The sequence below is a fragment of the Chinchilla lanigera genome, unplaced genomic scaffold (assembly GCF_000276665.1).
Source record: "Chinchilla lanigera isolate Chin_1 unplaced genomic scaffold, ChiLan1.0 scaffold00013, whole genome shotgun sequence".
In the NCBI taxonomy this organism is placed as follows: Eukaryota; Metazoa; Chordata; class Mammalia; order Rodentia; family Chinchillidae; genus Chinchilla; species Chinchilla lanigera.
Genome location: NW_004955414.1, coordinates 12,368,715 through 12,629,695, shown reverse-complemented (window position 1 = coordinate 12,629,695; position 260,981 = coordinate 12,368,715). Strand labels below are relative to the sequence as shown.

The following is a 260,981-nucleotide window of genomic DNA, read 5'->3' as shown; positions in this document are numbered from 1 at the left end:
TTTTTTTTCTTTTTTTTTCTTTTTAAATAAGAATGGCTTGAATCATGTTCTGGGAACACAGTGCAGAAAACACATGTGAGATAATATTTGTGTCTTGAAGATTCTCTTTGCAGAGAAGCTGGGCAGGACCTCTCACATAGAGAAGGAGCATGGGAATAGAGGGTCATCCTTACAACAGACTCAAAAAAGAATGTTTGCAAGCCTGACTACTGTACTTGCCTCTACCTTTTTACTAATATTCAGCGTTACTAGTAGTTGCTTATTCAGTATTATCTTCCCTGTGGTTCTGGAAATTCAGGTGGGCAGCTGCCTATCTTGTTGACTACCTTATGCCTAGTGCACAGTGTAAGTCTAAGAAATACATTTTGCCTAAGAAGTACATTTTGAAACAAATGAATAAATTTACTTAAGATAGAACAGTAGGATAATGATTAAACTGATATTGTCCACCTTGGACAGGGGTTAATGCTCAGCTTCATTTTACAGCCATATTAGCATTTTAAAATTCTCATTTCACACTGCTTTTTTTTTAGATGTGCTCATGGTATTCTTAAAAAGGCTTTTAAAGCACAGTATTGTCAAAACTCCCATTACTATATGTTTCCATAGCAGTCTCTACATATATCTGGAGCAATTATTCTGTGCAGAGAATTCTAAGCACCATGCTGTACTTTACCCATGATAGCCATTAATTAGATGAAAAGAAAAGATGGTACTGCTACATGCGGTACATTTTAAAGTGAAAACACACCTGTGACAGAAAATGAGCTCTCTTTTGTAGAAAAGAACCAATGCAATGGCCAGGGCAGAAGCTTCTTATACAGGCTCCTGTAGGAAACCTGCCAGAACATTCTAATAAAAATAAATGTTTTGGCTTTGCTAGTCAGATCCAGAGAGATGTCTAAGTCTGGGGGAGGTCAAAGGGAAAAAATGGGATCCATTTGCCAAGGACTTTAGGATATGGTAGGAGGAGGCTTGGTGATTTGATTATTCCCTTTTAAGATGTTTTTATGGATATCAAATTGAGAACAGATCTTAATGGAAGGTTGTTTAGCTCTTAAAGATATGGAAAATGCAGGGACAGGACTTGTTAATTTTTTTCCACCCAGAAAAATGTTTGACCAGGGAATTATCGCAAGTATGATTCTAAGGTGCCTCACAGGCATTTGATAATCCCCTAAAATAATTTCCCAATTTGGGGCCACAGACAGCTTTTTACCTACAACCACATAGAATAACACCGGACTATCCTTCTCAGAGGGTAATGAGGGGAGTGCTGAAATCCAAGAACAGTTTCCTCCTTCCTCCAGTGGGTGCTACACTCACAGGTAAGAGCCTACTCCACAAATGGGTTTCCTCTGGATAGTAGCTGAACATGACTTTGCTAAATATACTCATGTAGGAAAAAGAGAGAGCTTTGTGTTAACCTGACCTGAGTTCCACTTCTGACTCTACTACTTAATAGCCATGTCTCTTTGGGAAAATCATGAGGCTGGCATGGAACTACACTCCCTCCCTCTCTGATTACATTTCCAATTCAGAGTGGAAGCGAAATGACAGGAACAGGCACATGTTCTTTTAGAGATAAGATAAAACGAGTAACAGCTTGCTTCACTCTGAATTGCACAGAGATTTCTAGTTGGAAATAACATATTACCTGGCCCCGCTCTGAGTTCTGAGACACTGAAATACAAGAATCATTCTTTTACTTTTTTTTCATTCTGCAAATATTTATGATGCATTTACAATGTGCAAGCCACTGTGCTAAACATTGAAGATCCCATAAGGAGTAAAAGTGGACTTGATTCCTTTGGGAGGGTTGACAGCGTACCAGACTCTTCCGTATACACATAGTCTTAGTGATAGGAAACAGGTTTCGTTGATAGTCCCATAGTATTGTTAATAAAACTGAAGCCAAGAGCCAGAAAATCTGAGTTTAATACAAGCAAGTGGAGTAAAGAGTTACTCTCAGATGGTTTGGCACTTTCTGTGCCAATAACAATATCACAGACCTCTACTTAGTATTACATAGGTGAAAAGGCACTTTTTCTGACTCATTTCTATGATGTAGATATTTTTATTATCTCTGAATTTCACTGAAGATATTTCGACCCAGAGAGATGTGGTTGGATATCCAAGATCACCTAAGTGGTTAGGGACAGAGCAGACACTAGAATCTAGACACAGGAATCTAGACTTTGTCTACCATACATAGACTCCTTGTTCAAATACTTTCAAATTCCAGATCTTTGAGCCCTATTTGAATGGTCTTAGATCATACCCATAACATATGTGAATTATAATAGACTTCCTGTAATAGGCCATTGTTTGACAAAACCTCCACAAGCACTGAGCGGAGGCCTGCAGACTTGGGAAGTTATTTATGATTGACTCTAGGGCTGCCATTCCTCAATCTATCTGTGCTGCAGCAAAGTATTTACTCGTATATGCAAGCTGGCTACTCAACTTCGCTTTTCTTTATTCCCCCTCAGCAAAAATGGGGAAACGAGCTTCTAGCAGATAGGAGCATTTCTACACTGCTAGATTTTCTGATGAGGGTAGGCTGGGATGAGGGAGCTATAATTTGCAGCTATGTGTCCGAAGAAACACATACTCCTGAGTGAGGTTGATTGAACCAGTTTCTACAATGAAGGTTATCTCCAGAAAAGAATTTTTTCCTTGTACTTTATCCCCATCTCACCATTTGTGAAAATAAGTGCTTTTTTTATCTGCTTAACACTTGTGAGGACAGAAAATACAGGGTCTTGTCTCTTCTTTTCTTTTCTTTCCTTTTCTTCTTTGCTTCCCCTCTCCTCCCCTCCCCTCCCTCCTCTCCTCCCATCTCCTCCCCTCTCCTCTCCTCTCTCCTCCTAGCCTCTCCTCTCCTCTCCTCTCCTCTTCTCTTCCCTTCCCTTCTCTTCCCTTCCCTTCCCTTCCCTTCCCTTCCTTTCCTTTCTTTTTCTTTCCTTTCCTTTCTTTTCTTTTCCTTCTTTTTTTCCTTATGATGCTGATTTTCTCTGGTGGGCTCAGCTTTCTGCCAGCTGCTCCTGAACAGGTACAAGCAAGGAGCTGCGGGCTTCCTTCAAGAGTTTGCAGCCACACTATATTCTTTTTAAAGTAATTGAAGTGACTGAATGTCTAAGCTCTGTCTGAACTGGTGGTACCCTTAAACTTAGGAAGCCCAACATAATAATTTCATGGGTAAACCTATACATAATACATTATTCTAGTCTCTTAAGGAACAAAGAGCTTCTTGAGCTGCCGAGGGTGTGACAGACAATATGACATAGATTTTTTAGTGTTCTAAGAAACAACCTATTTTTTCCTTCAAACAGCACTTTGCTGTTTACATGGATTCCATCATTTCATGGGGCTGGGCTACTGCATTGGGTAAAGACCTGTCAACTGATCAGATACTGCCTACTCACTTGCTGTTTTGAAATGTATATAGATATGAAGGAAACAGAGGCATCTGTGTGATTTGGGAGGGCCCAGGGACAATCCTAAGCCTAGGGCCTCAATGCACACTGCTTTGTCACTGAAACAATGTCTTGGAGGAAGCAAATCTGGGGCTCTCCTCCTGGTTCCCAAAAGGTCCCCATACCCTCTTTTAATCTGTTCCTCCCAGCATCCCTGGGATATACAATCAGGGTTGTTACTATCTGTTTTACAGGTCAGAAAACAGGTTCAGAAAGAGATCATGGGATTTCTCTTAGGTTATACAAAGAGTGATGGTTTGAAGTTTAACTCTTCACTGGACTTTTCATCCACTTGATGGGGTGTGTGTGCATCCGTGGAGCTTCCTCCAGGATTCAGAGAGAGCAGCACTGGTCCCTAAGTCTCCTTCTGCCCTGATACTCTGCCGATCCTGAACTTTCACTTTGTACCTCTAGGCAGGGACTCAAAACGTCTTTCATTGTTGATTTTTAAAATTTTATTTACTGCCTTTCACATGTGTCTTATAAATCAAATTTATAAATACTTAAGGTTATAACACTATTCCTTAAAGCACTCAGAAGGAGGCAGAAGGGATTGAATTTTTACTTAAATCTGACAACGCCATTGAGCTGTCCACGTTTATGTCTTTTCTCCAGTGTTGCTGAAGTTGATGGATTCGGGCACCCGTGCCCCTGCCACCCTGCTCCATTCTCACACCCCTCTTTTCTTGCTTCAGAGACTGGCACAGTGTCTGGTGCCTCGTAGCTCCTCCATAAAGAGGGGCAGGTTTGCTTTGCTATTATTTTATTCTTAATTCTCTCTCATATGTTACATCACAAAAAATTTTAAACATTAGCTTAAAGGAGATTTAATAATTCATGCCTTCCACTACAAACTCTTTATAGTGACATATTGAATTGGTATCATCACATGTGAAAGCTCTACTCAGATAATATGCAGATCAGTGAAAAACAGGGAGTTCTGAAAAGTTTCCAATAAGAAGAGCCCTGAATACTATTTATGAAGCCATCCTGATTTTTGAGGTTTATCTGGTGTTTTCTGTAATTTCATTTTTTAAATAAAGGCAAATCATTAAATGTACAATGGAAGATGATTCTGATAGAATTTTTCATATATTATAGATCCATGAATTTGAAGAAAACAAGTTATGTTGCAGGACAAAAATCAGATCTCCTGCATGGAATTAGCTGAATAAATTATGGTGTGTGTATTACTATGAGGACATAAAAATTGTTGTTATTAAACAGCTGTAAAATGCTCATGACATGCACAAACTTATGCACACACACGCATAAGCAGTACAATCTCAGTTGCTTAAGAAATTAAGTCCGTGTACTTTGGTGACATACAAAAAAACCAATGGGTGGCTTGGCACACACGCAATCCCTCTGTTTTGAGAATCTGGGATCCAAAAGACACACTGGGCAGCAATTTATTTCCAAAACTCCCATACAGCGAGCATTTGCTATGTTTAATGCTTTGTACTAGTCACAATAACTATTCAAACTAACTCTCATTGTCTCCATTATATAGGCAAGAAAACTAAGGCCCAAAGGTCCATGGCTAGCAGTGGCAGTGCAGAGTCAGACTTGGGCCTGTGGAGCTCCACAGCCTCTGCCAAGCTGCTGCTCAGGGAGCCTGATTTCTTCCTCTGTGCGGAATGCGCTGGTGTACAGAGCTCCAAGCTAAAAACCATTGCCTCAGAATGACAGAGGAAAATAGAGTTGGTCAGATGTGACCCAAAGCAAAGATCTAATTCAGAATCATTTAGTTTCCTATCTGCCACCTGAGACCACAGTCATATTTCTCCTGCGGCTGAGGCTCGTTGAAGGAAGACACACAGACCTCTTCTCTCAGATGTACGTTCTATGATCAGCATTTATGGAGGCCCTGATGCCAGATGACTTCCCCGTTCCTAACATTTAAAATGACACCTGGTCCGTGACAGTCAAAACACACCCATGCCATAGTTGAAAGAAATCCATGCTCCCACATTTGTAGCAGATGCTACTTGCTTCCCTGCCCTGCCTCTCCAGAGCTGCTGGGCCACCACTTCGTGTGTCCTCAGGATGTAAGAGGTGGAAAGAGACTCCCGACAAAATCCATGGGCCTCATCATCTGCCATGGCTCACATTCTATTTGAATATTAAAAGAAAAAGCTCAGAAATGCTGACAGTGAGTACATGATCTCTGTATGATGAAATACTTCCAAGGATCACAAATAGATCATGGTGATTCATATCAATAGATCAACTGCATAAGACACACTTCTACACACTAAAAAGTTCATTAAACAATAAAAGGCAGATACATCAAAGAAATATTTTTAATAGAAGTGACAAAGGCCTATATCTTTAATAGGAAATGGATCTTTCATGAGTGAAAAAAATCAGTAGAAATAGAGACAAGGCACGTGAACAGAAAATTCAGAGTATAAACAGCTAATAAACATGCAAAGCAGCTTTATCTCACTAGTAATCAAAGAAATATAAAATAAAACAATATTAAATGACTAGTCTTTGTGTGTGTATATGTCAAAAGTGAAAAAGAATGATAATTTCCAATGCTTGTATGTGGGAGGGAAGTGAGTTTGCTTTTTGCAGTTCAACACACAAACTACTTCTCATGCTTGTCCAACTTCGCATTTCTTTGCCTATAAATTTTTTTTTAAATTGATGTTTTTGGTAACATATTAATTCTAATTCTAGCACTCTATGCTAAGGAATCAAAGATGAGAACATAAATTATATGTGTTTATTACAGCTTTATTTACATTACAAAATTGTGTCAAGAAGAACCTAACTACCCAGAGAAGAAAATTAGTTGAATAAATGAAGGTATGTTTATTACCATGCAGGAACAAAAATGGTTATGAGGAAACAGTTCTAATGACAGCAGAAAATAGTCATGACATGCATACACACTCCTGGGCATATATATGCAATATAATCGCAATTGCTTAAAGTGTACCTGGTACACACAAATTTACTGAGATGAAGAAAATTCACATGTATGCAACAGTGATTATTTCTAGGTAGACGAAATATGGTATTACTGGTGTTTATTTCCTTCTCTCTATTTAATTGTAATATATTTTATAATGTCTATGTATAAACTTTATAATAAAAATTCCAATTGATGTTATAAACAAATCAGAAAAAAACCATATAGGCAGCCTGTATTGGAGTCTCAACAGGAAAGCCTAAACATAGATCCTAAGCCCTCCACAGCTCCACACACAGGAGCTGCTGCAACAGACCCTGAGAGAGGAAGGCAGGTGTGTAGACCTCCGAGAATAAGGCTTAACTCAGAGCATGACTAGTTATTGTCAACACAACACACAAGCAGTAAACTAAAATGCACTTCTTTCTTCTTTGCAGTGCTGAGGATTGAACTTAGGACCTCATATGTGCTAAGCAAGTGCTCTACCACTGAGCTCACCCTTAGCACTTTAAGGCAAAAGTGAAATACAGTTAGCTATTATTTGACTCTACAAGAGGAAATGCATTCTTCTGAAAAAGGATCATTATTGAATATAACAATTTTCTAAAAATACAGAAAGTATTTTCGTAGTCTGCCGTGGAGCCAGTGGACTATGGACTGAAACAGCTACAGAGAGTGAGACAAAATAAACCTCTCCTTCCACTTGAAGGTATCAGATATTTCATCCCAGCCATGAAGGTGACTAAACCATCAACTGAAGATTTTCACCTCCAAATTTTAGTGCTCCCTGGCAAGGAGATTCTGCTACTAATACCAGCAAGGGCGTTTGGGGTGGTATTTGCAACACAGTTGGAAATGCTTTGTTTGTTTGTTCTTTCCTGTACTGGGAATTGAACTCACGACCTCATGCTTGCCAGGCAGGCACTGTGCCGCTGAGCTAAATCCCCAGCCCCTTGAAAATGCTAAGAAACTTCTAATACTTGAATAAAATCCAGATGATATTTTTACTGATCTCCACCCATCATGTTAGAAAACAATGACTGAGAGAGTGAATGTAAGAAAAGAACCGAGACACTTTCTTTTGGAAAAAGCAGTGCCTGACAATCAAGGAGGTTAGTTACAAACAGATTTGAGTTTTGTTCTTCTATCTTTATTTTTTTAGTTATGTATTCCAAATAATAACTGTTAGCACTACAACTGATCGCCAAGGGTCCAGATCCATAAGCACTATATAAAAGCTCTTTTGTGGCAACCATGATGTGGAATTCTCCAACAGTCCTCGGTCTTTATTCCAATCTCTGATGAAACTGATTGATGCACAGTGGGAAAGGGAGGATTTGAACCCAGCGCCCTGTTTTGCTTTGTTTATCTTGGAAATCATTTTAATGCTGTTCTGGGATGGTACCTATCATGGTTACAGGATCACTTTGGCTTTGGTAAAAATTAGTTGAAATTTATTACTTAGTTTTACAACCGTTACTTAGTTTTACAGCCAACAAACCAGTAAACAAATCCTATTTTTCAAATCAGAAAACTGCAGCACAGTAAAAGTAAGAAGCCAGCCTACAACACAGAGCTAGTAAATGATGTGAACAAAGCTTGCCTCCCCTCAGTCCTGATTATGCCTGCACCACACTGAAATACTGTTCCCACTATCAGCCAGAACTTCTCATCATAAAATTATAGAGCATACTCAGTAGGAAGACATATTAAGAAGTTCTTTATAACAAAGTATGTAGAAAAAGGAACTCCAAACTCAGAGAGGCCAGTAATTTCTTGTGGGTCACACAGCAAGGGGATAGCAGTGCAGAGTGTTTGCTCCCAATTGTCTTAAAAATAATTACCATCTGGTAATTATCATTAAAAATAATTATCATCTGACTCTACACAGAGGTGGGAGTTTTGTTGGTAGTGTCTTAATTATCACTCCTTTCCTTTCCTCCTCTCTTTCTCGCTCTCTTCTTTTGATGGCAGATTGAACCCAGTGCCTTGACATGGTGCTACATCCCCAGCTTGTTTTAATTTTTAAATTTTGAGATAAGGTCTCATTAAGTTGCTCAGCCTTGGCTCAAACTTGCAGTCCTCCTGCCTCAGTCTCCCAGAATGCTAGGAGTACAGTTCAATCTAGCTTCTCAGCATTTCATTCTGATTCATTCCTGCATGTTGGCAGGAGGTGGTTCTCCACAGCAGTACAATATCAAATGCTCTGCAAAGGGACAGAGACCTAGCTAGTCCTAGGCCTCCTCATCTGTCCTTGTCTGGCACCCAGGGCTGGACAGACCCATAGATACCTTTTAGGGGCACCAAGCACCTCACTTCTGCTGACTGGAGATGACTCTGAAACTTAAGCTTCTAGTCTGGCTTAAGTCTGAATAACAACTCTTATCTCACTCTTTGTAGGTGCTTGCCTGAACTTCCAATTCCCCTGGGTCACCCCAGAGGCTCAGGGCTAGCGTGTCTAAGCTGGAGCAAAAGGAAAGAAACCCTAGGAATAGGTCCAAATTTTAGAATGCTCTGTCCAGCCCAGTCCTGAGTGGGGCTGCTAACAACAGAGGGTCAGGGACCACGTTGAAAGTCTGCACCACTCAGGTCACTCAGAGCCCCTCAGGCACTTCCCCAAATGAAGGAATGAGGCAGCAAGCAGCGGCCTGACCTTTCTGCTCAGTTCCTTCACTGTGTTCTGGGACATCCCTGTCTCCCTTAGAGCATGCTAGAATTGGCTATAGAACAGCCCTTGACTCAAACAACTGAAAAATATACTTAACACTGCATTGATTTTCCATATAATTTTATAAGCACAAACATTCTCTTTCATTTCCTGACAAACAACTATATTCCCCAAAGTGTCCAATAAAAATCAGTAATTTGCACATCACTATCTTTGCCAGTGGCTGTTGTTCTGAGTTAGTCACTAAGGCCAAGGTCTCTCCCCAGTCGCCTCCACAGGCTTCCATCACCATCCCAAAGAAACTGAAAGCTGAATGGGAGGAGGAGTGCAGCTGTACAGACCCTCCCGGTGCTATGTTCAAAGCCTGTTGTGGAAACATACACGCTTTTCAAGCGTCTTTCGGGGAAAAAGGAACCGGGGCAGAGAGGAAAGTGCTACCTTAAACACAGCGCTGCCTGTACACCCCTGAGATCCATGGCACAGCCTGTGCCGGGCAACCTCCACCTGCTCACCAAAGCCGTGAGCAAGGGCGATTCCTCCTCATCCTGTGACAAACTGAGACATTTAACTCCATGACTGACAAATGTCTGAGGTCAATGGATATGGGTCTCTAGCGGCAGGTATTACTCAAAAGTTGCATCATTAAGACCAGCAATGACAACAGTGAAGATCACAAGTGGTAAGTGCTCTTCCTAAGACTGGCTGAGCCTTCTCTCCCTAGCACCAGAATACAGCAGGGCACTCCTGAGCACATGCCATTCCTCACTTTCATTGCAGCCTTTTCTCCCAGCCTACCTCTCCTCTCCGAAACAGCCACCCAGTGGCAGCAGAGAAAGAAAGAGAAAGGTGTGGATTCTCACCCAGAAGTCGGTTTGCTGGTGTCCTGGAGAAGGGCAATCCTCAGGAGACAAGGTGCTGGGGGTTGCCAAGGGGACCTGAAATACCGGTTTGCCACAATCCTGAAGGAATTGGCTCCCAGAGCTGACAAGGGAGAAAGTGTCCGTCATTCAAAACCTTCTGTGGCTCAGAGTCGGATGTGATGGGAAAAAAGAAGCAAAGAAAAGCACCTCTCACCAGTGAGCAAGCAGAGAAGCTAAGGCTCAGAGCTCTTCCTCCGGAAACTCTACAGCTCTTTCTGCCGGGGCCATGACAGGCATATGCTGGTTGAATGAGAAAGTGTGTATTCTTTGTGTTTAGGCGCTGTTGTTTTTCCCTCCCTTCTTCCCTGAGCCCTGGCACTGGGGAATGTGGAATGGCTCAACCTGTTGTAATCCAACATGTGGGTTGCTGCTTGTTGCAAAGATATTGCAGCAGCCTCTTCATCACAGGAGGCTGCTCCTGGATGCTGAGAATTAATTTCCCTTTCTGTGGTTGCTTGCTTGTGCTCTGGGCTGAGAGAGGCATGGGGCATTGAGTGTGAGTCTGAGGAGTATCGCAAAGGGAATGCTTGGAAGACAGGGACTAGCTGTGCCTCGGCCCTCAGTACAGTAGAGACCCCTAGGTCCCACTTGCTGGGGACAATGGGCTATTGAAGACCACCTGGAGTCTGGTTCTCAGAAGATGTGGCAAATGCTATAAGGGACTCTCAGCAAAAACATTCTCTTTGCACAGATAGACTTTAAGCCTCAATCCTATCCTGGGTGTGGACCTTCACCTTTGTGGTACAGTTTGGATCCTCGTAGCTATGTCTTCTGTCCTTGACTGTTACAGGGAAGGAGCGTACCTCATTTTTCTTCTGCCAAGTACGTGGTAAGGCTTAGGATGTGTCTTTAACAGAACCTCAATCCTATCCCACACTTCCACTGTGAAGGCTGATTCCAGGCATCTTATGCTCTCTGATCAGAGGGCACACTCAATTGGTGGGATAGTTCAGGGGAAATAGGGAAGACATTCCTTCACTCATTTGTTGGCAAATTCACTCAGTCATTCACTCTTACATGCATGCACTCATCTGCTTATCCACCATTCATTCATTCATTTGTCCTTGCATTAGTTCATTTATGTATTAATTTATTTGTCTACTCTTATATATTCATTGGCTTACCCAACATTCACTCATTGAAGTGCACATTTATTGACTCAATAATGCACATGCTCATTTATATAACTGCTTATTAACATATGCATTCATTTACTTATTAATTCACTCATGTAATCCATGCACTTGACAGGCAGGCATGGATTCATTTTTGCACAGGTGCAGCATTCATGTTTTCTTACATGGGCGTGTTCTTACACTTATCCATCCATTCATTCAATTATTTCCAAATTCATTTATTTATAGATATATCATCCAATAATTTATGTTTATTTATGTACTCACTTATTTAACTGTTGCTTTAAGACACATCCTAAGCCTTACCATGTACTTAGCAGAAGAAAAACGAGGTACCCTCTTTGCTTGTAACAGTCCAGAACAGAAGACATAGCTACGAGGATCCAACTGTACCACAAAGGTGAAGGCAGGGACTCCACACACAGGCAGACGGTGTGAGGAGAAGCGACAATGAGAGCGAGTGATCTCAGCAAATAGCACAGGACTTGAGTTCAGTCTCACATACCAAGGGCTTTAAACCTTGCTCTCCACTTGGTGAGCTTTGCACTAGTTACTTACCTTCTACAGATTCCTGTTTCCTCATCTATAAAATGGGAAGAGTCATGGTGAAGGCTCTAGGGGGTGGGGAAGCACTAAGCAGAGAGGTCACTGATGTCTACAGCCTGAAGATTAAAAATAGTGTTCAGCAAATCTACATTCCTTTCTGAAACCCGCTGTCAGCAAATTTACCTATACCTTCTCAGGAGTGGGAGGAGGAACCCAGAAAAGCAGCCCAACACCCAGGGAGTTGGCAAGGGGCTGGGAGAGCCAGAAGTTAATCTCCCGAGAAACCTAGCAGGGCCCCTAAGAAAGGCTGAGAGAAACTGTCAGATAGTCTTTCAGATGTAAAATCTGCTGAGTGAATTGGCCAAAGGAATCTATTACCGTAGGATTTGCACAAACCCTCTTCACTGGGTGAAAGGGATGAAGGATTTTATTAAGAACCTAGTAAGACAGGGGCTTGGGAGCCAGTCAGGGAGTGCAGAGGTTGGGGTGGGGTCTGACGGGCAGGTGTGAGGTACACTTTCTCTGCAGGTTCCCTGAGGAGAGGGGAGGAAGCCCATCCCTTATGTTTGCGCTGAGGTGCACATCCTGGGTAGACACTGCCCTTACACCCACTCGTTCCTTGCAGTGGCCTCCTGATATTATATCAAGTGAGGAAGCTAAGAGGTTCAGCAGTTTGCTCAAGGTCACACAATTAATACGTCGTCGAAGCAGAATTTAAATGCAGATCTGACTGATTCCAGAGCCTCTGCTTTGATCCACTGTCAAATACTCTCTCACAGAGAGTTTCTACCCTCTGTGCACATTTTTAAAAGTCCATTTAATTAGTGTATGAAGGGTCATTGTCCAAAGATTCCAATTGTTTTTTCTAACAGACTGGAAGAGTGCATGGTAGTAGGCCAAATCTTCAAGGGACTGTAGGGGAATTTTTATTGTAGGATCATATATAATACATGCGTATCATATATATTATTTCATTTTTATTTCAAAATACTTTGAGCCATGAGGACATGAAAGCATGCCACCAAACACAAAGGGCTCCACAGTTTCCAATTCTGGTCCCTGGCAGGGGTCTGAGGCCTTCGCTTGTTTTGGCAGGGCGCTTTCTCAGCTTAGGCTTGCAGTAAGAAATTCAGACGGTGGCAGGTTCAGTGCTGTATTCCAGATATGCAACCACAAGTGCTGCAAGGGCACAAAACATCAGAATGCTGGGCTAGAATCAAAGAGCCAGTGTTGTGCCCACCACCCGCATTCAGATGTTGAGGCCCTAATTCTCTGTACCTCAGAATGTGACTGTCTTTGGAGTTAGGGCTTTTAAAGAGGTAGTTAAGTTAAAATGAAGACCCTAGGATGGGCCCTAATCAGATCTGACAGTGTCCTTATAAATACAAGGGGTGGGGACACAGAGGGACACCAGGGGCTTTTGTACAGAGGGATGACTGAAAAGAAGGAGCAAGAGAACAACAATCTACAAGACAAGCAGTGAGACCTCAGAGGAAATCAGCCTTGCTGGTACCTTGATTTTGGGACTCCCAGCCTCCAGAACTGCTAGAAACATTTTTTTTTTCAGCCTCCCAGCCTAGGGTGTTTGCTTTGGCACTGAAGCTGACTAATTCAGCCAGGGAGCACTGTTGGTAGCCAGGCCATCAGTGGGAGGACTTGGCAGGATTAGGAATAACAGCTATGCCCAACCAGGAGGGAATGAGATCAATATTTTAACAACTTCTATTCTGGAGCATCCTGCTGAATCAGTCCTGAGCAAATGTGACATGAATGAGAGGAAGGAGAGACAGGAAGAACCTGTGCAGAAGAGGCATTCCAGAGGAACCAGAGACCTGGTGTGGCGTTGTGACAGGCAGGTGTAGGAGGCGTGAACAGGAGATCTCCCAAAGCGTCCCCCAGGGCTCAGATTACTTGTGGGAGGAAGCATGAAGACTTCTTGGCAAAAGTGGCAGGTTGAGCATGCTGTGTAGTTTAATTTCCTGAGCAATCCACTAAAACTACAGGAGAGGGAGTTTTGCTTGTTTGCTTCTAAAGTAGTCTGGTGCAGACAGGGAGAATGGGAGCGGAGATAACAACAGCATTTGAGCACCTGACAGCAGGTGACAAAAACTAGAAAGCAGATCCTGATCAGTGGTGGGGAAAGCTGAAAGCCCTCTCGTTTCCACTGTAAATGGCTCAGGAACTGGCAGCTCCAGGTGCTGAACTTCTGGAGCTCAGGACGGGGAACATTTATCACCAGAACTCTTCTGTGGCTTCACAGTTTTGGGAGATTGTTCCCCTGACCACACACACACAACCTGGCAGAAACTGGAGATTTATCTTCTGAAGACAGGAGGAAGTGTTTAACAGAGTTCCTCTGGACTGGAGAACACTGGGCGCAGTTGCTCTGAATATTCAGGGCACCGCTCTGCATACCAAGATGCAAAGTAAAATCTGCCCACAGAAAACGGAGACCAGCCCTACTGTCAGATCCAGGCTACAGGCTCTGCTGTGTTCCTCTTGCTGCTGTCAGTAGCACCAATGTGGTGGCAAAAAACAGCACAACTTTATTATATTGCAGTTCTGGAGGTCAGAAATTCAAAATCAGTTTCAACAGGCTAAAATCAGGGCACTGGCTAGGTCCTTCTACAGAGCCTTGTGTAGGCTTGCCACATTCCTAGGCTCATGCTCCTTATTCCAACCTTTGTTCCGGAAGTTACATCACCTTCTTTGACTTTGAACCTCTTACTTCACTTTTATCAGGACCTTTGTGCTTTGTGATTATAGTGGGTCTACCGGGTGGTCCAAGAAAATCCAGCCATCTGAAGATCTGTAATTATAGCAGCAAAGTTTCTTTGACATGTAAGGCAACATATTCACAAGTCCTAAGGACTAAGATATGGACACTTTTGGGGACTATAATTCCACCCACCACCCAGGGCATTGGAAGGATTTCTCTGAGAGTCTAGTTACTGGACTAGTTTCAAGAAGAATGAGTAAATAGGATAATCAATGGAGATTCCCAACAATGGGAATCCAGCTTTCCTATACCAACAATCCCATGGAAAAGTCCCACCTGCATCCTCGATCAGGTTCCCATGTCCAGTGTTAGAGCAGAGCCGCTAGCATGGAAGACAGAGGCTGCAACAGAGGAGGGGGCTTGGGGAAGGCAGAGTGCACTCAGGGAGCAGGAGGTGTGAAAAGAAAAGCTTTTAGGGAAATAATACTCACGAGAAGGATTGGAGGATAAAGTTGAGATCTTTTAGGGAATGAAGTAACACCTAAATGCAGAAAATCCAAGGGAGTTACAAGTATGAGTGGAAAATAAGTAGATCAGAGACGGACTTAGGAAATCCTGTATCTAAATGGTAAGTGTTCCAGAAAGAACAGAAAATGAGTAAGGAAAAAAACATCAATGGAATCATTCTGTAACATTTCTCACAGTTGAAGGGCCTGCACTTTGAGGTTTAGGGCCCACTGATTACCTAGATAAAAATCTACCTGCCCAAGACACATCAGTGAAATTTCACAACTCTGGGGGTGAGGGAAAGATCGCAACACTGCCGGAGAGGAAGAGGACTCCGATGAGAAGAGAAATCTGGATGAACTACTCGGTGGGAACACTGAAATTGGAAGACAATGCAGCGATGCCTTCAAGCTTCCAAAGGAATTATTTCCAACTCAGAACTCTAGTGTGATGGCAGGGTACAATTTTTTGTGTGTATGCAAGGCTTCCAAAAATTTCATTTTCTGTATATTTGTTTTAAGAAGTACTTGGACACTTTTGCCTTCAAATAAGGAATTAAACCAGGAAAAATGAAACAATGCGACAGCTGAAAGAGGGGATGCAGTAGGGAGCCAGGTAAAGGGCAATGAAGGCAGGCAGCAGTATGCTGGATATACAGGGCATCATTCCTGGTGGAGAAGGATGGCGAGGCTGAAGAGTAGCTTCTGTTCCCTGTATGAAGCCCCATCCTGCCAGGGGTATGCAAGGAGCTTTTGTGTCCTGAAATAAGTCTAGTATTTCTTTTGTTGCCAAAGATCCAGGCAACAGTTTTGCAAGGCAAGCCTGCACCTAGGTAGGTAGACCCATTCTGTCAGCCTTTCTATGTTCTCCAGTCCCTCTTTGTCTGATCTGACTTGGTTTCCCCTCCTGATGTCCTATAGCCCACAAATTGCCTGTAAACCTTCCCTTCCTGATAATCGTTTCCTCTGGAAAAGCTGGAGGCTCCTAGCCATGCATGGGTAGCTCATTAGGGACTGAGATATTGCTGCTTGGGTCTGAGCTTTGTTTGCTCAGGCTCATTTACCTACTTGTTAAGAGGGCATGCATCTACCTGATATATTGAGATTGTCCTCTTTGGCCAGTGCATACTGGAATGGGCACTCTGCATCCATCCTTAGGATTATCTTCTACACAAGAGTCTTCCCCAAGTTGCCATTGGGGAAGCTCTGCATTGTCCATGTCTCTTCCCTTAAGCCCGTGATGCTGGTGCCAACAGGCAGGTGAGAGGTGATAACACAGCCCTGAACATTTCATGCCAGAGCTCCTCAGCACAGAATTCCATTGCCTTTCACTACTGCTATGATCTGTTTTCATCTCCAAAACTAGAAATTAACACCTGAAGGCGAGACCAGGTGGGGGAAATAAAGTGACTTAGAGTGAAATTGCCTGGCCAAAATTTCACCTTTTGCCATCCCCCCAAAAGTACATTTGAACACGACAGAGAAAGAGCGACAATTGTTATAGGAGTAATCTTGAATTTAAATTTAAAAAGTAAATCATTAGCAAACATTAATCAGGTGATGTTATGAGCTATTGTTAGTAGGTGTTCCTTATGCACACCCCATTGCTGACCCTGATATACCAGTTTCCCTGGTGGATGTGGGTGGTTTATTGGCAGGGGCTAAACCTTCTTCCTCTATTGCAATATTCCATGGTGTTCCCAGCAAAACACCCATCACTTGGAGAGAGGGTGAGGGAGATAGAGTGAGATTCAAAACTACTAGTGAAAAGTCACTTTCAGGGGACATTTACTGCATACCTGCTATATACCAGACATTGAGCTTCAAGCTTTAAAATACTACATCTGATTAACAAGTGAGATTGGAAAATTGAAGTTATCACTACAGAGTATAGCTACTAGTAAACTATGATCATGGATAAATTCCTCAGTCACCCCTCCTCTTTTGCACCTGTACAGTGCGGTAACATGTCCCAGCCCAGCCAAATCTATAAGATAAAGGAACTTACATTTAGAGATGAATGAATTCTAAAATGTCCCACAAGTAATGTTGCTGAAATTATTATTCTTGGAGCAGCACTTTCCAAGTTTAAAAGCATTTCAAATATGTTATGTAATTCCCTCCTTTCAGTATTCTGGGGAGGTAGAGTGGGATCAGAACTTTTCTGGTACTTTTGTCAGTGCTATCAGAAAGAGGAGAGTATGTTGTCAGCTAACTATTGTTGGAATTTTGAACTGACCAGGAATGGGTTGAATTTTCCAGAATGAAATTTCTCCTTGAAAAAATGTTCTATACTTTGGTACTAAGACATGAGTTGGATAGATTTGTTCTCTTTTCCAGTTTGCAGCTCCTACCAAGAACTGTGCTTTGCTTAGTATCCCCAGAGTCTAATCTAGGACTGGGAAAAGAAGAAGGACTCAGGAAGTGCTCACTGACTGACTAATTGATTAGATGAATGGAGGAAGGTACAGGATATTGGCCTGATGAGTAGGAAGATCACAAAGATCTGTATACCCTCAGTGTGATAAATACAAGCTAAGAAATGCCCAGCATTAAAACTGGAATCATAAACTAGGAAGACAATAGATTGAAATACATATGTAGTTTTAAAATAGGAACATATGTTTAATTATGATCCAAAAGAGCAAATAAGGAACTTATGTTTATATTGATTTTTCTTTTTGGAGAAGACTCTTGCTGTACAGTTCAGGCTGGCCTTGAATTCTCAGTGATCCTCCTGCCTTGGCCCCCCAAGTACTGGGATATGTTGATATTTTTGATTAGTTTATATTTCTTCATTATGACTCTTGACAATTTAAAGGAAGTTTTTAAAAGGAAAGAAACCATGAAATAAGCTTTGCAAATTAAACAGTAAACATAAACACAATTTTCCATTCTACTAAATTTAAATAGCCTTCTTACATGACCAAAAACAGAAATCAGCCAATATTAACTAAATGCTCAAGTAAGACATGACCAATAGGACCAATATAGACTCACAACCTAAACTATAGGTAACTAATGGCCTTTTCATCTGATTGGCACTAGCAACCATATAGCAAACAATAGCAATATGTCCTTACACTGAACACAGCTGTGCTCTGAGCTATTGGTAGATATAAAGACAGGAGAAGCCTTTTATGGTCTATATATTTCTTATCTACTAAATGGCTATGTGTATAATTCAGTGTTATTGGTGATCAATTGGGGTTAGCCATTTAACAAAATATTTCCTTCAGGCCCCTAACCCCAAGTTGTAAGGAAATAATGTTGGCTCTAGGTTTCTTAGTGGAGAGGTGTCTTTTCCTTTCCAAAGATGTAGATACAGTCCTGAGTTATCTGGGGCCAGATCTGGTGGACATACTGAGCTGAGTGGGAGACAGTGACATCTCCCTGACTCTGCCAGGAGGAAGAGGAACTGATCTTGTGATTCCCATAGAGACTTCCATGAGAAGCTCAGAAATGAGCTCCCTGAAAGCTACTCTCAAAGAAGAGTCACATGGAGTCTGCCACAGTGGTAAAATCCTGGGAATTTGGCTTGGGTTTGGAGGAGAATCACAGAAGTACTATCCACATTTGTTTAGCATTGAATACATGGAGCTATCTGCTGATCATAGTCTATAAATTTTTGACACTCATTGCTATCTTCTTAAGAAGATATCAGCATTATTATCTTTTTGAGGGTGAGACACGGTCTTTGGGTACCTGAGTTTCCCATTTTATGAGTCAGTGTGTCATATTTCTATGATAATAATATCTTTGATATTGATCCTTTTTACTACCAAGGACCACTTTCATTATTTTCCCCAGAGGACCCAATTGTTTTTCAAGACTTTGCCTACTTAACCAATAAGATTGGGAAGCTTATTAATAATAAGCTTATGCAGTGGGTGCTGGAGGTAGACACATTGTCTGGGAGGCAAATTAGCCTTTGGAGTACAATCCTATTCCAACAGCAGAGATAATCCCAATAACGATTCAAATTGTACTTACTATGATTATTTACTTGTGGGTTACTATGTGCCATATGCTTTATGTGCATTCTCTAATTTAACCCTTACTGCAAAGTAGGACAATAAGTCATTATTTATCCATTTCATAGATTGAGAAACTGAGGCTGTGGGAATTCAGTAGTTTGTCGAAGGCTGCATGACTAGTAAGTTTCAGAGGAAGGGCCCAAGTCGGGTCTGTCTGACGCCACATCTGAAGCCCTTAACCACTCAATTCAATTGTCTCTCAATTCCAGTAGAATCATGCCACTCACCGAAGGCTTAAACTCTAAACTCAAGGAAGTTGCAGGTAGTTGTCATCATCTCTGAAACTCCCATAAAGCTGTAAGTATGACAAAATGCTCACACTACAGCTGAGACCAAATACTGTACAGAAAAACATCAAGTAGCCCACTTCACGGCTGCTCAGGGCACAACCTGTTGGCAGCAAAGTGGGCTGACTTGCTGACCTTTTTAAAAACTGTTTGTTGTTGTTTTTAGAGGCAGGATCATGCTCTATAGCTCAGGCTGGCCTCGAACTTGGTGATCTTCTTGCCACTGCCTACTGAATGCTGGGGTTACAAGCATGCACCACCACGCCCAGCTGAAATCTTTATATTACATATTATTTTTCTTTTATGCTCTCCCTGATCTTGCTTTGCTGAATGATTTCAATTGAGACAACTTACATTAGTTTCCTACTGGAGCTGTAGCAAATGTCCACACCTTTAAAGACATGAAACAACATGAATTTAACATTGTAGGATTTCAGAGATCATTAGGTCTCGTGGCGGTAGAATCAAAGTACGGGCAAGGGCTGGGTTACTTCTGGAAGCGCTGAGGGAGAATCTATTTCCTGTGTTTCCTAGCTTGTGGAGGCTGCTGACATTCCTTGGCTAATGCTTCCTTGCAGCTGCCAGGACAGTAACCTTAGGTACCTCTGCTCCTACCTCTGACTCTGATTCTTCTGCCTCTCTTTCACTTATAGCACCCTTGGGGTCCCATCAGGCCCATTCAGATAATCCAGGTCAAATCTCCCCATCTCAGGAGCCTTAATTTAATCACATCTGCAAAGTCTCCTTTGCCACAAAAGATAGCACATGGATAGGGCTGGGCTTGAGGGTAGGATACCTTTGGGACCCTTTTCTGCTTATCACACTGCTTAAATTAAATGCCTGCACATTGGAATGTCATTGCATTAAAAGCAGGTGCCATCTAAAAGCCCCTAAGTGATCTGTGCTCCCTTAGGCAGGGTCCCAGGTCACTTTGTCAGTGGATCCTTAGGATCCTACGTAGAGTTCGTGTAAGTGCTCAATAAATGTTGCTACATAAATAAACAAATGAGGGAATAGACAAGTGTCTCTTTTCTGTCTTGTTGGATATGGACTTTTCTTTCTTTTTAAAGACATCTCAAAACTACAATGAATAATAACAAATACCTGTTGACACACTGCCCAGCACTGACTATGGTTAACATTATGTTTTTATCAGCAGCACATTCTTTCTTTAGAAAATGAAATACTCCTTGTGAAATTGTATTTAAATTGTACTAATCCATGAGTCATTTTTTATTCTGTTCTGCTCAGTTTTGGACTATTACAAAACAAAGGATCATAAAGGACTTTGTGTTTGTTTTTTTTCTACTTTATGTTCTTTTCTGCTTGTTTTTTTCTGACTTTATGTTTGTCTTTGTTTCTGCTAAAAATCTTCAGAGCCGGGGATGGCAATGTGCACATGTAATCTCAGATACTAGGGGGTGGCAAGTTCAAGTATAGCCCGGGCAACTTAGCAGGATCCTGTCCCAAAATAAACTTTTAAAAAATGTGCTGGGAATGTAACTCAGTGCTAAGGTACTTAGCTCACATGCACAAGCCCCAGGATTGAAAAACAAAGCAAAACAAAAACAAAACCAAAACAACTTCTTGGGTAGCCAATACTCCCAGTTCCAAACCGAATTTGGACAGACATAGTAATCACTTAGCCCGATCTTAAAAGAATCACTGTGGCCTTGGGGATCTGGGAGGAGCCACTGGACAACTTTGAGATCCAACCTGGCCCCAGGGGCTCTGTGCCCAGGGACAAGACTTCCCTGAGAACGCTCAGAGAAATTCATATGTCACTGTGGAGCATGGGGGACACTTTGCCCTGATGTCCAGCTCACGTATGAGAAATCTAAGGGGTGAAAGATCTTGGCTCCCACGCAGGCAGGGTGCTGAGGCAAGCATGGCCTGTCTTGCAGAATTTCTCAGCACCAGAATCTCTCTACTCCCTAAGCAACAGGGCAGGCCCAGGCGAGCTCCATCTGCTCACAGCAAGGAGCACCTGGAGAACAAAAGACAGGGGGAAGAAAGCTGCAGGTGGCACAGAATGAGAAAGGATCACAGGTGAGGAGCCAGAGGAGAGGTTTATGTCTGGGTGAGGAGAAGTTCGGGGACTCTTTCTAGCACTGAGGCCTTCAAGGCAGTCAGGAGTGGGCCTGGAGGAAGAAGATTGGCCAAGCCAGACGCGTCTATGCAGCAGCCAAGGGAGCCAGTCAGGCAAGGACCAGCTTGTCCCCTCTCTACTCCCAGGCCCTCTGACCCTCTTCTAACCCTGAGACCAGCTTCCAAGACAGGGCTACCCCGACCAGGGCCCCGCCAAGGGAGGGAAGGAGATTCACTGTAAGTGAACTGGGATGTTGCAACAAGGAGATTGTTGTGCTGAACACTGGACTGAGCCTTTTTCTTCAGTGGAAGAGACTGGAGGACTTTTTGTTCCCCGAAGGAAGAGGCTGTATGTGAGGGGACTGGACAGATCCAGCCACACAGAGCAGACTAAATAAAGCTGGTTTTGGATCCAATCATGCTATTGTGCTATGGCTCAGATGCTATAGTGCTGTGGCTGTGCATTCAGAACCATAGAACAGAGACCTTCTTCTTCCCATGCTCCTGAGGGTCTCCATACCACCTCCCCCAAGAGTCACCTCAGAATCCTCAGAAGGAATGTGGGTTTCCGCTTTCTCTTCCTTGCCATGTCTGCAGCTCAAGAACGGGTCCTCACCAGCCTGTGATCTGCTCACCTTTGCTTTCACTCTAAGTGGCCATCAACAGCATGAGCATCAGGACAGCTGGGAGAGGCTCAGTAATGCATGCAAAATGCCAGCCTTCTGGTTGGGTCCTGGTGAGTTTGGAAATGCCTTAAAAGCATCCCTCACTCATGAGCTTTGCAGAGCGCAGTGTCTCGGACCTGGCCTGAAAGCTTTCCTGATTGCCTTTCAAACGTGCTGAAGACAAGAGGGCCTAAAGGAAAATGAAAACGAACTTACTATCTTCTTTTGGGGCAAAGACTCTGAAACACGGGGTCTGCGTCTGTGGCTGGAGAAGTCGGGGGATCACAATGAGTGAGAGACAAGAGCAGAGGGAAGGTGTTAAATTTGATCCTTGAAATTAACAAGGCCTAGTAAAGTCAGGACTAGGACAAGGTCACAGCTAGAAAGAGCAGAGCCTGTGCTTAAATCCAGGCCTGTCTGGAGGCAGTTTGCAGCCTTTCCCTCCCTCAGCAGGAATAGTTGCTTTTCCAAGGTTGCTCAGCAAGTGACTAGCAGGGCCTAGAAACCTGACCTGTCCACACTTCTGTGTGCTGGAGTAAAACCTCACATTTCCTCATGGGAGAAGGTGGAGCTCGGGCTCCATGGAAGGGGTAGATTTTAATACTATATACTTCACTACTCCATTCCCTGCCAGCCTGTCCATTTGAATTGTTTAATGCCAACAGGTGTCTGAATGGTCATCCTGGGAATAAGCTCACCTTCCCCACTGCAGTTAGATTGCTTTCTTTTCTCCTCTTCCTCCTTCCCTCCCTCTTTTTTTCTTTTCTTTCCATTGTTTACATTTGTACAGTATTAGGTTTTATATTAAGCAATCAACAGTCTAGTTTAGGAGGCATGATAGAACTGTGAAAATAATGTGACGTGTAGTGATAATACAGTGTAGCAGGGTATGGCACCAAAGCTCACACAGCACTTGCTGTGCAGCAGGCATTGCTCTAAGAGCTTTACATGTTCCGCTAAGGACAGAATCCCTCTCCTCCCATTCATAATTCTTGAGGTGATGGTATTCAGAGATGGACCTTTGGAAAGTAATTAGATTAGATGAGGTCATGAGTGTGGGGTCCTTGTGATGGGGTTAGTGGTGTTCTAAGTGGAGGGAGGTGGGAAGGGAAGGAGGGAGGCAGGGAGGGAGGGAGAGAGAGAGAGAGAGAGAGAGAGAGAGAGAGAGAGAGAGAGAGAGAGAGAGACTGTCTTCCCACTCTGTGAAGGTAGAACAAGAAGGTAGCCATCTGCAAGTCAAGAAGAGAGCCCTCACCAGAAACTGAACAGGTTAACACCTTGATCTTGGACTTCCAATTTCCAGGGCTATGAGAAATAAATTTTATTATTTAAGCCACCTAGTTGATGGTATTTTGGTATAGTGGCCCAAGCAGACTAATGCAAATGCAGAAACTCATTCAATCTTCCAACAAAAGTACAAGATAAGTGTAGTCATTTTCTTCCTCCTACAGATGAAGGAGGAGAAGTACCATATGGGGCAGTGAAACAGCCATAGGGGTACAAAGACAAAAGCTTTGCCTTCCAGGAAAGCATCCAGCCCAGTCCAGGTCAGTGTAGCCTGACCCTAAGGACCATGCCCTGGTGCCCAAGAATAGGACTATATCCATTTGGGAGCATATATTTTGCTTGTTGAATAAATGGCTACAACCAGGTATAGCTGCATTTTTAATGCCATTTTGGGAGATAACTTTCACAACATTTCCTCAATTATCAAGAAAAGGCTCTCTCAGAGACTTCTTGGCCTCTAATTCTAACTCCACTTCCTTGGAACTGCTGGAAAGTTGTTTGACTTGAGTATCCATTTCTCATTTGTGCAGGGAGGGAAATAATAATGCCAGTTTCATAGAACAGATGCAAGCATTTGATAAGATTGAGGTGTGAAACACTGGCTATCCCACTGGTTACCTGCCTTCAAGCTGGAAGGGAACTTATGGTCCATCTCTCTTTCCACCCAACTCAGCAGGCCCTTTCTCATCTTTCTGCTAAGTGTTGGCTTGGCCTATGCCTCATTGCTTGTAGTGATGGGGTCATCTGGCCTTCTGCATGGATGGACTGAGAGAGCCACAGGTCTAGGAGTGCTGTCTTATCTAATGACATGCACAAAAAACCCTAGTGGATGCAGGAAAAATGATAGTATTGATGGTGGCAATACCAACATGGGTGACAGTTGACATTTGTTGAGTGACTACTATCTGCTATGCATCATTCTAAATGCATTAATCCTCATGACAACCCATATGTTAGGAACTAATTTATATCTATTTTCCAGATGAAAAAAATCATGATGAGAGAGGTTAAAATATTTGCTCAAAGCCCCGTGGTAAGACAGATTTAAAACCCAGATTTACTCACTTCAGACCCTTTAAGCTCAGTCCCTGGGACTTCAAGTTACATCTACAGAGGGGCCAGGCAGGGTTTTCAGAGGATGGCCCAAGGGCACTGATTGTAGTGAACTCCACACTTCTTGGCCCAGATAAATGGGGTGGCTGCTGGTCAGCCTCATGCATGTGGCTGGGGAGATATAGACACCAAGTGGTTAAATCTTCTTATTTTGCTAACAAAAAATAAGCTTTTGGATATCTTACTATGATATAACATGCTTTTAAGATGTTGCTTCAGTTTTGAAGTTACCTGTGACCTAATTTCAAAGTACTGTGACTGCCCTTTAAATGTACACTTAAGGTGGTTTCCTGCAGGCTGTTTTTCTATCCCTTCTCTCCCACTCCAGTCTTAATGTTGCAACTGAGGGGTGCTTCTTACCCAGAAAGCCCTGCTCCCATCTAATGGTCTGCATGTAATATTAGTCTTCACTATTGGAACATTATCCATCACTGGGGCTGAGAGGCCAGTGCTGGGGCAGGTGTATGGAAAGAGCCCTGCATTTGCACACAAAAGAGGTGGGGAGATGGAAGCCTGGTCATCTGGTAGATTCTAGTAGCTGCCAGGCCAGTGCAAGTCCTCTTCCCATGAAGCCCTGCCCCAAGCAAGACAGGAGAGTCATCTCACCCTTGCTCCAAAATCTCTGAGCCAACTGGATTTCACAATCTCCCAGAGGAGGACCAGCTACTGGCCCTGGCCCAGCTTCCCTGTGCTTTCCCAATCTTGCTTGCTGAGCAGTTTAACCTGGTGTCCCCTCCTGGACCAATTAAAATTAGTGTAAAAGTGTTATTTGTGGATTAACTGAGATCATCCCTTATTGCACAAAGAGAACTGAGGGCTTTACATCTGCATATTAAGAGCCATATACAGAAAAGCTTTCACCCAAGTATATCACTGAAGCCTCCCAACATCTCCATTTCATCACGTGCAGAGACTGATGATCAGAGAATATGTAACCTGCCCAGGTCACTTAGTTAGAAAATGCTAGGACTGGAAATTCTACCCTGGACTCCTGAATTGGATATCAGTGCACTGTGTCCTTGCTTTTCCATTCTTATGGGAGAAAGCAATCTTCAGATTCGCAGCAGGACAGCAATGCAGGGGCCAGTACCTACCGTTTCCATCAGCACCACTTGTGGCATCAGCAGCAAACCAAGGACAACCCATAGTCACAGGAGCAGCCATCTCTCAAGGCCTTTGCTCCTGGGCTTCTTATGTAGCCCTATGAAGCCAGGGATTACAGTCAATGAAATGTTCCCTAAGATACAGTCACACCCTCCACCAACTTTCAATCCTCTGTAGTAGAGGGTAACTGGCACACCTGTGCTACCAACTTAATTTCTGCATCAGCTGAATTTACAGTTTCTTTATGTCTCATATCATTTCCCCCATAATGATTTCATGATGTGTTTTTTAGATAGCTATGTAAAAGATTTTTGTTTTCATAATTTATGTCTTATTTTTCTCTCAATATTCTTGGTTATCTACAGAGAAAGTTTCCTCTCCATTTTTAAACTAAAAAACCACATAAATCTCTTTGGCATCTATACTTTTTGTGATTTCAACATTCTTGAAATACAAATGAGAAATAAACCCATGTTACATCAGCACTGCTCTAAGTAAAGGTGATTAGTCAGATGTTGGTATTTATTTGTTTATCTATTGGTCTTTAGTAAGTTTTTTTTTGTTTTTTTGTCTTTTTTGAGACAGGGTCTTGCTATGCAGTTCAGGCTGGCCTTGAGCTCACTTTGTAGCCCAGGCTGTTCTCGAACTCCCAACAATCCTGCTGCCTCAGCCTCCCGAGTGCTGGGATTACAGGCATGTACCACCATGCCTGGCTTTAGTAAGTTTTTAAACATATATCATTGCAGGCATTTCTTAAGTAATGCCTGGCTCGTATGAAGCTTGGGATTCTGGAGGTGCCACAAAAACTTAATATTTAATTCTAGATTGTTCTTAAATTATGGGTATGCAGATTGAGTTCCTCGAAAATTGAATGATTTGTCTCAGGTTATGCAGAAAGTCCTCCTGCAGAATGATGATAAGAACTGGGAACTGGGCTAGGAATTTTGAGCCCATTATGGAGACAGATGGCTAGCTTCCTTCTGGACCCCTGAAGGCGCTCTCTGGAGGTGAGTTATGTGTCTCTGACAATTTTCTTCCTTGGAGAGTAGGGGTCTTACCCTATGTAATCATACCTTTTGGGTACGTTTGGGGGTGGGGTCTAAATTATACCTTTGCATTTTCAGAATTTGATTAGAGTTCACAAGGAGTTCTTCGAGGTTTTCCCCAGAAGAGCTTATATCTCTTATACAAATTCTTGAGGCCTATTCTGAGTTCCCTGATGAAAGTAGCTGACAATGTAATCAGTCATTTACACACTAGTATGATTGAATCCCCTCTAAAGAGATAGTTTTTTGAGGCTAAAGCCCTGTAAAGGTGAGAGGTAGCGAAAACAATGCTCTGCTCTTTCACCCCTGTGCCATGTAACTCTCTTTAAGAACCTACTCAACTGGTATTTCTTCCAGGAAGTCTTCCTTGATCTTTCTAGCTAGAGAGGTGTTTCCTTTCTCTTGCTTGAATAATACTTTTTCTCTTGTTTCATTCTGTATCTCTTTCATATTTACGTGTTCATTTATATTCCTTGTATACTCCATCCTGGACTGGGAACTCCAAGTTTAGGAGATACTTTTGATTTATCTCTTTACTCCATGTATTATCTTTTGACATCATACAACCTTGAAATTAGTGAGAAATGAAGTGTGAGGCACTGATGTCCAGTTTTTGCAGCCTTCTCTTGCTCCTAAATCATTCTGGTGGAGTCAGGTTTGTGCCACTTGGAAAGAAGCCTCTAATATCCTCTGTGCTCTCAATCTTTGTGCAAAACCAACAGCTTCCACTTGCTGTCCATGCCTGCCAGCCTGCTCTGGTTTCAGAAAATGCAAGGCAGATGCCTTGCTGTGGCACTTTCTTGTGTTATGACCTTCAGGAAGTTACATCATCCGTCCCTTCAGTTTCTTCTCCTATGAACATCATATCTGCCACTTAGGTCTGGGCTTCTGAGGATTGAAGATATGGCTGTGGTAAGGGGTTTGCATGTAAGTACTGTACTAATCTCAGTAAATACTAGCAATTACTTGTTTTTGGAATGAGTAAACAAACAAAACATATTCAAGACAGTGTTGGCTATAAAGGCAGTTTGCAAGCTATTGTTTTTACTTTTGTTTAAGAACAATAAATATAGTGATACGGAGAGAAAGGTTTGGAATCTGATTTGGGTTCAAATCCCCATTTTACCAGTTGTTAGTTGAGGGGTCTTGAATTTTGTTACTTAATCTTTGTAAGATCAGATTCCTCACTCCTAAAATGGGGGCTAGTGCTAGAATTGTGGTGATTTAGTCCCTATCTCCTCAAAGAAAAGGGTATTTTAAAGGTTGTGGTATAGGTAGGTATGGTGGAACATCCTTATAATACCAGCATTCTGGGAGGCTGAGGCAGGAGGATCAAAAATTGCCTTGACTGGGCAATAGATTAGACTTAGTGACACCCTGTATAATAATAAAAACCAAAGGCAAGGTCGAGGATACAGCTCAGCAGGAAGGTCTGGGTTCAATCCTAAGTACCATATGTGCACAAAAAGTTGTATTGGATTGTAGTTACCAATGATGACCATGTGTCTTAGTTATTTTTCTCTTGTTGCTTAGACAAAATACCTGACACCCAAAGTTAAAAGGGGAAAGGTTTATTTAGCTCACTGGTTCCACCGCAGGGTGGCTTGGCAGAGGGCAACTGTTCAGGGCAGTGGAAGACAGCAAAAGCAAGAGGGAGAGACAACACTCTTTCTGCCCCTTATATTGTATACAGGCTACCCATCCTAGGGCAGATGTAGCACTCTCTAAATCCTAGCCAGAACTGTGCCAGTTCTAATAACATACCTTTAATATACTAATAACATACCTTTAATCCCAGCATCACACACTCTAGATTCAGCTACCTCTGAAAAGCCCTATGACCACCTGAGGCTTTTGGGGGATATCTAGACACAAATTATAATCACGGTAATATAATACCTCTCATCTAACATGCTCTTCTAGAAACTTGCCACCCCTCCATCGAGAGCTGTGTTCTAATTTCCCTCTGCTTGAATCTGAGTGGACTTATGAGTCACTTGTCATCCAGAGAATGCAGCACTTGTGATGCTCCTGACTCCTGGGCTAAGCTATAAGATGCCATGCAGCTTCTACTTCGTTGGTGGCCATTGATTTTTTATTTTTCAATATTTGGGACAGAACTGGGGATGTTTTCACGGAGCTACATCTTCTGCTCTTAAAAAAAAAAACTCTTTTAAATTGAGACAGGGAATGCTAAGTCACTAAATTGCTCAAACTGGGCTCAAACTTCAGATCTTCCTGCCTCAGTATCCTGAGTGCTGGGATTATAGGTGTGCATCCCAGAACCACGATGGCCGCGGGCCTTTGAGCAGCCATGAAAGAGGTCCACAGGGTGAGGAAGTAGAGGTCACATGAAAAGGCCACCTGTCTTTGGCCTGCTAATAGCCCCAGCCGAGGCCCCAGCCAACAGTCGGCACTTCCTCCTCAGATGTGCAAAGATGCTTCCAGATGCTTCTAGATACTTCCAGATGCTTCCTGCCTCCAGCCTTTGAGTATCCCCAGATGAGGCCCCAGTGTAGCACAGACAAGCAATTTTTTTTCTGCCCTTTCCAATTTCTTGATCTGTGTGTTGTTTTAAACTACAAAACTTGCAGTTTATTACCCAGCAATAGTTAGAAGAAGACTCTTCTGACCCAGGGAAGATCCAATGAGGGGAAGCAGCAGTGCTTGCAATTACAGCGATTATGGGAATCATTGCCGTCCACAGGGGTCTGTCCACCGGAGCAGCCACTGTAGCCCAGTTGCTGCTGCAGGACCCCGCTCCTCAAGCTCCGGTCCCGCCCTCCGGCCTATCAGCCAATGAGAGTCCAGCCTGTGAGCGTACCTCCAGAGCCTCCCTGCGGCTGTGGGCGGAGAAGCTCTGGTGCCCTTCTGGCTTTGTCAGCCTCCGGCGCGCTGTGGGGGGTCAGGACCCCTCCTCCTTGTTTGGGTGCAGCTTTTTTACGGAGGAGCCGTCCCAAGCTGCTTCTGTGTGGGACTGGAAAGCCTCGATAGCCGGGTGAGGACAGCTCGTTAATCTCCTGTCTTCGGCCGCTTTTACACACTGGCTGGACAGAGGTCAGCTTCTTGGGACGCATTCATTGTTGTAGTCAAGCCAAGCCCTTCTGGTCTTAGAATTGGTTTAAGCCTGATTAACTCACGAGGAAAGGGAAAATCTACATGTGGGGACTGGAGAATAAGATATTTAAGCGCTTCTTAAAAATAAATGCTTTGCTCTCAAAGCCAGGCGCGCTCTCCCTCTCTCCCTGCCTCCCCACCCTCTTCTGTCTCCTTCTCCCGGCGGAGCCTCTCTTTCCACTCCTGCTCTTAAACTGTTTTTCTCTTTTACCGCTCCTTCCTCTTTCCACATTCTCTTACCTAGTTGCTCTTTCTTGCCCATTCGCCTCTAACATCTACTCTACTCTCCCCACGCTCCTCTAACTCTCCCTGTCTTTCGGTTTTCCTCTTTCTGCTTTGCTCCTTCCACCTTTCACATCAGCTGTTTCAGTGTCTTTATTCTAAGTGGTAGAACGTGCATCTGCCCTTACCGCTGGCATCAGTGTGGGCCCCAGATGGTTGCAAGGTGGGGCCGGCCTTGTGCAGTTGGCTTTGCTTATACTCTGAGTAACATTGGTGGGGAAGGTGCCCAGCAGTGTTTCAAATCTAAGGAGCCAAATTTCCCCTTGCAGTGGAGGGGCAGGTGGAGGCCACGCTGGCTCGTCTACCAGGGGTTTACTGGGATGTCTCCCACGCTTCCTTTGGGGGCCCTTGCAGAATAATGAGCAAGACAGAGAGGTCTGGGGATGATTAGGTCTTTCTCAGAAGGCTTTGGAGACAGCCTTGGACTGGGGTAAAGCTCTCTGACTCCCACGAGCTGTGTGGTGTTGGGCAAATCACTTTACCTCTTTTTGCCTGTTCCTCACCCACAGAATGGGATAATGACAGTCGTCTTGCCTTCCTCAGGGGGCTATTATGAGGCTCACATAAGCTAATGAATGAGAAAGCATTCCGTAAAATATAAAGTGCTGTACAAATTTAAATCCTTTTTATTATTGTTGTTACCACGATCATAATTTTTATGTCCCACTAATGCTCATCTTACAACTCATCAGTATTAAGAAGAATAAACTCTAAGTGGAATGCAATCTTAGTTTTCCCTTGTGCATGAATTTAAGGCATATACATGGGAAATAAATTTCTGTTTTGAGGGGCCTTTTCAAGCCCCCAACACCTGCTCCAGCTTGCTCCCTCAGCTTGGCTGACCCTCTGTGCAAGCAGCCCTGCAGGCCTGGCCATGCTGCTTTCTGGGATGTACTCAATTTGCCAACCTTTGCTTCTTGCGTTGTGCCCTAGTTCTGCATCTGCCCACTATGGTGCAAACCCAGCCCTGACCTTTGTACCTGAGACAGATTTCTTTGAGGGTAACCCTGTGTCCCTGACTCCCAGTCGCCTTGCCCTCCTCACTTGGCTTTACTACTCTCCACCTCAGCCTCTTGGGTGTGTCTTTGTGGGAAACTGCCCCACAAATGGTCAGAGAGACGCTAGAGGGGCTCTTGCAACCCAGGTATTAATGTACCACCCATGGAGGGGTTGTGTCTTCTCTTCCCAAACTTCTCCCTTCTTGTAGGTGGCTGAGACCACTGACCTCAGGTTCTTCAAGGAACAAGGGCAGCTTCTGGGAGCTGCAGCCACCTCATTATCTGTGCTTGCTATTAAATAGCTGCTTTGCTATTAAAACCAGCCCTCATAACCAGAGTCAGCAGTCTCGCTAACCCTCAAAGCTTCATCAGGCATATACTCCTGAGAGCAAGGGAGGATTTACAAGTGGGGCAGGAAGGAGCCTCCTGTTCCATTCACCTCCACGGCCCCACCTCTGGGGGCTGCACCAGCACATCCATCTTCTCTCTGGCTCTGGCTGGAAGCTCAGTGCTACTGAATCAGTGCTTCACCCAGTCTTGCTCCAAACTGTTCTGAATCCTGGGACATTTTCCCCTTGGTTTCAATCCCACCCCCATGGTGCCTCCCACAGCTATTCTGAGAGAAGCTATCATTGCATTTTACAGAGGAAGAAACTGAGGACCAGGAAGACAAATGACTTGTTCTCGTCTGCAGGTTCTTGGAGTGATGGAGCCCGAAGGTGAACCGAGGCACAAGCCCCTTCCATCAGGATAGCTGCCTCCTTTTTCTGGCTTCACAAAAATGACTGAGAGTTAGCCTCTGCCCTCGTGAAGCCCAGAGCTTAATGGACCAGTCACATAAACAAACACCAGCTGCAGAGCCAGGAGGTAGTGGGATAACAAAGATAATCACCCATAGCCCTGAAAATACAGAGGAGAGAGCTACTAAATCATCTACTGGGGGTAGTAGTGATGTGGTGATTTTTTGGGTGTGTGTGTGTATGTGTTTGTGTATGCCTGGGCATTTGTGTGTGTGTGTGTGTGTGTGTGTGTGTGTGTGTGTGTGTTATGGATTTCAGAAGAGAGATGTTACAAAGCGACACTGTCAGTATCTTTCTGGAGGTCAGAAATTTAGAGAGCAAACCTCCACAGCCTTGGCCATGGTAAATATTGCTAATGAATCCTCCCTAAACGAACCCAAGCATGGCTTCTGGGTTCTTTGCTACAGAATATGTAGATTTCTGTATGTCTTGACTAAGACAAGGGGTACTTTTGGTTTTCCAGGAGTCTTAGACAAAAACTCATATTTTCCTGAAGGGGTAACAGGCTCAGAAGAGGGATAGACTTCTGCCTGTCCCTATGGCAGAAGGGTACCACCCATTCCACGAGAATCTGCTTCCCTATCTTGTCTTCTAACCTCTCCTGCTTTAAGGACCAACATTCAGTGGGATCTTGCCATGTAGCAGGCTCTGTGACATGAACAAGCGGTGATAACCCACATCGCTGCTCATCTCACACTTAGCTGGGAGTAGTCATGATCATTGCCATTTTACAGAGGGGACACTGAGGCCCAAAAGTGTAAAGGACTTGCTCAAGGTCATGCAGCTAGTAAGCAGTGGCACCAACACTTGTGCACAGGTCTCTCACCCCAAAGCCCACTGATGGTCTTCTTCTCCTACGTTGATTACAAAATATTTAAACATTTAAAAAGGCTGAAGGTGAATACAGTGTGTGCTGTCTACACCCCCCCAGTTAGGAAGTGAAACAAAGCCCATTTCATTTTTGCAGCATAACATACTGCCCTTTATGACATAAATGAAAAGGATTTAATAAAGCAATTGAACAATGTTGAAGGTTTCTCAATGAAGCCAGCTTTTAGTGGAATTTTAGAAAAGAATCTTCTTTATAAATTGAAATCATGTCTTCGGATATTTCAGAGATTGCAGTAAGGAGAGTCTGCAGTTCATAGACTGGCTTGTCTGAGGAGTAATTTAATGCCACTGACATAGATCTCTATTTCTCTTTTTACCTCTAATCAATTTTAACAAGCCAGATGGTCATTGCAAATGGGTCCTCTAGCATCTCCCTTTTCTGCTTCTGCCACTCTCAGGGATTTATTTGAATTTGGTTCCTGGCAGCAATCTCATACCTTCGTATTTTCTGCCTTTCCCTGCTTCCATTTGGGTCACTCTGTAATACCCATAGCTATATCTTCTCCAGCATCCCCGCTCAGTGAGCCTTGCCTTCCATACGCTCTCCCTCAGCACACAGCAACATTACTGTGGCTTACAGATGCCTTGCATTAGTTATTTATGTATGTAATTTCCATGTTCGACTCAGCCTTGCTCATCTATAATCTATGTAACAGTTATCATCATAACTGTGAATGCTGTATAGTTTCCAAGTACTTTTTTCCAGTCACAATCTTATTTTATGTACAATGTCTCTGGGGTAAGTATTTCTTGTTGTATTCAGTTTTATAGGCATAACCATGGAGACTTGGAGAGGTGAGACAGCTTGCCCAAAGTCACACAGCTAGTTGCAAGGTTGAGAGCAAATGTAGTGGTCCTGTCCTCTTATTGGAGTAGAGTATTCTTTATAGGATTGAAAAACTAAGGTTGGTTACAGTTTTATTCAAACTCCCAACCATCAATTCATATCCTGTAGATATTTATTAATCACTTATGTGCCAGGAATTATGCTGGGTTTTATAGAGGCAGCAGTGAATAAGATGGTCCTTGACTTATAGGATTTTGAGGGTAGTAGGGACATAGCTAATAAACTGCTTGACAAATAAAGAAATGGAATGTGATAGGTTGAGTTCTCCCCCCAATATATATCCATCTCCATATGCTTGGGACCTGTGAAGGTTACATTTTGTGGCCAAAGGGTCTTCAGTTTAGTTTAGTTGAGGACTTTGAGATGTACCATTATCCTGGATTGTCCAGGTGGGCCCAATGTGATGAGAAGTGTTCTTAGAAAAGTGATGTGGTAGGATGTGAATGAAAGAGGATCTGAAGGTGGAATTGGAGATGCAGCCAATAGCTTTATAGATGGGAGAGGTGCTGGCTAGGAAGGAAGGCAACCTCTGGATTCTGGCAAAGACAAGGGGCTGGACTTCCCCTTCCCGCTGAGCCTTTGGAAGCATGCAGCAGACTCAACTCACCTACTCTAGACTTCTGACTTCCTGCACTATCAAATAATAAATCCAGTTTGCTTGGAGGCATTAAGTTTGCAGTAATTTGTTACAGATGTAATAGGAAACTAATACATAAGGCAATTCCCGATTACGATCAAAGCTATGAAAAAAGACATTAAACAGAGGTAACAATGGGATAGGCCCCTCCTGAGGAGTGGATGAGGGAACCGACCAGGAGGAGCCATCCAGGCAGAGGGACCTGCAGGTGGGAAGACCCAGAGGAGGAGGAACAAAGGCTGCGCTGGGGTGGCCAGACTGCAGTGAAACACAGGAGGGTGGGATTAAAATGAGGTTGTAGTTAGAATAGAGTTAGAGCACACAAAGACTTTTAGGCCATAACATTTGTTTTTTTTCAGTGAAAGAAATGAGAAGCTCTTGAATTTTAATAGAGAGGAAGGTAAATTGTCATCACATTGCCCAAAGTTGCCCACATGAGGAACCCTTCCTTTGGGTGATGGAATCTCAGCTTTGGCAAAGCTAGTTTGCCCTCCATGTTAATGCCCCTGTGTTCTACCACATTCTTAGAATATGTCCCATCTCTATTAAGACACACGGGCTTTTTTTCCCTCCTACATGTCACTTCAGTCCTTTAGGGGGCCGGTTCCCTGGTGTAACTGTAGGCAGGAGACCGTGCTGTCACCTTGGGTATGATTATTACAGTGAAGGCTGACCTGAGATGAGGGTTAGTGAATTTAGGAATGCTTCTGCCCAGGGGCAGAATTTCCCATTTGAAGTATTACTCTAAACATCTTGCTTATTATTTGCTTCATCTTTAGACTGGAAGCTGCATGAAATCAGGAAGGTTTCACATTTGTACTTTTATTCATTTATACTTTTATCCTTATATTTCCAGTTTCAGCACATGGGATGCACTCAAAAGGTATTCATTGAAAACATGAGTAATAAATCAATAAGTTAGGCCTATGAGGACCAACTAGCAGGAAAATACAAACCTCAAAACAACCTATGGTCAGTTCTACAAAGGGCCAGTTTAAAAATAAGAATTTGTTACAATGCAATTTATACTAGGGAGCATGGTAAGTACAAGGCAACTTCCCTGCCATGTAAAACACTGGATGAATCCAGAACCCAGAGGGCAGAGCTACGTAAGGGTATACAGAATGCATGCACTCATATGTATAGAACACCTAACCGGCACCTCTGCTACCACATGTGTTATACACAACATCTGCCCACATCTGGCCTTCCAACTTTCTGTCCAATTTCAGAAGCTTCTTCCACCACTTCACAGTAACTTGTCATCCTTCTGATGTCCACTTCCCTCAGCAAGCCACAGATCTTTCTCAAGGAAAAGTACCATGTTTATTATAATATTTACGCAATCAATATACCTAGAACAGGGCCGCTATTATATTACATTCCTATCTTTCTTTGAAAAACTGTGACATTGGTGAAGTTTTTGAGTGTTGTTCCCTAACTCTTCTTCCCCTCTAAATTCTGTGGTTTTTAGTGGATGGATCTGCATAGCGATGTAATTTTCCAGAACACATGTGCAGCTTGATGGGAGAACTGACTGTACTTTCTTCTGTCTGCAAAACCAGCAAAACAAGAAAATACACACAATGATTAGGGAGAAATTGAAGTTGAACCAATATGCACTAAGAATGATTCATGATATCCTTCTGGTTCTGGTGGATAAAACAATCCTCTTATTACTTATTCATTATTTCATTTATCCTTTCATGCACTTATTTATTCTAAAAATATTTTTATTGAATGCCTACTATGTGTCAGGTCCTGAGATAGGCTCTCATGATACAGCAGAGAACAAAATTAGTCTTAAAAAGTCTTAGAGTTGAGAAAAATGATATATAAACAAAAATAATGACTATTCACCTTAATTGTAGGCTTACTCCATATCAGGCACAGTGATAAGCCCTCTAAATATATCATTTTACTCCTTTCAATGACCTAGTGTTATTGGTAGGTATTATCAGTAAGTGAGGGAAGCTTTACTATTCTTCCCATTTTCCAGGTGAATATACTGAGGCTGATAGCCAGCATTTATGCTTAAGCAGTTAAGACTCCAGAATCTGTTCTCAAGAATGCTCTGGTTACCCTGCCTCTGTTTGTTTACTTCCTATGGTGAGTAGCACACTACCTTCTCATTTTCGGGGAAAGATGGAGAACACTTCTTCCAACTTTGGCAGTCTGTCAAAGGGAGGATACCTTGGGGGCCACTGCCTTTGGGGGTGCAGAGGAAGATAAAGGGCAATCTGAAAGGATACCAAATTGTACTGTTTGACATAATATTTTCATAGGAAATTGTGGGGTTGGGCAGAAGAGAGGAGGGTGAAAGAGAGATAGGATTACATCACTTAGTGGACAGCAAGAGTCCATGGGGATAGTGGCCACTAAGGAAGTTTGTGGAGAGGTGGCCCCAGGCTTCCAGAGGCTAGAAAATCCTTCCCCTTGTGTTTTTAGGTTTTGTGCTGATGTGAACTATACCATTACCCAGACGGGCAACCCCCCACAGCCTGTGGCACCCCTGGAAAAGATCAAAGCTCAAAGGTCATGATTCTCACTGGGTTGGAATGAAACAGGGGTAGGAGAGCCCCTGGGCATGGCCTGGGGTGGTGGTCAGTCACTTTGGTCATCCCTCAGCCAAGGAAGTCAGAGCCAAGGAAGAAATCAGAACCAGCTGTGCAGTGAGGAATTCCCTAGTTGTAGGGCATTTGAAGACATCTGGAGAAGCCTGGAGTGTAGCTTGGCGTGTTCAGGACACTTTTTTACACAATTCTGAGAAGACTAAGGAATCTTGGATGGTCTGTGGGTGACAGTAGATAGGAGCAGGGGCTCTCAAGTCAGGAAACTGGATTTGACTTCGGTTTGGCCACTTGCTATAAACAGGAGTGACTGTAAACAACGCCTGCGCCTCAGCTTTCTTCATCTACAGCAGGAGAGGACCTTTCTGACCTTGTGGGCTGTTCTGAGCATTAAATGCATGTAAAACATTTAGCACAATGCTTGGCATAATAGTCGTCCAATCAATAGTGTTAGAACCAACTCCAATAATGGAGTGTAAACAGCAGACTTTTGCTCCAGTTAAGGTTCAGATCCAGTTCCACTATTTACGAGGTCTATTTATCAGTCAGTGCTTGTAACTGAATTTCTCTGGTTCTCAGCAAAATGGGGGGAGTGAGGACTGTCTAGGAGCCTGTGGTGAGGGTTAAGTGAGCATCTAGAGCAGCGATGGTGAGCTTTTTAGAGCTTTCAATGCTAACAAGTAGCCCGCTGCAGCATGTGTGCCATAGATTCTCCACCATCCGCCCAGAGCATGCCCAGTACACAACTGGACACCTAGGAGATGTCCAATAACCAGGGCCCAGGATAATCCAGATGTCTTTTGTGAGTTAGAGAAGGACCCCCTTCTCTTGGGCAAAACGACCTTCAGTTTCAACCCCGTGCACCACCAGCCTGGGTACCTTTGTGCACTGTGCAAGTTGTACATCTATAGGCTGTGGCTTGCCAACGATGGAAAGATGTTATGAGTATGTTAATTAATATTTTTTTGCCTCTGACTTGCCGCCTGACCAAGTCTATTTCTGGGTTGCAAGAACAGCGCCCCTTCTTACTCCTCTCTCCTGACTCCAGCTGTCCTTCTTGTGACCTGGCACCTGCACTCCGCTCCCCCACTTCCACCCTCTCCTCCTCAACAGGCAGCGTTCTGGCAACTTCCTGCAGCTGGCCTGGAGACCACTTGGCTGGGGAGCTGGGTTAAGGACCTCTTTCTGCCTCAGAGCCTCTGCCGAGATCATCCAGTGCTTTAATTGCCCACAGCCCTCAGAAGGCAGCAACGTCACTGCCCACAAAGGCGCAGATCCTCCAAGGGGAGCTGGGCTGGCTGTGGGGCCCTCACAGGTTATTTTTAGTGTTTGACCACGAAGGTGCCAGGAGAAAATGCCAAGCTGGAAGGCAGCCTGCCCACCCAGGGCTTCGCTCCAAGAGGCCTGCCTGCGACTTTCAACCCAGCCCTTTGTGGCTGTTCTGCCTGCCTGGCGAGGCGTTCAAGCTTTGTTGATGTGGCCTCGGTCCCTCCGATGGAAGCCAGCCTGAGCTGTGAAGACAACAGCCCCAGGTGCCTAGGCTGGCCACTTCAGCCGAGTGCTCAACTCAAGGACAATGCTGAGCACCAAGGGACTCAGCGTTCCTCGTGTTCCCGCCAGGCCTGAGCAGTAGGAAATGACCACGTAAATTCACTGTATGGGTAAGATTTCATTGTACTGTCTTGGCTGTTGTGTCCTTAAGAATATTTATTCAGCAGAGTGATGAAAAGGGTGGCCCCCTGGGTGGCCTCCCTGCTTCCCACTGGTTATGTGATACCCTGGATCCCAGCTTCTTGTCTGTAAAGTGGGAGTAAGAAGAGCACCCACTTAAGGTGGTTGAATGACAGGAAGCATGAAAGGCACTAGAATTCAACTTGGCCCTCAGGGTAAGCTCAGTAGATGCTGGCTATTGGTGCTGTTACTTCCAAGGCTGGGCCAACATTGGACCTGCATCCTGGCTAATCCTCACAGCCACTTGGAGAGGGATTATTAATCCCATTTTTCAGAAGAGGAAAGTGAGTCCCAGAGATACAAATGGAATCCCTAAGGACACACAGATAGAAAGGGTAAGAGGTGGGCCTTGAACTCAGGGTTCTGCCCTCCCCTGTTCAAGGTGAGCTGGAGTTTGCTGTGGGCTGTGTGTCTCTGGGAGTCTGAGAAGAGGGGACATGTGCCACAGTGAGAGTAGTGTGTGCATGTGTGTGTGTGTGTGTGTGTGTGTGTGTGTGTGTGTGCTGACTCAGAGGAGGAGGCAAAGGGTTGGGACTCAGCACCCAGATTAACAAGAATCAGGCTCTCCTTTCCTCCCCCAAGACTGTCACTGTGTCCAGAGATGAATTACTAGAGAAGTGGCCTCAGAGTTATTTGGAAGCACCCCGCCTCATCTACATATGGAATTACTTGCCAGTCACATCTTTGCATAGTGGCATGGCATTGTGAAAGCCAGGGGCTGGCCTTTATGAGTGCCTCTGCTGGACTGGATGTGGCCTCTATAGCCTGGTGTCTGGGTTATGTCTCTCTCAGCCCCACTTGCTTTGCCCTGTCCCTGACCATTCTGTCTTCTAAGTGCCTCTCATATGCACTGTTTCTTTCTTGACCACTGCTACCGTCTGGCTTAAACCTGCTTCTCTCTGCAGGACCCTTGCCACAGCCTGCTTGCTGGTCTCACTTGATGCAGGGTCACACCTCCCACCCACAGGGGCTGCCTGAGGAGGTGGGCCCCTCTGATGTGAGTTTCATGGAGGCACTTTCCTCTTTACATCTCTTCCTGGCTTTCCAGGTCAGACATTGGATATTGTGAACTTCTAGCTCTCACCCAAGTCCCATTTCTAGTTCCTTCCTCTATCCTCAAGTACCTCCTTTGGGACCTGATGATTTCCAAAGGTGTGTCCCCAGGAAATACATCTTTAGATTATTAATCGGTGGGAGCCTACACAGGGGAATCTGGGAAAAGTCCTGGATAAGCTTCAGCAAGGTCATTCATTATGGGATAGCTCAGGGACTCGGTATAAAATTTTTCTGGTTAATCCCAGGCAAGGCTGCCTTGAGCTCAGTTGGATGCTCCATGGCTCTGACTCCATGCTGACACTGTTCTGTGGGCTCAGGTTGCGTTAACTCATGCCATCCCCACACATCCAGAAAGCAGGGGCTATCCCCATAGCCTGTTCTGTGAATGAGGAAACTGAAGCACAGAAAAGTTACGCAGCCCCTTAGGTTCATCCAGTTCTTTGGCAGAGAAGCTGATTCCCAAGCAGACACTGCAGCTGTGAATCAGCGCTGGGAGCCACAGCCCTAGACCCGCTCAGGGGACTGCCTATGTCCCCCATGTGATACATACCCACATTCACTGTTTCCTTGATGCCCCACCAACCCCATTGTTATTATTCTGATCTTTATTGTTACAGAAACAGAATGAAGAGAGCACACGCTAGCCAAGAGGTACTGGAATGAGTTTTGAACTCAGGACTCTATGTGACTCATGAATCTATCTTGCCTTGCTCTGAACAGAACAAGGAATCCTTACATTAAGAGCATTTCACACTGTGTAACAGCGCTGGTGAACCTATGGCACGCATGCGGCCGCAGGCTGTTTGTTATCATGGAAAGCTCTAAAGGGTTCGCCATCACTAGTGTAGAATTTACACTGGAAGCACTTCTCTGGCTCTGTGGAAGTATTTACCACTGCCAAGTTGTATCATCTGTTTTCCAGTACAGAGATACTGCCTGTGCTCTTCCCAGGGCCTGGAGTATCATCTCTCTCTCCAGTGCTCCTGGCATCAAGAAAGATCTGAAATAAAGTCCCATCTCCTCCATTTCTCAGACTTGCCCCTTCCAAGCAGTTGGTCCTGTTTCTTCCATGGCAAGCTATGAATATTATGCAGCCATAATTGGTTATAGATAGGGTGGATTCTTCCATTCATTTACTTTCTCCCCTGCCATTCCTCCTTCCATTCATCCACTTCACAAATATTAGCTGAGCAACTACTAAATACCTGGCTTTGTTTTAGATCTTAGGGAGACGGCAGTGAAAAACCAGACACCCAGTAAGGCCCATGTGGAATTTACTTTGTAACTGAGGAAAGAATATACCATGAGAAAACTGCATTAGAATTTTTGAAGGTGAAGGAGGTTGGAAGGGCAGGAAATGGGGAAAGATCTCACTTTTAAATAGGGTCCTGAGGCTGTGAGCTTTGAGCAATGTGGAAGCAGGCCAGCTGGAAATCTCAGAAGGCTGAGGCAGGAGGAGCAAAGGGATACAAAGGTCTGTGCAGAAGGTGTGTTCTGGCCAGTGGAGGCAGCGGGCAGCAGACTGGCAGCAGGGCAGGTGAGCAGGGAGTGGCAGGAGGTGCGGAGGGAGACCGGTTAATTTGGACTGCTTAAGGAAACTTCACACTTTCCCAGTGTGTTATTTCCAAACTTTTCATCAGCATTTTCAAGAAGGAGGATCTTCATGATGAACTGAAATATGGGTGATCACTAAACGTGTAATTTGCACCTGAAAATCCAGGGGGCAGTGGGAAAGCCCCAAGCAGAGGTATGGGCCTGCTTTCACTTTGGTCTTGGGCAGTCTCCTCCCTTCTTGATCTGTTTTGTCATTGTATAAGGGACTCATGTCTCTTTCCATGCTGGCTTCACGCTGTGCCGGGAGCCTCTGCCTGGCCTGCTTTTCTGTGGAAGAGGGTTAGGATACCTTCTCTAGTCTCACTTTGGATCAGGGTGTCAAGGCAGACAGCACAGGTACCTTTCTTTGGTTTTGCTTTTTTAAAAGTAAAACCGGCCTCCAGACTTGCTAGTCTTCCCAGAAGCTCTACCATCCCATGGCAATAACCACACCCAGCAACCTTGTGTAAGGGAGCATTTCCTTTTACTGCTGCACTAGCAACACCACGGCTGGCACTGCCAGATCTACTTTATGGTGGAGGAAACTCTACCTCAGAAAGGCCAATTCACTTGCCTGAGGGTACAAGTTAGTCATCTGAGGACTCTGGATTCTAATTCCAGGATGTGTGAGCTGGTGCTGATGATTTCCCAGTTGCGCACAAAGGTGAGGCTGAGGCTAAGTTCACAGACAGGGAGAAAATCCACCCAAAGATGGAAAACCAGACAAAGATTCTGAGGTGATCGCTGCAGCTAGCCTGGAATCAAATGGGAAAGAGAGTAGGATGGGCATGGGTAAGGTGAACCACAGGCCATGTGTGGGAACCAGAACTGCAGACTGAGGCGCCAGGCCAGCTCAGAGCAGGGAGTGACATGGAGAAGCTGCTGGCCAGGTCCAGCTGCAGCTCCGGGTACCAGGGGGCTGAGAGGTCCATACTTAAGGCCTTAGCAGGGTGTCGGTGGTTGGCAAAGGACCAAGAATCCCAGCTTTACCCAATGGGATACAGTATTAAAAATATTAAAGTAACATCAAGAATCCTACACAATGAGAGAAAAATATAAAGGAAAAGAAAGAGCAAGAAGTAATTTTACATTTTAATATAATGTATGTATGTATACATACATATATATACATACACACATTGTATTAAAATAAAGAAACTAAATAAAACTATCTTTATTAACATTTCCACACTAGTGATAAGATAGACAGATTGGAATTAGATATGGAAAAATGTAATATTCTGCAAAGGAAACTCTGGGGAGGCCCAGGGAGTTATGAAGGTCATTTCTCATTAAGGGTGAACTTTTCTGTTCTTTCCTCCACTGACTTCATCCTAACTAAGCCTCTGCCAGAGCCAGCGATTCCACACTCTTTTTGTGCACTGGAGACAGGCTGTGCCACCCAAGGCCCCCCTCAGCGAGTCAGCACCACGCTATTTTTAGGTCTTCCAAACAACTAATGGGATTGTTGTCCGTTTTCTGGTGGCCTTTTTAGCTGCTCTGTAGTTAAACAGCAAACAGCATATTAACTCTGAAACACTTGGACACCTAGGATGGAGAAAAATGGTGATTCAGATGATGACTGAATGCCAGAGGTAGGAGCCCCTTTAGGCCTTGATGTAACCTGAATTTCCAAGACTGCTCATTGGCTGCAAATGTACATGAGAAGGCCCACCCCATAAGACACATTGCTACCTGTGATGTCCCTGTCCACGGAGTCAGGAATGTTCAAGGATGACATGAGATGCTGTTGGTGTGGTTCCCACCAGAGCGAATGTTTGTTGGAGTGAGACAGCACATATGAAACACTTGGCCTAGGAGCCCATTGTTGGAGAAGGCTGTGAGTTGAACTGTTTTCCTCCCAAAAGAAAATGCTGGAGTGCTAAGGCCTAGTGACCTCAGAATACGACCTTATTTGGAAATAGGGCTTGAAGGGGTCAACAAATTAAGTGAGATCATTTGAGTAGTTCATCACGCCTTGTGCCTGGTTCCTTATGAAATCTATGAAAAGATTTGACACAGATCCAAATAGAAACCCCCATGTGGAAGTGAAGGCAGAGATCAGGGTGATGTTTCAATAACCCTAAGATTGCCAAAGGTTGCCAGAAAACCTCCAGAAGCTAAGAGAGGCATAGTGCAGATTCTTTCCTATGAGAAGGAAGGTACGTATATATATCAACTCCAAGAGTTTGACATATGCTTAGACGCTCCCTGAGCATTTGTCATGGAATGATCACCAGAGCTGATAGGTTTTTATTAGCACAGGTTCGTGGTATGTAATGAATACCTTCATCTTGAGGAGTTGGTATATGTACTTATCTCAATAATATTTATCTCAGAATAAACCAATCCTGATAACACCTTTTAGCCTTCAGAAATATGAGCCAACCCATCTCTTATGTTTAAGCCAGCTGGTTTGTGGTACTTTGTTATGGCAGCTGTAGGAAAGGAACATGGGGAGCATTACTAAAATGATACATTATGTAAATCTCTGGCTCTGACCTGGCATAGAATATAAGGTCAATGAAGTCTTCTGGAGTGTATAACATAGAGGAGATACCTCGCTTGGTATCTAGCATGCAGTAGGTACTCATTTCTTGCTAAATGAAGGAAAGAATAAGGTTAAAACAATGCCTCCTGGAGTTTGGCATATGAATGGATAGATGTCCAGTGAATATTTGTCAATAGTATTGTCATCAGAGCAGGTAGTTTCCTATTAGTACATATTTGTGATACATAATGAATCCATTCATCTAGAGGAGTTGGAATATATACTTACTGCATCTTAAATCTTTTCTACTTCCCCTTCCTCTCTTTCCTATTATTCCTAGATCCCCTTCCAATTTCCAAAAAGGTCTACCTCCCTGTTTCCTATCATTTTTATTTTGTTCTTTAAATTACTTATTTTCTGAGTACATAGTTTTTACTATGAGTGAGGAAGTACCCAAGTGATCAATACACATATATTTCCATTCAATATGCACAACAGCCATATTATTTATCCCATGTTAAAGTGAGGTTACTGAGGCTTGGAGAGGTTAAATAACTTTCCAACATCCACCCAGCTCTTGAACAATAGAGTTGGCTTTAGGGCCTGCTCTCTAGGACTGGGTGTCCACCCTTTGCATAATTTGTAAAAACATGAATGAGGAGCTGGGCACATGAGAATTACTCAGTCTTAAACCAGTGAGAAGCTGAGAGTCCTGGGCAAAGCAGGAGTGCTGGACGCACCTGTGGTGGCCTAACAGCAGAGGTGGCCTTGCTGACCATTCCTCTTCTGATGCACAGTCTGTGTAGACCTTTAGACTCTGTACTCCTCATGGGCTGAGGCCTAGCTAGAATCAGAGGGACCTTTGAGTGGACACCCTAGCGAGTCAGTTCTTGTCTCTACTCCCTGCCTTGCTGGGTTCAGGGAAGGTTAACTTAGTGCTAAAGAAGGGAGTGAGGTGGAGGGTACATTATGGCCTCATACTGTAGCAGAAAATACCCCCCAACCAGTATACTTCAGTTTCTTAGTTGCCCAGGTGATAGCTCCTGTTCCAGATCGGTTTGCTCCTATCTCTTAGAAATGGCTGGTCACTGTGATGCATAGCTGGTCCCTATGAAGCACACTGTATAAACCAATTCCCAACTGACGAGCCATTCTGCCTCTGTCCTTCCTGCTTACTTATCCCATATAAGCCCTAGACCACCAGAGATCAGGGCTTGATATTCTGGGAGTGCTCCTGATCACTGCCCATAGATGTAAAGTAAATCTGCCTCCAAATCCTGGGAGTCTTTTCAGCGTTTCTGCTTGCCATGGCAATGCTGCATATGGAAGGGCCGGCAGCATGGAGTGTCCCTGCCTCCACTCCATAACTCATCCCAAACCGAGTGTGCAGTGCTGACTCAGCGCTTTCTCCTGCATGGCCAGGGCCAGGGCTGGCTGTGCACGTGGTTTCCCATACATAGCTGGGCCGCACCAAGTCCCAGCCATGGCAGTGATTTACGGTGTCACAGGCTAGTGTCCTCCACCCTGACCACTATTCTTGGCTACATGTTTAATTATTTAAACAGATTTTACATTTTATGAGCATGCCCTCAGGCTTGGCAGAGGAAAGAGAACCTTAGGAATTTTTTTTTTTTTTTTTCCTGAAACGTTAAACTGAAATATGCAAGGATGGAATACAGGAAACATTCCAAATTTCTGAGTTAGTATGGCACTCAAGGCCCTTCCTAATTTATCCCGTTTTACCAGCTCCATCCCTGTGTTTTCTTCCCCGTTCTCCGTAAACAGCAGGTTTCTCCCTGTCTGGCAAGAAGCAACACCTGACCACCTTAGCAAGTTTGCAGTTCTGCTTCTCATAGTCAAGCTATCTATATCTCCTCCCCATATTCATTCACTTATTCACAGGACTTAATGTGTACCCGGTACCTGGTATGCACTAGTGAGCAAAACATACACCACCCCTGTCCTCCAGGAGCTTCCACTCCATAGAAGACTCCTTACCCATCCCTTGCAGACTGTGTTCTTTGATGAGGACCAAGCTCCACACTCTTTTCCTGCCTGCCTTGCCTTTCCGGGTGAAAGTCAGTGCTCACGTGACTCACTGTCTATCAGAACCCAAACTCATGGTAACCTGAAGCCTCACTGCCTGGGAACCTGAAGCCCCTTTTCTCAGGCTGTGAATTTCCTGAGGTTGGAGATCATCTCGTTGTGTATCTATCCCAGCACCCAGCACAGTGCTTGAGCAGAGAATGCACCTGTAATGTGGAAGATGCCCCTCCTTCTCCTTCTGACAAAGAGGCTCTTGTGAGTTCTGTCTCCTCTGACATTTCCTGAATGACCTTGTTTTCTCAGTCTCTCAACTATTTACTCATTCTACACATATTTATTGGTCACCACTACATCTGAGGCCCTGCTTCAGTGCCAGCGACCTGTTGATAAAGTCATACAAAGTTCCTGTCCTCAGCATGCTCACATCATGGCTATGGAGATGGGTGGTGAGTGATGGTTTTTAGATGTTAGCTGCTTAAATAGTGGTGGCCAGCTATCAGCCCACAGAGCAACGGACACTCTGCAGGGCCACAGGAAGATCCATGCTAAACCTCAGTGTCTTAGTTAGTTTTCTCTTTGCTGAGACAGAATACTGTACACTCACAGTTAAAGGGGGGAAAGGTTTATTTAGCTCACAGTTTGTAGAGGCTTCAGTCCACAATCAGCTGGCTCCAAGGCAGGGTGGGAAGTGACAGAGGGGTAATCACTCATGGCAGCAGAAAACAGCAAAAGCAACAAGGGAGAGTGAGACAAGCCTCTTTCTGTGCCTTATAGTATAACCAGTCTACCGGGATTAGAGTGGTGCCAACTCAGTGAGTGGACCGATCCAGCAATCACCCACACTTTATCCCAGCACCCTTAATTCCAGCATTGTACTACGAATCAATCACACACTCTAGATTCAGTGTCTAAAAAAGTCCACATGAGGCTTTGGGGGAATATCTAGACACAAACCATAACACTAAGGTACAGATATGCCTCTGTTTTTCCTTTAGGCTCAAAGGACAAGACTGAGCTGAAGATGAATCTCTTTCCTGCTCTCTACCTCCATGTAAGCTGGGGATAACAAAGTCCAAGGCTATTAAAATAATAATGCAAATAATCCACATTTTTCATCTTAAAAGCACTTCTAGAGCATCCGATTAATCTTTCCACTACCCTTGTGTATAGGTGAGTACAAGTTTTTGCTTATAGTCAGAGAAACTGAAACATGAGGTGATTAAACTATTGGCCTGAAGCTACAGTGAAAGCAAGGTTTTGAGTGAGGATTCGATTCATCAGCCCTCAGTTATTGTGAGCAATTTTCCAACTCCAAGGGCCATGTCCCTCAGGCCCGGGAATAAAGTCAATTTGCCTTTGCGGCCAGTGTAGCATGTTAGTGACAAGTTGGAGCTTTGCAGTCCCAGACTCCACCACTCATGGAGTGTGACCTTTGGCAAGTGGTTTAAACTCTTGGGACTCCAGTTTCTTCATCTAAAAATGATGATAATAAGTTTGTGACAGGGTTCTGATGGTGAAAATAAATGAGATCATACTTGTGTAGTGCTTAGTTAGCATGGTAGAGTATACCAACTTGATGTATGATACCTACAAGATGTCTGTATCTATATCTATCCAGAGAGAAAGAGACACAGAGAGCCATTAACATGCATATACACTTCAGGAAAAAAATAGCATGGTGTTTTTTCAACGGATGGTGTTACTCTTGTATGGAGGACCCTAGAGGATGTTGTATATCACAGAAAACCCGCTACATTGCTGGTTCTTAGAGAAGAAATTGAAAATGCATGTGCAACACTCTCAATAACCAAAGTTACCCAAGAAGTTTGCAGTACTAATAAATGTCTGGAAGCTAATGGCTACCACTTTGAGCACCTGTTGTCACTGTACAGGCCAAAGATAACTTGGATTAATCTTATGATATCTCAATACATTTAGTATTCAATATATATACAAGTTTTTCTTTTCCAGTAGTGTATATGCGTGTTTTTGGCAAACTCTGTAGACCTTGCTCTCTGAGAGCTCTGGCTGGGGAGGCATCAGTTCTTTCTAGTGATAGTTATAACTTACACTCTCAGTTTCACCCAGGGGCTGGTTATTCAGGAGTCTTAGCATCAGCTTAGTAATTGCAGCATGAAGAGCAGCAATTAATTTTCCTACACATAGTAGACATTCTAGATATCCCATGGATGGTACCAGGCATATAATATGCATTCTTTTGCTCAGTCCTCACAACACTCCCATGGAGCAAGAAGAAATGTCATTCCAGTTTTGTAGACAAGGAAACTGAGGTGTAGAGAAAGAAGTAATTTTGGCCATGTTCCCATAATCAAGTACATAATTGGCCAATTCCAATTTCAGTATGGCTGAGAGGAGATTTGTGTCTGAAGACAGATTAGAAAAGTATAACTAAAAGCCTGGTTCACAATCCAGCTCATTATAATAGATTGTGTGGACTTTTAGGCTGTCCCTGAGCTTTCTGTGCAACTTTAGAAGACCAAGTATTTATACAATCTGTTATCAAACCAGATTGAGATGTTACAAGAGCAATATGAACAATAGAGGATACTGTCCTATTCCAAAGATATCATATAGAAGCTTTTGAGTCATGCAAGGTGCTTGGAGATGCTGATGATCATTATCATTATAATTTCTGTCCAACATCTTTTGGGCACTTGGCATAATCCAGCTACCAAGGTGTTAGACACAGACTATCACATTGAGTCCTCACAAAAGCTCCATGAATAGGCATTTCTCTCTCCTGGTTTTAGCCATAAGAACACTGAGGCATGCTAGAAAGTTTCCAGTAGTTATGTAACCTGTGCGGGGTCACAGAGCTATCTGTGAGAGCTGGGTCTTAATTCCTGGGGGGTGGGGGTGGGAGGGATGGTGCCAGGCCTTGTAGAGGCTTGGTCTGGAAGCCTGCTCTTTTACCTCCCCGCTTGTGTTCCAGACAGGTTTCTTCTCCAGCAAGAATGAGAATTAATAGCTGTAGAGTTGGAAAAGTCACTCTTTGGTTTACACGCTTTTACAAGCCTGTCTTGGGAGGGTGCTTAACCTCTGTCTGCACCTCCATTTCCTTCCTGCTCACAGGGGCTTGGGGGTGTGTCTCTATTATTAATGATGGCAAAGTGATGTGAGAACACTGCAAGAAGATTCATGAGAGTGCACAGTACGATCAATCTCAAGAAGGATTTGACAAGGCCACACAGAACTGAAGGACATAGGGACCCTCCACTGTGCAGGGCGTTGGTTTAAGTGCCTTTGTATCACTTCCGCATCTTATCCTTTCAAAGCCCTTGCATGGTGGACTGCATGGCAGATGAGAGAGCAGATACCAGGGCTACCGAGACCCACTGGATAACCAGAAAGAGAAGGCGAGAGCTGGGCCAAGGAGAATCCCATTGCACAGAACTGCCACAGCTCATCAATATCACAGCTACCCCAACTTCCCAGTATTCTTTGCAGTGAAGTATTTACCTGTGACTGAATCTGTCCAATGAAGTGTGAGTGGATAATGTATGTATCACCTCTTGGTTTGGCTTCTAGAAATCTATCCCTTGAGATCATCATCTTTTCCTGCTAGAGCAAAGGCCCCCAGCCCAAGCCACATAGTGGGAGGTGGGAGGGGCCAGTGAAGCTCCCTTTGTATTTACAGCATTCCCCACCCCTCATGTTCCCACCTAAGTTCTGCCTCTTGTCAGATCAGTGGTGGCATTAAGTTCTCACAGAAGTAGGAACCGGATGGTGAACTGCTTCCTGTATACAAGGGATCTAGGTTGCACACTCCTTATGAGAATATAATATTATTAGAAATAAATTGCACAGTGTAATACTATAACAAATGAAGACATAATAAGCATAATGCACTGGAATCATTCCAGAACCATTCCCATCTTGATTCTCAAGTGCTTTATTTTCTTTCTTTTTTTGGCATTGGGAATTGAACTCATGACCTCAAGCTTGCCAAGGAAGCACTTATGCCACTGAGCTACATCCCTGGCCCTTCATTTTCTTTAAACCTGAGTTGCCCCATTTGTAAAATGAGGATGGACAGAGTGCTCAGTTCATTGGGTGTGGTAAAGATTCCATCTGCCCTTAGTTCATGTCTCATTCTCTTCTAGAGTTGTGTTTCAGCTCTGAGTTCTGGAATACGGAATGGAGAAGGTGGCTTAGAAATGACCACTCAGACCTTTCATTCAGTGCTTCATAAGCTGCTAGGGGTTGTTAGTGTTATTCTAGCTTGTGAACAAAGCCACAGAATACACGTAGCACAGCTTTGTTAGAAGTGTATGGAAATAAAACTTCTGCATTGTGATGTGGGACATACAGAAGCAACATTAGAGTCTTCTTTCCATGTTATCTAAACCGAAGTCCTTACCCCTCACACCAACAAACACACACAGACACACACACACAGCACAAAGCCCTAGAAGCAGAACATTTTTCTGTGTATGTGGAAAAGGATACTGAGATTTGACTATGCCTGAAGTGCACTCTGCTTACCTTGGTAGCCCTGGAAGCTTCCGGTGCCCTCCCTGGGTGGCCCTGCAAGGCCAAGACTTCGGATTTTACCAAAATTCCTTGGAAGCAACATCTTGCACTGCCTGTTCAGGCTGAAACATAACTTTCTAATTTGTGTGAAGTGATCTGTTTACTCACTGGAAATTTCTCTGAGTTGTATACACACAGAAAAAGCTCTGCTTTTTGGAAGGAATGGTCATTTGTTCCCCTGCTGAGACAGAACTACCTGAAAGAATCCCATTCCTCATACTGCTTGGACAGCTGGAAACCCATCTGGGTTTTGGGTTTTGTACATATTTTCTTTCTCTTAGTTCAATTAAATGAACTCCCCCAACCCTTTTTCTCTATCTCTTTTCTTATTTTTATTGTACATGCCATCATCCCCTTTTTGGTAGCTTTCATCAATTCTTTCTTGGGTGAGACAGCATATAGATCAACTCAAAAAATTACACAATGCCCAAGAGACCAGACTAGTGAGGAACCTAAGTGGGACATACTTTTTTCTTTTTTCTTTGTGTCACTCCCTCACTTTCCCTTCTCCCCAATGTGCTCCTGCTGGTTACTGAATGCCCAAATAGCCTTCATACGTTGCCCAGCCTTCTCTCTGGAACCTTCCCACCTCTTTCTCTTTCATCCTTTATTACCTTGATAGCGCATCCTAGCAAGGCCCAGAAGAGGAAGAAACCAGGAGCTCCCACAGAGAAAAAGACATTCAAATCTCTGTTGAACACTAGCCTCGACCATGCTCTTCTCGAGAAGTGTGGAGCACAGAGGATGAGGCAGCAAACGGGCTCCCATTCAATGCGTGCAGATCAGCACCCTTTTAAAAACATGAGTTGACCACTTAAGTTTAGGGTGACAAAAACAGGAGTCCGCCGAAGTAGGGTGATGACACTTAAAGTTAGAGGATCAGCAAATACTAGAATCTAGGCCTTCAGCTGTTATGCTAGCCTAGGAGGATCTATGTGAAAAATAACATTTAGTGAACATCTATTACTTCTCAGACATGATGTTAGGTATTTTACTACTATCACTGCTACAACTATGCAACTACTGCCTACATCAGTGATTTCTTGATGAATGCCTGCTATGTACTAGGCAGTATGTTAAGTGTTCATGTACATTTTGTCTTTTTCTTACATAGACCATGAAGCAAGTATTATTAGTCCCATTTTTATACATGGGCAATCAGCCTGTAATAGGTAACAAAGTTACTCAGGGGCACACAGCCAGGAGACATGGTAACTGGTCTATGGTGTGACTCTAAACTCAGGTTCTTTTTTGAATCCCTGTCACTTCTCCCAGAAAGGGTTCTCATCCTGGGCTAGCTTTTACAAAATCTCACAATGGGTGACTGTGGTTCAGGAGATTCGTTCATGCTGTTCCTTTGTGAGATGTGGCCCCATTTCTCCTCTCCCGTTTTGATACCGATGTACACATAGTCATGTGCTGCATTGATGACATTTTGCCCAGCAGTGGAACAGTGGTGGGCCATGAGATTGTATTATCTAGTGATGTCATGGCCATCCTCGTTTGTGTAAGTACTTTCTCTGATGTTCACAGGGTGTCAAACTTATTTACTGAAATGCATCCCTATCATGAAGCAATGTATGGCCATACTTTGGAGGAATATGGGGCTGCAAAATGGAAGGCACACACGAATGTCAGCTCAATTCTGGCCACAGTTGTCCATGCCACGCCGTGGCTGAGTGAGTTCCTTAACATCTTGCCATCTCATTTTCCTCATCTTTTAAAGTAGAAATAACTATAACTGAGGACCAAATTCATAATATGAAATGTGAGACTAACAGTATGTGCTTCAGAAGTGATAACTTAAAACTATGGTATCCATCCCCAGTTTTTGATGGCCTTCCTCATGCACAGAACACTGAGAGAGCTCAAAGTGCCTCCCTGGACCCAGGACACCTGAGTGCCTATCTCTTCCTTTCCTGCTTGTGGCCTTGACCCTGGATGTTCTAGGGAGGCCAGGGAAAGAGTACCAGCTACACAGGGTCATTCTGAGTCGGAATCATAGCTAAGCACAGCAGTGGTCAAGTTAATCAGACTCGTCACCCATTCTATGATTCCCATCCTCATTACAAGGTGATGCCAAAGATTCTTACTTGTTCTACATGAACTATAGAGGAGGAGAAGAAAAATCCCTGCCCTATTGTTTGGGACCAGGAGGCCCTATAGGTAGAAGTCAATAACTTCCTTCAGACGTTGAGGTATAGCAGTGGGAAGAGAAATGTGGTTGGGCAGTGGGAGCTTTAATGGGTGCACGCACAGATGTAGGTATGTGCACATGCTGGTTGGTACTCATTGAAGCTGTTTGGTACTTATGTGAAAGGTCTCTAGTTCTGTGAGGGAGCAATAGGCTCTGTCTGATTTACCTAGAGCCTGCTGGAGTCTCACACTAGTGCGGTTGTTATTTTTGCATGAGTAATACTAAGGGTTGATGGAGTAGTCCCCAAACCCGGTGAGCTTCTACAGAACTCTAGGGACCTAAGCACTGTTCTAGAGAACTTGATAAGAAGGCCCTGTGTGGGAACCAGGTATCCATCTGTAGTGTTAAGAGGTTTTTTCTGCAGTCCTGTTGGGTAGCCAGGTTAGGAGCCATTAGAACAATGCGCATGTTATGGTGTAGGAACCAGGTCTGGGTTTCAACTCTTCTCTACTAATGATAACCTAGAAATCAGAGGCTCTAGGATATTGTACATGCCACCAGAGCCCCTCAGTGTGCAGGTATCAGCACGCCCATCCTGCAGCAGGAAAAAGGCTTTTGGAGGTCATCTAGCTGGGCAGGGACTCACACTGGATCTGCGCATTTGTCCAGGTGGGCATAAGGTATTGCAGTACTGATAACTCCGGGGGCACACCCCTCTGGCAACAATGGACATTTCCCTAAAAAAGTAAGTTACAATTGGTGCATTTTCAGTCTGCAACAATAAAGAATAATTTTTCTTCCTTGTGCACAAGCACTGCAATTATGATTTAATTCAATTCCGATTAACTATGCCTTGATGGCATTTCCATTACACAAAAAATAAATGTATTAGCCAAGCATAATGTGTTTTGACTGTAGTTCTGATGGTAACAAGCAGGCTGTTTGGTGGCTATGAGCCCACACTTCATTCTGCAGTTGTAAAGAACTGGAGGGGAAAATAAAGAAGGATGAGGCAGATAACAAAATTCCCACACACAGTGGCACTGTGATTTGGGGGTGGGGTGGGGGCCGCCAGCTTATGCCAGGTATTCATAGGTTTGCTCTGACAGCCTGTTGGAGATGTTTCTGGAGGTGCATGTGGGCTGTTCTGCCTCCTGCGGTGGTGGGGCTGCAAGACAATGGAATTGATTGTACACCCACATCCCGGAGTCATGGTCTGTTGTCCTGTCTCCGAAACAGCAGGGAGAACAACATGCTCCCTGCTCCTGGGCTCTCTCATCTTCTGAACAATCTGCAGCCTTTGCCCAGCTATTGGCCCCCGCTTATCTGGTCTCTGGCTGGACAATGCTCTTTAAATATGCCACTCCATGCCACCTACATGTCCTTGATGAAGCTTACAGTTAGTAATCCTGCCCTATGCACCCCTCAAAGATCTTTTCATTTCTGAAGCAGGGAGCTGGCCTGTGTGAAACCTTGTCCTGATGCTTGCTTTACAGCCATTATTTTCCTAAGTTCACTTGAGGCAGGTTTCTATGGAAAAGGAAGTTGCTCTGGCTGGGCTTGCTTCCTTCAGCCTCATCTTGCCCCTCTGTTTGGTGGGGGCCGACCCTGCCCCGATGGGCGAGGGGGGGCCTTGGCTGGAGGTGGGAAGATGGAGGCTGCTTTGTGCTCTGCTGCAGCACCACAGGGAGACCCAGCACCATCAGTGTCTAACCTCAGAGGGTGGAGCTGGAGTGACCACTTCTTGCCATTGCTAATCTTTGAGTATTGCATTCTGTCCTGCTTGGCTTCTCAGCTTTCCAGCTCTATGTCACCAATACTTCACAATGCTTTAAACAGGTAATGGCTTTTTCTTTTCTAACTGAAAGTGAAGTGTCCAGAGACGTTAAGTAAACATCCAGAATAAATTATGGTAAACATTTCAGTGCATTTCCTTCTAGGTTTAAAAATGTATATATGGATTAATTCCCCATTTGAAATGTACTTATATATATGTAAATAATCAAAACAACAGGGCCATATTGTTCATGTGGTTTTACAAACTCTTTAGTGCACTGTGAAATTTTTATTTTCTTATTTAACATAAAAGTATACTTAAAGACTACTATTCAGTTAGAAGGATGTAGTATAGTTCATTCATAGAATCTTCTGTTATTGAGCACTTGAATTCTCCTCACATTTCCATTCAGGTAAGTGATTACATGGGTTTCTGTCTAAAGTGAAACCAGGTAAGGAATCGCTCTCTCCTTGCTCTTGACTGAACTAAGAATAGAGAGTTAAACTTTTGCTCATTTCTCCCACCAAATCATTAGTAGAATAAATATGGAAAGAGTTACAAATTCATGCCATAAATTTACAGAAATACTTCATCCCTGATGATGTTTTTTTAAATTTTAAAGAGATAAAAACAATGGCACAGTATTTCAAAACAAGATAGTAGGAAATTAACAATGGTTAATATATTGCATATTGTTATTCAGAGTAGTTGCTCAGATTACAAGATTAGATATGCAAAATTGATCAGTGTAAGCACAAACTGTTCTTTTCAATGAACTGATAGAAATTAGTAGTATAATTATCTTAGCTATTGTGTGTGTGTGTATATATGTATTTATATATCTTTTCTTTTCTTTTCCTTTTTCTTCTTTCCCTCATCCCAGTTGTTCATTCCTTTTGAGCAGTTTCTTGCCCTTTCACAGTATCTATTGTACCTTTCAGATTTTATTTACTCTTTCAGTGTCTTACACTAGGGGACAATACAATGTCTACACATGTGAGTCTGATTTATTTCACTTATAAGTATGGTCTCTAATTGCACCCATTTACCTATGAAAACCTCAAGTTTGTCCTTTAAAGCTGAGTAATATGCCATTGTATAAAAATACCACATCTTTTCTTATCCATTCCTTGGCTGATGGGCATTTCGGTTTTTTCCAAGATTTAGCTATGACAAATTGTGTTGCTATAAACATGGATGCACATATCGCTGTGATATGATGTTTTCAATTCTGCTGGGAAAATACCTAGAAAGGGAATAGCTGGGTGGAAAGAGACCTCTAATCCTAATTTTTTGAGGAATTTCCACACTGATTTCCACAGTGGTTTTACCAGTCTATACTCCCACCAACAGTGCAGAAGGGTTACTTTTTCCCCACAGACCCTCCAACACTTGTTATTGGTTGATGCCTTGATGATAGCCATTCTTTCTGGGGTGAGATGGAATCTCAGTGTTGCTTTAATTTGCATTTCTCAATGATATTGAAAATTTTTTCATATGTTTATTTGCTTTTTGTATTTCTTCTGCTGAGAAGATTGTATTCATCTCAGACACCCATTTTTGGATTGAGTCTTTGAATTTAGGGGGGTCTGATTTTTCCAATTCTTTATATGTTCTAGATAGAAGTCTTTTGTCTGAGGGATAGTTGGCTAAAATTTCTTCCTACTCTGTGGGTTTTCTTTTCACTCTGTTGGTGATTCCTTTAGAAGTGCAGAAACATTTTAGTAAGATGAGATCCCAGTTGTTGATTCTTTTTAGTACTTCCTGTGCAGTTTGGTTTTTGTTCATGAACTGTCTGCCTACCCCTATGTGTTCAAGACTTTTACCTACTTTCTCTTCCAGTAGGTTTAGTGTTTCTGTTTTAATATTTACATCTTTGATCCATTTTGACTTTAGTTTAGTGCATGGTGATAGACATGGGTCTAGTTTTAGTCTTTGGCATGTGGTAAGCCAGTTTTTCCAGCACCATTTATTAAAGAGGCTATCCTTCTTCCAATAAAAATATTTGGACCCTTTATTAAAGATAAGGTAGCTGAGTGTGTTTATAGTTGTGTCTGCATCTTTTAATTTGTTCTACTGATCCTCAGGTCTGTTTTATTTCCAGTACCATGATGATTTTATCACAATAGCTTTGTAGTACAATTCCAAGTCAGGAATTGTGGTGCCTCTTGACTTGCTTTGTTACCCAGGATTGCCTTTGCAATTCTAGGTCTTTTTTGTTTCCAAATGAATATTAGCAATATTTTTTCTAGATCTGTGAGGTATGCTAATGGCATTTTGATTGGGATTACAGTAAATCTGTATAACAGTTTTGGGAGAATGGTCATTTTTGCAATGTTGATTCTCACTATCAATAAGCAAGGGATATCTTTCTATTTTCTGATATTCTTTTTAATCTCATTTTTCAGAGTACTGTAATTTTCAGTGTATAGATCTTTTACTTCCTTTATAAGACTGATTCTTAAGTATTTCCTTTTTTGGATGCTAGTGTAAAGGGTATAGTCCCTAATTTCTCTCTCAGTGAGTTTATTTTTGTACAGGAATGTTATTAATTTTTTAGTGTTGACTTTATGTCCAACTACAATACTAAATTTGCTTATTAATTCTAGAAGTCTTTTGGTGGAGTTTTTGGGGGTTTTCCATGTAGGGTATCATGTCTTCTGCAAATAATGATAATTTAGTTCTTTCTTTCCTATCCTTGCTCCTTTCATTTCTCTTTCTTGTCTAATTTCTCTGACCAATGTTTCTAGAGCTGTATTGAATAGGAGTGATGATAGTGGATATCCTTGTCTTGTTCCTGATTTTACAGTAAAAGCTTTCAATTTTTATCTATTTAGTATGATGTTGTCTATTGGTTTGTCATACATAGCTTTTATTAGATTAAGGTGAAGGCTATCTATTCTGTTTTTCTGTAGGATTTCTATCATGAATGAATGTTGGACTTTATCAAAAGCTTTTTCTGAATCTATTGAGATGATCATGTGATTTTTGTCTTTGGCTCTATTGATATAGTGTATTACGTTTCCTGATTTGTGTATGTTGAACCATCCCTGCATTCCTTGGGTGAATCCCACTTGGTTATGGTGTATAATCTTGATAATTTGCTGTATTGTGTTTATAAGTATTTTATGGAGGATTTTTCCATCTACATTCATTGGGGAGATTGGCCTGTAGTTCTCTTTTTGGGGGGTCTTTCTCTGGTTTTGGTATCAGGGTAATACTTACCTCCAAGTATGAGTTAGGGAGAATTGCTTTCCTTTCAATTTCATTAAAGAGTTTGCATAGTATTGCCATTAAATCTTCCCTAAATATTTTGCAAAATTCAGCCTTGAGTTCATCACAACTTGCGCTTTTCTCTGTTGGTGTGTTTTAATTACATTTTCAGTTTCATTAACTAATATTGGGTTATTCAGAATTTTTATACCTTCTTGATTCAGCTTTGGTAATTCATATGTTTCTAGGAATCTGTCCATTTCTTCTATATTTTAAATTCTATGTGAGTAAAGATTTTCAAAGTAGATATTGATAATCTTCTGAATTTGATGTGGTTTTAAACTGAACTTCTTTAGGTAAGAAGCCAGCCTGGGGAGAGGTGACACTATATGTGAAATGTGTGGGCAAGCTGCCCAGGGGAAAGCCTTACAGTTCCTATTTATTATCTCCAGCTTCTTAAGATCCAAGGTAAGGTAGATACCTTCACTTGCTTGTAATTTTTCTAGGATAGTATGTCTACATCAAAAAACATGGCAGAAAACACTGTCTGAGACCAAGGAGAGCACGGCATTGCAATCCTACAGCTATTGATGAAGAACTTGGAGAAGAACTGATATCAAATGAAACAGGAAAATCAAGAAAAATTTAACACACTTCTCAGAAAGTCTAACCAGAACTGCCTATGTAAGGCATGAGGTTGACAAAAAAACCCATGTGACATCTAAGCAAACATATTACAGTCCCAAATATAGCCCACCCTGCAAGAAAGAAAAAAAAAGGAGAGGAGGAAGGGGATTGTTTGTAAAAGAAAAGCAAAACACATAACCTGAAGAAAAATATATCCTGAACAAAAAAGAAAGCTTCCAGGGTATGTTTGCATTCTAGAAGTACTTAACACGAATCTGAATCTTATGAAATAGGGCTCAACAGTGAGAAAAGGGAAAACACAATGAGATCACAATGCTATGTAAATCACAGGAAAAGTATATTATTATATAAATAATAAATTATAAGCAAAATGACTAAATTAGACAGTGGGAAACTGCACTGCTCACATAAAGATAAGGTTTGCCATAGTAACAGTGGAAACTGATGAAAAGAGATTAAGGCTGTTAGGAATACACATGAAGGACATAGCTGATTTAAAAATAAGGATTATTGGCATGTCTGTTGAAGAGCATCCAACAAGTGGAAGAACACATTTCATTCTGTTCTCTGAGGACTGAAAGGGCAAACCATATTACAAAAAAAAAAAAAAGAGAAGATTCAGAATGATAAACAGGAAAGAACATCACATCTCTACCAAGCTGGAATAATGAAGAAATAATTGTTCTGACATCTAAGCAGAGAAAAACAAGTCAAGTTCAAGGAGAGGAATCAAACTGACCTCAAATTTCTTCACAAATGTGTTCAGTGCGAGAAGTTAATAAGGCAGTGCCTAAAACATTCTGAGGGAAAGTAAACATGCAAAAATGAAATGTAAAGGCTCAACATCCATGAACCCGTCCAGAGAAAACAACTCAGTTGAAATTCAGTCTTACAGGGCATGAATGGAGAAGGTCCAGTAGAAAGGGTAGAGAAACACTCCAGGGAAGAAAATGATAGAACAATGTTTACATGATCCAGGTGGGAAGATGTAACCCACAATGGCTATGTTCAGCTAAATTGTCCCTTCAACATAAGTACATAAGCGTCTGTATCTTCAGGCTTTTAGTAATTTGGAAATTATAGCTATGACCTTTTGTTAAAAAATAGTTGATGAAATTTAGTTACCATAACATGAACCAATATACAGAATTCTAGGATGGAAATGGTAAGAATGTAGGTTAACATTTAATGGTAAAGACTGAAGGTTAGCATTTAATCTACTTAAATAAAATTAAAGCAAAAAGTTTTCAAACAAAATATTTTAAAAATAAAGCACTTCACTGTAATTCAACATTTGGGATGCCAACGCAGGAGGATTACTGGGAGTTTGAAGCCAGCCTGGGCTACATAGTGAGTCCAACGCCAGTCTGAACTGCATAGCAAGACCCTGTCTCAAAAAATAAAGAAAGAAAAGAAACAAAGAAAGAAAAGAAAGGAAGAAAGAAAAATACTTCAAAACAAAAATAAAACCAAGACTAAGCAATGACAGGAATTATGGCTACATTACAGAACTTAAATGTCATAAATGTTGACAAAATACAGTTACTAATACAGGTAAGAAATTGAGACAAAAGGCAGGGGAGGAGAGAAAATTATAGAAGTGCTAACTTTTCATTTTTCATAGGAAAGGTTAAATCAATACTGTTTAAATAAGACTGCATGGTTAAAAACATAATGACTCAAAATTATCAAGATCCTTTTCAGAATATTTTTCTTAAAGGAGTTTTCTTTTTTTTTTTTTTTTTGTATATTTACTGAATTGTGTACGTCTAAATTGATAACAAAGTCCAAAACTATAGTGCCTCAGGCTGTGGCCCTATTTGGAGATGGGATCTTTACAGAGGTAATCAAGTTAAAAGGAGGTCATTAGGGAGAATTTTAAGCCAATGTGATTGCTGTCCTGATAAACAAAAAGCGGGGGGAGCATGTGGACAGAGACTTATACACCAGGAGAAAATAGCAATCTGTCTACAAGAGAAGAGACACTGGAGGTCACCAGGAGCTGTACAGAGACCTGGACCATATGCTTTGCTAATGCCTTTGGAGGAAGAATGGCTGAACTGATAATGGAATTTGATTTCTTATATTCTGAAAATTGGAAAACAATAAATTTCCATTGTTTTATGCCATCTAACTTGTGGTATTTTATTACAGCAGCCTTGTGAAACTACTTCAATATTTTTAAAAGTATATTTTAGAAATGAAGTCTCTTGTGGTAGAGAGATTTGTCTGAAGTTTACTAATCCTCCAGTTTAACTGCAATTTCTATTTTTTTTTTGTATAAAATAAGTACAATCATTTGTTTTCCTAATTATAGCATTATATGAGGCTATTTTGTGAAATTATTTTCATCTATCCAAACACTTACCAGTCAACCTCACCTACACACTTTCTGTGTACAGCTTCATGAACAAATCTCAAATGTTGTCACCTTATTTTAATGATGGTTATTACTGAATGATAAAATTTGAGTTGATTGTTTTGTTCTTTCTTTTGGAAATTTTATTGTTTGACTACTTTAAAAATAATAGTGTGATGAAAAAATCATTGCATTTGAGTCTGTGTGTACTTACTTCATTTTTTGAAAGCTATGGAATTTTAGGTGGTGTTTGAATAGTTTTTGGGTTTTGATGTGTCATTAAATCCCTGTTTCTATTACCACAGACTATAGTCATATAAGCACTGTATTGTGATGCCTGCCTTATTATAATATTATGGCACTGCTATTAAAATCACAGTTTAATGGACTAAACTGTCTTTGCCCTATTTTAATTGGCCTTTCTTTAGTTCTAGAGAGGTTGAATAGCTTTTGCACATCTAGAGGCTTTTTCTATTTCTTGTTCTGTTCTTGCTTCCATACTTTTTCAATGGCTGTATTTTATTTATGAATACAGCTTACACATGCATACACACACACACACACACACACACACACAGGCACATCTATCTGCTCTATTATCTGCTAACACTCTGTTAGTCTATGCTTTGATTTTTAATTTGTGCTCATATTTTGAAATGTTCATACATTTTTAATGTCTTAGTCAGATATTTTATTTTTTCTCTCATTGATTTTGATTGATTATTTTTGATATGCTTTGTCCTTTTTATGTCTATTTCATATCCTCCCAACTGTTCCAGCTCTTCCTTGAAGGTAACATCTCTCACCTCATCCTGACCCAGGTTCATTCTTCTCCCTCACCACTTTAACCAGTTTAAAGTGCAAAATTCACTCTTAGCATGTCTACAGTGTTGCCTGCCCGTCAGCCCTGTCTCATTTCAGAACATTTACGTTGCACTGAAAATAAACCGGTATCCATTAAGCAGTTATTCCCCCTCCCTGAACCCCTAGAAACCACTAATCTGCTTTCCATCTCCATGGATTTGCCTATTCTGGACATCTCATGTAAATGGAATCATGCAATATATTATCTTTTGTGTCTGGCTTTTTTCTCTTGGCACAGTGTTTTCAAGGTTTATCCATGTTGTATTGTGTATTAGTACTCCATTTCTTTTGATGGTTCAGTACTGTGTAGTCCATTGTTTGAATAGGCTACACTTTGTTTATTTATCAGCTGGTAGACACTTGAGTTACTTCCACAGTTTGACTATTATAAAAAACAGTCATACAGCCTTGAAAAATTACATGTGTGTTTTTGCTTGAACACTTAATTTTAATTCTTTTGTGTATATGCCTGAGAGGGAGTTATTGGATGACATCTATTCAAAATGCCTTTGTTCATTTTATAAATTGAATCGTTACTGTTTTTATTGGTACATATTTGCAGTACATGCAATTTACAGTCATCTTAGGGAGTGGGTATGTGTACATAATACAGCTTGTTTCTTTTTTAAAATTTTATTTCCCATCCCTCCTGTCTCCCTCCTCCTCTAAATCCCCTTTCCCTATCTTTGTTCTTGTTGATATTTTTAATCTTATCTCATGTTTGTGACATATAGTGTTTTATTCATTGAGGTTATTGTGTTGCTGTACATGGCATATCTTTATTCTATTTATTTATTTATTCCCCTCCCCCTCTCCTCTCATCCACTCTCTTGGGCCCCTTCCAATTTGCAAGAGATCTACTTCCTTGTCTCATTCTACATATTCTTTGTTGTGCTTTTTGTACTTTGCCTTACTCAAATGAGAGATAGTGTATGATGTTTGAGCTTGTGTACTTGTAAGTGTTCTTTGTGTATTCCAGATACTAAATCCTTATCAAATGTATGGGTTGCAAAGAGTTCTCCCATTCTGTAGGTACTCTTTTCACTTTCTTGATAATGTTTATTCATATATGAAGGCTTTTAACTTTTTTTGGTACCAGGAAATGAACTCAGGACCTTGTGCTTGCTAGGCAGGTGTTGTGCCACTGAGCTATGTCCCTGGGCTAAGGCTTTTAATTTTGGTAGAGGCAGAGTTACCTATTTTTTTATTATCACTTTTGTTATCACACCTAAGAGTCTTTTGGCAAATTTTCTAAAGTAACTAATTCTTCCTCCTCCGTTTTTGGTATGTGGTGTCCAATAGCCCCAGGACTATTTGCTGAAGAGATTATTTTTTCCTGATTCTGTGGTCTTGGTATTCTTACTGAAAATCAATTGACCATGGACTTGTGATTTATTTCTGTACAATCAGTTTCATTCATTGAGTTCTATGTCTGTTTTTGGGCTGGTGGTACCTTCTCAACTACCTTGGCTTTGTAGTAAGTTTTACAATTGGGAAGCATTGACTCTTCCTATTTTACCTCCCCAAAATTATTTTGTCTATTTTTGTGCTTTTGAAATTCCGTATGAAGTCAACTATGTATTAGCCTGTCAATTTCTACCAAGAAGTTATTTGAAATTCTGAAAATGTGTTGAATCCATAGATCAGTTTGGGGGATGCTGCCATCTTAACAAAGTTGTCTTCTGAGCCATGAATGTGGGATATCTTCTTATTTTTTTATTTTAAAGAGTAAAAACAAAGATATTGAATCTCAAAACAAGATAATAAGAGATTAACAACAGTTAATATAATGTGTATTATTATCTTCAAAGTAGTTGCTCAGATTACAAGATATAGGCATGAAAAACTGATCAAACAATATGAGCACAAATTGTTCTTTTCAACAAACTAATAGAAATTAGTAATATAAATTATAATATTATAATATAATATAATAATTATTTTAGTTATCTTGTGTATATATTAACCTTCCTTTTCTCCTTTCTTTCACTCCGTTTTTTCCTTTTGAGCAGTTTCTTTCTCTTTCACAATATCTGTTGTAAATTTTGGATCTTATTTATTCTTTCAGATTCTTACACTAGGGAGGAGATGTCTTCTTATTTATTTAGGTCTATAATTTCTTTCACCAATATTTTGTAGTTTTCAGAGTACACTCTTTTTGTGAAATTTATTCTTATGTATTTTATTATTTTTTACTCTAGTCTAAGTGGAATTTTTTCTGAATTTAATTTTTGGGCTATTCATTGCAAGTTGTAGGAAATGTGATTGAGTTTTGTGTATTGATCTTGTGTTCTACAACCTTGTTGAAACCATTTATTAGCTATATTTGTTTTTAAAGTGGATTTTCTATGAATAACTCCATCCCATTTGGGCACAGATACAGTTTTACTTTTTTTTTTTTTTGTCGTTTTGAGACAGGGTCTCGCTATGCAGTTCAGGCTCCCCTTGGGCTCACTTTGTAACCCAGGCTGGTCTTGAACTCGTAACAATCCTCCTGCCTCAGCCTCCTGAGTGCTAGGATTACAGGCTTGTGCCACCACATTTGGCCAGTTTCACTTCTTTCTTTCAAGTGTGGGTACTTTTCCATTTCTTTTTCTTGTCTAATTGCCCCAACTAGCACTTTTAATATTGTATTAAATAGAATTAATGAAAATGTACATAAGGGAATCTGATCATTCACCATTAAGTATGATGTTACCTTTGGGTTTTTCATACTCTTTGTCAATATGAAGAAGTTCTCTTCTATTCCTAGTTTTTTTTGTGTTTTTCTTTTCTCTTTTTTTCTTTTTTTCCGGTACCGGGAATCGAACTCACGACCTCGCGCTTGCCAGGCAGGGGCTGTGCCGCTGAGCTAAATCCCCAGCCCCTGTTTTTCTTTTATAATCACAAATATCATTAGATTTTGTCAAATGTCCTTTTTACATTAACTGATCTTGAGTCCCTAGGATAAATTCAACTTGGTAATGGAATATAATCCTTTCAACATGATGTGTATTCTGTTAGTTAGAATTTTCCACCTATTCATAAGGAACATTGGTCTTTTCCTATTATGTCTTTACCTAGCTTTGGTATTAGGGTATCACTAACATCCTAGAATGAGCTGGGAAACATTCTCTTTCCTTCGATATTTTGGAAGAGTTTGGAATGGACTGGTGTTAATTCTTTAAATATTTGGCAGAATTTGTCATTGGAGCCATCTGGTCCTGGGCTTTTCTTTTTTTTGGCTTTGAATTGTTTTGATATTTAAATCTCTTTACTTGTTATAGATATGTTCACATTTTCAATGTTCTTTCCAGTTAGTTTTGATAGTTTGGTTCTAGGAATCTTCCCTCTTCTTGTGGGTCATCCAATTTATTGGAATACTGCTATTCATAGTAAATATTTTATAACATTTATTTTTGTAAAATTGGTAGCAATGTTACCAATTTTATTCCTGATTTTATTAATTTAAATCTTAAAGCTTATTTTCAGTACAGCTAAAGGTCTGCCAATTTTGTAGACCTTTTCAAAGAAATAATTTCTGGTTGGTTTCATTTTCTCCATTGCTTCTCTGTTTTGTATTTTATTTATCTCTGCTTCAGTCTTTAATATTATGTTCCTACTGCTAGCCTTGGGTATAGTTGGTTCTTCTTTTTTCTAGTTCTTAAACTATACAGTTAAGTTTTTAATTTGAAATATCTCATTTTTCACTATCAGCATATAAAGATTTAAATTTTTCTCTGAGCCCTGTTTATACTGCGTTGCACACATTTTTATATGTAGTGCTTTTATGTTCATTCATCTCAAAGTATTTTATAATTTTTATTGTGACTTCTTTGACCCATTGGTTAAGAGTATGTTGAAAAATATATTCTTTAATGTCTGCATATCTGTGAAGATTCCATGTTGCTAGTTTATTTAGAGCTTTTGTACAGGGATGGACTTTTTGAGGTCTTCCCTTAACCAGTTTTGCTAATATTAGTCCTCAGGTAGAATTTGTCTATGATTTTGTTTTTAAAATAAGTATTTATAAAAAGAAGTATTTCCTGAATACCTACTATATATAAGTGGGTACATGCAAATATTATCTTATTTAAACCTAATGACAACTTCATAGGCCAGACATTACTTCATCATTATATATGTAAGTCTTTTAGGTCCAAAATGTGTGGCTGGCTGTCCTTGACAGCAAACAAGAGGTGGCTTGAGAAAACACCCTAGATACCCTAAGTTCAGTCTCATAGGTGCTGCAGATTCTGGGCAGGGAGGTTTGAGCCAGCCTTGCAAGCCAGTATTCTTGCCTTTCATGGTAGGACTGAGAGAGTTGGCCACTTCTGGGGAGCCCTTGAGGCCATCTAGTAGAATGTGAGGCATTTGTGCACCCTAGCTATTCATCATAGCTTCACCAATTGCAAGTTATTATACTTAGACTACTTTGAATCCTCATTTTCTCACCTGCAAAATAAGATTAAAGTAAATGCCTTTGAGTGACAAATGCCATGGTTCAAAAAATGGAGAAATTCAGTTTGGTTTAGTTCAGGAAATAGTGCCTTATGTCTTCTGGAAAATGTTAGGATCCAGGTAGAGGGCTGGTATTCAAGGTTCTAGGCTATTATGGACCATACTCCCCATTCTCTCTTAGATTTGTGTGGTTTCACAGGTCTAGTTTTTGGGCCTCAACTGTCTGTATTTTCCTCTCTGGTGCACCTTTAATCAAGCTGTTCCTTCTATGCAAAACCTTCTTTTCCCCCTGCTGGATGCATTTGTCAAAGTGACAGTACTCAGGACAGGACTCACATCAAAGGCAACTAGTCCTGGGAGGCCTGTCCACGCTCTTCCTCTGGAAAAAAGTCCAACAGCCTCTGGGCTCCCACAGCACCTGGTCGAGAGCTCCATGCTTTCTCTTGCATCCTTTCCATCCTCACTCGCTTGCCTCCATTGCTTTCTTTAGCAGGGAGCAGTTGGTAAGGCAGCAACTGCATGGAACCTTTCTCATATGCCTTGGTCTATAGAGCGTTATGGATGCTCTTGCAACAGTTGGGGTTATTGTAGCGTTTGTGAAGCATGATTCTGTAATTTTTTTAAAAAAAACTTGGTCATCATTTTTGATGGTTTGATAGAAAATTACCATTTTTCAAGCTTAGTGGGCAAGACTAGGGATTTACCTTTTTGGAAAGTCACCCCGTAAGACAGAAGAAGGAAAAGCTGCTCACAGGAGCATGAACTCTGGGACCCAGATCCTGAACTAATCAGGACTATCTTTTTAACTCTTTGGCATTCTTGGCACAAAGCAGGTGCTGTGGGAATGTTGGGGAGTTGAATTTATTATATTCCTATGAACAGTTCTATTCTGTCTGTCTATTATTCTTGTGTGACATCTACCATTTTTAAAATCAGGTCAAGGTTTCATATATTAATACATGAGGAAATCATTTTCCTATTCATCTTTTTCTAATCTGCCCTTCCTTTCATTAGTATAGAAAGAAGCAACTTGTTCCCACAATAAGTGTAGAGAGAGAAATATTAATTTGAGAGTATTACATATCAGGTTAAAAAGTTATTCATATTTGGAATTTTCAACAACCCTCTCCCACCAACTTCGTCTGCAGCCTGGCACAAGGCTAACTTCTCAGGAAGGAAGGCTAGGGAAGTCACATGGAGCTTGTTCACTAACAGGCATGGGTCTCCATCCAGGAAAAGCCCAGGTGGTACCTAGGATCAGTTACTGTCAGGGTGCTGTGAAGGTGGGGAAATCATGGGCTACGGAGTTAAGATAATCTTAGATCCAAATTTTAATTTTGGGGGAACAAATTTTTTTTACTTTTCCAAGCCTCAAATTTCTCATTATAAAACAGGAAACAAGTTAGCTACTTAGTAAGATATTGATGAGTGGGATGCATAAATGTTTACTGAATTAGTGAGTGGGTATGTGAGGGCACGGTATGGATCAGACGCTGGAGCCCACAGTTGGTATAAATATCCACTGACTTGGGCAATGGCTTTTCAAGGATGGACTATGGTGGGAGCAGAGGGCTCCTGGGAGGATCATTTATTTTATCTTCATATTGTTTAGAATTGTCAAAATATAAGGATAATAAAAATCAGTCTGACTTGCTTTTCTCTCTGTTTTTAAACTCTATACAGAAATTAGACCCCCCTCCCCTTATTGGTTATATTCCAATTGGATTCAATACCTCTCCCTTGGAGATGGGATTTGAGGATTATGGAAATAGAAAACCTGGCCTTGGCTGTCCCTCTGGGCCCTTGCTTGTAGATTCTGAGCTATTTCTGAAACTCCTTGCTTGTTCAATCTGAAAAGTAGTTTGCAATGGAAATTTCTCCCCCTTGAAATCCTTGTTAATCTAATTGCAATTGAAATGCATAAATGAAATGACAAAAGCTGCATTTTATCAGCAATTATAGCAATTTTCTTTTATTTACTGGAGTCTGACCTCTGCTGTATTGATGAATTGCACTTTTTCAAGGTCTATTTTTCCATCAGCAAAGTCAGGTTTTTTATAAAATGATTGGCATAAAATGTGGTTCTCCCCTCACCTGTTTTCTTTTTCTTCCTCATATTTTAAAAATCTATCTCAAGACTAAAGAAATTGACTAAAAATTTATGAAATCTGTACCTCTTTGTGTGTATATTTTTTAAATACAGCTTTAAAACACCCAACAACAGTCTTTTCAATATTGAAATGTGCAAAATAAGCAGCATTCAACATCTCTAGCCTCTGTCTTCTGAGTCCTTAGAGATTTGGTGTGTGAGATCTTCACCTATTATATTTTCAATCTTTCATTTAATTGCTCCTTTCCAAGAGGGTGTTGTCTGAAAGTCACTATGGGAAGGTTGAGATGAACTAGAAGCTCTTTTCCTGTGTCTAGGCAGTTACCAAGTCCTGCCAGCTCTGCCTCCTTGACTATCCCTCTGTCCCTCTCTGCTCCCTTTGCCCTAGTTCAGGCTTTTATTGTCTCTATCCTGGACCACTGTGTCAACCGCCATGCTGGTCTCATTGCCTTCAGTCTTGTTTACCTTGCTCCTTTTATATCCTCTACACAGCTTTCAGAATGATCTCATGTGCCCTATCGCCCACAAGAAAGCATCTCACCTTTTCAGGATAACCCACAGGGCTATAAATGATCAGAACCTGAGTCCTTCTGTCCATCCACATCATGGTCCATCTCTTCATGCCCTGACTCTCACCCTGTGCTCCAAGAACCTGAACCCATTCAAATCTGCATGGTGACTGTCCTCCTCCCCTTTGCTAATCCTCTTTTCAGTGTCTAGAAAGCCTCTTCTCTCCCCTTTTTTTAACCTGACTTTTACTGAAACTTTGCAATTTATCTGTCACCTTTCCCCGAAGCCACTTTGATTAGTCTGATTTGTGTTATGTATCTCTTTATCAAAGTAATTATTATCTTGCATTGAAATGATTGATCTGTCACTGCTTCTCCACCAGAGAGAGGACAGAAACTTTGAGTATAGCAAATGTAGCATCATTAGCACTGTATGTTGGATGCCTAGTTTACATAGCATGTATGCATGATCTAAAAAATTATGCTATCTAATAATTGCTTGGTAATTACCAATTTCCTTTTCCTTTCTTGTACCATTTCTCTGTCGCAAATGGTATATAAACTTCCTTGTCTGGCCTATCTCCATACATTGCTTTTAAGGTCCAATGAGTTATTGGGTATAAATGTGCAATATATACTTGAAAGCATTCCCTAATGTTAAATTTTTCTATTGTTCCTCTTTAGCATCTACATCTGACTCCCTAATCACACTCCACTGACCCATCAGTAACTGTTATTGTGTACATTATTTCTCATGGTAAGCAGGAGACCCAGGGCAAACCAAATCAAAGATTTTTGTTCTATATCTAGATGAGCCCCTAAAGGCTTATGCAGTCATAGGTGGGAATTCTGGAAGGTGATTGAATTATCAGGGCATTGTAGCTGACTTCCTGTTAGGAGGTGGGTCCTAGACAGAAGAGGCAGATAGATCCCTGTGGGCTTGACCCAGAAGTGGTGTTTCCCTTCCCAGCTTCTCCCTTGACTCTTTCTGCTTGTTTTTGCTATACCCCTCTGCCATGCTATCCTGCCTTGGAGTCAGCCAATTTATGGACTGAAACAGCCAAAACACATTTTTCTTTCTTTAGACTGTGGAGGTTGGGTATTGTGTCTTAGTGATGAGAAGATGACTATGACACTAATCAATGCAGAATATTAATGAACAGGACCTTGACTAATCCAGACCATTAACTCCCATCAGAAATCTATTCAGTCTTCCCTGTTTCCCTTCAAGTCATTTGGATGTCCTGAGAAGGAGATAGCCATCCCTTCTTCTCTCCGCCATTTCACACTCTACCTCTCACTTTTCCCCATGGGCTGCCTTGTTTTCTGAGCAAGTGATAATTAAATTATTAATGACAGTTGCCATTGGCATCCACCCGGTGTCAAGTGCACTGAGTCAGTGAATTATCCCTCAAATCCTAGGAGAGGAATACTTTTATTTTCTTCATGTACAGATGAGCAGACTTTGGACAGGCAAAATTACACGTCCAGAAGTTATTTAGTTAGTAAGAGTAGTACTGAGTCCAGAGACTGCATACTTGATTCATATATCCTAGGATATCAGAAAAATATATGTTTGGTTCTCTCTCTGGAGAGGGGTCCTTTAACTCAGGTCTCTTGGATGGCTTGATTGTATATAGTTTGGCCTCTTGAGATTTCCAAAATAATTCTGAAATGGAAATGTTCCCATTGGAAGAATTGTAGTGTCGAGGAGAAAGTTTTGTAGAGACAGAAGATATAGATTCATTGCTTTAAAAATAAGGCTCTCTTTCCTCTTCTGGAAGATAGAAAGAAAAAAAAAAACTCACAGATTTGTTGGGCAAATTGAATGAGATAAGTGGGACCACTTAGACAATCTTTAGTAACACAGGATGCTTGGCGAATACTCATTCTGGATCCTCAGTTTTCCTCTTTAGAAAATATTTTCCCATATATATCATATTAAAGGTTGACATCAACTCTGGGGTGAGTATAAGTGTGTGTGTGTATGTGTGTGTGTGTGTGTGTGAGAGAGAGAGAGAGAGAGAGAGAGAGAGAGAGAGAGAGAGAGAGAGAGAGAGAGACTGGTATTTCAATTTTATTAAAGAAGAAGTAAGATACCAAGAAGTGGGATCCTCTGAGCACAATGCTCCTAATTTGAGAAGCTCAGTTACTCCAGCTCTTCCTGGTGTCTTGGATCACTTAGGTGCTTACTGCCATTACCAAGTCTGTTTTAAGTCAATTTGAATAACTTTCAATCTATTTAAGATGCTCAGTGTCTTGAGAAACATTGAATATTTCTGTTGTACCACATTTTTCAAGGGCCCCTAAATCAAAAATGTAGGGTATTGTGTCTAACTAGATGGAGTTAGACTTTCAACCTAAAATCAGCCTTAAAGTCATCTCTTTGATCTCATTGTGTTGTCCTTTGTTTCTTTAATCCCTATTGCTGTACCCTAAATGTCTTTGGCTGTGAGAATGCACTGATGTCATCCAAGACTGTGTACTTGTAATCTAGAGAGGAACAGCAGCTGGTTCTTACTGTGAGAGACATCCTTGGTGTTAGTATGCATGGGGCCTTGGATTCAATCCTGGAGGGAGGAGGAGAATAAGGAGAGAGAGAGAGAGAGACAAACAGAGAGACAGAGACCGAGAGAAACACAGACAGAGAGAGAGCGAGGGAGGGTCCTGGCCCTTCCCTTTCCTGGCTACTTATTTTTACACTTGTCATCTTTGCTGTACCAAATATTTAAAGTATGAATAATGGAGACCCATGGCAAGGGAATCAAAGTCTGATATTTCTCCTCATTGAGATTAATGATTGTAATTTTCCCTGTGTATGGGGGGAGGAGTGGGGTGAATTGTGTAAGAAGAATGGTCTGTTCCATCAGGAGTGCAGGTTTCACACAAGGCTTGACTCGACAGTTGCAGCTTTGCCTGTAGTTACACAGAGAAACTTGAAGCAGAAAAATTCTATCCCAGGTGCTGGTTGCACCCATGAGTAGCCCAAGGTAGCCAAGATGTTTTCTGGTATCTCAGAAAATCTGGTTTTTTAAAGTCCAGTTCTGCAGTGGCTCTCATGCCTTGAGCAGTATCCCATATATAATTGAAAAGTAAACTCAACCTAACATGACCTGAGAGGTAGTGTGGCATACTGTTTAAAAGTGGAGAGAGTAGGATCAGGTAGACGATTGACTAAATGATGGCTTGCCACTTGGTAGCTTTGTGGCTTTGGGGGAAACAGTTTATTTTTCTGAGCCCAGTGTGTTGCTCATCTGTTGGAAGACATGTAGGTGTGTATATATCACTGTAGAAGGATGAGATGAAGATATATAAGGTACTTGGAGCATATCAGAAGTAACAGAGACATGGAGAAATTTCCTCCTTTTCTTTAGCCATTTTTACCTTACCATAGCAAATATCTAATTTAGAAAAGTTTCAGAGAATAAAGGATAAGAATCATATGATCATTTCAGTAGATACAGAATAGGCATTTATAAAATTCAATGTCTTTCATGGTGAAACCCTAGTGAAACTGGGTGTAGAAAGAATTGCCTTAACATAAGGAAGGCCATATATAACAAGTCAATAGCTAATATACTGAATGGGGAAACTCTTCTCTCTAATATCCACAACAAGATAAAGATGGCCTCTTTAACCATTTTTATTCATTATGGTACTAGAAGTCCTAGCTAGAGCAATCAGGAAAGACAAAAAAAAAAAAAAAAAAAAGGGACATTTAAATGGGAAAAGAAGAAATCAAACTGTCACTGTTTGCAGATAATATGATCTGAATATATAGAAAAAGTCTACCAAAAAACTATTAGAATGAATAAATGAATTCAGCAAAGTTGCAGGATACAAAATCAACATATAAAAATATCACTAGAGTTGCTACAGTCTAATAGCAAATTATCTGAAAATTGAAATCAAGAAAGCAATCTCATTTATAATACCTGTAACAAGTGCCTAGAGATAAATTTAATCAAGTAGGTGAAAGATTTCTCCAATGGAAACTTTAAAACATTGATGAAAGAAATTAAAGACGATGATACTAAAAAATGGAAAGGCATCCTATGGATGAATTGGTTAGAAAAATCAATATTGCCAAAATTTTCTACTACACAAAATTATCTACATTGTAGATTCAATGTAAGTCTTATCAAAACACTAACGACTCTTTGCAGAACTACAAAAAAGGATCCTAAAACTTGTATGGAAGCACAAAAAACTCAAGTAGGTAAAACAATCTTAAACAAAAAGAACAGAGCAGGAAGATCTTTACAACTGGATGTCAATATATGCTATAAAGCCATAGTGATTGAAACAGCATGAAATTGGGATAAAGACAGACGCATAGACCAGTGGAACAGACTTGACTGCCTCGAAGTACACTCATGCAACCAAGTGATTCTTTTTTTTTTTTTTTTTTTTTTTTTGAGATAGGGTCTTACTATGTAGTTCAGACTGGCCTTGAGCTCACTTTGTAGCTCAGATTGGTCTTGAACTGGCAATGATTCTCTGCCTCAGCCTTTCGAGTGCTGGGATTACAGGTGTGCACCACCATGCCTGGCTAGCCAACTGATTCTTGACAAAGGTGCTAAGAGTACACACTGGAGAAAGGACAGTCTTTTCAATAAATAGCGTTGGGAAAATTGGATACTTACATATAGAAAAAGGAAGCCAAAGCCCCTACTTTCACCAGGTACAAAAATCAACTCAGAACAAATTAAATATTTAAGTTTAAGGTCCCCAAATCATAAAGGAAAATTCACAAAACTCTTCAGAATGCTGAAATGAGCAAGACCTCAAAAGCACAGAAATCAATAGCAAAAATGGACAAATGGGAACACATCAAACTAAAAACGTTCTTTACAGAAAAAGAAACAAAAGAGCAGAAAACCACATATACAATGCTAGAAAATGTTTGTAAACTATGTATCTGATGAGGAGTTAATAACCACAATATATAAGGAGCTCAAAAAACTCACTATTAAAAACAACCCACAAAACCCCAAAAGTGAACAAATCAGTTATAAGCCAGAAAATAACTTAGAGAGACATTTCTTAAAAGAAGACATACAAATGGCCAATAGTCAAATAAAAAAAAAATGTTCACATCTCTAATCATCATGGAAATGCAAACCAAAGCTGCAATGAAATGTTACTTCACTCAATAAACATGGTTATTCTCAAAAAGGCAACAGATAACAAATGCTGGTATGGATGTGGACATTAGAGACCACCTCTTCTACCTTGTTGGTAGGCATGGAAATTAATTCAGCCATCATGGAAACCAGTATGTAGGGTCCTCAAGAAATTAGAACTACCATGTGCTCCAGCAATCCCACTCCTGGGTCTGTATTCAAAGAAAATGAGGTTGATATGTGAAACGAAAGGAAAGCGTATGTCAAAGAGATATTCACACTCCCTTGTTCATCACAGAACTACTCAAAACAGCCCCCAAGTGGAAACAGCCTAAGTGTTCATCAACTGATGATGGATGAAGCATACGTGGTATATATACACAATGAGATACTAGTCAGCCATAGAAAGTGAAAATGTACCGTATAATGTATTGCAAAAAGCAAAGAAAGCATTTTGAATTTTTTTACCATAAAGAAATAATAAATGTTTAGGAGGTATGTATGTTTACCTTAATTTAAATCATATACAATGTGTACATATATTGAAACATCTTGTGGTGCCCTATACAACTGTTTTCTTTTTATGTATCAGTTAAAATATATTTAATTTTTAAAAACACTGGATAAACAGGGTATTAGGAAATCTGAAGAAAAATATTCAGGTGGTATTTAGCATTTCTTCAGCTCTAAATGTCTCCTTCCCCGGGGTAGCAGGGGCTATTCCCCAGGAATGGGATGGACTAAGCTTTGACCAGTAAGAGATGTCAGCAGAATGGTTAAGTTATCAGTGTCAGGCAGAGCTATGTGTTTGCCAGTTCTTTCCTATGACTCCCTAGCATTGTGCCATTGGGCAAGGGATTTGTCACTCCAAGACTCAGTTTTCTTATCTGTAAGGTGGACATGCTAATGTAACCTGGCTTAGAAGAAGATTAGTTCAAGCTTCTTGGGTCCATGGAACAATGCCTGGTGCTGGAAAATACTATGTAAGCATTTGACAGCAGCCTTTGCTTTGATTCTTTCCCTAAGAGTTTTTGTTTTAAGAAAATGACTGTATCAATATTTCATCATTCTCTCTTCTTGGACAAGTGTCCTTCCAGGTCTTTCTGTGCTTCTAGTTCTCATCTTGAACTATGTGCCTCTGAGTGCCAGGGGAATGAAGATAAAGCATTTTGTATGTGTGGATATTGATAATGTGAGTGAGGACTGTTGCTTTAACCATGTCAAATGCTTTCTTCTACATCCATCCTTTCCCACATGTTGGAGGAACCGTGCTGACTTGGCACAGAAGTTGAAATGGTAGATGAGAAGAATATCTTCCTTTGACAAAAGAGGAAACCAAGGCAACCCTTGACTCCTACATCTCTACTTGAACACCTGGAAAGGCAGGAGTTTTAACTAGATGGTCTCTTGGGGCTCTTTCAGCTCAACGTTTCTGACATTAAGACAGCATGCATTTAATTCATCTGATAAAAGAGAGAGTAGAGGTCAAGGGGCCAGATCGGCTCCACATAAGAAGAATGTATTTGCAAAAGCAATGGTATAATCATGTGGGCCTTTAAAAATCATCAGACTATTCTGTATTATCCTATTTAGCAAAACTTTAAAAAGTTGCTGTGTAACTTTAAGCATGACCATATTTTCCTGGCCATTAAAATCACAAAATACATTGTTCGAAATTCTAGTATACATGCAATTGCTAAATAATCGTTAATGTTCAAAAGCGACAATCCCATTAAGTGCAAGGCATTTCATTAACCCAATTAATTTTTTGTTATCATCTTTTTGAGTTTGAAGTCCACTTCATCAGTTCAGAGGAGCAGTCCTCTTTCAGTTCTGGTAGAGTAGGGGGACCTTTCTATGCCATGATTAATAGCAGTTTCAAATAATTTTAGGTTGCATTTTACTAAGAGAAAGCAAATTGTCCTTGGCAATGACTCCTGTAATGGTTTAAAAATATCAGCCCTTGGAGAGTGACACATGGGTGTCTCTCTTCTGTTCATATCATTGTTAAAGATTGCTCTTTCCTAACTCTGTGATGGTAGGTCAAGTTTGGTTTGAAGTCCTCTTTCTCAATAATGATGCTACCAAGGCATTCAGAGACAGTAGATAAAACATCGCAGAGGACCTCATGTTGCTTTCCGATGTGATAATTCAGTTATTTCTGGCATAAGGGAACTGCGATGCTAAGGAAAGACATTTGGATTCTGATCCAGGTTTTAATAATGACTTGCTGAGAGGCTTTTTACCAAGCACTTAACCTCTCTGAACCTTGGTGACCTCAGCTGAGAAATGAGAAAACCAAACCTTTCATTTTTTCCTTTCCAGGGTTATTTTGAGTATCACGAGATAATGATGCGAAAGCATGGCCTTGAAGTCTAAAGTTTTACGGACACCTAATTAAGGTAGAGTAATTAGCAAGCAACACAATGTTGCTCAAAAAGGAGGACTCGGTAACAACTTTTGATTATGATGAGTTTAGTCTGGCTCTGTAAAGCTTTCTAACAATGAAAGGTGATTAGCAGAGCAAAAATTAGTGATTGCATGTGGATCAGCCAAACAAAAGCTGTCTCTAAAGCACCCACTGGCACGACCCGCCCTATTTTGCTAGGTTTTGTGGGGGAGTGCCCGGGAGGAAGGAAACTTGCCCTGCCTCCTTCTCAGAGCTGCTTGAGAATTAAGTGACCTCCAAGGTGATGTTATTACTCCCTTTCTCCCTCTCTCCCCTTTCCTGTTCTTCTCTTGTTCTAATAGGTGTTTACTGAGCACTCACTGTACGATCGTGGCATTTGGAAGCCACGATGGAGATAGAGTGGGGTGCCGAACAGAAGCATCCCTGCTTTGGGGAGGAGAGATTGAAATTCTAGTGGGGATGATAAATAGATGAATGTGGACTGTCTGGTGGAGATAAATGCTCAGGGAGAAAACTGAGTGGGTTGAGGGGATGGAAAGCCCTAGGAGGGTATGTTAGATAGAGGCTCAGGGATGGCTCCTTGAGGACACTAAGGTCAGAGACTGGACTGAATGGAAAAAGTGAACCATGTGTGTATCTGGAGAATGTTTAGCCCTGGGCAGGTGAGCAGGACAGCGCCTTGGGGGATGGGGGCAGGGAAGGCCATATTCTGATCAGGTGTTACAGGCTTGCGGTAGCTCCAGTGGGAGCAGACTGTAGGTGACCAGAGGGAGGGGACAGGCAGACTAGCTAGGGCTACTGGCTGGGGACAGGACAGAGCTGACAGCAGCTCCAACTAGCCTGGCAGTGATGGAGGTGATAGTGGTGGTCGGATGCAGGGTACGGGTGAAGGTAGAACCACCAGGACTTACTGACGGAGGATCAGGAAGTGAGGGAAAAAGAGCAGCCAGGAACGCGCCTATGTTTTTGGCCTGAGCCACTAGGCTTAGAGAGTTTATTCTGCAAGGTCTGGCAGACTACTGCAGGAGCAAGTGTGTGGGCAGAGGGTAGGAGTCACAAGTTCACCTTGGGAGACATTAATTGATGGCTACTTTTCAGATAATGGAGGTATCACAAACGCGAGTGCATAGATGTGCAGAGAGACTGGGGCGAGAGGGACTGGATTCATCCAAGCCTTCACTAAATACTTGAAACATGCCCTTTGGGCAGAGGTTTTGTCTGATCACATTTGTATCTTTTAATGATGGTGTAGTGCAGTACATTGCTTTGCAATGAGGAGTTAAACATCCACCCATTTCTTCCTGGCCTGCAAATTTCAGTACAGAGAAGGGCCATCCTTCTGAACTCTTAGTGCACAAGGCCACTTTGCCACCTGCCCAGGACCCTCAGGAGTCTCAAGAGAACTGGGATCTCTCTCAGTCTCTATTTTACATGCATCAGAAGGAGATACTGATGATGCTGTTCATTCTGGTTTCTAATCATAAACCCCAGATTTGATGTAAGTGTGGAGTCACACATGGCATACTGGGGGGCTCATCAGTCTCCCCTGGTTTCCAGGCGCCTTGCTGGGACTTCGATGCATTTTGCCTGAAGCTGTGGCCACATGTCGGGAACTTACATTTGGGGGAAATTAAGAAGTCACAGCAGACAACTGCTGCTGGTTCATTAGTTGGTGGGAAGCTGTCAGCTGGTCATTCGCCCAGACTGAGAGAAATGAGGCTGCTTCAGGGTGGAAAAGTGTCACTCAGCTGAGAATCTCCCTAGAGAGCCCACCATGCTGGCCACATGAAGGCCAGACAGAGGCCAGAGTGGCAGAAAGAACCCTGGATGGGGGATCAGGAGGCTGTGGATTAGTCCTGTCACAGCTCCATTGTGATGTGCTACCCAGGAAAGGTCCCATTTCCTGTTTGCTTCCTTATCCACGCATGAAAAGGTTGACTTAGAGGATGCAAAAGAGACCCTCAGCTCTAACAATCACTGGGAGGCAAATAGATCCTAAGTGGTAGAGTTAGAGGTAACTGTTCTGTTGATCTTGTTTCTTGCCCTCTAGGTGTTTGGTTTCCCCAGCTGTCTTCTGCCTGTTTCTCTTCTCTCTGCACACTCACAATGGGTGTGCACTTCCTCTGACACAATGTGAGCTGCCCCCGATGGTGCAGCTGACTCTAGAGCCAACTTCTTGCTGGACATTTTCAGACTCCCAATATTAAGAGGCTTAAAACTGAACTCATCTCCTTCCCTTCTAGAACTTTCTTTTCCTTCTGAGTTTCGTGCTTGATGGATGTAGCTTCCCTCAGCAGAAACTCAGAGGTCCTCCTAGGTTCGTGGCTCTGCTCCCATCACTGATTGTAGCCTGTCAGTCTCCCTTCACTGCTACCCAGTCTGCCCAGCCCAGCACCCCCAGGTGTCATCAGCTTCTTCTCTCAACCTTCTCTTGCCTTCGGAGGAGTCTTTCTGTCATGAAGCCTGACATTAAATTCTTACTTGAAACCTCAGTTATCTCCTACTGCCTGGTAAATAAAAATCAACACTTTTTCAACTGATCATTATTCATTCAAATAATGCAACATTTATTTTAAAAAATCCAAATTCAGTTTTTAAAGATATTAGTGTCATTATTTATCATATTGGAAGTTTAAAAAATTGTCTTGTTTAACCTCAGTAGCAATGCTATAGCCAATGCGTTGTCATCTCCATTTTTTGATATAAAAAAAATTGAAAGACTTGTAGTAATTTAAAGAACCTGGACGTTGGAACTGGAGGAGATGCAAGTGGGTTAGATATGACTGGACTGTCCATATCTGTCCTGCTCTGCAAGCCTGAGCTTCACAAATGGCCTCAGCTTTGTCCCTCCATCTCTCACTGCTGTCTATCTCTCCCAACACATGCAATTTGCCTGTGTTTATGAGAGTACCTGCTGCAACTCGAATTCACATGGCCGTTAATATCACAGTGCTTCTGCCATTGCTCTTTTCTCTACCTGGGATCTTATTTTCATCCCTCCAATTCCTATTTCTTTTGGAGTCCTCATTCTAACAGCAGCTCTGTAAAAGTTCCTCTCTGTACCGTAGGTAGAATCCATCATAGTGTCTCTCCTGTCAAAGCACTGTACTTTGCCCTTTCCCAGAACATCCATCATACTGTGATTTGAATGACAGCTCACTATGAATACACTAGAAAACTCCAAGTTCTTTGATGGTAGGTCTTGTATCTTACTCCACTTTATCACACTTTGCATCAGCCCTCACTGCCTAGGTTACTACTTCATGCATAGAGCTGCTCAGTAAATGACTGTGAATTAAATGGAACCCAGTCCCAAACATCATGGAGGCACTAAATGGCGACACTGATAACAGCGACACTAGGAAGGACAGCACAAGTTCTCATATGCCACACTTTTACTGGTCATTGTGCATCCTCCTCTGAGCCGTGAATTTTGGAGGAAATGGAAAGATGGAAAGGCATGGTAATCATATTGTCCTACATGAACAGAGTATCCTATGTTTCTAGCTGTGCTTTTCTGTATAGTTTCTCACTTAATCCTTATGCCAAGCATATATATGAGTTACAAACTGTTTTATTCCTAGTTATAAGTGTGTCAGAGTGTCAAACCTGACTGAGAAGACTGAGTTCACACATTGAAATGTAAATAGTGATACATATTCCAATGCTATGGAATATGTATTGCCTAGGTGCAAGAAAATGTATAGGAGTAACAATAGGATCTGTGTCTTACACAAAGAACCTGCTCACAGGATGACTATGAGGCCTAGGTATTTTCACCTATGGAATGGACAGGGTCACACAGAGATAATTTTCATGGCTCATGAAGTCCTGAAGAGATCTGTGGTGTTCCATCACACCATCTTCAAAATAGTTTACTCTCCCAAATGCCGTGTTCACCCAGATCCTGTGACTATAACCTTCTTTGGAATTGGGGTCCTTACAGGCCATAGTGGTTTAAGTTGAGATCTAATGCAAAAAGAGGTGTTCTTATAAGCAAAGGGAAGTTTAGGTAAACAGAGACACAGGGAGAAGAGCACAATGAAATGATGGAAGCAGAAGTTGAGGGGTCCTTCTCCAAGCCAAGCAATACCAAGATTGCCAGCAACCTTCAGAAGCTAGGAGAGAAGCAAGGAATGGATTCTTCCTCAGCACTTTCTACCAAAGGAACGTTGCTTGCTAATGCTTGAGTTTGGATTTCAAGCCTTCAGAACTGTGAGATGAACCACTTCTGGTCTTTAAAATACTGAGTTTGTAATAGGTTGTTTTGGCAGCCCTGGGAGGCTCAGAGACCTCGGCTGCTAGTGACTATTTTGGTGATGGTAACAGCAATAATACAAGTAATAACCTATAACAACAGAACTGAGTTTTCTTTCTACGGATGTATTACTGTGTAACTTTAAAATGCATGCATGAGTTTAGGTCGGTTTGTTTGGGACAGTCTGTCTTAAAAGCCTAGATATGGACTTAACTTGGCTGTCTCTGAAGGACCCTTAGCATGACTGACAGGCACCCTCCAGGAAAGCCACGTGTCTACTGTGTGGGAGAGGTGTGGAAGACATCCGCAGACACTTTGAACAGAGAAAGCAGACAGTCGTTTATAATATCAGTGCCAAGTGGAGATAAGCAGTGGCAGACAATGGACTCACAGGCTCTGACTTGTGATAGAGAAGCTGCTCACCAGGGTGGCTCCACCCAAGTATCTTCCAGGTGAGCAGCTGCAGGGAGTGACTTACTTAACTATGCTTAGGGATTCTTCAGCTTAACCCAGGGGAAGCCAGCTGGTACTGCAGAGCACCAGTCCTTAGGTACGACACTCTGCGCCACATACTTTGTGGTGCATATTACGTCTTCTCATTCAATGCTCAGAACCACAATCACCCAAATATTCCTGAGGGGGGGCCCAGGTTTAGGAAACTCAAGCATCCTGTGCCAGGGCACAGGACTTGAACCTGAGACTGGAACTCTAAGGCTGAATTCTGAGTCATGGCGCTGCACTTGGTGAATTTTCCTCATTTCTCTGAAAAGAGAAAACTATCAAAAATGGCCTGTGTGAAGCTCTTGGTAAAAGGCCCAAGCACTTCCCTCCCTGTGCACATCCCAGTGTCTGGGAGGAACAGACAGCTTCCTCTATTAAGTTAAAAGCCGTGAGTTCTAGCAAGTTCAAAGTATATGATCTGCCTTTTTCTTTATCATACACTTCAGTTTTGTATATAACACAGAGAAGCCAGCCCAGGTTCTCTGTCTTTTGACTTTCAAATTAAGGTAGCTTGAACCCCATCTTTGAGCAGTGAGAGCTCAAGTGCCTCTATCTGTCTGGTGTGTGTATGTGTATGTGTGTGTGTGAGAGAGAGAGAGAGAAAGAGAGAGAGACAGAGACAGAGACAGAGGCAGAGACAGAGGCAGACAGAGGCAGACAGAGAGACAGAGACAGAGAGATATGTTTTTGAAGTCTCCCCTTAAGGTTCAGTTTATGCTGAATAAGTTCAGTAAGTGGATCATCGCACCCTTCTTGTGTTCTGTCTCTCATTATATTACTGTGATGGGGACAGAACCCATTCACCCTTGCTTTCCCTTAAACTATGCTCACAGGGCATCTTGTGGGTGTGGACAACTTTGTAGGTTTGAGGTGATGTAAGTGTTTATTGTGCCAGAAGGCGTCTTCTCTTCAGCCTTCCATTCTCCTCTCCCTTTTCTTCTGCAAGGGTCACTTTTCTCAGTCTAAATGTTCCGTGATATGTTCTGCTAAACAGTGGGTGCCGTATTCTAGGCCTGCCATTTAGCAGGAACATGCTAACAACAACAGCAGCAAACTGGCAGAACCTTTGAAATCTGGGTTCCCATCTCCCCTCCCTATCTCAGCAAGGGCAAGGGAACACTTTAGAAATGAGACAGTCCTGATATGAATTAAATTAGGCTCCACCCCTTAGGATGATAAAGTGGCTACTGCTAAATTTCTGCTGTAATTTGCAGTGACTTGCAGTCCTGTCCCCCTCCCTTATTTTCCCTTATGCTTCCTTGGAGAAGGAATTGGGTGACACTATCCCGAGGTCCCTTTAAGGAGCTGTCATTGTGCCTGCCACAGCATAAAGGTCACAAAGAGGGGGGGGGATTGTTTTTCTAGGTGGTCATTTTCGGGGGATGCCATCTTCACAGACTGTAATTTCTTGGTCTGGACTTTTAAATAACAGGAGGAAGAATGTATATATCTGGGTGAGTGTTAGATGCAGGAATATTTTAGGGAACATTCTCAGGGTTGTTAGGACTGGCTTTCCTTATCTCTGCATTTGCAGGCCCCAGCATCCTGGCTCTTTGTCAGAGCACTGCTTGATCAGGGTGCCTTATTTGGAGCATTGGGTTGCTCCCCTGTGGGACAGCTTATTCCCCACACCCCCGGTGAGCCTGGGTCAAGCTCAGTAGAACACAGGGAAGGCAGCTCCCTCTCTGGGGGGTCTCCCTGTTAAGTGTCCAACTGATTAACAGTGCTCAGTGGAGGAGACATGCCTCAGATTAACCACAACTTTCAAAGAATTTAGTGCTGTCCTCACTTATTTAGTACCTACTATGGACCAGGCACCTATACAAAACTGTTAGTTTTAGCTTTAGATAAAGTGATGTGTTATACATATGGCCTTTGCTTTCAAAACTAGCTATTTGGAAAGTTTTCTATATCTAATCTGAATAACAAAAGTAACCAATGTAAAAAAAGGTGTAATTTGGAGTTTTAAACAAAAGAACTTCTGGATTCAGTCTCCAGCTCCCTTCTATGTGTGACACCTTCTTGGGACTAAATGTAGGACAAGACCAAGCCTGCAGTAGGCACTGCCTGAATGATTAAGTGGGAAAATGTGTGAGGCAAGATCTTCAGGTCCTATGGGAGGAGCCTCGTCTCCTAGCTCTTCAGCACTGGGTGTGAGGAAGTGCACGCAGAAGAGACCCAGTGATGCCTCAGAAATAACAGTGTCCCTGTGTCTGCAGAGTAATATCTGTGGCATTTCAAGCTGGATATAATGTTGAGTTGCTGATATTCTTCTGCCAATTGTTATGGTTTATATCTAGATGGCCTGCTAATGCCTCATGGGATCATACACAGAAGGTTTGGTTGGTTATTGGGTTGTGCAGGTGTTATAGCTGACTTGCTGTGAGGAGAAGGGCCCCGGTCAGAAGAGATGGGTTGCTATGAATGTGATCCAGTTATATCTCCCTGCTTGGCTCACTCCTGAACTTTCTCTGCTTCCTGTCTGCCATGAGGTGAGCAGCTTTCCTTTGCCTAGACCCTTTTGCCATGCTGTTCTGTCTTGGAGCCACCTGACTATGGACTGAAACCTCCATACACTGTAAGCCAAAATAAACCTCTCCTCCTTTAAGTTGCTGGTGTGTGGATTTGAGAAAGTCAACAACCAAAATATGCCTTATTTCTAAGTTGCACAGATATTAAGAAAACGTTGTACCAGATTTTAATCAGTGCATTTTTTGTTCATTTGTTTTAAGTTATATGCATGTAACGGTAGCCAGGGTTACAACTGGTGGCATTTTAGAGTTGATGAGATGCAGTATTTGGAAGTTCTGTTAGTTTATTTTTATTGATTATATTGATACTATCTAAGTATTGCTTTGTTCTGTTTTGGTCATTTTTCTTACTCTCTTAATTCTTTGTTATTTCTGAGTCCTTTTCCAACCCAGAAAGGAGACAGAGATAAGATAGTTGGTCTACAGCATTTTTGATCCACAATAGTATGCTGTGTTCCAAAGAGGCATGAAGGCTTCTGTCTTAGACCAGAGTTAGGATACAGAGAGTCTTGACTATGTATGTTCCCCTAATTCCTGTGCCCAGGTCAGATGTCAGATGGCCATACTCTTTCCTACTGAGTGCAGATAGGAGCTCAAGGTTCTTTTACTACATCCCCTTGGGCAGTATTAGCAATGATGTGGGCTTGGCATTTAATATAAGCCTTAGGACATCACAGGTATTCTAGACGCCATTCCTGGATTAAGCCAAACCATTAGAGGGCTTTGGAATTGCATCATATTTTCTTTGCATTTGGCAGCTATGCTTTAGGTTCTTTTTTATTGAAAAATGATACAAAAATTGCCTTATGAAACTATTTTCTGCATTTCTGCAGGGAAGCTGTTAAAGTCATTATTCCCGACATCATTCCTGAACCTCATAAGCAATTTTTAAAAGAAAGGACTAGCTGTTAACAAACACTTAAATACTTTCTCTATCTCCAGAACTGGCTTTATTTCTTCCTCTTACGAGGAAGACCACATAATGAACGAGGGCTCCCTTTTGGTTTAGGTTGTCAAGAAACTCAGAGCCAGATGAGAGATCTTTATAGATTCACTTGGCATTTATATCCATGTTCTTTTTCTAGTCCCAGTTTTTACTTTTAGTCTTTCTACGTGTTCCAGACTGCTTTATATTTTATCATGCCTTGGCGTTCACTGTATAATATCTATTCTCATTGTAAGGCTTCTTGTGGACCAGTGTGGGGTTAAAGAAAGTAAGAGAGTTCCACTGGATAGTTCATTGTATTAGGACAAAATTCTGTACTAGAGTGAGAAAGAAAAAGTCAAATTTCATGGAGGGAAACAGGTGTGCTTATGATAAGATGCAAATGGTACACCTTCAGTTCTGGGTGAATGCGTTGAGGGCTTCTCAAATAGCTCTCAATGATCCTGGTCTCTTGGTCTGCAACCCCTGGGTTGCCTTTTTCCCTTTAATGCAACTTGTAAGAGCCCCAGCCAGAGGACTACATTAAATCACAGAAACCATGGAATGCAATATTTGTTTCTCAGAGTCTAGAGGCTTGGGGATAATTTTTTTGTGCAGTAAGAAAAACCCAGGCTTCTTATTGGATTCTTTTGTCAACCTTAACAGCAGTGTCACCCCATTTACAGTGCACACAGAGGAAAACTGGAATTCTGAGAGAAGCAGGGTCTTGGTGAAATTCATTCAGATAATGGCAGAGACCTTGAAATCAGGTTCTTGGATCCCAAGTACAGGGTTCTTTCCTCCACAAACACTGAGTTCTTAACTCTGCAGAGATATGATCATTGTTGCATGGAAAATAATTAATAGAAGTTAATATCTTTCATTTGTATGCCCATACTACAAATCTAAAAACATTTCATTGAATATCTGGAGTGCTGGGCATTTTATTGCCTCTCTCCCTCTCCCTCTCCCTCTCTCTGGTGTTGTGAGACAGGCTGGCCTTGAAGTCACTATGTAACCCAGGCTGCTTTCAAGCTCTCAGCAATCTGCCTGCCTCAGCCTCCTGAGTGCTAGGATTACAGGCATGTGCTACCACACCCAGCTACATGTCTCATTTGCTGGAGCCCTAGTCTTGTACAAAGTGTACTGCACAGTGAACATACTTAGTAACCATGAAGAGGGGTAGGGGAGGGGAAGTAAAAAGATTTAAGATCTGTTATGTATGTGTACCAACTCCTGGTGATGAATGTTATCATTATGAACTGCAAACATGTCCTAATAAAAATAAAATAAAATGTGATAACAATCATGTAGTAAGCATCTGTGTGTCAGTTATTTTACATTGCTCTCTCATTCAATTTATGCCAGTTGAGCCTCACAGCTCCCCTGAGAGGTAAGTTATAAACAAGGAAGACTAACACTGAAAGAAGCGGAAGGACTTGCTCATGATTACCCAAAAAGTAGGGCACAGGGCTAAAGTTTAGGCTCAGCTCTGTCCAGGCTAAGGGCTGAGGTTCCCATACCATAAATCAGCCTGGGTTCTACTTGGGGTTAAATTAATCCCAGAAAACCAACAAGTGTTGGAGTTAGAGGAAGGGGAGTTTCCTTCTAAAGTTTTCTTTTTTGCTAGCAGAAAAAGAATGTCATTTTGAGAAGCTCTAAAACTCTGAAGTATAAATTCTAACATCTACTTGTACCACTTTTATAATTTAGGACTCAGCATTCCCTAAATCCCTATTGTATTAAAGGACATCTACTGGTCCTCGAAAGAAAAAAAAGAATAAAGAGATTTTGAAATTGGTATCAGCTTCATTTCTAACAGACCCTTCTCAAGGTCTTTTACACGTAAACAAGATCATTAAACACTTGGTGTGACATTTATTACTTTTAAATATGCATAAGCCACTGAGCACCAGGAAACATCTACTCTACTTCTCAAGCTGACTGAGTCTCTCAAAATCCGATGTGCACGTGGAGAACCTTCCAGAACTTCATGGCAGTTTCCTTTTCTGAAACTTTGATGGAACTCACTGAGTTTAGAAATCCTCTTATTTGCAAATAAAGCAATAAACCCAACAAAGCTGCCCACATCTATTTATTTCCTTCTATGTTTGAGTAAAACTGAGTAAGCTAGCAGGAGGACATGCACATTTTGTCTAGATTTGTACTCCCAGCCTTTCCTTTTCTTCAGAGTCAAACCAAAAAGGCTGAAGATGTGTCCCTATCAGCCTGGACAACTGTGACCAATGTGTGGTGCCTAGTTGAAGACATGAGATAGAAAAGTGAGGTTGACAGTGGGAAAAGGAAGTGCAATTTCTGTCCCATGCAGACATTTTACTATGTATGAAAAGGGGGAAAATCTATGCCAAGATGCAGTGATGAAATTCTGGCTGCATATTTCCTCTCTGAGACACTGATGTATAAAGGTTTCCTGGGCATGAGGTCAGAGCACTAAGGATTTGGGTAAGGATGTGGAGAAGAGATGATTGGGCAGCTGAGAGAATGAGGCTTATTTTCACCTTTACGTTCCCTGTAGAGCAAAGTCTTGTGATGCTCTCTGACTGGTGCTGTAGTTATCAGTATCAAATCTCTTTCAGTATATAGAATAATGATGATTGCTCCTGTTTCAAAGGTAAGGAAACTGAGGCCCTGGGAGTTTGAATGGTTAGTTCAAGGTCACACAGTTGGCATTCAAACTGCTATGCTAGCCCTAAATTTAGGACTCTCTCCACCACCAACACCTGATTTTACAAGTTCTGCCTATGTCCTTTGGGATTTCCCAGCTTTCTTTGGAGGAACTAGAGATTAAGATCATGAATCAGAGAAGACCAAGGGGAGACACTGCCTGTCTTCAAGTAGATGATCATGTAGAAGGAATGAAGCATATTCTGTGTGGTTGTAAATGATGGAATTTGATCAAGTGGTAGAACTCAAAGGAGCAAACAAAGGGAAGAATTTTGTACCCAACAATAATATAGGCAATAAGTTTAGGTAGCGAGCTTCTTGTCCTAAAAGTGTTCCAGCAGAGCCTGGCTGAACTGTGAGCAGGACTGTGAGGCAGGGGCTCCTGTGGTGAGTAGGGAGTGGGAGGAGGAGGAGCTCAGCTTCTATGGTATGCTTAACCACTGAATGCAGAGGTCTCCATTACAGCACCGTTGGATGTTTAGTAAAGCGCACTAATATAAAACAAACTTGAGAACTTCTGGTTCCACAGAGGTGCCGAAATGTCCTACAAATGCTTGATTTGAATTTGAAATCTTCTTTTTTCCTCATGAAACAGGAAAAGGCAGTGTTGGAAATAGAATCTGCTCATATGGGAATTTGGTAAATGATCAAAGGTAGCATTGAATAAAATTATAAAAATTTCTAGAAATATTAGTGGGACAAATGTCTAGCCATTAGGACAAAAGCAAAGGTGGGCTCTTCCCTCATTCCTTGCATGAAAATAGATCCCAGTTTAATCAGAGATCTTAACTATGAACAGACATGTCAAGAAGATATGTGTGAGGGTTCATATATGTGACCATGGGAACACACCTGCCTGTGGCATGTACGGTAGATGAAGGGGCGATTTTCCAGGCTAACCAGGTTTGCTATGTGTATTCTGAAGTTCTTGTATAGGTGACATTGATCAGGTAGGTAGTCAGACCTCTGCATTTTTTTTTGGTTTTGTTTCTGAAAGTCAGGCTTGTCTCTCCTGTTTGCGTGAGTCTGTTCACCCTTACAGTATGTGGTGTCGACAAGAACCGTGTGAGCTATTTCTAGCCAGGCTCAGGTGCCTCTATTCTTGGCGTTCTCCCCTTATAACACAATGGGCTGTGAGGAAAAAATAGCAGCCACATTTGAAATGTTTTGTTCTGTGGTATTATTGAATTAGGAACAGTTTTGTTGTTTGTTGTAACTTCTGAATGCTCGTTTTTTGTCCTTTACCCTCACATTAAAAAATTCAAGGTGTTGCTGGAGGTCATTAGCAATTCAAGTTTGAAAAAAAATTCCTTCCCTTCCCCTTTGAAGCCTCTGGATCGGTTGATTTGAAGAGTGTCCTGAGATTGCAAGGCAAGCCATTAAAAATGTGCTATCCACAGCTACTTACACGTGCAGACGGGATGTTTCAGAGACTGGCAAAATGGTACAACACAGAGAAATCAAATAAATACTAAGGTTAACTTAAGGTTATAACTTCACAACCTGACTTTATGAGTTAATGTTACTTTTGGAACCTAAAAATAAATGAGGGCTAGGTAGACTTTTAAACGCTTATCTTATTGCAACTCTTGGTAAGATTTTTTAGTAAAATATTTGAAAATGGGTGATTTATGTTGTATATTTTCTTGAGAAAAGGTTTTTGATAGTCATTGCTTTTCCTTTCTTTTTTGGCCTTGGCTGGCAAGATTTGTAGGACTATGAGACACTTTCTGCTGCAATAGTGTCCATAGCTTAAGTTTTCTAGGGCAATTATGTGTTTCCCTTCTTTTCCCATTACTATTTGAATATTTTCCTCTAGATATATTTGATTTTCTATTATATTTTGACTGGGTGCCTGTTTCAAGACATTAGTGCCAGTTAATCTTATGTGGTTCACAAACTTAATTTGTTCTACAACTTTGGAAAAGATGACCACATTTGTATTTGTGTAGGGAGATGGCTGCCGTTGTGCTTGTCACCTGATGCAGAATTTGCAAAGAAAAACAAAATTTTGCCAAATGCTTCTGTTTGCAACACAAATTGCAAACAGAAGTTCTTGTGAACAAAGGTATCACTGCATTATGTTTTAATATGGTATTTTCATAAGATGTGGCCACTCCCACTCCTTCCCATACTCCCCTCCCTTGCCCCTTATTCTCATCCTCTTTTGTAATAATTGTCACTCTACTACTTTCATCCCATCTTTTTTTAAAAATTCCATATATTAGAGAAATAGAATACTTGTCCTTTTGAGTCTGGCTTATTTCATTTAATATGATGATCTCTAGTTCTCTCTACTTTCCTGCAAATGACATAATTTAATTCTTCTTTATGATTGTATAATACTCTACCATGCATATATGTACCACATTTTCTTTGTTTATTCATCTGTTAATGATTAGTTGGACTAGTTTTATATCTTGGCAATTGTGGATCATATCACAAGCATGAATATGCAGGGATGGAAATACATGCTGACTTTGATCCCTTCAGGCATATGCCAAGGAATGTAGTTAGATCTTATGATAGTACTAATTTTAGTTTTTCTGAGGCACCTCCATACTAATTCCAATGCTGATTGCTTATTTTTAAAACAAAATTATTTCTTCTTTTTTCTACAGACAGCCAGATTCCATTCATTCAAAAACTCTTTACTTTAATAGAAAGTTATTTCACATTCACTATATTGCAGATCATTTCTAGGTGCAGAGACACTGGCTAACAAAGAACACATCTCCAGCCTCTTGGAACTAACACTATTGTAGGTTGAACATTATATATAAATATATAATGTATACTATGTTAGGAAACAATGAGAGCTTTGGTGAAAAATGTGAAAAGAAAGAAGGTGAGGGTTGGAGGGGGTCTATTCTAGGTCACAGGTGGCCTCTCTGAAAAAATAAGATTTGAACAGAGATTTGAATAAAGACAGCACACTTATCAGATATGGCAACACTGGAGCAAAAAGCCACGAGGCGAGGAATCAGCAAAGGGCATGAGGAGGAGCCTTGGACACTGTGTGTACACTCTTAAACAGTAAAGAGAGCAGGAGTGATTGTATTTCTCTCTCTGGCCATGGGAAACGGCCTAATGGTAGACTGTGTTCCCTCAGATCCTTGTATGCTTCACTGTCCTCTTACTTATAGATTCCCAGGGCAGGGCTAGCAATCATGCAGGACAGCTTACATTCCCAATCTGTAAATGGGGAAGCTAAGGTCCAGTGGTGGCATATTAGATCTCACCTTGCTTCTTAGGAGTGATGAGCCTTGAACAGGGCCATCTGACTCTAGAGAAGGTGAGAAGCAGCTCTCTATGTGGTCTCAAGGTCCACCCAAATGCAGACTTCTTTGGCACAGGTTAAAGGAAAGGCTTTCTTTATGGTTTCTAATTAATGTTCTCCACTTGTTGAGAAGGGTGCCATGACTGATGATTTTCGAACCTTGGCCAGGGAAATGGACTCTGCCTGTCATTACCTGAGAAGACTCCCTAAACCATACAGACCACTGTCACTTTCTGACCCTGGACATCAGGGCTGATAGGCATCCCCGCTGTGGGGCCTCAGCCACCATGGGTCAGGCCCAGATTTGCCACATATTTCTTTATTTTGTGCAGTTTGAACTTCCTGTGACCTCTTTCAGGAGCCAATCCTTTACCCTGTGATTTTCTTTAGTCTTGCGTCCCAGACAGACCTTTCCCGGCTTCCTCTTCTTTCTGAGTTCCCCTGGGTTGTGATCCTTTTCTTTGATGTGAGAACATAGTCTACAAATGCAAAACTATTCTGAGCATTTTTGCCAGGATTTTATCCCTTATATACTCACTTTTTTGGGATATGTTCCAAAACAATTTTTTTTTTGCAGTATAATTCTGGAGAAGGAAGCTTACTGTGTTTAAAACCTGATATTTCAAGGGCAAATGAAAGTTTTTTCAAGAATTAACAAAATATACCATCATTTGTTTCTTTGGCAAAGTATCCACATTTGTTTCTGTTGGATTCCTTAGAGATTAAGACCATATTGTATTCTTTTATAAAAGATACAAAATAGGCTAAAAGGAGTGAATAGGAGAAAGATATATTTTGCTGAAAGCAAAGTTTTCTTAAATTGGTTGATCACATGAATTCATTTATTTGTCTGATGCAGGGATTGGCAAACTTTCTTCCAAAGGGCCACAGAATATTTTAGGTTTTGCTGCCATATCACTCTCACAACTATTCAACACTGCCATTGTTACATGAGAAAAGCAACAGGCAGCATGCAATTCAATGAATGTGACTGTATTTCAATAAAACTTTATTCCAAAAATATATGACAGACCAGATTTGGTGTGTAAGACACAGTTTGCTGACTCCTGATCTAGTAAAAGGATATCGATTAGTTTCAGTTCTCTACTAGAAGAATATCTACCAGTCCCACAAGATAGAAATGAAGATGATCAAAATGGGAAAGATTCCTGCTGATCATCTGCTCCCAATCCTTCTTCTTCTGTCTTTTTGAGACAGGGTCTATACTATACAGTTCAGCCTGGCCTTGAGCTCACTCTGTAGTCCAGGCTGGCCTCCAACTCTCAATGACCTTCCTGCCTCAGCCTCCTGAGTGCTGGAATTACAGGCGTGTGCCACCATGCCCAGCCCAATCCTTCATTTTCTCTACACAAGGATTTGGTGATTATTAAAGGTTACACATATTGTTAATAGCAGCACCAAGAAAATAAAGGAACTAACATTTATTGAGTATGTTAATATTCATGGTAAAAATTGCTAGTTATCTTTAATATCTATTCTCTCCAGTTTCCCTAGTAACGGGGCCCAGATTTTTATCTCAATAATGGCAAGAATTTCAGACTACCCTTTCTTGCCTTTAAGTGTGGCTTTGTGTCTAAGTTCCACAAGATGTTCGTGTACTACTTAGAGAGGAACTGTCCTTAACGAGCGACCCTTTTTTCTTTCTCTTTTCCTCAGACTTTTGGCTGAAGCTTGAGCAGCTATCCTGCACCACTGTGGAAATATTGTGTGGTGAGAGTGGTGATTCAGTGAGATAGGGCTCAGATGCCTGCTGTTGGGGCAGTGCCATGCCTACATTGTGCTGCTGCCCCCTCCAACCTTCTTTTATGTCAGCACATTGCAGATATTATTCTATTGCCTTCTAGTCAGGATTGCTTCTGAAGAGAAGTCTGCAAAAGTTCTTACCTTTGTTCTTCTGCATGTAGTACTGTATGCCATTTTCCTCCACTAACCTTAAAAGTTTCTCTGCTTTTTATTTTAGCAGTCTGACTACTGTGCATTGATATGATTTTGTTTGTGTTTCTTTTTTGGGATGTGTACAATTTTTTGGATTTGGAAAATTTAAAGCTGTTATAATATCAATCTTTTGTGCTCCTCTTTTTCTACTCATTCCTGAGACTTCAATTACATACATGTTAAATTATTTTATATTGTAGAGATTGCTAAGTTTCCATATTATTTTTATAACTTTTGTTCTTCCTGTGATTCATTTGGGAAAATTTCTGTTATCTTACCTTCAATTTCATTGAGTTTTTTTTTTCCTGCTGGATTCAATTTTGTGGTAAGCCTAACAAATTTTACTTCAAATACTGTCACATTTGTTCTTCTTTTCAGTAGCTTTCATTTCTCCTTTCATTATACTTCTGATTATTGAAGAAGGCATAGCATTCATTATATAAAATACCTGATCATGGAGTTAAGAGATTTGTGAACTCTTCAAAGCTTTTCCTGAGGAACTTACTAGCAATCAACTTGGCTTTATGAACAAAAATTGGACAAAAAATAAATAAAATTTCCTCTAAGATGGGTAGTTAGAAATGGAGAAATTTATACTTATATATTTCTGCAACAAGATACCTGATTTCTAAGCTCTGAAGGATTGGGGGCAATTGGGACCAGTTGAACTGAACTCTTGATTAGAAAAATGGCTAAACAATGCTTGTACAATAGCTTCTAACTGGTCTTCCTACCTCCTGCCTCTTTTGATTGCCTGCAATTGATTCTACCCCATAGTAGCCAGACAGATGTTCTGACAGCTCAGCGGTGGTAAGACCAGACTTCTTTCTCGCAGACCTTCAGGGGCTCCCCATTAGTTAGTTCCAGTTTCATGGCCTTCTACAATCTATTTCCAGTTACCATGGTTGGAATGCAGTCCATGTTACCCTGTCCTCATACTACTTCCTTTGTCTGGAATTTCCTTCTTGAACTCTGTCTGTTGTGGTCATAACCATCATTTAAAAATCTCCCTCAAATGTTATATTCTTCTAAAGTCCCAGCCAACAGGAGGGGACCAGTCCCTGATCCAAAACCCATGGCCTCCTGTATTTCCTCTACAGAGGTTCTTATAGGATGTCCTTTATTAGACATACTTGTGAAAGTTTACATAGATCTTCCTCACTGAAATATATTGAATTGAATTAAATGAGTGGATAACCAAAAGAGGTACTTGGAGAATTGTGAAATATAGATCCACATTCTTCAGTTAGACAGCTTAGTAAATGGGAAGGAGACAAGCAAGTGAACAAAAGTTTACCTTTATGGATTGTCTAATATATATCAGGTATCTTCCATAGTTAGATCATTTTTTGAGCCTTCAAAATTCCTGGGAAATGCAGTATTGAATTCAATTTACAGAAGGAGAATGTGGGTGAATTAACCTAAATGTAGAGCTAGTAAGTGGTGGAGTCAGGATTTGAATAAAAACCTCTAGAACACCAAGACACTTGTTTATTCCAATAAAAATTGGGTCCATATAATTAACTGCCCCAATTGGAACAGTTCTGAAAATGGAAATGAGCATTACTAATAGATACAGTGGAACAATGAGAGAAAATAGGACTTTCCCACATAAACTCTAGTTACAAATTTCCACTGCCTCCTAGCTTCTCGATCTGAAGAAGAGAACTAAAATAAATCTCCTCTTGGTTTCCTAGTTCCTGAAGACAGCGCCAAACTAGAGGAAATAGTATGGTGTTGCAGGAAGCTTGCTTTACTGATAATTGGAGGCAGAAAAAACCCTTGCTACCCTATTCACAAGATGAAAAATTGAACTTTTTCATGTTCTTTGAGCATGGTTGGGGAATCTCCTGATCCCAGTTTTGGTCTTCCCTGACAAAACTGGTGGTTAATGAACTTATTTCCTGAGGTGGAGTTGAGTGAGCTTATGAGGATCCACTGAGAAAGTCTTACTGTGTTCATGTCTAACTAGCCACTTATAAAATGGGGAATGATAATAACTAACAGTAGCTATTTTTACTGAGCTTCTACTATAGCGAGCCTCTTATCTGCAACATCACATTGGTTTTACACTATGTATCATTTCCTTTGTCCTCACACAACCCTGTAAGTTTGGGTCTTCCTTTATAGCCATTTTACAGATTTAGAAACTAAAGCATAGGGTGACCAAGTTATGTAAAGAAACTCATTCAAATACTTGAGCAGGGAGTCCATATTGTTTGAATTCAATTACCCAGCTCCTAAACACTGAGCTGTGTAGCCCCGAGGAGATTATGATACAAACTCTTGCAGTTACTGGGAAAATTAAACAGCAACACATTTAAATAGTGCCAAGTACTGGGCCTGTAATAGACAGGAATCCCATAAAAATATGCTATTATTATTATTTTCAAGCCGCACTTTGAATGTTAGCACCCCATCTCTCTCTAACATATCCTTTTGATTCTACGATTAAATCACAGGTCAGAAATGGGAAGAAAAGTCTCCATTTATCAAGACAGTTCCAGGTTATAGAGACAAGAAAGCCTCAGAATCCTTTCTTATTCCAGCATAAAAGATTTATATCTTTGAATATGCAAAGATACTTCTTAGTGTAATCAAGGTATGCCCAAGATCATTCACTCCAGAATCACTTGGTCTGTAATTTTCTAGGCTTTGGAAATCCACAGACAGTCGAAGTACATGCCAGAGAGGGGTTGGTTCTACTCAGGGAAGGGAAGAGTCAAGAACCATCCCATAGAGGTGATGTCAAATTGGGCTTTTGAAGACAAAAGCGGTTTTTCATGGTTTTAGGGATACTCTGGGTAAATTAATAGTAGATACAAAGACATAGAGTCGGGGAGAGTTCACAATATGTCTGGGGATTAACTGAGTTATGTGTATCTCAGCAAGTGCAGGTACAATACTCGTGGGCAAGGCTGATCCTGGAGGTGGCAGCAGGAGTGGCTGCAGGAAAGAATTACTATTCATCAAGAGTCTTCAGGAGCCAGTGCTATGGTGAACATTTTATGCACAATGCTCTTGATCGTCACAGGAGCAGATGGCAGTAGGAATGATTACATCAAACAATGTGGCCCAGATTATTTCCTAATAAGAGGAGAAGCAAGGACTTGAATGGCCATTAAGCACCTTCTGGGCCCTGCTATCTCTCCACTGGAAAATCAGGGTCTCTCTTGAGTCAACCAATCATTCCGAAGTGCTGATGGTGTTTGTAGGTCCACCTCTGCATGCATCCCCCTTTCTGCAGTTCACTGTGGCATCTTGCTGGTTTCTTCCCCTAACTCCTGGCCAAGTTCTGAAAATGTGTGCTTTGAGGCTCCAATCTGAACACATCAGGGGGAGGAGTGACAACTGACTTTCCTGGAGGAGTTGACATTTCACACTTCAGATGCGTAAAAATCACATTGCACCCTTTACATTGAAGTCTGGGCAAAACTTCCTTGAGATAGCATTTCCCTCATGGCTCTGTGCCTTTTTTTCTCAGCTTCCACATTGCTGTTGTCAATACTGGAGATGCAAGAGGAGGAGTATTTTTTTTGGTGGGGGTGTACAACACAGACATATGCCAAACTATGAAAGAACACAACTGTAGGGGCAAAAGATTTTTCCAGACATCAGTGAATGGATGTTGGAAAATGCTTAAATAAGCAAACCTTTAATTTCCCTTTCTGTGGAAATTGTCTCATGAGCCTTTGTAGTTTTAAGTGTGCTATTTGGACGACTGTGGAGGCAAAGGAGAGGGAAACACACAGATTGAGCACAAACTACATGTTCAGCACAGACCAGCTGAAAGGGCTCAGCTGATACAACATTTACCAGGTTTACAGGTTTGTATCAGGTGTTATAGGATGAGCTGTGTCCTCCCAAAATTCTTACACTTGTGTCCCAACCTGGTATTTCAGAATCTGACTGTTTGGGGATGGGATCTTTAAAGCAGTAGTTAAGTTGAAGTCATCAGGGTGGGCTTCAATCCCACATGACAAGTATGTTTACAAAAGAGGAGACTGAAACATAGACACATGCCAAGAAGACCATGTTAAAACACAGGGCAAAGCTGGCCATCCGTGAGCCAAGGAGGGAAGCGTCAGAAGAACACTACCCTGTTGATACCTTGATCTTGGACTTCCAGCCTCTAGAACTTCAAGGAAATAAATAGGTAAATCACCCAGTCTATTACTTTGTTATGTTAGGCCTAGCAAACCGATACATTAGAAATGGGCAAACTTGTTCTTGAAGGGTTAGATGGTAGGTTCTTAGCTTTTGTGAGCCAAACACATCACTCTAGCAGACACACAGCTATGCTAATGTGGTGCAAGTACAGCCAAAGGGGCATGGACGCACAGAGCTGTGCCCTGATGAAACTATTACAAACCAGGCAGTGTCTGGATGTGGCCTGTGGGCAACCGTTTGCTGACTCCTCATCTCTGCCGACCAGACTCTGTGCCGGGGTAGTGAGGCCCGAGTTAACCTGAGGAGTGCACAGTCTGATCGGGGAGACAACCACAAAAATAGTTCTACCCTCAGTATGAGAAGGTATAGAGGTGGGACATGTGATCTAACGTGGGGGTGGGTGAGTGAGGATTGGCAAAACTTTGTTGGAAGAGGTCAATGCCCGAGCTACCCATGAATGGAGATAATTTATTTGGTACTTTCCCTTTAGCTTCTGAGATGAAATCATGGCCACCCAAGATTCAGCCCAAGTTAAGTCTGTGGAGTTGGAGGGTCCCGAGTGCAAGGTTAGCACACTGTGTCCCCAGGAGCTTCCGGCACTGTCAGGCAAGGGCTCTGGGAATGCTGCCTCTCAGGCTGCAGTTTCCCCACCCCTCTCCCACCACAGCCCATTAAATGAAAAAAATGGCTTTATCACCCTGGACCCAGGACAGCCCCTTCAGTTGCTGCATTTTGAGGTTCTGTTCCCCCTGGCTGTCTGCTTCCCCACCACTGAGAATGCCCATGGTCACCAGGGCCCCCAACCCCCCTGCCTCTGGCTGCTGCTGCTGGTTTGCTCTTTCTGGCACTGTCCATGTCTTTCCAGCTTCGCTTCTTCTCTACAGAATTGCGGATTGGGGACAGCCCTGTGTCTCAGAGAATGTGGTCTCCCTGTTTTCCAGATCAGGGTAAAGTGGCTTAACAAGGCAGCTTGACCTAGTGACAAAGCAGTACAGAACTCAGACTTCTACCCCTTGGGCTGAGGTCAAGGTTGCCCCTCTACTGCTCATGGGGTTATTAGTGGGAGGCTCACTTCTCACAAGATATTTCCCTTTCCAAAAGTTAGTTGTGAATCGAAACACTGTAATTTTTTTTGTTTACAAAATCAGTATAAATAGTAACCCTCCCAATCCATGGAGGACATGTTCCAGGGCCTCTAATGGATGCCAGTAAACACAGATAATATCAACCCTGTATATACTGTTTTTGTGTTATACATATATACCTATTTAATTCATAATTTTATATATTAGGCACAGTATGAGATTAATAATGAATAATAATGAAATAGATCAACTATAGCAATATACTGTAATGGAAATAATGTGAATGAGGCCTCTCTCAAAATATCTTTTTTTCTTTTCTGTTTTTTGAGACAGGGTCTTGCTCTGTAGTTCAGGCTATCTTTGAACTCACTATGTAGCCCAAGCTGGTCTTGAACTCACAGCAATCCTCCTGCCTCAGCCTCCCAAGTGCTAGGATTAGAGGCATGCACCACCACACTGGGCTTTAAAATATCATATTGTATTACACACCTTAGCAACCTCAGCATATAATTTTTTTCTTTTTCTAAAGTCAAGAACTTTTATCTTTTCACTTAATGGAAGTCTTCTTTGGCATTGTTGAATTGCCATCATTAGTACGCTTGGGTTCTGGGGCCACTGTTAGGTAAAGTAAGGGTTACTTGAATATAGTGCTCTATACAGTGACAGTGGATCTGATAACAGATGTGCCTGAGGGACTAATGGGCTGGTAGGATACACAGCAGGGATTTGCTGGACAAAGGGATGATTCTCATCTTGAGCAGGATACAATGAGAGGGTGTGAAATTTCATCACTCAGAAGGATGTGCAATTTAAAACTTATGAATTTCTTATTTCTGGAAATTTCTCCTTAATGTTTTGGACCACAGCTGATGACAGATAAATGAAACTGTGGAAAGAAAACTGTGCATAAGAAAGAACTACTGCATCAGTTACAGGATATCTGGAAAGTAGGGAGAAGTGTTACTAAACAAAAATTCATCTATGATCTCATCTCTCTGATGTGTTCATTATGGACACACTGACATATTTTCTTTAAATTGTTTGGCTAATTTAAAAAATATAATTGAGTCCTGTTTTCTTAATATAATTTTGAAATTTACTCTGCCTTCTATTGTTATAAGCATTAGCATTTTCCGTCAAAAATGCCCAACTATCATCTTCCTTTCTCTTTGCTAGTCCCAGGGTTATCTGAGGAAAGCCTTCTCTCCTGACCACAGCCTTCTCTCCTGGCCACAGCAGGCCAGAGGGAGCCTTGCATGGGCGTCAGAACATGGAGCTCAGTCCTGCTCCTGCTCCTGACTTGGTGAGGAAGCCAGTCTGGTCCTGCACAGCAACTGACCCTCTATTTCTTCATTTTTTATGCAAGAGGAGTACCATCCAGGGTACTACCCCATGCATGGTTTTTTTTTTCTAGCAAACTGCTCAGACAGGTTGGCCAGTAAGTAGTTACGAAAATTTTCAAACTAACTTTCTTTACACACAATCTTACTTTGAATACACTGTATCAAAAATAATTTGAACAATTAAAGAAGACATATTGTCCCACAGGGACAAACACTTGAATATATAAATTAAAAATCACATTTCAATTCTTGCTACCACATAGCAACATTTTGAAGATGTGGAGTCAGGATGAGTGAAGGGTAGGAGCTTGTCTCACTGGGAGGCTGCACAGATGGTATGTCACTTTCTAAGTCCCTGGCTGGCTCTTTACCTCTTCTTGGTTCTCAGGACTCACCTCGGGTCCCTTCTCTTTTATACTGTGTTCCCCGTGATGACTGAGATGGTAAACTTTGGATCTTATTGCAAAGCTAGAAAAGAATCAGATCTGGGTTTTTTTTAATTGCCTAAGTGTCTCCTTGGTTTTGAAGGTGCATGACCTGATTGGAATCTTGGTTCTGACCTTTTATTTTTGGTCTTTGGGCAACTGTTCTGATTCTTGGTTTCCTAATATGAAAAACAGAAATAGTAAGGTAATCACCAAAACAATAGAATTATTGAGGGAAATATATGAAACAACAAATTTAATATGTCTGACAACTAAAAACACTCTAAGGGGCATTACAATTATTATGATGATGATGAACTTCGGTGGGTATACTACTCATGTCTTAATTGCAAAGAATGTGATGCCTAAAATCTTCAGACGCAATTTTCAAGACAAACTAACTACCTGCAACCTCTGGCATGATAAGTGCATTGTCTGTGTACAGAAAACACAGCAAATGAAATTCCTTTATAATAATCCCATAATTTTTCCTTGAGCAATGACAGAATTTTAAAACCTTTTCCTGGGAGAGATTTTGATAAGAGCTTTAGGTTGATTACTTTTTATATCCCATGTCCTGTTCGGCTGATAAGCTCCCAATCTCTGAATTTCACATTGTTTTTATCTTCCTAGGCTGCACCCATCTTGTCACTGTCATCTTTTCAGTTGTCAGAATGAAATTGAAGGAAGACAGAGGGGGGTTGAGGTACCAGGAAAGGGTGGCTAAGCCCTCAGGCAAGCGTGGCAGGTCAGCGCTGCCTCAGAAAAGGCTGTCCTGGACATGGGAATTAAACTTAATCTGTGGGACACATGCCCTTTGACTAATCTGGTACACAAAGCCTGAGTTTCACACTGCATTGAAGCTCCAGGCCTCCTCTTCCTCTGCCTGGGGTTAATGAAATCCTGGATTTTTACAATAGCTGTTTCAGTTCAGTGTGTGCTTAAGCCATTGCCATTTCTTGGGAACCAACTTATTCTGAGAATCATTGAGTTTTAGAGTAAGGAGAAACCTAGAATACATACAGTTCAGGTGCTTCCTTTGCAAGTGCAGGGAGCCACTCTTAAGGGAAGACACAGCTTTCTGGAGCCACTCACAGAATATGAGCACAGCTTCCTGCTGCAGGGACTCAGGGGCATTTTCCTGTGGATTTATAATTGCACTGACACATTTGTGTTTACGTGACCATTGGTAAGTTCTGAGTAGTTCTTTCCATAGTGTGGGTTTAGTTTTTAGCAATTAATTGATTTTATGTAGCCTCAAATTTATAGAGTCCCTTCAGGTGCCAATGGGGGAAAGACCTAAACAATTCTGGACTCATTGTGCTAAGGTCCCATTTGGAAAGTCAAAGCCCTAGCTATCAGATGGAAAGATGCCCAGATAGAGGCTGCTCCTGATTAAAAACAGTTATGGACAAAATGTTTATCCTTCCCAATTGCATATACTGAAATCCTAATCCTCAGTACAATGTTGCTGGGAGGTAATTTGGCTGTGAGAACAAAGTCCTCCCTTGTGTCTGAAGTTATTCCCCTTAAGAGAAAGGACAGGAGAATGTTCTTCCTTTTCTATCCTCTGCTGTGTGAGGATATTATATGAAGACAGCTGTCTGCAAACCATTCAGTGTCTTTTCTTGACACTGGATCTGCCAGCATCTTTATCTTGAATTTTTCAGCCTCTGGAGTTAGGAGAAATAAATGTTTGCGTTTAAACTCCTCAGCTCATGGTAGTTTGTTACAACAGCCTGAACTAAGACAAACACTGTGACGTTTGCTCAACATCTACTTCAATCACCTTCTATTATGACATTATAATATAGACTAGAAAGTTAGAAATTGTATTTCCTAGACTGCTTATGGCTGTAGTCTCAGATGTGATTTAGGTTTCCCCATGAAGGGAAACCTATGAAGAGGTTTCCCCATGAAGAGTTACTCGTGCAAAGGTGGAACAGTGTAGAACTAGGCTTCTTCAGCTTCTTCAGCTGCCAAGGACAGTCATGGTGCACTTTGACTGTGTGTGTGGCTATAGCAGAGGTTCCTGGTGGAACATCCATTCCAATCATAGTGAAGCTGACAACAGTTCTGGAGCTAGCACGTGTAATGGTGTCTTTCTAATCTTTGGTAACTGTCTGTTGCTCTATCTTGCTGATGGTAGCAGAGGCAGCAACTCTCTGAAAAGTTCACTTCTAATGTGTGACTTTGGGAGTTTCATGGAAACCATGCCAGGAGTCAGTTTTTTCAGCTCTACCATAATCCTCTAATTCTGGATTGGAACATTTAAAGGGACTAGAAAGCAAACATTTTAGGCATTTGTGGGCTACACAGTTTCTCTCATAACTCTTCAACTCTGCTATTGTAGAATGAAAGCAGGCTTAGATGGTATATTAATAAATGGGTGTGGCTGTGTTCCAGTTCAGCCTCACTTATAAACCAGTCAGTGGGCTAGATTTGGACAATGGGCTGTAGTTTGCCAGCCCAGGTATAGCATAATACTTCTATCCGCCTTCTAGCTAGAATGGATTCTCCTTTCTATCTCAGAGGACTGACCCTTAAAAGTTGTCCAAATCCAAGAGTAGGTGGATTGTGAGAGTGGTGAAAGGGAGTTTATACCCTTGGTTTTGGGTTCAGGAGGATCACAAGGAACTAGATCATTCATGTTCTTAGCTAGGGGTAAGCTTGGCAATAATCTTTTTTGGTGCTGTGATTTTTCTTCTTTAAAGTGCTTTCATGTACAATATCTCATTTGACTTTCACAGCAGTCTGTGAACAATGCAGAGGGGGCACAGTGGGGAAAACTTAGAAACTCTTGGGCAGGTTATAATTTTCTCAGGGTCACATGGCTTGTGAGAAGGTGAGGCAGAACTTGAACTCAGGCCTCCCACTTCCAGTCCAAGACACCTTCCAGGGCTCTATTCTGACTTTAGGAACTTGCTACTGAAGGTGGAACATCTTACAAAGAAGAATCTTCCTACATGGTGGGGGGCTGCTTGTGGAAATTTTGAGAGCATTATAGGACTTTATGTAGAAAGACCTCCATAGGAACTATTTACAGTGTTGGGAAGCAATGTGTGGGCTGGGAATCAGCAGTTCTTGTTCATTTTAAAATTCAGCCTTTCAGGGCTCCATTCTGAATCTACTGAATCAGAATCTGCTTCTTAACAAGATCTCCAAGTGACTCATATGCACAGTAATTTTGAGAAGTATGAGTAAACTGTTCTAGAATTGCTGTAGATCTGTGCTCTTTGCCCAACATGGTGTTCTCAAGCAGAGTAAGATTCCTGGAGTCAATCTCAGACTTTCTCACCTGATGCTCTGAAAACATAATTTTTAAAACTCCTAAGATGGTTCTATTGCCCAGCACCAGTCAAACAGCACAGCTTTACACTACTCTGCCTCTTAGGTAGATATGTTTATAATTTTTTACTGGACTATTGGTTGCTTAAAGACAAGTTATGTATCTTCTTCATCTTTGTGGATCTTCCTCCAGAGCCTAGTGTTAGGGCTTGCCTTAGAGAAGTTCTCCATAGGTGTTCGTGGTTACAACTGAACTGATTACTGCCCAGGGCTCGTCACTCCAGGGCAGGGGTTCTCAAACATTACTGTGCATCAACACGGGCTGGAATATTTGTTAAAACACCCATTACTGGCTCCCACCTCCAGAGTTTCTGACCCAGTATGGCTCAAGAATTTGCATTTCTAACAAGTTCCTGGGAGATGCTGCTGCTGCTGCTGCTGCTGCTGCTTTGGGGGCCACACCTTGAGAACCGCTGATCTACAGAAACTTGGGAGAACTGAAGAGATCTGGGCTGGAACTCACAGGATTCACAAGGAGCATAGATAAGTGAGGGGAATCATCACTATACTTTTTAAAACCATGTTTCAGATGACTCACTATCTCCTTTTATGAGTACATGATCCATAAATTAAGTGTGGGAAAAGTCTGACATCTGATAACATGCACTGAGACAACTGCCTTCAACTTAATCTTATTTAATAAGGTGGAGAAGTGCAGATGTAGACTTCAGCTATCACCGTCTAATTGGAAATGCATGGTCAATTTTTCTGTTTTCTAAAAATGTGTCATGTTAACAGTTCATCATTGCAGGGTAGAGTGAATTTACTTGGTATTGATTTGAATATAGCACATTTCATTAAGTCAGGTTTGGGTTAGAAAAAAATATTATCTGAAATAGAAATGGATAAAATGAAATGGCAAAGACAGTCTGATGTGCTCTTACAGTTTACTGGCAAAACAGAGTAGAGAAAACTGGTTATTAACACCACTAGTCCAAGCACAAACCAAACCAGCTCAGGATCTATGAGGATATTGAATCCCTTTCATCTTCTTAAGTTAACCATTTTATTCTAGCAATAGAGAGTGCTATTGGCAGGACAGGAAATGATTTTCTACTCTCTCTTCTCTCCTCGTCCATGAGATTTTTCTCAGGAAGGACATCCTCAAAAAGTCATAGATAAGCTGGAGATACCCAGAGGATGGTGGCTAGGCCAATAAGGGCCCTGGAAAATTGTAGGTAAGAAGGAATGAAAAGTTCTTCCTAAAAAGGGAGCATCAGGGTAAGTGTACGATTACCAGCCCCTCACAGGGCAGGTTGCATATGTTCCCTTGGAGACCGAAATATTCTTGGCACGTTGCCATTTCACAGATCACAGAACTGGGTATGAAGGGGGAAATGTATTATGGCCTAGTCTATGAATTTTTGCACCTATATTTATACACAAGCAATAATGGTAGAGTACCTGTGAAGAATAAATGACATAACTATGTAACATGCTTACACATTACCCAGAGGCATAGTAAGTAGTCAAGATTTTCTTATTATTAACATTACTAAATGTCCCTTTTAAGTTCTATAGTTGCTATTGTGTTTTTATGAACTTCATAGCTTTGGTCTGAATCTCCATTTGTCTCTCCCTTCTCCCTCCCTCTCTTTTATTTATTTATTTATTTGTTGTACTAGAATTGAACTCAGGACCTTGCACTTGCCAGGCAGGCTTTGTGCCACTGAACTATATCCCCAGCTCTTTCTTCTGTCCACCATCATTCATCTCATCTATTTATCCATTTGTCTATCCAACCATCTAATTGTCCATCTACTCATTCTCTTGTCCACTCTTCCACACACTTGGGCTTATGTGTGGTTAACTGTTTACCTGACCAACCCATTCATCTTTAGTCAGGTGGCTGTGGTACAGTAGAAAGTGCCAGCATATCGTTCTTTCGTATCCTACTAGATGGGTCCTAGAATATTGATGGCTGTTGTAGACAGTGAGGAACATTGATACTGGAGTTTGGCATGGCTGACAAGTTGACTGTAGACCCTACATGGCACTTCTGAGATTCACTGAGGTCTGTGATTCCCATCAGAGCACTCTGGGAATCCACTTGAAGCTGTGAACTGCAATGTGCACATTTATTAGATAGTATTTTTCATCACAGCAATATTTTATTTAAAGAAACCAATAAACCAGATGGAGAATAGTGAAGACAGGACTATTTTAGGTAGTATGTTTGTTCAGCAACTGCCACAATAGCAGAGATGCAGAGGAACAGATTAGATGGGAAACACCAATTATTTTAATTTTCTTGAAAAGGGGAACTGAGATCATACTTTTGACCTTCACGGAACAGAAAATCATCTGGATTCTAGGAAATTCACGATCATGAGACAGTTGGTAGAGCCAAAAAATGAGTAAGCAAAGAGGCTGAAGCTTTTATGTTTGACTCCCTTGAGCTGTTGAGCTAAATGAAGTGCAGTATTTAGAGAAAGAGGATTTAGTAGAAAGAGCATGGTTTGGTAATGTTCAGGCCAAAGTTTGGAGCATTGCTTTTGTACCCACCAGCTGTGTGTCCACAGGAATCTTCTGAGCATCAGTTTCCTTTTAGGCAAGTGGGAAATAATACCATATTATTTAAAGAGAACTAAAACAAAATAATGTTGACAAAGCAGCTAGCAGAATGTTAGATGTGTCTCAATATCAACTAATTTCATATTGGTTCTGACATTGCACTTTGGTCAGGCTATACCTGGTACATCTCCTTTGGCCCAAACATTATATTACTTTAGAATGTGTCCTGAATGTGACCAGGTTTATGAGGGACTTAACTCTGTGTCTTGTTTCCAACTGAAGCGAGATGAAGTATCTAATCTGAAGCAGAGAACTTAGATTTATAGATATATTTTCAAATAATGGAAGGATTTCGGCTGGGGATGATGTGGTTGGAAATAATTATCCTAATAAGGAAAATGGTGGAAAACAGGATAGACAGGACAGACACAATAATTTCTTCCAGCTCTGCCTTTCAGGGTTGATCTTAGGCAAGTCATTTCAAGTCTCTAAGACACACTTGTGAGCAGCAGTTAATAACCTAACCATGTGTATGTGTGTGTGTGTGTGTGTGTGTGTGTGTGTGTGTGTGTGTGTGTGTTTTGGCTGGGACTGGGGTAGTTGACATGGGTACTCAATGCACCATGGTTGTGGAAACACATGAGAAAATTTAACCATGCTATGCCCAGTTAAAAGGCTGTTGTTTTATTGCTATTTTCTTCCACTCCATTGGACGTGAGGCATGGGACAAAGGGTTGGAATATATTTACTCTTGAGATCTCCATTCCTTTTCTACAGGTACCTGCCCACTTCCACCTTGATTTTGCACTAGCAAACTACAGCAATGCCATGCTTCATTATCTCATGTCACAGAGCCAAGGAGGACTAGAAGTACTCTGGATTCCCCTTGTAATATCTGTCACTTGAGCCACATAGCTAGATATTGGGGTGTCTGGGCTGAATAAATTGTGAGATGTCGTGACACATGACATTGACATACCCACAGCACACATATCTCCATTAAAGCATCAATCTCATGGTATATACTACATGATGAAGTCTAAGAGAGATGGCAGTGAACTTTCCTAGATCCTCTACCTGTAGATTGGGGATCAAATTACTGATAACAAAGGCTATCTATCATAAAGATCAAATGAGATCTAGCAAAGTGCCAGGTATATAGTATATTCAGTTAAAAAATTACAAAAAAACTTTTGGAAACATAATCACTTAATGGAGTACACATTCATATGAACACATTTACATATATTTAAATTATGTGAATATGTGCTGTGTATTGTACTTTTGTTGTCTGAATTAGAAATGAAGTCAAGGATAAAACAGTACTAGATGAACCTGAACGAGGGAGGATGTCTCTTGATGCTGAGGCAGGATTCCTGTGTTGCACTAGAATGTTCTGCAGCTCAGAATGCTATGTTTTTCAGGCCAAGCTGAAGAATTTGGGGAGCATAGTCCCTACAATGTCATGGAGGTTAACCCTGAAGTCTGAGGAATGTCACCACAGCCTCCAGTCACTGTGTGTAGGTTCTGGGAAAGGACCTCAGCTTGTAATGGCCCCTCATAGCTCAAACAACTTGTCTAAGCTCTTGATTTCTTTATTTTTTTGGAAACGGTTCTATGCATCATCTCCTCTTGCTCTAAGTTGTGGAAGGGCAAGACTTTCAGGTTCAGAGATTGCCTCTACCCACTTTGGGTGCCTGTATTTACAAATGGAGCCTGAGATTCCACCTTTCTGTAGAATGCTTTGTTGCTTCCCTGGAGGAGGCTCTTAGATGGTCCTACCAGAGGTGGAGGCCTGGCTGTGGTAGCTATGACTGGACTCAACTCTGATCATGAGTGGCTGCAGGAAGGAAATAAAGTTGTTCTTAGAAGGGGTATAAACTGCTTGCTAGCTCAAGGGTACTTTCCAACTCCACCTTATGGAAATGGGTTTTGGAGTGACCCCTGATACCATTCTGTTTAGACTTGTAGGAGTTTGGGAAGTACTTCCTTTCACACAATTCCAATTTGGAAGCTGTGTTCTCTTTACTGTTACACAGTAGCAGTATTATAGAGTGGTAAGATATTGGGAAGTATGTCAGGCCAACATTAGAGTTGGAGGTTGCAATCTATTCCTCATTCACTTATGATTTGGGGAAATTCTTTTAAGCTCTTTATGCCTCAGTTTCCACATTTTTGAAATGAAAATGAGAATGCCAGTGTTCCAGAGTTATGATTCATGAAAGGTACTGGAATTTGCCAGGAACTCAACTTCATTTCAGTGTCATTTTTCCAAATGGTATCCAAAGTGATTGGCAGGCAACTTAAAAACTATACCACACTCAAAAAAAAATATATTAAGCATTAACTGTTCCTTTCAATATACTCTTTATAACAAGGATAAGAACTTATATTTCAAATAACATGCTATTTTAACTGATGATAAAAAACTATACCACACTGTCTCTTAACTGCATTAGGTATAGAGTATGCTCAGCATATGACAAACTATATTAAAGCCTCATTTTCTCTGTTACTGTATTGCTTAGCAGCTTCTACACACCCCAGTTTCTCCAAAACTTTTCTCCTCTGGACTCACGGACCTTTAGAGCCCAGTTGTGCTGAACTCTGTCGTAAAAACCAGTTTGTTCAAACTCTGGTCTCCCTCTGCTTCTATTCCTGCCTTTCCTTGCTTTGCCCAAAGAGAAGGGCCCTGGAGCTGATACTGTACACTGCAATCCTTCCGCTCAAGGAGAAGGAAAAGGAAGAGGGGTGAAGATCATGAATATTTACAGTTAGGGTAACTGGATGGAGGGAAAGAAATCAGCTACTAGCCCCCAAAGCAGGAGCAAAAGAATGAGGAGTACCACATTTTAAAAAAGTGCACAGGGGCCAGACATCTCCATGTCTCAGCGTTAACCACACCCCCATTCATGCTGCAAGCTGGTTCAACAGAAGACTCGGGAGCTTCAGCGAAATCATTTCACTGAAAGTCGTTAGTCTGGCCCCTGAGCAGGGTGCAAATGTCCTCTCTACAGACTGGGGGTGTCAGCAAGAAGGGGAGACAGATTCTCCTTCTGCAGTTGGTGTCTGCTCCTGCAGTGAAATCCCTGGTGTGCCTCACATCTATCTGAGCAGGGGGTGCAGACGTCGGAGAAAGGTGGCAGCACTAAGAGAGGGCAGCGGTGGGGCAGCCTGCTCTCTCAGTGTGTGCAGTGACCAGAGGGGTGAGTTTCCCAGGGTCGAGGATCCACTACAGAAAGTAGCCAGTCTAGACTCCTCTGCTGTCTCTCCTCTGGGAGGACTGGCTGCTGGGAGGGAAGCCACTAGTGGGGTCCATCAGATGGGAGCTGGGCATCAGGGTAGGTTTGGAAGGGGTGGGTCAAGGTGCGAGGGACCTTTTCTTTCCTCATCAGAAAGTTGCCTGTGCCAAACCCTCTGCAGAGCTCACATGCACCCAAAGAGCGCCAGTGTTTGGGCATCTACTACCCTGAGATGTTGCCTTTAGCCTGTGAAGCTCAAAACAGCATTCAGGCAGGTAGCAGAAACTTGTTTTCTCCAGTCTTCTATGCCCTGCTTTAAATTAAGGGTGTGCTGACCTCTTTCCTACCTCGAGGACCAGAGGTTTAGTCCAAGGCTGGCTACCGTTTGCGAGGGAGAGGGTCAGATGAGCATGAAATAGGATACGAGATTGAAGTTTCAAATCAAGCTGGCATTTACAGACTCAAAAAGAACCAGAAAAATATCAAATTTGCCTCAGGTGTCATTAAGGGGTGAGAAAGGGAGATCTGACAACATGGCTGAAGGTGGTGATTAGAGAAAAAATAAAACCTGTTTGTATTTGTGGCCTGCTGAGTCCAGACTGTTCAATAAGCCAGTTACATTTGATGAATTTTCTCTTATCTCTCATGACAATATAGATGAAAATGTTCTGTAAACTGGAATGTACTATACAAACATTAGGACATTAGGTATGATTAATCTTTATAAATAGGGGTTGAAAAATTACATGAGGGTTTTTTTTTTTTTTATTTTCTGGTATTATTTCAGGTACCCAGAAGATGAGTCCGGGTCTAAAGGGGGACAGAATTAATCAGTGTTTCAGAATGCCTAGCCCCTGGCTGTGGGGAAGCAGAAGTGAAGTGTTTTCTGACTTGAGAGCAACTTGACTCAGTTCTGGTGGGGAGAATATGTCTCCTGATGCATTCACTATGACTGCAGACATGTAGGATCTTTTAGTTATTTCTCTCTTACTTTTTTATCTCCAAGCAGTAGCTACATTCTCTAACTACTTCTGAAATGATTCACTACTAATGTTCTCTCCACCTGGTTAACAGCAAAAACACCTCCTGGGTATCAGATAGGTACTGTTTATGTCCCAACCACTCCGCCCACAGAAGCCCCATAAGGTAGGTACTACACCACCTCTGCCACATAAAAGCGAAGCACAGAACTTGCGAAGGTGAAATTACATGTCCAAGTTCAGACAGTGGCAGGTGGCAGTGGGGATCTTTATGTGAGAGCCTTACCTTAGCCGGTGATTCCCTATGTGCATTCTCTCCTTTTCTATCCCTCCACTCCTTTCTATCCTAACCATTCACTGCCAGAGTGCTCTTCCCAAGTCTGGGTGGGCCACTGTCCTCAGGCAATTAAGGTTCTTAATGTCCTCAGATGAATTCCATCCTCTCAGCTTGGGGAATATGCACTGTAGCTTACCATAAACTGACTCTCACCCATTCAGGCTCTGGACTTCACAAGCATCTGGGTCACCTGATGGATTCTGAGTGCTTCTAGCATTTCCCAACTTGTTCTTTCTGCCTGGACACTTGATAGTCCTTCTGAATTCCCTGCGGGTGTGATGGGATAGTGTGAAAGGTACACTGTCTTTCATAATATGTGACCCTGGGAGCTAGTGCTTTACAACTAAGGAAACTGAGGCCTGGAACAATTACTAAGAGATTAGGATTTGTCTAATCCTGTCAGAATTATTCAGACAATGAGGAATGTCAAACACTAAATTCTTTTCTCTATCCCAACCTGCCTTGAATTAGGGATAAGAACCTTGGTTGCTCTTAAAGAGTTTTTTTTTATTTTTTGCTCTTGAATAGTTAGATGTCTAAGAGAATGAATGAATGAATGAAGAATGAATGATAAAGCATCTATTGATTAAAAGTATAAATGATGGCCTCCCAGGTAAGCAAAGAGACTTTCTTAATCTTATGTGGAAGTATCCAGAATTAGCTGAGGCTCTTCCCAGATCCCCCAGGGCTCAGAGCCCAGAACATAAGTATCTAGGAGTGTTAATGCACTAAGAATAAGCATACAAGTATTACATTTTTTAAGTAGGAACCTAAGGAGCTAAAAAAAGATATGATTTTGTCTCTTTTCACCTGCTATCCAAAGCAATACTACTATTATCAATTTTATTCTTGAGGGTCCTGTGAAATATTTTTCTTTTTCATGTGCATGCTTTAAAAAGGAGCTGGAAAACACTGCTGTAAGAGATCATCTGTCACAGGATGGCTCGGAAGACCTCGGATCCCCAGAGCAGGGGAGAGATCAGGTAGCCTGCAGCTGCTGTGTACCTTGAATGTCACCTTCTGCCCCAGACCCCAGTACCTTCATACTCAAACACACATCTGGCTTATGTTTGGGGGAGGGTTTTGGAGTTTACAGTGAGCCTTCACATACATTATCTCAGCGGATTCCAGCAATGACTCCTGAGAAACACACGGGAAGAGTGGTGCCCTGTCCAGTGGAAGATGGTGGACCTGAGGCTGGAGACAGTGAGCAACTCCAGCGTGGCAGAGCCTGCCTTTAGACATTCATGTTCATCCCTGCTGATGCTGTCCCGGTACTCCCTGGGTCTGCCCCTCTTTGTGGCAGCTTGTCATTATGAAGTTTCCAGTGTGTTATAAAGTTCTTCAGAAGAAACTCCAGCCAGCAGTTTTGCTTGGTCTAAGTTGAGCAAGCTCTTCTTTCAGAAGCATATGTCTGATTTAGGGATATGGACAATGAAAGGAGAAGAGGGTCATAAGACTGTGAGGTTTAGGGGACATTAACTTTCAGAAACTTGAAAGGTGGCATCCTTTGGGAAATATCTTGTCCCTACAATCTGGCATTTGTTACAGTTACATTGCAAACCTGTGACCAGCTCCCTTTGAACAAAATATAGGCAGGACATTATCACAGGAAGAGCCCTGGATGGGAGGTAATGACTCTGGTTTCCCCTTTGCTTCCACCATTAAATACTTGGTGTTCATGGACATGTTCCTTCCAGGGTTCTGTCTTTAGTGTAACCAAGGTGCTTGCTCTGACAAGGTCTCATTTCAGCAGCATGCTGCCTTCCTTCTAAGCTTGGCTTCTTTTGGCTATGATTTCCACACTCAAGTCCCTTTGATGAAAGATGTCCTGAGCTAGATATAAGCTGGCTCCTTCTGATCTTGACTGTGTAGGCTTGAACCAGAACTCAATTATGTATCATAGAGATATTTAGTGTGGGCCTTTATGAAGTCAGGTAAATACTTTCTTGCATGTTCAATGAGTCCCTCCATTCCTGCTTCTGAGCTGATGAGAAGTCATGTGGCCTGCTGTCCAGGACATTTGTCACTGCCCCAGACCATTTCCTTCCTCATGCGTGGTCAGATATAGCTGTTGTACATCATCTACACAGTCTGTCTGTCTCTATTTCTTGTGGGGGCCCGGCACTGAGCACAGAGCAATGACTAACTGTCGGGATCAGATTCCTGCTGCTGGGAGGTTAATTAAAATGCCAAGGCCTGAGGTGGCTTCTTTGCTTTTCCTGCTGGGTAAAAGGAGAAGGATCTAAATGCAATCAGTGCAATCTCCTTTCCATTCCTTCTCCAGGTTTTTATAACATGGAAGATGAAAAAGAAAGAAACCAAAGGGGCAACAGCATAAATGGGCAAAGTAAGAGGAAGAGAAAGAAAACAAAACAAAGTGACCGAACACAGAGAGGTAGTTCCCTCCACCTTTGAGTAGCGTTCATGCTGGGGCAGTATCGCTTTGAAAATAACCTGATCTTGTCTAGCAAGAGCCAGAAAACAGTTTGTGCCTTTTTACCTATTAATTCTGCTTTTACAATTCTGTCCTAAGGACCTGATCAGAAATGCAAATACCGCTTTATACACAAGCACGTTTATCACAGGGCTGCTTATTATAATAATGAATATTGGAAATAACCTAAATGTCTGATCTGGGATTGGTTATGTAAATTGTGACTCATCTATATAAAATAGAATGTTCTGTAGCAACTTAAAATGATGTTTATGAAGGCATTTTTATGGCATGGCTAGATGCTTATGATGTAATGTTCAGCAAAATCAAGCAGAACAAATTTTAGAAAAGAATTTTCAATAATATTATGTAAAGATAAAAAAATACTTAAGAAATGTCCTGGGAAGAGGCATACCAACGTGCTAACCACGACTGAATGCTCTGATGGGATGATATTTGTTTGACTTTTATACTTTTTTCATAATGATCATATAATTCTTTATAATTAAAAAAGAGAGGATTAAGTTAAAGAGAGCTATTTTCTCCCTTGAAATCATGATTGCTCTGGGCAGATTTTTATTGAGCCCTTGAGTCTGGAAGTCTGCCTAAAGATGGCAGCTTTTGGCTCTATCTACAACCAGGCAAGAAGAGCCCCTGTACTTAAAAGTTGAATAAAGATGGCGTCTGGCAGTGGGTGATATTCTGAAAGCCACAGAAGCGTCTTCTCTGAGAAGCTTTCCTGGATCTAGTCAGGCACCTCTTCATGTTTTCTGGTCCCTCACATGGACCATCTGTGCCGTACCATTTAAAGAATTTTGTGGTAATTTAAGGATGAAAGGGATCTTAGAGATCATTTAGCTCTTTTACCCATTCTTTCATTTATGCATTCACTCATTGATCCTAAATAACATTTCTGGGTCTCCATGTTAGACAGCCGGGATTCATATGCTGTGGCCTTTATTCTAGAACCTCCGACAATATAGTGGGTGGAGGCCAGGCATGGCCAGCATAGAGGAGTAAACAGGTAATAATGATAACTTGGTGCAGGAGGGTTGTTTTATGCATCATTCCTGGCACATAGTTGGTGTCCTCTAAATATTTATGGAATGAATGAACGAATCAAGCTTTGATGGGGGTTACATAAGATGTGATGTGATCTTAAGGAGAGACACTCCACCCTCCTTGAGGAGAAACTGCTCCATACTCTCAGTAGTGTTCAAGAAATGACTTCTGAATGGGTGCTGCATTTTCTTAGTAAGACCCATATATATTATGTAACTTGATGAGGGTCCAAAGCACTTTGGTGGGAAATGAATCAAGGTCTCAAAATTCTAGCTCTTTCTACTCTACATACAGCTTCAGACACTTTTGGCACTCAACCAAGGGTTAACTCATCTGGGGAACCTTTCATGACCACTGGCAATGGGTCAGTTCTGATTTCCTGAGCTGACTGCCTCCCTGTTCCAAATGCTGTGTCCTGGAACTGTTTATGACGTAGATGCCCTCTCCCTGCAACATGTCCCTTCACTGCAGGACTCTCTGTCTTCTCTGTCACTGTACACTGAAGATCCAGCCCTGAGCCAGGTATGCAGGAAGTATTTTTGGAAGACATCTAATTGTTCCTGATTAGTGCCAGTGCAATAGATACCGTAACTATTCTGGGTGTTGCCCAAAGCTTAGATTTCTAGGTGCATTGCCCTTTTTGGGACTGATTCATGCCATCTTGGTTTTCCTGGGCTTTTGGGGCACAGTCGGTGGTTACTTCTATGCTTTCCCTGAAAGCCAACTGTTGCCCAGCTTTTGGAGATCACATTTTACCTGTTGAGCTCAATTTCCTGTCCATAAATTTTCTACATTTATTCCTTTGATCCAACCTCTTTTATGTAGCTTCTCTTCTGTGGCAGATGTCTGGGTCATGCTTGACCATGTCTCGGGATTTGAAGATGACAAAGCTGTTCATGCTTGGACGACCTGGAGGAATGTGCTTCTTTCATTCTGTCTTCCTCCTCTAACCTGGCATTGGCTGCTCATCTTCTTTCTGGTTTCTTGGTTCTTGCAGTCACTTCTGTTGTAACACTTACAGGAGCCTCTGTCCTGAGTTTGATCTCAACTTCCTGTCTGAAAGTTTGCCTGGAGAAACTAGACCAAAGTAGGCAAACTGGGAAAGGCAAGGAAATGGCTATTGTATAGCCATGGGTTATGCCAAGTGGCTTCCATTTATTTTCCTTTTGGGTAATAATCCCTTAACTAGCTGCTCTCTTCCAGACTGCTCATCCAGCACGGAGCTGGTGGTCCAAGCCAGTAGCACATAGTCTCCTTCTGGCCACAGTGATGGGCTCAGGGAGGGGCACATGGCACACTCAGGACCAGTAAGGGGAAATGGGGATTTGGTGGTAGTCTGGCTAATGAGAATCTTGGTTTTCCCTGTGGATTCTGAGACTAAGAGAATTACAAGGGCTATTGTTTGTGCTGCCACCATGAATGACAGTCCAGAGAAAGATGGACCTAGAGAAGCAGAGTGAAGGTTCTGGTAGAAGTTCTTAGAAGTCTCCTTGTCTTCAGGGTCCAACAGGAAAACTTGAACTACATAATATGAGGGAAGGAATGACTTTGGGAATATTGGTTCTCTTTCAATTTCATTAAAGAATTTCATCAGTAGAAACATTAGGTCTTCTGTAAATTTCTGTAGAATTTAGCAGTGAATCCATCAGGAAGTGGGCTTTTTTTGTTGGTAAGTTTTTAATTACATTTTCAATTTAATTGACTGACATTGGATTACCTATAATTTTTATATCATCTTAAGTCAGTTTTGGCAATTCATATGCATCTATAAATCAGTCCATTTCTTCTGTGTTTTCCATCCTAGAGTCCTGGTTCTCAAAGTAGGCACTCATGAGCTTCTGGATTTCCCTGGATCCATTGTGATCTCCCCCTTTTCATTCTCAACTGCATGTATTTGAGTCTTTTCTTTCCTCTTTTTGATAAGGTTGGCTAAGGGTTTATTAAATTTATTTAGTCTTTCACAGAACCAACTTTTCAATTCATTGATTCTTCATATTGTTTTCTTAGTCTCACCTGCATTAATTTCTGCTTTTATCTTTATACTTTCCTTCCTCATATGAGCTTTGGATTTGATCTATTTTTCTTTTTCTAAAAGCTTGTGGTTCAACATTAGTTTGTTTTATTTCAGCTTGTTCTGTTTTCATGACGTGAGAATTCACCTTTTACAAATTTTCCTCTTAGGACTGCTTTCAACGTATCCCATAAATTACAGTATATTGTATCGACATCATCATTTAATTGCAGATATTGTTTAATTTCTTCTTTAATTTCACCTGTGACCTATTGGTTGTTCAGGAGGGTGTTATTTATTTCCAGGTGTTAATGTATTTTTTGTAGTTTCTTTGCCTTTGATTTTCAATTTCCTTGCACTATGGTCAGACAATCTGCATGGGAAAATTTCAATGTGGAGAGTCCTCAAAAAACTAGGATTAGAGGTTCCATTTGATCCAGCAATTCCTCTACTGGCTATCTTTCTAGAATTAAAAATATCATACCATACTGATATACATGCATCCATGTTTATAGCAGCATAGTTTGTAATAGCTAAACCTTGGAAACAACCCAAATGGCCATCAACCAAGAAATGGATAAAACAGATTTTTTTTTTCATACAATGGAGTACTATTCATTCATAAAGAAGGATAAACTTGAGACATTCCTAGGAAAATGGATGCACCTAGAGACCATACTCTTAAGTGAAATAAATCAGACACACATGTGTAAATACTGCATCATTTCTCTGGTGTGAGAAATTAAAATGTTAAATAAGGAACAAAGTGTATAATAGGTATTGTGAAATAGGAAGAAATTGATCAAAAGAAAGGGGAACTAGGGAATAGTGAGGGGGAAAGGAAGGAAAAGAAAATGAAACAATAAAAAATGATAAAATGGAAACAAAACTTTGGAAGGGGTGTTGAAGGGAGGGGAGAGGATTACAAAAAAAAAAAAAAAGATATGTACAGGTACAAGTTCCCTACAATGAATTTGATCATTGTGTATATTGAAACTGTACCAATAAACTTAATAAAAAAATGGGGAAGGTTTCAAAGGACCCTTCCCCATGGGCAGGGGAGTAGGCTTCCCAGTCACACAGTGCAAAAGTACTGCAGTGACCAGGGCCAGTAACACGGACCATTTCCACCTGTAGGTCCAAAGGGATGCAGGACAGGGTAGTTACCATGCCCGACAAAGGGAGAGTCAGAGAGAGAGGGTACTGGGAGAAGCACGGTGACTTTGGGTTGAGGGACGTAGCTAGCCTTCAGTGACCCTGCAGGAGGAATCCAGGAAAATAAACCACTTAACTTCACATTGTACCTCTTGCCATGCTTCACTGGCTGAACCCTATGAGAAGCCATGGGTTACTGGAGTCTTGTTGATTGGGCACAAGCAGTTCAGGCTCCCAAAACAAGATACAAGGAGAAGGGCAGCAAGAAAATCTGGAAAGGCAAGGGTGAGAGGTCTGGCACAGGCCGGGAATCCAACCCTACCCCAGCATGCTCCCTTTCCTTGAGCCAGTCAATTTCTCATGTTCCCTAGTCAGTTAGGCTTGTTTTCCTGACACTGCAGTCAACTGAATCTTAGTCAGCACAACGGCTTGACTGAGCTTCTGCAGCTTCCTTGTACTAGAAAACATTTTTTTCTTTTACTGGGGCAATTATATAAAGCAAAGTGTGTTATTTTAACACTTTCCAAGTGAACAATTTGGTGGCATTAGTTACACTCACAATGTTGCTCAACCTTATGACAATTTCCAAATTGATGGGGGGAATCAGAGAAAGATGGCGGCTGAGTAGGATATTCTTTCAGCGACTGTTCCGCACAGACACACCGAGTTGAACAGCTGTTCACATGCCATTACCAGCACAAAAGCTATTTCCAAAATTTGCATTGCCCCAGACCAAAATTATATACAGATTTGCTATGTGTCCCTTCCGCTAATCCATGTCAACTTCTAATCTAGTCCTGTCTCCGAGTTTACCTATCCTAGATATTTTGTATAAGTAGAACCAGATGAGTGATTTTAAAAATCTTGTTTCTTTCATTCTAAGTTCATCCATATAGCATATGCCATAAACTGAATAATATTTCAGTGTGTGTGTCTGTGTGTATGTGTATATATTTTATAATTACTATACCATTCATCTGTCAGCGGCCACATGGGTTGTTTCCACCTTTTGGCTATTGAGAATAATGATGCGCTGAACTCTTTTCTGTATTTTACAAGCCTGCTGCTAAAGAGGACCTAAGGACCGCAGGAGCTGATGGTAATGAAATGTGTGGCGTGTCGAGGAGGGGCACCACATATGGTTGGCAGAGCTACTGCCATCAAGCAACAGGGCACAATGCCCACTCGGGGGCTAGTTCCTTCTCAGATCAGCCTCCAAACAGCTTGAGGTAAAGGGGGGAAGCCTGGAATGTGGAGGCCCTCAGACACAGGGTGTTGTTTTTAAAAATACCCAAAGTCTGTAGTAACCTAGTAATTAGACTGGCACTGTCGCCAACGTTTGTTTAATGGTTGAGTGATCAGAAGTTTTCTTCCTTTTTTTTTTTTTCTCCCTCCTGTCAACTCTAGCTGATTAGAAAAGCATGTGAATCTTTTCTTACACATAATTTTCCAAGTCTGAAGTGAGAAATTGAACTGAACTCAATTACAGCAGCTGATTTAATGTACTTAATTGCACACAGGAGCTAGGAATTTGAAGGGTCCCTTCGAGAATGGGTTGAGCAAAGTGGACTTGAAGTTATTAATGCTGCATCCACCAGTGGGTGCACACGCCGTCTCAGGGCACCCTCGCCCACTCCCAGGCACACAGTTGTGTGTGGACATTGATGAAATGCAGATGCTGTAAGCTCAGTCCTCTGAGATTGTGGCACTTCTGATGGCTTGGCTTATGAATTTGCAACTGCTTTCAAGTGCTAATTTGGAAGCCTGCATGACTTAAAAAAAAAAGAAAGTATTTCTCCCCTGAGTAAATGCAACAAAATTAATGGGAGGAAGTTAAGCAAAGGGGAAAGCGGATTGGAGGGCAGAACCTGTCTTTAGGTGGAAACAGTGAGTGAGGGGGACAGTTGGAAGCACTCTGCTCCTGCAGCTTGGTGGGGGCTGTGAAGCTGCAGGGTCCGGGGATCATCACGGCAGCCCTAGCCTCTGCAGCTCATCCTGTTTGCTGTGAGGTTTACTGAGCATGCGCTTGAGCTGCATCCTGTACCACTGCTTTCCAGGCCTCGATTTTCATCTTTAAAACAATCCTGCATGGTGAGTGGTAGCATTTATCTCTGTTTCACAGATGAGGGTAGTGAGATTCGGAGGGACAAAGACTTGCTAGAGGGAGTGACAGAACAGGATGGGATGCCAGGTCTGTGCTGAAGCCAGGGACCATTGCGTTATGTCCCAGTGTCTCTAGAACTCTAGAATCCAAGGCACAGAGCCTGACAGGCAAGACAAAGCACTCATCGGCTCCTCCTTCCTCCTCGGACCCTCCCTGCCTTCTGCTTTTAGTCTTCTCTTTCTGTTCTCATTTTTTATCTTCCTTTCTCTTTCATCTCATGCTTCCCTCTGAAATCATCCTGCATTTTTCTGCTCCATTCTCAGTAATCATTTATCAAGATCGGGTCATATAGTTGTCACTCTGAACACAATAACATTGGCCCAAGCTAGAAAATGGCCCTTTAACAGGATTGTGGACTGCAAGGTTTCCAGAGCCAACAAGGTGGAGCCCTGAAATTCTGAAGGGCAGCCACCGGAAGCCCCTAAGAATGAATGAGTCCTTGAAACATCCCCTGCATTCGGGGCCATGCTCCTAAGCTGTGGCCTAGCCTATGATTTGCAAAAGGAAATGTCTTTAACTGGCAGTGGTAGAAGCCGACCAAATCTAGGGGCTGTACAGAGTTGAGGGTCAGAGGGTGAGAAGAGGAAGTTGAAGTTTACTTAATAAATAAGGAAAAGGGCAGCAGTAGAAAATCAGAGCATGTAGCCAGGGAATGGAAGAGCCAGGGAGCTGTGAGGACAGCAGGAGGTGGTTCCAGGTGAGCCTGAGCTTGCTGCAGCTAGCTGTTCTCATGTTTCTTGCTCCCCTGCCCTCTTTTCCTGAGCCATTCTTAAGGCCCAGGAAAAGAGGGTGCTCTTCTCTGCTCTTTGGTTGGCACGCTACTCCGTACTCTTAGCTTTTGATCATTTCAGTCTTACTTTGGTAGGTCACACCTGAGGTCATCAAGGCAAGGACCAGTTTTATGATTACCTTGTTTTCATAGGTGGGAAAACTGAGAGTCAGAGGGATCTAGGGTCTAGTTCGGGTTTGTAGAGAAGTGGGAAGAGAAAAGGTGCGATTCACTCAGTAGTTCTTTCTCTTTGTCCCTGCTGCTTAATGCTCTGAGGTCTTCCTAGATGAGCCCAGGACTCGGAGCCAGTCCAACTCATTCCTTTATTTCACTTCGCAACTTCCTAGCTGTGTGTTTTCACTCTCCATCTTTTACTACTCTGCTAAACTCTCTTACTTTGTCCTGAAGCCTGTTTTACACAAGTAAATGCCACAGAAGTCCTGGGGGAGAATCTCCTGAGTGCCAGGTCCTGGTTAGTCATGCTGAGTACAGAGAAGACAGTCTGACAGGGTGGCCCTTAATGAGAGGACCACTGAGCAGGTTGGAAGAGCCTAACTATGGCCAGAGAAGATCTTTTCCCCGGCAGGATCAGGACCTGAATGATGCAAACGTGGTGATGTGTGTTTTCCAAGTGAGAATGTAGACACTATAAAAACCAAATGGAATGATTAGGGAGGCAGTGGACCATGGGAATGTTTTTCTTGAGCAAGTCTTTTAACCTTGCAGTGAAGCTGACCCCTTTCTCCTGCACCAACAGCCTTTTTGGAACAGATGAAACAAGCTAATGTATATTAAATTGAGCCTGCCAACCTTGACAAAGTCTCTTTAAGTAGATGGTTGCTAAGAGGACAGCCTGCCCAGAAGACACACTGCGGGGGAGTCTGCATAGACAGCCTTCTGTCCCCAATTCAAGCCGAACAAAATTTGATTCCTTCCCTTCCTCTTTTTCTTTTTTCCTTCCTTAACAATAGCTATGATTTATTAGTGATCCGAATAGGACAAAACCTCCGCCAAGCACTTTGTATATATTCCCTGGTGCGATTTCTATACTGTCCCTGTGAAATGGGTTCTATTTTATCATTATTTTGAAGAAGAGGAAAGCAGGGATCCAAATGATGCTGTATTACCATCCATGGCTTTCAGAAGGTGAGTCTGACCTCCGCAAGTAAGCTCTTACATCTTTGGATATAACTATACTCTTTCAGGCCTTGAGGGTTCATATACACCATTTTTGTGTACTGTGAATTATTGCACAGATATAGCTTATGTTTTTTCAAGTTTGATTGTTTTAAATCAAAACAATGGATACTTATTTTAAAATGTAAGATAGTGTAAAATACTGTCAGAGTAAACACCAGCCTCTGCCTCTTCTGATTTTTGCTCCCAGTACTGATCTCCAAATTGCTGAGTAATATGTTTATACTCTTTCTTGATTTGTCAGCTCTAGATATCAACTTCCTTGAACGTTAGATGAAGACGAGCTTACTTGTCCTTTATAACTCATCGACACCACCCACAAAGTGATATTAGACTTCGATCCCTAAGTCCTGAATATTCCTATTAAGACTTGGTGGATATTATGCACAGCCAAGTTGCCTCCTTTTTTGTAGTTTGCTTTTTGAAAAACAAAAGGTACTAGCTGCCTTGCTTTTTGACCATGATTTTCTTTCAGAACATTGAAGGGAATTCTCTTTCATCATCCCATTTTTGGTTTTACCATTGAGAAGTCTGAGACTAATTTGACTCCAATGTGTGACTTCTGTGTGTTACCTTTCACTCTCTCTGGGAACTGTGAGATGCTCTCCTAATCCCTGAGTTTGCAAATTTTATGATGATGTGATCCTGTGGGGGGCATTTAGTGTGCACTGCACTCAGAGCTTGTTGAGTCCCTTTGACTGGATTCACCTGTTTTTAGGTCTAGGAAATTTTCTCATCTCACAGTGACTTATGGTGGGGGTGTTCCCTAAAGTATCATCTAGTCTGTTTTGTTCAACACAGAAGAGAGGACATTGACAACTGCTATGTTCAATGCCAGGCATTGAAATAGAGACTTTACATTGTTATATATTTTATCCTTATAGGAAAGCTCTGAGACAGCTGTTGACATTACTATGTTGTAGCTGGGCATCTGGGGTACAGGGCTGTGGAGCAGTTTGTCCACAGATACCTAGAATTCAATGCAACTCTAGATAACTCAGACCCTTAGACAAGCAATTCCTTAACTTTGTTCTTCAAAACACCATTGTTTCATGTGTTTCTGTAGTCTAATATGTGTGGGGACTGCTGGAATACATGTATCTCTCTGCTTTAGAACTTCTCTGAGTCCCTGATATCCTAGTGTACATAGGGTAAACCTCTGAGTAGGAGATCATGGGATACATCTTCTCAGAGTATACGGCTGTGATATTGAAGAGTAGATAGAATGTTAGTTGGGGACATTAGGTCTGTTCACTGAAAAGCTGGCTATGGAGGTAACTGACTGTCTATAATTCCTTATTTCTTCCATTCTGCTTCCTTCTCTCTCATCCCCCTGGCCTACTTTGCTCACTGGACTCTGGCACCAATTGCATTGACTTTGTGTTCAGGTTCTTGGTTACTCAGGATTCGTACTGGCTATCTTTCATACCAGCAAAAGCCTGTTTCTGCTTTCAGAATTTCTAATGCAGTGCTCTCTCTACTTCAGCTACTCTCACCTTCCTCACCTAATTCACACCCACTCATTATTCAGAGCTTAGCCTAAAGGCAGAAAGCCTAAAGGAAAGCTTTCTTAACCATTCTAATTAGGCTAGGTTTCCCTGTATAATAGTCTCAAAAATATACTGTATTTCTATGTCACATCAGTGATAACATATATCATTTGCATATGATATACAGTATACCAATTGCAATCATGTAATTATATGGTTTTTCTGTTTGTTAATTGTTTGTCACCTTTCTGTAGATGCTAAGTTCTTCTGACAGGGACCATTTCTGTCTTGCTTATATCATATTCCTAGAACAGAGAACATGGTACCCAATACACATCCTAGGTGCTCAGTAAACACTGGTTGAGTAAGTGCATGAATAACCAAATGAAAGAATGGAAAAGGCTACTTTATCATCACAGCTAATGATGATGCTGATTAAAGTATGTTACTTAAATCATGGTTTTTCTTAGAGTTCCAATAGCCCAATTTGCTTCACAATAGGTCTGCAAAGAGACAAGGATATAATGCAAAGTGTAGCCTCAAATGTGATGAATATTCCATGACACAAAACCCTAATTTTAAGAATAGAAAGCTAATCTCTGTTCTGTGCATGAATTATTTTGCCAACAGGTATCTCAGCATGAGACTGCCTCCACCCACAAATACCCAGCCTCAAAAGAATCTTCAAGTAGTTCTTCGTAACTCCTGTAAATCAAGCACTCATCATAGAGCCAGGGGAGCAAATGAATATTCTCTTTTAGAGAGTGAGAAATCAAATGCTTGGAATAAAAAGAGTCATGTTGGATCTTTATTAGAGCTTATTTTTCCAACCCTGGCTGACAGAGCAGATAAGCCTGACCCAGTGTCCTGGACCAGTGCTTACTTCTCCTGTGAAACTTGCTGATTCTCCCAGATGGGAGAGTTTGGTGGATGTGCCTTCCCACGTACCAAGGAAGCTTCTTGAATGCCTAATTGCATAGCATCCTCCAAATTCTCTAGTATGGCCTTACAAAAACTGATCATTCCTTTGTCTTTCTTGAGCCTTATGTGTCTTAGTCTGTTCTTAATTTATTGATCTATTAATTAGCTCTTCCCGTCGGTACCTGGACCCTAGACAGAAGATAGTGATAGTGTCTTGTTCGTGCCTGCATCTCTGGCCTCCCTACATGTCCGACGCACATGTGACAATAAATGTCTGTTGATGAAGGAGTGAGTGATCCTATACAAAGCTCTGCAGTGCATGCGGCACTGTTTATCCCCTTCCCCATTACACAATGGAGAAACTGAAACAACTGAAGCTCAGGCCATGCAGTTTCCCACCTGTAGAACCTACTGATGATCTGAGCATTTGTATTCCTACAAAACCCACGTGTCGGAATCTTACCCTCCTAGGTGATGCTGCTAGGTGGTGGGATTTGGAAACTGCTTAGATGCACCCCTCAGAAATAAGGTTAGTGCCCTTACAAAAGAGCCCCTGGAATGCTTCCTAGCTTGCTCTACTAGGTGAGGATACAGTGAATTAATGCTGTCTATGAACCCAGAAAGGGACCCTCCAGATGCTCATTCTGCTGGTGCCTTGACTTCCCAGCCTCTAGAGCTGTAAGAAATACATATCTATAGTTTATAAGCCACCCGGTACCAGGTGTCTGGTCAAGGAAGCCTGACTAGAGTAAGCCGGCCTGAGGAGCTGGCCCTGCCCAGAGCTCCAGGATTCTCTCCTGCTGCCCCCCACTCAGCATTTACTTGCTAGTAATACAGAGCAGCACCTGGCTCTAGCTGTCCTGGTTGGACACGTGTGGAATGAATGCATGTATAGTCTCCACCCAGTCCTTCCTTTATTTACCTTCCAGTCCTCTGCACGGGCAGTCCCCCCTCCTGGAGCACCCCATGCAGGGTACTGCCCTGCTCAGAGATGAAAGTCCCTCACCTTATGTAGGTTCTGTATCCCATGACAACTGCAGGCTGTACATCATGGCATATTGATGGCTCCTGGTCCCTCTCCCTTGCTGCCTGTGAACTCTTCCAGAACACCCACAGTTACCACAAGACTCCGCAGATTAGAGCTCGAATCTGTGAAGAACAGCCAGGATGCACTGGGGGTCCCAGCCTTGGCCTGCCGTCCAGTACTCTGTCCCAGACGTCACGCTGCACCACAGATCGAATGATATGAACATCAGGAGAAAAAAATAGATCAAATGGTAGGACAAACCCAGATTGCAGGCCTCCTCAAGATGCCGAGAGGCCGCCCATCTGCTCTGCGCGTGTTCTAAATCCACAGTTGTGCCCTCCATGCTGAGCAGGCCTGCGGCAGCTGCCCCCCGCTGTGAGCGAGGAGAGCAGCAATTTATTACAAAGGGCCCTCTCTAAATCAATCTCCCAATCAGCCCTGCGTGCAGAAACAGAGGCAGCTTGTGGAGCTGTCCCCTCCTCACCGTGCTGTCTCTGCACCCTTGCCACATTAGGCCAGAGCCTCATTCAGCTTGCGAAAGATGCCCACACTCATTTGTAGGAGCAATTTTGGGACGTCAGTCACTAAAACACTTCAAGCAATTACCTTTAACACAGACAGACACACGGCTGGGACACCTCAGGCAGTAACCCTTTAGTGGGTGGGCTGTTGGGTGAGGTAATGCTGCCCTGGGTTAAGGTCTTTTATGGAGGCTAGTTTAATGGCTGATGCCTCTGAGTACCACATGATGCCTCTGTCAAGCACACCCGGGAACACCTCTTCTTTGTCAGTCCTTTATAATATTCTGAGTCTTACAGCCAGAGCTTGCAAATTATCCTCCGTGGTGAGTTGGCCCTAAGTGGGAGTGGAAATCAGGCCTGATGTGGCAGTCTGGATCGTGTGGGCCCGGGGTGAAGGTTGGTTCTCTGCAGCCCTGAGTTGTCCTACCCTCTAGGTAGAGCTGATGGAAAAGATCAAGAGCAGCCAGTGCAGGGGCTGGGGATTTAGCTCAGCGGCAAAGCGCCTGCCTGGCAAGCGCAAGGTCGTGAGTTCGGTTCCCGGTACCGGAGAAAGACCAAAAAAAAAAAAAAAAAAAAAAAAAGAGCAGCCAGTGCATAGGCTTGGTGGTGAATACCTTACGATTTGACCTGACTCAGAGCGGAGCAGGGCCAATGGCACTGACTTCTCTGAGGATGGGAACTGGAAAACTCTCAGGGAAGGAGGCTACTGGGGGGCCAGCAGCAACAAGAATGTCACATGAAGGGAGAGACCACAGGGGCACTGATAGGCCACTTGTGAACTGAAAGTTGGGTGGGAGTGAACGGATGAATAAACAAGTTGTGGTGTGGGGACATGCGGGACAGGTCCCTGGGAGGAGGAAGGACAAACCTCAGAGGAAGGAGGCATCATGAGAGTGACCACAGATGCCCTTAACCATTCTGGTCACACTCCAGATCGCACCCCACGGCTGCAGGCAACTTGAAGGGATGTCTGTGCCTGGAACCCCAAAACCCCATTCATGTGTTCTCTCATTAAACAGGCCTACCTTAAGCCCTGCACACTCTGTTCAGGCCGCTGGGATGATGGGAGTAAGGACTGCACACCCCACTGTGGGAGAGAAATGTGGTAAAGAGACAAGGACACAGCACTGCCAGGGGTGGTCTAACGCATCAGCGCACAAACTGAAATGGAAACAGGAAGGGGCGGCAAGGGTGCAAATTCCAGACAGATGAAACGGAGTGTGTGAAAGTTTGAGAAGGAGCATGGCATGTTTGAAGGGTTGAATGATGCTGGGACCCGCAGGAGCATACAACTTGAATACTCATATAGAGAAGAAAATGTAAGAATTGGATATTATTCAGATAAGCATGGGTGAACTTTTCTGCAGAAGCACAAATTATAAGCTAAAAGAGGGAAGGGAGCTTAGAGATGATCTAGAGCAACTAGTTCCTGTCTCTTGCCCAGGCGGAAACTGAGGTCCAGAGAAGGCAAGTTGCCTTGATGTTTCCAGGGATGTAGGTCAGGGTTGGGATAAGAACCAGGATTCCTAAGCATGGTTCAGCCTCTGTCTAAAGATCTATATCTGGAAAAACTCAGAGACTTCTCCTTTCCATCCAGATGCTTGATTAAGGGGGAAAACGGAAGGAAAAGTCCAACAAACTGCCCCTGAACAGAGGCAATGGCGACCGTGCACAGTGACAGAGCACATATTCGTTGTGTGAATAAAGGGACACTTGGCTCCATGTTTACTGTTGTGGATGCCTTTTTTGTCCCTCCAAATCCTGTCTGACCCTGCCTTCTCCTCCAGGAAACCCTCTGCTACCAGGCAGCACCTACAGTCCGGAGTCTCCTCCTTTCTGCTTGCCGTTCACAGGGACACATATTCTCTGTTGCCACTGCAGATTTCCTGCTCTGTGTGGTACCAGTTGTTCCTGCAGAGGTGCCACCTCCCATCCCCTGATATTGTACAACTCTCAGTCCAGTGCATGGTGCAAAGAGACCCTGATGCATTTTTTTAGGTTCTGCAAAATGATCTTTTCTGTCTTGCTTGTTATCCTTCCAAATCTAACCGGATATATTGTTATTGTTTAGTTTCTGTTATTAATTGCCAGTGTTTCCCCATTGCTTTATATGCTGAATGCTAATTTTACCATCCCTTTATATTCACATGGAACTTTGCAGTTGACAAATACTCTCACACATGTGGAGATTAAAATTCTCTAAAGTTAGGAAACTCTCTAGGCTTTGGAGGTGACACTGATAAAAGTGATAGATGAGTTCAAAGTTATGGTTATGTGAACTGAGGGCCGATAGGTGGGTAGGGAGTACCCCTAGTTTACACATCTCCAGGAAGTGAAAATTTTGTGAAAAGTACTGGGTACAGAGACCGATCCATTGTGCAGCTCAGGATCCTCTTATGTAATATGGAAAGATTAGGAACTGTGCACCTCTGGGTGTCTATAGTGCCGTGATGCGTGCTATGCAGGCTTTACATTCATCACCCTAAACTAGACCCATCCATTTGACCTCCTTAGGTGTCAGTTTTAATTTAGCAGACAATGAGAAGCATTTTCCCATTCTCTGATAAATTCACATACATCGTTCCTTCTTCTTGTCACATCACCTACCTCTTAATTTATTGCCTATTCAGCTCCTAGACCACCACATTAATTGCATGTTCCATTCACAACAAAGAAAGCCACTATGTTGGACATTTTTCATTTGACTCTTAGATCTGTTTTGAATTTTCCTCCACCCCGCTGTACTCACATAAGCCAGCCCTCTCCAAACTGCATCAGTACCCTCTGACCTCATCATTCAATTAGGCTTACTGTATAGGAAGGGTGGCAGGAAATATCAGGGTTGGAGGAAAGTGGAGGTCAGGCGGCCAGTGCCCTGGCTTCTCCCTTGCTGGATCTCCAGAGTGGCTGCTGCACTGTATGGAAGGGAAGGGAAGGGAAGGCTTCAGCTCCTGCTGGAGCCCTTTCCATACTACTCATGTTTTGGTTCTAGTCATTGATCTTTTATGCAGGGTTGGGAAGAGCTCCCTGCTTTGTCAATCATGTAGTTTATGTCCTGCCTTAGAATTTCCTTAAACCTGCACAAATCTTTGCAGATAAAGATTCCCCTTTTCCACACTGGTTAAATTTAGGAATTTTTACTTTATGGCTGTGTGAAGGAGATCCACACAGAGTAGACACTGTGCTAGTTTTCAATTTTGATCTTTTCCTTAGCTGGCAATATGTGATACCCCACTCTCAAGATGTCAGACAGTGCAGTGAGCTGCTGGTCCCAGTCAGCTATTAGATCATCAGGGGACAAAAGCAGCCATAACCTATCTCCACCTGCCTTTTATTTCCCCATCTTTCTTTTTTTGAGTGAAGAGGAATTGTCATGGGCCACATATAAAATATAAAATGTAGTTAATGTACATAAATAACAAAGCTTCCTATGTTAAAAATATTTTTTATTATAATTTGGCTACAGGTTAGATGTAGCTGCTTCAGTGAGCTGTGTTGCTAAGAGATAATGCCCTGCAGGTTAGGGGTATTAAATACATTTTTAACTTAATGATATTTTCAACTTACAATGGGTTTATTGAATGCAATCCCACTGTCATTTAAGAAGAATCTGTATTCCCTCTTTAAAATTGAATTCCTTAATTATTCAATGTAAGCACAGCAGTACTTTCTGTTTGGAAATTCTGCATCAGGTGACAAACACAGCCCTGTCTGTCTTTGTCACACAAACACTACCATGGTCATCTTTTTCAAATTCACAGAGCAAATCAAGTTTGTGAACCAAGGTACCACTGCATGTTATCATGTCATCTTTCTTTTTTTGGCTGAGATGCTGGTTCATAGGTAAAAAGCCACAAAAATTAAAAGAGGGGAACAACTCCACCTATATCATGTATCTAGAATTGTCAAAATAAGAAAAGAGTAGAAGAGTGATGACCAAGAACTGGGGAGGCAGGGATGAGGAGGTACTGTATAATGGGCGTAGAGATTCAGTTGAGGATGATGGAAAAGTTCTGGGAATGGGTGGGAGATATGAGTGCCCAACAGTGTACTTAATGCCACTGAATTGTATAGTCAAAGTGGCTAAGTTCTGTGAGTATTTTATCACAATAAAAGCAATAAAAAAGAAGAAAACAAAACTGAGCAACTTCATTGAAGATAACAGTGTGTAATGTGGCAACCATTGTAAATTCCTATCATTTTGTTTTGAGGTCATGTATCCTTTCTTTTGTTTTTATGTTTTTTGATTTTGTCCTTATTGTTTTGTCAGTTTTTTAATTTTTAAAATAAAAAAACTGGGCTGGGGATTTAGCTCAGCGGCAAAAGCGCCTGCCTGGCAAGCACAAGGTCGTGAGTTCGGTTCCCGATACCAGAGAAAAACAAAACAAAACAAAAAAATAAAAAAACTGATTATTTTCATTGATGCCTAATAGCCTTGATCCAAAATGATATCTTGTTTTCATTTTCCATACGTCAGTGGGAAGACCATGCTGGATCAGTCCATGATCACCTGGAAAGCTTCTCCTCCTGTCTAATAATTTTTCATGTTCAAAATGCTGCTTATTTGCGAAAAGAGATCTGTGTGCGGTCTTGGTCTGGGAACAATGGTGCTGGTGTGCATTTCTGACAGATAGCTCCTCTGTTACTGTCCTTTCTTCAAGGCTCAGCTCATCTCCAGCTGTTCCATGAAACTTCCCAGAATTGCCACAACACACTTCTGTCACTCTTTCTTTCCTATTTCTGAACTCCAGCAGCATTCCGCCTGTTCTGTAGAAGTTAGCCCATTACTTGTTTCCTGCTTCTAATCTTTGACAATTGTCTCCCAGAGATTCAAAATTTCTTGAGAACAAGGATCCTGACCTCCTGGCTGTCATTTCTCCTGTACCTAGACTGATGATGAGTGGTCCTCAGCAAACACTTGGTGACTGATTACAACCTTACCTAAATGGTATTGTGCAATTTACATAATAAACTGTACTGAAAACCAGAATATGTTTTTCTCTGGCTCTGATTTCTGCTTCAGGAAGACTAATTTTCTTAAACCCACACTCAGCCCAGACTCTTGACAGCAATCTGGCACCCAGGAACAAAGGGGTGTGCTTGGCACTTCCCCGCCCTTCCACTTCCTGCGGTCTCTGAGCCAGAACGGTGTAGAAAACAGCTAAAATCTTCAAGGAAACATGAATTCCACTCCAGGAACCTTGGAGGTGGGCAGCATCAACAGAGCTTCCATTCACCAGAGAAGAGCCATCTGTTCTGCTGGAATTGCTCTTAGGTTGTTGTTGCATCCCTCTGATTTCGCTTTTTCTCTCTTTCTGAGTAGTAAACTACAAGATCTATTTATATCACGGACCTGTGTTGTTTTAAGCATGGCTTTGGCAGTGGAAGAGGGAATTTGGCTATGTTCAGAATATTACAAAGGCAAGTAAATTCCAGCTGTATTCATAAGCACTGTTCAAAAAACCAGTTATATAAAAACCTTGGTCAGGAGATCCCCGCTACCCCCAGTCTCACAGGGTTTCTGTTCTTTGAACTGAATACTGCAAATCAGTATTGAACTCAGAACATGACAATGAACTAGAAATTAGTGTGTACAAGTCCTTAGCTCTTTTATTTATTATGATTGGAGTTTTTCTATTGATTTATGCAAACTATTTCAATTTTAGAGATTATGACCTGACCTATGAAATATTTGTTCCATTTTTAAATTTCTTTATTGTACAAATTTTACTTGTGGCAATTAGGAAAAGTTTTCATTTTTATATAGACCTTACATGTTAGCATTTATTCTGATTGTTCTAAAACCATATTTAATCTAAGTGAGGAAAAGCATTTTTACCTACTATTTGTGGGAATATAATTAGTGTAACTTTTCAGAGAAAGGAATTTTGCAATAGATTTTAATAGCCTGAATAAGCATTTTCATATCCTTTGACCCAATAATGTCCTGTCTAGGGATCTATGTGAAGGAAATAATAAGAAATGTAAAATATTTGTATACCAAGAAGATGTTATTTTAACATTATTTGCAATAGTGAAAATAGGATATAATGTCTGGAAATTAGAACTTTTAATAATTTTAATGTAATGATTAAATATTTGTTTACAAAGAAAATTTCAAGACCTATAATATTATCATAGTGTGCAATTAAAGTTTGACAACAGAGTCTCTGTAAAAACAAAACAAAACCTCCCTGCTTCGCAGTGTTCTCCAGCTTCCATGGGGTGAACACTTCCATCATTGGTAGCTATTTCAGGTTACCAATGTGATGTCACTGAATGCAGAGTTGCAGAGAGGTGGCTTTGTGAACAAGTACAAACCAGTCCCAACACACCATTCAGTGTTATGTGACAGAAATAGGATGTAAAAGAGTGTATACAGCATGATCTCAATAATGTAAATAACCTATAAGGAGTGGCTGGAAGGAAATTAGAGTGTTTATCTCTGTGTTTATCCCAGATCCTAGTAACCACTGTTCTAGTCTTTGCTTTCATGGGTTTGACTGTCTTTTAATACCTCTGATAAGTGAAATCATACAATATTTGTCTTGTGTCTAGCGTATCTCACTTAGCAGAACACCCCCCAGGTTCACTGAATTGTCTTACAGTGTAGCATATCTTTTTTAAAAGGCTGGATAATATTCCGTCCTGTGAACATTTCACATTTTTCTGACCCATTCATCCACTGATGGACATTTATGTTGATTTCACATTTTGGCTATTGCAATGCACACAAGGATACTAACGTCTTGTTAGAATTCTGATTTCAATTCTTTTGGGTAAATACTGAAAGAGGGATTCTGTATCATATGGTAGTTCTGTTTTTTTTATTAATCTTTTTTTTTCGGTTTTTTTTTAGTTTCAAGAGAAAAAACAATGAAAACAATGACAAAATTTAAAAACAAGATAGAGAGTAACAGTGATTAATACATTGCATATTGTTATCTTCAAAGTAGTGGCTCAGATTACAAGATATAGGCATGAAAAATTGATCAAACCATCTAAGTGCAAACATTTCTTTTCAATGAACTAATAGAAATTAGTAGTATAACTATCTTAACTATCATATATAGATATGTGTATTTATTTTTCTTTTTCGCTTTCTTCTTTTCTGCTTTCCTCCATCCAAGTTTCTTTTTCCTTTTGAACAGTTTCTTCCCATTTCATAATATTGTTTGTACATTTTGGATCTTATTTACTCTTTCAGCTTCATATATTAAGGAGAAAATATGATGTTTACAGATGAGAATCTGATTTACTTCACTTATGAGGATGGTCTCAAGTTGCATCCATTTACCTATAAAAGTCTCAAGTTTATCCTTCTTTATAGCTAAGTAGTACTCCACTGTATAAACATGCCACATCCTTTTTATCCATTCCTCCACTGGAGAGCATTTAGCTTGTTTCCAAGATTTAGTTATCACAAATTGTACTGCATAAACATGAGTACATATATATCGTTGTGGCATGATGTTTTTAATTCTTCTGGAAAATACCTACAAGGGGAATAGCTGGGTTGAATGGATCTAATCCTAGTTTGCTTAGGAATTTCTACACTGATTTCCACAGTGTTTGCACCACTCTACATTCCCACCCACAGTGGAGAAACGTTCCTTTTTTCCAACAGCTTCTCCAGCATTTGTTATCAGTTGATTCTTGATGATAGCCATTCTTTCTGGGGTGGGATGGAATCTCAGGGTTGTTTTAATTTGCATCTCTCCTGTGACCAGTGATGCCGAACATTTTTTCATATATGTATTTGCTATTTGTACTTATTCATCTAAGAAGTGCGTATTTATCTCAGATGCCCATTTCTGGGTTAGGTCTTTGAATTTGGAGGGGCTCTGGTGTGTCCACTCACCAAAGGAATAAGTCTCTATTTCTTTTTTTCAAAAAAGATCCCCATACCGTTTTCCATAGCAGTTGTATCATTCTACATTTCTCCGAGAGGGTACAAAATTTCCGGTTTCTCTATCATTGTACCAAGACTTGTGTTTTTTGTTCCCCCTTAATAATAGGTAATCCAACAGGTATGTGGTGATATACCATTGGAATTTTGATTTGCATTTTCCAGTCCTTAATATGCTTATTGAGTATTTGTATGTGTTTTTTGGAGAAATGTTTACTGAAGACCTTAACCTATTTTGAAAATTGACTTATTAATTTTTTTCTATTGAGTTGTAGACATTTCTTATATATTTCAGAAATTAATTCCTTGTCAGATATATGGTTTCAAAAAAATTCCTCCATTCTGTAGATTGCCTTTTCATTCAGTGATTTTTCTTTCTATATAGAAGCTTTTACATTCTATATAGTCACATTTGTCTGATTTTGCTTTGATGCCTGTGCTTTTGGTGTTGTATCCATGAAATTATTGCCAAGACAAATATCGCAAAACTTTCTCCTAATATTTTCTTCTATGTGTTTTAGTTTCATGTTTAAAATCTTTAATCCATTTGAATTGATTTTTTGTTTAAGATGCAAGATAATTGTCCAATTTTATTTTTGGCAAATGGATATTCAGTTTTATAAGCACCATTTGTTGAAGAGATTATATCTTTTACACTGTATTCTTGGTAACTTTGTTGAAGACCAGTCGATCATAAGTGCATGAATTGATTTCTGGCCTTTCTATATTTGTCTATGCATTTGCCTTTCTGTTAGTAATATGCTGTTACAATTACTGTAGTTTTGTGAGTTTTTTTTTGTATCAGGAATCGAACTCCGGACCTTGCCCTTACCAGGCAGGCACTGTGCCACTGAGCTACATCCCCATCCCACCTAGCTTTGTTATATATTGAAATGAAGTAGGTTTCCATTTGTTCTTTTTAAAAATCATTTTGTCTATTTGGAGTACTTTGTACAATCATATTGTTATGCTTGATACATTGTGTCAACTTGGGGAGTCTAGAGGTTTGGCTAAGTACCTCAGCAGGAAGCCAGGGTGCTTACTTTGTATGCATCCTGAGCCTGAGGAAGAGGAGGGCATGGTGATTATGTGAGTGCTACATGCCCCCTGGGTGGGGGTAGTCTGTTTTACAATTTAAGGGAGGGAAAGAGGCTGCTTGCCGCCATTCCTCCCTTTTGCTATTGTTGTTTTTACTGTGTTCTGGCGCCATGAATGTGTGCTCTCTGCCATGTACCACTCCTCCTCAGAGCCAGCCAAGTATGCACTGAAACCTCCATAAACTGTAAGCTAAATAAAGCTTTCCTTCCTTAATTTTGAGCGTTGGGTATTTTGTCTCAGTAATGAGAGAAAAGTAACCAAGACATATATGAATTCCAGATTTTTAAACAGTTTATGTGAAAAATGCTATTGGAATTTCAATTGAGTGTCCATTGACTATGTAGATTATTTTGTGTAGTATGAATGTTATGACAATATTAAGTGTTCTAATGCATGAAATCAGGAAGTCTTTTCATTTGTTTTTATTAGTATATGTTTGCAGTACATAATGACTACCTTTGTGGTGGGAAGTTTGTATATGCATATAGCACATTTTAACTCTTTCTTTTTCCCCCTTCTCCTCCTCTTTTTCCTTGCTCTCATTTTGATTTCTTTAATCAATGTTTTGTAACTTTCAGTGTGATGTTTATTCTTAAATTTATATTCATTTTGAAGCCATTGTAAATGAATGTTTTTCTTAATTTCCTTTTAAGTTAGCCTATTTTTTGTGTCTTAAATTGTAACTGCTGTGTGTGTGTGTGTGTGATGTTAGAGATCAACCCAGGGTCTTGTGCATGATAGGCAAATGCTCTACACGTGAACTACAATTTAGAGGCTTTTTTGGTTTTAGTTTTTTAATAAGATCATTACATCTGGAAACAGATACCATTTTACTTCCTGTTTTCTAGTTTGGATGCTTTTTATGTATTTTTGTTACCTAATCACTCTGGCTAGGACTTCTAGTATTATGTGGAGTAAGATTGGTGAGAATGGACATGTTTACCTTTTTCCTGACCTTAAAGGAAAAGCTTTCAACTTTTCATTGTTGACCATGGAATTTTCACATATAACATTTATTATAGCAAGGGAATTCCCTTCTGTTCCTAGTCTAGTTATAATTTTTATCATAAACTGGTGTTGAGTTTTGTCAAATGGCTTTTCTACATCTATTAAGATGATTGTTTTATCCTTCAGTCTGTTAATGTGGTGCATGACATTAATTGCTATATGACATTAATTCCTATGTTGAACCATCCTTGAATGTCAGGGACAAACTCTACTGGGTCATGATATATAATCTTTTTAATGTGGTACTGAGTTCAGTTTGTAGGAGTACTAGCTGAGCCTTGCTACTACTTAGTTTGGATTTTTTGCATATACTTTCATCAATCTCTAGTTTTGTTTTAGGGATATCTAGGGATATTGATCTCTAATTTTGTTTTCTTATGGCCTCTGTTTGGTTTTGTCATAAGGCTAATTATCCCTCTACATTTTGTGATTGGGTTAATTATCCCTCTGTATTTTAACTTGAGAGGATCTTGGGAATGAGACTAAATTATTCTTATGACCAGAAAGTATAATTGTTGCTTGTTCTGCTCCCTGCCTTCTCCATTCCTCTCCTCATCCTAGAATTTGGCTGTTTTTGTGATTTTGATGATTCTAGGCCAGAGGTACCGAGTCCCTGGTGCTTTGCTGATGTCAACACCTCCTTGAACACTTGTTCTGCTTGTCCACAGCCTTTTATCTGCTTTAGAGTCTCTGGTTTTTACACCATTCTCCTTTAATCCTCTTCCTCAGAGAAGGTGCTTTATTACTATAGGATAGCAGGAAGAGGGGAGAGAATCATACACTTACGAGCAAAATACATCTGTATTTCTATTACATGTGACAAATGTATGCTTTCTGTCACAAAAAGTGGATAGAATACCAAACCAAGCTGAACCAAGCCAAACTAACCAAACCAAACCAAACCAGCTGATGGGAAATCCTTGCTCTGGAAGGAATACATCCTCCCACTGCGCTGTCAGATTGGCAGCCTATGGCCAAGAGATTGATTTCAGGGCTTACAATATGGTAGTTGCTGAATATTCCAGTCTCCTGGTTTCTATACTAGCGTCATAGCTATTGACGTACTACTGAAGGCAATGATCAATCTGAGATTCCCATGTGGGAAATGGAGGGAGAAGGCAGACTCTTCACGCAGATGCGAGTATCACTGAGACTTTTGCCCCCCTTTTGCAGGGGTTAGGGTGTGACAATTCTGAGGAAGAGGCAAGCCTTACCATTGTTTGGGAGGCAGTTCCCTCCTTTCTTTTAATAAGTGTATTTTCCAATTGGTCAACTTGGCGCTGAGAAGGGGTGATCACAGCTGTGTGGAAAAATATTGAAAACCCAGACTTCAAAACCATCACGCAAACTAAGTCATTTAGCAAAATAGATGATCACGAAGAAAAATGCATGATTGCTGTGGAGACCCTTTCCTCTCAGGTGGGCACACCTGGGGTGCAGACACAGCTGCCTTTCTCCTTAAGCAATGTTGACCCCCGCAGGTAGGGCCTGCGAAGAAGCATTCTCAGCGTTGGAGTTCTGACATCGCAGAACTTGAACACTGCACGCATTTTGGAAGTTGCGGTGCGCTCGCCATCTCTGAGGAGTGGATGCTGGTTAGCTCTGATACACTTGTCCTCACTTGTACACTTTCTTGGCCCTCTGCCCTTTCCTTTTCACCCTCATTACTTCCCGCCCATCACCAAACACTGCCAACTTTATTTCTGCGTTCTCCCAAGTCACTCCAACTTGCACCCTTTCCACCACCCTAAGCCCAGTTGCCACCACAGGTTCCTGGATCCAGTAGTGGCCTCTACTCTGGTCATCCTACATAAAGCTGTCCACCTTCCGGCCCCTTCTGTATACAGTAGTCAGAATGAGGTTCTCAGAGTGCCGATGGGTTCACATCACCCTCTGATTCTAACTTCCAGTGACGGCTCACTGCTCCCATGTGATGAACACCCCCCTTGGCTTACATGCCATGAAGTGCTGCCCTTCAGCCCCATCTCCTCCACCCTCCCAGCAACTGCTCCCCGCTAGCTTCCTGGGCTCTGCCTCCAATTTCAGTTCTCTGATATTCATGCTTTTTCCTTCAGCAGGGGTTTCTGGTACAAGCCCCAGTGCTTAAAGCTGCCATCTACAAGCCCTGAAAAGCCCATCTCTCCCCTATGCCCCAGCCCCTGCTCAAGCTTCACCTTTTCAGGGAGTCTTTGCTGACACTGGCCCCTCCCCAAGACCAGATCCTTTTTCATAGGTCCTCAGGAAATCAGGCTGTGTTTCTTCCAGATGCCTATCTTAGTCTGGAATTGCATTTTCTATTTGTATATTCACTTGATGAAATCTACCTGTTCCTTGACAGCAGGTACCATGGAAGCAGGAGGACACATCTTTCACTGTTAATAATTAGAATCCTAGAATTTGTGATCATGCCTGGTTGTTGTTTGTTAAACGTCTTCTAAATGAATGAATAAGTGAATGAGACAGGACTTCTGTGAATCCTTGAAGATACATCTTGTGGAGGTAGTGCATCTTGGCTCTGTGCTTATCTAACATTTCTTCAAATGCATTGTCTTGGTTACTTTTCTCTCGTTGCTGAGACAAAATACCCAACGTGCAAAATTAAGGAAGGAAAGGTTTATTTACCTTACAGTTTGGGGAGGTTTCAGTCCATACTTGGCTGGCTTTGAGGCAGAAGGTAGCAAAGCAACAAGAGCAAAGGGGGGAATGGCAGCAAGCAGCTTCTTTCCCTGCCTTACAATGTAAACAGGCTACCCCCACCTGAGGGGCTTGTAGCTCTCACATAATCTCCATGCCCTCCTCTTCCACAGGCTCAGGATATATACAAAGTAAGCACCCTGGCTTCCTGCTGAGTCACTTAGCCAAACCTCTAGACTCCCCAAGTTGACACAATGAATTAACCATAACATGCATCTACCATCTTCTCTGTAAAATGGAGCTGACCATCTGTCTTACTATTAGATGGAAGGTAAATTATGATAATGGACATTGAAATACTGTATTATATGCTAGAAGCTCAAAAATTCTTGTTTGCTTCCTAATCATACTCATTTCTTTCAAGGATGAGCATATCAAAAGGAACACACCTCACCTCATTCACCTCAAAGCCCCTGGAGAGACTTGCACACAGTAGGTGACCCTGCAGGAATGCCTCTGAGTTTGACAAAAGGCACAGAGACCCTAGTTTATATTCTCTCTAGCTGCCTTTTCCAAGATGAAATCCTTAATTACCTCATCCTCCTGTGAAGCATCTTTTCTGATCACATAACTCTTGGCACTCTCTGGCTAATTCATTTCTGATCAGCGGACTGCTCTGCAGTTACATGCCTGTCTAATGTGGCCTCTGGAGTCCTCCTTGGCACGGAAGGCAGTCTGGCTCATTTGAACAAATTGCTTAAGAAGTTAAATTAGATTCAACTGTTCTTTGGAAGAATTTTTTTAAATGAAGAAGATGAATATCAATTCTCCTTGAACCCACAATCTTCCAAAACTGCCTCAATTTACTACTGACAGCTCCCAAGCCGTGCTTATATTGTGGCTACAACTTGTCCTGAGTGGAAGGTTTCCAAAATAAGTTTTATTATCATGAGCCAACACCCTCTGAGGATGTGCTGAATGATTAGCACCATGCACAGAGCATATAAGAAATACTCCTGACCCTAAAATACAGGCACTGTACTTGTAGTAATTTTTTCATTCCTTGGTACATCATTAATTTTTTCTATTTGTGATTTTTCATTTCCCCCACTCCTATCTATTGTGCCCTTGTTAAAATCCTATTTATCCTCTAAATCCCAGCTCAGATATCCCTTCTGCCTGAAATTTCTCTATTCTTTCATAAAAATTAATCACTCCTTAATTGGGTTGAATCTGTACTTTGAACACTTTGATTTTGATGTCTAACCCTCTGAGCTTCTTTGTTAAATGTTTATCTCCCTTTATGGGATGTGAGATACTTTAAGGCAGAGAAATAATTATATCCTCAGCACCTAATTCTGTGATCAGTACATAGTATATATTAAATAAATGCTTGCTGAACCAAATGATAAGGTCATTTAATGAAAATAAGTGCACATTTATTGAACATCTGTTGTGTGGTTAGTAGGTACACCACTGATGATTTAGAGGAGGCAAAAATTAATGTGCCTGAGTGATGAAAACAAAGCTTGACCTATTCCTTTGATCTTTTGAGGATGATCTGCTTATGTAAGCTGAAGTTGCTTTTACCATGGTCATGGCAATGCTGCAAATGTAACTCGTTTAAATATACACTAGTGATCCTCAATGGAGATGATGGATTCAGGCCTACGGGTCTGTGAAGCCTGGAGAACTTAACATCTTGGGCTGGGGATTTAGCTCAGTGGCACAGTGCCTGCCTGGCAAGCATGAGGTTGTGAGTTCGATTGCAGGTACCGGAAAAAAAAAAAAAAAAGACATCTTGAGGTTCTGGACCAATATAACAACATGGCTAGTGTACTATCAGGAATTGCCTTTTGAAATTCTTTGGTTGAGTTTTAATGCTTGGATATTTAAAAACATCAATAAACTAATATAAAAGAACTCATTCTGGACTTAAGCTTGGAAGGATTGAAACTTATTTGGTTCCCCAAACCTGGTAACTCACTAGGAGCAGCATGAGGCATCTTGCCATACTCCAGTAGCAGTTGGTGAACTGATCAGAGCAAAAATAAGAAGGCTCAGGCCCCTGCCTCCTGCTGGCTGCTTTCACCATGGGTATAGGTGGGGGCTGGCATACTGTCCGTGATTAGGGAAAGGACTTTCTTACAGAATCTCCCACATGACCATGGCTAGCAAGCTTCCTGGGCTTTGTCAGTGGGGTCACGTGGCATTTAGGAAATGCTGAACCTCCTCTGCATATGGACCACCATGCAGAGAAGACTAAAGCTCTTCGGTCACACACTGAGTGAAATATACACCCATGGGTGCACTTCCTCTGTAGGAACAAATGATGGTGTTGACCAAAGCAGTGTCACATAGGAAAAAAAATATCAAAATGGTAAATTAGAAGGTACAGGTTCAATTTCTTCTAACTGGGCAGAAATATGACTGAGTTTCAAATGCTCCTTAAGCATCTGTCATGTAAGAGCTGGATGAGAGGGAGGTATAGGAGTCTTTGTGAGACCCTGTTCTTCTAATCTGTGCTGCCATTGGGTCCCTCCTGGTTTTATAAAAACATCTCTCTTTGTAGAAGGAAGTTTATGGGGAAAATGAACTGATCCTTTTCCTTCAAGACTGAGTTCTGGGGCACTTGGTCCACTCGATCTATTTTCTTTCCCCTTTGCTTTGCTTTGTCCTTGGCAGGGAGAGCCACATATCCATCTCCCCTTGCAGGCTGCTGCAGAGGAAGAGGCATGGCAGGGAAGGCAGTTGTGGCTTGGGTCCAGTTCCTTTCAGTAACCCTTCCTCCCTTCATTCCTCAAAAGCACTCCTTGTTTAAGAGGCATGATTGTGTGTCCCTCTCTGGGCTGTTGCAGTGCTCCTTGGAGGGTGGAAGAGGTTGTGGCCTCCCCCAGAGGCTGGTCTCTGTCACCAACGGACAGCAGAGCAGCATGGGCAGAAAGCTGCAGGGTACAAAAGAGCATCAGTTCTCTTCTCTTCTATGAACCATTTATTGAGCATTTAGCAGAGACATTTTCAGGCCTGGGAACATTTCCAAGCATGTAGTAGTAGCATCATCTCACAAATATGCAAATGGAGAGGTCAAGAAGTGAAGTTCATGGTTGGGATTATACTTATACTGGGATCAGCTCACTTGCTGTAAGAAAGATACCAAAAGTAGGGCTTAGTGCATGCACTCATGTGTGGACCTTAACTGTGTGGGGCCAGCAGCTGGTTGAAAGAAAAGCAACTGCAAGCAGTGGAGGTCCTGGTTCTGTCTTTGTTTTTCTTTCATGAAGACTTTGCACTATCTGCTCACTTTCTCCCAGCTTCTCTTGCACTGTTCTGCTCTCCCTACCTCCCTGGTGTCCCGACCCATAGGAGCAAGTGGGTGTGGACTACTGACCTTCTCATCCCTAGCTGGGCAGAGCTCGGCTGCTGGGTCACCACAAGGTGGCCTGTGGACAATGCCTTTCACATTTCAGAAAAATTGCTTAATTATGATCCCTGATAAAAAGTAGACTTCACATTATGACTGGTTACATGTATGTTTATATGTCATGAACTACAGGTATAAACACACAATATACTCAGACACACAGACACAGATATACAAGCACATTTATGTTTGTTTTAGAAATGGGTATCATTAAAAACTTTCAATACAATAGTACATTCCAACTGCTCTGATATTTTCCATTTCTTTCTCTCCCATCAGACAGTCCTGTTCCTTATTCACCAGTGATTGCGTGATTTTGTAATGAGTTGAAATCCTTCTTTGAAAAGTACTGATGTCTCAATCCTTTTTCTGCACCTTTTTTCACCTTCCTTTTGTGATTTTATCCAGATCCATGACACTATGACTTCCAAATTTACACCTCCAGCCTGAACTCCTCCTCATACAGTCCATGTGCTGCTTGATATCTATACTTGAGTGTTCAGTGGTACCCTGACCCCTAGCCAGAGCACACTCACTGTCTTAGTTACTTTTCTCTCATTGCTGAGACAAAATACCTGACACCCAAAATTAAGGAAGGAAAGGTTTATGTAGCTCACAGTTTGAGGAGGTTTTAGTCCATAATCAGTGGGTTCTAAGGCAGGGAGGCATGGTAAAGGACAACAGTTCAAAGTGGCAGAAGACAGCAAAAGCAAAAAGAGCATAGGGGGAAGAGAGTGAGCCTCTTTTCCTCCCTTATATTATATGCAGACTATGAGCCTACACCATCTCCGTGCCCTCCTCTTGCACAGGCTCAGGATGTTTACGAGGTGAGGACCTGGCCCCCTGCTGAGTCACTTACTTAAGCTTCTAAACTTCTCAATTCTCAAGTTGACACAATGTATTGACAACTACACTCACTGTAGCTGGTCCTGCCTCAACAAACAACATGTCCACTCTTGCAGATGCTCAGGCTACAGCACTTGGAATTATCTTTCATCTTGTTCCATAAACTAACAACCCACAGATAGTCTGGGCTCTGAACTATACCTAAAAATCAACACTTCCTCCCCACCTCCACCACAAGCCTTAGTATCTAGGGCTAGTGTGGTACTAGTATCTCTCTTCTGGTTACTGTAGCAGCCTCTTAAGTGATTTCTTTCCTTTCAGTTCATCCAGTCTTTTCCTTAAACACAGGTCAGATAGTGTTGTTCCTTTGCCCAAAACCTTCCCATGGATCCCCGACGTAAGCAAAGTGAAACCCAGGTTGTTCTTGATGTTCAAGGCCTTCCACCATCACACAGCTGTAGTTCTCCTGCCTTAACCCTGGCTCTTCCTTTCATTCCAGTCTAGTTGTTGCTTAGCCATTCCAGCTCCATACTAGGCTCAAGGCTTTTGCTCCCACTGTTTCTACTGCCTCAATCTCTCCAGTTACTCACATGACTCACAATATAAGTGGGGGTTCTACAGAGAAACATAACACAGGATGTACATGTATGCAGTTATCCTGAGGTATCCAATTAGGATTAGTTCCAGGATTCTCCCTTAGGTACTAAAATACATGAATGCTCAAGTTCATTATATAAAATGGCATAGTATTTGTGTGTCATCTATGTACATCCTGTATACATTAAATAACCTTTAGATTACTTATAATACCTAATGTAATTAAATGCTATGTAAATAGTTATTATTCTGTATTGTTTAGTGACAAAATCTTGAACATCATTTGAACAGATGCATTTTTTATCTGAAGTTGATTACATTAAGAATATGTAACCCACAAATATAGACTATATAGACCATACAGACTGTATGGTTTAAATCTAGAATGTCCTCCCCAAATCACGTGTGTCCATAGGTAGGGCTTTTAGAAAGTGATTGGATCATAGGGTCATTATACACCAGTGGATTGATCTGTTGATGAATTCATAGCTAAATGTGCTGTTGGAGATGGGGCCTGATTGAAAAAGGTGTGTCAGAGTGCACGTGACTTGGGAGGATGTATCTCTTCCCTAGGTTCTCCCTTTTCTCTCTTCCCCCTATCTGCCATGGAGTAAGCATATCTTCCAACATGCTAACCATGTACTGAACCCACTGGAAACTGAGCCAGACAAACCTATTCTTCCTTTAAATTGCAGGTGTTGGGTGCTTGTCAGAGGGACAGGAAAGCTGAAAAACTATAGCAGCAAAGGAATTTACTATAAGAAATTGGCCCATATGATTACAGAGAATGACAAGTCCAAAAATCTGCAGTATGCAGACTGGAGCCCCAGGAGAACTGGTTTTCCAGTTTTTGTCCAAAGCATGATACTGACCTCCCAGCTCAAAGGCAGCTAGGCAGGGGAAATTTCCTCACCTTTGAGGAAGGTTGGTCCTTGTGCTGCATTCAGGCCCTTGACTGATTGGATGAGGCCTACCCATATTGAGGGGAGTAATCTACTTTCCTCAGTCTCCAGATTTAAATGTTAAGCTCATCCAAAAACAGCCTCTGAGAAATACTAGAATAATGCTGATTTAATATTTGGGCACCCCATGGCCCACTCCAGGTGACACATAAAATTCACCACCTTACTCAGTCTTTTATCTACTTTAAAGTTTTGCTTATTTGTTACTTTATAAGAGAGAATTTTTCTAGCTATTTATATATAATGGACTTCCTGTTCATTGGGCCTGTGATTTACTTTGTTTCTTTTTCGCCAAAGTACTTACAACTAACCTGATACTATATACATATTCACATGTGAAAGTATATAGATGTATATATGAGTATATGCAATTTATATATTTATTATTTTGTTTAATTCTATTTACCCAAGATTATAAACTTTAACAAGGCAAGGACCTCAATATGCAGGTGTACTTCCATTATCTAGAACAATGCCTGATATGAAATAACTGCTCAGATAATCCTTATTGAATGAATGAATGGGTTTCTAGTTGCCCCATGGACTATTCTTTCTTGGGCTAGGTACTAACCCTAGTCCTAGCCAGGCGTGGTGGCACAGGCTTGTAATCCCAGTGCTCTGGAGGTTTGCTAATAGCCACTTCTCATAAAGGACAACTGATTTTGTTCCCTGAACTGGTGGGACTGGGCAAGACTGAGTCAACCTAGAGGACCACTGGACAGGTGGTAAGTCCACACATGTTGAACTACACACATAATAAATCACATACCTTCTGTCCTTGGCATGGCCTGTCAGTAGGTGTTTTTTCTTCCTTATGAGTCCCATGCAAACTAAAGTCATGAAAGCCAGGACAAACTTCAGATGCTACATGCAAGCTGAGCAGGGAGAGACTGAGTCCAGCCAGTGAAACAAAGGCTCTTCCTAGAGAAAGGGCTTCTTAGCTGAACCTGGCAACAAGACTGGGATGGGGAATGCGAACTAGAAGAAAGGGCATTTCAGGCTGAGGACTAAGCACAGGCACACGCAGAGAGGGGGAAAGTGCATTTGTACATAAAAAGCAATGAGAGAGCTACTGAACAGTGTTTTGCAAGCACCAAATCAAAACAAATCGTTACCTTAAGTGTAAGATCAGCAGGCAACTTCAGGGGAGATAAGATCCAAGCCCTCATGTTTCATTTTCCCATGAGCCATTTGGTGGTCTGGATTCCCTGGACCATGGCTTTGCATCACTGCAGGTGCAAGTCTAGAAACCCCCAGCTGTCCTATTAAGACACATTTGATCCTCAACAGGTACAGCTGAGATCACACTAACCCAAGAAGTGATAGGAACCTGCACTTCCAAAACACTTGTCTCTACTTTCTGAGTGTTTAATTAGTTGATTCTCACCTCTTCAGTGGCACAAAGGCAGTTGGCTAATACTCACCGCAGCACTGAACTTTCCATGGGAGCCTGGTGGAGAGGGTAACTGTCAGAGTGAACAGTTTTAAGCTTGACAAAGTCATGATTTCCCTCTCAACATGTGATGATTCCACTACAGTTCCCAATTTATTCAAACTAGCTAAGGAACTGCACAAGCACTTGCTACAGCATTATTTTGCACCTTCCTCTTAAAAATTACCAACTTTCCATCATTTTAAGTACCTCTTCAAAGACAGAAATGATTAAAGGATGTTCTTAGCTTACAGGTAACTGGTTTTCTCTTTTTTCTGCTGTTTTTTTTTTAAGTGACTTTTTCCATTTGTCTCCCTTTAGCTCTGTGTCCATTTCTCCTTCTCTGTCTTCCTGTCTCCACTCAGTCTCTCTGAGAGAGAATAGATGGGTATTTACAGAAGTCAGTGCTTGAGACCTGGGTCTACTCCCAGATCTGCCAGTAGCATCTCTGGGCAAGCTGCTTCAGCTTTCTGAACCTTGGTTGTCCTGACTACAATGAATGTGAAATTACTTACTGACTGGGTAGCAGGATGATGTCATGAAAAGCAAGGACCAAAAGACCTAGCATCTTGGGATCAAAAGACCTAGGTTCTTCTACAGATCCTGTCCATCCAATACAATCTCTATTTTCTAAGCAGATTCCTAAAACCCCCTACATCTCAAGTGTCTAACTGGATTGGATGAGGATAACACTAAGCTTGGGAAGTGGAGAAAAAGGGGTAGTAACTTTTTAGGGAGGGTTGTAGCTTTGTGCTCAGGCTGGCTAGGGTTTAGGTCTTACCTGTTCATTATTACCCATGTGGTCTTGAGGGAGTTACTCAGTAACTGTTGTTAGTACTCTTTGTGTACATATCCAGTGCCAGACATTAGCCTGAACTTTATTTGAAATATCTCAGTGATTTTTTCTAATGAGGACAGGTACACCATTTTATCCAGTTTTTGAGAAAGTCAGATGACTACTCAAGGTCAAAGTGCTAGGTCATGACAGCAGGGATGCATGGCCAGCAATTCTGACACCAGAGCCTCTGTTTGGGCATGGCAAAACTACGAACAGAATTTTCATATGAGAAGTTCTATTATAATAGCTACAATAATAGTTACAGTGTTATTATAATAATAGTTACAGGATTATTATGAAGACTAAATGTTATGTGATGTATCAATAGCATGTGTCCTGTATAATATGAGCCTGAAATAAATGTCAGCATGCATGTGTATACCATTTTAATTAGTTTTGGAAGATGCCGGGTATATGCCCAGATATATGAAGAAGTGGTTTGCAACCTTTACATACTATGCAAGGCACTGCCGTGATGACAGTCTCTAATACCCCTCTTAGCTCTCAATCAGACCTTGGCTGACTCATTTTCCCCAGGCTGCCAGCTCCAGTGGAAGTTCCCAGACCATTTTAAGCAGTGATGACAAATGGATCTGCAGCACTTTGACTTCTGTATTAATTAAATGTGAGAAAACATCTGTGAAGACACCTCCACCACCTCCATCGTTTCTTTTTAACCTTGCTCTTCCACCACACCTTGCATCTATGCTACACAGAGCAACCTGCATGTGGGATTCTATTTTTTCTGAGTGATGAGTCACAGATCAGTTACTGAAGTTGCCTCTCATGTTCTAAAAAGAAAAAAATATATATCTTTAGAAACAGAAGAGGAGAAAAGTGAGTCTAGGGGCTTTGGATAATTTGTACAAAGGTCACAAATATAATGGCAACTTTTACTAACTAAGCAAATATTTATTAAGTCCTTACTCAGCACTAGGCATTGGAGAAACAAAGTCAGGTAAGTCCTACTTCCTATAGGAAGGGAAAGAACAGGGCTTCCTATTTGTTTCTTGTTTTCTTTGGACTTGGCACCAGCACAAGGGATTTATATTTAATTTTTACAGTAACCCTCTTGAGAAATACATTATAATTCCATTTTGAAGACCAGGTGATGGCAGTTTAGGAAATCCGAGGGGTTTGCCCAAGGATCACACAGCTGGGAAGTTGAGAAACTGGAGCTGATCCTGCTACCACTTTGCTCCACCGCTGCTTAGAGAAGCTCATGCCTAGTGGGGACACATCCAAGGCTTTACTGTAGAGAATGATACATTTCTAGAATTTCACTTCTGCGGTACATGTAAGGTCAGTAGCTAGAGCTTTCCAGCAGCTGTGATTCGATCCTCCATTTCCAGCCTTACAGAGGAATAGGGTGGTTCAAGTTTTCTGCTGTCTGGGTTATCTAAATTCCTATCTTTAACTCAACTGCTAAAAGCTCAGGAATCTTAAAGCCCTGGGGTTGGGGGTGGATCCTCCTTGAAGACTGTCGTAGATATCAACACCTGGCAGACGTAGCCTTTTTTTTTTTTGTTTTGTTTTTTTTGTTTTTTTCGTTTTTGTTTTTCTCCGGTACCAGGAACCGAACTCACAACCTTGCGCTTGCCAGGCAGGCGCTTTTGCCGCTGAGCTAAATCCCCGGCCCCCAGACGTAGCCTTCTTCACACAGATGTAGGGAGGATCTTTTAAGATGGTGAGCCTCGGTGACACAGGGCTCAATGGGGCTGGGCGACTGTCTTTTTCTGGAGGTGTCAAAGTACTAATTACCCTACATAGCTGCTTTGACATGGGGACATTTTTTATTTGGGGTAATAAACCATTCAGCAGTGAAGGGTGTGCATGTGCGAGTGCATCCGTAGGTCTGTGTGTGTGCAGGTATGCGTGCGACGGGATAAGAATCACTTGGTAAGTCATGATCTTTCCATTTCTACCCAGTCACATCAGAATGTCTCGCTCTGCTTCTGCTAACAGCTGAAATTGTGGGCTAAGAAATAGATTCCCTTTCTTGCCCCAAATCTGGTAGATTTGGAGCCATGACTTGGGAAGGATTCTGAGGTTATCACTGGTTCCAGCAGGAAAGAGAGTCACAATCTGTTAATAACATTTGCATGTACAAGGAGGTTAAGGTGATGTTCATGAGTTATCTGACACCCACAGACTGATTTCTTACCCTGGCTCTTCTCCTCCTGTTTAATCCTCCATTACACAGGCGCAGGCCTATCGTTATGCAAAGTGGTGCCCCAGCATTGCTAGGACCTCCACCAGTTCACATGGGAATGGACTCAGTATGAGTGTGACACAAAATGGAGACATGGGAAGATGGGAGAGGGGACTTACAATAGAAGTGTCCTGATATTTTGTCCTGCCTTTTTCCTATCCAAGTAGAGCACAGATGTTTTCATTTTTCTGTCTCTTCAGTTCTTAACTATGTAGCTCTGAAACCCTCCGCTGTAGCATGGTTTGCTTCCTGTCTTGCTGGAAGTCACAGCAGTAAAGGTAGCAGTTATGCTGTTATAGATTCAGTCTTCTCTCTCTCCTCTTGGTTTGGTCTTAGTAGACCGTAAGAGAGCAATGGTCTTCCCTCAGACCTCTTCCCAGCTGAGATTGCCCTGCAATTCAGGCAGGAACGCAAATGACTTTACCTTGAAAAGACCTCCCTCAACCCCCTTTCAGACGTTGCCTTTCCCAGTTATTCTCACTGGTTTGACTTTAATTTCTTATTTATTTATTAACTTGGTAGAGATAACTCTTGTTGTTAATTTTATTGTTCATGACTCTATCTCCCACATTCATGAGAAGTGAAAGAAAAAGATTGATGCCAATGCTCTATGCCTGTCTTCTGTGAGGTGAATGGAAGCCACCACTCCCATGCACCTGGTGGCTTTTGACCAGTTGGCACATGGGAAACAACAACCTTCTCTTCAAATAATCTGGGTTTCTGAAGATTCTTAGAACACAAATCTCTTTTTGCCATTGAAAATTTTCTCCCACAGTGCACCACACCTGCCCTTCCACCTGCTGTCTATCAGGTCTGTCACAGGTGAAATTAGTAGAGCACTGGAGCTTCCTATTCTGTGAGCAAAGTGCAGCTCCTCACTCCAACAACCTTTCTGAAGCAAACCTAGGAGTTACAGGCAGACAAGAAAGTATTTGTGCCCAATGTTCTCGACACTGACCTTCTTAATATACTCCTTCTCCTACAATCTCCCCCACATCCTTGTCCAAACCTTCAGTGTTTCCTTATTGCTAAGAGACCAAAAGTCTAAGGTCTTTAAAGTAAGCATATAGAGCCTTTTTGCATAATCTGGCTTTTGTTCTTTTGACCCATATCAGGTGTGGACCTTGGTATGCTTCCTGGAAGTCCTTGCACATATCTTTTCCTCCTTGTGGTGCCCAAGTGTCACTACTTGGATCATCTTCCTTATCTCCTTTATTTTTGGAATGGGTGACAGTCCTGAAGGTCCCTCTGGAACCTCATAACTTCACCTATTCTTGCATACTGACATGTTATTTTAAAATACACTGTTTACATGCATTATCCTAAATCATAATCCTCTTGAGAGTATTATTTCCAGTTTATATTTGTATCTTTATGTATCAGAATACGTAGCCCAAATTATAAAAACATGAATAGAATCACGACCTAATTTTCACAAATGAGAAAACAAAACTCAGAGTATTTATGTCTTGCCTGAGCCCATATAGCTAGTTGCCAAGAGAAATTAAGACTTGGATATCAGTCTCTTACATTTAAATTAGAGACCACACACTCAAGTGCCACAAAGGGTTGGTTAGTAAGTACTATAGCATATGCATAAAATGCAACTGGAAGCTGGGAGAACTGTCTTATCTAGGAGAAGGCAACTAACAGGTCCAGTGGAAAATCATCAGGTGGACATGTAAGTCCATCTCCAGTGGGCATTCAAGACCTGAGAAAAGTGGAAAATCTGATTTGTGTGTGACATCTTGTAAAATTTTTAATCCTGCCAACTAGTTCTAATTAAAAATACCGCATGGCCAAGTACATCCGCTGTCTGAGCCAGATGAGGCCGTGGCCTGCCAATTGGTGACCTGTGCTTTTTATCTCCACACAACTGCCCTGGATACAGTATCATGGGTTAAGTGGCTGAGACTTGCAGAGTGAGAGACAAATTCCAGTTGCCTTTGTGTCTGAATTATTTAAAACCACTGATATTGGGCTGATCTTGAAGCCTTCAAGGTGAGTGGGATGAATACCCTGGAGTTTCACATGGATGCTTTGAAGTTGTGTCAACTCTAAATGACACTTTCCTTGGTCATTAAAAATGACCAAGAACTTGAGTGATGGTCTATAAATGGGCTCTGCTGTGGATAAATGCAAATCAATACAAATTATGAAAAGGGCCCTATGATGGATTGGCTGGCTGTCAAGAAAGATAAAATACTAAAGAACTGTTGCAAGGGGGGGTGGGCAGTGATCTCCGTATGCCAGGTGGTTTGGAGGTGGAAGGCAGTTAACCACCTAACAGCTGTATACATGGACTGGGTTGGGGGTAGTAGTAGGTGTTCAGCTTTAGAAGAAGAGATCAACTCTGCATTAATGTAGGCATCAAAAATGAAGCAATGGGAATTTTGTCCACACTTACTTGAACATTCATTTGTTATGACAAGATGAGCTGGTATTGACTTGGAGGTCCTAATGCAAGGTATCAGCACATTATTAACAGGTTGCCGCATGCTGTGTCTAAATGCAGGGGATGAAAGTATTGCTGTCCTTTCAGATATCAAGGAAATGGTATCATTTAGATGTACAGCGATTACTGCCAGGTTATTATAACTACAAGCAAATTGGAGTTTGGGGAATAAAGGGGAATAGCATAAGACCCACTAGAGGTTCATATCTTAATTCTGGTAGTTATTTGACTTAAATCTTTAGGAGTACTGTGTAACCTATTTCCAGTCTGAGACTCATCATCTGTAAAATGGGGACAATGGCTTTCTGCTCAGATTGGTTGGAAGATGAGATGTGTAAATTTACCTTGCACGGTACCTGGCACAAACTGATGATGAATGGGTGTACATTTCCTTCCGCCACTGAATTCCTGCAACACTTAATCTGAGTCACTTTTAAGATATGGTTATCTTTCTATTTGAATTTTGAGTTCTTCTATTTATGCATTTCCTCTGTTAGCAATGTATTATTTTAGAGCTAACTTTTCTTTTTACCCAGTATTTTAGTTTTGTACATTCTACAGAGCCTACCCATTATAGGTACATGTCTTTGTTACTTTTTGTTGTTGGGACAAAACACCCAACACCCAGAGGTTATGGAAGAAAGTTTATTTCACCTCACAATTTGTAGAGGTTTCAGTTCATACTCAGCTGGTTCCAAGGCAGGATGAAATGACAGAGGGCCATGGCAGATGAAAAACAGTCTATGGTAGGGTAGGCAGGAGGCAGGGAGCAGTGAGCCTCCCTTTTTCTTTTTGTTTCATCCAAGCTATAAGCCTATTGGTTGTTACTACCCACACCCAGGGTGGGCCTTCTTACCATCCACAAGCAGAACTATGCTAAATGAATCAGTAGACTAATCCAGTTTTCACACTCATAATCAAGTTTTACATATTCATAATCCAGCCACCTTATTGAGCACATAAGACTTTGGGGGGACATCTAGATGTAAATCATAACAGTATTTAATCAGTATTTATGGCGTCAATATATCTATATCTTAATGGCACAGGTACTGTACTAGTCAGCATCTTCCCTGACACCATTAGTGCCATGAGGTTGCTGTGTCACTATACAACTCAAGATGGGCTGGTGGACCTGCTGGTCCTCATACCTGTTGTCTTCCTTGACCTTCACCTGTTCCCAGGATGGACTGATAGCTACTGAGCGTGGAAATAGAAGCTATAATTTGATGGCTAAAAGTAGCAAGGGCAACCCAGGACAGTGATGGTGAAGCTGTTAGAGCTTTCAGTGATAACAAACAGCTGGCTGTGGCTCACATGGCATAGGTTCGTCACCACTGTCCTAGGGGCTTTCTTGAATAGGTCACTTTTGAGCTAGGCAATAGAAGACCAGGGAGGTTTTTCTAGGTAAAAATGGGAAAAGGCCTTTTAGGCAAAAGAAACAGTGTGCAAAAGCACAGAGGTATGGAAATAGAGGATGTGCAGGTACAGGAAGAAGGGAATTTGCATTTGTTGTGCCAGGAGCTTTATATCTGTCATCATACTTGACTCTCTCACTCATCGTACTTAGGAAATATTATCCTTCTATTTTAAGGAGAGGAAAAAATAAGTGTGCCAAAATTTCATTCATTTACTAAGATGACACAATCTAAAAGCAGCTAAACTGAGCCCATGCTTGACTCTGATGATCTCCCTCAAATGGTGTATGGTGTGAGGCAGGGAGCTCTTGGGATTCACTGGCAATTTTCCGACCTACTCTCTGTAATTTAAATACTGAAAGCACATGCAAGTGAGGGCTTCTCTGGAAATGTACTCTTTTTCAGTTTGGAAAATTCCCCCATTGATTTGAAAGGTGATCCTTATACATCCAAAAAGGAGTGAGATCAGGTATGTGAAGAAAGGGATCTATCTTTTTACACAGGGCTTGTTTCATTTTGCAGTTTAGTCAAATTACCTGAGCCATTTCCATATGTGAATTTAAGATAACTTGCTGAGATCCATATTATCTGATTCGGGGTGTTTTCTGCAAAGCATTTTATTTTATCAGGTACATTTCACTGCACCACAGCAAAGAATAATTGCCCTAGTGATGCCTTAGGAAACTGGGGTGGAGGTTAACATTGGAGCTAGAGACAGGCTTTTCCACAGGCTGTGTTAGTCTAGGTGCATGGAAGCTCCTGAAAGAGGGTCTCTGGGGACTAATTTGGAGAGCCTTCTTCTATCTGATATCATGACCTTTTAGAGGCAGTGGGCCCATGAATTCTGACAGCAAGCTGAGCTGTCACACCATCTTTCTCTCATGTTAAGTGCAATCTTTTCTGTGACTTTATCAAATTGGATATAGATATTTCATTCAATAAGGCATATGAATGGGTGGATACTAGTCAAATTGTACAAAGTCAACAGAGAAGTTATACTGCTCAGGAGAGCAGATTTGGGGTCAAACAACCTAGACTTAGAATCTTTTTTTTTTTTTTCCAACTAGTATGTGGTAATAGAGAATTTCAACCACTACACAATCCTTAGTCTCACTAACCAAAATTAGGGGTAATTGTACCCTTTCCCCTATGTGTGTGTGTGTGTGTGTGTGTGTGTGTGTGTGTGTGTGTGAGAGAGAGAGAGAGACAGAGAGAGAGAGAGAGAGAGAGAGAGAGAGAGAGAGAGAAAGAGAGAGAGTGAGAGAGGATGGTCATATACCCCTCCTTTCCCCAATCTGTTGTGGGGGAAAAAGTTAGGTCAAGTTAACTGATAAGTAATTAAAGTGTTATTGTATATCCAAACAAAGATATGTTTATGTTACTAAAACTTACATGTTTTAAGATTAACGAAAGAAACTTCAGGCAAATATTAACCTTGCAGCCACTCTCTTAAGCTAGGAAGGTGCTAGACACCCAGAGGGGCAATACATTTTGGCTGCTGAAGGGATTTAGTGGAAAAGGTCAAGAGTAGTTCTGATCCAGTCTTCTAACCATTGAAGAAAGAGTCAAATTGCTGGCTTTTAATGCTGTTTACACATTAAGGTGTTCTTTTTTTTTTCCCTAGATGAAATGTTGAAATTGCATCTATGAATAGTTATGCAATCATGTCATTGAATCACAGAATTACGGGGAACTCAAGGGTAACTTTTATTATGCCAGGTGCATTTTTTTCTACCTGTCACACAACATAGCAAGCCCAGGATGATTCTGGAAATGGGTTTGATGCTTGGCAGAGAGACCCAGAGACACACATTTCCACAAGTGGTGGACAGTTCAGGTGCAAGGTGGCTTCTCGTAGACCTTCTTGAGGAACAAAAGTGGGACTAGAACCAAGGGAAATCTGCCACAATTTCCAGGAAAATGTTGGCTTTCCACTACATTTAGAACGGGCATTTGAAATAATCTCATAAAAATGTTAAGGAACATGTTAAGATCCCACCTTAAGATCCCACCATGACCCCACTCTACAGAGATTTGCTTCTTCTGATGATATCAGCCAGATTTCATGTGTGCAGATTGGACATCACTCTATTATGCCATTAATAACAGCTCCAAATCAACTCAGAAACCTGCTGTCTAGGTATTTCTGTAGATCAGCCTTGTCTTCTGTCTGATTCAGAGCAAAATTTTGATTATCCCAAATTTGTAGCACAGCATCTTCTGGGGCAAGGAACTCACAGGTAACTTCTTGGACACATAAGTGTTTAATATAATGTTTAGACGTGGAGATTTAGGTGTTTACACTGGAATTCATAATTTGGCTCTGAAACCATGGGCAAGTTGCTCAACCTCTCTGAGCCAGTGTCCTACATAAGGTGAGGTTGATGCTAGTGCTTGCTTCATCAGGCTGTGGTAAAGGTGAAATAAGAGAAGCATATAAAGCTCTCAGCTTGGAGTTGGGGCCATGATAAACATTCAACGAATGGTATGAACAAGCTCCTCTGTTACTTGACTTTCCAACCCCCACACAGAACATTTTGCGATGATGTTTTCTTTCTGAGGTCCCCAGGGGCCCCCAAGATAGAGCCTACAGACTTAAGTTTTCATGTTGATGTAACCAGTTATATTGCAGCCTTTAAATTTAGGCAGAACGCTCTTTGATATGTGAGATGGTCCCTATAATTTTACACTTTTATTGCGTTGGTGATTTTACTTGTCAGGACCTGGTCCTGATGCATAGACATTTTTACTAAGATTGAAGCTACACTTGCAGCACCCACAGATAGGGCATTATCCACCTTTTCCAGGCAGCCCGAGCCACAGTGCATGTACCTGAGATGAGGCTCAGCACCCACACTGGAGCTGGACGTCAGATATGGCTTTTCCTTGTGTCAGGATGAGGCAGGACCTCCAGGCTGCTAGGACACTTTAACAGCCCCTTCTTTCTTTTAGGATTGAGCAGGGCTTGCCTTGAGGGAAACCACTGACTTTCTCTTCTGGCTAAGGTTCCTTCTTAGCTTGCTCTCAGTTCTTCTCAGTAAAGCTCAGCATAAAGCCTTTCACTTAAGGAAAAAGAAGCTCTGCATGTAACCCTCCTCTGAACTGTGAAGTTAACCTCTGGAGGGACAGGGGCAGTTTGCCAAACAGGACTCAGACAGGCTTTTGATGACACATAGCATTTGGAAAAGACAAGGTGTTAGAATGAGGCACGTGAAGATTTGAATTCCTCCTGCATTTTATAGTAACTGTGCATAATGCACTTTCCTTTCTTTATATATAAAATAGGATTGTAGTATTGCAATTGTTTTCAAGCAACTCAGTATTTCTAATTAAAAGCTGCCGTTCTCTGAGTGCCTGTCCTATGGCAGCTACTACATTAGGTGCCTTCAGTGAGCATGGCCTAATCAACCCCATTTCTAAATGAGGAAACAGAGGTCAGAGGAGCAAAGAGAATTCACATGTGTAAAAACAGGCCATTAAGCTTAATGTACATCTGAATAGAGTTGTTTCTTTAAACTTGGGTTTCCTTATGTGCAAATAAGGAAGATCACATCTATTTCTCAAGAGTGGGAAAATTGCACGAAATAATATAAAGCACCAAGAAGTGTTTGGTACCCAGGGAGTGCAACACAAGGGTTATGTTCTTTCTCCTTTTTACTACTGCTTTGTTGAAAGGATCCAGTCATGGTGAGAGTGAAGGAGATGCCTGGCTGCAGCCTTAGGCATCAACCCTGGTGAAGCCAGGACTGTGGTGATCCACCTTTCCAGGCATCAGTTTCCTCATCACTGAAACAGATGTCAGGGAATTTGTTCTGCATTCTCAAAGATTTGTTGTAGTTTTAGCACTCTAGAAACAGCAGACCTTCTTTAAGGAAAAGCCATGAGTCTGCTAGGAGGCCTTAAGATCCCACCATGACCCCACTCAGAGATTTGCTTCTTCTGATTATATCAGCTAGATTTCATGTGTGCAGATTGGACATCACTCCGTTATGCCACTAATAACAGCTCCAAATCAACTCAGAAATCTGCTGTCTAGGTATTTCGGTAGATCAGCCTTGTCTTCTGTCTGATTCAGAGCAAAATTTTGATTATACCAAATTTGTAGCACAGCATCTTCTGTTATTCTCTTGTCATAATAATTTTATTCCCTCAAATAGAGACATGTCGCATCCTCTTGCTTTGTATGTTCTATTGACCTGCTGTGAGTCAGCAAGTAGATGGTTGTAGAAGAACCAACAGTTGGTATACGAAGACTGGTAAAAATGTCCTTATTATTATTATTTCCATAACCACTGTGTCATTGTTTGGCTTGGGAATCCTAGGCAAGTCACAGCATCCTCAGACCCCCACATCTGCCCAGGAAAATGAGGACAATAACACCTTTCTCTTAAAGCTACCTAGGAGACTGTCGTAATACGGTGTGTGTACCTTGTGCACACACATACTTATTTTTATACATGAGAATTGAAAAAAAATTTCTCAAAGCCTCAGTTTCATAATCTGGAAATGCAATTGTTTGAGGCATTGGTAGGGAAGGTCCCTAATAGTATCTGGCATGAGGCAGGCACTCAGAGAGTGACAGCTTTTAACTATCAACACTGACTCTCACGATAACTTTCAAAGTTGAAATACTATTATAATTCTGAGGTACACATAAGGAAAGAAAAGTGCATCGTAAATGTTATTTATTAGGTTAGTACTTTTCACTACAATTATTATTTTTTAATGTATGGGAACTAATCTGAGATAGTTTATGCACACTTTCTGTTTCTCTTCTTCAGTAACAGTAACATAGAACTTAATTAAACTTAAGTATTAAGAATGGTTATTAACGATAAACAATTCACTGAAGCCAAGGAGAAACCAGCGGAGAACTCATTTCTACGGGGCCCTGTCAGACTGCACCATGTGGGAATCCCCTTTAGGTGGTGCTACCCTGAGGGACTCCAGGCTGCTCACTGCCCAATCCTTATCAGTGTGGCTTTTTGACTTCTTTCATTTAAAAAAAAAAAAAAAAAAAAAAAAAAAAAAAAAAGTAGTATGCCACAAGCCTGCTGGGGCAGGAAATAGTTTTGCGCTAATGAGTTTGTGCTTCACTGACGCTTTCCCATTAAAATCATGTTAACTCTGCCCCCCCTGTTAATCATCCCCAAATCAGTTTATTAATTAACTCATTTTGGGAAATCGCAATTTAGTCAGAGCTCTCCAGCTCATTAGCGTGTTACCAGGACAGAGAAAATAGATGTCATTGAAATCCCTCCTTGCAGGTCCAGCTCACTGGGGCACTGTGTCTCCTTCAGTCCTGCTGGCCTGTTTGTTCGCTTATTCATTTGATGAAGAATTATCGGTAGTTTCCTAGGTGCCCAACTCTGCGCTTAGTTTGGAGACAAAAGATGGAAGGACAGCTTCTGCCTCAAGAACATCAGAAGGCTGAGGTGTGAGACATAAGCTGGACAGGAAATGACAGGAACAGGAAAGTGCAGGGCCCGGTTTGGTTCTATAGCTTTGTAGATCCTTTAGCCTTACATCAGGCTTTGTCTTCCGAGCAGCAATTGCCTTTCACAGCTGCTTCAATTCAGTGAGAACTGGCTTAATGCACTGTGTAGGGGGAGTACTGAGAATTTCCAATCCAAACTCCAGCTTTGTGGTGATGATAATGTTATGGACAACAAGAGCTACCATAATGGAATGACTGCGATGGCCAGGCACTGTCTTACCAACTGTATATATAATAACTCATTTAATTAATAGTAGTGACTTAATAACATACTTAATCAATTATATTAATTAATGAGCTAATAACTCATTTGATTTTCACTATAATCAAAGAAGGTAGGTCCTAATAGTATCTCCACTTACAAATAAGGAAAGTGAGGCACATTACCCAGGTTGAACACAGTAGTTTAGCTCCAAAACTGATAAGGAAATGAAACCCAGGACAGGAAGTGACTTGCCTCCAGTCATGTAGACAGTAGCAAGAACAGAGCTCAGGCCTCTTTAGCTGCCAAATCAGCATTCTTTCAACTGTGCTCCTGGCTTCTGTTTTCAGAAACTACAGCCTCCAGGGGGTGCGGCTATAGCTCAGTGGTAGAGTACTTATCCAGTGATCATGAGGTCTGGAGTCTGATGCCTAGCACCCAGTACTGAAAAAACAAAATAAATTAGAGAGCAGAAGTTTCCACCTGTGGGTCAGGCCATGGTCTCCTGAAGGTTTCTCATAAAATATACAGAGTCAGTGATTCTTTTGAGGAGGATCTAGGTCACAACTGGATCCTGTATTTTCAGTGTGTAGCTCATACTACGCACACAGGTGGTGTTTATGAATTGAACAGAGGAATGTATAATGTTTAGAACTGAGCTACTTGATAATTCAAAGATCTCATTTTAGAGAAGCTATAATTGTCTCACTGCATGATCTTGGGTAAGTAGGAATCTTTTCTTAAGGTACAAAATAAATTTGAAAATAACTCCCCAGGGACATTGTGACATTAAATGGAATGAGATGGAAAGGGTCCTATGACAAGAAATCACTAAGCCAAGGTTAGCACTAGTGTCCCCCCACCACCCCTATTAGCTTTGCCATTTCCGAGTGTCAGGTCTGTCCTCACTGCCTGGTTTGAGGGCAGCTGGGGCACAGTCAGCCAGAGAGGAGATGTTGGCCTTCCCTTTTGCTCATTGGGCACTCAAAGTGTCTGCACTCACTAAATGAGTGAGTCCATATAAAGAACTTTAGAGCAATGCTTGACACATTGCTCACACTGCAGAATTCACCTTGCATGGTCTTCTTCCTTGCCCTCAGAAATTTTACCTTATTGTTTTACTGTAGCTGTATTTGGAATCAAATCCAAGGCTATATACATGCTAGGGAAATGCTTTACCACTGAGCTACATCTCTAGCCCAGAAACTTTCTTGCTTTGATCTCTTTCTGTATTACAAGATGAGCTGGTGCTGGGAATCTGTGTCAGGGGAGGGGCCACTTATACCCTTCAGTTGCCCTTTGTACTACTAAATACCTGTAGCAGTTTCTTTCCCCATGTGTTTGGGTTGACTTATCTGCACAAAAATCAAACTACTATAGGTGAAATATCTGGCATTCAGATAGCACTGAGACCAGACTGCATGTTCCATGAGTTGACTACCTACTTTAGTCACTTACAAGATAAGTGAATATGTCAAGTAATGGATTTTTTCTCTCTGAGCTAGTTTTGTTTTATTTTGTCAGTACTGGGGATCAAACCCAGGGTCTTACACATTCTCCACATTCTAGGCAAACATTTGAACCACATTCTCAGTCCTTTATTTATTTTTTTAAGATTTTGAGACAAATCTTAAATTTGTCTCGATAAATTATTCAAGTTGCCCTCGAACTTATATTCCTGCCTCAGCCTCTTGACTAGCTGGGATTACAGGCATGTACAGCTGCAATCGGCTTCTAAGTTAGTATTTTCATCTTAGAAAGTTGGCTGAAAAAGTACACATTTTTTAGAAATATTGGAAGGCTAAATGAGTGAGTTCATATAAAGAACTTTAGAACAAAGTCTTATACATAAGATGTCAATTATTATTGTTATTATTCTAAATTACCTGCTCCTACTGTATGCATGATAAATTCCACCATTAATCAGAAACAAGAGCTTTTGGTCAAGCAGCTGTAGAGCAGACTCTGAGCTTTTTCACAGTCTACATTTGGCCTGTGGGCTGAACTATATCTAGCCCTCGTGGGTCTGGACAAGGAGCTCATGTGCATGGGGAGGTCAGGGCTGCCTGTCAGCCTGAGGACTGTGTGCCATCAAGGTGCATGAAGGAAAAGGAAAGCTTCATCTTGGTCTGGTGCAAAACTAAGATTTACAAAGCACATTTATGGCCAAGAGGCAGGATCCATGCAAACACAAGTGAATAAGTACTAAACAAATAAAATGGGTTTACCTCACGTGGTTTAACTTTGCTCTAACTTTGCTCTGGGAGCCTGGGGATATTTCCTATGAGAGAGGCAGAGAATATTCAACCTCTGCAGCTCATAAGCATGGTCTGAAGACCAGATGAAGGAGTTGGTTCTAAGACACAGACAAAACTTCAGGTCTGGATTGTACAGCAGTGATTTCCAAGGCTTCTTAATGAGCAGAAGTTTTTCAATAAGCTGAACTGAACCCAGAAAACCAATATGTAAAACAACTGAAAGAGGAAAATGGGAGTAAAGAGTCTTCATGCTCAACTTTTTTCCTGTCTCAAATCAATCCAAACTTCCCTGTGATGGGCCACCAAATTCCTTAGCTACAGAGACCCTTGGACCATTCTCTTGTGATGCAAGGCCCCCAAAGTGCCCAAGCTGAAAAGCTAGGAGTGGCAGGAAGCAGTGCCAGCTACCTAGAGATCTTCTTCAGACTTTTGTAAAGGAAACTTAGAGCAAGCACTTAACCAGGGAGTTGTTTCTGTTACATTTTAAAACTACTGAATATTAATAAGAACAAGATGGTTAGTGAGTTGAAAGGAACCCCCAGAAATCCAAGAGATAGAAAGAGGAAGGTAAGGATGAAAAAGGCATTAAGATGTGTTGTGTACATGTAACAACTTCCCATGGTGAATGTAATCCTTATGTCCTGAAAATATGTATTAATAAAAATAAAAATGTAAAAAATTTTCTCAATTCTCCTCACTCTTCAAATGGTGAAATTGAGACACAGAGAGCAAAGGTGGCTTTCTGTTCTATCTAACCTACCTCTGCTCATCCCCAGAAATGATTTTGGTAGTAATGATGATATGAAAGTGGAAGTTGCATGTTTTGAGTATCTGGCATTCATTCATACCTTGCACAAGGTGCTGTGATCCCTACTGCTAGGTATGCAGCCTCTTTTGAGATGTAAGGGAGACATTTTCCATCTGATCTAGCAGTTACATTGGGTTAGGGTCCCCTTGACTAAGTTCCAGTCAACAGAATGTAGGTCAAACTTACATCTCTTTCAGGCTTGGCTATAAAAGTCCCCATGTAACCTTCCCATTCTTTTCTTCCCTTAGACAGTGGCCTCAGAGGTCATATATTTCAGGTAGGTAACTATGGAGCAGAGGAAAAATACTCTGCCCACATCAGCCTGATCATAAACAAATACATAATACACCTAGTCATTGAGGAATTTTTTACTCCAGCAAAGTCTGACTTATTCTGACCAATGTGGGTAGATCCCACTGTGATCCCATTCTAAAGCTTATGAAATCAAGAGCTGCTGGGCTGGGGATATAGCTCAGTGGCTCAGCACTTGCCTGGCAAGCACAAGGTCCCAAGTTTGGTTCCTGGTACAAAAAAAAAAAAAAAAAAAAAAAAGAACTGCTGAAGTTGGACAGCTAATAAATAAGCAGAGCTACCATTCAAATCCAGATGGTCACCATGGCTTATACTCCTATCATACCACAGCCATGGGGTAGAGGGAGAGAGGAGTAAGACAGAGAAAGAGCAAAGAGCAAGACCTAACAATATAACTTCGGACAGGTTTCTTTGGCTCTCTGGGTTTTGTTTGCTGGCCTAGGAAAGGAAAGCCAAGCATTTTCCACCCCTCCTGTCCATCATCTTTGGAGACTAATGAAGATGTTAAGCGATGTTGGGGAAAACAGCATTAGACTAGAATCATGCATTAGGCCTGGGGTCTGCTGCCTGCATTTGCTCGAGGATTCTTGGGCATGTCTCCTTTCCTTTGTGGTTCTTCACAATCTGTAGCATCAAGGGCAGCATCAGATGACATAGGAAAGCTGTTGTGAGGGTTGAATGACAGGATACAAGGATATGTAAAATAAGTTGCATGCGATGTAGAGGGAGGGCTGTGCTGATATCTGTTCAGGAACTGCAGAACGTTGTGATCCAGTGCCTTGTTGACATAAGTAAATCATTCCCTTTGGATTGAGGGAATCCTGCTAAGGAGCTGAGAGGTAAAAATGGGTGGGAAACAGGTCATGTGGATTTTCCCAGCCATGGATCAGCAGGGTGATAGAGACTTAGCTTCATTCAAAAATTGTCGAGGAGGAGGGGTGGATGGAAAGAGGATGAATCACTTAGTGTACTCTATATACATTTGTTGAAATATCACACTCACTTCTTCATATGTAAAATTAACATATGTTAATCAAAGATAAAGTAAAATATCAATAAGAAAAGCTTGAACTCTTCCATCTCCCTTCTTTTTTCCTATTTCTTTTGAATACTGCTTTTCATTCTGGCCTTTCCTGCCACTCTTAGTATATCTCCATCAGCTCCTTGCTGCCTACTTTATTTTCTTAGTGCTCACTGTGCACTATCTGATAATACTGTGTGTGGTCGGTCGCTCTACAACAGGAGCAGCCTGCAAGCAGGCACTTGTCTGATTTGTTTGTGGCAGCAAGCTTACTTCCAGATCAGTGCTTCACATCCTGTGTTTGTTGAATAAGTCAAATGAAGCACTGATTCATCGTACAAATGGTTATTGTCCCACACCTCCTGTGAAATGTATCCAGAGAGAGAATTCCCAAAAAAGCAGAGCAAGAAGGTCCCCGCAGGATCAGGGACTCCAAAAAATTCGTTTGTACGAGGGGAAGTAGGGACTAGAGAGATGTAGAACTTGGAAAAGAGGAGAAAAATACACACATCATCAATTGCACTTGCCATCTCAGGCTCTTCTGAACACTTTTTCCCCAGCACAGTCACGTACATTCTGGTCTACAGTTCCGGTACACCACAAGCTTGATCTCCATAGCCCACATCTGTAATTCACATCCCGTGTGCCCAGCATCCAGCAAAGAGGTGTCATAAATGGGTGCTACTTTAGTCTTATTGAGAGGGTGGCTGAACTGAAAGTTCCCTCTTTTCTCAGGATGTCCTTGCTCTGACTCCTAAATTTTCACTCTCTGTTTCCAATTTCATTGTCTCCCACCCATACCTGCCAGAGGTGTAATCATCCTAAACCTCTCCCTCTTTCCTTTCTCCTGTTTCTGCTAATAATTCCCATTTGATACTTATTTCCTCCATAAAATGCTATTCCCACTTAGGAAGAATTTTCTTATCTTCTTTTAAGGTATTTTTGTTGTTTAAAGACAGGAGCTCTGTGTTATTCATTTCTTCTTCAGTGCTTCCCACAGCATCTGACACCATGTAATCATCATCATAATGAAAATAATAATAATAATAGAAGCTATCTATCGGTTATTGAGCAGTCACTGGATGTCAAATGCAAATGCTATGTGAAAACTTTTACATGATGCATTTTATTTGAACCCATGAGTTGGTGAATTACCATTCCCATACGACAGATAATAAAATGTTAATTAAGTAGTAGGGCAGAGAATATAAAAATCAGAATATTCATCCATCTAAATATTAACTGAACTGAATTAGAGAAGGAAAAGAAAAGATAAAGCAGATTGAACTGCTGTTTCTTCTCTGTCTCGGGGCTGTGTATGTATGCTTGTGAAGTGTGTGTGTGTGTGTGTGTGTGTGTGTGTGTGTGTGTGTTCATGTTTTTCCTTTGGCATAAAAAAGTTCTATTTTCCTAGCATTTACAAGTATTAACATGACATAACTAAAGCAATCCAAACCCAAACACAATACTGTGACACCCATCAGACACTTGAGAGCCAAAGAAATGAGGAGTTCTGTGCACTTCTTACCTTGATTCTTTCCTAGAGACACCCACAATTCAGCAGCATCCTCTCCTCCCTCAGATTTAAGTGTCACATGAGCTGTTGACCCATCCCTGAGCAGCAATTGTAAAAACCCACTTGAGTTGCAAATTAATATGCAATTATGATTTTGGCAAGTGCTGCAAGGAAACCCAAAAGGGCTTAATTGAGTGGCACTTTCCCATGTGCCCATCCTCAGACAAACAGGACAAAACACTTTCAGCTGCACATTGGCTGCAGACAGCAGAGGAAAGGCTGGTCTAATCTCTGGGGGCTGTGGGTACTGACTTTTGAGATGTGATGGGAATTCAACCTGACAAGTGTGTGTTATTTGGGTTTGCTAAGCTTCGGTGGGAAATCACACCATTCAGGAGCTTACAATGCAGAAGAGAACAGAGAAAAACAAATCTTACCACAATTAAAATAACAAAATGTCGTAAGTCTTCCCAAATGTGATTCTTTGAACCCCAGTCAAAGACTAGGAATTCAGCCTATGTGAGAGAAGACAGAAAAACTTAGTTCCAGCACTGGGACTTCATGAGGCTTGAACTTGTGCTGCACAGTAATGAGGGCAGAGTCAACCCAGAGAAGAGAGTGCAGGGCAGCTTTATGTTCAAGACAATCAAGCGAACAGTTCATGAAATCTATCACAGACTACTATGGTGTATATCTCATTCCCCCAAGAGCCTCATGTGCTCATAGGCAGGGTTTTTGAAAGGTAATTGGATTATGGGGTTACTACACCTGCCTTACTATTAGGCAGTGGGTCCTGGTTAGAGACAGGTCACTGGGAGCATCTCCTAGATGGGTATACCTACCTCCCTGGCTCCTCCCTTCTGTCTCTGCTTTGTGGTCACCATGACATGAGCAGCCTTTCTTGCACTATGCCCCTCTGTCATATCATTTTCTGTCTTTGAGCCAGCCAACCATGCATAGCTATTAGCCAAAATAAGTCTCTTTTCCTTTAAGTTGTAAGTCTCAGGTATTGTGTCTTGGTTACGAAGAAGTGACTAAGAGAGATTTTGGTACCAGGCATGGAGTCATTGTTATGATTTACTTGACTATATCATTTAGAAGCCTTTGGAACTAGTCTGTGGGAGGAATTTGAAAAGGTTTGGTAATGCCAGCTACAGAGGCCCTAGAATGCTCTAAATTGAGCATAATAGGAGATTGTTATCGGAGATCAAAAGACCAGCATGCTGTTAGAAATGCATATGGTAAGAGTTGGGCTTAAGAGGTTTCAGTTGGGAATAAGGACTGCTTTGGCAGTTGGATCTGAGACCAATTTGTCTACATTTTGCTCATGTATTGAGGCTTTGCAGGGAACTGAGATTAAAGGCAGCAGAAAGGCACAGGAAATTTTAAGGCAACTCAACATTCAGACTATAGCATGGGTGTATACATGGTGGCTTTTGGATAGGTTTACACTAACAGTTAGGAGCAAAAAGCCCATCTGAGAAGCTTGACCACAGAGGAAGCACCTATAAAGCTGGTGTCTTGGAGAGAGACTTTGTTGAAAAAAGTAAAAGTAAGCCAAGTAATTTGTATCAGGACAATAGAAAGGATATCTTGAGGGCATCCCAGGATCCCAGAAGAGCCCAGTCATTGCAGGATTAGGAGTACAAAGCTATAAAGTTTTCATTTGAGAAAAGAGTCTCTGGTTGTCCTGTTTGAGAAAGGCCATCTAGAATATTGATCCCCTGGGATTTCTCTCACAGTGCTCATCTATCTAGACACATGAAGGATGCAGTGGCCATGATCCAAGGTGACCTAGCTACTGCTTGAGCTAGTAGCACACCTTGGTATTATCCACATGCTGCTGGTTTTATAAGCATGCACAGTGTGAGAATTGGGGCTCAGGGAGGCTTCCATCTGGATTTCAGAAGAAATCTAGGGGCTAGAACTGCACCCCTGAGAGACCAGTATGTGAAGCTATGAGAGTGGAGCCAAAGGTACAGAGAAGAAGTTGGAGTGGAACCAAAGGTACCAGGAAGTTGGAGATGCCAGAAACATGTAATATGTGAGGAAAATGACAGGCAGTTATAAAAGTACACCAAAAGAGAAGCCATAAGAACTTCAACCTGCAATGCTGCAGGGGTGTAGCTGATCAAACTCTTTGAATTCATATGTCACCACACCTTGCCCTGGGTGCTAGCCATGGAGATATTGGATTAAATGCCTGCCCTGCTGGATTTTGGTGCCAATTCGGCACAGCAGAGAAAATTTTAGGGCAACTTGCAGGCTGTGGCATGGGTACAACTGCTGACTTTTAGATAGGTTTCTACTGAAGTCAGGAGCTGATTTCTTTCTATCCATCTATTTCTCATTTTTTATTAGGACCTTCGTCATGGGGAGTTAGTACCTGTACATAACATGTTTTACTTTTTTATTACTTTTTCTACTACTTCTTTCCTCACTCTCTTTACCCCCTTCCCTTTTGCAAAAGATCTCTATCTTTGTTCCCTATGTTTACCTTGTTCCATTGTATGCCAGCGATGCTTAGCTTTCTTTTTGATTTTTACAGGGGCTCACAGCTGAGTCTTTGAGGAGACTATGAGTCTCAGAGGACACTGTGGACTTGGACTTTTCAGCAGTGCTGAAACTGTTCAGAATTTGGCTGCTCTTAGAGATGGACTAAATGTATTTTGCATAAAGAAATGAGCATGAGTATTTTAGCATCCAGGGGCAGTATGTTATGCTTTATGTCTGGATGTTCCCTCACAGCCTCATGTACTCATAGTGAAATTTTTGGAAAGTGATTGGATTATTAGGGTGCAATAGCTGACTTGCTATTAGGAAGGGGCCAGGTAAGAGGTGAGTCATTTGAAATTCAACTTGGAAATTTTCTTCCTTGGAGCCAGCCCGCCATAGATTATAGCTATTTGCCACAATAAATCTCTCTTTCCTTAAGTTGTAGGTGTCAGGCAACGTGTGTCAGTGACAAAAACTGACACACACCCTACACAAAAATAACCTCCTAATGTGCTAAAAAATTAAAAATGAAAAAGTGGAAAATTTTATGGAATATTTGTATAACCATGGCATTTAGGGGAATTTTACTATACAAGAGAAGAAATTCAGAAGCCTAAAGGAAAATACAATTGAATGAATAAACATTTACAATTTGTGGATGCCATCATATTGTGAAGACCATTTAAAAATCCAAAACAGAACAAATGATAGTCTGGAGAAATATCTGTAGCACATATAGAATAAGGTTATAGGGACCTACATTAATTAATGTGTCTGTGTATAAAATCTTCCACAAACTGATAGGGGAAAGTCAGTAAATGAAGTAAAAAAATAGATGAAAGTTATGCACAGGCAATTCATGGAAGAGGATAACTAAGTGGCCAGTAATCATGGGAAGATGCTCACCATGACTAGTAGCCAGGTAAATGGAAATTAAAGCAACAATGTGATACCATTTTTTACTGTCTAGATTGGCAAATTCTGTAGATAGCCAAATATGTACTTATAAGGAAGGGACAGGGGTACAGGTAGTCCCATATAGTCCTGGTGGGGGAATGAACTACCAGCAGTTTTGTAATGTTAAATGAAAATACGTTTTTAAAAAAATTACAAATATCATTTGGCTATAGGTATGTCCACCCTATACTAAAAATACAGGTATATAAGGATTTATTTTTAATAAAGTTTGTTGCAGCAAATTACACAAAACTTCAACAAAAGAAGCCTGGAAATAATTTTTTATGTGCATTGATGTGAGGACCATGAGTAAATAGTAGTATATTTATATTATTAGTTTACATTTATTAATTTTAAGGTTTTTAAACTAAATTTCAGCCTGGAGCACTGTTGTAAAGTACAACTAAATAAGCAAACAAGGAGAAACATATACATTATAATTTGAAGGTGAAAACAAACAACATAACATTATTTGTACTTAAGTGCATATTTTTTATTTTAAAGATGATAAAAAATAAAAATGATACAAAATTTCAAAACAAGATGATAGGAAAATAACAACAGTTATTATATTGCATAGTTATCATCAAAGTAATTGCTCAGATTACCAGATATAGGTATGCAAAATTGATCAAGCAATATAAACACTAACTGTCCCTTTCAATGAACTAATAGAAATTAGTAGTAGAGTTATCTTAGCTATGATGTATATATGTATATATATCATATATGTATACTTTATAGGCATGGAAAAAGTATTGAAAATGGAGTAGGTTGGGGAATAAATGAAACTTTTATTTATTCATCTTTAATGAGAATATATATAAATTACTTTTGTAATTATTAAAAAGAAATGATGGGACTTCAAAAGGAAAACCATGGCGAATGCAGAAATAAATTACAATAGTTATAAAACAGACACAAGGTAATGTGCTCTTCTTTCCAGGGAAGATTCTGGAAGAGTCTGGGCAATCCATGTCAGGGTTGCTGTGCAAGGGATTCCTGTCATGGATAGGAGTTTTGTTTGAAGACACTGAAATTCTCCTCTAGCTCTAAGACTCTTTGGTTGGGTTAGAGGACAATAAGAACAGTGCAGCATCCCAGCAAATCAGTAACAGGGAGACTTTCAAGGGAAACACAATGGTCCTAGTAGAGTATTCCACAGTGGAGTACTGCAAGTAAGATTAAAGGCTATCAGGTGAGGAGCATCAAGCCTCTGGTGGCCCCTGAGGGAGTACCCTTAGCAGGTCTTGGCAGCAGAGGTTTGCAGAAAAGGTAGGAATGAGAAGTGTGAAGGGGAAAGATTAAGAGTAGTGTCAATGAACTCTAGGCTGGAAGCAGGTAAGAGCAGGCTGCTAACCTGAAAAGTGGAAGGACAGAAAGAAGGTTAGTGTTGGACAGACATGAGCACGTTCACAGACAGCTACTGATGTGTGCACAAAATTTGTTAAATGATATCTGCCCAGGGGCTGGGACTGGATGACAGTGGAGGGTGCTTGACTCTGGCTTGGGGACAGAGGCCTACCTCTCTGAAGCAATGTGTGGGAGTGCCAAAGCACAGGGCTTTACTCTGAATGGTTCAATCATTGGAGATAAACAGATCTTGGTCTGAGATGCAGCTTGCTATTTCTCTAGTTTTACCTGTCTAAGCCATACACTCTTATTAAGTAGAAATACTTAATACCTCTTTCCCAGCTTTGTTGTGCTTATAGAAAAATATACATTGTTATGGCTTATATCTTGTTCCCACTAAGCCTCACGTGCTCATAGGTGGGGCTTTTGAGAGTGACTGGATCCTGAATGTGTGATACTGGATCATGGGTATGCGATACCAGATTAGTCCCCTGGTGGGTTTAGCATATTTCTGGGTGTGTATGATGGACTTACTGAAAAGGGAAGATCCACTCTGGGTGTGGGTGACACCAATCAATATGTTTGCACCCTGGATGGAATAAAAAGGGAAAAAAAGAAGGAAGCCTTTGTGGCTTCCTGCGTGCCATACCATGGACTGTTTCTCCTCTGCCATGCCTGTGTGCCACACCGCCATCCAACTGCAGATTGAAATCTCTAAAAATTGTTAGCTAAGATAAACCTTTCATCCTTTAACTTGTGAGTGTGTGGTGTTGTGTCTCAGTAGTGAGAAAGTAAGACAGATGCACGGTACAGACCCGTAGCTGGCACTTAGGAAATGACAACAGCAGTTATTGCCTAAGAGATGGCACTGTGTAGGAGCAGGAGTGCCCTTGAAATCACACAGACGGGCAGCTGGGTTGGAATGCAGGCCTGGACTTGCAATTTCTGTCCATGGAGATCCTCGGGGAGGCTGTTTTCTCCATCTGTTAATTGGGGCCATGAACACAAGGTTGTTGCAAAGTTCAGAAATAAAATTTGACAAGTATTGTTCCTGAAACAAAGAAACTGCTTCACACAGAGAAGCTATTATTATTATTATTATTATTAACTATTATTATTATTTATCATTCTTTTCATGGGAAGTGAGATCATGGGGTAACAGTCTCTACAACACCTTAGGAACAGTTTGAGAAGTAAACGACTTTACTAGTGGCAGAGAGGCCCTGCTCAATTAACATGGTGTGCTTTGGTTGGTGTTCTTGGCTTTCCGCAACTGGGAATTGACAAGGGAGATGGGCAGAAAGCCAGGGTGAGGGACTGGGTAAGGCGGATTTCTCCTCTTGATCACTGCCCACTCTACCTTATAATGAATCTACTTTTGAGTACTTTTGTATTATAGATATTTCTTGGTTCATCTGTGATATTATACGGGAGATGCAGAAAACAGGTCCAGGTGGGCTTAGGATTTGATCACTTGCTTCCTGTATGATACTGAATACAGAGTTTTATGAGCATCAGATTCTTATCTGTAAGACATCTAATAACACTCACATTAGGATTCAATAAGGATTAGCTGATATCAAGCCAGGCGTTTGGTATATGCTCAGCAAAGATGAAGTTTGTTTCCCTTGGATGCTAATGAAGGACCTTGTCTGATCGACCTCTGATTCTTTACAGCCTACCATTAGGCCCTGCCCAAGGAAAGTACATTTTATAATTAACATTTTAAGCATAATTCTTCATAAGTAAATGGATAGAAGAATGAACAAATGAACCAATGAACATTGGTGAGGACAATGTCAAAATAGATAATCCCTGCAGACATCAGTCCACTGCATGTGATACAACCACGTGGTTCTGGTCGCAGGAAGTGCAGTACCTAAGAGACCCTCTTTCCTGCCATCAGTAATAGTGATAAAACGATAAACTATTTTATAGCCGGCAGTAATTAGACAAGGGGGTCTTTGCAGCCTCTCTGTCTTTCAGATCTCTGGGAACATTTACAGGGCTCAGAGGGCAGTCATTTCCTGCTGCCCTTGCATCTATGCTGGTTCTTGCTTTCTTGGACCAGAGCTGGGGTGGGGGGAGCAAATGTAGGATGGCTGTTATGGCCTCCTCAGCAGATCCCAGGCCAACTGGGAGACTCCATCAGGGCCCTGGTGTCCCAGACAAATAAATAAGATCTATGAGCTATGCATGTTTTGTCCTATCCTCTCTCTGGCTGTCTTTGTCTTGGTTCTGTAAAATGGAAAGTTTACATGAAATGATCTATAGGGCTCTTACCATTGTTGAAATCCTATGCCTGTAACTATATTTTTGAAGAAGTAGTTAGCTAGATTTTAGGTCCAGGTACACCCACAAAGAAAGCACCTAGATAGGTTTTCTAGAGGTCTGTTCTGTAGCCCCAGATGGTTATGGATGCCGTACTAACTTTAACAATCTCAGCTGATGATAAAGATTACACGTTAGGCTTACTCTGAAAGGACCTGCAGCAGCCCTTGACTTTAGAGCTTATATCCCCAGGCCATACGGGTTTTTGTTTGGCTGCCATCACTCCTCAACACTCTTAAATCCCTTGCAAATATAATGCTCATCCTGATTTGCTAATTCTTTTTGCTACCCTGCTCCTCCAGACCTCTGATTTTGTGACTCTTGATAGTCGAGTCTTGTCATTCTATGTACAAGTCATTAGCTCAGAAGGAAGGGAGGTGACTTCTCCAAGACACTTCAGCTGGCACTCCAATAAGTTGTTTGTTTGTTTGCAGTGCTTGGAATTGAACCCAGGGCCTCTCCTATGCCAGGAAAACGCTACCACTGAGCTGCAAGTCTCATCCTCCAACGTGAACTTCTGACTCTACGCCAGCTTCTCCCTCTACAGCAGTCTAGAGACAGGCTCAGGCTCAAGTGCCCTGGGACTGCAGTCTTTGGATATAAGCTGCCCTGTTGGTGTCTGAGAGTGGAGTGCTCCCAGAGGTATATTTTAATGGGGACAACAGAAAATGAGAACAAAAAACCAAGTTTCAGGTGGTATTTGCTTTTGCTTCTTTATAGAAAGTAGGAAGATCTACTGTGCTCACTGCCTTGAAGAGCTTGGGGGTGGTTAAGTAAAAAAGTGCCTGGGAAGGAGTCTATAGGTTTTCAGGATATAATTTTCTTTCCCCTGGGATCACCTGAATCTGGATGTGGGACTGATTGGGTTTTACTCTCCTGATCTCCTAGTCTGTAGTAATAAAATCCATTCTTTTTTTGTTTTAAAGACTAAAAGAACTAACAGAACAACAGTGAAGACAAAATCAAAACAACACAAAAACAATGAAAATGATACATGACCTTGAAACAAAATGATAGGAATTAAGAACGGTTGCTACATTACATACTGTTATCATCAAAGAAGTTGCTCAGTCCAACAGACATGAGAATATAAGATTGATCAAACAATCAAAGACAGTAACAAGTAATAAAAAAAACTGGAAATGATGCAGAGCTTCACCATACAAGATGGTAGGAGTTCAACAATGGTTCTTATACTGCATATTGTTGTTTTCAGATCAGTCATTCTGATTACCAAATTCAAGTGTGCACAATTGGTCAAGAAAAAAAATTTTAAGCATTGACTGCTCCTTTCAACAAACCACAGACATCAGCAATACATCTATCCAGCTGTCCTTGTATGTACATACAAATTTTGTTTTTCATTTTAAAGAGAAAAGAAAAAAAACCCCAAATAACAGAAAGAAATACATAAACAAAACAGCATAGAGAACAATAAAAATGATACAGAGTTTCAAAACAAGGTGATAGGATATTAACAATGGTTGTTATATTACATAAGGTTATCTTCAAAATGGTTGCACACATAACCAGGTATAGGCATGTAAGACTGATCAAACAATTACACATTAACAATTCCTTTCAATAAACCAACAGATATTAGTAGTACAATTATCCCAGCTACCCTGTGTACACATATACATAGTTTTTCTCTTCCTTCTTTCTTTTTCCTCTCCCCCTCCTTCATCCCAGTTGCTCCTTCCTATTTGAATAATATGCATTCTTGCTTTCAGTTCCTCAAAGAGGGGAATTTACATAAAACTGCTTTTGTGTTTTGAGTTCTTTCTGAGGAGAGACTTGGACATGCTAAGGTACAGCCTTCAGAATACCTCAGTACCTACTTCCTCCGTGTATCTCCCACTTCTGAAACAGCCTCCTGCTAGGATGGACTTTGGACCTGATACAGCTCCCCAGAGTTTGCATAATGCAAAGAAAGCATTTACTTTAATAGCCCCCACCCTCTCTAGGCTGAGATGCCTTTTCCCTTCCTGCAAATATCCCAGCACAGACGCACCACATTTCTGACAACACATTCTCTCACCCAACAGATTGGAAGGATCATTTAAAAGCTCTGAGTGAAAGCTCAAGCTTCTGATTGATCCGATAATATTGTCTCATTCCCATTTTAAGCTACCTGTTCTTTAAATTGCATTTAAAAATACAGTCCATGAAATATTAATACACTAATGAATAATACACTAACAATTTGAATCATGCCAACCCACCCAAAGATTTTTCATCTTCTGCATGTTTCATCGGAGACATTTGGTATATATACTGAATAATCGTTAGGGTGATGAAAATGATAATAACAATGAAATAAATATAGAACAGTTATACCATGCTGAGGAAAAGCATGAAATGTAGCTCTCAAGCTCTCAGTTCTGAGTGAGATGTGGCCACCTGTGATCCAGGGATGGGCTTCTGTGTTTGATGTATTACGAATAAGAGCGGCTGTAGCTGTCTGAGACTTTATGTACAACACAACCACACATGTCTAATGCTATTGGTGAGGTGAAGGTGGTATTGTCCTTCCAAAAAGGATTCCAGACATCAGAAGTAAATGGTTTGAGTAAAAGTACATTGACTTTAAAGACAGCTGACTCTGGATTCAAATGCTGGTTCAGTCACTTATTGCCCTGTGAACTCTTTTAGTCTTCTACTTTCTGTTCAGAAAACAGTACAATAACTTCCCCACAGAATTAGGTGAAGATTAGGGCAGATCATGTACATAAAAATGCCTGGCCTGGGGCCTGATGCATGGTGGGTATTCGGGGAAAGGTTTCCTTCTCCAAAGCACAGTTGGAGGTACCTATTGTGGCTCTTTAAAAGCAAGTTGCCTTCCCCTTATATTTTAAAGTTTCAACTTTGAAGAGGCTGGTTCAAAAAATCCAGAGCCTTTTTTCTTACCTGTGGATATGGAAGTATTTCTCAGACCACTGGAATTTTAGGATCTCTGACTTCTGAATTGAGGGTGGTAGGACTCCTCTAACTCCAGATATGAACACAGAAGCATGGATAGCATGTCAACAAGGGACCTTGTACACAGGTGAATATAAATTTTTAATTGTGAAGATTAGTGGGTGAAAAAATCTGTTATTTGGAGAAAAGTATTTAAAATGGAATTTATTTTGTGAAATGTGATTTTTTCCTTACAATGGAAAACAAATGCTTTTATTCATCCATGTTTTCACTTATTAGTCTTTTAGTCAAAGTTGATTGTAAGCAAGGCACAAGGCACAAGGCTGTAAACTCTGCAGGTGTAAGGGCCCAACCTAGGTGGGGGGAATGACAGACTAAACTGATGACTAGTTAAGCAGAAGGAAAACATTTCTATGCAAACATAGAAAACGAAGTGCTACTGTAATGACTGATCCTATTTGACAGCTATGACCAGGTGCTACATGGCGTTTAGATTAGAGAAGGTAGGGAAGTGCACTCTGCGCTTAAACCATAGTGCTAGTACCAAGAAAAGTGGTAAGTGCTGCAAGGCGGGGGCAATAGAGTATGTGTTGTGGGCATCCTTCTGTACCACGACGCTGGCTGGGTATGATTCTAGTTGCCTCAGTCACTGATTGCAGAGTGTGTTCAAATACACTTTGTGTTGTCTCATTTGGGTCTCCTTAACAACCCAGCAAACTCTGCATGGTTGTTTCTAAACGGAAATTCAGAGAGGTAAGGAACAGACAGCAACATAGGGAGTTTTATTTTGTCTTACGGTTCAAAGACTCTGTTTGAGCTCTGCTGGATTCCAAGGCATTATTTTACAGACAAACCCTCGCACCTACAGGCTGACTGTGAGGCAAAGATGCTGATGTGACCTGAAGTTGGAAGGTTTTAGGCAAGATATGTTTAGTCCCAACTTGGAGGCAGGTAACAGGCCAAGTTCATGGCTGAGGCGAAACTTAACAGGGGCTGTGCTTTTTGAATTAGTCTTCAAATATGAGTAGGACTTTGGTGAGCTGAGAAGGGCACAGCAGTTGAGTAGAAATGGAGTGTGGTGGCCCCATATTCAGTGCTGGGGTTGGGTTAGGCTACGGGGTAAAGAGGAGGAGGTTGGGAGGGGGAAAGAGAGGTAGAAGAAACTGGAGAGGAGTTTAAACTTGGCTGCAGGACACCAAGATCTTCATGGTGTTTCTTCTTCTGAATGTGACAGCTTGGTTAGCAAAGCATTCAAACTTCTTTATTTTAATCTTTTTCCTCCTACTGTCAAGAATGACCCAGACACTGCCATAGAAGAAAGTCCGATGCTATGAAAAGAGCACTGAGAAGTCACTGATGAAAAGAGCCTGTGCACATGGGGAATCATAGTGTAAAGGACAATAGCAGCTGGCCTAGGACAGAACGCACCCATGCGGGGAGGGAATGAACTTGACTCCAACGTACCTACCAGTCACTTTCTCTACCAGGCAGAAGACATCAGTTTCTGTCTCACCATAAAACTCAGCTCACAGCTACTTGAACTGCCACGGTTTAAGTGCACAGTAGTCTGGGGGAGCACGTCAGACACATGATGTTAATACACTGGTCACTTTTGACCAAACCAATCAAAAGGTGGGAATGCTATTGCTTTTGCCATGGTAATATCATTTTGCCTTCATGGATCTCAGTTTCCTATAAGTCAAACAAAGAAAAATGAGATGTTTTCTACAGTTGTGGAAAATGACAGCTCACCCAGGGTCACCTTTCTTGCTTGACATTTCCCAAGATATTGTTTCTTGGTATGCTGATGTGTATTAAGTAAAAACGAAAATGAACACCCCCCCACACACAACCAAACAACAAAGACAGACAAAGTAGTAAGGAGGGAGAGAGTCAATGATCAAATTGTGCTAAATAAAATCAGACGGGGTTCACTACCCAAAGCCTTCAGTGAGTAAGCTTGTGGAGAATATCCAGAAGGATAAGACATAGAACTCTTTCAGAATTTCTTTGTCCCTATAATCACTTTTCTCCCTGAACTAGTGGCCAGTAAGTCACACTTGGAGAAATGTTGCACTTGGTTTGGCCTCATGGGCTCAAACCCTGGGTAGTGTGTTGTGAGTCTCAAGATCAAGAGTAGGGGAAACGTCTTGGTTACTTTTCTCTCGTTGCTGAGACAAAATACCCAATGCCCGAAATGAATGAAGGAAAGGTTTATTTAGCTTACAGTTTGGGGAGGTTTCAGTCCATACTTGGTTGGCTCCGAGGCAGAAGGTAGCAAAGCAACAAGAGCAAAGGGGGGAATGGCAGCCGAACAGCAAAGCAGCCAGAGCAAAAGGGAGGAATGGCAGCAAGGAGCTTCTTTCCCTGCCTTACATTGTAAACAGGCTACCCCCACCTAAGAGGCATGTAGCTCTCACATAATTTCCATGCCCTCCTCTTCCACAGGCTCAGGATGTATACAAAGTAAGCACCCTGGCTTCCTGCTGAGTCACTTAGCCAAACCTCTAGACTCCCCAAGTTGACACAATGTATCAACCATAAGAGGAAAGAGAGGAAGAGAGGGAAGAAGGAAGAGAGGTAAAGGAAGAGAGAGAGGGAGGGAGGAGGGGATGGGAGAGGGAGAGAATCCCAAGCTCTCTGGGCCCCGTGACATCTGTGTTTTAAGTCCATTCTGACAACTTTCATACAGTGTAAATCTGGACAAGTCACCGTCTCGCTCCTTCCTCATAATTAATGGTCCAGATGCCCCTTCTGGCTCCAATACTCTATGAATATATACTTTTCTGTTACTTGATCATTTATTCTTTCACTGAGCTAACAAATACTGTATGTGCAGAGCAGAGGTTGTATGCTAGAAACTGGTATCATATTTTTTAAAATACCCAGTGCCTTCACTGGAGGGAGATTTCTCAGGCTAGAGGGAGAGAAAGACAGGCACAAGCAGTCACACTGCACTGTGGTCAGTGCCTATGGCCAGGTGTATTGGGGACAGGGCATCTCACCAGCTGGTGAGGGGACAGATAGAGAAGACTTGGTTGAGGTGATGAAGTGCTGTGGATGAATAGGAATGAACATGCTGGTCAAGGAGCTCTGGATAAAAGAGTACCACAGGTGAGGCATATAGAGAAGAGTGAAGACAACGCCTTTTGGGAACTGTAACAATATCAACAGTAATAGGAGCAGCAGCAGAAGAAACAGCTATGATATTTCTGACTGGCCAGAGATAAATGCTTTGTATCCATTAATCTCTAATTCCTGCAATCCTTTAAAAAGTTACCCTGATTTCACAGTTGAGACAATAACAGCTAATTCATTTCTTTTGGGGAGATTTTCTCCTACGTACAGTTAACTTTCAGCTAATCCCACATTATCTGTCCATTTCTTTCATTGCACATGTACTTTTAGCCCATGATTCACTTTTTCTTTCCATTCAAGTTCTTCTGACTACTTCCTCCCAACTCCACTGAAGGGAGGCAATGCCAACGACTTTCAGTAGTAGACAGAACTTTAGAATACACAGAGAACATGATGTGCTTCAAACCCCAAATGAGTAAATTGTAGATTTTCCATACTACTGCTCTCCCTTCCAATGGGGTAGGTAATTGTGCTTCAGCTTTAATTAGCCCATGTCCTTCCAGATTTTGGAAAGGCTCGGGCATTTTTTATATTAATGCATTCAATCATCAAACATGTCTTAAAAATCCATCCCATGCCAGACACCAAATGAAACATTTGAGGGATTATCTCCAATCCTTTCAAGCTCAATGCCAGTAGAACCTCTTCCAGGAAGTTTTTCTGGCTCCACTCTACCACCTGTGCACAGTACTGGGCCAGGAGACTTTCTCTCTGCTCCTAAACTGCTCTGAGCCTGGCTTAATCATAATACTTTACTGAAGCATAATTGTTATTTACTTACAGTTGTTGGTATGATGTCTGTGAGGGGAGAGATGGTGTGTGTTATTTTAACTACTGTATTTCCAATGCCTAGCACATGGCTGGATTGCACAGTAGGTCTAACCAATAGTTATTGATCCATGAGGGTGGACTTTTGGTGATTTTTATATGGAGACTATATGTAACATGTGAATAATCCCAAATGCTTATTGATGTGCCAGACACATAGTAGGAGTTCCTTGGAAATTTGTTGACTAAAATGAATGAATATAGAGGTATGCTATATGTCTCAAGATTATAATCTAGCACAGGACATAGGCTATTTATTGCTGACCAGCATCTGTCCTCTTTATCAGGCTAGAGGACTTCATTCTTCTCCTTTGATGGGCCATGCAGTTTGGATGGGCCTCCACACCTTGTTGTGGGGACAGAGTAGCTCATTCTAGAAATTGATTCAGAGATGGACACCTTAGCCAATTCTTAGGCAGAGAGAAAATATGAATCCCTGCTCCTGAGAGTAGAGGTAGCAGAGGAGAGTCAGCTTCTAATGGTGTTGGAAGTAAGGACAAACAGCTTGGAGTTTTGCTACGTTAGGAAGGCAACCGAAGAGTGGAGACAACCTAGGAAGGGAAGGGAAATAGGATGGGAAGCTGAGAGGTCACCCCAACCTCAAGTGTGAGCCAGTGTTTTTTTTTTTTTTTTTTTTTTTCCGTAGTAGATGGTGGCTTGAGCTGCAGTTGTCAGACATTTTTAAAATTACTCCAACTGATAGATAACACTGGAAGAGGCTTCCAGATAAAATGGTGAGAGAATTGGGAAAAGAGAGTGGACACTTCACAGAGTATCTCAGGAGACAGGAGGAAATATTTCAACCGGATCATCAAAGCAGAGAGCAGATAATCATTCTGACTGAGAGCAAGCTAAGAATCAGGTGGAAATGTTTAAATCAGACCTTGGGAGGTAAAGGGGGTCTAGCCATCCATGTAGGCAGTTACCTGCAGAAGAGAAGCAGAAGCAGTCATGAGGCCAAAACACAGAGCACACTTGAGTGTAAATACTTGGCTGGAAGCTGAGATCCATCTTAGGTGGTGACAAGAGAGAAGCAAGGATGGACAGAGGCAACTCACAGGGGCCTCAAATACCATACAGTATATTTGGTCTCCGAAGGAAATTTTCATCCCTTTTCTTGGAAGGAATGGTGTGGACTGGTACTGCCCCCTCTAAGGCCTACTGACTATGTGCTGGGAGCCCAAATGGAATCTCCTGATTTCACCCCAGGCTCTTTGAAATAGAAATAAGGCCTATACCTGCTGACTTTAAGGGAGATACTGCGGGCTCTCTTCTCTCTCCTGTCTCTTACCCGGTACCACATGCAGATTTCCCTACTGACTATTTGTAGGGAAATGAGGGGTAGAGCAGAACACAGAGGTACCAGTGAGAAGGCCCTTTTGAAGCCACAGATCCCAATATTAAGTGAACTAAATCAGCCGTATGAGGTTAAATATTGCATGGTTTGTCTTATATGAGAAACTAATAAATAAATTAAACAACAAAATAAAAGATAGATAATAGGAAACAGGGAGATCTTGTGCAGTTGGGAAGGGAATCAGGAGATGGGAGGGGAAGAGGATATAAAAAAAATGAAGATGTGTCAGGTACATAGAAGAACTCCCCACTGTGAATGTAATCATTATGTACTGCAAACATTTACTAATAAATAAAAAATTTTTAAAAACACAAAGATATAGCTCCTCACAATTACAGTGAGATTAGTGAAAAGGGAGGAAGAAGAAAGAACCAAGAAGATTGCTGTGAAGATCCTCTTCATTTGTCAGGGCCATGGCACTATGGTTTGGATGTGGTTTTCTCTTTCCAAACTTCAGACTGGAAACTTAATTCCCAATGCAACAGTATTGAGTGGGACTGTGAGCTTCTTTAGGAGGTGAATAGGTAATGGGGCATCACCCTCATGAACGGATTCATGTTGTTCATGTGGAAATTAGTTAGTTTTCAAAGGGGAGCGTTGCTATAACAATGAGTTCAGCTTTCTTGGCTTTGTCTTGCTTCCTCTCTCCCCACATGACCTTTTCTGCCCTCCTATCACATTATGACATAGTATAAGGGTCTCACAAGGAGCCAAACAATGCCATTACCATGATCTTGGATTTCCCAGCCTCTAGAACTATGAACTGAACTAAACCAAACCTCTATCTGTTTAATAAATAACCCAGTTTCAAGTACTTTCTTATGGCAACAGAAAATAGACTAAAACCAGTGGTGAGCAAGAAATAGACCTTAAGTAAGAGACATCTCTAACTGACATTTAGGATTTTTTCTAGAACTACAGACCTCCCTGATACAGAGGATGGGTATTCAAATTCCACCCAGTCTGCTGTCTGGACCAAAGTGGATGGTTCAGGATGTTAAACCTTAGTTCAGCTTAAAGGACCCACATTTTTCAGTTGCCACTGTACCATGTGAAGTAGGTAACCTGTCCTGCTTATATATCTCAGATAACATCAGGAAACATCCACAGGTCATTTGAGTTACTGAGATTTGACTCTTTCCTTTGGCCATCGGGTGGGAAGAACTCACCCTACTGGTATGTCCTGGCACCTGCTCAGCCTCTTCCTTTTGTCCCATCCTTCCTCTCTTGGAAAGTACAGCCTCTCCTTTATGGGTCTGCAGACCACCCCTTTCTTCCGTCACGTTTTTTTCTTTTGTGGTGTTTCCTTCTGTCTTTTTACATTAAACTTTTGTCATTTTTATTTCTTAACATGGTTGACTTTTTTCACATGAGATGGAGCCAGCGTAAGCCTTTAGAAAGACTTAGATTCAAATGTCTGACTTTGGACATTACAAACACTCTGAGATTCAAGATCTTCATTGGTAAAAGAAGAGAAAAAAAGTATTCATCACTGAGGTTTGCTGGAGACATCGAGGTATAAATAGGTCTCATATCTTCTGATTTGCCTGGGACAGTCTCAGTTTATGCCTATTAGTAATTGGACATGATTATTAATATTGCCTCTTTTTAACATCAACAAACACGTTTGGGTGAAAAGCTATGTAGCTCTCTGGGTGCACATTTAAAAATGACCAAGAAGATAGTTGGCACATATTAAGTTCCCAAGACATGTTTGTTGAGTTTTGAGTTTTTAAAAAAATTTCCTCCCTTTGGTATATGTGAGTATGTACACATCCTTATATTTCTGCCAATGTTTGTAGATTTATAATTAATGACAAAGCACACAAAAACTCAAAAAAATACTCTATGCAGAAAAAAAAAAACAGACAAGCCACCAATTTAATCATGCCACCTCTTTTCCAAGGGCTATGATCTTAGTTTGTGCCATCTATATAGCTTTGTGGAGGGAACAGGAGGCATGCTAATCTTATGTTTTAGTTTCATTTTAGTGATCTATGTGTCCTTGTCCATGAGTAGAACAGTCTTCGGATTTTTTTTTAAAGTTTTGCCCTGAATACAGTATAACTTTTGTTCTCTTATCTTCTCTGGGGAAAACATGGTCTGGAAAGGAAGTTTCGACCTACAAATATTTAGTGAGTATTTCCTGTGTGGTGGGAGCCAAGGTAGATCCCTCACATCAGCAGTAGAGGGGCTAATGTTCTTTGTGAGCATTCCTGGAGCCATCAGCTTCATGACATCATGCTTCAGCTTGGCCAGGTGTGTCCCACATCCAGAGAAACTCTGGACTGTGGAGTTGGTTGGTACAACCTGCCCCACTTTCTACCCAGACACTTCAGAGGACACTATCACCCTATGGATGTATTGAACATAGGGGACTTTGATCTTATTGGAGCCAGAACACTTTGCTGGATCATGCCTGGCTCTTTGTTCTGGTAGTAGTAGAGACAACTACTATGTCATATGCAGAGGGATTGAGGTTAGTGGATTAGTCATGAGGCCAACCTAGTGAGTAGAATGATCCTAAAATCTCTAACAGGTATTATATTTTACTTATGAATCAACTAAAAAAGATTAATTTTTCACCAAGTTCACAATGAATATTATTGGTACCTAAAATAAAACTGATGGCTATCAAAACCAGATTCCCCGGACTGCTGTTTGCTGATAATCCTTATTTGTGCATTTGTCCAACAAGACTGCAAACTCACTGAGAACAAACATGATGTTTTCCTTGTCTATACGAAGCAGTAATCCAGTTCTGAGCAGTAATTGTCTCTAAATCTGGTGCTGTATCTGCCTCACTCAGGGAGAGTGAAGCAGCAAAACCTTCAAGCCTATTTTTGTTTGTGTGTAGAGAAAACAAAACAGAGCTTCATAAATCATTGTAAGGACCTTGGCTGGTGTGTTATTTACTTTTCTCATTGCTGAGATAAGATACTCAACACCCAACGTTAAGGGAGGAAAGGTTTATTTAGCTCACAGTTTGTAGAAGCTTTAGTCCATAATTGGCTGGCTCCAAGGCATGGTGGCTTTGCAGAGGAGAACAGTACATGGTGGACAGAAGACAGCACAGTCGACAACCAACCTTAACAGTGCCTTCCTGGCCCTTTTATACTGTATCCAAGCTGCTGGAATTTGGGCAGTCCTGAACCAATCAGTGAACTGATCAAACACCCTTAATGCCAGCATCACACACTGTAGATTCAGCCACCTCTGAAAAGCTCCACTTACCCATGACTGCATGAGGCTTTGGGGGGACATCTAGACACAAACCATAACAGCTGGATTTTATTTTGAATGAGTTGGGAGACCTTGGAAAGTCCTGGGCAGAAGAGTGACAATTTGTCTGATCCTTTAAAAGGATTGTTTGGCTTCATGTTGAGAACACAGTGTGAGGAATGGATGTTGAGGAAAAGGACTGGGAGGTGATTTCAGTCATTCAGGGAAAGTACAGTGGAGATTTGAACCAAGGAATGGTGTGCTGAGAATGGGACAGGCTAATGGAGCAGACGTGTGGAATAAAGCAAAGGAGAAGTCAAGGGTCTCTCCAGTGTTCCTGGCCAAGTAGAGGAAGGTTGGAGTTGACCTTTACTGGACTGGGGATTAGCGTGAATGGGAATGGATTTGCATAAAGTCCCCTCCAGCACAGGAGAAGTTTGCTGTCACTAGTTTTGTTTTCAACCTCCCACAACTCTGCACTGCCTGTGGGAAATGCTAGTCCTGCTATGGCTCCCAAAGCAGCGGCTTCTGACCCCTGCCTCTTCATCATCTCTGTATGCTGCATCTTCCCGCCAGGATGTTCTCATGTCTGTCAGACGCAGCGGGAAGGAAAATCAGGTTCTACCCAATTAGCTCATCTTAAGTGGATTTCACTGTGCATTTAATTAAACCTGTTATAATCGTGAAGGGTATTTTGATACATGGTACTTGATACAGAGTAATTAGACTACTGTGGGCATGTACATAAATATCTTTGGGCTGAGGTTTTAAGCTGGGCTCTGCTGCTATGGGTTTATGTATGCTACCCTGCCAATAATTTCAAAGCCAATAATATTTATACATCATCGTTTGCATCCTTCTCAGCCCTTCTGGTTGATGGATAAATTGCAAGGTCATCTGATTAAGGCTTGCTTTGGCTTAGAGGATCAGTTTCTGATCCTGTTTCTCTTCTGATCTGTTGATTTTATGTTTCCTCTCAGTACAGAATGAAGGTTAAAAACTCCTTGAGTAAGTATTTTGGTCCATATGCAATTTCTTCACTGTCCTTCTAGTATATTCTCAGTATTCAGTAAACTACAGGACACCTACATCACAGTCTAATTCTACCTTATGCTTCATCAGATTATTCTGCATTGGAATTCCTTTGTCATTTATTCATCTCTGCCCAAATAGTGCAGGTTATGCTGTGGTAACAAATGGTCCTAATATCTCAGTGGTTTATTATATCAATTACCTTTGTTTGTTTTGCTCTTACTCTCTCACCCATTCTACAGAGCCACTGAAGATCAGCTGCAATTCAGCTCTAGAGCTAGTTACGAGTCGAGGGAAGAACACAGTGGATCATGTACTGGATTTTAACACTTTTACCCAGAAGTGGCATATTAATTTTCATTCACATTTCTTTGGCCAAGTAAGTCACATGACCAAGTCTACCATCAGTGGATCAGGGAAGTATAACATTTTCCCAGGCAGAGAACCAATGTTCATGAAGAATAATACAATCTGAAGCTATATTATAGATCTTTCTAAGGTGATGTTTGATATCCAAAGTGGTGGTTAATATGTACTTACTTTCTAATAGAGTTTTTAAAATTTGTGCTTTCTACCTTTAACACACATTGAGCAGCAGAAAGTGTTTATTGTCCTTTCTCTCCCTGCCAGTGGTTACTAGGGTACTGTGTTGGTCAGTTTTTTGTTACTGTGACAAAATACCTAAGAAAATCAACTTAAAGGAAGAAAAGATTTACTTTGACTCATGATTTCAGAGGTGTCAGTCCATGGTCACTTGTCTCCACTTTTTCTGAGCAATGATGAGGCAGAGATTCATGGCAGAAGGGGGTAGCAGAAGAAATCTTATCTTGTGGCAGAGGAGAGGGAGAGGCAGGGAGAAAGAGCAAGAGCAAGAAGAAAGGCAAGAGTGAGTGTGAGAGACTGGGCTGGGGATAGCATGCCCTTCAAAGGCATTTCTCAGTCACCTACTTCCTCCAACTTTGCCCCAGCTTCTACAGTTTCCATAACTTCCCAATAATACAGTCAACTGGGGACCAAATTTTAACATATGACATTTGGGTGACAAATTAACATGCAAACTATAATAAGTGCTTTGTCCACTGGACACTTCACACATATTCTATAAACTCAATGCTGCATTTGAACAATGTGCTACTCTGGAGGAAGCATTGGGAACTTCAGAAGCCAGAGAGAATTAGAGCCGGTGTGTTTAGAAACGCATATGGTTCTATTCGGCATTCAGTAATAGTTTTATCTCATTTAGTCCTTACGACAGCCCTTGTACATAGATACTGTTTTTATCCCCATGAGAACTCAGAAACCCAGAGATAAACAAGGATGATCACTCTCATGGTGAAGGAAGTCAATTTAGCACTACCTGTGAATTGATAGTGTTGCATAAAATGAGGGTTATTAAATTCTAGCCAAAGGGCTAGGCACAAGTCTTCCATCTACAAAGAGAATGACTGGCTGTTTTCCATCACCACAAACTGTTGCCCTCTGTCCTGTGCCACTCTGCCTTGGAGCCAGCCAAGTATGGACTGAAACTTCCATAAACAGTGAGATAAATAAACCTTTCCTTCCTTAATTCTGGGTATTGGGGTATTTTGTCTCAGCAATGTGAGAAAAGTAACCAAGACAGAATTTGGAACCAGAGGAGTGGGGTCATTGCTGTGACTACACCTGACCCTGTTTTTCAAGAGCCTCTGGAAATGGCTTGTGGAATGAGTTTGGAGAGGTTTGGAGATGTTGCCTGAAAGAGTAGAGCTGAAATGCCTTCAGCTGTTCCCTATGGGAGATTCTCGTTAGAGCTCAGAAGACCAGAAGGCTGATAGAAATCCTGCTGGTAAAGACCGGGTTCAGGAGGTTTCTGCTGGGAAGAAGGACTGTATTGGGTGCTGGACTCCAGACAATGTGTTTCATGGCTTGGCAGAAAATTTGTCTGCATTTTGCTTGTGTCCAGAGACTTTGCCTGAGACTCAGATTAAGGGTGGTGTACTAATTAATCTGGCAAAAGAAATTTCAAGGCAGTAGCATGTTGGGGAAGTGGCATGGCCATTGTTGGGGGCTTTTTGCCAGATTTATATTGAGAATCAAGAGCAAAGAGCCCAGCAGGATGATTTAAAATGTTGTGAGTTTGGCCAGAAAGGAAGCTGCAGTAAAGCTGTGGACTGCAAAGATAAGGCTGAGGAGATCTCCATTGCTGAGAAGGAACAAGAGAATGGAAAAGATGGCTTGAGGGCATCACAAGAAGCAGCAAGTCTCCACCCTTTGCAGCCTCAAAACTGCAAAGGTGAAAGACTTTGCTTTGAGAAAAAAGCCACAGAGTGCCATGTTCCAGAATGGTGGTGGCAGCTGCACCAGGTTCCACAATGGCAATGGCATAAAGAATTTTCTCTTCAGAATCAGGCTGAGTGCCCAATGATCCAGGTACTGGACCCCTATGGCCAAATAGAGGGAAGCTTAGCTACTGCTCTAGGTGGCAGCAGACGTTGGCATCACTCACGTGGTGCTGATTTCAGGCGCATGCAAAATAAAAGGTTTCTGAGGTTAAAAAGGCTTCAGCCTAGATTTCAGAAGACCTGGGAGGCCAGGCAGCATGCTCCTGAGAGGGCAGTGTGTGAAGCTGTGAGTGTAAAGTGAAAGGTTCAGTGGAGACCTCAGAAGTTTTGAAAAGCCAGGAACGTGGATTGTCTCTGGAAAGCTATAAGGAGGAAGCAAAGCGAACCCAAGAGAGAAGCCATGGGAGCTGTAACCACTGGAAGTGCCATAGGGGTGGAGTAATGCAAGCCCTTTGGAGCTCACAGTGTGCCACAGATTGCTTCAGATGCTGGACATGGAACTACAGGACACAATGTCAGCCCTGCTGGATTTTGGACCTGCTTTGGTCCCAATGCTTTATATCCTCCTGTTTGTACCTTTTGGAATGGTACTGTTTATTTTGTGCCATTGGATATTGGAAGTGTTTAACTTTTCATTTGTACAAGGGCTCACAGCTAAGAGTTTGCCTTACATCTTGGAGGAGGCCTGGGTCTTGGACTCTTCAGCAGTGATGAAACTTAGGATTTCAGCAACTCTTATAGCTGGACTAAAATGTCTTTTGCATAAAGGGATGTATAAGAGTCTTTGGGGGTCCAGGGGTGGAATATTATGGTTTGTGTCTGGATGTCCCCCCAAAGCCTCATGCAATCATGGGGTAGGCTTTTAGAGTTTATGATTGACCCATGGTCCAATGCTGGGATTATGTGCTACATCTGCCCTGGCGTGGATACTTTGCATATGTAAGGGACAGAAAGAGGCTGCTTGTTGCCACTTCTCCTCCATTTTGCTCTTATTGCTTTTGCTGTTTTCTGCTGCCACAAACTGTTGCCCTCTGCCAAGTGCCACTCTGCCTTGGAGCCAGCCAAATGTGGAATGAAACCTCCACAAGCGGTGAGCTAAATAAACCTTTCCTTCCTTATAAAATAAAATAAAATAAAATAAAATAAAATAAAAAAGAGAATGCCTTTGTTAATACCAAGGAATGGGGTGGGTATTGTAGGAAAACAGCAATTTCCTAGGAAATTCAGACAGATTCTCTTCACTGTTTGAATTTACTCACTTCATGAATTCCTACATCGGTGTATTTTGTTGGAGAGAGCCAGAGCATAGAAATGGTCAGTTGGGATAAGAGTGGGGTGGATGAAGAAAATGAGAAGGAGGAAGAACAGAAGAATCAGTGCATCTGTGGAGATGTTAAAACGTAAGCTTAAAAATCATGTTAATCCACTCTTTAACACTATTACTGATCCTGTTTGACTTGCATGGGGTTACATCTTGATAAACTCACCTGAGCTGGAGATATCCTAAGTCATAAAAGCACTTAATACCTCTAGCCTACCAAATATCAGAACTTAGTTTAGCCTACCTTAAATGTGCTTAGAACACTTACATTAACCTATGCTTGGACAAAATCAAAGCCCATTTTGTCTATGGTAACCGTGTGATTGTGTGGCTGATTGAGATCTGTAGCTTCCTGCTGCTGCCCAGCACTCCAAGAGTTTCCTATGCCATGTCATCAGCCCAGTAGAAGATCAAATTTCAAGATATGGTTTCTACTGAATGTATATTGCTTGTGCATCATCATAAAATAAAAAAGTCATGACTGAACCATTGTAAGTCAGGGACTGTCTGTAACTGTCAGTATATGTGTTAAGTATTAAAGATACAGAGATAGAAAAGAACTAGTTGATGCCCTTGAATAAACCTCCCCCATGGAAGGGAGTAATAACCATCACACAGGAGGTACGAGCCAGACACTTTGGGAGCAGAGGAGAAGGAGGAGGGGAAGGCAAACCGAGTGAAAGCTGCTGATCCCAGCAGTGTTACTCTAGTCCAGGCGGCTTATTAACCAGATTGTCAATAATGTCATGGTAAATGTTTCTAATGTTTTTTTAAAAGCCTCCAAGCATTTTATTGCATTTGACCCTTCATCTAATAAAGCTATCTGCCTACACCAAGTGGTGTCAGCATGCCACTTAACGCAAGCGGTCAAGTCCATTCCAAGGTCCAGGAGGGAGAGGGGCTCCTTCGTGGCAACAGCCCCTCCTCCCGCCTTTCTGGTCCTACTCACATCCTCTTGTGTAAATTCAACCTGGGCCAAATCCAAGCTGTGGCCTGGAGTGTGCTGTGTGCCCTATTCCATGCCAGGTGCTCCCAGTATTTCTGCTAGGAAAGCAAAATACTATTGGCCAGGATGGGGGGCTCTCAAGTCCACCAGGATGTTTAGGTTTAATACGTAGTCCCAGCCCCAAGCTCTGCATCCATACTGAACATGAGTCTCCTCATCTTTAATATGTTCATGACAGGAGTGTAAGTCATATGTCTCACTGCCGAGCAGATTGAACCACCAATGGTACAAGCATGACTGTCCAATTGGGAGGTTTTAAAATTAATTTTACTGGTAAAAAGACCAATAAAAATGATTACATCCATTTATACCATCCGTGGTACAAGCCACCCAATGAGACAGTCATACATATACCACTGGTGGTTCAAGCTGGTGAGAACGTCTTAAAATAGGAGTTCCGAGCATCTGCTTAGGTGACTTCCTGTGGTTACCACGCATGTCCAACATTTCTCGACTGCTAGGTCTGCACCAGAGCACTGCCTAATACTTACTGAAAACTTTGTTGGCACCAAGTGCAAGGCTGGGCACTTTCTGACTCAGCCCTCACATTTCCACAGTGAGCTGCACATTTATTTCTGTCATATGGATCAGGAAACTGAGGCTGCATTCCTCAAAAGACCTGCCCAGTATGACAGTGACTAACGGCTGAGGCGGGACTTGATCCCAGGCCAATCATGCTCCTAACATAAACCCTTTCTGATCTCCCCACAATAGGAGCAGAGGAGTGGTGCCCAAGCCAGGCTTTGAGAAGTATTTGGAAAAGACACAGGATAGCTCTCTTGCTGTTGCTTTCTCTCTGGCTCCATCTCAGCAAATTCTGATCCAGTATATCTAGCATGGGGTCCAAAAATAAGTGTTTTTTAAACAAATGCCCCAGGTAATTTTAATAACTTTAACACTTTAAAACACTTTGGGTACTTAAGATATATTATTCTTTTCTCAGGTTATTGACACTCTGTGACATTTTAATCTAGCTAGAAAGTCATCCATCCCTTTACCAACTCTGGGCACCTCTGTGCCAGACATTGATAATAAAGGGTAAAGTAAGAACAGATCTTAATTTGGAGGAGCTTGTGGCTGAATGTGTCCTTATGGTGATCAAACCTCTACCTTCTTTGTCTCTGTGCTTTATGGACAGCTAATGTATCCTGGAGGCCGACTAGGGAAGTCTCTCTTTCACCTCCAGCCTTTCTCTGGCCCACTCTTCTTTTTAATTTTATACTTTAAAGGTGTGTAGCATAATTTTTTCATATATATATGCACATGTGTTTGTATACACATACATATGTGTGTGTGTACCCATGGTCAAACAGACTCAAGAAAATTAACTTATTCAGTACCTCACATAGCTACCTTTTGTATGCATGTGTGACAAGATCAATGACTCTCAGCAAACTAGGGTCATAAATTACAGTATTATCAACTCTAGTCTTCTTTTTTAATTTTTATTTTTATGAATACATGTTTGCAGTCCTAATGATTACATTCACCGTGGGGAATTAGCATCTACATAACACATCTTAATTCTTTTTACAACTGCTTCCCCTTTCCTGCCTGACTTCTCTTCATCTCTTCTCACAGTACATTAGGTCCCTAGACTTATTTATCCTACATAACTGAAACTTTGTACCTTCTATACCTCCCCAACCCCAGTCCTCTCCTTTTAGGCACAATACCCTGTCAAGAGTAGCCCAGAGGAAGAGTTCTCTGTAAGGGTGGGCTAGGTCTTGCAGGGATCATACTCTCTCTTGAGCTTCTCCTTCCTGACAACTAGCTTAGTGCATATCTTTGTTTACCTTTCTGTTGCACCCCAGATGATCTGCAATGAACACTGGCAGCCATAATGGAGTCCATGTGTTATCTCTCCCCTCCACCTGAGGAAGAGGTTTGGAGGCTTGGAGATGTTGGGGGTGGGGGGAAGAAGCAGCATCAAAAATAAGGATTCTTCCAGAAAGTCATTTGTGGTTTTGGAGAGGCCTATGAGCTCTTAGAACTGGACAAGTACACCTTATATGCCTTTTGTGTGTGTGTGTGTGTGTGTGTGAGAGAGAGAGAGAAAGAAACAGAGAGAGAGAGAGAGACAGAGAGAGAGAATAGGGCTGGTAGGGGCACGGTTGGGTGTCCATAATTATCCCTGGGTTTGCAAAGCATTTGTGATTCAGAAAAGGTGAAGAGTTATAGAGAAGTTTAATTAGGCCTCATAAGTTCCCTCAGTTCCTTACCCAAGAGTCTTAACTCATTTGCTCTTGGCCATCATTCAATAGAATCGTTATCAGTTATTCTTGATGATTTGGGAAGAGGTCTTGATAGGAAAACTTGACTCAAGTACCACAGTTACCAAATAGCAGAGGCAGGGCTCACACCTAGATCATTCCACTGGGAGAAATGGAAAACTTCTATCTACTCTCAGGGAAAATGCTGGAATCAGCCAGTATGAATTCACAATGAAAATTCATCCCCAGGTTCTGAGTATGTGATGTAAATCAGTGCTTTGCACATCCTCTTTCACTTAACCTTCACAGAACCCTGGAAATTCAGTTAAACTTTTTGTTCTACAGATGACTAAGATGGATCCCAAGTAGCTAAGTCACGCTGTCCAAGTTTCCACTGCTGTAAGTTCAGGACTTGGGGTTATAGAGGTCTTCATTTTTCAGTCTCTTGATGTACTCTGGGGGATCAGTTGGGGAAAGAGCTGGCATCCAGCTGAGGCAGAGCAGTAAAGAAATGAAAAGATGGGCTACTACACTTCTCTACACCTCAATTTTCTTATCTGTGAAATGGGAGTAAGTCACGCTTTAAAGGATGACTGTAAAGTTGAATGAAGCAATGCATTTATGTGCCGGACACATGGAAAGCCTTCTGGACTTCAGCCAAGGTTATCCCATAGGAAGGGAAAGGTCCTGCTGCCTATGAAGAGACTGTCCCCGCCTTCAAGTCTCTGCTGTTGAACAGCCACTTAGTGGCTTTCTGTGAGGCAGAGCAAGCTTTACCAAGGAGTTTCTCTTTTTGATCCTGCTGGGAAATTAGAGGAGTTAAAATCATGCTTCAAAATACGATTTGACATCTAATTATAGACACCCTCCTCCTCCGTTACAGCTTCTGCTGTCGTGTCTGCCACAAACAGGGCTCTGCGATGCACTAAAACGGACTCCTGCCCCCAGTGCTCAGTTTCCTGCCTTTTACAATTAGCGTTGTGAGCACTGAAGTCCAAACGCCCAGGTAACTTCATTATTTCTCCTTCTCTTTGCCTTAACCAAGAAGAACCAGCAAATGACACTTTGGTTTATCTAGGATTTTTAAAAATGTGACTTCAGACTGCACACTGGAGCCAATGACCCTTCTCTCAGTCCACATTCAATTAATATGCAAATGAACAAGACCTTCTGGCTCAGCATTCCAGTTCAGAATCAAAGGAAATCCAGGGGCAGAGCAAGGAGCAGATAGCAAGTGCTTTGAGGAGTGCAGAGAGAATACAGGACTTGGATCAGATCAGCCTGTGTCTGAACCCCAGGTCCAGCATTTACTTTGTTACCCTATTCATGAAGTTTACTTTTTCTCAGCCTCAGTTTCCTTAAGGTGAAAATGGAGCGAATCATTTCCTGGCCCTCTCTGAAGCTCCATGCTGTTAAATGTTTCCAGCCTGGCTAGAGACTCCTGTACAGCAGGGGTGCCCAAATATCCGTTCTTCCCCTTTCTCCAGTGCAGATACAGCAAACGCAAAGGCTGCAGGAGCCAAGGAGACAATGCTCGCGGCCCAAGAGAGCCAGGACAGCCTGAAGAGCAACAGGGAGTGGTGAGGACAATGGCAAAGTAGAGAACGCAAGCCCCATAGATAGCAGCAGTCACCCATCTTCCTTGGCGCCTACCTGAGTTCTCAATGTTCCTTCTCTTTAAGAAAAGCCTACAAATTAGATTTTATTTGACATCACTCAACATTGCGTAGCACAAACAAAAGCTCTGTGGGCTCAGTTCAGCAGGTGAGCACCAGGGTGCAGCTTGTCCAGTCTGTCTGGAGAACAGGGCTTTGCGCGTTCACTCTCAGTGTACCTTGTACCTGGTCTCCTCTTGCACTGTCTGCTTCCCTATTCAGCACCACAGAACGCTCCCACAATTTCTGTCGGGCTTCAATCAACTACTAATGGAAAAGGGAAAGTCTCGTCACTATTATTCATAGCAACATTGATCTCAAAAACCAGCAGGCAGTCAGCTCTGGAGCTTTGGTGTCCCTCTCAGGCCTATCAGCCAGCTTCCCAAACGCAAGCTGCATTCTCTGTGAGAAGACCCCATGCCGGAGCAGGAGGGACAGGAATGGAGCCCTCCAGAGGGCAGCCTTAGCAAATGGTTCTGGTTCTGCTTCTAGCTTCACCAAAGATTGTGTGGAAAGGCCACTAGAGAGACTTGTATCTCAGCATTCTCCTTTGCATGCTAGGAATAAGAATATATAACTCCGTTCTGTCCTCCTAGATACTTCAGAAGATCTAGTTTAACTCCATTTTCAGACTGCCTACTCTTGGCCGGGCCCTGTGCAACAGTATTGAATAAGATCACTTCTATTTCCCAGGAATGAGGCGCTCAGTGGGGAAACACACATGCACGCATATACGTACACACACCTTCAATCATTTGCCATGGAGAGAGGTGACCAAGCCACAACAGAAACAAATTAAAACAGTGGGAAGGAGGAGAGAGATGCGAGTAAAAAGGTCAGTGAATGTTACATAAAGAATAGGCACTTTTATTGAATGGGTGAGCAGAAATGATAGATGCATTTTATCAGGTAACAGTGATGTTGTAGACAGATACTAGAATATCATTTAGTATGTATGGCTGTTTATTTACTTAATATCTTTACTGAGTACCTATTCCTGTGCTAAAAGTCTGCATCATTGCTTTACTTTATCCTAATAATTGCTAGATGAATTTGTAGATTCCATCTACTGAGTTAGTATCTGATTTTAGGCCTTAGTAAGGAAGCTAAGGATTTGTTGAAAGTAAAAAACAAATGAAACACGCGGTTTATGGTCTGACCCTTAAAACTGACTGCTAAAAGTCTTTGGAATGAGAAATCTTTTTTGATTTAATGAATTTGAGTTCAGTGCTGTGAAGTGTATTACATTTGTTTGTTTGGGATTTTTTGGGGGGGTACTTAGACTTGAACTCAGGATGTTATGCTTACCAGGCAGGTGCTGTGCTACTGAGCTATATGCACAGCCCCCAGTGTATTATATCTGGAAGATTTTGGAAGTTCAGATCTCTTATGTTCCTGAGGCTTTGAGACAAAAGCTTTTCTTATGTGATCAGTTGACCATCCAATTAACGAATTCCTCCTGGGAAGGGCATAGACACAGAATGGCCTGAAGAACTGGTGGCCGGTAGCAGCACTGCTTTTCCTCGGCCTGTCTCTTCCAGTCTTGCTGCAGTGGTGGAAGGGATGTCAGTGTTTGTTTTGGCCCAGAGCATTGGTATGTGCTTTAACAGGCACTGAGAAACGTCTGTCTCATGCGCTCCGAAGCCAGGTGGAGCTCCCAGGCGAGTATAGCAAAGTGGCACAGGGCCAGGGAAGAGCAGGGTGGGGACTGGGTAGGGGATCTGGGGTAGGTGTGAACCAGCACTGACTCATCCCGAGAATGAGAAGGCTCCTGAACCTTCTTTGTACAGATATTAATTGCACAGAGAGGGGTGGGAGATAACACTGCAGCTCTTTTCTTTTTGACCACAGAGCAAAACCTTCATTCCTCCACCCACCCACCACCCTCTCACTCTTCCCTTCCTCCACTGACCTATTCATTCCTCCTGCCGTCAACTAGGCTGTATGGGCAGGCTCCCTTCTAGTCCCTGGAAGCAAGGAGGTGATTAAGGAGATTCAGAAACATGGGCATGCAAATTAGGATACAAATAACCTAAAGCAATGAATGAGCTGCTGAGAAAATCGAGTGAAGGAAACAACTAACTAGGTCAGCAAGAATCAGAGAAGGCTCCCTGGACAGAGTGCCAACAGGGCTGGGCCAGGAAAAATAAATCTGAGGCTTTAAGGACAGGTAATATGGGGAGTTATCCTGGGAGATGTGAAGAGCAAGTTCAAGGGCATGGAGGCAGAAAGGGTCTTGTGTATTCTGGGAGCCGGGAAGAGTGGAGCGTGTGGCTGGAACGTAGCTGTGTGGAGTTTATACCTCATTTCACAGGACTTGTTGAGTTTTAACCTGCAGAGTTTTCAGGAACTGTCCTTAGATGGCATCAACCTTGAATACAGAAGGATATTTTAAAATCAAATAGATTATGTTGAATGTCTGAGTTCAATCCTCTCATGTTTGTCTGCTGTATTTCATCATCTGAAATATCCATTGCACGTTATTCATCTTTCTGTTCCCGCATTTAAAAAATCAAATGTTTACTGAACTAGTACCCTGTGCTGACAAAGGCACAGAAAGTTGTCTTATGCTCATTGACTACTATTTCATTGTAGCAAGTCAGAGGTGAACTCAAGTCCCAAATCCCAGGCTCCTCCTCCTCATACCAACCCTTACAACACAGGAATTCCTCATGAGAGGGACGTAGGGTGGAACTATCTGTTCATTCAGACTGAGTTCTTAAAGCTGCGAGCCACATTTTGCTTTGGTGATACAGGTTACTAAGGAAGTGTCTTTTCATGGGTCACTTCTGCCTGTGATTACACGGATTTATCCCTGAAGTAGGCAGATGGAGACCCCTGTTCTCCACAGGGAGCTTACTGCATAGTGTAATTACTCAACTTGCTCAGGATGTCTTTGCCTCCTAGATGGCACGGAGAAGGCTTGAGTTATGCCTCTTTCATTCATTGCACTCAGTAAAGTGGCACACACACAGTGGGACTCCTCAGTACACAGTGGGACTGTGATAATTTTTTCCCCTTTCCAGTCGGCTGCCATCAGCCCAGAAGTAAATGACAGCTGGCAAGCTGCTCCAAACCAACCAACAGAAACTTTGTTCTGCCAGTTTCATGCCTGCTGCAGTTACATGGGCAGAACTGACCGACGGGGGCACACTTTTCTGGTAGTGTTTATTACCAAGACAGAGTGAGGCTCAGATTGGAGGAGAGGGGTTCTATGTGCAGCTGGTACTTCCTATCCCTTCCTTCGTCGTGTCACGTTGCCTCTTGGAGCGGTGCTCCCCTCTCTCACTTGCTGTAGAGAATTATTTTGGGGGAGGGTACACAGATCACTCCAGCCGCACCTCTGCCTTCCCATCTGTGAAATGCCTCACTTGAAGCTCAGGTGAGAACACTGAATGAAACATTATGTGGAAAGCATCTGGCCCAGAGCTCCTAGCCCAGTCTGTGATAGACTCTGAAAATGACAACTGTCAACAATGTCACTTAGACCTTGTAGGAAGATGTCCTAGGTTGTTTAGGTCTTGTAGAAAGAATCCTGGATGAAGAAGCTGGAGAGTTCTACTTCTGACTGTGCCACTTGTGAGCTGTGTGATATCAGCTTAGTCACTCAGCTTCTCTGGGCTCCGACTCTTCATCTGTTAAACCAGACTGGCCCACTGATTTCTACTCAAAATTGTTTCTCAGCTAAGGTCTCTCCTCTTCATTCCCACTGCCAATGGCTTCATTCAGCATCTGCTGGGCAACAGTGGGCAGCCCTCGACAGCTTGTCCATGCACAAATTAAAAACTGTGACCCAACTATGTGGATTAAAAGCTGCCTTTCTTCTGGGGAAATCTAGCCCCATGCTAGAGCTGCTTGGTGAGCAGGCTGTGGACTGGATTTCAAGCTGCATTTCTTGGAAGCCAGGTACTCTTGGGTGGTGTACAACCTTCCCAGATGTAAGTTGTGGCCCTGGCTCCTCCCTGGACTCCAGCCTCCAGACACAGCTACTGCATTCCATTTCTTCCTCCATACCGTTCGGGTCTCTCACTTTGAAATTGCACCCAGCTGTCAGGTTGTGTCCTGCACAAACCCTTCCTTGATTGCTCATGGCTTATAGCTGAAACCAAAGCACTTTGTCAAGGGTCATCCAAGCTGGGTCTCTACACATATCAAATGTTTGCAGGTCCTAGACATGTGGTGAGGTTGTCCTGCAGGCTATGCCCACGTCTTTTTGCACAGACCTCCCTCTCCATGTTACTCCTGTCCATTCTCCTTCCATCCTAATGCTCTCATTCATTAAGTCTCGGCTCAGTGTCAGCTCTTCTAAGCAATCTTTCTGTGATCCCCACCTCCAAAGACAGACTGAGAATTCTTCCACTGAGTCTTCCTTCTCAGCACAGGCTACTTCTTCTGGTGGGGGCCCTATTACAGTGGAGGAGACTGAGGTCCAGACAGCTGAATCTGCTGATGAGAACCCAACACCATCTACAGCAGCCACTATTTACTGAGAGCTGCCAGGCACTGTCAGCCACCCTGTGGTGCAGGTGTGATTATTTCCAGTTTACAGCCGAAGGAATAAGGTGTCGAGGGACACCCATAACCTAGTGCAGCATTGGCAAAGTGTGGTCCTCCTTCCCACAGCATCAGTATTCCTGGGAACTAGTGAGAGATGCAGATTCTCCAGACCTCAGATCTAACGGAATTAGAAATTTGTGAGATGGCCCAGAAATATGGGTTTCAAAGAACACCTGATGCTCACTAAAATGTAAATAAAGTCTGCAGAGCTCTGCTGTCTAACTGGTAGATGGGGCCTGGACTGACAGTTGAGTAACCCAAAGAAGCTTGTGCTTTTCCCTTTCTTGCCCTGACCACCTATGGGCTCTGCTCAGAAGGTCTCTCCTGCCTGTCAGGTTTAAACTCACAGCCTCTTCCCTCCACCTTCTCGCAGCATTTCCTATCTTCTACCCCTTCTTTTACTCCATAGTATGTACTTCTCCCCCAAAAGCGTCCCACACATTTTCAATTATTTTTTATTTCTGTCTTAGCTTGGGCGGCCATAGCAAAATACCACAGATTGTGTGGTTTAAACAACAGAAATTTCTTTGCTCAAAGTTTTGGAGGCCAGCAGCCTGAGCTGAAGTTTCCAGTGGAATCTGGTCCTGGTAAGAGTCCTCATGCCGTCTTGCAGACAGATGGCTGCTTCCTTGTTGTATGCTTCTAAAGCTGAGAGAGCAAGCAAGCTCTCTGGGAAAGGGCACTAATCCCAACAGGAAGGCCAGCCCTCCTGCACTCATCTATCCCTAAGTACCTGGAAGACTCACCTCCACATGCTACCACACTGAGGTTTGGGGCTTCACTGCATGAATTCTGGGGAGGTGACTTCAGTTTACAATTCCCTACTCCTTGAATGTATGGAGTCCCGTGGGGCAAGTATTTGTTTAACCCATTTGTTAATTGCTAAGTCCTCCATTTGTGCAATCCTGCCAGCACATAGTAGGTGCTCAACAAATACTTGTGAAATAAAGGTCATGTGGTGGGTTGGTGACACAGAGAGGAGTCTCATTTGGGTCTATTTATTCACACTGTGATACATGTGTATACTCTCAACCTTTGCCTCTGTGTGACAAACTCCTGATCAGAGCTGTCTCCTTCCCAGTGAGGTCATTTTCCAGAAAAACTCTTTACCCATCATCAGTTGCAGGAAGAGTGCCTCTTCCCAACAAGCCCTGCAGAATGGTTACCCTAGGCATGATTTAGCTAATTTACTCCCTACTTTGTCTTAATGGTTCACCAAGTGGAGATCTCTCTGTAATGACAGTAAATGCATTTGAAATGTAGATATCGACCTAGGCAATGCTGCATATTTGGCTCATCAAATTTTCATGTTAAAATTAAAATCTTTCTGTTTATGTGTGTGTGGAAAAAGAGAAGCTGGGGTGTTGATTCCAACCCCATCACTGCGGCAAACTCTTTTCCTAATGAAAAGAGAAGCTTTAATCTCACATGCTTCCCCTGGTTACTGCCTCTTAATTGGAGATGATGGCAAGAGAGACATGAAAAGCAGACAGATTTTAAACAAATCTGGACCTATCAAGGTCTCCCCATGGGATTTAACCATACACATAGAATCTGCATAGAATACTTTGCTCACGACCCTCAGGCAAAAGAAATACCAATGTGATCCCATTATTTCTCTCAAAAACAGTTTTCCCAGAGTTCCCCTCTGCCTCTGTCATTATCAGAGCTCCTCCAGCTTCTGCTATGAGATTAAAACAATCCCCACTGGTCTTCATGTGAATTATCACTTTCTCAGTGCTGCTGGCCGGGGCGTCCTTTTTAAGTGGGTGCCTTGCTCTTCTCTGTCCAGCATCCTGGTTATGTCCTCCAAATAACTGTCATAATCCACAACCATTTCATTCATTGTTTTCTGCAAGTTTATTTTTCACTGATTTGTTTTCCAATGTTAGTAAGGCAAGACTTGTAGAGATATAGTTAGGCTTGCTTTCCTGGGATAGGGAAGGGAGAGAGCAATGCCAATTTATTTCATTGATCGGCTATGCACACGGTCTGATTTACTGTTTGGAAGAACTAACTCCACAAGGTAAGAGATTGCATAGCTACTCTGTTTATCTGCAAGGCCATTGAGACCAGTGTGTTCAACCTTTGACTTACACAGAAACAGATAATTGAGGAAGTTCGGGGGTCTTCAGTTAACAGCCAGGGCTACCAGACTCCAAGTGTTGCTTAGCGTCAAAGCCTCCAGGCTCCAAAGCCAGTTGATCTGGGTTCGAAAGTCTAGTTCTCACACCTACCAGCTCTGTGACCTCGGGCAAGTTATTTAATGTCTTTTGTTTTGGTTTTCCCAGTCTGTGAAATGAGAATAATTATAGCACCTGCTTTGGGGGAGATGAAGGTGGAGAATTAAAAATATAAAGGACTTTGAATAATTTCTTGTACACAATAGTCACTTGATACATCTTAGCTAGTGTTTTGACTTGATCATGCTGGTGATTCATAATTTCTCACATCTGAATAGATTTTTACAACACACTCTAATTTAAGACAAGTATTACCAACCTCCCCACAATGTTCCCCTAATTGTCAGCTGTGGAAGCTAAGGATTAGAAATTTCTAGCTATTTGCTCATGATCACAGGACTAAGAAGCTGCAAGAGTTAGGACAGGGTCCAGGGCCCCTGGTTCTTGCCTCATGCTTGCACCCACATAGTGTGGTGGTCCAACTTCCTACTACTCCCAGTCCTGCAAATTTCTCATTTCTTTAGGCTTCCTTCCTTCCTCCTCTTCCTTCCTCCCTCCTCTTTCCTTTGTTCTTTGGCCCTCTGCTCCCATCCTTTTGCATATTTCCCCCCTCATCATATTATGGTCATGCATCTCAATCCACCAAAGCATTAAAGTACTATTTGGCTACAGCCTTGAGTTTTCCTTATGCCCCGTTTCTGCTCTCAAAGTAGACATGTAGACTTCTGAAGACATACCCAAACTTCTGAGCACTCTTCTCTTTTTTCCTTTGTTTATTCAATATAAAGATTTATAATAATTTAAGTTTTAAAAATCTGATCCCTAAGAAGTCAAACGAAGATGCACTGAATACTAACTGTGCCGTGCACCTACTTCTTCCTATGTTACCTTCATTTTCCTTCAGACCAATCTGGAGAGGTAGGGTATTTCACACCCATTACATCGGGAGGAACACTGAGACTCAAAAAGGCTAAATAATCTAGACAGCTTCATATGCTTGAGGGCCCAAATTAGGATTTGGACCTCTTTTTGTCTAATTTTGAAAACTAGGTTTGTCAGAAAATGCAAGTTAGCATTCAAGACCTTCAGGCTCATCTGTTGTTCTGCTTCTGGAAGAGTCAAGTGTATTACAATTTGCTGTTCTTAGTCACTTGTGACCAAGTTGAAAATTAGGACAAGGTATGTCAACTTTATGCCTCAGTAGTTACTCTATAAAGCAATATGAAACACATATACCTGCAAATAAAACTGAAACTGAACCATAACTTTATAAAGGATGTTTCAAATTTACAACCAAAAAGCCATTTACTAACAGTCCCAAACATATTCACCCATTAGATAGCCCTGTCAGTTATGTGCCTGAACATCGAGCATATCTACAACCATTATTTGAATGAACTCATTCAGGCCTTTCTCCCCCGGGTAGGTGGTAGGAGACACCTGGCTCATTTTCACAGCAGCTCCTGATGCTCAGCCGTCAAGCTGCGTCATGGCTGGCACTCTGAGCTTCATGCAAGGCCAAGCACTTAATCTCCTTAACAGAGACCTGTCATTGCTCGCTTTCTTTCCAGCACAGCCCCAGTCTATGTTCAGACAGAATGTCTCAGGCACTTGCCTCTTCCCTCCCATTGCAACGGCTACCATCTGGGTTCAGACTTTTCTTGATGTCTCTGTGCATCACTCTTCCTCAACTCCCTGAGCGCCTTCCCTGTGTACTATGCTACCTGTTTCTATTCCCCTTACTCCCATTCATAAAATGACCATGTAAAATAAGATTATAAGCTTCACTGCCCCCAAAGGAAGTGGAGACTTAGGAAAGGGCAGTTACTGGGGGGTGATCCCTCAACTTGGAAGTTGCAAAGCCAGGGTTTGAACTGAGCTCTATATTGACTTATCTCTTTTACCCTTTGTTACTGCCGTTGATCTCTAAGTTCTGAGAATAAATGAATAGGATACATACTGCTTAAGGGTAAAATAGACAGGGGGTTCTCCAGAAAAAACATGGTAGGAGGCCTCTCCCCCAAAATAAATAAGAACAACAAGAATACAAAACCTTTTTGAGTAGTCTTCTGTGGATGTGCCATATAAATTCTTTCTAGTCTCCTTTGTGGATCCCTCAGTAAATTCTGCATTTCTTCTGATATTTGTGTACAGTGTGTTTATTTGGTGTAGTCCTGGTAAGCCAGTGTTCATGGGTAAGTGGAGAAGAAGAGACAATGGATATTTGGATTGATTGAAAAAATAGCAGATGAAACAGAGTTAGAATGAGTTACTTCCTAACACCAGCATCAAAGATGGTATTGTTTAGATGTTAAAAGTCCTATATATTAGAGCCTCAGTCTCCAGCTTGACTATTAGGATGTGGGAGATCCTTTAAAAGTGGGGTGAAGTGAAAGCTGTTTATGTCAGTGAGGGTGTGCCCCTGAAGGAATTAATCAGACACAAATCCCTTCCTGTTTATCTTTTGCTTTTTGCGTCTGAAGTGAGTACTCCTGCTAAGCTGTGCTGCCTCACCTCAGACCCAAAAGCAATGAGACCAATTCATTACAGAATAGAACTTCCAGAACCAGGAACCAAGACAAATTTTTCTCTTTGTCGGTTTGTTATCTTTAGTATTTGTTATAGTAGTAAAAACCCAACTGACACAGGTAAGAAAACAGCTGTACAAAAGTCTAGAGCTGGATGGGGCCCACATTTCCCAACTGCTTGTATTCCTGGGTGTCTAAAGGTTTCTGCAGGGATCCTTTCTTCTCGTGCACAAGTTCATGTTCAGAGGTCAGCTGCCTCTCCTACATGGTTCCTGACCAGCCTGCCATCATCTCAAGTCATTTCTTTCAAAGTTCTAACTTTCACATATCCTACCCTGCTGCTTAAGTATACTTTTAAAAAAAGGGAGCAGAAAAGCAAGAAGAAAGAATATCCATTCATTTTGCATCCATTGCCTCTTAGCCTCTTAGTAGTCCTGGGGGTGCCACCTCTCAGCTAAAATCTTCCATAATTGTTTGGGGCTCACTGGGCTTCCCCACAGCACCTTCATTTAAAGCCATTACAGTCTGGCTCCAGGTTCTTAAAGCTTGATAACCACATCTTTTGCTTCTGACTGCCAGAAGGAATTACTCTTAAAAGCTATCTTTTATGCTACTAAATTGCTTCTTCTTATTGGCCTGTGCATCCAGGTAAGATGGTGAGACAGTTAAGTCTTTCATTCTTTGGGCTGTAAGACAGCTGTGAACCATGTCTGCTGAGTGTTTCCAAAGGCATGTCCTATTGAACTCTGGACCATGCTGTGGTCTTTAAAACAAAAGTTCACTTATCAAATATTTTTTGGAGATGTGGCACGCTATATCCCAGTCTTGGATGTTCTGAATGCATATTGTCAGATGAAAGGTATAAAGAAGTTCTAAAATAAGAAACCATATTTTCATAAGATCTCAATGTTCTTTGGGAAGTGCTGTTGTGGATAATAACAAACTCTTCAAGGTGCATAGCATTGCTGTGGCTTATGTCTTAGTTACCTGTCCATTACTAGGACACAATACCTAATATCGAACTCCTACAACTTAAAGGAAAAAAGGTATATTTCAGTTCACAGTTTTTGGAGGAGTCAGTCCATGGTTGACTGGATCCAAGGAAGAAACAAGATGGCACAGGGGTATGGTAGAGGAAAAGATGATCTACCCAGGAAGCAGAGAGTGAGAAGAAGAGCCAGAGCTAGAGAGGGTGATTAACTCTTCCAGGTAATGCTCCCTGACTCCCAACTCTTCCCACCAGGCCCTATTTCCTAACTGCACATCCCATTGATGAATATTAAACCCCAATGACCCAATCATTTTCCACACAATTAAGAATTTGGGGGACATTTTATATCTAGACTATAACTATTTGAATATGGTTTCATTGTGTCCCTCAAAGCTTCATGTGCTGGAAGCCGTGTCCCCAGTGTGGCGGTGTTCAGGTAGTACAACCTTTGTGAGGTAGGATCTAGTAGAAGATAATTGGGTCATGGAGTTACCAGCCTTGGAAGAGATTGATGTTGATCTTGGAGGATAAATGAATTCTCATGAGAATGGTCTGTTGTGAGGGAGCCTGGCACCTCTTCTGAATCTGTTCTGCATGTGCTGCTCCCACTCCCACTCACGATGCTGACATCGTGATGCCTTCTGCCAACATGCTCCTGAACTTCCAGAACTGTGGGTTAAGTCAACCTCCTTTTACAAAGTCATTTGAGGAAGACAATAGGATTTGTGTTTTACAGGTGATGGAGGGCAGAGATATTGATGGCCTATACTAGGGAATGCAGCTGTTAGGTGCATTATTGTTATTGCCACCAAGCTCCATGGTCTTTTTGTGGAGGTCATTTGAGCCCGTCTAGGTCTAGATCACATACACAAACACACACAGACACACTGTATATATAGTCAAGTTATTATTACTTAAAATAAACACTGTGGAGTATGTGGGAGAAACTAAGTAATGGAATTTTTTTTGATTAATGTCAAAGGAGCGAGGTGCTTCACATACATCACCTCATAAACCTTCACGGTAATCCTGAGAGGTAAGTTTCATTAACCTTATTTTACAGAGCACACAGAGGCTCACAGAGGTTTGGTAGATTTCCCAGGGCATGCCATACCAAGATGCCCAGCTAAGCTTTATATTTGATTCCAGAAAGCATCCTGTCTTCGCACTCCACTACATTTTTTTAGGGAATGGCATCATGTCTCTCACCCTAGAGCCAACAGAGAGAGCTAGATTTATCCAGATGCCTCTGAGGATTAGCCAGATGTGTATCCCAGCAGGTTGTTTAGATAGAACTGGCTCCTTCTGGAGGCTCAAGAAGAATAAGAGCATTGAGAATTAGTAACTCTGTGCTCCAAGGAGATCAAAGGGAGTTTGCACTTACAGGGTTTGACAGTGATTGGCCCCACCCTGGAAAGTGGATTTAAGATTTTATACCCAAACCAAAAGAATAGTTGATGCCTTGTTAGGGAGCTGAGCAAAACTAAGCAAGACAGGGCCTGGCAATTCCTCAGGCTAAGAAGCTGCTTTTATGGAAAAAACCATTGCAGGATATAGGAAAGTCAGGGTTTCAGATTGGGCTATGCACCCGGTGTGGGATCTTGGCATGTCCCTTAACTTACTTGGCCTCAGTGCTTCCTTTGTAAAACAGAGGGTCATGAGAAGATGCCCAGAGGTGATAATTACTCTGGGGGACCAGTTTCTGTCCGGAGGGTAGAGGGGCCCATTGTCCCACCTGGATTGTATTCGACAGGGAGGAGCTCAGTCTTCTAAAAAGTGAAATGTTTGGGGGTCTCACACCTTCCATCTACTAACAATGAGGGTGCCGGGATCCACAAATGGAGGCCATAGAATTCTGCTACCCAGTGACTTGGAGTGTTGTCCCCCTTTGGTTACTAGGTTACTTGAGTTTCTGTCCCAGGTAGGGAATTTGCAGAGTAGTTGTTTGTTGTTTCTCTGTTTAGAGGTGGTTGGTGTGGAGGTGCTGTTTCTTTGGATGGAGGAGCCTGCCCTCCGATGAGTATGGGTGAGGAGGGCCCTCTGGGTGGAGCACAGTGTGAGTGTATAGAGGGAAGGAAGTAGACTGAGGTCCTGGGACTTGTGAGGGGAAAGAGAAAGTCTTGGAAAGGCAGCCTGGACTTGAGCAGTAGAACTCTCAGCGGCTCTTAGAATAAGAGGTCAGTGTAATCCCTCACTTAGGAGCCCTGACACAGGAGGATTACCGTGAGTTCAAAGCCAGCCTGGGCTACATGGTGAGTTGAAGAGCAGACTGAATTACATCATGAGACCCTGTCTCACAAAAAAAGAAGTGGGATTAAATGACTTCTCAGCCCCCTTCCAGCTCACAGATTATGAGTTGACTTCATTTCCCTGCCTTCAGTGAGTAACACTGCAAACACAAGCATCAGATGGGCTCAGGCTTGAATGTGACTCACTGAACTGAGTCCCGGGTTGCTGGGCCCTAGACACCCAGATCACAATCAGCTCCTTCCCAGGCCTGGAAACCACAAGGGCTCCTCCAGTTCTCCTGTCCTGGTTTCCATAGGCACACACAGTGCAGGAATGGTTCAGGCCCCACAGAGTCCTGCTGGGCTCCGGATTTCAGATACTATCAGGGCCTCCCAGGGTCCACCGACAATAGACCAACACAAAAGATTTTAAGAGACCTCGCCTCACAGGTTCCCCCAGCAGATGGAAGAGCACTGCTGAGTGCGTTTCTGTTTGGGAGAGAGGCACAAGGGGAGCCACACCTAGATTCTAAAGTGTGGGTGGATGGTATCAATGCACAGTAGCACAGGTGTTGGAGCAGCCTCCACCCCTCTTATAGCAAGGTTCCTGGCTTTCTCATCCATGAAATTTGGCAAGGGCTGTCAGGGCTGGGGCTGGTGGCTGGTGGCTGGTAATAATGTCAACAATGCTGCTGTCAAGGTGAAGCTTAAATACTCCATCCAGGGAAGCTCCAGCTGTGGGCCACTGCAGAGGCCACAGCTTGCAAGTCAGCTTGGAGGCTCTGGGAGGGAAAGGACAAGCCCAGCAAAGCTCCTGACACCCCTAGTCTCTGAGTAAGTAGAAGGCGAATACCTGATTAAAAAGGAGAGGTGGGTGGGAAGCTGGAATCACTGAGGATGACTGGAGGAAGACAAAGGTCTCTGGAATTTGGCTTTAGAGAGGGAAAGGAGGGATGAAGCGGGAATGACTGTTGAACACCTGCTCTGGAGGACAGATGTTATGGCTGCCACTTCACCTGAGCCAGTCTCTTAAATCACAGCCAGAATTTTATCTCAGTTCATGAGCAGAGGTTTGAGAAGCTAAGTGTGTTGCACCAGAACAGACCATGTGCAAGTGAAAAAACCAGGGTTGAAACCTTCCACTTCTAATTTATCTATGTTAAGCTGTTCCTTACTCTTTCATAGAGAAGACCAAGGCCCAGAACAGCAAACTCACAGCTTACAGAAGGCAAACGAGGGCTAGAACCAGGACTATGGCCTCATTGCTTTATTCTTCCTACTCCTTTGCGGACATGACTTTCTCCTGTGATATGGAGCTGTCGCTCATGCCTCTCAGCAGCACATCCTATTTCCATTGAGCGAGGACTCTCCCTACCCTGTGGCCCTCATCTTCTCCCTCATCTACCCATATAGCCTTTTCAGGGAAGGCAGACATCTGGCTCACAGCCGGCCTGAGTGTGGCCCATGCATCCCTACGGTGGAGAATGTGGGCTTCATGTGTGTTTATTTTTCTTTTCCCCACTGTAACTAAGTTGGAAAATGAGGCTGATGTATGAAGGCCCAGCCAGAGAGTGGGCAGGAGTCCTGTTTCTGTTACTAGCTTCAGCTTTGCCATTGCCGTGCTCTCTGTCTGGGTCCAGTGCACACGTCTATAATATGGGGTTGTGCAGATGACACCCAAGATCATCTCCCAGTGCCGACCTTCTAGAAATCAATGTAAAATAGCTTGGAGTTGTGGCACATCTCTGTCATCCCACTACTATAGACGTTTGAGCCCAGCATGCACAACTTAGTAAGATCTTGTCAGGAAGAAAAAAAGAGTCTGTGGTTATAGCTCAGTGTTAAAGACCTGGGTTCAGTCCCCAGTACTGAAAAAAAAATACATAAAAAAGAAATCTGTGTAAAATAGGTCACTACCGGAAGAGTCAAATATGCTTCTCCATGTACTGAGCTCTAAAAATTAAATATGCATAAAATATTTTGATGTTTAAATCAACTTACACATTTTATATTCTCTTTATTTTTACATACCGAATTTTTAAAAGTTTTCAGTTTATGGGAAAATATATTTTCCTTTTAAATGTACAGAATTTCATGCTGCTGTTGTTATTCTCATTTATTTTTAAAATAAAAATTAATTAAAAACAAAAAATGGGTTGAGCCAAATGGTCTAAATATAAAAATATTTTCCAGAAGTCCCCTGTTTACCTACACCTTGTGATGGTTAGTTCTATGTGTCAACTTGGTAGGGATATGGTACCCATCTGCATTGCCAAATACTGTACACATGTTGCCTTGAAAGTATTTGTGGATGTGTGAACTCCTATAATGAGCTGACTTTGAGTAAAGCAACTTACCCTCCATAACATTGGTAGACCTCATCCAATTGTTGAGGGCTTTAAGAACAGACTGAGGCTTCTCAAGCAAGAGATCCTGCCCCAAGGCTCATCATAGAAACCTTGTCTGGGTTTGAGTCTCCAGCATGCCAGTCAGCTGCCTGAGTTTTGGACTTGCAAGCTTCAACAGCCCATAAGCCAATTCCTTAAAAGAAATCAGTTTTCCTTCCTACTACTTATCTCTGCCTTATTGGTTCTGTTTCTCTTTAGATCCCTAATAGACATCTGCTAAATTTACAGATTTTTTTCCCACTAGAAATGTTATAAAATTTATTATTCTTGCACTTATTTTTAGTAGCATTGTCCTCATTTTCTGGCTATGCCGTGATGTGGGTAAAGTGCAGGACTCATTGACCTGGGTGTGAAGAGTTCAGCCATGCTGTACGCTGTCAGTCTAGGGCAGGTATACTTCCTTCCTGCCCTGGTCTCCTTGTCTATGAAGCAGGGGCACAGAGCAGACATGTGGTGAGATTATTCCTTCCTTAGTTGTTGCTGGAGGTCAAGTGAGATGCCTTAACCACTTGTCACATAACAGGATTGAATAAAAATGAACACTTGCAATGTTATTACTGTGACTCCTCCTCTTCCCTTCCTTCCATTACAATTATTAATTGGAGCCAAATGACACATACAGAGCACTGAGCAGCTTTCCAGCCCATGCTGGAGACTCAGTGGTGGGAGATGATAGTCAATGTCCTTATCCTTCAGGAGCTCAGAGTCAATTGAGAGGAGAAAGTTTCACATGCTCTGTGAGCCACAAGACATGGTGGTATAAATCAACACACTCCCACGACTTCAAGGCCCAGCTAAATCCTGTCTCCTTCAGGAAACTTTCCAGATCCCCATATTGGAAATTAATCTCTTGACTTCCATGTCCCAGGGCCTTTGGTTTGTACCTTTCCTACAGTACTTACCACTATTTACCTTGTATTAGAGTGATTTATGCACATGTCAACCTCTCCCACTTGAATGTGAGTTCCTGAGGACAGAAATATTTATGAAAGGCCTTCCTGTGACTTTGGCTAGTGTATGAAGGACCAACATAATAACATCAATAATCTGCCTCACATTTTAAGATGATTTGGGGATAAAACAATTAAAATTCAAGTAATTTAAGAAATTATCTCACATAGTAATTCTCATAGCTAGCGTCTTTTTTCATGTCATTTTATAGATGCTACACAGAAGGCAAAGAGCTTGATGTGAACCTGTACAAGGTCATAGAAGTTCACGGCAGGGCCAAACCCTGAACTTGGCCTATTTTTACTCAGCAGTCTAAGGCTGGCACTTAACTGCTGTGACTGTTTTGCATATTCTTAGTCCCATTAAATCACCCTGAGTGAGCAGTTCCACGTTCTGTGAGCATAAGCAGTTTGGCTTCATTGTCACAAGTGTGGTTTAGTGAGTTCTCTCCCTGTTTAGACATAAAACGAAGCCAGATGAAACAAATTGCATCTTTTAACTGTCTTTCCAGTCTGGTTGTGACTCCTGCTCTGATGATTTTAGTTTGGCAGGGGCTGGTCTGTAGCAATTTTCCCAACAAAACCATGTGGCTTCTGAGTGAATAGGGTTGGGTGTGCTTGAACACCAGTCTTTCCACCCTTGCTCCCTTGGACTTCTTAAGGCCTTGGGACAACACCAAGAGACAAGCTCAGTTATCTACTTTTGACAGATACTCTCACTGAGGTTTTGAGAGGTGGAGTGAGTTAGTGCCCAAGGCTACTCATCACCAGCAATCATCAAACTCTTGTCTGTCCTGATGCTAAAGACCTTCTATTACTCCTGTCTTGGATTTCCTTCCTCGACTGAGAGGAACTGGGGAAGGGATGCTTTGTTTTCCTAACAGAATCATTACATAGTGTGTACATCATGACCCAAAGTATTACCTGAGATGAGTACACACGGCTGTCTGTATGGTTGATGTGATTATTTTTTCCCTCTGCAGCCACACCTTGCCAACGAGGACTGACTGAAACCCTTCATTCTCTGAACTCATGCATTTGCTTGTGGAGTGACTCACGTGGAATGTCCTTTTCTTATATCAGTAACTAGGCTTCCACCATTCTGTCAAGACTCTGCTGGATTGGATGTGTGAATCAGTTGAACTGAACTAAAGCAAATTTATACTTTGGCAAGATCAGCTTTCATACAAGGAGCAGTGGAAGAAAAGTCAAAAAAAGGTAATGAATAATGAATGGATAATGAATAATGAATGATTTAGATTTAAGATGTTTCCCAAAGTCTCATCTATTCAGAAGAGGGGTTTTTGGAAGGTGATTGGATCATGCTAGCATTATCTTCATTAGGGGATTAATCCACTGATGAGGTCATGACTGCATGTGATTTTGCTAGTGGATCATGGATAGAGGTGGGTTATATGAGACATGACCTGGAAGGTTTTATTCTTGTCCTCAGCCCCTCCCTTCTCTCTCTACTTCCTGGTTTCTGTAGATTGAGCAGCTTTCCTTTGCTATGTTTTTTCACATGCTGTGTCTGGTTGGAAGTCAGCTGACCATGGACTGAATTCCCCCAAACCATGAGTCAAACTAAACCTCTCTTCTTTTAAGTTGTGAGTGTTGTGTATATTGTATTAGCAATGGGAAAGTGACTAATAGAGACATGGAAAGTATGAGAGTTGGTGAATTCTAGGTCTCCCATGGAATTTGAATATTCTTTGGTGGACAGTGAAAAGGCAGAGTTTTTGAGCAGATAGGACACATGCTATGGCTTATATGTCAGGAAGATAAATCTGGTAGGAGAAAGTAAATGTCTGAAGGCTGCTTAATGGAATATTAAAACAGTTTAGTTATAAGGTGATGAAAAAAAAAATAAGGTGATGAGGCTCTGAGCCAGCAAAGTATCTGTACGTAGAAGAGGATTAGAAGAGAGGTAATTTGGATAGGGTAGGCTAGAGTTATTCCCACTGAAGTCTCAGTAAAATATGGCACAATGCAGAAGAAAGCATATGGAATGAAGTAGGCATTCATGGGTTATGAATTTCCACTCAACAACCTTAACCCCAGTGGCACTGGGCAGGTCATATAAACTCACTGAGGTTGTTTCTTTATCTTTTAAATAGTAGCATTAGTGACCACTCATAGAACTGTTGTGAGAGTCAACATAAGTGACAGATGCACAAAAGTAGCCACACAGTACATGACCAGTTAGTCACTACCATCATAAAAGGTGGTAGGAAGACACCTCATCTAAACTGTCAGCTAGAACTATTACACTTCTGCCTCTTATCAGCTGTTTGAACTTCAGCATATGACCAGGCCTAAGTGACTTTCCATAACATGGGAATAATAATGGCTTGCTCAGATCTGTAATGCTTACTAAATACAAGGAGATAAATATGTGTGAAGTGGTCAGCTTGTCATGGGCACATATGAAGCACTTGTGTAAAGAGTCGTTCATATTTTTATCACTATTAGTGACTGATGGACACACTGCTTGCTGGCAGAGCCAATTTCCTGCTACATTTTGGCCTTTTCTCTCATATTATGGAAACTCTAAAAGCCAAATACTCTCTTTCCCAGCCTGCTTTGCAGCTAGGAGTGTGGAAGTGACCATGTGACAGAGATCTGAGTAACAATGCATGAGCATAAGTGTATTGCGATGATTCTGGGTAAGTTTCTATTTTCCTGATTCAAGGAAAAGGGCTAGTTACTGTGGCCTAGCCCTATCTGTTCCTTACTCCTGTCTGAAGTGCAGGTTGATGCCTGGCACTGAGGCAACCAATCTGTAACAATGAAGAGAAGCCCAAGAGAGTTATGAAGATCTCAGTCCAACACTGGGAAGTTACCCCTCTACACCAATGATGAAGCATTTAGTCAGACTTCCTGTTATGTAAGAAGAACACGTCCTCATGCTGGAGTCACTGGAGTGTGTGGATGTCCTTCACGCATGCAGCTGAGTGCAGTCTGGTCTAGCTAATATAAGAGGTAGGGGAAAAAACAGCAGAATTAAGCAATTGGAATAGCATCAGTTCAACTAAAGGAAAATTTTCTATGCATTCCACATAGGCTCTGTGCTTTCCTTCCTCTCAGAGGCATCCGACTACCTGTCCCCTCTCCTCACCAGTGCGGCTTCTCCAACCCTGTCTTTCTGTGCATCAGTTCTCCAAAGCACAGCCCAAAGCTCGCTCATCTGTGCGTCATCTCCATCTCTCTGTGTTCAGTGAATCATGCTTTACATTTCTGTGTTAAGCACTTTGCTTTTTAATTGTCAAATGGTGATGCTGTGTGCTCTTAGTGCCCCTAGCTTCCGTCCTCCAACAGAAAGTAAACTCCTTTGTAGACACCGGTTCTGCGTGAAATAGGACATGCAAAATTTGTTGCATAAGCTTATAAAAGAGAGGTATTATTATTATTATTATTTCGTACTTCACATGTTTGGGCTATTCATTCCACAGATATACACCAGGAAGCCGCTGTATTTATCATCACGTGTAACACCTTCAACTCTGATGACTAACAGACTGGAGTATTTGGGACAATTTACTGAGTTTCTTTATCTTTCAAGTAGGGACAATAGGACAGTAACAGGAATATTAAGAGGAATAATTCAGTTAAATAAAACAGTATCAGGCATGCAGCAATTACTTACTGTTATAATTATTTACCAGGTGACCGTTCTCTAACTATATACATGTTCCTACCAGACAGCAGCAGTTAACAAGTGTTAAATAAACAACTTGTGAATAACTTGTGTATATACACCTCTGAAACATTTAAAAAAAACTCCAAATGAAACTAATTTAAATTCATATATACTTAAGCATATTAATGTTCATGAATAATTCAAATTAACAAATATGTGTTTTTAAATTGATTTTCTTTGGAGATTACACTGAGAATTTCACAACAGCTCTTGAACTAATTGAAGAAGCACTGGCAACTACTACCAAGCCAGAAACGGGAAGAACCTCATTCAACTAGGAATCGGTCCCTTTACCATCCCGCAAGTGCCAGCTTTCTGACTGCGGTGGCCAGAAGGCTCCACCTACTAGGCCTGCAGAGTGAAAGTTAACTTTTTACTCTGGCCCGCCACTGGGACATTTGGTTTGACAAGACAAGCAGCACTAACTTCCTTCAGGACCACCTGCCCAAGCTTAGGCCCTGCCTGAGAGGGCATGAGATTATATTCATATCCCCGTCACTTGCTCTATTTGTCACTGCTTTGGACCACAGTTCACCATGTAAAAAATAGAGAAGTGAGTTTCTCTCATACTGAGTGACTGTGAACTCAGATGAGTTGATCGAGTCACATGCCTAGTACAGAGCCGAGCACCCTGCACATGCTCTGTCGATGCGACCTGCGCATCATCCCAGGTCACCTGCAAGACCAGTCACACTGTGCTCCCCAACAGGCTCCTTCACCATGGCACAGGTTTGCACCTGCTCCTTATGCTACATAGTCCTTTTCTTTCTTTCTGGATCAATTTCTATGAATTTTTTAAGAGTCACCACGAATGACCCTTGTGAAGTGTGTGGCATATTACGACCATACATTCTCAGAGTTCCCAAGTTATGGGGACCAAACAACTAAATAATTGTACAAACAATCGTAGCAGAAAATCCCATGAGCAAACCACTAGAAGGACGCCTTTCCAAAGTGTTCATCTGCGATGCTGGTCTGAGATTTGTGACACGACTTTCCATTTAGTGCTCAAATGAAGTGAGTACTCGAAAACAGCTTGGGAAGAGAATCCTGCTGTATCAGATAGCTGCTGAGTCAGTGAGGGGATTGATATTTGTAAAGTACCTACTATGTGTTGGGGCTGCAGGAGTGCTACACATGTTCTCAGTGTTCATCCTTACTACAACTGTGTCAAGGAGATAGTGGCTTTTATTTTACATGGGGCAGATGAAGCACAGAGATGTCATGTTATTTGCCTGAGGTTGCAGACCTACTAAGTAGGGCCTCTACACTTGAACTCAGGTTTTTGGTGATTGAGTTTGCATGTTTTTAAAGGTTTTGCTGGAGGAGATACTGCAGTGTGGAGTTAGGGGTAGGTAGAAGATATAGTGAAGGTGAAGGCAGCAGGAAAGCCAAACTCCATATCCTTGCCAATCTTATGAAGAGCTGAACTGGATGAAATCCCTGTCAGGTATACATTAATAACCGAGAGGAGCACACTTCTGTGTAGACTTATTTTATTGCAGAGTGGGGAATCACTGGGTTTTGGTAACACAGAAGTGTTTCACCAGGAAAATAAGAATCTTATCATCTTGCTCATATGAATTCATACTGAATTACACATGGGGTGTTGTAAAGTTTGCTTTACAATCTGCCATTCCTGAATCAGAATCCAAATTCCAACATGGTGTTATCAGACTTTAGGCAAGTGATTCGACCTTGGAGTCTCAGTCGTTTTATTTACAAAATGGGATTATTAACAGCATGAACTCAGAGGACTAACGATAGACCACAAAACGAGGCAAGACTAGGAGAGCACAGATTAGCTTTCATTTAAATTGTGACACTTGAGAAGTGTGTGTGTGTGTGTGTGTGTGTGTGTGTGTATGTGTGTGTAGTTCTGTGAAGAATTATGCTAGGACAATAGGTGTCAATTGGTAACACTCTGAGCAGACTGGATTGTATGTTCACGCCAGGCTTGATGTATAAGAAGTGTCTAACTCAGTGCCTCACATCTAGCAAGCACCTGTAAAGCTGTTTCATAATTGCATTTTAATCACAATTCCCAAATTAAGTTACATTGCACCACTTAAAATTTTCTGAACATGTTACACTTGCAGGCAGTGACACCTCGGCCAGGGTTCAATTAGTCAGCATGTATTCATAGTCTCAAGTCTGGCAGACCAGTGCACGTGTAGGGACTAATCAGAAGGGTCTGAGAGGCTTCTTAGTGTAATAGGGAGAAGACATCTTAACAGGGTTTGTTCAAAGGGAAGAGAAGGCAGCTATGTACTGTAATCTATTTAAACACAAACAGAGAATACAGAAGCTTCAGATCAGAAGATGAGAGCAGGAAAGTAAGGAAGCAGAAGGGGACAAGTTAGAACAGTCCGTTCATCAGTCACTGTCTGCTGAGAGGTGAAAGGAGAGACACCAAAATATCCAGCAAGATGATGCACCTTCCACACTGCTGAAAGTACTGTGGTGGATTTAGCAGCGGATGAAGGTGGAAATCCTGGCATTTTGTTCTTCCAACCAGTAGTGGATACCTAATAAATGTTCGTTTGTTTCCTTTTGTTTCCTTTGTGGTAAGGATAGGTAAAGTAATCTGAGAAGATGATTTACAGTTTTTACCCATAGCCTGTTCGCTGCTGGTTGGAGAAGTTGATAATTACCAATGCTAACCTAATTACTGGATCCTCCCTCCCTCCTTCCTTCCATTCCTTCTTTCCTTCTTTCCCCCTCTCCTTTCTTCCTTTATTTCTTCCTCTGTCCCTCTCTTCCTTCATTTCTCAGACATTTATTGACCAAGAATTTAGAACATGATGCTGAACGTATAGGTTTCTAATTTGTTAGGGAAGGATACACTGAGCAGATAATTAACCACAACGACAGTAAATGCCCTGCAATCAGAATTCTCCTCATCTCAGGCCCCTGAGTTCAGTATATGTTTGACATGACATGTAGCTATGCACAAAGCAGCTCAAACTCAACATGTCCAAAACTGAACTCACGACCTTCCCCCAACCAGCTCTTCTTCCTGACTCACCTGTCAGAGTGAATGTTCTCACCTTTCACCCGCCCACCCAACCCAGAAGAAGCTGGCGTTTCATTCCCTCCTGCTTATCCCTTGCATTCCATGTGTTTTGACGTCCTGTGGCTCTTCCTGGTTTCTCCCACCCACACACTTCCCAGCTTCACTGCATTGTCCAAATTCAGGCTCTTACTGCATCTTCTCAGGAATAAGGACACCACCTTCAGGTGCCATTTTTCATTCCTCTCCTCTGTAGTCTTTCTTCCTGAGGATGCCAGAATAACCTTTTAAGGCTCAGTTCTGGTTGTATTTCTAGCTGTCTAAAATAAAAAAGGCCCACTGTTGACTACCCATCTCACCCTCATCTGAACAACTGACATCTAGTTCCCATCCCCCAAAATTCCTGATGACTTTGTCAGCCTATATATTTCCATCTCCACCACTAGTTGTTCTGTCTGAGACAGTGCAGGGCCATCAGTCACACATGGATGTAGCCTGAGGGGTGTCTATGCCAGCCCTCTCAGAGCGCTCCCCACATCGCCCTCTGCCCAGCTACATGAACTTCACCTTGGAACATTTCCAGGGACTGTAAATTCACCACCCCATCTTTCGGATGCCTAGAAGTATTGGGTTTTGTTCATTGAGTATTTTTATGCTTAGGAACTATCCTGGGTACTTAAAGTAAAACGTCTCCAATTTTCACACCATCATTATCATAAAAATATAATAGGTAGGTTCTGATCATTACTGTCTCTAGCATCTAAACCAGGGCCTGGTGCATGATATTATTGTATAAGTAATTGTATAAATTCACATTTCATGGATATAAACTCTGGGCTCAGCAAGTTTGGTAGCTTGTTCAAAGTGTAGGTAATGGAGTGAGCATTCAAGTGTAGATCTATTTAGCTCCTGAGGACTTGATTTTTTGCTATATCACAATGCAGTATAGCAGGGCACTGGGAAGAAGAGGGTTGGGGCATTCTGCTGGGAAAGCTACTGGGAGAGCTCACTATTACCTTTTGAGTTGCTTTAGAGATGAGTGCATGTGTGTGTGTGTGTGTGTGTGTGTGTGTAAGAAGTCAGGGGAGAGAGAAGAGATATCTGGGTTAGGAGCAGTCAGGCTCTGGAACACACATGATGGGTGAGTAAGGGAGCCTTCCCCTTTTTCTACATTGCCACCTCTACTGGACTTCTTCATCCTCAACAACAATAGAAATACAAAATGTAGCAGGACAGCCCAAGGCTATATTCAACATGCTTTATCAGAAAAGGAGAGACTTATCTGCTGAATGCTTTCGATCACAAGAAAACGGCAGCTCCTGCAGCATCTCTACCAAACGCCCTGCACCACCACCCCTCCACATCTATCATCTATTTACCCATTTGAGTAATGGGAGGAATAACCAGCTGTGTAATCAATCTCATTTTCCCTGAATGTTCGGAGTTTAAAATCATTTGCATTTCGACAACGGTCCAGCAGTCCCTTATGCCATCCATCAATCTGAATGGTAAATTGGTTGCCCAATTTCCATCTGATCTTTAATTGAATAACTGCATGTCATCAACACAGATTTGCAGTTTGGCCTAGAGCTTGTTTTTGTTGGGGATGGGGTGGGAGGGGGGCTTTTCATCCTTAATAAATGTTTCCAATTTTAAATTTATATTATATCCACATATAGTGTATGCACGGTATGCTGTTATATGCCATGCCAAGTTATATATAAATGAAGAGGGTGGGGAGAGAGAAGAAGAGGAGAAAGAGCGAAGGAGGAAGGGAGAGAGAGAAGTGTGACTGGGTGAGAGAGTTGGGAAGCATTAGAAACACTGGGTTTGGAATTGCAGACACACACGTTACTAATTAAAATGGGAAAATAAGTTTATTTCACTTGGGCCATAGGCAATGGATGTTCCTTGAACACAAAAGTCAGGCCCTAATACTCAGATTTGCAACTAAGTAATAACTTTGCCAAATGTGACTGACAGTTACCAGATTATCTCCTTAATCACACCTTTATTTCTATTAAGCAGGGCTTATTCTCCCAGCAGGTTTCAAACATGTGTTAATGCTGAACTTCCTAGGCAGAATCAAAGGGTTGTATCAACTGGAGCTTTCTGGAGTGATTCTACAAACAGGAACACTCCAGGCAGAAAGGCACAAACCAGTGTGGAGCAAACAGCTTTGGAGCGCTGTGGCTTCAACAAATGCTTCCTTCCCCAAGCTGATACAAATGTCTCCAAGGAGAAAGATGATAGAAATATAGAGACAGCATACAAATCAGAAAGCTGTGAAGAAACTTGTCTTTTTGTCTAAATGAAATCCTTGAACCCCCAAAGTTAGTTGTTTCAAGGGACAAGTTCCCATGAGGGCACAATTACTCATTACATCATTTTATTATGAGTGTTCTTTTTCTTTCAAATGCTTAACCACTTTTGATAGAGAAGCTGGCAGAAAACACTATAAAAGAGGAAATGACCAGAGTCCCAGTCTCCATGGTTTATAGTGGAGTCTCAACTAGATCCAAGGAATCTCAGGAGTTATAGGAACTTCTTCCTGGAAATTTTACAGGAAGAATGATGGACAACAGGTACTGCCTAAGAGTCCATGGCAGGTAATGCATGCATATATGAACGGGCTCACTCTGCACAAGGGAGTATTATCTCTGTTGGAGTTGTGGACACCAAGCTTCATAGACCTTCACAACTTCCCTGAGGAGCCACATTTAGAAAGCTGTAAAGTCAAAATTTAAAGCCAGCTAAGTAAATAGAACACAATGCTCAGGAGCTTTTGGGAAGTTTTCTCTCCAATCCCATGCTGAAGGATTCCCATTTCCCCTATGTTCTCTTCCTCCTACTACTTTTCTGTTTTTAAATTTTTCATCTCATTTCCAGATGTGTGGGTATTTTTCATTAGCTTCCCTAGATTCACCTTTCACTCTTTTCTATCCTGATCTGTACCTCAGAGAACAGTCCCCTTTGCCCTCTTGTTCTGAGCTGCATCGACCTCTGGGTGGCCCTGGTAGAGGACAGGAGGGTGGGAGGTGACACAGAAATTATTTTTTCCCAGGATTCCTCCACCTGCTACCTGGTTCTTGCCCATGTTCTGTCAGGTAGTAACTCCTACTGTTTCCAAATCCCAGGGACTCAACACTTTCCAAATATTTTCATTTTAGGATAGTTTTTTACTTTAAAAAAGTGTTGAAGATCGGAAGAGCTTTTGTTTGTGTTCACGTTTACTCTATTAGAAATTCTCAAACAAAAGACACATTTCATTGCTCATCAGAGAGATGACATTTTCATGTCATGTCACTTCTGGAAACTCCATTGTACTTACTGAGAAAAAGAAAGTCAAGAAGCCAATAGTATTTAGTATTATTATAAAAATAGCTTTGGTCTTCTGGACCCTTAATAGAACCTCAGAAACTCTCCCTGTTTCCTCTTTCCCAGTCTTTTTCTCCAGGCTCATTTTGGGATGCTTTCTTATTCCTTGTTGGCCCCTCATTCTGCCTTAACTTCTCCATACCGCCCTTTGTCCAGCTCTCCATGTGGGTGTGTCATTTGCTTCCCTAGGGACCCTGACTGATTGCTGACTTGGTATTTCTGGGATTTTACCTTGAAGGAGAAGAATTGATGTCAGAAGCAGTTCAGGAATACCAGGAACAAAGAAAAACATACCTTTCCCTGCAATGACCTTCATCTTGAGAGATTTGATTCATCTTTAATTTGTATTTATAGCTTTTTCACAATCAATGGTAACATCTAGAGTCAGTAATGATTGTTTCTCTGTCCCTGACCCTGACTAGAACCATAAAAGATGTTTCTTTTTAAAGGTGTAGACTAACTAGAACATCTTTAGAGGAGCATGAGTGAAAATCTGGAAGCTAAGTTCATGAGGAAGAGCAGAAGGACTAGCTTCCTCCAAAGAAAAGAATACTCGAGAAGCTTGGGCATTTTCATCTTGCTTGTCCTCAGCTGGCCATTCTTGTTCTAGGGAAAATATTCTCATGCTTTCTTCAGGGCTCCTACTGAATTTTAGTCAGATCTCAATTGTCTAAGATCACCTTATATTGTCATTAATGTCACACTTCCCCCTTCTGCACAGCTAACCCTTCATAGCTAAACTTGCTTGAGACTGTGAAGGAAATCACATCTTTGGTACATAATAAATTTGTTTACAGAAGGAAGAAATGGAGATAACATTCTCTTCAGCTTCCATTTCATCTCCCATAGTCAACTGAAGACATTTCCTTTTTACTAGCAAAAGTCTCATTTTAAATACCTAGTAAGTCATTCAATGCAGATAGGGAAGTCTTAGAGTTGTTTATAGTGGTCTTGTGTTATTTTAGGGATAAACTAGATTTGAAATTCAAAAAGCCATAAGTTCAAGCCCTAAACCCGCTACTGAACAACTGGGCAGCTTTTTGTAAGTCATTTCCTTTTTCTGAGCCTCAGCTCATCAGAATAAGTGTGTTGGATTAGAAGAATAGAATTCAGTTTGTGTGTGGGTGTGTGGTTCACCACGTCAAGTATCATTGCAAGGGGCTTAATAATCTCCAAATATTCTTAATCCATTGTGATACTATGAAATATACATTTGGTCTTTTTTTCTGCTGTCCTGGTGTACAACTCTTAGAACTGTTGGACTTTTCAAAATGGTAAATATCTTTATATGTGAACATTTTGACTCATGACTGGCAGCCTTTAAATAGTTCCAGGAAGGGGGTTAGTTACTAGAAAGATCAATGCAGTATTGGAGAATTAGGACTTTCAACCCAAATTGCAAACCTCTGAAGACCGAAGAGGGGCTACAGGTTGACCAATGACTCAATGGGTCATGCCTTCATATCAATCTATAAAGACAAGGTTTGGAGAATGGCTCAACAGCTATACCCACAGAGCTTCTGGAGGATAGTATGCCTGGAGACAGCACTCAGACTCTGAGGCACTTTCCATAAGCTTCCCCCTATCCAATTTTTCATCTAGATCCTTTGTGCTGTCCTCTAAATAGGCCAGCAAATGTAACTAAGTCTTCTCCTGAGTTCCATGAGCCATATTAGCAAATTAATACAATCAGAAAATGTGGTTGCAAGAACCCTGGTTTATAGCTGGTTGGTTAGTACAGGTAAAACAGTGTTGGGCTTGAGGTTCTAAAGTAGGAGGTGGTCTTGATGACTGAACCTTCAATCATAAGTTCAAAATTTTATTTCTTTCCAGTGCTAGAAATTGAAGCCGGTGCTAGAAATTAAACTCTTGCACATGCTTGGCAAACGCTCTGCTACACTCTTAGTTAAGCCCTGTGGGGTCTCATGGCTTCTTCAGACGTAGCATGAGACTGACTTAGGTTAGAGGACACCCAGCTGTATTTGACACAGAATTAATTACTTGCTTAGTGGGGTGGGGAAAATCCCTATATACTTGGTATCAGAATAGTATTGTTAAGTGAGAGTATAGAACCCGAGAGTGGATCTGGCTTGGATTTTTGATATATCAACAGGTCTCCTTAAAATTTAGCACCCCTGGTTTATATTTGAGCTATGTTTTCATAGATACAGAGATATGTTTATAACTGACAAAATATATGATTCTTAATGCTATCTTGAACTTGTATCTGTTTTGCTATTTTTTCCCAATCAAGAGATATGGTGAGATCCCCAAAGTACTGACAAAAAGAAGCTCCTGTTAGTAGGAAAACTAAATCATAGAATCTTAAGTCTTAATTTTGACTCTGAAGCCTATGAATCTGATGCAGGAGTGGCTATAGGGAAGTTTAGCTCATGAGCAAGTATGAAGGGCTTTTGGGTTAGTCAGATCTTCACCCCATGACAAAATACCTGAGGAAATCAACTTAAAGAAGGAGAGGTCTATTTTGGCTCATAATTTCAGAGGTTTCAGTCCGTGATTGGCTGGTCCCACTAGTTTTAGGCCCGCAGTGAGGCAGAAACATGATGGTGGAAAGGCATGACAGATGAGGTGTTCACATAATGGTGTACAGGAAGATTAGAGAATGCCTGAGCCAGAGGGCATCCCACTTCTTCCACTTCTGTTCCATGTGAGCCCCAGCCTGCTGGATGGTACTCCCCACATTCAGATGGCTCCTCCCACTCAGGTTAGGGTTTCACATGCCAGTTCTTACTGAAAACATCCTCACAGATTCACCCAGAAGTGTACTTTACTAATTCAGTGTCTACCAATCCAATAAAATGCACAGCTTTACGAATCACAGAAATGAACACTGATGTAGGGAATACTCAGTTAAACCCAGTTAATACATTTTCTAACTTATTTTCTTCTCTAAGGACAGTATGCCTAACATAATCACAAGTTCTCATATTAGAAAAAGTATGAAGGTATTGCACTATGTAGGGGCAAGTTGTTTTATTTTTATTAGTACATGTTTGTAGTACATAATGTTTACATTCCTTGTGTGAAGTTAGCACATGTACATAACACATCTTGATTCCATTTTTCATTTTCTTTCCTTCTTCATCCTCCATCTCTTGAAAACTTTTGCATATGAGAAAGATCTACCTCTCTACTTCCTATTATCTATTTTTAATGTTGCTCTTTATTTTTACTTTGAATTTCTCATATAAGAAAAAAATGTGATGTTAACTTTATTTGCATTTTTCAAACACTGAGAAAACATTGCTAGTTCTTGGTTTTGCATGGAAGGTCCTAATAAACTTTATCACTCATATATATTTTATAAACTTACTTTTTCTAATAGATGTGACAAATTGGGAGGAAATTAAAACTGAATAACACACTTAGGGAGTCATAAAAAGATTAGAAGAATGTCATTTCTCAGGAATATTTACCAAAATTCAACTTAAGGCACTCAGCAACAATTGAATGACAAATTCAATTCCATTAAACAATTCACTAAAGAACAATACTTTTTAAAAGTTTCAGTGATATTTATTTCTATATTTTAAGATACATACATAATGTATGTCCATTTTAGAATTTGTAAAATACAGAAAAATTGGAAAGAATTAACTGCCATTAATGTACTCACAATATCTTACATGCTTTCATGTATTTCTACACAGTAGACCCTCAATTTATAATCAACCTCACACATAAAACACTTGGGTTAAAACTGGAATTTTAGGTTGAATATACAACGAAAGTCTTGTCATGACTTAAATGCCAGATGCTTATGCAGTTATAAACAAAGTCTTGTGACTCCAGGAAAGCATATGTAAGCATCAATCTAAGCCCAGATGTGTTTGTAAATGTGATTTTGGTCAGTGCTTCATATAATTGCTACAATTACTGCTGTCAAAATTGCTCCCTCAAAAAGCTAGAAAAAAAGCTAAGAAAGGAAGGGAAGGTAAAGAAAGAAATCAAAATCAGAAAGAAGAAGGAAATTGTGAAGTATGAGAATGGCATTCATGTGACTGATCTTGCTAATATTACAGCATGTTGAAATCCACCATCTCGACAATCTTACAGGGAAAAGATTTGTATAAGAAAGCTAGTGTGGCTAAAGGTGTTACTCAAATTAGTCATGATCAATGGTATTAAATGAGGTAGAAAGACTATTATTGGTGTGGATAAATGAAAGGCAAATGGCAGGTTACCACCTATCTGAGTGGCTAATTTATGAAAAAGTTAGGGCTATAAATCCAGGACTCATAAAGGATAATCCATCAATGAGTGACAGTAGTGAAACATTTCATACCTGTAAAGGGTGGTTTCACAATTTTAAAGTGAGAACTGGGGTTGATAGTGTAAGTAGGCATGGTGAAGCAGTCAATGTTGATAAAAGGGCTGCAGAAAATTATGTACACCACTTCAAAACACTGAGAAATGGCTTTTGCTCTTATGGAGTTTTAAGTGTGATGAAACTGACCTTTTCTGGAAGAAAATGCCTGGGAGTGAAGGAAATGCCAGGTCACAAGCCTATGAAATGTAGGTAACATTATTGCTATGTTCCAATGTGAGTGGTGATCTCAAGATAAAGCCTCTCTTGGTTGATCAGTCTGAGAGCCCTAGAATGTTCAGAAAACATAAAATCATGAATGATAAGGTAGGGGGCATGTGGAGACCTGATGCAAAAGCATGAGTAAATAGAATATTTTTCTTGAGTGGATCAGGGAGGCTTTTTGTCCTACTTTAAGAAATATCTATAGGATAAAGGCTTACTACTCAAGGTTCTCTCCTTAGGGACAGTGTTCCTGCTCACTCATGAAATTTGGAAGAATAATTGACTGAAGGATTCCCATGGCACTTAGTCAAGTTCCTCTCACTTAATACAACTCCTGTACTGCAGCCTGTGGACTAGCAGGTTTTATTTGTTTTGTTTTTTGGGGGCTGGGAATAGAACTCAGGACCTTGTGCTTGCTAGGCAGGTACTTGTGCCACTGAGCTCTATCCCCAGCCCTAGCAGTTTATAGTTAACTTCAAGAAGATATATACCCAGGAAATATTCCTAAAGTAGTTCCAGATGGTCTCAGATACAGATTTTATCCTTAAAGAGTTCTGGAAGGAACATTACAAAATCCTTCCTGTGTGGAGTTAATTGAAAAACCTTAGCCTGATGTCTCTTGGGACACAGATCACCTGGAAGAAAGTATGGCCTAAAATAATACAAGAGAGAGACTATGAAGGCAGTGTAGAGGAGCCTGAGCCTCCAAATGACCTTGTAGTTAACAACATTTTCACTATAGCAGAGTCCAAAGGCTTGTAAGAAGACAGTGGTGATGTTGAGAAACTGGTAGAGGAATACGCAGAGGAATTGTCTACAGAGGAACTTCAGCAAATTCTCACTGAGTAACACAGAATGGAAGCTGAGGAATTTCTGAGGAGGACTGGGATGTCAAAACCCAGTGCAGCAAGGTTATTCTTCTGAAATAAAGAAAATCCTGAAAAAAATGGACAGAGCTACAAACATTTGTAGAGAAGACCCACCCACACAGAGAAAAAAGTCATTATATCCGCTTGCTTAATGACAATGTCATGTCATACTACAGAACAGTGTTAAAGAAAAAACAGAAAGAGACAACCTTAGACCAGTTTTTAGTTCTGAAAAGTTTGAGACAGTGAGCCAAAAGCAGGGGTGGGCTACAGACTCCCAAGGAGAGAAAGGACACCAGAGAGCCAGATTCCTGATGTTCTTATGGAAGCGGATTCTCCTTCCAAACAATAACCACCTTCTATTTTACCCTCCCTTGCTGCAAGTGAAAGATATCAATTTGAATGTTGACTACAGTATGAAATTGTTGTTTCTGTAAACTAGGCACATTTTATAACATTTTGGTGAATACACTAGAAAAATTATTGGTGTTTCTGGTAAATTATGCACATTATACAGTCCTTTTTTATTATGAGGAATTTAGTTAAGGGGTGCTTTGGGAGGTTCAGAATGCATTGCAGGAAAAATAGTCTTCACTTACAACCAACTTGAGTTACAACCAGCCCTTGTGAATGAATTGAGTTTGTAAATGAAGGGTTCCCTGTACTTCAAAATTTAAAATTGGGCCAGGTGGTGGTGGCATATTCCTGTAATCCTAGAACTTGGGAGGCTGAGGCAGGAATATCACATGAGTTCAGGGCCACCCTGGGTACATAGAGAATTCAAGGCCAGCCTTAATTACATAGCAAGACCCTGTCTCAGAAAACAAAACAAAACCAACCAAACAAAAAATCAAAAGACAAAAGAAATTTAAAATCCTTTTACATTGCTCATGTTGCTTAAGAATTTACTTTCTCTTGAAATTTTTGTTATGCAATATTGAATACATAAAAAGGGCTGCGGGTGAGATATGTGCAAATTAGAAAGCATAAAATAAAGTGAACAGCCATGAAGACTTACCTGAATTTAAATATTCAAATTCTTTCAATATGGTTAAGCTGTATGTTCCAAATTCTTCTCAGTGATAATGATACTTAATTCTTTTTATCATTCTTTCGGTTCAAAAAATATTTTAAAGCATCACCTTTGTATATAAACTTAAACAATATTTTACTTATCTTGAATCTTATAATAGTGTTTAATTATGTCTTAAATAGATTTATAAATTAATAAACAGATTGATTATAGTTGATTTATAAATTAATAAATAAATTTATAAGCAGATTAATTAAATGCATTTATAAATTTTGTGTAATCATACATTTAGAAAATTTATTTAGTTATACACAGCTATAGTCTATACTTTTTAAAAGCTGCATGATATTCCATTTGTGAATATAGTGTACTTTATTCTGTTGATTTTAGTTCTTTTAACCTTTCTTTTTTTATTTGAAAAAAATTCTGTCATGACAATGATAGTATTCACATTTGTTTCCTGGTGCATGTGTGTGGAAATTTTTCTAAGGTACATATTAGTAGTGAATTGGGTCATAGGTATAGAAACATAATATTAGATTATTTTTCAAATTAGTGATGCTCCACTAATTTGAATATAACTTGTCAGTATAACTTGGATATTTCCATGTCCTCACATCCTGCAAAATATTTTCCAAATTTTCCCATGCAAATGTTTTCCATTTGGTATTGTTTGCACAGATTTCATCATGGTTTCAATTTGCATTTCTTAATTATTTTAAAAATGTTTATTGGCTCTTTTACCTCCTGCTTTGTGACATAACAGTGTAAGATTTTGTTCATTCATCTATTCTTTTGATTACTTTAGGCCATTGGTATGCGGTGTGGCTAACATTGTTGCTTATTAGTAAAGGGACACTTTCTTTAGTTTTATAGCCTGTGTGCTTAACATGTTAATTGATTAATTAGAAGCCATTTCTGATGCCTTTTTCTATTCCCATCTCGTATTATTGAAGCTCCAAAGCTGGTCACTTTCCCAGACTCCCTTGCAGGTAGGATTTGTGATCCACTCTGGGGTGAGGATTCAGAAGTGTAAATCTTCTGTAGATGATGAAGATGCAGCTGCCATCCTTACTTGGTCTGGACTTGAATGCAGAGGTGATGCTGGGAGCTACATCATGGACCGGAAGGAAAGGGCTGAGAGATTTATGAAAATTCTATCCTTGACAACTGTTACACGTGCTCAACTCTAAGCTTCTGGTTATGGCTTTCAAAAGTTTGGTCTAATACTCTAAACCCAACTTGCTGTTAATGAGAGCAGCTACTCTAGCTCAGAGGACATCCTTTATCCACTTAGTCCACAGAGGCACATCCAACAGTGCCCCCAAAACATAATAAAGAAATTCCACAGATAATGTTATAAATCAGAACACAAAATTCTTCACCTGACTGGTGTGCTCTAGCTGCTCCATTCCTTTTCTCCTTTTGATGCTCAATTGTTCATTCGACTTCACTCACCTGCCCTTCATCATGTGCAAGGAAGTACTGAATGTCTTTCACGTCAGGGCCTTTGAGCCTCTTACGGCTTCATCGCCCAGTTTCCTTTTCCTTTAGCTGTCCGTTTCTTCCTGAAGGAACCCCACCTGTTACCATCTCTTCATAAAGTAGATTGCAGTTTCACTGCAGCAGACTCTAGGGTCAGTTGTGCTCAGAGTTTCATACTCAGACTATTCGAGCACAATCAGGCTAGGGACAATGAATGCTCAGAAATAGAATGCTCAATGAGAACATAACCTGTGTGCCAACCAGGTGGAAACACAGCTCGGCTTAATCTCCCTTGAACTTCCCAAGCCTCCAAATTTTCCCTTCTGAGACAATAATCTCTGCCTTGCAGTGTGGTTTAAGAATTCTGTGTGACCGACTGACTGTGTGTGTGTGTGTGTGTGTGTGTGTGTGTGTGTGTGTGTGTGTTTGGGTTTAAATAGGGGCTTGAAATGTAGTTCAGGTCACTCGTCTCTGAGAAGTGCATTCTTCACTCCCTAAGCAGTAGAATTTCCTTCCAATTTCTGTTCTTCTGACTTTAGCAGCGTTATTCGGGATGATCAGTGGTGATAATCAGTACTTAGTATTTGTTGAATACTTGCTTACGTGCTTTATATACCAATTGCTTTATACACATTACCTTTATTATTATGATGTAGACTCTGTTTTTACTCCTTTTTAAGATTTGGACACTGAGGCTACTCAAGGCTGTGTCCAAGATTCTCAGGGCTCTCACTTATCACTGTGCAAATACCGAAAGCAACTATGCTTGGTCATAACTAGGAACCCCGAGAATCTGCTACTTAGGGGAAACGTTCTCTATACTAACTTTGTTTGGTTGTTCTTCTTTAGAAAAGGCAAAGCAGAATAAAACACACTGACAGTTTTCTTTCTTTTCTTTTAGGAAAGCAACTTCCGAAGACTTCTCTAAGGTCAATACAAATTTTCATTCCAATATTGTCTCCTGCTGGATTCACAGACTATGAAATGAAAGTCAATGTTCAAGCTGGTGACCGTAAGGCAGGAATGCCAGCCTGGAAACAATGGCAGAGTCCTGCTTTGGGCAGTATTGTTGCAAAGTCCAGAAAATAGATTAATATTCATTACAGAGATTTCACTGTAAAAATTGAAGGGAGAGACATTTATTTTAACCAGCGCTCCTAGTTTAATAGCTTACACGTAGGAGGTTCTCAATAAATGTCGGTTGAAATGTTTTCCTTGAGCATTATAATGCAGTGAGATTTTCCTTTAATGTTTGGGGCTCGTACAGTTTATTTTGAATGCCACTCAGCAGAGAATGTGAGACTTCTCAAAATTTGCCCCAACCAACCATTCCAGTACCTTCTTTTCATGTTCTCCTGGCACATAATTATCACAGAGCACCATTTTCTGGGCACAACCTCATGTTTGTGTACCTTTGTTCTCTCAGCTTCCCTGCACCCACCTCCACCTCTTTTATTTAAAAAGGCTAACTCATCCCATATTTTTTGTTAAACTGACTTCTTCATTCTGCTTGTCCTGACTAGGACATATCCACACCCAGGAGCTTGCAAATCTAGATCTGATAAGGACAACATCTTCCATTTTTTTGCAATATTGCTGGTGGATAAAACATAAATTTGAGAATTGGGCACACATCCCTTACTCAGCCACATAAAAGTCAGATACTGGGTACACGTACCTAAATGGAAGTTTACGTTTCTGCTTTTGAAAAGAGAGGGTATTGCTGCTGCCTGCTGGGGCTGTTGTAAAGGATAAGGAAGGAAACCTGCAAAGTGCCCAGTACATGTCTGACCTAATGTCATCCACTGCCTCATTCTGGTCACTGAGCTTCTCAGATCAAATCTCTTGAACTTGGCCTCTTTGTACCATCCTACCTTTCTTACTTCACTCCCTTCTTTAAGTTCTGGCCCTGAGCTGTCAAGTTCTACTTCCAACTCTACCACTTACTAGCTTGGGTAGCCTTGAGCAAATTACTGAACTATTTGCCTCACTTTTCTTATCTGAAAAAATGAGTTAATAATATGAGTATTACTCTCATTTGTATGTATTCTCATGGGTGCCATCTAAGCTCCGGGAACAGCGTTAGGCACAGAATACATTCTAGCTGACATTCTAACTGTATCATTGTTATGGTTTGTGTCTGGGTGTCTTCCCAAAGCCTCATGCAGTGATGGGGCGGGCTTCTGGAGTTTATGAATGATCTATGGTCCAGTGTTGGAATTATGGGTATGAGTGCTACACTTGCCCTGGGGCAGATAATTTGCATATGTAAGGGAGAGAAGGAGGCTGCTTGCTGCCACTCCTCCCTTTTGCTGTTGTTGCTTTTGCTGTCTTCTGCCGCCATGAACGGTTGCCCTATGCCATGTGCCAGCCTAGGAGCCAGCAGAGTATGGACTCAAACTTCCACTGTGAGCTAAATAAACCTTTCCTTCTTTAATTTGGGGCATCAGGTATTTTGTCTCACCAACGAGAGAAAAGAAACCAAGACAGTCATTCATGCCTCTGTCTTTAAGGTCTGCGTTCTGCCTGATTAAAGCGAGCTCTCAGTTTGCATTTGTTGAGTGAATGGTTCTTTTCTCTTATTGCATACCTGGGTCTCCACAGAATGTGAGCTCTCCTTGGGGCTGGAAAGACAGTGCCATATACCCAGCACAGGGTCTGGCACCACATAACACCTCGCCAACCTCACAGCATGGGAGTGAACATTTTGGCAGTGTGCTCCAGTGGTGAGAGCCTGGAGAGGATTTCATTAGCATCAGCTGGCAGCACAGTCAGTGTTCCATCCACTCAGCCACCTCCTGCCACTACTTACTCAAATTCACTTAGCAGCGGATGACCAAGGAAAGACAGCTACTTCCTCCCTGGCATGACAAAGGCCCAGGCCATTGTCCTTCTTGACTGGCTACAAGATTTACCTTGTTCTGCTGGCAGATTCATTTAGACGATGCCCTATTTGGCTGGTGGTAAGAGGACTCTTTTCTTTTTTTGTGGATCTAATTCCTTGAATCAATATTTGTTCCCACCCCTTCCCTCTCCGTTTACAGAGACTGCTCAACTGATCTTGTGTTTCTAAAATAAGAGATGAAAGTGGGTGAAGCAAAGGAGAAGGGGGAGGTGAAGGGAACACTCTTCCTGAAGACATTTCAACAGGTCAGGACTTTACTGTCCAGTAAGGCCAGTCACTTCCTTGGGGAGTTTGTTTGACCACCTTGTAAGCTTCCAAAAAGAGGTGGTATGGAAGGACGAAAGGACACAGGCAATTAAAATTCAGTCCCAATCATCAAGGAGAAGTAGGCCATGGCTAGTTAACAGAGGGGCATTGACACAGACAGGCCCTGGCTCCAGGAGCCCACATTGCTGGAGAGCTCTTTGTTTCCCACACAAAAGCACTTCCCAAAGTATGGAGTCATACTGTCCACATCTAGGTTCATAAAGTCTCTGCCTCACTCACACAGACTTTTGGCTTGTGTTCCAGTCACCGTTCTCTCTATAGGATACAGGCTATTTGTGTCTGCTCTTCTCACTGAGTTTCTCTTCCCATTGCCAGATGTGGGATCTGCATGTAGCCTGCAGGCAGGTTCTTTGTGTGCTACGGACAGATGTCGTTTCAGAACAGAGCCATCCTTCCTGCCCGTCAAGTGTTTTTCCCTGAGTCCTTGTGCTGGCTGATTGTTTTTTAGGTCAGATGAAAGGACAGAAGGAGATATTTCGAGGAAGACAGAGAAGGAGAGAGGCTGAGGTGAGATTGAGGTGGGAAATTTTGCACTTTTGGACTACATGTGATCAGAGGCCCCTTGAGAGAATACCATGTCCTTTTTCATCTGTGCACCCTTGAAGATGGTGTGAAAGCAGAAGCATAAAAAATGTTAGTGAAAAACTTATACAACAAGGATATCATCTTAATAGTTAAAAGCCATTAAAATTCACTAACCTCAAAAAAAATTCGCTAGCCTCTCTCACTTTTAAGGTGTGACACTGGATATGCAGTCCTTTTATTTCGTGTACAGTGTTTAGTTTGGCTTGTGTCTTGCACAAATGAGCACACAATTGGACTAAAATCTAGCAGAGGCCATAATTGACTGTTTTGGGCAGGCTTAAATTTGCATCCCTGACTCACCTGTGCTAAAGTAGTAAGAGCTAGGCTTATAGGTTATTCTCTTCTGCTGTTGCTTTAGCCATGACAATGACTATGCTGTTATATCACAGATGGGAAATGAGAGAGCGCTGTGCTCTGGAGGCAGCAGCTCTGTGTTCAGTGTTCATTTCATCGCAGTATGACAGTGGTGCATAGAGTAGAGGACTCCTTTCTAGCCACACACTAATAGTCGTAGGCCACATGTTATAGAGGCATGAGCCATCTGCGGTGGGCAAAAAATCTGGGCTTTGCAAATAAGGGAGGACTTGAGTCCAGTTTACTGATTCTGAAACTCCATAGTTTCTGGAGTTCAAATGATCAAGATATGTTTAAAGGTCAGTGGTAAAAGTACAAAAATCCTGATGCACCAAAGTCTCATGATGGGAGAAATGAGGTGAGAATACGAATTAAGTCCTTCTGTTAACCACTGGCAAGATGTATTTGTCCTTCCGGGTCTTGCCAACTCTTTCATGGCAGCTAACCCAAAGCCACCCAAGCCAAGCTTTTCTCCTGATAGAGAGGGGCAGAATGAATGTCATGGCTTTCAAGCCTGAGAGACACATCTTCTCTTTGAGGCTGGGTACTTAATTATGCCCTCTGAAAGTTGATTTCACTTATGAAGTAGAACAGTGCTACTTATACTAACTCATGGCTTCACTGTGAGGATTAAGTGGATAGGTAAAATTATTAGCAAACTATGGTGTATAAATGAATACTTAGATAAATGGCCAGGAGAGCTTCATCCTTCAAAGGACATTTGTTAACATCTCAGATATTTTTATGACTGTGGGGGCTGTGGGGGAAAGAAGTAGTTGCTACTGGCATTGAATGGGTAGATACTAGGGATACACTAAATATCCTACAAGCCATAGAATTGCTCTCCAGTCAGGAATCATGTGTCCTCAAATGTCAGCAGTGTCAGAGCTGAGGAACCCTGGCTAGATACATAGCCAATATGCATCAGATATTTTCCTATATGTGTCTGATCTCTGGCAATTGCTCAGGTTCTGATATATGGATGCTGAAACTTAAGGCTGATAATGACAACACCCTCTCATTTACAAAGATCTTCCATATACATCAACTCATTTGATTTTCTAAGGAAACTTTATGTAATAATTGTTAATGTAATCTTCATTTCATACATAGAGACATTGAGGCTCTGAGACCTGGGTGTTTTGAGCGAGCCGGGAGCACATCCAGATCTTGGGTATCATTGTGCCTTCAGTTCTTATGTACTACCCATGTGCATTGAGTTTAGCACTTTGGGTAGTCTACAAATATTGTATGAATAACACGACACGATGCGGATAGTAGACTCTTTTTTTTTTTGTTTTGGTTTTTCTCCGGTACTGGGAACTGAACTCAAGACCTTGCGCTTGCCAGGCAGGCGCTTTTGCTGCTGAGCTAAATCCCCAGCCCCACGGATAGTAGACTCTTAAAGACCAGAGTGCTATCAGTGACAGCAATGCTTCCTCTGGCTGGCTGACAACAAACAGTACTCAACACCACATTTGTAAGCTAAGAGACCTTTGCAGGCCATGCCAGGGCTCCTGTGCTTCTGTGGCCCCATGTGACCTTCCACCTCCATCAGGCCTGACCATCCCAGCTGCTCTGCTCACTGAGTGACCCTGCCTGTCAGACACCATCCAAGACCTCACAGGGTCATTGTTGGTCACCAAGAACTCACGGGGTCACTGGTTCTTCTTGTGCCCAGAGCCCTGGCACCATCACCCTGACAACTCTGTACCTGTTTTCTCATTACCTATCTGGAAGGTCACCTTCCTGACACACACTTTTGAAAATTCTCTATTAAAAAAGCATTTTTGGTTGAAAAGACAGATTATTTTATAGTTCTGACATGCTCTACTTATTATGACATGAAATAGTGTTCTTGTTTCTTTTGCTTGGGGACATTGGACTGCTGACTTTGGCCCACATAGTATTTCACTGTGATGCATTGGTTATTAGGTGAGACCTTTTATAACCTTTACACATTCATTCATTACTCACTTAACTATACATTTGAATGTCTGCTGTAAGACTGTCACTCTGTTAGGCATTTAGTGGGTTAAACAAACAAATAAACAAACAAAAAAAATCCCAAACACTTACACTCGGTCTCTAGTCCTGAGAATGTCCTGGTCTGACAGGTAATGCAAAGGTGTAAACAAGGAACATCTTTGAAGTGCTAAGTGAGCTAAAAGTGGAATATATTGTACCTGGTAACATAAGCTTTGACAGGATGGAAATGAGCCCTGGTTGTGGGTGTGCAGTATGGAGCCTGGTTTTTCCGGGACAGTGACAGGTAAGGTGACTGCTGAGGCTCGGGCTGGGGTTGGGAATTCTTGGACAACACTGTGATATGCATATGTGCACAGGAGCTTGCGCATCCACATCTGAGAAAGTTGTTGAGGCTCCATCCCAGAAGATGAGCTAAACGCCCATTTGATTTTTGTCTCTGGACAACTTTTAATGGTCCTGATGTGCAACTGAGGAATCACCTCTCAAAAGCACTAAGCAGGTGAGTGAATTATCAGAGAGATGTAGAAAAGGAAGTTACTAACACTTCCAGGGGAGGTGGGGGAAGTGCCCCGGATGATGCGATGTTTGAGTATTCCATCCAGAAAGCTCATGGTAGATGAGGAGACACGAGTGTGCTCTTACCAGAGCGAAGTTGAAGATGACGTGTTCTGTGAAGGATGGTGACACGTCTAGAGCAAGGCACTGGTCGAAGGAGCAAAGGTGGAAGATGAGGGTCGAGGGGACTTTGGGGCCCTCTGAATGTGCATCCATGGGATGCAGATTCCCTCCAGCAAGACTTGCTAGGATAACTTATGAGAGGAGGGGTCTGACAGGATCCGCACTCTGGACACATCCTGCTGGGAGGAGTAAGGGTTTATGGGAATCCAGGCCTCACGCACCGGAGGCAGAAACTAACCAGGCAGCTACTGCACCCACCCAGGAGACAGACTGTGGGACCCGTGTCCTCTTGTGAAGGCACACAAACCCATTTCTCAGCTCAGAAGACCCAGCACACATCTATTAAATAAATGAATAATAAGGGGAAAGCCAAACATAAAGGAATTTCTTAAAAATGATAAAGGAAAAAAAAGGCGTATTAACTACTTTAGTACCTAGTTGACTTTGAAGTGTGTGTACTGTAGGGAATAAATGCAAAAAGATGTAAAATATAATGAGTGCAGGACAGGGTCAGGGTGTAGCAAAAGGGCACTGAGAAAGCTGCTGGCAGGCTCGCTGCAGCGCGCATGTTCGTTCTCACTCCCATTCAGGCGCAGCAAGGGAGGTCGTGATTGGAGCATCCTCAGAGGGGCGCTCACGATGGCCTTTTACTGAGTACCTGCTACGCTCATTCGCTGCCCAGGCACCAACTCTATGATTTCACCTCATCTGAGCAACACTCGCAAAGTAGGCTTTCACAAGGATGAAGCTGTTCAGAAGCTTGAGAATCTGCCCATGGTCCCAGAGTAGCAAGTGCAGAAGTGGGACTCGAACCGGGGTGTGCATCTGCTCAGCTCCACAGTGCCCTGTATTCGTGCATGCATCGCTTCCATCAGCATAGGGTGAGAAACGCTCAAGCTGTTAATAGCACCTTCCTCTCTGGACAGTGAGTCATGTTTTAAAAACAATGATAGACAATTCAAAAGATTTGGGTGAGAAAGGAAATTGTGGGCAGAAGGAAAAGAATACAATTTCTACTTTTAATTTTTGATTCAGCCTTTTGTAAAACTGTCATTAAAGTGAGATAGATAAACAGTGTGAAAGACAGGCTTTGCCTCTACCTTCGCAGGATTCTGTGCCCTGCACTGAGCTTTTATGGAGTGGAAAGCAAGACTGAATGGCAATGGATTTCAGTTTGTTAACACGTGTAAAGATAAAACAAAGAATCGGTACACTCAGTTTCAAAAGAGGGAGGCAATGTTATAAAAAACTTAGTGCTCCGAGATTTAGCAAATAAAAATACAGAGTTCTCAGTTACATCTGAATCTCTCATAACGAACAAATAATTTTTCAATGTAAATGTCTCATGTGATATTTGGTGCATAATTGTACTAAAAGTTATTCACTGGTTATGTCAGTTTCAAATATAACTGGGAATCCTGAGCATTATCTGGCAACACTAACATCTTGATCAAGTGGAAAAAAAAAAAATAGCATATCTGATTAAAGTTAGAAGAGTTGAAGGAAGTGTAGGGCAGATGGCTTCCTTATCTCACGGGCTGGCAGATCAATCAGTTACACCTAGAATGAGTGGAGGGAACTGGGATATAGTTCAGTCATACAGTGTTTGGCTAGCATGCTAAAGGCTTTGGGTTTGATCCCCAGGAACACACAAATACATTAATAAAATTAAAAGATGAAAGATAAAATGAGAGCTAGAGAGATAATGTTTTAGCTTTAGTATTTGTAGTTATAAAGCTAACCATTTGGAAAACTGGAGAGGAAAGAAGAGTAACAGTAGTAAAGATCAAAATAAAGCTGGAAGACAAGAGAGAAATAATATAACTCTACTAAATTTGTAGAAAAATGTCTGTCTTTTAGAGAGGAATGCAAGGTGTTGTCTGAAGTACATATATCGTAAAGTAAAAGCAGGAAGAAATTATTTAGCATTATGGCATAAATCCCAAAAATTTAAAAATGAAATAAATAAAAATGGCTTTTCCTTGGGAGTGCAGTTTGGAAAGTGGGTAAAGAGAGAGACAGTTAGTTTTTATTTTATTCTACCCTTATTGGATTGTTAAATTTTATGCCACATATAAAATTAGATTAAAAATACAATAATTGTATTAATCATTGTTACTGCCAACTATCATTCAGCAAATTATCAGATTTATGGCCATGTACACTCTCATGTTCTCATTATCAGGCTTTTTTATTTGCTTCTACCAACTTCATTCGGATGTAAAAATATTAACAACCAGATTTACAAACCCAAAGGATGCGCAAGCATTTGCTATTGCTTTGACATGTATGTATGTCAAAAATATTTCCATCTTCTCTAGTACAAAAAAAAAAAGATAAAACCTTCAGATAAATAACTTGGTTCATTTAATTTAAAATGTTTGAGTGGCACTCTCCTAACATGTCTTTAGTTATGAGCTGCTGTGCATTATCCTGAACACATACTTGAAAATGAATTATGCTTCCATAAGCAGAAAAGTACTATCTGGAATAAAGTTGGGTTGATTTACACAGTATTGATTTGCTCTGTCTTAGAAATATGTGGAATTTCACTTGGAATTTCCATTCATTTGGGTAAATGCCATGAGAGTTCCATCCAAGCTATCAGGAAAAGTCAAGCATTGAGAAGTCACTCATTTTCCAGGAGGTCTTATTCTGAGTGTGTGTGTGTGTGTGCGCGCACACACTCATGCACACACATATGTGATACAGGGTGATTAACAGACAGATGCTTTGGACTATAAAAAGTCGCTCATTCCAAGGTGAAGTCCCATTAGGAGAATACTTAAGTACTACAGAGACACACAACTGTAGTTTGTGATTAATGGGGCTTCCTCCTGAAACATTACTAATGCATTCCTATAGCCCACAAGCCCAGTTAGCTTTCTTCAGACCATTTTATAGTCTTGATCTCTGTTGCCATTTCTAGTTTGCACTTTTTTAAAATTTTTATTCTAAAGAGAGTAGTGCATGAGAAACAAACAAAAAAATAGAACAGTAGCAGCATGCCAGTATCATGAACATAAGCAAATCAAAGCAAGAATATTCAAAGTGATACAGGTGCTTTACAATGACTTAAAGTTCATTCTACTTATAATGACATTGAAGGTTCTGGACAAGTTTGATGGGTGCCCCAGGATAGAGTCTGTAGCTGAGCCTCATTCCTGGGCAGTGCTGCAGCAGGGCTCTGAAGGAAAACCCGCAGCACAGATCCTATTGTCTAGGGCTTCTGGTCACTTTGCCCTGCCATGAAATGAAGTCATTTCTCTATGGCTGGCCACAAAGGCCAGCTCTTCCAGAAAGGTCTTGCCTCCCCCCAATACCAAGAACTAATATCTCCCTCTCCGCTTCTTCTAGAGCTGTTCTGAGGATTAAGATGATAATGAAGCCTATGACTAGGTTAAGAAACTAATCACTGAAAATAAGCAAAAGGAGTAAAACAAGGCCTATGCAGTTCCTAGGCAAACGTGGTAACAGTGATAAAAACAGTAATAGTCACTACCTCAGTGTTCACAATTTATTGAGTACTGTCCCTTATTACAGTTAGGTGAGTTTCACAATTATATCTTATTCAATTCTCACCACAGGATACAACATTGTTATTCCCCATTTCAACTTGAGGAAAATAAGACACAGAGAGGTTAAGAAATGTGACAAAATTATACCACAAAGAAGCTGCAAAACCATAAATGAAACTCAGCTTCAGTGGGAACCCCATGATCTAAACATGGAATTGCCTCTCTGAGGCTTAGGAAGAAGGCTAAAGGGGAAGTTGATTCAAATACAGTAGCAGAAATAGCTTTCCAAGAAGCACTGACATCTATCTGTAATGTATGCCAGTGATTTTAAGTCATATGGCTGGAATCCCCAGAAGTAGGAAGGCGTGCCCAGATGCGTACTGAACGGTGTGCAAGACGGAATGGCATTCGCTGGCACTGTGACTACAGGAAAAGGGCAGAGGAAAGGGAAAGCTGTGAGATTAACCAGCCCTGAGCAGCCTCCGGAGAGGAGGAGTACCAAGATGCTGCACAGTGTGCTTTCTGGACCTGACTGAGCCAGATATACCCTGGCTGTCTGCTGCTTTGGGGACCTCAGGGGCTGTGTGACCACGGGAGATAGGGTTCTGATCACAATGAGGGATTCAAAAGCGTCAAACAACCTCTGCAGGAGTTGGCAAGTGTTGCTCCTTCTACAGAGGAGCTGACTCATGAAGACTCCAGTTCAGCCTGGCCCGGCCCCATGGCTGGCCAGGCCATCATGGACAAGCTGCTGCCTGGCTATACCAGCCCAGGGCTCGAGATTAAGGCTTTTCCATCCTGGTGTGTCTGTGTCTCTCTGTTTTCCCAATTTTTTTCTCCTTATTTTATGAAAAACAACAACATATTCTGATAACAAAATATTAAAAAGAAAAACTGTAGTTACTACAGCATGTATGGTTTTCCTTTTCTCTTTTTCATTCCTGGGGAATTCCCAGTTCATACTGCCATGACTTTTGCTTGCTTTTTCCTGCCTCGACCTCTCTGTCTTAGCTTTGCCTCCATTTCTTTCCCTCTCCCTCAGCAAATGCTGTCTGTGCTAGAATCACTGGAAACAGAGACTGAAGGATGGCTTCTCAATGGCTTGACAATGTCCCATGGGGGGAATCACATTATACAAGCCAGACTACGTTAACTGTCATTCTTGAGGTGTTAATTTGGGAAATAATTGTTTCAAATCCTTTCTAATTACTAAAGCATGTGCTAGATGGAGACAATTCTATGGGAGTCTTAATAAGGGAGTTCTTACTTCCAGCTAGCCACTGGCACCCAAGAATGTAGTCCTGGGGAGGCTAGGATGGCACCTGGGGAGAAGAAAGCAGTCATCAAATACAGTTATCAGTAAATGTTTGGCTGATATAAGGAAGTTTTCTTTCTTTACCTGTAGTCCTATGCTGATCAATGCAATAGGAACTTCTGCTAATACTTCTGCTCTTTCAGGAAAGTCCCTCTTCCCATTCCCTTACCAGGTACATTACTCATGAGTGCAGGCATTGTCGCCCCCACTTCTGGGCACACACACACACCATCTCTTCCTTCTCTTCTCTCATCTCTATTTTTCTATTGTTTCCCTCACTTCCCCTTTGCGTCCTTTTCTCCATCATTTAGCTCGGTTCTTTCCAGGTGCTTTAGTTTCTGTGAGTGGCACTCAACTCAAAATGCTTGCTGACCTCAAAGTGTTCTGCAGTCATATTGTAATAGTGAAATATGAAAAATAAGCAGAATGTTTACAACCGATACTATTGTGATTACATGAGCGATTGGTCATCTGTTCTGTGGAGTATTAAAGAGCTTCCCTTTTGTTAAGCCTTGGCTCGATCACCACCTACTCACATTCATTTTCCTTTAGCACTGTGTTGGCCTCTTCTCCTGAGTTTGTTTCCTTCACTGCAGTTATAGCTCATAAAGCTACTGACTTCTTGAAAGTCTCCTGTGGTAGAAAAGAAGACCTACAATGTGCTTCACTCTTACTGCTAGGCATCTATGGTGTTTACCACAGAGTACGAAGCACAGCAGATGTTTAACAAATACTTTCTCATTAAATAGATAGGTACTGTAATGGTATAGATGAATGCTATGGAATAATATGGAGTTCCTGCTTATATTATGTAGAACAGTAGATACAAAACTGTTAGACCATGGTCTTATTTGAAATAAAAACATATTGGCAGGGAAAAAGTATGGAAAGGAAAGATCCATGTTTATTGTGCTTATCTCTGGGTGGTGGTATTTTCTTTTCATTTATGTATATTTATTTGAAAATTTCCAATCTCAAATGTAAACAGACATGTTCTATAGAAAGTTAGATTTCTTAAAAAAAAAAGGTGGATGGCTGCATGCAAAGATGCTGCCCTGGGAAGTGGGAGGGGATGTGCTAGAGTCCTCAGCACAGAGGCTGAGAGAGTCACTAACCCACATGGAGCTGACTCACCGCCCTAACCGATAGTTGACAGTTCCTTTGACTGTCAGTGATACATTTCAAGTAAATATTTTGATAACATAAGTGAAAGTTAAGGAGCAGCATCAAGAGGCTCATGACTGTTTTGTGAGGGTGCTTGGGACGAGACATGAAAGGCCCCGAGGTTTTGGCAAAGCCCAGGTTTTGGTGGTGCCAAACCCCAAATGATCAGAAACTGCTTCAAGATGTGGGTGAAACCACCCAAGGAGGTCGCACACGGGCCATCGCACAGTCTCTGCTTCTCATGCCTGGGGCTGGCTGGATGGAAGGTCTGTGCCTTGGCTGAGCTGACTACAGGAGGCTCTCTGGGAAAGGGAAGGATGTTTGTTTGCCCTTTTCAGCCTCTGGAGTTCTGCTGCCAGTAATTTGGTCTCTCTGGCCTCTCTTCTAAGTAAATCTTCATTTAGAGACCCACGTCCAAACTCATTACTCCTTATGCAGTAGGCAGTTGAGCAAGTCTGGTTCCTAAACATTTTTACCCATTCGTTGGACCAATGTCTGTAGATTTCCTGCTGTATGATAAGCCGCAGACTTGGCCCCAGGATGGTAGCATTAGTAAAACAGGAAAAACTCCTGCCTTGTGAAGCTGACAGGATCATAGGAGTGGAAGTCTCACCTGGAGTACATGTTCGTACTTTCTTCTTTTGGTTTCTGAAAATGATCTAGATTAGTCTCAATTTTACATTTGCATGACTGCCTCAGTTTCCTAATTAGTACTGGTTCCTAGAAGAAGCTGGAAAGTCCTGGAAAAAAAAAAAAAACTTTGGCTGTGGGAGTGACTCCCTGCTTTGCAGGAAATATCGCCTGAAGACTCTGGACTTGCCGCATTCTGAATCTCTAAAGCCATCTAGAGTTTGACTGTGACAACGGTTAATCAGAACAACCACTCTGCTGACTACTCATGCTGTGGCAATACCGGCTACCATCTGCTGATCCCTTACCGTGTGCCAGAAAGGAGCCACTCCTCCTCTTTCCCTCTCGTGTGCTTCCCCAGGTGCGTGTTAGGTTTCTGCCCTCAGTATCGCCAGCGACCTCCTACCAAATTCCATGTTTCCACAGGTAAGGATTGCAGACCATGAACTACACCCAAAAGCAAAACCAAAACTTCAACATTTACCTAAAAGCCCTGGAAGTGACAGAAAGCAGGCAGATTCTGGAGGGAAATAAAGTGTATAAGAAGAGAGCACCATTGGTTGTGTTTTTCATTTTCATAGTTTTAAAGCTGAGGACAGGCCAAACTGGTGGTGTGCATAGCGCATGAGACTGTGAGATCAAATCCACAGTCCTTCCAGCCTAAAGAACAAAATAACTGAGTTCAAGGCAACCAGAGACACTGAGAAGTGAGGAAGGAATTCTGGAAAAGAAAGAGCCAAAATCTGCTTATAGACTTCATCCACGTCTTTGGCTTACTCTTGTCCTTACAGGGCAGATCAAACACAGCTTGCTCCTCAGCCTTGAAGAACACAAACGCACTGCCAATGTGAAAGCTTGCAGTGCACATCTAACCGCATGAGACTGTAAATCTTTTGCATTCACTTGGCTTACCTACAATAAGCAGCTATGTAACCAAAGGCCTATGTAGGCCTCATGGTGAAAAGATTTTGTGGATACGGCTAACATCTACAATAGATTGACTTTAAGTAAAGGACATTATGGTTTATTATGTGGGTGGTCCTCATCTGCTCAGTTGAAGGTCATAAGAACAAAAGCTAAGGTTTCCTGGAGAAGATGGAATTTTGCACAAAGTCAGTAGCAACAATCTCACTGCATTTTTATGTTCCGGTATGCCCTGCAGATTTCAGATTTGACAATCTCATCATTATGAGCTAATTATTTATGTTGAATTTCTTTTTATTATAATATGCATATAAATATGTACATATATCTATTTATATATGTCTGTTATATACATATATTATATACACATAAATGCACACACACACACACACACACACACACTTATCCTATACAGTATACATCCTCTTGGTTTAACCCTGGCTAACACGCAAAATTAGCTGTTAAAGTGAAACAAGGCTAACAGAATCTAGAAGCTCCAAAACATAATACAATGTCTGGGATAAAGTCCAAAATTGTTTTATGTACCAAGAACCAGGAAATTATACCCCAAGTGAAAGAGGAAAGACAATTACCTGAGATGGGGCCTGAGATTATCTCAGTGTTGGAATTAGCAGGCATGGATTTTTAAAGCTGCTATTATAAGATATAGCTCATCGAACTAAAGGAAAATAGGCTTGTGGTGAATAAAAGAACTCAAAATTGTAACAAAGAAAAACTAACAAAAAGAACCAAATGGGAGTTAAAAGGATAAAACATATAATGTGTGAGACACAGATTCACTAGGTAGGCCTAAGGACAGAAGGAGACAACAGAAAAATGTCTGTAGATGGTCTACAAACTGAAAAGCAGAGGGAAATAGTGGAACTATGAGAAGATACTCGACAAGCTATGGGAAAAGAACAAAAGCTCTTCTACATAGGTCGAGGGGAGAGGACTAATGCAACTAAAATTACTTGTTAGAATGCTGAAATTCCACACTTTGGGGGAGAATTCAGAGGACTCCAAGAAAGGTACATATAAAGAAAATCATGGTCAAATTATAGGGAGTCACTTCAAATGATAGTCAAATTGCTGAAAACCAAAGATGAAAAGAAAACTTCAAACAATTTAGAGAACAACAACACATTATATAAAGGGCAATACAAACTGACAATCTTGCTAAATTCTTAACAGAAACTGTGGAGTCCAGAGAGAGAGAGGTGCACATATATTTAAAGCATTAAAATTTAAAAAAATATAGTAAGAATATCCAACGGTACCTTCTTTCAAGAATAAATATAAAATACAGACAATTCAAGATTTTAAAAAACTGGGGAAATTTGTCAGAAGATCTGTATTACATGAAATAATAAAGTAAGTGCTTCTGGCTGAAGGAAAGTGATACCAGACACAAACAGGAGTCTTCAGGGAGGAACAGAATTGCAGGAAATTATAAATATGTACATAGATGTGAGATTAAAAATGTCTTTTTATTTAAAAAAACAAAACAGGACAGTGTGTCAAAGAGGCTGTAATATTTGTAACTGGAATAATATGAAATCTATACCGTACAAGAAGTGAGCGGTGATAAGTAAACATTTGGGGTCACAGCTATCATGACAGGTTACGAGATTCATTTTCACCAGGGAGAATTAAGGATGTACACTGTAATCGCTAGAGTAGACACACACACCAATTCAAAAAGATATAACTAAAAAGCCAGGAGATAAAATAAAAATTTTATAGATGCTTAAAAATATACCAAGGTAGCTATTAAAGAAGAGTGAAAGAACAAAGCCAAAGCAGAAGAGCTAAGCAGAAAATGAACTGTGAACTAGTATGCTGCACACAGACCATATTGATAATTGCAGTAAATATGAGGGGACTTCACAGTCATAAAGCAGAATGGAGTAAAAACAAAAACCTAAAACAAGAACCAAGGCAACTATGTATGCTGTTTAAAAGAAAAGACTGAAAGTCAGGGAGAAGTAACTAAGCCATGTAATGCTGTACATAAACAACCGGATGAGCTGGTTTAATATCACGTTGGCTTTTTTGCCAGTTGCCAATCCCGGCTTCAAATCCATGCTCTTAAACTGCTTTGTGGTGCTGGAGGTGGACCCTTAACTATTTCACCTTTGTCGCCTTTGTGAAGTTTTGTCAGTAGAGAGCGCTGCAGGGCCGCTGCAGGAGGGCAGGGGTTGTCTTCCTTGTTCTTGGGCTTTTTTCTTACCTGGCATGTGTTGGCCAGCAATATGTGAGTGGGTCGTCTGTTTGTGCTCACTGTCACTGACTCAGGGGCACCCTCATAGGTAGCATCCTAACAAGCTTCTTCAGTTCCCCATCCTCATCCCAGTGGGTCTGGTAGACAGCTCCCAGGGAGGTCCCCCAGGCCAGCAGGCCCTTTTTGAGAGTTCAGCTGCTGCCTCTGAAGATGGCTTTCTAGTAGGCCCCGGAGACACCTCGGTGGTTTCCTAGTCAGTGTCCTCAGCATTTAGTATGAAGTTTCTTGATTGCCAGCTCCTCGATTTGCTACCCTCATGAGCTTCTGTGCCGCTGAATCTTCCAAAATCATCCATCTCCCATCAAAGTCTAAGCCTTCTCCAAGTGAGTTGCTTTTGGGGGGCTTTCTCAACCCAAGAGGCAGTGGCTGCTCCTACATCTGCTGCTCTCTTGTTTCTAGAATTCTGTTTGCCCTTTGGTACTTATTCTCAGGTCCTTATGAATAGTTCTTTACATTAAATTTGCCCTGTTCAAATTCTGTGTGGTTTCTAGACCTTGACTGCTACATATCTCAAGATAAAGAAAACCCTCTTATAATGACAAAAGCACACCCTTTAAAAACTGACAGAATTAAAGGGAGAAATAAATAACTCTGTCATAGCTGGAGCCTTCAATACTCCTCTCAGTAGCTAGGAAAAATAAGTGAAGATGTCATTGTTCTGAACAATACTATCAACTGTCTTGAACTAACTGATATTTATAGAACATTACCCTCTAACTACAAACGCTCATTCCTTCTGAGTGCACCTGTTCAAGATAGATTGTGTTTTAAACCGTAACTCTGAAAAAATTAAGCTGAAAATGACTGAAATCATAGAGTGTGATCTCTGACCTCAGTTGAATTAAACTGAAGTCAATAGCAATAAAATATATTAGAATATCTCAAATATTTGATAATTAACCAATAAACTTCTATATAATACATGAGGCAAACAAGAAATCATGGGGGTAAATTAGAATTTGTTTATATCAGTGCTAATAAAATAGACTGTATCAAAATTTGTAGGCTGGAACTATTGCAGTGTTTACAAGGAGTTGTTGCTTTAAATACTTACATGAAATGAGAAGAACGGAAAATAGCAAAAAAAGGTAATAAGTTTTGTGTCTACTTTAAGGCGCTCCAGAAAGAATAGGAAATTAAATGCAAAGCTAGTAGAAAAAGGAAAGAAAATAAATTTAGAAATAAAGGAAATAAAAGATTGGCAAATAATAAAGAAAATTAGCATAGCCCAAAGTTGATCCTTTGGAAAGAAGGACAAGCTGAGACTGATCAAAGAAAAGTGAGTGAACACAAATTGCTGGTACCAGCATAAAAGAAGGATTATTACTATAGATTCTACAGCATTTAAAAGATGTTGAAAGAATGTTACTAATTACTTCATGCCACATTTCCAACTTAATTTGACAAATTCCATGACAAGTGCAATTTACCAATGCTGACATAAAAAAAAAACCTCAGAAGATCTGAATATCCCTATATCTAAGAAAAAAAAGGAATCATTATTGAATCCACCCACAAAGAAAACTTCAAGCCTTGAAGATTTTACTGGTGGATCCTATCTTTCATCAAAAGAAGAAATAAAACCCTATCAGACATGAAAGGAAGACCTGAAACTAATCTTACATAAATTATTTCAAAAAATAGAGGAGAAAAACCTCCAGACTTATTTATAAGGAATAACAACCATAGCACCAAAATCTAACAGAACATTTTAAAAAATCTGGCTGATCTCCTTTATGAACAAACATCTAAAAATATTTCATAAAATATCAGCAAGTTGAAACAATGTAATAAGAATAATACTTTATGACCAAGTAGGTTTTATTCCCACTATATGTGGTTTTAACATGCAAAATCAATTAATGTTGCATTAACTTGAGATAGATCATGTGTTCACCTCACTAGATGCAGAAAAGTAATTTTTCAGTATTAAGCACCTGTGCATGACAAAGGTCTCAGGAATCCAGGGGTAACTGAGAATCTCTATAACTTGCTAAAGTCCACCTCAAGAAATCGTATAAGAAACATTACGCTTAACGATGAAATACGGAACACTCTATTCCTAAGATTGTGAATGAGGCAAAGAACAAGGAAAAGGAAAAAAAAATTCAGAATGAAGTAAAAGTGTCTCTATTTGCACTTAATATAATCATTTACATGGAAAAATCTAAGGAAGGATGTGTTACATATTTTAGACCTAATAAGGGAATTTAGGAAAATAGTTAGGGTGCAATGTTAAAGTGCAAAATCTCTTGCAGTTCTATGTTCTAGCAGTAAATATGTAAACGATTTCATTAAGGTTAGTGTTACAAAGCATAAAATACTTGGGAGTAAATGGAATAAAAATGTGGAAAATCTGTATATTAAAATAGACATAGCTATAAATAAGACAATTTACCATGTTCAGTTTCTTAAGAAATCAACTCATCATAAACTGGTCTGTGGATTTAACACATTCCCAATCAAAATCTCAGGAGATATTTTAGTAGAAATTGATATTATGCTAAAGTTTATGTAGAAATGCGAAGATATCTAAAGAAATCATGAAGAACAGAGTTGCAGGGCTAATACCACTTGCTTTTAAGATTTATTGTAAACCTATCAGTACCAAGATAGTGTGGACTTGATATAAAGATTAAGAAACAGACAAATTCTATAGCACGGAGAGTAGAAATGCAACATCATTCATAGAGCTGTTTTATTTTTCAAGAAAGACTCAAAAACAGTCCAGTAGAGAATTTGCCCGTGTTTTTGTCATTGCAGCAATGTACACATAAAATTGCTGTCAAACACTGTCAGTGATAATTTAGCATCATTATTTATATTCATATTTTGTACAACCGTCATCCCTCTTCATAGTTCTTTTTCATCCTGTGAAACTAATATTCTAAACCCATTTTTCTTTTCCTCTTGCCTCTGGAAACCTCCATTCAGCTTTCTGTACCCATGATTTTTTTGGTCTTTTTGAAACAGGGTCTCACTATGCAGTTCAGGCTGGCCTTGAGCTCACTTTGTAGCCCAGGCTGGTCTCGAACTCACAAAGATCCTCCTGTCTCAGCCTCCAGAGTGCTAGGATTATAGGAGTGCACCACCATGCTGTTCCCATGATTTTGACTATTCCAAGTACCTATGGAAATGGAAATGTGTATTATGGTTAGCTTATCAAGCTTAGTCCATGCTGTAGTGTATTCCAAGATTCCCTTCCCTTTTGGGTGGAGTTGTATGCCCTTGCATGTATATACAACGTTTTGCTTATGAATCCACCTCCCGTTGGATGCTTTAGTTGATTCCACATTTCAACTAATGTAAATAATAATGCTATGAATGTGGTCATACAGATACCTGTTTGAGACACTTCTGTTGATTTTTTTTGAGCATGAAATCAGCATTGGAACCGCTGTATCACACAGTAAATTCAGTTCTAATTTTTGGGGAACTTCCACACTGCTACACTGATTTCCATAGCGATTATACTAGTTCATATTCCCACTGATGGTGTGCAAAGATTCCAACTTTTCCACATCTTTCTTAGCACTTCTTATTTTCTGTTGTTTTCTTTGTCAGCAATCAAAAAGCAAATTATTTTTAACAAATATGCTAAAGTAAATGAATATATGCACTAAACACAAAAATGAGAAAATGTGACTGTCAATCTCTGCCTCTCATGATATGCAAAACTAATTCAAATTATTTAACTCCTTTGTGAGTAGCCACATTTGTGGGACTTGTGAAGCTGAAGATCAGAGCCAAACTACACCAATAAAAGACAGATTCTGAGTTTGAAACCCTCCCTCTTCGTCTTCTGTACCTGTGCTCTTTATGGATCTTAAGCTTCGTCGTTGAGCCCTACCTACTTCTCATCACAGAAGCACCAGGGCGCAGTGGCACATGGTACCCAGTAGCTACCTTGCAAATAAATATTCTTGAAGCAATGACTGAATGGTATCCAGATCACTCCTACTTATCCAAGAAGAACCCTCTCTCCAATATATAGCAGACACCCAGAAGTCAATGTTTCCTCCACCCTCCTGCTTTGTAAGGAGCTTGACTTTCAAGTTTTGTGGTTAGAAATCATAATCAAATTACGCACGAAAGAGGGGACAGAAAGATTATTAAAAGGTTGTACACTGGAACAAAAGACATTTTCACCTAGAGAGCTAAATAAATAAAAATATTTTGGCTCAGAATCAACATAATTTTTCCTCTGGTTCTATTTAGAGACAGTTTTAAAATATTGAATTACCTTTAAAATTTAGAAGTGTGTGCACATTGTGTGAGCATGTGTGAATCAAGTTTTATCTAAGATGCATTATAATGAGCAGTATGAGAGGGCCTGAAGGAAATGGATAGAGCAAAATGGAGAAGGGGAGGAGGGAGACAGGAAAGCAATGGAGAGGTGAGACAGAAATAAACTCCATAGTACACGCCCAGAACTTGCCATGCTTTTGCAGGGTCTAGATGGCCGACATCTGTCTTGGAGAGCCTTGCTTTCCCCGTAGACCGGGATTCCTGATGTTCCTTTGGTGGTGGTGGTGGTGGGGATCCATTTCCCAAGGACATGATACTCCATTTTTAATATCTAGTCTTTGGGTAGGAAAAGCCTTTATGCAGATGCATAGTGCAGAGATTGACATTACTCAAAACAGCACTGCCCAGTACTAAGGACAGTCCCAAAGGAACAGAATGAGGAAATGCTACAGAGGCCCTGGAGTTACTGTAATACTCAGACACGTCAGAGTGCTGCCTTCCCAGAGCTGTCCTGCCCTCTAAGTTTAAAGCCTGCCTCCTTATGTCTCTACCACCTTATTTCCCTGTTTGTAAGCATCCTAATCACCTTCCCAATTTGAGGCCCTTCTTCAGTTTCTTAGAGTATCTTACTTCAGTGTCCCCCTCCATTTCTCCCTGTCTGGCATGAGGACAGTGACACTCCCACAGTCTTTGTTTCCTGTGTTGATAGACATGAGAACTTTACAAACAATGGCAGGAAACATTGTGTGACTGAGTTGGACCTCCTCATCTATTCATCACATTTGTCAAACCAGGACAGGAGACCCCTGTTGATAATTACACAGAGAAGCACACAGACACTGTCCAGGACTGGATGTCCAATCACGATAGTTATAGATCCGTAGTACACAAATATACTTGCCTTAACCAGTCATATTGCAGTTTGAAATAAAAACCATCAAACGGTAACACAGTTGTTTTCTTCAAGGGAGAAACATAAACAGATAAACAGGGGGAGAATGGTATAGACATAGGGTTCTTCAGAACAGTGAGAAGGAGAGGAAATTTAGACAGTGGAGGAAATGGGAACAAAAAGAGGAAGCCTTGTAGGCGGCACACTCGGTAGGTAGGGAGTGGATGTTCACAGCTCAGGTCCTTCTTTGGGCTTATACAGAACATACTCACCCCTTGAAATGTTAATTGCTCTATTTCCTTTAGAAGGAACATTTTTCACAGTTTAATGATTCTAGAATAGGAATGTGTATTACAAGGGATGTCAGAAAGAGCCCTCTAGCTCCTAGGATGAAGGGTAATTTGTGACAGAGTTGTTACTCACTGCCTGTACATGTAGGAACTTGGTAGAAGGTAGGTCTGTTCGGTCAGTCAGATGAGATATTTGCATCAGTAGTGCCATATATGGTTGGATTTTTACATAGAACTCAGATACATAATAATTGCTCAAAAGGTCTGCAGGAAGGATGTACTATGGTGTCGCACTACGGCAGAAAGTTAATTCTTGTAGAGCAAAACCTGTACATTCAAAGCAGTACAATTAAATGTACTGGAAACTGCCAAATATCCTCTAGTGGGTCACAGAACTGTCAAGGTTAGCATAGATGTGGACAGGAAATGCTTCATAACTTAGGTGTCTGCGGGCTACCTCTCAGGAGCTAAGGCTGAGTTTTAATACAAATTGCTTGACTTCTAGAGAAAATTAGTTCAATGAAAGCAAAAACCAGAGCCATGGAAATCAACCATTGAGATTCAACTGTGGGGTCCTTCCACTTGCCTTGAAATCATAGTGTCAGTTACAGAGGTGTTAAGGAGGACAGGGATGGATATTAAGGTTATCCCATGATGAATGTGTGACCACTGATGTTCAAAAGTAATTCAGAGGAACCCTAAGTGTTAAGAAAGTTTAAACTTGAATTTTAATGGTGATATTTACAAAACACGGGGTGCATGCACCTGGATAAACTAAAGCTGTTTTATGTTTCTTTTACAGTTAGCTTGCATATTTATATTTCCCCTTTCCCTCTATCATGTTTCCTGAAGATGGTTTGCAAATTAATATATATTAATATATACTGCAGAATAATATATATAATAGCAAAATATTATATACATGGCAGCTGTATTGCTGCTGATATAATAATATACATTATTAACTTTATTTGTATAGCATTTGTGTCACATCACAATAATCAAGTATGAATTATAAAGTTGTTACTAGAAAGTTTAACAGTAAAAGCAAATTCTAGATGAGAAAAAATACTTTTACCTTAAGCCTAAATTAGTAAACTTTACTTCAAATTGAAATGAAGCACTGATTTACTATCCTTTTGAGATGATTTTTTTTCAGATTTTAAGAGTTTTACACTGGAAAGTTAGAATCAATTAGATCTCACAATAGATTGCAAGACAAAAGCAAAATGACAATCATTTGTTACTAACCTTATGTTTTATAGAATATTTGCAGATATATTTCTGTTAAAAGAATAAATCATTCTATCCCACTTGAAATAAAGTTAAAAACCTACTTCTAATGAAGTTAACATTATATTTTCCTGATATCTACCTATCTATCTATCTGTCAATCATCTATCTATGTATCTATGTATCTATCTATCTATCATCTATCTATCTGTCTCAGGGAACTAAATATATATAATTTATCTTACACCATTCAGTGTTCTGTTCCATATTAACATTAGCAATAAATTAGGTTAAAAAATAAAAAGATGTGAACAATTTCCCAGAGGTGTGCTGAGAAACACAACTGAAGCTCTCATCCTAACTTATTTCAGATGCCATTTGGGGGTTTTAAAATGCACACAGTATGTCTTTCCAATGTAACTGAAATTCTGATTTTGGCTGTTTTATGATTTTAAAGAATGAACAAATCTCGAGGATACCAATGTTTTCAGCAATGTGCCTGCAATCCCAAAGTGATTGCATTGTACTTGGATGGGAAGAATAGAAACGGAATTGGCTTAGAACCAAAAATAAAAATGCTTTCTTGCGACACATGATGATGGGAGCAGTGAAGGGAGAGAGGTATGTACGAGGAGGCAGGCAGAAAGTGCATATTGACTTTATTTTCTAAACCCATAATAAAAGTCTCTGACTCCAAAAACAGCAATGGAAGCAACAGGATAGAATATCATGGTTGCACTAGATAATTAAAAAAGTTATTGCTCCAGGACTGCATAAAGAGGTAGTGAAACACTGACAAAGGTGTGAATATAGAGAAAAGAAAACTACAAAGAGAAAACCAATTACTGTGAAGTGAATTATATTTTTCAAACCTGTTTCTCTTTTTCCCAGAATTGCTAGTAGAACAGGCAAAATGTGCCGGTAGGAAAAAAAAAATGTGTTATGTTAACTGTGCCTTTTGAGTATATTTATTATTCCCAATCCTCATTTATGTATCAAGAAATATTTTGCACTAAAAGCCAGAAAAAACTCAGTCTCCCAAATGAAGTATTTTCATTATAGAAACAATAGACAAATTTCTTCTCACCTATCTCTAGGTACTGTGCCTCTCAATAAACAAAATTCCAAATCTAATTTCCCCTACAAAAACTAAAACAGTGTCCCATTCAGGGACAACAAAACATGCTCTGATGAAGAGCCCAGGAAAGATAACTTGTCTGGAAACACATTCCATTTCTCCATAGAAAAGCAGCTTATGTGAGAGTCAGAAATGTTCTCAGGAGGTTTAGAAATATCTCATTTTAGTGCCTCCTCTTTGATTTCTATCAATCTGGGGCAAACTCTGTATCTTGTCACCAACTTTTCGAAAGCATATCAAACCAGAGCACTTATAGCAGCAAAGTTCCATTACCGAACATAAGGTACATTTCCAGTGTGAATAAATGATCACTTTTGAATAAGGCAGAAAAACAGAATGATTAGCTTTTCAGATATATTTGACACTTTATAATGGATTCCTTTGCACATAAATTCTCTAGGGGATTTAAATATGATTCATACTTCATTAACATTTGGCTTAACACAACTCTAGATATGCAGTGGGGGTCCTTGGGGGTCCATAAACCCCTACAGATGTTGTTAAATTAACCTACATGTGGCCTGAAGATGCCTTTGCACCTGAGTCCTTAAGTAACACGAAGTAGAGCCAGCTTAAGTGTTTCACTGAAAACCTCATCACTTTTACCCGTGTAGCTGAATCTTAGCCGATTACAGCAGCTGAGCTTCGGTCAAATCCAGGCAACGACTGATTGAAACAAGGCAAAGAAGAGGTTGCAGCCGACTGAGCACTGCACCTCACTCCTGTTCTCTGTCCATAAACTCCCTGACCCTGTTGCCGCTTGGAGTTCTTGAGTCTGTTCTGACTCTGGAATTGCAAATAAAAGGCAACTAAGATCTTGCTGTGTTATAATTTTGTCATTTGGTACGGTGTTCATAAAACAGTGCTAGGTACAGTCGTGGACAGAACTCTGCACACTTTGGAGATAGATCTGTGAATCCTAAGTACAAAATGACCCAAGAATAAAGAACATTCACCATGTCAAGCCAGCAGCCTCGGTTGGACAAATAAAAGAAAAAGAATCACATTGCTCACCAATATGACCACCCACGGGCAGGCAGACCTGCAGCAAATCCAAGCTCAATCAACAAGCACTCTGTAAGGAGAAAGAGAAAAAGCATAATCACTTCTGGGGAAGGAGAAATACTTTTGAGTAAGGAATATCATGTACCACACTCTGAGAATATCATACTGTTCGGCCGGCTTGGGTGGGAAAGGAAGGGGCAGCTACACAGCTTCTGCCTCTGCAGCCATGGCTCCAAACATCCACTTCCCAGCTCTCTGTCTCGGTGCATTCAGGCCAATTCTAAACCAGCAAAAAATCTAACAGAGAAACCCCAACTCAAAATAAAAGCTACAATAATAAAATGCTAAATGTGCAGCTCACTGGGAAGGCCCTCACCTCAATCCCCAGGACAGCAAGCAAATATCCTACCCCTGAACTTCGATCAGACAACTAAATGCATTTTTCCTGATCTTCGTAGAAGTCAGATAATATTAAGTCACTTTCCTGCTTTAAACGTCTTACCAGTTTGAGCATGAAGGTAAAACTCCTTCACAGAGCTTATGAGAGAGGCTTTTTAGGACCTGATTCTGGCCTCCTTCTCTTCTCAGCTTGCTGTCTCCCTCACGGCCATGCTAACTCATCTGTATCTTTGGAAAGTCCTGCTATTGCTCTCACCCTCAGACCTGGGCATGTGGGACCCCTGAGACTAGACAGACATGACTCCCCTCTTTCCACAAACCTCTTCCCAGCCTGACCCCATTCGTGTCAGGGAGCATTCCTTATCCCCTTCCCTGCAGAGCGCCCCAGCCCCTCAGGGCTCACTCAGGTACACACCCTCTCTCGCATGCCTGATTTCAAATTCACTTTAGCATTTAGCAGCTTAGGTTGTGACAGTTTACTAAATGATGGTGTCTTTATTGTTTGGTGTCATTATATATCTTATTTAGTGTTGTGTTGTCATTACTTAGTAGAGTTCCTGACATATAATAGGTTCTCAGTAAGTGTCTGATGCATAACTATACAGACTGAGTGAATTAGCCCATGATAGAACAAGTGAATAATTTAGTCACTATTTATCAAGCATGTACATGCCAGGCACTGAGCTAAATTCATTACAAATATTTGCTTCCTATTCTCTCTGCTTAGGTTTTATTTTCCTATGTACAATGAATTGTCTTTATGCTTTAAACTAGCCTCAAGCCTTTTTTTTGAGACAGGATCTCTCTATGCAGTTGGGACTGGCCTTGGACTTATTATGTAGCCAAGGCTGACCTTGAACTAGCAGTGATTCTCCTGCTTCAGCCTCCAGAGTGCTGGGATTATAGGTGTATGCCACCACACTATCTCTTCTAAAGTCTTCCAGTTTGATTTCCTGGTGCTTATCAAAATTTTGAGTTTTGTCTGACAAGGTTTATCACAGTTGATTTTCTTGAATTTAACTCTGAATTCATGTGAGTATTGAATTTGGCAGAACTCTTCTTAGATGGTTTTGAGGGAGGCCTCCAGTTTTTTTCTTTATGATAAACCCTTTTAAACTATAGAGTCCAGTAGGCTGTTTGGTTTAATTAAACTATGTAAATGGTTTGAAAGGTTGGCAAATGACAGCCTATGAGCTACATCTGAACCACCATCTGTTTTGATAAAATGTTATTGGAACAGAATGATACACATTTTACATATTGTCTCTGGTTGCTTTTGTACTGCAATAACAGAGACTGGTGGTTGGAACAGATATGACCTGCAGACCCTAAAATATTTACAATCTGATTCTTTGCAGAAAAGCTTCTCAATCCCTGGTCTAGATCATTTCCTCACTTAAAGATAGCATCTCCATGTACAATGTTCACTCTGGAGAAGTGTTTTAATTCTTGAGGGAACTATTGTAAATACTGGAAGATTAAACATAGAAATATCTTTCCTATGTTAAAATTAAATCTATAGGCTACCAAAGTGTTATTGACCTGTCTCATATGGTCAGAGGTGGGCACTCAAATGATGACTGGATCATGTGGGTGCTACCCTTGTCAGTGGATCAATCCCTTGAGAGTTCATAGGACAGTGGGCTATTAGATGGTGGGGCAAGTTGGAGGAAGTAGGTCCCTAGGGATGGGCCTTTGAAGAGTACTTCCTGCCCCACCCGCTTCTTCTCTCTGGCTCTCGATTTGATCTTCCTGCTTCCTGGCTGTCATGAGATGAGCAGATTTTCTTTATCATGCCTTCCCACCGTGCTTCTCTGATATAATGTTTTTGCCCTGGGGCCAGATGACCTTGGACTGAAACCTCTGAAACAATGAACCAAAATACATCTTCCTCCTTTAAACTGTACATCTGTATTTTGTTCCAGCAACAGAAAGACTACTAATAGATGAAGGCATTGAACAAGAAAGAATACTTCCAAATGTTAACTTTCTTTGGTTACTGTGATATTTGAACCATAGATTTCGTTTACCTTTTTATATTTTTTTTACATTTTTCTTTAGTGAATGAGCATTACTTCTATGAATAGAAAAAATTAAAATATAAACACTCTTACCCATTTGTCCTAGATGTGTTTGTTTATCTGAGTTCCCTATAGTGATTATAGAAACTTATCCATGAGCATTTTTGTAAAAGGAGAGTGTAAATTCAGTATAAAGGTAAACAGAAACGGTGGTATCTCAGGTAGGACTGTTGGGTGGATCTCAGTTGTGTTAGTGGTTTTACTGGGTCCAGATTAAGATAACAGGACTAAAAGAGGCCTTAGGAGTTACTTTGCAAGAACAGAGTTCTCTGACACAGTTTTTTGTTGTGCACACTGCCCTTCATCTTTTTCTCTGGAGTTCTTGAGACTACCAAGCCTCAGGTCTGGAGGAGACTGTTCTCTTCTTTTGTTTAGTCCTTCAGCTTCTACCACAACATTTTCATCTTTGGAGTCTCATTCTGCGCATCTCCAATAAGGCGACACTTTGTTCCACATCTCTTGTTTTGAAAGTGATCTAAAAGTTTTCATTCAGTAGTCACAACTCTTTTCCCTGTGACCCTACAAGCCAGTCTACTCCTCTTCCTTCATGGCAGCTATAGAGGAGTTTAAATCCTGAATTTTCTCCTCTGTTAGTGGAATATCCTGAGTTCCTCTAGCTACTTCTCATGTGACATTATTTCTGGCTCCCCCATCATCCTCTGAGCCTTTCAGAATAGAACTCAGTTAATTTCTTTCAAGTGTACTTTGTCCCAAGATAGAGTGGCACCATCATCCTGTCCTACCTGTTCCTCAGGATCCATGGAGGATTGTTTTCAGTCTGTCACCCTGTTTTGATGCTATCATAATCCACAGATGCTAATGTTTTTTATATTAAATGGCAGAGAATTTGCATATCAATGATGCAGAGTCTCTCATGTACTTTAACTAGTATATTTAAAGGTTACTTGCAATATCTAATACAATATAAATGGATGTAAATAGTTGTTACACTATGTTATTTGGAAGATAATGACAAGGAAAAAAGTTGGTACATGTTTAGTACAAATTCAACCAGCATAGGTTTGTTCAGTTGCATAGGACAGATTTAACACAAGCATTTTATTTAAAAATACTTTTCATCTGCGATAGGTTGAATCCATAGACATGGAACCTGTGGATACAAAAAGTCACCTGTATGCTTATATTGAAACAAGTAAGTTCAATATTACTTCAGGCTTGATTGTCATTCCCTTGTTCACAGCCTTCTAATGTCTGTCTGTAAAACTGTAACTGTCTGACCATAAGTTACAAATCTAATTTATGATTGCATGGTGTCTTGTTGTCCTTTCACTGTATATGTTTAAAAGTTGTTATTTTTAAAGGCAAATAAAATCTGTTATTGCAGAACTCTGGGAGGCTGAAGTAGGAGGATCCCAAGCTCAACATCAGGCTGACAATTTAGCAAGAGGCTTTTGCAAAATAACAAATATAAAAAGGGCTGGGTATGTGTGTCAGTGCAAAGGCCTGACTCTGGGAACCAGTTCAGTACCCCTCCTTCCACTTGAACTTCTGCTGACATTATTTGTTTGAAGTTAAATTTTTAATTGCTAATTTCATTTTGAGAAATATAGAAAATAGAGTAAAGAAGAGAAACAGGGTCATCATGGTCTGTTAGCCTTAATACAATCAGCCTTAACACCTTGATCTACATTTTGGGGTCCTTTATGCTGATGTAAGTGTACAGGAGTATGGAGTAAGCTCAGTGATATATAAATTTCAGGGTTTTATAATGTGCTCAAAATTATAATTTTTAGATTAAAATTATATTCTATCTGTGAAAGACTATGAATTCATGTTACCATTTTTGATGGTGGATATTTAGGTTGTTTCTGTAATTCTCTTAACAATGCTCCAATAAGATTGTTTCTTTTCCCCATAAATTTTTCTCACACTTACAACTATTTCTTACATTTGCTTTCCAGCAAACTATTTCTCCCTGAGAAGTACTTTCTGGTTGAAAAATTGTAAAGTAATAGAGTATAAGTGAATTTCAGAGATCAGTGAATCAACTTTCCCATTTAAAATAGTCACTTAATGGAAAACAAATAGCAAAAGAATTCATACCCCAGATTTAAAAGTAAAAAAAGTTTTTATTACTTCTCTGAACTATCCTTTCCTAGACAACTATTTATCTATATCTATTCAGTAAAATACATAAAGTCCAGGTAAGTAAAGTGTATGCCTTACAAATAGAAAGTGATTAAATATAGTAATAAAACACAAATCAAGGACCTCTAACAAAACAAGAAATATCCACCCCAGCATACATATATTTTGAAAATGTTTGCACTCCAATGCTTCAGATTGTGATAGGAAATAATTAGTAGGGTAGGACCTTTCTGAATGTGAAGATTTCTACATGCAGAAAAGTCTTTAATTACTTACAGCTCATATAATCACTTACTTTTCCCCAGCTTGTCTATCTCCACTGCAAACATATATTTTTAATATACATAACTTCTTGGATTCTGTACAAGATTTTCCTGAACAGCCTTCAAAAGAGTTCTCCAAGAACAAATGCCAGTTTCAAAATCCTAGACACCAAAAATGTTTATGCAGCACTCATTGCAGCAAGACGAGAGATATGTGCCCACCTGGCAAAGAACTTCATCCAGCACCAACTCTGGTATGTTAACCTGGGAAGTATTTCTCTCTCATCTCTTTTTATTTTTATTCTGCTTTTCCCATTAGCTAGGGAGCATGATGAATGATACTTTTCCCTTGAGGTTTAGGCATGATGTAATAAGTAGTTTTCCCATTTCCATGAGTTCCAGGTACTGTAGTGAGTACTAAGAACACAGCTGTAGATGGATGGATCTGATCTCCTACCCTCATGGTTCTCACCCTGCAAAGACCCCATGGTACTCGTGGGAACTGCTATTAGATCTTCAAGTCTCTGGTTCTGACTTCCTCCCCATTTCCAGCAGACATCTTAAAAAAGAGATAACTTAATAGGGTGAAAGTAGCAGTTTAGTCTAGTCAGTTTAGAATTCTGTGTTTTAAAGCTTCCCTCCATAACATGGTCCTATGGTATCAATTTTAAATAAGAATGCTGGCTTATTGGACCAAATGCTGAGTGTTCTTAGAAAGTTAGATCAAAGGAGTTTATTTTTATCAACATCTGGATGGTAATTGTTGGTACACTTGAGAACTAGAAAAAAACAGGACATTTCCATGTGGACCAATGACCAAAGAAATCCAGTCCCCAATGGAAGAAGAATGAAGTGACCATGTGGCAAGAAGTAGAGATGAAAGGAGGGTCCATATAATTTCTTCAGCTGCATCTCCACTGCTGATCATGTTTGTCATGAGGCATTACTTTTGCTTATAATAAGTTCCACATTTTTGTTTAAGCCATCTCAGGCTGACTTGTGTAATGTGATGCCAAGTAGGCTAACTCATATGCTGGGGGTAGGAAGGGGGAACAGGAAGGGAGAGCTATCACCTCAAGAAACACAGGCATAATGGCTTCCCAGTGAAGGTGACTGGGATTACTGTGGGAAATACTATTGAATGATGTTTACAAGAAGAGCAAGTTATGTGTCCAGGCTTGATAAAAGTCAACAGGAAACATGAAAATGAAAGATAATCAAAGCTTGAGGCTGTCAGAATTTGAGAGTTGTTGGAACAAAGAGCCTTCCTAGTTAGAAACATAAAAAGCCCAAGAGATACAAATTACATGAAAAATAAAGGTAAATTTTAGGCATATGACAGAGGATTTAACACTGGTTTTGCATTTGAGGTAATGAAATTGATTGTTTTTAACAGGGAGAACATAATTTGAACATAAAAATCATCACTGTCCCATTAAAGGGGTCATGTAAAAAGGTAGCATTCTTATCTACACAGAGCTCACAGAACAGTTGCAGATGCTAGCTCATATAAGACAGTGTGCAATTAGAGTCCATCAGACAAATCCTGGCTGAGTGACATTAAGAAATTCATCAAACCTTGATAGGCCTTAAGCTGTTTCATCTGAAAAGTAGGGTGGTATATACACAGTTTATAGGATTGGAGTGGAAATAAGTGAGATATTTTAGGTAGCATAGGGATTGGAACAAGATCTGACAGTCAGTGTATGTTGTTCCTTCCTCTTTTAGGGTTTTGATGATACACTTATGTTTTGGGTCAAGTCAAAAGACATTTGGAGGAAAGACTAGTAAACATGTCAAGAGAAGTAGTATGTCAATCAAGGTAAGGTTGTCTATCAAATATTTATTTGGCAGCTAGTGTTTGCTAGTTTCAGTACCAAACTGTCAAGAAATTAGGTAGGCTCTCAAGCATGACTCAGTTCTTAATGCTGGAATTTATGCCCAAGTATCAATCTGGAAGATTCTTAAACTCTGGGACATTGAAATTGACAAAGGTAAAGTCCTATATAAATATATGGCCTCAGGTATGTGAGTTAAAAATTCACTTATATTGACTTCCCACCTACTACTGAGTGTCAACTTTATTCCTTAAAACTAGTCAGCCCTCCACACTTGAACATGCTTTTTACCAGTACACAGCTATTCTATCTGCAACAAATTTGTTTTCCTATGCTACATGGCCTGAAATGACTGAAAAACAATCAACAAGGCTTTCCTTGGCAGACAGTGTTGGAATTGTCTGGCCACTTGTCTGAAGGTCTAGATCAGTGGTGGCAAATCTATGGCATTTGTGTCACAGCAGGATGTTTGTATCATTGAAAGCTCTAAAAGGTTTACCATCATTGGCCTATGTGGATTATAATTTTTGAACAAGAAGGAACTTTGTGTGTCATTTATTCTTGCTTTATTAAACTCCCAATTCTGAGCATACTTACTGATACACAAGAGATGAAGAAAGGAAGAAACAAAAGACAGAAGGAAATAAAGAAAGACAGGAAGAAGACAGGCAGGAAAATAATTCTGTAAACGGGAATGTGCACTAACTACTTCTTAAGGCCTTTCTATCAGGAACACAGTGGGATTCTGTAAGTCTGTTTCTAGGAGGTGTGTAATTGCAGAGGGCTTCTAAAACACGGCTAGCTTGATATACCTACTGGACTAAGGGCACAGGAAGTTTAGTGTATTTTCTAACCTACCAGCTAGGAAACAACAGTTTCTCAAGGGAGCTGAGTTTACAGGGAAGTCCTAATTATGCATTGAAGCAGAAAGGACAAGGAATCAACTACAGATGTCCAACTCCACCACCTTAACTGTACAGAGGAAAAAACACATGGGTAGCAAAGTTCTCAGGGCAAAAGCTTTATCCTTCCACCCACTTATCTCCCCACAAGTGGCTAAGTACATTTTACTTGGGCTAATCTGCTCTTGTGTTGGATGGTGAAGAAAGATCAGTGATCTTGGTTCTAGGATATGATTTTGCTACCAATTCCTTGAAACAGTGTGATTCATTTAATCAATGTTCCCTTAAGGGGGAAGGCCAAGTGATAGGAAAATACATGAATGTAATCACCAACTCAGTTTTAGGGAATTTAGGAAGACAACATTAAATGTTAGTAGGTAATGTTTAAAATACAAGAATGAGGGCTGGGGATTTAGCTCAGTGGCAAAAGTGCCTGCCTGGCATGCGCAAGGTCTTGAGTTCGGTTCCCGGTACCGGAGGGGAAAAAAAAAAAAAATACAAGAATGAGGCCGTGGTTCACCATGCAAGCACAGCTACTTGGCAGGAGGGTTGTAATTTTGAGAACAAGCTTGGGCAACTTGGGCTGGGGATATAGTTCAGTGGCAGACTGCTTACTGAGCATGTGTGAGGCCTTGGATTCAGACCTCTCTACCAGAAAATTTTCAAAATTAGAGGACTATGGTTGAGTATGAGTAATAGTGTGGTTGAGTATGAGCATGAATTAAGAGTAGGAGAAAGGAAATTCTAAATGTAGCAAACAATATGTGCAAATATCTGACTATTAAAGGAAATATGGTATATTTGGAAAAACTACAAGGAATAAAGTATGGTTATATCATGGCCAAAGAACAGAAAAGCAGGGTGTCTTAAAGGGGCTAAGTCTTGCAGTGTTTTGCAAAGCATGCTAATCAGCCTGTCCATTTCTGTAGAGTAACAGAGACCACTGAAGGAGTTGTGGGAAGCCTCTGAAGCAGTTTAAGAGAGAGATGGTGGTGGTTTGCTCTCTAGTAATGGCTGTGAGCAGAAGAGGGGAACTGACGGAGTATGAGATATTAGAAGGAGGAATTTTAAGTTTATTTCTGTCTTACAGATGTAGAATGAGGTTCCAGTAATATTTTTCCTTTGGTTTAAATCCTTCATTACAGGACTGGGTGCAAACTAAGTGTTTAACAAAGAGTCAATCATTGTATCTGTGCTAACATAATGTCACCATGTCTGAATGTTGGTCAGGTTCTGGTCTTTAACCAGATACCACATGTAGCCTGGGGGATATTTTGTTTTTTAGCTTGTCAGTACCCAAGGTCAAGGACTCCATCTGCTTCACTTCCATAATGCTATAAAACCATAGTGCAACTAATGTAACACAATAGAGCAAAGAGTGAACCCAATTTTTCCATTGGCTGGAAGGCCACAAGGTCAGCTCTTCTCAGGGCTCCCAGAGATCGTACTGTAACAGAGTGAGTGACTTCTGCACTTTGGCATCACCTCTCCTGCATGCATGCCACAGTTAAATGGGAAATTTTAAGAGGAACAAAATTGAGTTCAGAAAGTCTTGCTGAGGCTGCAGGTATATGATCCTGCTACTCTGGAACCTGTGGATGCCCTACAGGATGATAGAAGACATGGGCAGTGTTACATCCTGGCTAAGTCTATAAACTTGCAGACTAGAATCCCAGGATTCAGATGCCTGTCTTTGTTCCACTTCCTCAAAGTGTGAGTACATTAACTATGTTATTTATTCGTTATACCTTCTCTTCTTGCTTTAATGTAATATAGATTCCATTTGGGGAGTCTCTTCTCTTATTATAACCCCAGTGCTTAGGACATACAAGGTATTCAATATTGACCAATGAAATTAGCTGAGTGAACTTGAAGGAAGTATTAAGATAACTTTTTGGGTTTATTCAAATACAACTGATCATATATCTTATACTACATTCAGGATGCTTATGAAACTGTAATAAAAACATCCCCAGTTGGATGTTCAACTACCATAGTTTTTGTATTTTGCCTGTTGTAGAGTGTCTTTCTATCTATTTAGCCATCCATCCATCCATCCATTTATCCCTCTAACAATCCACCCACTCATTATCTCTTTAGTTTAAGATCTTTTAACTTAGCTTTACCTAACAGTAGAACATCCACTGCTATTCCTCACTAAGAATTGTGTTAGATACTACTATACCAGTCACGTTTCTCATTACCGAGACATAGTACCTAACAGCTACAATTTAAGGGAGGAAATGTTTAATTTGCTCAGTTTTAGTCCATGGTCAGCTGGCACAAAGGCAGAAACATCATGACAAAAGGGTGTGGTGGAGCAAAGCTGCCTAGTTCATGGTGTCTAGGCAGCAGAACAAGGGGAGAGTGTCAGAATGAAAAGGCAAGGGAACAGACGTAGATCCCATGATCGTGCCACTATGAGCCCCTAAACACACCTAGAAGTATACTTCACCAATCTTTAGAAGCAGATCCCAAAACTAATCAAGTTATAACACCACCCTAACCACTGGTTCCCACCCCTTTTCAATTTGCTACCTAAACACATACTTAATCTCCAAACAATGATAATAGAAAGTTCATAATTCTGCCTAACATAACACAAATATCTCATGCAGAACCAGGAACACAATAATCCTTTCCCTAAAGCTTCAACACATCTATCAGTTTTCAAAAGCCTAAGTTCAAGTCTCTTGTGAGACTCAAGGCAAACTCTCAGCTGTGGGCCTATGTAAAAATAAAAAGCAGATCACATAAACTCAAGGTACAATGACACAGGGCAAGTATTCCCAATCCAAAAGAGAAGAATATGGGTATGGAGAAGAATCAGGCAAAAGCAAGACTGCAATCCAGGTGGGCAAATATTAAATCCTGTAGCTCCATATCTGGCATCCAGGGCACGTGGTAGTAAGATATGAATTCCAAAGAATGTGAATCCCTTCCCCTCCATGGTCTTCCAAGATGCAGCTCACACAGCCTCTCTCATGGGCTGGATCCATTCATGGTTCCTGGCATCTGTGACTTCCTGGAGTATTTATTGTACCTTTATTTTCACTTCCACAGCTTCCTACACTGCTCTTTCAGGGACTAGCTGATGGGACTACTATAAAGTAGCCCTCAGCAGGACTTAAATTAACCAGTTGGCTTTTCAGGTTTACCTATGAGTCTGTCCAAAGCCAAGGTCCCATGTCTGGAGATAGGCAGTGGACTCATACTAAGTGAAACTCTATGAGTCAGTGATCCCCACTGAGTCCTGTAATGGTGGGTGAAGCTGTGAAGCCTCAAAGGATAAGACAAGGTCACAGCTAAGGACACCTGATTCCATCCTTAACTAGATAAAGACTATAGACTCAGGCATCTCACTCCTGGGTGGAG

At 41.4% G+C, this 260,981-nt stretch overlaps 1 long non-coding RNA gene across 3 annotated transcripts; it reads left to right on the top strand.

The window, feature by feature from the left end:
• Positions 1-38,082: 38,082 nt before the first annotated feature.
• Positions 38,083-225,746, top strand: LOC102030624. 3 transcript variants are annotated; one of them, XR_001233074.1, is made up of 3 exons: positions 38,083-38,327; positions 207,489-207,723; positions 225,437-225,746. It is a non-coding gene; the product is annotated as an uncharacterized LOC102030624 (long non-coding RNA). The 3 variants fall into 3 exon arrangements; XR_260166.2 differs by lacking the exon at positions 38,083-38,327 and adding an exon at positions 170,087-170,287; XR_001233075.1 differs by lacking the exon at positions 38,083-38,327 and adding an exon at positions 203,856-203,981.
• Positions 225,747-260,981: the final 35,235 nt, after the last annotated feature.